The sequence below is a fragment of the Salarias fasciatus genome, chromosome 22 (genome assembly GCF_902148845.1).
Source record: "Salarias fasciatus chromosome 22, fSalaFa1.1, whole genome shotgun sequence".
Taxonomy (NCBI): domain Eukaryota; kingdom Metazoa; phylum Chordata; class Actinopteri; order Blenniiformes; family Blenniidae; genus Salarias; species Salarias fasciatus.
In genome coordinates, this window is record NC_043765.1 from 17813628 (window position 1) to 18094192 (window position 280565).

At 42.7% G+C, this 280565-nt stretch overlaps 21 protein-coding genes and 1 long non-coding RNA gene across 33 annotated transcripts; 8 read left to right on the forward strand and 14 right to left on the reverse strand.

Annotated features, from left to right (window-relative positions):
* Window positions 1-1891: 1891 nt before the first annotated feature.
* On the reverse strand, window positions 1892-8309 carry LOC115409122 (14-3-3-like protein). Its single transcript, XM_030120118.1, has 6 exons — window positions 8127-8309; window positions 6372-6691; window positions 4529-4649; window positions 3816-3976; window positions 2658-2753; window positions 1892-2564 (listed from the first exon to the last, which is right to left on the reverse strand). Exons 2-6 carry the CDS (start codon window positions 6675-6677, stop codon window positions 2472-2474), a joined length of 777 nt encoding a protein of 258 aa, XP_029975978.1. The 5' UTR covers window positions 6678-6691; window positions 8127-8309; the 3' UTR covers window positions 1892-2471.
* A 4130-nt stretch (window positions 8310-12439) lies between these two features.
* znf706 (zinc finger protein 706) lies at window positions 12440-18714 on the reverse strand. 5 transcript variants are annotated; one of them, XM_030120126.1, is made up of 4 exons: window positions 18599-18686; window positions 17497-17550; window positions 13499-13637; window positions 12440-13330 (listed from the first exon to the last, which is right to left on the reverse strand). In XM_030120126.1, the coding sequence occupies exons 3-4, from the start codon at window positions 13631-13633 to the stop codon at window positions 13235-13237; spliced, it is 231 nt and encodes a 76-aa protein (XP_029975986.1). In that variant the 5' UTR covers window positions 13634-13637; window positions 17497-17550; window positions 18599-18686; the 3' UTR covers window positions 12440-13234. The 5 variants fall into 5 exon arrangements, with proteins under 5 accessions (XP_029975986.1, XP_029975984.1, XP_029975981.1 ...); XM_030120124.1 differs by having other exon boundaries at window positions 13499-13634; window positions 18599-18685; XM_030120121.1 differs by lacking the exon at window positions 17497-17550 and having other exon boundaries at window positions 18593-18714.
* Window positions 18715-26604: 7890 nt separating this feature from the next.
* On the forward strand, window positions 26605-44668 carry grhl2b (grainyhead-like transcription factor 2b). Its single transcript, XM_030120158.1, has 16 exons — window positions 26605-26849; window positions 29013-29202; window positions 29408-29475; window positions 29885-30287; window positions 31060-31118; window positions 31282-31438; window positions 32259-32370; window positions 36882-36976; window positions 39071-39229; window positions 40410-40467; window positions 40784-40923; window positions 41688-41725; window positions 41879-41970; window positions 42587-42672; window positions 42769-42833; window positions 42908-44668. Exons 1-16 carry the CDS (start codon window positions 26830-26832, stop codon window positions 43020-43022), a joined length of 1857 nt encoding a protein of 618 aa, XP_029976018.1. The 5' UTR covers window positions 26605-26829; the 3' UTR covers window positions 43023-44668.
* A 669-nt stretch (window positions 44669-45337) lies between these two features.
* Window positions 45338-59660, reverse strand: LOC115409158 (neurocalcin-delta B). Of its 3 annotated transcripts, none has more exons than XM_030120167.1 (4): window positions 59479-59660; window positions 48842-49255; window positions 46724-46837; window positions 45338-46594 (listed from the first exon to the last, which is right to left on the reverse strand). In XM_030120167.1, exons 2-4 carry the CDS (start codon window positions 49209-49211, stop codon window positions 46500-46502), a joined length of 579 nt encoding a protein of 192 aa, XP_029976027.1. In that variant the 5' UTR covers window positions 49212-49255; window positions 59479-59660; the 3' UTR covers window positions 45338-46499. The 3 variants fall into 3 exon arrangements, with proteins under 3 accessions (XP_029976027.1, XP_029976026.1, XP_029976025.1); XM_030120166.1 differs by having other exon boundaries at window positions 46724-46834; window positions 48839-49255; XM_030120165.1 differs by having other exon boundaries at window positions 46724-46829; window positions 48834-49255.
* Window positions 59661-61935: 2275 nt separating this feature from the next.
* Window positions 61936-72646, reverse strand: LOC115409160 (uncharacterized). Its single transcript, XR_003933905.1, has 3 exons — window positions 72559-72646; window positions 67774-67782; window positions 61936-61945 (listed from the first exon to the last, which is right to left on the reverse strand). It is a non-coding gene; the product is annotated as an uncharacterized LOC115409160 (long non-coding RNA).
* On the forward strand, window positions 66099-68773 carry LOC115409159 (probable 2-ketogluconate reductase). The gene is made up of 5 exons (XM_030120168.1): window positions 66099-66474; window positions 66833-67001; window positions 67091-67269; window positions 68398-68494; window positions 68617-68773. The coding sequence occupies exons 1-5, from the start codon at window positions 66102-66104 to the stop codon at window positions 68771-68773; spliced, it is 975 nt and encodes a 324-aa protein (XP_029976028.1). The 5' UTR covers window positions 66099-66101.
* LOC115409156 (probable 2-ketogluconate reductase) lies at window positions 71214-75041 on the forward strand. 2 transcript variants are annotated; one of them, XM_030120161.1, is made up of 6 exons: window positions 71214-71253; window positions 72562-72940; window positions 73083-73254; window positions 73344-73522; window positions 74472-74568; window positions 74885-75041. In XM_030120161.1, exons 2-6 carry the CDS (start codon window positions 72565-72567, stop codon window positions 75039-75041), a joined length of 981 nt encoding a protein of 326 aa, XP_029976021.1. In that variant the 5' UTR covers window positions 71214-71253; window positions 72562-72564. The 2 variants fall into 2 exon arrangements, with proteins under 2 accessions (XP_029976021.1, XP_029976022.1); XM_030120162.1 differs by having other exon boundaries at window positions 71246-71375.
* A 1064-nt stretch (window positions 75042-76105) lies between these two features.
* On the forward strand, window positions 76106-79725 carry psmg2 (proteasome (prosome, macropain) assembly chaperone 2). The gene is made up of 7 exons (XM_030120163.1): window positions 76106-76305; window positions 76851-77022; window positions 77463-77521; window positions 77753-77871; window positions 77950-78129; window positions 78930-79050; window positions 79387-79725. The coding sequence occupies exons 1-7, from the start codon at window positions 76249-76251 to the stop codon at window positions 79465-79467; spliced, it is 789 nt and encodes a 262-aa protein (XP_029976023.1). The 5' UTR covers window positions 76106-76248; the 3' UTR covers window positions 79468-79725.
* A 928-nt stretch (window positions 79726-80653) lies between these two features.
* On the reverse strand, window positions 80654-93040 carry ptpn2b (protein tyrosine phosphatase non-receptor type 2b). Of its 3 annotated transcripts, XR_003933903.1 has the most exons (11): window positions 92807-93040; window positions 90785-90875; window positions 90561-90661; window positions 89067-89165; window positions 87427-87564; window positions 86430-86639; window positions 86061-86222; window positions 84066-84304; window positions 83907-83987; window positions 83328-83485; window positions 80654-81583 (listed from the first exon to the last, which is right to left on the reverse strand). XR_003933903.1 is itself a non-coding variant. In XM_030120159.1 (10 exons), the coding sequence occupies exons 1-10, from the start codon at window positions 92861-92863 to the stop codon at window positions 81562-81564; spliced, it is 1200 nt and encodes a 399-aa protein (XP_029976019.1). In that variant the 5' UTR covers window positions 92864-93040; the 3' UTR covers window positions 80654-81561. The 3 variants fall into 3 exon arrangements, 1 of the variants encoding a protein (XP_029976019.1); XR_003933904.1 differs by lacking the exon at window positions 92807-93040 and having other exon boundaries at window positions 90795-90875; XM_030120159.1 differs by lacking the exon at window positions 83328-83485.
* Window positions 93041-97567: 4527 nt separating this feature from the next.
* LOC115409566 (E3 ubiquitin-protein ligase RNF19A-like) lies at window positions 97568-115933 on the forward strand. Its single transcript, XM_030120804.1, has 10 exons — window positions 97568-97698; window positions 106025-106883; window positions 111276-111484; window positions 111567-111711; window positions 111827-111989; window positions 112133-112247; window positions 112346-112504; window positions 113223-113442; window positions 113530-113673; window positions 114103-115933. The coding sequence occupies exons 2-10, from the start codon at window positions 106258-106260 to the stop codon at window positions 114866-114868; spliced, it is 2547 nt and encodes an 848-aa protein (XP_029976664.1). The 5' UTR covers window positions 97568-97698; window positions 106025-106257; the 3' UTR covers window positions 114869-115933.
* Window positions 115934-119440: 3507 nt separating this feature from the next.
* Window positions 119441-127382, reverse strand: spag1a (sperm associated antigen 1a). The gene is made up of 8 exons (XM_030120700.1): window positions 127005-127382; window positions 125730-125829; window positions 124673-124825; window positions 123567-123724; window positions 121653-121794; window positions 120200-120326; window positions 119911-120048; window positions 119441-119764 (listed from the first exon to the last, which is right to left on the reverse strand). The coding sequence occupies exons 1-8, from the start codon at window positions 127321-127323 to the stop codon at window positions 119759-119761; spliced, it is 1143 nt and encodes a 380-aa protein (XP_029976560.1). The 5' UTR covers window positions 127324-127382; the 3' UTR covers window positions 119441-119758.
* Window positions 127383-128565: 1183 nt separating this feature from the next.
* polr2k (RNA polymerase II, I and III subunit K) lies at window positions 128566-130650 on the reverse strand. Its single transcript, XM_030120819.1, has 4 exons — window positions 130583-130650; window positions 130316-130383; window positions 129658-129750; window positions 128566-128672 (listed from the first exon to the last, which is right to left on the reverse strand). Exons 2-4 carry the CDS (start codon window positions 130374-130376, stop codon window positions 128650-128652), a joined length of 177 nt encoding a protein of 58 aa, XP_029976679.1. The 5' UTR covers window positions 130377-130383; window positions 130583-130650; the 3' UTR covers window positions 128566-128649.
* Window positions 130651-131983: 1333 nt separating this feature from the next.
* Window positions 131984-139525, forward strand: stk3 (serine/threonine kinase 3 (STE20 homolog, yeast)). Its single transcript, XM_030120815.1, has 11 exons — window positions 131984-132128; window positions 133474-133554; window positions 133639-133767; window positions 133952-134066; window positions 134304-134468; window positions 134650-134817; window positions 134955-135092; window positions 135224-135349; window positions 135442-135643; window positions 136321-136514; window positions 136690-139525. The coding sequence occupies exons 1-11, from the start codon at window positions 132106-132108 to the stop codon at window positions 136846-136848; spliced, it is 1500 nt and encodes a 499-aa protein (XP_029976675.1). The 5' UTR covers window positions 131984-132105; the 3' UTR covers window positions 136849-139525.
* A 796-nt stretch (window positions 139526-140321) lies between these two features.
* rida (reactive intermediate imine deaminase A) lies at window positions 140322-145271 on the forward strand. 2 transcript variants are annotated; one of them, XM_030120816.1, is made up of 6 exons: window positions 140322-140514; window positions 141818-141923; window positions 142100-142154; window positions 142247-142315; window positions 144790-144845; window positions 145171-145271. In XM_030120816.1, the coding sequence occupies exons 1-6, from the start codon at window positions 140450-140452 to the stop codon at window positions 145225-145227; spliced, it is 408 nt and encodes a 135-aa protein (XP_029976676.1). In that variant the 5' UTR covers window positions 140322-140449; the 3' UTR covers window positions 145228-145271. The 2 variants fall into 2 exon arrangements, with proteins under 2 accessions (XP_029976676.1, XP_029976677.1); XM_030120817.1 differs by lacking the exon at window positions 140322-140514 and adding an exon at window positions 140652-140794.
* A 2334-nt stretch (window positions 145272-147605) lies between these two features.
* On the reverse strand, window positions 147606-154750 carry LOC115409301 (skin secretory protein xP2). Its single transcript, XM_030120416.1, has 4 exons — window positions 154376-154750; window positions 151432-151806; window positions 148331-148381; window positions 147606-148240 (listed from the first exon to the last, which is right to left on the reverse strand). The coding sequence occupies exons 1-4, from the start codon at window positions 154464-154466 to the stop codon at window positions 148227-148229; spliced, it is 531 nt and encodes a 176-aa protein (XP_029976276.1). The 5' UTR covers window positions 154467-154750; the 3' UTR covers window positions 147606-148226.
* An 844-nt stretch (window positions 154751-155594) lies between these two features.
* Window positions 155595-157776, forward strand: rpl30 (ribosomal protein L30). The gene is made up of 5 exons (XM_030120417.1): window positions 155595-155680; window positions 155786-155833; window positions 156433-156578; window positions 156792-156922; window positions 157674-157776. Exons 2-5 carry the CDS (start codon window positions 155813-155815, stop codon window positions 157724-157726), a joined length of 351 nt encoding a protein of 116 aa, XP_029976277.1. The 5' UTR covers window positions 155595-155680; window positions 155786-155812; the 3' UTR covers window positions 157727-157776.
* Window positions 157777-162690: 4914 nt separating this feature from the next.
* laptm4b (lysosomal protein transmembrane 4 beta) lies at window positions 162691-172104 on the reverse strand. Its single transcript, XM_030120415.1, has 7 exons — window positions 171932-172104; window positions 170388-170505; window positions 167848-167921; window positions 167631-167753; window positions 167262-167360; window positions 165536-165631; window positions 162691-163452 (listed from the first exon to the last, which is right to left on the reverse strand). The coding sequence occupies exons 1-7, from the start codon at window positions 172022-172024 to the stop codon at window positions 163378-163380; spliced, it is 678 nt and encodes a 225-aa protein (XP_029976275.1). The 5' UTR covers window positions 172025-172104; the 3' UTR covers window positions 162691-163377.
* Window positions 172105-177520: 5416 nt separating this feature from the next.
* On the reverse strand, window positions 177521-182167 carry mtdha (metadherin a). Its single transcript, XM_030120413.1, has 12 exons — window positions 181788-182167; window positions 181078-181176; window positions 180746-180860; window positions 180336-180497; window positions 180094-180135; window positions 179710-179883; window positions 179372-179449; window positions 179187-179255; window positions 178957-179084; window positions 178765-178869; window positions 178575-178674; window positions 177521-177926 (listed from the first exon to the last, which is right to left on the reverse strand). The coding sequence occupies exons 1-12, from the start codon at window positions 182127-182129 to the stop codon at window positions 177859-177861; spliced, it is 1482 nt and encodes a 493-aa protein (XP_029976273.1). The 5' UTR covers window positions 182130-182167; the 3' UTR covers window positions 177521-177858.
* A 110-nt stretch (window positions 182168-182277) lies between these two features.
* rrm2b (ribonucleotide reductase M2 b) lies at window positions 182278-185928 on the reverse strand. The gene is made up of 9 exons (XM_030120552.1): window positions 185804-185928; window positions 185112-185276; window positions 184820-184936; window positions 184578-184711; window positions 183697-183791; window positions 183445-183578; window positions 183222-183326; window positions 182970-183083; window positions 182278-182655 (listed from the first exon to the last, which is right to left on the reverse strand). The coding sequence occupies exons 1-9, from the start codon at window positions 185873-185875 to the stop codon at window positions 182503-182505; spliced, it is 1089 nt and encodes a 362-aa protein (XP_029976412.1). The 5' UTR covers window positions 185876-185928; the 3' UTR covers window positions 182278-182502.
* A 1433-nt stretch (window positions 185929-187361) lies between these two features.
* On the reverse strand, window positions 187362-190756 carry LOC115409602 (nuclear transport factor 2-like). 2 transcript variants are annotated; one of them, XM_030120845.1, is made up of 5 exons: window positions 190688-190756; window positions 188886-189006; window positions 188498-188569; window positions 187964-188062; window positions 187362-187611 (listed from the first exon to the last, which is right to left on the reverse strand). In XM_030120845.1, the coding sequence occupies exons 2-5, from the start codon at window positions 188988-188990 to the stop codon at window positions 187495-187497; spliced, it is 393 nt and encodes a 130-aa protein (XP_029976705.1). In that variant the 5' UTR covers window positions 188991-189006; window positions 190688-190756; the 3' UTR covers window positions 187362-187494. The 2 variants fall into 2 exon arrangements, with proteins under 2 accessions (XP_029976705.1, XP_029976706.1); XM_030120846.1 differs by having other exon boundaries at window positions 190683-190753.
* Window positions 190757-192183: 1427 nt separating this feature from the next.
* bloc1s4 (biogenesis of lysosomal organelles complex-1, subunit 4, cappuccino) lies at window positions 192184-195744 on the reverse strand. The gene is made up of 5 exons (XM_030120688.1): window positions 195373-195744; window positions 193659-193730; window positions 193465-193566; window positions 193076-193201; window positions 192184-192996 (listed from the first exon to the last, which is right to left on the reverse strand). The coding sequence occupies exons 1-5, from the start codon at window positions 195703-195705 to the stop codon at window positions 192898-192900; spliced, it is 732 nt and encodes a 243-aa protein (XP_029976548.1). The 5' UTR covers window positions 195706-195744; the 3' UTR covers window positions 192184-192897.
* Window positions 195745-197820: 2076 nt separating this feature from the next.
* pard6gb (par-6 family cell polarity regulator gamma b) lies at window positions 197821-230185 on the reverse strand. The gene is made up of 3 exons (XM_030121090.1): window positions 229812-230185; window positions 224115-224337; window positions 197821-199449 (listed from the first exon to the last, which is right to left on the reverse strand). Exons 1-3 carry the CDS (start codon window positions 229881-229883, stop codon window positions 198356-198358), a joined length of 1389 nt encoding a protein of 462 aa, XP_029976950.1. The 5' UTR covers window positions 229884-230185; the 3' UTR covers window positions 197821-198355.
* Window positions 230186-280565: the final 50380 nt, after the last annotated feature.

Consider the following 280565-nt stretch of genomic DNA (forward strand, 5'->3'; position numbering starts at 1 on the left):
GCACAAACAATACAGTCGATATAGATATCCTTAATAACAACATAAAACATAATGACTAGAATAACTAAATGAACACTGACTAAAAAGCACAGAAAAGAGCACAAAATGCCGTTAAGTGAAATTTAGTTTGCAATTTTCTTGACAGCTTATTTATTGTAATAAATGTGTACATTGGTATCAATAAGAAGCATGCAGACTGAATTATTAGCAAATACATAACATGTGTTGCATAAAATTCCAAAGGTTTGATATGTGTGATGATAGGAATAGTTGCTTGAAATGTCAGCTTCAAAAGAAAGTCCTGTACCATCAGAAACAGTTTTCTGTATCACAACAACATTGACTAAAATTTAAATAGCCTTTTTAAAAGACTTATTTTTAATTCTTCCTTTGATTGGTCATCCTGCTTCCACCAACTTGATGCACTTGACTGATTCCAATTGAATAAATAAAGTGACAAAATGAAATAAAACAAGTTGACAGCTGTAAATGTGTTTTGCATTTTAGGAAAGGTTGTGAGTGCTTTATAATATCCTATGGTTAATGTGAGCCTTTCTGGGGTAAATATGTTGATTTTCTACCAAGGATTGTGAAAAATGTCTTCACACCCACCTATACTAAGTGAAACACGTTTTTAACCAGTATTTATTCTTTTCTGTTAAAAAAGCTCATTTTATTGCTGTACATACTGTAGTCTTCTTTCAATGTTCATTTTTTTAATGGACCAGATAGTACACTTAAATGTTTTGCTGCTGTGACACAAAATATTCCTAAATGTAGTACAACTCCATGAGCAACATCCTGGACTTGGACCAGTGACTTCAGCATAGTGAGCTGAGTCAACCCATGATGAGCCTTTTCACAGCCATTCCCATCAGCAGAGGGCAGTGATGTCAGGGAAAAAAGCATTGCTTTCTGGAGCACTTTAAAACCCACTTTTTCATGTTTCCATAATCTAACCAGGTTGTGTCCCTCGTGTCTTTGCCTGCCTTTTAGTTTCTTCATTGTATGAAAGCTGTTATTCATGCATAGCAACACTACATTGTTTGCAATTCACTATCGAAATAAGATAATCCAAGTAAAATAATGCACGATCATGCTAATTCATGTTGACATTGAAAGAAACAAAGCTTCCTGCAAAAATACTGTAATTACAAATGTATAATTCATATCTGCTTAAGACATTTATGAATGCAACTTTTAAAGTTTTTACACTAAAACCTTATGAATCTTTCTAAAAATCATCTATAGGTGTACATGTGAAGAAAAAGTGAGCAGTTGAGGGTTTTTTTTTTCTTTTTTAATTCCTCTTAGATGACAGCACATAGCCAAAGAAGTCAGTTTGAATCCTGCATCCCATCTTTATTCTTTATTAAAACAAGGCAGTGTAAGAACCAGGCACTACTGAATGGCCTTACAAGAGCTTTCTACCAATTTACTTTTATCAATCATCTTAGTTGTGACACCACATACTTTCAAGGATGGAAAAATGTCGTTAACCACCTGGTTAGAGCTAAATCCTAAGCACAGAAACCTGCCAGCTACAGAGCAGCGCTAACCTCTCACACCGCACTACTCGAAATGCATACATTCAAGGGAAGTCAAAAGGAAAACACTCAAAAAAAAATACAAAATGTGAATATCAAAAGAGTAGAAAGCCACTTCAAAAGCAAATAATCTTTTGCGCCACTGACAAAAAAAAAAAAAATCTAAAGTTACAGTATTGAGCCATTTTTTAAATTCAAGTTCTCTTTATTTTAGGCTGACTAGAACTCAAAGTATGCAAAAAAAGGCAGGTAGATGCAGTTTATCCATTTCACCAGTAAAAAGATGAATGTAAATTGAAAGCGACCCGCTCAGCAAATCTACCAACCAAAGTTTAAATAGGTTTAATAAGAGAAAACCTTTGCGACGCCTGGATACACATTAAACCCACTGAGAAGTGACACATGTACCATCCATACACGGTGGGATAAATACAAACAGCATGGAAATGGATGCGTACAAAGGCAAAAACAGGACATGATTGCCGACACTGTGTTGTGTTATTTCCATGTGGTGTGCTTCTATTGTCTTAAAGGCCGTACAAGTTCAATTCAAGTAAAAACAAATGATTGAAGTTGCAACTAGAGGCTTCTCTGCTATTTCCTACAGCAGCAGTGTGCTACAGGGGATTAGAGGCAGGAGTAAGGGGCACATTCTGACCTAAAGGACAAGAAAAAAAAAAGAAAACATCCACTGTTTCACATCATGAGTGATGTTTAAAAGAAAAAAATGTTTCCATCGTTTTCTCTGTGGAGACGTATCAGCACATTTATACTGTATTAGACACTGTGAGTGGAGTGTAAACATACAAATCTGAGCACACGCAGACAGATTCACACACATACACACAACTTAGGCTGGTGAGAGGTAATTTTTTTGTGGTTTTTTTTTGTAAAAGTTTATCTTTATTATTGTTTTGGTGAGGTTCACTTCTCGGTTGGCTGCTCCGTCTGCTCCACCTGCTCCACCTGCTCCCCTCCTTCGCCCTCGCCGTCCAGCTGAGCGTCCGCTGTCCACAGCTGCAACGAGAGGAGACGGTGCAGGCTCAGTCACAGTCGTGAGGGAAACCTTACAGCTGGGGCCATCGAATGATGTGAAAACGAGTTGCTCACGGTCAGATTGTCTTTGAGGAGCTGCAAGATCAAGGTGCTGTCTTTCTGAGTCTCTGGGTTGCTGCTTTCCAGGTCCACGATGGCGTCGTCAAATGCCTGAAAGAGACGAAGAGTACAGTCAGTGTTCCCAAATACTTTGAAGCATTGTTGAGTTGTGTTTTTTTGTTTTTTAATTTGGGTGTATTAACTCATCAAAAAACACACTCTGGTGAGACAATGGGTCAACTTATTGTTAAACTACGTATGTTATGGAGAACCAGGCGTGCCAATTAATATTTCAAGAATTTTGACATCCAACACTTTGGACATGTATCTGGTTTATCCATTTCATTTATTTGAACAATACTGATATCATGTATTTTGCATCATTCAGTGTTTTCTTTACCTTTCCTAATTCACGGCCCAAAGTCTCCAAACAACATTCCAAATTTCCCCACTGCAGAGTATTTTTGTGTCACCTGCAAGTAACTTGTTTTTCAGATTAGCATAGAATAAAAACCTTCCGTATGTTATTTGATAAGGAAAGGAACTGAGTCACGCTTGACCTAAATCCTCCACGCAAACTTCATTCTAATCTCTATCAGACCCTTCTTGAAAGAATCAGTTGTTCTGACTGTTTACCGTTTTGTGTTTCTTGGTTTCATTACAGCTCCACTGTCACCACGGGAAGATGATCACATCTTCAATTAGTCCACTTATCTCAACCACTCAATATGTGACGGATTAGTGCTGCACTGTGTTGTAATTCTGGTTGGGCATGTGATTGAAGGATGAAGGCTTGCACTAAACACTGAGGTAATAAATTCAGCTGTAGGACTGTGATCAAGCGGGTTAAAAATGTTTAATAAAGTTATTTTGCTCAACATAATTATCCATAAATGTGCGTTTTGTGTTCAGTATCCTCATCATATTCAGAGGTCTTTGCTCGATGATATTTAACGTATGATTTTGGCCTCATCAGTTCATTTATTGAGTTTTATGTGTCCATATGTAAAGCATCCCATTCTGCCTTCTCTTTTGTTGTTCACTGTTCATTTACATTCCAGACCGTACTCAGTCTGCTCTCCATTTGAGCTCATGACCGTAGTTTAGTTTCCAGGCTGCTGAGAATTAGGCGACTTATTCTAAATACAGGAATGAGTCTGAGGGTCCATTCACCTTCTTGGCCAGCTCGCGAGCCTCTTTGGGTGAGCACTTGATCTCGTAGTAGAAGACAGAAAAGTTGAGAGCGAGGCCAAGGCGGATGGGATTTGTGGTCGACATTTCTTTCTCGCTGACGTCAAAGGCTGCCTGGTAGGCAGCCTCTGAATTTTTGATGTCTTCATGAAAGCAAAGCAGTCAGGTAAGTTAAGCAGATATTTCAAATAGGTCAATTTGAACAATCAAGCTGGCAATGGAAAATAAATTACACAATACGCATACAACAGATTGGAGGAATAATAATCAACGACTGGTCAGATTCCACTCAAAGTAACATGCTGCTAATAAAAAATATTGATGGCAAACTGGCTTGAATACACCCCTGTTAAGAAGTTTCAGTTCCAGAAGAAATCCTAACAGGAAGTTAAGAAGCTGGTGGCAACAACCTGGGTCCCAACGCAGCAGCAGCAGCTGTCTGCATTTTGTAGGTTATGAGAGCGTCCGTATTCTGGCTACAACTGTCACCAGCAGACCGTCTTCCTGCTAAGCATTGTCATCCAGCAGACAGGAAGCCAAGAAGCTACACACAAGCTGACTCAATCGCCTGGCAGGATACATGCATAGCCGGGCAACTTTGCCTTTAAAAAGCTTAAAGAGATGGAGAATCCATTTGTAATATCTGACCGATTGCACACGAAAAGGTTAATCAGCAATATATGGCGCTTGTTTACCTTCTTTATTGTCGCCAGCCACCTCGGCCTTGTAGCGGTAATAGTCTCCCTTCATCTTCAGGTAGAAGACTTTGCTTTCAGCTGTAGCAGCGAAAGGGATCATGTGTTTATCCAGCAGATCCTGCAAATGACAGCATGAAAGTTTAACATTGAAATGAGCCTGCTCATTGGATCACATGAAAACTCACACAGTGGAGTTACAAATTAATGTATTCACATTAAACAGCAACTCCTTTTATACTTTAGCATAATGTTTCTTTTCCCTGGGATAACACTGTACAATAGATGGACAGACAGATGTGGTCAAGGCAACATGGTGAAGTTCAGATAAACCTTCAACATGGAGAAAAGAGCCGTTATTCATGACTTCGAACAGTGTTGTAGTTGTCGTCAGAGACAGACAGGGCTTTAACAAACGGCTGTGCTGAGATTTTCACACAAACATCCCCAGTGTTTATAAAGAACGGTCTGAAAATGCTGCAGATCTTGAGACATAAATGCTGTATAGAAAACTGAGGTCAGAAGAGAACGGCCTGGCTGGTTTGGTACGACACCAAGAAAACATTAACTGGGATAAATCTTTGTTGCAATCAATGCATTTCAATGAAGTACAACATATATTTTGGAGAAGATGGACAAGCAGTGGTTTAGCCCTGCCCATCCATGTTTGGGTCTCCAGAATGGGCTTTTGTGAGGACATTCATTAGATTTAGGTTTGCTCAACCAAATGAACATTTTGTATGGATTTTAAATGAAATACAGCATTGATTCATGCTGGCTACAGTGTGGTCCCTTTATAATGGATCCTTTCAGCAAGGAAAATGTGTTACGGAATAAAGCTTTGATGATCTCCAACTAGGTTCATTTACTGAAATGGCTATTTCAGGTTGTAAAGAGTGCACACCCCAATTAAAAGAGGGATACTCTAACAAAATGTTTTACAAATTGACATAAAAGACAAACAATAAAACGTATCTGGTGGTGTGACAGTAACCTGAAAGATCCACAGAAACCGATGACTGCAGACACATACACACACTATGTTTATGAGCCTGCCTAACTGAGTAAAGCATGAATATTCAACATTATTTCAATTTAACATATTGAATAGCCCAGAAAGGTCACAGCAGCAACAGCTCCTGCAATGAAACCATGGCTGCAGCACATGTATGCATTCCACATCTTTGTTCCCTCTAAATTATAAAGTGATCCATTTGATAGGATGACTTTGACATGAAAATTAATTTCTTGTCACGGTAATGTTGAGTGTGAAGTCTCCAGGTTTTAATTGTGGTTATAACTCTAAATTTTGATATGCTTATCTATCACCTTGTCTCATGAAAACTGCATACACTCCTGTTGGAAGATGCTCTCATATGTATCACTGGGACAGTGTGACATTTATGGTCATACCCATTTAAGCTGATTTGTGCAGTATTATGAGAACAGCTTCACAAGTGAGCCCTTCAGTTAGCGGTTGCCTCAGATCCTGACAATATTCAAGCAGCTGCCAGAGTATACCAGTAGGTGTCACTGATGTCAAGAGATTATCTAGTGTCTCCTGTATATGAATGGGTTAGAAGACAGGACACTACTGATAACCACTCATCCACCACAGCAGATTCATCAATGATTTTGATTGATTTGAACTATATTCTGCTTAAATTTACCACGAGCTGCAATGCATTTTACAGTGAAAGCACATTTTAAAGGCTACTCATTTGAGTTAACCGTCCCCTCAACTCCGTCTGAATCTTATGCAGTTTCATAATTTTTTATAACTATCCAAATAAGATTCAAACATCGTCTCTTCTGACTCATCTTACCCCTGTTTGCTCCTTACCAGTACTTCACAGCAGATTTTGTTGAGCTCCTTCTCGACTTCCTCTTTGACCTGCTTAATCTGTGGTAAATCACCTTTGTCTTTATTTTCACGGAGCCAGTTGGATATTGCCCTGTGGGAAGACCTCCGCTCGCCCACCGCATTCTTGTATGCAACGGACAGAAGGTTGCGCTCATCAATAGTGAGCTCGGTTTTCTCACTGGAGGCACACTCTGCAACAGCCTTCATGGCTTTGACCATGTCGTCATAGCGCTCGGCCACCTCGAGCAGCTGGCCCAGCATTCCCTGGGTCTTCCTGTCAACCATGGCTGCTGTGTGGTCTGAGGGAGGAAGAGCAGAAGAGAAAAAGGGGAACTGGATGAGGGGGTGAATAGAAGAACAATGTGAAGGCAGTGGGCGGTAGGAGGGATCTGGTCATTTAGCATGAATGAATGAGAAGTACAGTGTTGTTTTTCCTGTAGAACCTGATTGCAGGTATGCAACGAATAACTCTTAAAAACTTTCACAAATTTCAAAATACGTCAGATAACACAAATAATATTTCCTATCATGTGGTATCACAACATTAAAATGGCAATCTGTACAGCATATAATCGGATCACAGTTGCAGCTACTTTTTGATCGTTTCCAATCTTCACACTCTGATGCTGAATAATAGAAATGTGGGTGAGAACACCGCCTTTTCTTTTTTTAACTTGCTCTGGAATATTGGTCTCAGTCAAGAACAGGAATTCATGACAAATGCAAAAAAAAGTGCTTCTACACAAAAACTTTACATGAAGAGAAAGCAGAAGTGTGCAAAAGCGTACACTTCCAGCGAAAGCGTAGTTTGACCTTAATCTACAGAAACTGTATGGACAAAGTAAAAATTAATTTTCAGTTAAATAAAAGTTTTCAGTAAGAAGTAGAAGCAAGAATTGTGATACTTCAGTGCAAAAAAAAAGAACTACAATTATGTAACTTTCTGATGTTTGAAAAATGAAATCACCTGAACCAGTTTTGATTAGGAATTACAATAACGCGACTGGGGAGCTACTTAAAAAGGAAAACAGACAGTCTGCGATTAATTTTCTCATTAGTATGTCCAGACCGAAACGGCCAGCACGCTTTCTAAGCAGAGGCTCAACGAAAGAAGTTGTTGGTACGCTGAAAAGATTGTTATATTTCTGAGTGACCTGGCTGACGGGCAAAGAAACACGCCTGAATCCGGTGTCGCGGAGGAAAAATCTCACGATGAGCGAGTGTGATTTCCCAGCACCTGCACCCATCAGAGGAATGTCGGCCACCCAGTTCACGTCACCCGGGACACACCTGCCCACCCAGTGCACCGCGCACGGCGAGGACGCGAAAAAGCCCCAGTAACGGGGTGAAATGTGATGTGTTTAACTGTGCCCGATGTGTCTGATTTAGGGGTTTAAAAAAAAGGCAGAAAACCAACGCAGGTACATAATCATGTAAGCGGGTCGGCTGCACAGGAGTAATCGGAGCCTGGCTTACTACGATGGTAGTGAACGCCCTTTTCACGCTTCCCGGAAAATGAAGCTGAGGGGAGACGCTCTGCGAGCAATAAAGCAGTTTCTGTCGCCTTTATGTTGTAGGCCCGCGGTTGTCTCCGATAAACGGATAACGGAGGAGGGGGAGGAAACGGGGTTTTTAACCAGCGGCAAGTACAGCTCGCCATCCACGCAGCGCAGAACAATGACTGAGCGGCGAAGCATCAATGATTTCTTTTCTTTTTTTTTTTGTTCCACTTACTGTTGTAGACGCGGCGGTGATTGCTGAATTCAGAGGCGTCCTCGAAGCGCTCGCAGACGACGTGTCGGTATGTGGCGGACCACGGCGTCGGTAACCTGCTAACAAAGAGGCGTGACGGAGCGGAGAGAGTCGTCAGAGCGACTTGTTCCAGCTGATGTTCGCTCTCCCGCTCTTCCACGGGGTTTCCCTCCAATCACACGCTCCGCAGCAGGGTCGCGCCGGGACGGGTGACGTCAGAGCCCAGTTGCCAGGGCGATGGGAGTCAGACAGAGGCGGCGTGACTCAGTCAGTAGGCAACTTTTTAAGATTTCCGGGCTCTTAACAAACAAATAAAGTTCTTTTTTTTAAAACTCTTTTTGACTAACATCAAATCTATACTCGTGGCCCCGTATAAAGACCAAGACTGTCTCAATACTTCCATCCGACCCATTTCATCCAGGAGGGGAAAATGTTCAATTATAAGCTAAAAAAAAAAAAATCAATGTTGGAGCTTCCGTTTGGTGTCGATGATGCTGTGCAAAACTAATGAGTGGTGTCCGTTTTCAATATAACAAAATAGCAAACCTGATGCTATTAGGTTACATACCCATTCGTTGGGTTTTAAAGAGCTGTTTCTTCTTGAATAAATTCAAAATATGTATGATAAACCATTCAGTGCGCTATCCATGACAAGAACATTCAAATAAGCCAGTTTATTCAATAGTTATATTAAATCAGTTATGTTAAAGTATAAAAGTCCCACTTAAATGACTTAAAATGTTTAAAAATGACTATGCAGTATGTAAATGTGTAAAGAGACACCTTGTTAGACTTGTTAGGTCATGATGGGTTAAATAAGTTTGAAACACCTAACTCGAAGGAGTCAGACACAACAGAGTTAGAGTAATTATTGGGAGTGTTAAGCAGATGTGTGAAATATTGTCATAATTATCACAAATTGATTGTCAAAGTACATTTTATCTTAACTTTAATCTTTAATTAATTAATTTTGTTTTTATTTATTTATTTATATGTGTACTTTTGTAAATTGATTAATATAATTTGTGCTTTTCCACTTTCTTTGGCCTTTGAATTAGGAGCATCTGTGACAGAATGGATTTTCCCTTTGGGGATCAATAAGTATTACAAAAAAATAATAACAATTCAGTTTGGAAATAATGTACAGAGATGAGGAAGTTACCAAATAAAGCTACTGTCAGATTTGAAATATTTTTTTTTCAATAGTGGGAGCTTTTGAAACTGTTTAGTGCACTTTATTTCACTGAAACAGCATTCTGTTAACTTGTAAAAATATTAACTTTTGTGCTATATTGAATTAAAAATCAGATAGTTGATACCTTTTTAGACTGTATAGAGTCTGGGTTGCAATGAGACAGAGTCAGACAGATGTAACTATGGCAACCAAATCCAGATTCAAAACACTGAAGGGAGTGTGACTCAGTAAAGATTACAGTAAGAGTTTCAAAAGATTTTTAACAAGCACTCTACACCCAGTTTCCATACATGCGCTTTTGTCTCCGTCCTTCTATAGTCTTGTTCACTTGCATAGTTCGAAGTGTAGACTTCTTTTAAAATCAGAAATATAAGCCTACAAACAGCAACAAACTAATATTGACCTTTGTGTACATGCAGAGCACATAAGGTCTAGGTGATTTTATACCATCAGGTGGGTTTGCTGTGCTGTACATCTGCATTCATACAAAAATGTCAAAAGACAGGTAGAAAACAAAGACATAGGCAGTGCACACAGAGCTTACTGATCAGAATCTCTTATCACGTTTGCAGTTATGAAAGCTTTTTGTATTCTTTTCTCTACCCTGTCATCATTTCAGGGTGTAAAATTTTCAATTCTAACCTTAGCCACCATGAAACTCCTTTCTTTACCCTGTCCCAAGCCAAAAAAGATAAAGAAAATCAACTTTGCAGTTTTTCAAGTCGACAGGCAAAACTGTAGACAGCATGTCTTAAAAATAGTGACTGAATAGTACTTTTTTCCAGTTGCCCTGACCCCTACAGCAGCCCTGCCAGCATGTCTGTTTCTTGTATCTGAGAAAAGGAACTTTATAGGCAATAGAAATATTTCCACTCATGAATCATATCACCTGGTGAGACAGGTAAGAAGCTGTGCATGAATATAAGAGTTCAGACAAGCCTTTGTAGCAATAGGCTGTGCAACCCTCATAATAAGTGATGACTAAATGTCGAGTTGGGCGCGGGACACATAACGACTCAGCATGGCTCCTTCTAGAGACACGAATCATGTGTGGACAAGTCTCTGACCCAGAGGGATGGTTACATGCAAGCAGATGTATTATGTAAACTGTGACTGAGAGCATATGAGTAGGTATTGTCCTGCAAAATCTAAATGTTTAAAAGTGATTAAAAACATCCTCTATCCAAATTATTCGTTGGAAAGCTTTATTAAAACTACACATAGTCTTCAGAAACTCACCTGTAAAACAAAATTTTAGCCATAAGGATATCTGAAGATAGAACTGAAGGTGGGACTAATTGTATTAACAGGAATGGGCCTCTTGGCCTTGCACTTAGATTTAATTTAAGATTATGACTTGTACTGAGGAAAACCAGTAGATGGCAATGGACCTGTGTTTTACAGTTTAGTATTAAATGCAAAAAAAAAAAAAAAACAACAACAACACACAAATCATACAGAACTGATATTACTGTAGTCACTGACTCTATTAATCTGTTTTGGTTTCCGAAGGAAAAACATAGAAGTAAAGTCACTCTCTTATGATTGAAATGAAAGATGCTGTAAAGACAGGGAAAAATCCACACCAGTCTCTCTGAAACATCAGCTCAGCACTCATACTGAGAATTGTGTCTGAAAATAGATGATCTACCGCCCGGGAGGATTCCTTCACCTAATTAAAGCACCTAATTTCATTTAGTCCAAGCACTCCTCTTTTCTCCCTTCGGTCGTGTTTTTGGAATTCAAAGACATGTCAGCAATGCTCAAACGCAGATGTGCCTTTCTGTATGAATGAACATGTGTTGTGTGTTTTTCATTCACAGGTTTACAGATGGGAAGGAAGGATGTGGACTGTGTGTGAGGAGACCAGGGAACAATGCCGGCTGTGACTCATTCAGTCTCTGGCACCATTAAAGCAACAGGCAGCATGCACTGACCATGTTAGCTTTTTTTTTTCTCAAAAGTCTTCAGAATGATGCAAAATCAAACTAAAATATTTCAAGAATAAGGACATTTCTGGACTTTTTGGATTTTCAGCCAAATGTGACACAACAGTGAGGGTGTGTCTGACAAAGCAACCTTTCAGGAACGAGTCTGAGCTGAACTGATCCATTTGTCATAGCGGGGGAGGAGCAGGGACCAGAAATAATGAAGAAGTCTGATAATGAGGAAACCTTTTCATGTTTCTCAACTGATTAATGAGTTCCAACAGATTTTGCTGCTCAAACCACTTTCTTGCCCCAAATAGACTGATGCAAGGTAACAATGAGCCACTGTGCGACATCTCATTCCAGTCTGTTTCAGGGTAGGTGCCATGAGTCATGTAAGAAATATCCCTAAGAAGCATGATCAAAAACAAGTGGTTTATTTTGATTTATTTTGATGGGTGAATGTGATGCTGCTGGAAATTCTCTTGGCCCCTTTAGTTTGAATTGAGCATTGTTTAAAGGTGACCTTATGTTGCTGACCGTGTCGACCACTTAAAGACCAAAGTGTTCAAGGCAGCAAGATAACACACCATGTCAGACATCACCAGCATCTTCTTTAGATCATAAGGACATCTATAGTCCCTAGAATTCAGTCCCGTAAATCTCTTTGAGTGAATCTGATGTAAATTGTTACTGTGTTATAAGGAGGCGACAATGTAGTGCAGTTTTTTGGCTTTAACTGTCAGACGTCAACAGCATAAGTGATTTAGGTATAAACAGCTGTTCAACTACTATTGACTCTGGCCAACAATCGAGTGCTTGATGCTCATAATGAGTACATGTTCAAAGAAACATGTTCTGACAATAAGAAAAGGCGTACTAATCATCAGTTTATATAATCTGTGTTTTGATTGCGATTGTCTTTGTCCTAATTTTTTTGTCTCGCAAAGCAAGGAAAACAGACTTCCCCTCAGTGTCTACATATCTGGACACAAAAGCAGAAACATGCAGCTGAAGAGAGAGACAGTAAATATTGACCCATTCATTGTACGCAACTACTGAACTAAGATCTGGATCAAAGACTTCAGTTAGTCCATTAAAGCACAAGGACAGTGTGTCATTTTGTCTGCTGAATTTCAACACAGCGAATGAAAAGCCACACACAGCACAAATACAACAAAGTAAAATTTAATAAAATGGTATATTACATCATCGGAGCAGACATTCATTTCCAAGCACACAAATGTCACCGGCAAGCTCCCAAAACATTTGATGCACTTACAATTTGTGTATCAGCTCACGAACGGCCTGTAAATCGTCACATTATCATCATCAACCCAAGAAAATTAGGATTAGCCCCATAAAGATTGTAGTACAGTAGGACTTCACTGCCGAAGAAATACACTAAAGTGACAAACGTCTCATCATTTCCTAACAATTAATAACTCAACACGCGTTTAACAGATGAGGTCACTTCTCTGCTTTAACTGCAGCAAACTAAAAAGTCAGAGTTGTCTCACCAAGATAAGAGCTATGATTTGTATGTCTGCTGCGTTTACTTCCTCTGGCATGTCATGATTTGAACAATCCGCCACGTTTGGCAAAGAGGTACAGGAGCTAAGCACAAAAATATTCCTATGAGCACACCAGAGGTGTGACTCTGCTCTGAGGAGCTGTGTGGAACAGAGGAGCAGGGGGCCTTCTCTCACCAGTTTTCCTTCTTTAGAGGTGACAGGTCTACAGTGGGTCTGATATCAAAACCACTTCAGGGTCCTGCACTGCTTGTTTTCGAACACATGCTGGGGCGCCGATAGGGAGGGGGCATCATGTCAAAGGCAACCTGGCCTGGTAGAATACAAATTAAAAAGGTACTGGTTTCAGGTTGGGATATGCTAAATCATCCATTGCTGTCAGACTGAGACGAGTGCAGAGTTGATACAGGGCTGCCAAGAGTTTAGTATCCAGAGTTACGCCTCCACTCCCTCCAACTCGGGGGGCAGAGGGGATTTCGGATGCTTGCTCTCGAAGTGCTGCTTGAAGGTTTTTGGGTCAGGCATCTGGGACTGTGGGAACAGATACACCCAATAAATGAGAGATTTAGGGCTGGTATTTATGTAATTTAGAGAAACAATTCCTGGTATTTCATTAGGAACATGACTAAAAGTTCTTGTGCAGATTTATAAAAGTTTTACAAATTCCAGGCGCACAGTTTGGTTTTGTGTCATACTCACCTTGCACACGCTGCAGGTGAACACCAGCGCTGCCTTGGCGGCCGTCTTCTGATCGTGGCCCTTTGCCTTCTTCATCTCTGCCTGCTTCTTAGCATTTTTCTGCTGAGACTGGATCTTCTGATGTCCACGAGCCATGCTGCTGACAAAAAGCAGAGAGGCGGCAACGGGGATTAAAATAAACAAACTGGCTCTGCGTGTGAATGTTGGCATCACCACAAGAAACCGCTGATTTGTGGCTTTGCTGTGGCATGAAGACATCTTGAAACATTCATCTACCGATCTCTACCTACTTTCTGCAAGTTAGAGTTGTAGCTGAGACCAGCTATTGCAGCAAAAAAAAAAAAAAAAAAGGCAGGGCATGCCTTGGACAGGTTTTCTGAACATTTCCGCCAAAGATATCCAAACAAACACAGGATGTGACAGTTGTCAGAACTTCCGCCGTCTAGCAGCTCATCTGTTGATTTGGACTGCAGAGGAAACTTGACTGTTTTGCTCTAAATACACATTTGGGAGCAATTGTGAGCTCTCAGATGGTTTTATAAAAAAAAAAAAAAAATCAACCACAGAACCCAATGCATGGACTCATAATTAGACAGCACTGACACAGAAATGATGAGAATCATTAATTCTGTATGTCTTCTGTTTATATGTCATTCTGATGCAAAACAAACTAGAATAAGCAATATTCTTATTTCAAATTCTACTTTGTTCTGATCAGGAATTCTTACTGAATTTTTACAGAACTTCCACATTAGAAAATAAGGTGCAAGTACATATATTTGACATCATGAACAAGATTTGGTTCTTCATTAGTTTACTTCAATGCTGTTCACTACTTTAAAAGCATTTTGTTGACATCTGAGCTGAGTAAATGCTTTTAAATTGTATTATCAATCAAATCAAAATAAAAGTTGATTCTGTAGTATCTGCATCCTCCTGGTTTACCTTTTTTACCCTCTGTAATGGGAGTGTTCACTGCATCAAACAGACCAATCACAGCAACGGTCTTTTTACAAGTCAAACCTGACAAATGGGCACACACCCTAAATTTCACAGGCTGTTCATAATGCCAAAGGTAAAGATTATGTGAACACAGCATCTCAAAGCCAGACTGTTCTTACTGTATCCAGCTTTTACAACAGCATTTTGGGTCAAAAATCCCAATGTTTCAGCTCAAACATAACCAGCCAGCTGGGTCATGATACCTCAGTTTACAAGAAGGTCACACTTAAAAAAAAATCTAACCATGATAAACTCATCAATTTCAATGCTTCTCTTCATTACTGCAAGTAGGGTTACAAAAAGAAGCATATTTACTATACCATATGAAAAAACAACCACTCTATATTGTTATGTGTGCACTGTGAAACATGAAACGTTGCTGGATTTAATCTGCAGCGATAAAAGAAATGTGTCTCGGAGCAGGACTGGGCTTGATGAGTTCGCAGCGCAGAGGCATTTGCAGCGTGGAAGAGGGTACTGTCAGAGAAACAAGCCTCTTCTTGTCCTCACAGGCGCTGAAATGACGGTTTCTACTATGGGATGTGATGAACTACTTTCTCCTGAGCAGCATGTTCTCTGCAGGGAGTACAAAGATCCCTCCTTTATAATGGCTTGGGTGGAGACAAGTAAAGGTTTGGGCATGTGGCCAAAATGTCAGCTCAAATGTACTCCGGGGGTGGTAGCATTAAAATGACAGAACAGGTTTTTAAATGAGAAAGGCCTCCGTATTGGATCTCCACATGCTTAGAGTAGAGGTTAAGCAAATAGAAGTGGCAAAATATTATATTAGTTTGAACAAGGAAATCACGTATATGCATAATTAAGCTAGAGAGATATTTGGATGCACAATAGGGGCCTATTCATATCTGTAGACAATTCTTGAACATACATGTATCACATAAAATAATCGAACAAATAGGCATCCAAGAATTAAGGAAAAACAAAAGGGGTAAAGGCACCTTTGATATGAATGAAACTATAAAAACATTTATCTTTAGGCTTTTAAAATGAGGGAATGGACAACAACGACTAAGAGCCACTGCAGCGCCTGGTGTGTGGTAATTTGTCGATCAACAATCTGATAATCTGCAATGTTGAGAATTAAGTAGTAATTTTGAGCACTTTCACTCTCCAAACAGAATTATCTTGTCCTTTTAGCATTTGATGAAAATGACTGAGGGTCTTACGGCCCGAACGCACTGGACGCGGAAGCGCCGCGCGCGGTAGCGCCGCGCACTGCGCTTCTGATCGCCTCCCATGTTAACCTATCTGACCGGCCGCACCGAACGCGCAGTGGAGCGCCGCGCGCGCCGCGGCTCGCGCTCTGCAGCGCGCCCGCTCCGCTTCGTTCTATTTTTCACGCGAGCCGCGAGCGCAGGGAGCGCCATGTGTCAAGCTGGATCAAGCAGATCGGACCAGACAGGAAGTCGGAAACAGAAAAGGCAAGAGAATCCGGTCAATTTTCAAAATATAACAAATTAAATAACGATTAGTTACGGGCGGTGTTGCTCGTCCGTCTATACTTTGTCACTTGGGTCTAATCACAAGACAGATGGACACACAAACAGACATACGCATGTACGCACCCACACACACACACACACACACACACACACACACACACACACACACACACACACACACACACACACAGCGACAGACATTCACGTGATGCAGAAAAAAGAGGACAGGAGGAGAAAATGTCTCTCCACAGGTCACCAAAACACACACATCCATACTGGCAGAGCGAGACAGAGGGAACAGGGAACAAACGTGAAAACCGAGAGCTGACGGAGCGAGCCGAGTGCAGCCGATGTGTGACCAGCGCGGAGAGCGCAGGCGCCTCCAGTGCGAACAGCCAAGCGCCGGCGCGGAGACGCGCGCGGCGCGCGCGGCGCCTCCGCTACGCTTCCGCGTCCAGTGCGTTCCCGGCGTTACGCCGGGAACGCACTGGACGCGGAAGCGTAGCGGAGGCGTCGCGCGCGCCGCGCGCGTCTCCGCGCCGGCGCTTGGCTGTTCGCACTGGAGGCGCCTGCGCTCTCCGCGCTGGTCACACATCGGCTGCACTCGGCTCGCTCCGTCAGCTCTCGGTTTTCACGTTTGTTCCCTGTTCCCACTGTCTCGCTCTGCCAGTATGGATGTGTGTTTTGGTGACCTGTGGAGAGACTTTTTCTCCTCCTGTCCTCTTTTTTCTGCATCACGTGAATGTCTGTCGCTGTGTGTGTGTGTGTGTGTGTGTGTGTGTGTGTGTGTGTGTGTGTGTGTGTGTGTGTGTGTGTGTTTGGGTGCGTACATGCGTATGTCTGTTTGTGTGTCCATCTGTCTTGTGATTAGACCCAAGTGACAAATTATAGACGGATGAGCAACACCGCCCGTAACTAATCGTCATTTAATTTGTTATATTTTGAAAATTGACCGGATTCTCTTGCCTTTTCTGTTTCCGACTTCCTGTCTGGTCCGATCTGCTTGATCCAGCTTGACACATGGCGCTCCCTGCGCTCGCGGCTCGCGTGAAAAATAGAACGAAGCGGAGCGGGCGCGCTGCAGAGCGCGAGCCGCGGCGCGCGCGGCGCTCCACTGCGCGTTCGGTGCGGCCGGTCAGATAGGTTAACATGGGAGGCGATCAGAAGCGCAGTGCGCGGCGCTACCGCGCGCGGCGCTTCCGCGTCCAGTGCGTTCGGGCCGTTAGACTGTTGCTCAGGACAAAACAGGACAGCTGCAATTATGAAAGAACAGCTAGAGGCTAGTCTATTTTAAAGATCAAACAACTGATAATCAACAGTTGTAGTCCTAATCAAATCACAACACTGGGAAACAATGCTGCAGGTCTAGGGGCAGTTACCCATGTTGCCTTGAGGGTAATTCAGCTTTGCTCACTGGCAGCATCTAAAAATAGCTCTCAGTGTATGGTCAGCTGTGAATTCAACTTTGAGTTAAGAATACTGATCGAGCTATTGGTTTCTCAATATGTTAAGCAAATGAGAGTTGTGTAATACCTTGGGTTTGGTGAACCTGGAGCTGGGACTAGGTGCACTTCAAGTTTTTTTTTCCTGGATGGAGGGACAGATGGTTTAACAAACAAGGGATTTAGGCAGAAGCTAACTGTTGCTATCTTGTGAAGCTGGCTTCAATTTTGAGAGTTGGGAAATCTTGCTTTACAGCTTGTAAGGTTTAAACTTCAGACCAATTTTTAACGACTGAAGCAAATTTAAGGAAGCTCTGTACCCTGCTTTAAGAACAACTTACTAACTTCAATACACGTCCACAGAGAAAATATATCTTGGAATGGTAACACAGAACTTTTAATACATGTTTAGCTTCTATAAGAACACTTATCCACAAATTTAGTGAGATTACAATTCAGTGACAGTGATTTCGGCCTAACTTTACTCAGTAGAATTTGTATTTTTTTCCCCCTCTACGAATGGCTTTTTCACCCCCTTGTAGTCTTTTTTCTCCCCACAGTCCAAAAAACGTGAGCATGGGAATGACTGAGAACTATAAATTGCTGATAAATGTGAACGTGGGTGTGTGACTCACTGGAATGGACTGTTGGCCTGTACACAGTTCACCAACCTAGTTGTAGCTCCATTTTACCAACTACAATGCAAGCATCACAACTGAAGCAGCATTATGACTAACTCGAATTTGACATTATAATCCATGAAAAGAGAGAGGTCCAACAACCCAACAGTCTCCCTGTTAGTTTGCTTCTCCTCAACTTTCTCCTTCACTGCTTACAACATTATCAACGAATCAGAGGCTAACTTCGCTGCCATCTGTTTTTGAGAGACGGTACATCATGTCACATGTTAGCCACTCTCGTACTGAACAGCACTCGTTCCCTTCAGATATTTCTTCGAAATGAGCCTGTATTCCGGGTTGAAAGCCGGTCTAGCGGCGCTGTGAGTGGTTGACTGGCAGAGATCAGTGCACAAACAGGGCACATGCCAGCAGCTTCAGCTCGCCATCGCGTTAGCTAGCCGGCTAACCAATATGAAGAACTTCACTGAACTCGACGGCTTCGGTTAACTGTTAGTACATTTTAATGCACAGTAGCACGGCGGGTAACCAGCTGTATCCATAACAAACACTCACCTGTCAAAAATAATAAAGAATACGTGTCGTTTAGCAGGTGTTCCCAAGCGCAAGTGTGACAGCTGCTCACTTCTCACTGACAAGTGGACGTCGACGATGCCTTCAGGAACGCACGTAAGAGTCGGGTATAGGAGCATTTGCATCATTACAAGACGCAAACACATGTAACTACATCATTTAATCGCATTCTAAAATTTGTAAATATTTATAATATTAGTAAAAACGATCATATATTATTCATGGGAAAATTCAGCTGGTCAATTGTATTAACTGTTTATATACACGAGGATTGAATGTTTTATAAATTTATATGAGGGGGCCTGTGAACGCATCGGGAGGTGGAAGTCACCCTGTGCTGCGAATATGTACCATTGGACAAGGTCGCCCCCTAGTGGCAGACTTTGATTAGTACACACAACCCAGTCTGATATATTCTTCCCAAAATCGACAATAATGCTCAGTTTTGTTTGAGAATGTTACCGAGGCATTTTCTCACCTGTATAGTGCTGTGGTTTCCAGTACTATTGAGGTACTTTTGGTGATATTTTGGTGAATATCATTTAAAGAATAAAAGAGACACCTTAATTGTGTCTTTGCCTGTTACCTTAACTTACATTAGTTCAAACTACAGCTTCTTTCTTCGAATAATTAACCTGACATTTACATATTTTACACGCGTTTTCAGAAGAATTTCATCCCATAATGAATAATAAAGACATCAGTGTGCAGGGAGGCTGCTCTGTCTTGGTAACACTAGGGGGCAAGAATGGAAGGGGGACTACTGTAAGACAAGCACCGGAGTAATGTGTAGAAGAATTCAGTTTCTGCAAACATGTGCACACAGGCATTTCATAGCAATAATTACTGTTTTACAATGACATATTGTATGTGTTCTCAGAATAAAGCAGGAAGCAGTGCCGGCCCACTGATGTGTGTCCCCTGTTGTGCCTGAGCTGTAGATATTGATCTTTTCTGTCTGTGACTGTTATTTTGATGTGGAAGAGGAACAGAGGAGCTCTTCACCACCATTTAGAATTTAACTAAATTCTGCGAATATGTAAATTATCTGAAGCTGTTGAAGGATGAAACACAGATGAGTTGATTGTATATTATCAGATACTTCTGCACCCTCCTCAGAAGTGTATTTTAGGTTATTTGGTGGCTCTAAATGGCCTCTGGGTGTGACAGTTTGTATTTCAGCGTCTGCTCTTTGATGGACTGGTGACCTATCAGGCGCCTTGCTTTCACCTATTGTCAGCTGAAATGAGCTCCAGCGCCCTTTGACCTTGAACAGGTAAAGCAGTATCGGAGAGGGATGATTACATGAGCCATATACATTAATTTGTTTTTAATTTGTTTTTCTTGTTTAAAGGGTGAAAACATGATATCATGAATAACTCAAACACAAACAATCTACTTTATAGTAAACTAAAGTCGCAGATTGTTTTATAGGTTTGGATTTATGGAAAGATGGGACCAAACAGTTCATGTAAGCCCAAATTCTTTTCACTGCAAGAAAAACCCCTCATTCAGATGTATTCTGTTTATTTGCATCATCACAATAAACACATATGCAATAGATATTAAAAGGCTGATTGTGGGAGAGGGTTGCCTCCAGGAAGCCAGTTAAAGCCAGTCTTGCTGGATGGTTAAAAAAATGATTTATGGGTCACGCTGGGCCCTCCGGTCATAGTTGAATTTCCCAGTTCACCAGTCGATACAACCAAATCTCAGCCACGGCAGCGTGTTGGAAATGGTCCTGACAGTCAGGTGTCAGGACTCTCTTAGGAGAAATCTTATCATTGTGAGAAAAGTCTCCAGCATGCTGCAGAGCCCCTTGCACCACCTCCTCCACCTTCCTACTTTTTTCCCATCCCACACACACAAAAAAAAGACAATCCTCTCAGTCTTTTGTGAAAGAGGGAAATATCTCTCAAGAGAGAAGGATGTGATTATGCTTTCAGAAGGGGGGCATACAATAAAAGAAAGAAGGAGGGGGGGGGGGGGGGGGGGGGGGTGCAGGAGAAATGACAAAAGCCACACATTGCTCAAGTTCCCCCACCCTGGAGGATGTTGTGCAGGGACTTGCTTGCTCAGGTTTGGGGTGGGGTTGTCCAGCCTTAGGGCCTGTGTGAAAGCAAATCTTCCAGGTGTCAGTTATTCAATAGCAGAGGAGAATATCATCTGGCTGGCCATTGTGCGTATGAATAAGCAGGGGTTTGCCACAGACAGCCTCACATTTTGCTTTATCTCCATTCGGGTCCGTTTTTTTTCCCGCCACAAGGGCTTTCAGGTTCACTCTCGGCTCGGCGCTGCTGCTTCTCAGTGTCAACTTGCAGCCTCTAAATTTGCTTGACCACATTTCCAAGATGCGATTATTTTCACATCGCTCAAATATTGTTGAAAATGTACCACAGCTATTTATTTGTTTATTTGGCAGCAAAAATGACACACAAAGGGTGTGATGCTGTCTGCATGACCTCCTGTTGAGGGAAGAGGAAGTTGGATTTCATCTTCTCCTTTAGCCAGTTCCTCTCCTGGCTCCCCCCTCCTCTTCTTTTTTTTTTTTTTTTTTTTTTCCAAACCAACAAGTTTTGCCGCAGTCCACTGCTGCTGCTGCTGCTGCTGCAACACTGTGACGCGCCACAATGTTGCCAGACCAGTCGGGCTGTACACAAACCCAGACACAGTCACAACACTTTCACTGAGGCCTTTGACTGGACGGACGGCTCTCTGTCACCGTCTCTGCACACACACACACACACACACACCAGCGTTCGGCACGTTGTTTTTCACAACTCTAACTTTGAATTTAATTAAATATTAAACCACCAAATCTCCACAGTTGACCTCTTGACTATTTATTTTCACTCTCGCAAAGGTTTCTGCTCATTGTTTCATTAAAACTGACCCTGAGATGCCCCGAGAAATCACAGTGAGAGGGCAAATTATGCCTGCAGGGAAGGGAAAAAAAGTTAATTTCTTACCTCAGCACACTCACACACTCACACACACACACACACACACACACACACACACACACACACACACACACAGGGAGCAGCTGAAGGAGAGGTGAGGTCTTGGGTCATGCAGACATAAGCTGGTCGGACAGAGGCTGATTGTGGAGGTGGTGACAGCTCAGAAACAGGCTGCAGCTCTGATATTTGGACCGACTGTGACTATCGAGCAAAGCCGAATTACAGTTTTGACTGTAAACGTGAAGGTATTTCACCTTTTTTAAAGTTGTTGAAGCTGTGATCTATAATTTCTGGGTGGGGAAATCCATTTCAATATTCCGACGATAACTCCCAGAACATCAGAAGTATAATTCAGTCTCTAAAACCTCAATATGCCACTACGGTTTAATCTGATTTACATTACACTGACGACAAAGTGAAAACAGCGACAAATGATAAACATGCAGAAGACCGTGGTGCACTCCAATCAATAGAAACTCAGACGCTAATTAAAAATCTAGTCTCTCAATGGCAATAAAACTCCTGAAATATAGAAAACATCTTCTGCAGGGTTGAGAAATTAGTAGTCATAACTAGACTCAGCCTTATTTAATATTACGAATGTGCTGTTGCTGCATATTAAAGTCAAATGAGATTATTTTTCCAGGGTAAAATGGAAAAATATTTCTTGTTTTCTGAAATTTCAGGAACAACCTAGTTGATGAGTCTTTTTACGAATCCTAAAAAGATCCAAATGAAGTCTGAAATACATTCTTATTAAACACGCCACATGACACAAATCAATTCAGACGCTGTGCAAGATAAATGAATCTAACAGTGTGCACATCGTTTAAAAGTTGAATTTATTTCAGAGTAGATTATACAGCACAAAAATGTGAAGTTAGTGCTTCAAGTTTTTACATGTTAAAAAACACATGTTGGAGTGTTGTGCTAAATAACCACAATAGACACCAAAGAGAAAAAAATCAGGCACAATCACCAGATCCTCTCGCCAGTATTTACTATTGATAACTGTTTTATATTGTTTAAGTCCTGAAAGAGAAAATATGAATATGTTACAAAGCGATGACAGAATGACAGTGTACACACACACACACACACTCAGCTGTGAGTTTGAGTGCTTAAACAGGTAGACTGAGACACTTAATCTCAGCCAAGTCCAGACAAGCTGATTCTCCTGTGAAAACACTCCTGGTATGCAGGATACACCTTTCACCTCTCTAACGGAGTGGGGCACTCACACATGCACAAACACACAACACACAACACACACACACACACACACACACACACACACACACACACACACACACACACACACACACACACACACTCACAAGTATTCAATGGCTTGTGGCCCCTGATTTCCCCGTCTTGCCTATGCCTGCCTGTGGCGGCTTGTACGGTAGCCCTCGTGCAATTTCAGCTGTCATATCGCCGCATGGCAGAAATTCCAGCAGGCAGGAGTCATGTTGAGAAAAGATAAGAGAGAAGCTTAAACATCACTTTTATTTTTGTGGTTCCATTTGGTAATTTTAAAGCAAGCTAAACACACATCTCATATTCAGACCCCTGAGCGTGCAGGGATTAAAAGCCAACCTCTTCAGAATTCTGGCTGTTTGTTTGGGTGGTAATTTTATTGTTCTTTGGGCTTTCTGTTGTATAACTCTTGCACTTTCTGTGTCTTGTGATGGAGTTTAAATATACCTTGATGACAATAAAAAACAGCTTTGTCGCTATTTGCACAATTTCAAAGTTGTTAAGGTTTTGTTTTTGGGAGATTTGTATTTTCTCTGTTACTTTAATGTCTCTTTGTAGTAGTTTGTGTGATAGTTTAGCATATTTAGTGAATTTTGTTTGTTTGGCTCCACTTAAGTGAAATCCTGTGTACAGTGATTTTTTTTTTTGGTTGCTACTTTATTTTGTTTTTCTCTTTACTTTTTCCTTTTCATGATGTTGTGATATTGTATTTTTTTTTTGTAATTACTGCACTCACATCGTTCAGTATGCATTTATTGAGTTTTAGGGTATTATTACTTTATGATTTTATTTTATCTATTTGGCACATTTTTGAGATTTTGAAGTAACTTTTGTTCTTTCAGTTTGACTTTATCCATTTGGCATTTATTTTTAGACTCAACACATGGTTGTTCATTTTTGGTATATTTAATTTCCCTTCTCGTTTTCATTTGTGCATCTCTTTTTTTTTTGTTGCTTTTTTTCATTTTGCATCTCATTTTTTTTGTATGAGCTTTTTGTCTCAAACTCAATATGTCTGATGTTTTGTAATTTCCTTCAAATTTCGTGCATCTCTTTATGCTCCTGTGTCACATTCTTGCATGTGTTATTTGCTTTACTTATAGATTCACAACTGTTTTTCTAAGATCTGTTCCAGGCATTTGCCTTTTTGTAAGATTTCTGTTTATTTATGTTCATTGTACCACTGCTTCTCTTTTTGGCTTCATTGTTTTACTGGTTATGCAGTACTCTTGTGTCTTGGTGGTAACATTGGGATATCTTTTATGTTTTTGAGATCATATTAGTCTTGGATTTAAATCACTGACTTTACAAGAAGAAATTTTTAGTATATAGTGCAAAAACAAACACAGGTAGACTTCCTTGATGCATCCCTGCTTGAGGAAATAGTAGTAACAAAATGGGGGTAGAGCACCGAAGCTGAAAGATGAATAGAGATTTTTCTATCCCACTCTTTTGTCTCCGTCGTTGATCTCTCACTCCGTCTCTGTGTTGTCAGGAGGAAAGGACCCCACCTGTATTTATCTAGCAGTCCTGTTTAAGCACACACACACACACACACACACACACAGAGAGAGAGAGAGAGAGAGCTCCGCCAAGGCCCAGGTGCTCTGTAAAACAAATTGGACAAGGGAGGATAGTAGTGATCATTCACAAGGCGCGCACACACACACACACACACACACACACACACACACACACACACACAGACACGGTGCTGGTGACGGTTTAACTGAAGCTGAAATGTAATTTTTGGATTTCCATACAAGACTAGGCTGCCTGAAGGCATTCACGAGCAAAAGGCTCGTCTGTTATCATGCAAACACCTTTGAAAGACATCAAACCAGTTTGGAAAGTGCAACCCAAACACAACTGCCAGTCACCCTGACAGTGGACACCTGTGTATTTTCTGCACTGCACCCTGTACATGTATTTATAACATGCTGGCAGTAGAAAGGCCTCAAAACTTCAAGAAATGTATCAAGATTTACTTTTTAAGAGTTTTTCGGTGACAAAAGAAATATTAAAAACCTTAAGTTGTGGGAAAGTTATAAACATTGCTGTGAATTATTATGCAAAACACATACTGAGCGTGGTAAGTTCATTGCATGTTATTAATGAATCATTAGACTGTCTTTTGTTTTGTTGAGCAGTACTCAAACCTATTAAGACAATTAATGGGGTAGGAAATAAAATGTTTGACTAATATATGTATTGTAATATTGGGCTATTTTGGATGGCATTCATTCCCTTCTAAAGTATAATAAAGGTTTGGTTGATCTCCAAAGGTTTAGATATTTAAATAATACTTATTTTGACTGGGAATGAGTGGTTTGATCTTAAACAACACAATGTGTTGCAATTGGCTGTTTTTATGTAAATCCTAAATGCTTTCATGCTCAAGACTCTTTATGGACCCCAGTTTCCTCACTGCAGATGTCTCTGTGTTATTGTCTATGTTTTCTTTCAATAGATCTGCAGTGCTAGTTATCAGGCCAGGGACATGTGTTTTTATCTTTATTTATAGGACAATTTACCAATCAAGGTTAAATTTCTGAGTGTTTTGGTTTTCTTTAACATCTGTACGATTTGGAGCTGCCGTGGTTATTAAATGTAATCACGTGAGGAATGAAGCACTAACAAATGCATTTCTCTTCACCCATATATGTAAAAAAAATCCAACAATGTGATAATGGGATACATCCTGGGTCTGCAACCTGCTGCTCTGCAGCTTCACTGTATGAGACAGTTCTAACCATGTCATGCAAGCAGCCTTTCACTTCAGGTAATGAATGCTGAATTTACAAATGCACCTCACTAAAGCTCTCTGCAGTTCAATCCAAAATAAGTAAAAGTCTGAGAAAAAAAACATTCAGTTCCATTAATTTTGGACAGACTCACTTGTTTCCACTGACTGTTGGTTTGATATGTGGAGGGAAATGACAAAACGGTTCCATTTACAGGTCTGAAAACAGCTGAAATGGCTAAGTTGTTGACTACAAGTTGTGTTGTCCTTATTTGAATGGTTCAACCTGTTTTTCTTTTTTCAGTGTATGAATACATTCATTTTGGTTTTCAGAGTAAAGCTGAAAGCTGATACTTGGGGAGAAAGTTGGGGTCAGTTTAGTCACAGGGTGCAGTGCTGTGCCCCACCTCACACACACACACACACACACACACACACACACACACACACACACACACACACACACACACACACACACACACACACACACACAGTGTTTGCTTTGGTAGGATAATCCCAAACACCAGGATCTCCTCACACAATAGCTTCATTAAGGGGACAATGGCATTGTGTCTGATAATGACAGGGTCGTCCCTGCCTTCGATCTGCTCTGTGATTACCTGAAAGACACACAGATGAGCCTTTACTGAAATCCGAGGGGGGCAGATGTTAGGTAGGTGGCAGAAAATCTGGTCACGTGGTGGATCATCAGAATAAAGGTGCTTAAAAAAAATAAAACATGATGGCAAGTGTGAGTGTGTTTCCTGGTTTCCTTCTCTCCCGTGTCATTGCCTCAATGCCGCCCGTCCGTCCTTTCTTCATCTCCCAGGTGAGGTGGGCCTTCACCTGAGCGCTCAGCCAATCAGAGGCCGGCTCGGCTCGCGGGCAGCCAATCAGCGCGCAGACTCGCCCTCATCCTCAATTCTCCTGCAGTGAAAGAATTTCAACCCCAAAAAAAACTAGAGAGAAAAACGTGACCCGCTGCCATTAAAAGTCATCAAAAGATAAATATCGGATGGCGCATGGCGGCAGGTGATCTTTGTCGCGCGGACTGAGGACCGGAGGACTTTGGCGGGTTGAACCTGGCAGGTGGAGCGGGAGGAGCGGCGGGCGGAGGGACCGGGAAGGCGGAACAGCCAGAAAAGTCGACTTACCTGTAGCCCAACTTCTGGCAACTCGCTCACTCTATTACCTGCTCCGACTTGAAAGTCCAGTTTCACAAGGAAGAATCGTAGAGGAAGCAAAATATGTCACAGGAGACAGACAAGTAAGTGATCGAGGCAGAGGAGAGGAGCTGTGATGGTTTCTGCGCGGAGGGGAACTCTTCTCTTTAGTCCTCATTTAAAAACAAAGCGGCTTTTATTGGAGGATTCAGCCTGTGTAGGACTGGGAAATGGGCTCATTCAACAAATATCATTATATCTGGATGTTTTTTTTAATACATTTATATTTATATCAGATTATTTTTGAGGAGAAGGAAATGATGAGAAACCAAACTTTTCTCGGTTGGATTTCATTAGAGCTCAAATCGCCATTTTTGACTGATGGAGACCTCCAGAGTGCCAGGACGGGCTGTTACTCAATATTTTCACCTATTTAAATAAAAAAAGGGAAAACTTTTAGCTTTCTCTTCTGTATTGTTTTACTTTTTTATTTTGTTTTAGGCCAGCTATGTTGGTATTTACGTTAAGTTTGTGAAGCCTGTTGATGGCCTTCTGCGCTGTTTTGAAACTTCTTTATTTATTAACTATCAATAAGAAATTAACATCTGGACTGTTGATTTAGGAAGGATAGTGCCTTTATAAACTGAAACGTACAATGAGAATAACGATGTTATTTTTAATGCGTTATTTTTATTCTGACTTGAGAGCCTGTTATTAATTTAACAATTATGTTTTTATTTATTTATAATAAGAATGCCTGTTGCTTGGAACAATTATCTGAATTTCCGTTTTTAGTGACACAGATTCTTTCAATGCCAAACCTTTTAAAAATAATTTCTGACATGTACAAAGTTTTCTTACTTGAATATAAAAGACCAGACATAGAAATAGACTAAATGTGCATGTGTGCAGGTGATTCTTGTGTCCTTTGCATCAATGCAAACAAAAGGTGACTGCCACCATTTGGCCACTGTGTCCATATTTTTATTGGATCCACCTGAGTAGAGTTCAGCTGAAGCCTAAATATCACCTTCATATTTGCAGCCATTTCTGCCATTGACCCAAAACTGTGATTTAATGTTAAAGTAGATCAGATCAATAAGGGAATAATAACTAGCTGGAAGTGAAACACCATCAAAATACTTAACAATGAAACCTACCTGTTGAATGTTTGATGTGATGTATAAATACTAAATGTGCCATATGAAGCAGAAATTATGTAAATCTACCCATTTTCTACCTGTACAGCACTAAGTGTTGCGTCACATAAATAACACAAATAAGTTGATATTTCAAATCTACTGGACAAACAAATCCAAATATATGTCTCATGCAGCCTGACAGATGAACGCAGATTGAACATTAACAGCGATGACGTGCCATTATAAAGATATCGTTTATCGTTCAACATTTCCCAAGTGCAAGTTGACACTTTGGGAGCCCGTGCTGTGATTGGCTGAGCTCACAGAGATGTTGTGGCAACACCGTGTGTGTTTAACTGGTCTGTGATCTGAACTTAAGTGGGCCTAAAGAGGGGAGAGTCACACACCCACGCACACAAACACACACGGGCGTGAACACTGCCGTAGCTTATCGGCTAATCTTCTGATTCTGCCTGAAACACAGTTTTGGCGGAAAAAAAATGATGTAAGAAAAATGGAAAAAATTCACACTTTTATCATCAGTAAAGATGAAATATTCAAGAGGAAAGACAGGAGCTACAGATTGACAATCAAATACTAACTCAATAGAAGTGTTTACAGAGTGTTTTTATAGACAAAACCTGATTTTAATTCAGTAGTGGGGGCAAGACAAGTTATGTAAATGAAAAATTGAAAAGGTAGGCTCAAAGAGAGACAGATATGAGAGGCAATGCAAAGTCTATGTGAGAAATAGTTCGAATTAAAAGCAGAAAAGTAAAGAAAACTCATTTTAGTGATTAATAAATCATTCATCTTTTCTTTGGGATTCTTTCTCTGTGGAATCAGACAAATCAGGTTCCATATTGAACAATTCACCACTCAAGCAGTTTAAACGGTGAGAATATTCCAAGTGCTTGAGTTTTTTTTAGGTTAAGTAATCATTTTACTTTGTGGGTGTGTGTGTGTATGACTATATGTGACAATCTGTGTGTATTTGCCCTGTGATGGAGTCACGACCCGCCCATACTCTCGAACGCCCAACGAGAGAAAAGCCTTCAAACCTCTTGCCGCTCAGTTGTAACTGGTTAATTTCATTGTTTTTCTTCTTGTTCCCAAACTGTCCAGTAAGCATCTGGTGGTGGTCGTCCCCAACGACAGCTCCTTCCCCGCCGTGCGACGGGCGTACACCAGCGAGGACGAGGCATGGCGCTCGTATCTGGAGAACCCGCTGACGGCCGCCACCAAGGCCATGATGAGCATCAACGGGGACGAGGACAGCGCCAACGCCCTCGGCCTGCTGTACGACTACTACAAGGTTCAGGAAAGCTGTTATATACCGAATGATCAGATGGAAAGTTTTGTTATTAATGTTCTGGTTTTCATTGGTTTCAGTGGATGCATAATAGATAGATAGTGCAAATACATACTGGACTAACCCTAACCCTAAAGTAAACAGCATCAGCAGAGAAACGTTGAATAAAAGCTCAGTTTTGACACATTCTCCTGTTTTTTCTTTCCAGGTGCCCAAAGATAAAAGACTTCTGCCTGTTCCCAAAGTTGTTGAAATTGCGGAAGAGCAAGAGAAAAGGTCAGTGAATGTGAATCTTTAAGATCAGAAAGACCAGAACCCGTCAGTGTGTGTGAGAAGAAGTGGCAGTCGTCCTCCGCTGCGGTGTATGAAACTAAATCTTTGTATCGAAAGTAGTTACTGATGAAACTGTTTCATACGAGAAACACCTGCCATGTAAATGAGATGGCGTCGCTCTGAATGTGTACTGTGAGCAGTCATGAATGTGTGCAAATATCACAGACAAACAAATGGAGTTTCACTCGAAGGATATTTGATACATGACCAGGGCGCAGGTCACTGCTGAAGAAGAGAAACTAGAACTGGTGTCAAGATGGTGAAATATTCACGAAAAACATTTAAAAAGTAGCTCATCTGGGTTAATCTGAAGATTTTGTGTCACGTATTGTTTATTTTCCTTTGTGTTCAGGACTGTACTTCCAAACAGCGTCAGCAGCCAGAGCGAGGTGGAGACGGTGGACAACCGCGTCCAGGTGCTGAAGTCCGTCCCCGTCAACCTGTCTCTGAACACCGAGCACCAGGAGGCCAAACGGGAGCAGTTCGGCGGCTCGCCGGGCGGCGGGGGGCCGGCGGCGGGGCCGGGGCCGGGGCCGGGGCCGGGGACAGCCGTTCCGGTGGTGAAGGCCGAGGTGTACACGCCCGTCTACATGTCGGGCCCGGGGGGGCTCCACTACAGGGTGGAGGGAGAGGAGCCGGCCAGGGTGATCCACGAGCAGAGCCAGTACGTGGTGAGGGCCGTCAGCGAGAGCTCGTACGTGGAAGACGACCAGCAGAGTCCGCCGGACAGCCCGTACGAGGAGGAGAGAGACGGGGTGAGAGGAAGCGGCCTGGGCCCGCAACGTTCACCTGAAACCTGCTGCTTCCTGCGGAAAACGGTTTAATCAGCTATTTCAAATCCTGCTGGTAGTTAAATTAAATCCTCTATTTAGTTATCTTCTCAATAATACACAGAATTTTATTTAGCTGATATCTGTCTGCACATATTTGAGAATCAGGCTCATTCAACACATTATAAAGCCTACTTTTTATCCGAGTAGGTTCAGCGATAACTTTATCAGCCTGTGGGTTTTTTTTAGGGAAGTCACTGCTATTTTATTATTAGGTCAACATCAGTTGATAATGACAACCGGCTGATGATATCCTGCCTACATGATTTCAAAAGATTTTCAGGATTATTTTGAGAAGTTTGTTTCCAACCTTTTCTCCTCTGAATGTCCTCAGATTTAGACCCTCTCTAAACATTACAATTGATGCCTACAACGTTTGTGGACGCACACACTGTCATTAGCATACAAAAGTCATACCTTTCCAAAAAAAAAAGCATCAGCCCTAGATTCTAGAAATTACTATTATTATGATTTTCTCTTCAGATCCTCTCTGTGATCTCTGGCACCCCCCAAAGGCTGAGAATCACTGGTTTAGTATGTTAAATACACTGCGCTGTTGTCCGGATCTTTGTTCGATGTGACTTCCAAGTTTTGTTTTTCTCCTTTGCTGCATTGTTGAACTAGTTCCTCTTTAGCCAGATTAATTAGTTCTCAATCGTTTCTGCTTTCTCTGCTCTTTTTTTGCTTTTTTCCACAGAAGTTCCACTCACCTTCCTCTCTTGCCACAAATGACTTTTTGTTTCATCAGGAGGGAATGTAAGTAGCTCAAAGTGAGGTGATCGAGTGTGGATGTCATGTATTAGTCCAAACAGATTCAACGACAAATGCAAGATCTGAATGTTTGTTACTGTAATATCATCTCTCTTTGACCTATCAGATCACATTGTCATCACAGTTTGGTTTGTCTGTGTGTGTGCAGAGACAGCTTCCAGTACACGCTGGACGCCACTCGCTCGCTGCGTCAGAAGCAGGGCGAGGGTCCGATGACCTACCTGAACAAGGGCCAGTTCTACGCTGTGACGCTCAATGAGCTCAGCACCAACAAACGCCTCCGACACCCCATCAGTAAAGTCCGGGTGAGCCGCTTCGTTCAATCACACAACCTGTAACTTCGCTATTGAAACCTTTTTTTTTTTTTTTAATTCATGTGCAAACCACAATACATTAAGAGCTACTTTCTGCCAAGTCATTTTCTTTTAGCTCAAAAAGGGACAAAGTACTCTGACAATGTTCAGGTGAGGTTAATAACAGTGACATTATTTTATCATGACACCCATTAGGAGGACGTTTCTCCAGCTTTAGTGACAGCCTGTTACCTTTGCATGAAAATAGAAAATAATCTCTCTTTTTGACACAGTTAACTTAACAGAACAGCTTCCAGCACTTGTGAGAAACCGTTTTCACAACAACAGACTTGTTCTGCTGAAATTGCACCTCTTCTTCCGTGGTGCTTCAGTAATCAGCCCGCTTGCAGTTTTTTTTTTTTTTTTTGCAGCAAATCTACAACGAGAAAGCTGAAATCTGCTCATCTGATTTAGAACTGTGAAGTAGCCAGCCAGCCAGTTTAATTAGAGCTTATCTGTACAGGACTGTTAGTCGGTAAATTAACAGTATTGTTGTGATTTGCTGGAAACTCAAGCAGCGTTGCTAAAACTCGTAAGTTGGTGAAAAACTACAGAGCAGGTAAGCAGATAAGTAAATAAGTACTTTCTCATCAGCAGCATTTCAGAAGTGTGCAATCATTCAAGCATTGATAGGAATTATTTCCCAAAGCCCTCATCCAGTCAGGAAAACTCAGGTGCGAAGGATCTGATGGGCTTCAGTGAGTATCACCCTGCTCGCCTCATCCTTCCTGAGCTTGTGTTTACATTCCCGTCCTCCTGCCTCTCGTCGCAGAGCGTGGTCATGGTGGTGTTCAGCGAGGATAAGAACCGAGACGAGCAGCTTAAATACTGGAAGTACTGGCACTCCCGGCAGCACACGGCCAAACAGCGAGTCCTCGACATCGGTAAGACTCATCGGGACCCTTTTCTCCCTTTTCTAAAAGCCCCCGTTGAGGATAATGTACAAAAAAAAAAAAAAAAAAGGAGAAGATGACAGATTCATGTTGTTCCTTATGTTGGAATGTACTCTGCTAATAAACAAAGCATTACCAAAGTGAGAGCAAACAAGCCTCCACCCAACAGGCCGCCTGCGGCTGTTCAGCTGCCCACCGTCATCCACCGTGAGGCGGGAGGCTGGGCTGTCCTACACACACACACACACACACACACACACACACACACACACACACACACACACACACACACACACACACACATCTGAAGCTCCTAATGTCAAGGTGTTTCTGGGAAAGACAGCATAAATCCCATAATCTCCTCAACATAGTCTGAGAGATTGAGCAGGAGGCAGATCTCTCAGAAGGAAAGTTTATGGTCCAAATCAGCAGCGAACTTTCGATCTCACCGCGTTTTCCCACGTAACGTTACCACTTCTGACCTTTTGTGCGCTGGTGATTTTTCAGTTGATGGATTTGAATTGGAACCAGCTTTTTTTTTTTTTTTTTTTTTTTTTTTTTTTTTTTCCTTCCATGCCTTGTTGAATGAGTGTGTGAGAAGCTTGTAGGCGGTTGGCGTTTGACAAGCTCGGGCCTGCTAAGTAGGCAGAGAGTCAGAGGTATGTGGGAGACTGGAGGTGGATGGGACACACACTCACACACACTCACACACACAAACAAACACACACAGAATTTGTACGCAGCTTGTCAGGACAGGGCGAGGAATGCTACCCACACTGTTACCTCGGTCGGTCTTGGTCTGTTGAAAGTAATTCTTGCAGTTTAAGTCTACATTTTAATTCCAGTTGATCCCCGCTCGGGGATGATGAGATGGTTGCAAAAAAACTGCTGGTATTTTTTATTGTTTTTTTTTTCTCCTCTTTACCCGCATAAACACTGGTCAGGCCGCAGCTTCACTCCTGTTCAGGTTTTCCCCACTCTGATGAGGTGTCACTGCTTCAAACCTGATCAGCCAGTACTGTTTTATTGGTAAATCAACACGCAGTCGTATGCTGTGGCTTATGAGGCAGTGTGAGTCATCCTCCAGCCAAGGTTGGCGGGTTGATCCCCATATGAGCTTGTCCTTGAGCAAGACACCGAATCCTTTGTTGTTCCTGGTGTAGTTTGAGCGTCTTGCATGGCGGCTTTGTCCGCTATTACAATGTGTCGCATCCGTGAAACGCTCTGAAACTGTCCAACTGGGTTAAATACACAGCACGAATGGCCTCCGTTATCCACTTACAGGCTTTTAAAGTTTTTCTTAAGCGATGTGTCCACAGTGTTTTCCTTGATGAACCAGACACAGACAGCAATATCTTCTCATAAAGATCACAAATACAAGTTACAGAGGGCCAGCTGAAGAAATGCCTCCCACTATAGTAACAAGATGACCTGAACATTCTTTTCAAATATGTACAAAACAGATACAATCACGATCAAGCATCATTTTTAGATCACATTTTGCATTATACATTAATTTTTCCTTTGATTGTTGTCATCTAGAACACACGGTCAATGTATTAGTGAGTATTATACATAAAGCTAAAAACACTAAATCTTTAATGTATATCATTTTGCGTGTCTGTCAACAAAGCCACTTCCACCTTTGTGGGCTCCTGTTTTTATACTCACATACCATCAGGCATTATATTTAAAAGCGTGAGTACACTGGGCGTGACTGTGTTGACTCGTATTTCTTCAATAGGCTGTGAGCAAAGTCCGGTACGTGCTCCAAAGGGTTATTACAAGTTGATTTAAAAATCTTATTTCTCTCATCCCTGACAAGCTAATAGCTCTCACACACCCAGGTGCATTGGCAGATAAGTTGAGCAGTTTTTTGCCAGTCAGAAGGAGGTAAAGATTGGAAATAGGCGCCGTGTAACACCGTTCCTGTGTGACAGCTTGAAAGAAGAAAGGCTGTCAGGTTCCTGCTGATCTTGTCATGTGAGGGATCAGTCATTAGTAATGTCACAGCTACCACATACATATTTGCATTCTTTGTCCACAGACATGCACAGGCACAGATCCGGCTGCAGATATTTAATGAACAGAGCGGAAAGACTCCTACAAACAGTTGGAAGTCAAAGATAAACACAGTGAACTCTTTCTGGTGCTACCACGGGTGAAACAAGGAGAATCCCACAACACTAGCTTTTCTTCACATACACAATTTAGCTCAAAGGGAGTTAAAAAGAAACCGGAAAATCCACACATACACAAAGAAAGAAAAAAGTCTAGCTGTAAAAAGTAACAAATGAGACCATTCAAAATGTGAAAGACCATAAAAACCTGAAGAATGTGTACAATCGCACAATGCAAGGTCATAAATGGAGATTTTGACCTACTTTTGAAAACTGTCCTTTGAGGTTTTTCTGAGATTAGGGTGTATCTAAACACACGAATAAAGCGGTGTTTTAAGCACATTTAAACACCTGTTGATAAAATTCTGCCTTTAAAAAAATGTGTTCAAAAACACAAGGCAGTTTTAATACTTTGATGTCACTTTTATAAAAGTGAATTGAAAAGGAATAAGTTTTAATAACCTACAAATCGACTCAGATACAGTATTTTGAAATCTACTGACACAAAACAGTGGTACCACACACGGTACATGTGTTACTCTTCATGTGTCGGACACAGAGGAGCGTGTTCGGAGTCCGCTGGTCGCTCACACAGACAGACGAAGGTGAAGCTGGTTCCCAGCAGTCATCAGAGCCAGTAAAGAGGAAGTGTGATCGGCTTTTCTAGCATCGGCTTTGACATTTGCCTGCACGACAAATCTGTGTGTGTAAGTGTGTGTACACAGAAATAGACAATAGGCATACAGAGCTGGACCCAGAGGGCCGATATATTTTTTGACATGTATAGCAGAAACACACACAAACACACACTTGTTAGAACACACGCCGCCTGTGGAGAGTCTGAGGGAGTGTGTGTCGTGACGGAGGACAATGCGGGGTGACGGAGCGCCCTCCAGCCACCGCCTCTGCAGTGTAACCCGAGGATGTCTGAGCAGCAGTGGGCAGGGCGAGGGGTGAGGGGCCGGGAGACCGCCGGGGCCCCGGGGGCAGCGGCTCGGAATGGAGGGTTTTGAACGGGGGGGTATTTAAGAGGGGACGTGAACAGATGGGCATGTGGCCGCGTGCCTTTCTGCCTCTTGCACCTGCCGAGGAGCCGGGAAGCGTCGCTGCAGCGACGGGCGGGATGATGGAAGAGGTCAGAGGTTGTGGGATGTGGCCAGATGAAGTGCTGCAGGCCACACAAGCTTTTATTTCATCGATCGCTTCAGTTATTGATGAAAAGATAAGGCTGGTATCATTTCTAGTTTTTCAGAGGACTTAAACAAATCTCTGATTTATGATTTTTCTGTCATTTCTGTAGTATTGAGCCATAAAATCCATCAAAATGCCCCACGGACATGAGCTGAGAAGGTTCTTGTAGTCAGAGGACTTTAGAAATGCAGTTATCCACACAACCTCCGTGATGTATTTGACCTTTTCAGGTTTTACTAATAGCTCCACTCGAAGGCCAGAAATTTCCACTCGACTGTGTGATTCCTGTGTCGTCATATCCAGTCGCTAAGTCATGATGCGTCACCGTGTCAGTCACAGTTAAAAGTCTGTTCCTCCAAATGTTGTCGCTCATTTACCATTGCACCAGTTGGGCTTCAAAAACCCTCAGAGTACTGAGAAAGCCCACTGTTAAAGTTATTTTTGTACTTTTTAGTCTTTGTATGCTGTTTTGTAAGTTTCTACATCACTGCTTTAACAAGATAGTCAAAATCAATTCATTGCAATGACCGTAAAGAATCTTCATCCCCTCATGTCCGGCACGCAAAATCCCCACAGATGGACGAGGATTGATCTGAAATCTTCTCTGTGTGGTGAGAGCGCTCGACACTACTTCAACTTTCCCAGAAGAAAAGTTGCTAACTTGCCAAAAGGCTCACAGACACATCCATTTTTATCAATTTAGCAAAACAAAGAGGCATCGAAATAAAGCCATGGACAGTTTCTGAACTCTGATTTACATTCTAGAACGCACTGCATTTTATTTCTCTGGAATCTGAGAAGCTTCTATAAATGAATTCATTGAATGTTAAATTGCTTCTGCAGATTATTTGGGTGTAAATAAACTCTCCAGTCACTTCAGCGGTGGATTCCGCGGAGTCGCGGCTCGACCAGCGCTCTCATCCGACTGGATTTTATTACAGCATGCGGAGGCCATCGGCTTCCTGTATTTCCCTCTCGCCCTTTTGAAGTCCGAGAGCTTGTTTGCACAGGCAGATAAGGCTTTATCTTACAAAATGGGAGCGTGCCGTCTGATTGTTTATCTGAACAAACAAAGCCTCGCCGTTTGTGTCCTTTATTGGCCAGTTTGTGGTGCAGCTTTCATGTGTTTGTGTTTGCGGCAGGACTGCAGGAATAAACCGTGTCTCCCCCCCCCCGTTCTCCTTCTCACAGCCGATTACAAGGAGAGCTTCAACACGATCGGCAACATCGAGGAGATCGCCTACAACGCCATCTCGTTCACCTGGGACGTGAACGAAGAGGCCAAGGTACAAAACATCCATCCATTCCATCACTTTTTGTATCATTTGAGCGCAGATGTTATTGTACTTTTCTTAGAAAACCACTCAGCCGGGGGTGTGTCAAGACGTGAAGAAAGCAGCGCGACAGGTTTTTTTTTTTTTTTTTTCCCATGTGCTGACTCAGGGCAAACACACTTTTATGACAAAACATCACGTGTGATGCAAGACTCTGACCAGCGGACCACACAGATGTTGAAAAACGGCTTAAAAACCGTTAATTAAATCTTTTAAAATGTCACAAGACCAGAGACCTAAAAGCTGGAAATGCCTCTTTCGCCCTGACTGGCGTGTTCTCTCTGAGTGATGTAAAGGTGACGGGCGGCGCCGTTTGCCCTCTTTGTCTCGGTGAAGCCCCCCCCCCTTTGTGGCCGCTCCTCAATGCAGAGAACCGTCAGTGTTTGAACTCCAGAGTGCCCCCAAGGGCCAACACTCACCGACCCCTGTCCCCGCCCTCTGTTGTTTGTTTTGCCCTCATTTCTGTGCGAACATGAGTAACTTGTGTGTGTGTGTGTGTGTGTGTGTGAGCGTGCGCGTGTGTGTGTTGTGCGGCTCGTTCATTGTAATAGCTGCCTGGAGACAAAAGACATCACTGGAAGAAATCCAAGAGCACTTCATTGAGCTAATATTGACTCTCCCTCTCTCTACATCTTTCCCTCTCTTTTCTTTTAATCTGTGTGACTATTGAGCCTGAATTAACCCACTGAAGCACTGAAACATCTGTAACATCGCTGTTTACTGGAAAAAGCTGGTCTGCACAGTCAGGTGTCAGGATGGAGAGGACAGCATGTTTGTTCTGGAAAAACTGAGCAAATGATTCTTTCTAATGGCTGTTGATTTTAGGGATTATTACAGTTTCATCCCAAAAAATGGACTCTAATAAGAAAAAGTGCATTAACTTAACACAACATGTAATGGCAAAGCTGAGAGGAAATGCATAATATCTAGCAATGCGTAATGTGAAAGTAGTATTGCATGCCATCTCATTGCATAACATAACAAAGAAAAGAATAAAGAATATTGCATAATAAATCAGTATTTTGACTTCACTGCATAATAAAATATAATGACCAAGCATAACGTAACATACCGTTGAAAAACAGCTTAACATGGCATTCAATAATACACAGGAATAGCATGGCGTAACGTAACTTTGCATAGCTGCTGCATAACTAGTGCTTGTGCAGTTTAGCATGTTCTTATCAATATTATGGTTTGATGCAATTGTAAATTTTAATTGATTCCCAGTACAGCAGAGCATTACACAGCTCTACAGAGCACAGAATGAAAATTAAAAAAAAGAGAGAGATACTGTACGTTCCAATAGCTGTTAACATGATATAACAAGACTTCATTTGTTCCACAGCAGGGAAGATTTACATCACATTACTACACTGGAGTCTATAAAAACCTTATGAAATATGATGAGCTGCACAGTTACTGCACAACAGTATTTGTGCAGCAGTAAATAACAAATATATAAAGGAGCGTAAAGCTGGGGATCAGAGGTTGTTAAGTTAAGGAATTGTTGTTGCACAAACATCACACACATTGTACACATTGTTGAGCTTTTCGTCTCTGCGGGTTGATTTCAATGCGCCTTTCCTCTCGGCTGCTGCAGCTAATGGAGTTTTTATGGCTGAAGTTAATGAGCAACCTCCTCTGCTTTTGTAGTGCATCGCATTAAGAAAGAAAATCACAGACTGACAGGGACACAATGAACTAGAACAAGAAACTGTCAGCTGTTAAAATGATGTTTATGCTTATTTCTTGTTTGCGGAGCTGCAGACACGTCGTCTCAATCTTTAATCTAAATCCTGCAAAGTAAAGGCCGTGGATTGTTAAGTGGCTTTGTTGACCTTGGATACAGTCTCTAATTGTAACGTTTGTAGTTTGCATGTTCTTCCTGTGTGTATTGGAGCTTTTGTTTTTATTACTGTGTGAATGTGAGTGTGTGTGTTTGCTCTGCAATGGACCGGCGACCCGTCTTCATTCATTTGAACCTTTATATGACATTTAAAACTGATAAGTGCGAACTTCTCCTGTCGCCTGTGTCTCTGGTAGATCTTCATCACCGTCAACTGTCTGAGCACAGACTTCTCCTCCCAGAAGGGGGTCAAAGGTCTTCCTCTGATGATCCAGATCGACACGTACAGCTACAACAACCGCAGCAACAAGCCGCTGCACAGAGCCTACTCGCAGATCAAAGTCTTCTGTGACAAGGTGACAAATCACGTCTACATCAACACTTTTTTCCTTTTTTTGTGTCTCTGGTTTACCCCTACAGAATGAAGTCAGTTATTATGAGACTGAACATGCAATCCCATGTGTGTTCTTGGTGTTTTTAAAGTAAAAATATGGACCAGTGTGTCTCTATTTCTGTCTTTAACATGTAACTCATTTAAAAAAAAAATGAATGAAATCATGAATAATGTGTTACATTTGTGTTACATCCAGAAGCCAAATTAGCCAGCTTAGTGTGTTATACAACAAATAAAACAACAAATCTGGTAAAAAAAAAAAACAAAAAAAAACATCATCATCTTCTTCAATAAAATGTAATTTCAACTCAAGCCAGTCGGAGTGAAGAGCAGGAGTCAGACTTCCAGGTGCATCTAATTCATGACATCAGCCCTCCCTCTAGTGGTCAGGACACACACACACACACACACACACACACACACACACACACACACACACACACACACACACACACCTACTATTGACGTTAACATGTGTGGTGCAAGGGAAGATAAAAAACAATAGCAATAAAATAAATGAATAACTATAATATTTTCTGAATTAGTGCAGTAATGAATGAGCAAAGACAGACACAATAATGCTACAAAGTTATTGATGGTGTGTGTTTGTAGGTGTGTGTGAGCATGTGTGAGGTTTCTCTCTTGGGTGTGATGGGGGCCCAGGCCCCTGCTGCTCTGGTACCCGGGACCCCCACAGGACCTGAGGGGCCTCAGACCCTCGGTCCAGGAAAAAACACACACACACACAAAAAAAAAACACACATCCCAGAAATTTGTTGTGTTTCTCAGAGCTGCAAGAAAACAACATTATTGGGCTTGTTCTGGACGCAGTGTTTTGTCCGACTGCCATTATGTGGCTGGCCGGCGATTTGAAGTTGGAAAGTGGAAATGTTTTCAGGAGAAGGATGAAATGTCCTGACCTGAAATAACTCTGTTTCTGTTCTTGCCACCTTGGGAAAACAAATAATTTCCTCTGTTCTTTCAGTGTATGTATCCATCTTTTGGTCTACAGCAGTATAGAAAAACACACACACACACACACAGACCCACAGGTCATCTTTAACAATGTAGCTGTGTGTGAGGCTTGGATCATTTCCATTCACTGATGTCTTTTTTTCTTTTTTCCCTTCTTTTCTCTTCAGGGAGCGGAGAGGAAAATTAGGGACGAAGAAAAAAAATTGTTCCGCAAGAAGTCAAAAGGTCTGAAATCACTGTGGTGTCTGAAATTATAGCTCAGAGGTGCAATTTGAAGTTTAAAAAGGCAGAACAAGAGCACCAGTTTGTTTGGCTGTTGAATACGTCTCATCTTCCTTACAAATAATTCTTGGACGACTGAGGGCTTTTATTCATTGAGTGCTGAAACTATATTGTGTCCAGGTTAAGTGATTTTGGCATTTACGAAAAGTAAACCTCTCATTTGTCAAAAAAAAAAAATATATTGTGAATATAAAAAAAATGTACTTAAAATAAGTAACACGTTAGGGCATTAAGATCAACTTTTCTTTTTTGCATTCAGGGAAAGACGGCGGCGTCGGCGTGATAACTGTTCCCAAGAAGTCGGACACCACCTACTTCAAGACCATGACGGACCTGGAGGCTCAGCCGGTCCTCTTCATCCCCGACGTCCACTTCGGAAACCTGCAGCGAGCCGGACAGGTGGAGCGCCGCCGCCGCGCAGTTTCTGCATTTACCACTCTGCTCACACTAAGACGCTTCAGGATGAACACAAAAACACAAAAACCCCTGCGCTGTGCGACTTACGGTGTGTCTAGTAAACAACTTATAGATAGGGGCTTTAATTACCCCGAAGTACTCATTCAAAGAGCATAATGGACTCCATGACACTGGAAGTGTTGTGCAGACAAGGAAAATGTGGTTCAGCAAGTTGCCGACGTGAAACTCTGGTCCTGACCGAGACGTGCGTGTGTTGCTTACAAAGTCATAATGCTTAGTAGCCCCTAAAATGTGTCAGTCGTCATGGAAACGTGATAAATTTCATGTGCTCATACTCGGTCGTCATGGAAACACGATGTTTTCTGTGTCACTGTGCCTGGTAGTCATGGAAACACGATGCTCTGTATCGCGTCATGCTCAGTCGTTGTGGAAACACGACCCTCACTATGTCGTCAAGCTGAGTAACCATGGAAACGTGACCCTCGCCATGTTGTCATTGGTGAAAAAAACTAAAAAAGAATTAATTGCAGTTGTAGAACATTTAAATTTCTTCAAACTCACTAACTCAGATCGGCTGCTCATCCCACACATACCTGTTTCTTTAATGTGGCACAACCTAAAATTTTCATAAACCACGCACTAATCATCTGTCAAGAATCGTTCCAGATGTTTTATGATCAAAGTGTCCGGCACTTCTGTGTGGTGAGGAAACACGGCAGCTCTAACGGCGACTGTTTCCTCTGCAGGTGTTTACGTTCAACACGGAGGAGATCGAGAGGGAAGGGTGAGTGCGCTCGCAGCGTTTTCATTTACATCTGGTCAGACAAGTGAACCGTATGCAAATGAGGGTGGGTTCGGATACCACCTTGTGTGGAGGAAGCGACGCTGCAAGGCGAGCGGAGCGACACACACACGGCGTGTCTGTGCGTCTTTGCAGGAGCGTGCTGGTGAAGAGGATGTTCAGGCCGTCGGATGAAGACCTGTGTCCGTCCCCTCACAAACAGATCAAAGAGGAGACGCACAAGAGAGGTAAACCGCGGCTGCTCCCTTCCTCTGCATTCAAGGATCATTTTTAAACTTCATAAGACGCCGCCGGCGTCAAACAATCAATACAAGACATCAAGATATCTGCAGTAATTTAAAGCCGTATAGAATAATTGTTATGAGTGATGAGGAAAAATGTACACAGCACACGAAAAATGTTCAAAAAAAACGCCCGGCATAATTAGAGAAGTGACACGAAGAGCTGATCAAGCGTCATTAAGTGCTCCCACATCGACCAGCATGCAGCTGTACACCCATTCCAAATAACAGACGGCATGGGACGGACAGTCAGTCTCAATCAATCTTAATTCAGAGGCTGGAAAATCAATACGGCTGCAACAATGAAAATTCATTGTCGTGGGTGGAAAGTTCATTCTATGCGATAAGAAACTAAACAAAAACTCTTCAAGGTCCACCGAGTGGCACGTTTCCGATCTCTAATCTGAAAAACAGACAAAAAAAAACGTGTTCAGTGGATGAAGGTTGAAATGATTTAGCGCCCCGAAACTGCGTCTGCTTCAAGCACACAAGCAGAGCGGCGCCGCCGTCTGCATGAACGCGTGTGATTATGTAAAGTAAAAGCCCCTCGTCGTGTTTGCAGTGCTGCTGTATGTAAGAAAGGAGACGGACGAGGTGTTTGACGCCCTGATGCTGAAGTCTCCCACGCTCAGAGGCCTGATGGACGCTGTGAGCGACGCTTCTTTGTTTTTTTTTCCTGCGAGAACAATGTGACAGGCGTCAGTCGCCCCCGTTTACAAAAACACTTTCTTCTATCACCGGCAGATATCGGAGAAGTACGGCGTGCCCACGGAGAGGATAGCCAAAGTGTACAAGAAGAGTAAAAAAGGGTGAGTGGGGAGACGCCCGGTCTGTCCGGAGGTTTGATTCTCTGCCCGTGTGACGGCGGCCGTTTGTCCTTCAGCATCCTGGTGAACATGGACGACAACATCATCGAGCACTACTCCAACGAGGACACCTTCATCCTCAGCATCGAGAGCTACGCCGACGCCTACAAGGTGGTGCTGACGGAGATCTGACGTCCGCCGGCGGGAGAGACACTGCAGGACGAACCCGCGGCCTGCCGGAGGTCCTCCGGGTCGATTCCCGGTCGGCTCGCCGAGTCTGACCGGCGTCTTCCACACAGGCGACTCTGTTACACTATGAAGCGACTCATGTCCCCCCCCCCACCCCGCCCCTCCGGCAGGAGGAGAACGGCATCAACAAACCCGGAACGCCGGACTCAACCGGTTGTCCTCCAACGCGCCGGGCGAAACCACGGAACCTCCGATCCACTTCACACAACTTCACTAAATGTTTTTATTGTATAAAAGAATTTATCCTCACTCTGTACAGACTGTTTTTGCCAAATACGCCGTGCACAGGCTTGGCCTCATGAAACGCCTGATGCGCACGTAGGTAGTTAGTCCCTCCCAAGTAACTTAGCAGCTTCTTTTGCATGCCGGCCTTTTGTTTGTTTGTTTATTTTTGTTTTGTTTTTTTTTGGTTAGTCGTGCCATTATTTATTAACACTGTGATGACGTGTCTTTTTGCATTTCTTCAGCCGTTTATCCGAGAATTTCAAGTTCTTTTAGCACATTTCAGCCACTTGTCGAAGAGACAGATTTTATATGTACGGAAACACATAGTTTAAGTGTTACTCTGTAGAGAAACTACTGTACTGTAAACATCGGCTCATGGGTTATAAACGGTATATATATGAGCTATATACTGTATATAACTGGCGTCTGTGTCTCATTGGTCTGTTGAGAATTTAATACAAGATATAAGCGTAGAAAATGTTACATTTTGGGGGAAAAAACAGTCAAGACAGACACAGCAGAGGCCTAACATATACCAGATAAAGACCATCAGTCTCACTATTCAAACTTGATTGATTGAAATCAATAAACCAGTAATGCTTTCTGACGCATTGGGATTTTTTTTTTTCTGACAGCAGATTGTACTAATGCCAAACTAGAACAGCAGATAAAGTAAAATCCAATGAAATAATGATAACTACAAGCCTTTAACACACATGTATTTACCCTCCAGTTATTCCAGCAGTAGACATTTCTTTCAATAAAAACCATTAGCAGCAGCCGACTTCCGTACTAGAAGCCGAATTTGTAACACGTCATGTTTTAAGGACGTACAACAAAATTTTTTTTTTTTTTAATTAGTTTTGAAGAAGGTTACAATATCAAGCCTCCTATTATTGCAAATCAGCAGGCTAATGTTTGTTAGTTAGCCTTTATATAAGATAAATGATCTGGATGCTGAATTGCTGATGCATGTTTTTATTGGAAAAGTTCAACTAACTGCCGAAAAGTCGAACCTTTACTGTGGAAAAATGGTTGTGTGTTTTTTGTAACTCGCAAATGAACCTGGGCGAATAAAGTCTGGTCGTTTTTACTGTAATAAAGTGAATTTATGAGAGTTCATCATTCAGACAGTTATTTCTCATTTCGACATGCTGAGTGATGTTACACGACTTTTTTAAACTGAAACTTCCAGCATTTCCACCTTTTCTTTCTTTTCCAATGACCTTCATGTGTGGATTTGAACATCTAGACAGAAATTCAGGGCAAAATATCCAACAATTTGATTTTACATATGTCCTGATAACTAAAGCTACTGTTTGTCTGATTGAGGGGCAACAAAAACACGAGATGTTCCATTTTTCCATTTTGCCTTTATTTAAATAACAAAATGGTCATCCTACATAGAACACATAATGCAAGTCAACAATACAAAATCTACAAAATGATACAGTGATAAAGAGTTTTCTTTGTTCGACAGGTAACAACTGTACAGTATAAACGGATACAATACTGTGATTGTTTTTTTTTTGTTTGTTTTTTTACTTCTTTTGTCTATATTTGGCACTTGACCACAAGATGCTACTGAACTGAAATGTGGGACTTGAAGTATATGATTGCCTCCTCGAAATGTGCAGAAAGCGTGCCGGAGGGCGGCGAACTTGTCCTATTGATGAAGTGCGATTGAAGAAAAAAAAAAAAAAAAAAAAAACCTGTGTGTGGTTTTTATTACGGCTCAGCAGGGACAGGCAGCTCTAAGTGAACGCAGCGAGGTCTGCCGGAAGCATCCGTCTCTATCGTCCTCAGAAATATGTCACAGTAACAATCCAGAACGGGCCCTGCGGTCACAGCTGACGGCCGTCTGCGTGATGATGTGAGATTTACCCTCAAAAAGGATTGGAAGAAGAAGAAGAAGAAGAAGAAAAAAATATAAAATAAAAGCCACTAAATTCAGCAGATGATATTCAAAGCTGAGTGCATAGCAATGTGTGGTCCTCTCCTCTTTTTCTTTTCTTTTTTTTTTTTTTTCCTTCTCTAGCATAAATATGAGCGAATATACTGTACAACTTTCTTTCATGTCGTATTCGTCGCGTTAAAGAAAATAAAATGTTTATTCCAAATAATTTATACGCTGACATTTTCAAAAGCGAGTCTCTCCCGTTGTGGCAAATCGCGAAACAACGTGATCACAGAGCAAAAGAATATATAAGTACATACTATATATTCATATAACATCTATTCTTTCTTTTTGTTTCTTTTAATTATACATGTGTTGAACCGTTAAAGTCGAAGAGTCACAGCTGTTTTTATATTCATACGACAAGTTCATGTAGTGTGTGTGCGTGTGTATGTGTGTATGTGTGTATGTGTGTATGTGTGCGTGTGAGCGTGTCTGTGTGTGTGTATGAGCAGAACTTGGCGTAAAAAGTCACTTTCAAGAGAACAGATGGTTGTGATCTGTAGTTAAAATAATCCCCTTCATTCAAAAATCTGAGTCAGTTTCACTTGGATGTAACGTTCCTCCAAAATATGCATGAAACAAAACAAAAAAAAAAAAAAACAAAAAAAAAACTTTCATCCCTTCTAAAAATTCTTCTTCAAAGGTTTTTAAAAACTACAAATCCCAGATCTTCTTGCCTACGGAGCCATACTGTTAAAAGCTGGGAAACGCTTGTAGTCCAAGAGGAGCAGACTCTGCTTCTTCCAGTGTTAAAACGCTGAGTGTGAGTAGAAATACTTGGTACGGATGTGTCCGTCACGCAGAACCAAACCAGCACCGTTTCCCTTTCAATCAGGAAGAACGACCTTCAAAAAAGAAAAAAAAAACCTAAACAAAAAAAAAAAAAAAAAAAGGGAGTGAAAACAAGAGCCTGGATTCGGCTCAGCGTACCTCGACCTCATGAAAGTGCTGGATGATCGTCTGGGACAGAGACAGCGCGGCTTCCCAGGAGTCTCTGATGGGATTTCAGTGTGTTGAGTTCTATCTGTACCGTGTGTGAGACCCCTCGAACAGAGGCGGGCGAACCGTGTGTGTGTGTGTGTGTGTTTGTGTGTGTGTTGGTGTGCCTCTACTGTTTAGGATTTCACGGGTCAAAAAAAAAAAAAAAAACGCCGAGGTGACTCAGGCGGAGGAGAGGAGGTGAAATGTGGTGAATGCATCAAAAGTGCGGAGCGGGAAAAGTCCAGAGTGTGTGTCTACTGCCCGGCGCTGCTGGGGTCGCACTGAAGCAGCCGCACGATGGACGGGTCGTTCTTCGCTCCCTCCACAAACTCCTCCAGGGACAGTTTACCTGGAACACACACGGGAGTGGGATGTGAGCGTTCGGCTGCTGATGACTGACGCCATCCAAACACACACACACACGATAAAGATCCACACAGACACACACACACACACACACACACGGAGGACGGCTCACCATCTCGATTTGTGTCCATCTGCCTGAAGATCTTGTCTGTGCGTTTCTCGGGTGTGGACTCGTCCTCGGGCATCTTCATCACAGAGGAAACCATCTTGTAAATGGCCTGGAGAAGCAGAGCGGGGAGAGTCAGGAACACGCCAAAGATATACGGTGAAATCAAGTTCTTTTTTTTTTTTTTTTTTTAATGTATCTGCCTCTGGTAAACGGAAGTCACTTTAATCCCTCTCCACTCTCTTTAATGTCACATTTAACTCCGTGAGTGTGTGTTTACAGGCAGCTGATATCGCAGTTAAAAAAAAAAAAAAACCTTCGCTGCTCGTTCACCGAGTTGCAGCAAAAAAAAAAAAAAAAAAAGACTGGTGAAAACATACAATTTGACGAGAGCCTGGAAACGCAGTGCAGAGAGCAGGAGGGGGGAAAACATGCCGGTGACGCATCGATCGTCTTATCTCCGTTCAGAGGAAGACAGATAAAGGATGTCTTCATTTTATTTTCAGCGCTGTGGCCTGATCTGACTGAATACACAAACAGGAAGAGTTCAGATCAAAAAGAGCAAGCTCAAGTTGTCAATAGATGATGAAGTAAGGTATTTTTTTAATCTCTTTGTTGACCTGTATGAGAAATCTAAAGGATAAAATACTTCATATACTGTAAATAAAGATTTCGGCTGGCAGTGGCGATCATTGAAAAACAAACGATACGCCACATTTAAAGCATTAAATGTTCATTGAGTTGGTGAGTCGCTCTGGAACGACCTTCTGAAGAAAATCAGCTAAATGCTAAATCCCTGATGAGAATAAATCTTTTTTAAATGAACTACATTCAGTCTTAAGCGTATTTCTGCTGTTTTATAATAGGATTATGTTGTTTGAATGGCATTTTATTCGCTGTAATGTTTCCACAGGGCAGACTGTCGTCCGGGCTGTCAGTTGATTTGTATTCATTTTATTTTGTTGCTCATGGATTTATTTAATGATCCGCATTAATTTAGATACTGGTGCTTTTCAAAGACATTCCTTTGTTTGGTCTCATTCCCATATGTATCTTTTTTGTTCATTGTTTAAAAACACTTTGTGTTACTTTGCATTTGGTGCAAATCCAGCCCTGTCCTGCAAACAGAGCGTCTCATATTAGTTTAAATCCAGCCAATAATGCACACTGCAAACCTGGGTAAGGTACTTTGAAATACTTTTGAAATATTGAAATATTTATTTTATTGCAAAAAAAATTTTTTTTTATCCTTTTTGAGGAACTTTATCGTCCAACCTTGTTCGTTTCACAGTCAAACTCCAGCTCAGGTCTGCGTGTGACACGGAGCGCGGCCGGCAGAGTTTCCTGCAGCAGCTCCGGTTTGTAAAAACACCCCCTCAATCCTCTCTCCGGTGCAGACAGCGCGGCTCACAGCAGGCTGGCAAAGTTTGGAAAGTTATGAAGCAAAATAGGTTTTATAACGAGGTTTGGCAAGTCGCCTGTTTCGGTCTGGATCAGGGGATTACTATTGTGGAGAAAAGGATAAATCAACAAAAGGTAATTGAATTAAATCAAGACTCCGAATGATTGTTTTGAGGATGATTTGAAGAATCGAAGTGTTTTTCTCCGATACCATTTAGGTATGCAAGTCCTGTTCTGGAGCATCAAACACCTCGACGCTCCCAACTTCACTGGCTCTATAAATACACAACACGGACCTGGAGATTGGGATTACGCATTCTTGGGCGCTGCGCTCAATTTAGCACCGCGGCGTGTGATGTAACGACATGTGTACAGGATTTCTGGGTGGCGTGCGCGTCCCTGAAGCGCTCATCCAATAAGTCTGGGGCGGGTGTCGTGCGGCGGCCACGTCTCCTCCAGCTGTCGGCCGCGGCGCTGAGGATCGGCGCGGGACCGATCCCTTCTAGAAATACAGCCCGTCCCTGTTTAGGGACGTCTGACCACCGGAGAGTGAGAGAGAGAGACGCTGCCGGTCGCCGAAACCGCGCCGCGGCTGGGTTTCCTGCTGTCGGCGGCTAAATGACGCAGAACGCAGAGGCAGATGGATATATGATGGAGCAGCTGGCTCAGTGCGGACCGGCTGTAGGGAGCGGGACGCGTGGCGTTCACCACTCACCGTCACGATCTCCAGCATCTCCGCCTTGCTGATGTAGCCGTTGCCGTCCAGGTCGTACATGCTGAACGCCCACTTCAGCTTCTGGTCCAGGCGGCCGCGCGAGGTGACGCTGAGGGCGATGATGAACTCCCTGAAGTCGATGGTCCCGTCCCCGTTGGCGTCGAACGTGCGGAAGACGTGCTCGGCGAACTTGGAGGCGTCGCCGTACGGGAAGAAGTTGGCGTAGATCTTCTTGAACTCCTCCATGGAGAGGGCGCCACTGGGGCAGTCCCGCAGGAAGCCCTTGTACCACTCGGAGATCTCGTGCTCGGTGAAGTCCGTGTTGTCCACCAGGTCCTGCATGACGTCGGGACGGAGCTTGCTGTTCTGTTTACCCATGGCTGGCGAGGCGGCGGCGGCTGTGAGGGGAGCGGTGCTTCGGGCTGCCGGCGCAGAGAGAGGGGGAAGACGGAAAGAGACGGAAGAAGGTCGTTACAGAAACTCAGAGGACAAGGAGAGCAGTGGAAAGAACCTCAGCACAACACTGACACATCTCATGTGAAATTAGCTGCTGTAGTAAGAGAATAATCCTTCCCATGTTAAATGAGCAACTGTGAGCTCGAAGCATCACATGTGGTCGATAACACAACACTAATGTGGAAGATAAGAAAGTTGTTGCAAGATATTGTCGAAAAACACACACACACACACCCAAAGTGTGGATTGTTTAAATCTTCTGTGCAATGTCAACAGAGTGAAAGCAGAGCAGCCCGGACTGAAAAGCACATGTTTTCTTTCTCTTTCCGTTTCGGTCTGGAGCAGAAAAATTCACTGCGAGCATTAAAAAAAAAACAAAAAAAAAACACTATAAATGGTGAGGAGGACCGAGTTACAGGACCAATGTGTTCACCAGCTAACAGCTTTGTGTGTCTGCAGTTTGCAGCAGGTAGTTCAAAGTTTGGATTTTGGAGCTTTTCCTGAGCCAGACAAAAAAAGGGATGCAGAAGAGACAGAAGTGTGTTCAAGGCTTATTCTTACTAAAGAGGATTTAACAAAAAGCCACCAAGCCCATAAAAACAAGTGAACACACCTACATTAATCACTTCAACCTCTTCCCTTTATTCTTGAACCCAAACACTCTCTTCTTATTTATTTAGTCTCCTTTACTTCAACTGGATGCAACTAACTTGCAATCATTAAAAGCAAACACAGCTACCTGGATATGTTTTGATGTGTTCAGGCCTTGCTATGCACCTGCAGCACGAGACCACCGAATGTTTTCGGCTTCGACGGAGGCTCAACCACACCTGCCTAGAGCGGGAGCGCGTTGCTTCTTTGCAGATGCAACTTCCATTTCCTGCAGGAACTCTTCTGCAACAACGCGTTCTCAGTCTCTCGGAGGGCGCCTCGAAAAAAGCTTCTCTCCCTCCAGCAGGGATGAAGAAAGAGAAAGTTTCAAAGCCGAAACGCAGGCCACAGTTCACGGCACGGACCTGCGGCTAATGTGCTTAGCACCCTCCCGCGTCGGTCTGCTGGCTGCTGCTGAGGAGGGACGCCGTAAAAAGCTTAGCCGAGGATAATGGCAGATAAAATCAGCCGTGTCAGGTCAGGCCACTGAAAATTACACTACAGGTGGCTTGTAGGTGTTCGCCGGAATTTCTGCACTTCAATGAGTCACAATGTAAAAAACACGAAGCGTATAATTTCCTTGTTAGAAAAATGCAACTCGAGACAGGATCAGCTCTAATTTCAGATGTTACAGCAGAGAACGGCGGCACGAGAGGTCCGTGAGGAATTATGGATCACATCACATTGATGCAGCCGCTGAATATCTTGAAGGTGGCGTTCAGTTGACGCTCGTGGGCGGTACGCCTTACCGGTGTCATCATCAGACCAGATATGTTTAGAATTATGCCCGGGCCGTGTTTATTCATTCCCCGCCGCTGCATTACAGGGTCATTGTTCCCACCTAACCGGAGATAAAAGTTTTGAAGTAACTTCACTGGATTCCCCGACTGATCATTTCTGAGAGAGAAGAAGCCGCCGCTGTGCGCCAGCCTCGCTAGAAACCGGCTCTAAGAATAAATTTGGGATTAATTAAAACTGCTGCAGTAATAAACTCAAAAGGAAGCACTCCATTAAAAAAGAAAAAGCCCCTATACAAGCTGAAACATTACAGCTCATTAATTCATTTTGCAGTTTTGGCATTCGGAGTGAACTGTGGGAGCGTGCGCCAGTGTGCACGGCGCGAATTAAAACAGCCCGCGCTTCCATTACTTCTGCTAAATGTTATTTGTAACAACCCCGTCTTCATCGGGCTTCATTTCCCTCTCACACATGTTCCATAAACAGCCGGCGATAATCTTTTAATTAACTCTGAGTAAACAATGAGCTCCAGCAATGTGGCAGCCACCTCCAATAAGCTCCCCGCTGTTACCAATAGTTCACTCCAGCGCCGCGGCAGCGGGGGAAAGCAGCTTAACACCTGTTTACACACTCATTACCCCTGGAACAAAAACACATCAGCAGCCGCACAGCGCGGGGGGAGCGCTGGGGGGGGGGGGGTTGGCTGTGTGTGAGGCACTGATATGCAGACTGGAAGTGTGTGTGTGTGTGTGTTTAAATTAGACGAAGGAACAGCAGTGCGGACCCGGGAGGGAGAACCCGTCCAGACCGAGGGGTGGGAGCGGAGGCCTCAAGGTGTCCCGTCGTAAACCTTTTAAAGAACAGGCTAATCTGACGCCGGGACACCGTGTGCACAATCACAGCTGAAAACATTAAGACCACCGGGCTGACGCACAACTCCCTCCTCATCTGCAAGCAGGTACACCTTTATGGGAGGCGAGCGGCGAGGCAAGAGCGGCCAACGCTTGCCTCGCTCCGCGAGCGGATATGTTGACTTGCTTCAGCCGGCAAACTTGAACAGATCGCACGTCGGTTTCGTTCGTCGATCAGAACATCTGCTTCGGAAGAGGAGCTGCTGCTTCCTGAACAGGCTGATAAAGATCGACTGACTGCAGATCCGAATTCACGACTTACTCTGGCAGACTTTCAGAACTAAGCTTTGCTTCAGAAGGATCAGGTGTTTATTGCTAAAAACCTGCAAATGAAACAAGTTGACCTTGTTTGATTAGCTGATTAATATACTTTGTTTGCAGTCAAACAGATCAGTCTGTTTTCATTTAAGCTATAAAATATGTATCACATAATTCATATAAATCAAACAGTTGTGATGAATAAAATTACAAGATGAAGCATTCCTCCCCTTTTCTGAAAGATTCATAAAAGTTTATTGTCATGTGAACGCACAGAGAAAGTGAACGTTTACATCTTTGATCCAACATTGAGTTATTTTTACGCCTTTCTCCTGCAGTGGCCACTTTCTTCGACTGACGTGGTCGGCCAGACTCAAATCTACATTTTAATTGCCTAATGGATTTCCATGATTATTTAGACGGCGTAACCATGACGACTGACCGAACAAGCGCTCTTGTTTATCGCAGCGACCGGACATTTAAAAAAAAAAAAAAAGAAAAAAAAAGGCATCACTCTGCCTTCGATGTACATTTTAGCAGAGACTGACAGCTTGTTCAATTGTTTGCTTTTAGCGGCTGCTAATCATATGGCGCGGCTCGCTCGCCACGCATTAATATGGAGCAGTAAGCCCACTAAAACCTTTCAACATCCATCACGCTCAACAAGGGCGGAAAGGTTAATTAGGGTTGTTCTTAACAGTTTTTAAAAAAACCAACAACGGAGCCAGAGTTACGGGATTAATCAGATCTTTGACTGTTTCGATGTTTATGTGAAGTAAAAGATTTTATTTTCAGTCATAACAAACATGAGAAAACTGAACTGGTGTTGCTACTTTTCTGCCTTCCACAGATTAATCGTCAATTAAATATGTTTTGATGAGATCTGAAAAAAAAAAAAAATCCCTGAAAACCTTTTAACAGTTTTGTAAATGAACATCAATGAGCTTTTAAATTAACTGCGTGTTCTATGTGCAGCCTTTGAATGCTAATTGGGGGGTTAAAGTTCTCCCTCCCTCCCTCCGTCTCTGTATTTCAATTATTCACATCTAATTCAATTAAGCCGAATTCAGCTGCAGCTTTGTTGTTTGAGTGGGTCAGCCGGTAATTAATTGGGTTTTCTCGTTGCAGTTTTTTTTTTTGCCTCCTCTCATGCAAAACGGCACAAACATCTCCAAGGACGCCTGATGGGTAAACACGAACGATTCCAGCCACGAGTGTCTGCTGAGTGGCGTCACTTCCTTCAGCCGCCTTGGCTGAAGGTCTGCGCTTTGTTGAAAAGCGGGAGCAGTGACGGGACGGGGGGAGCTCAGGCCTCCATTCAGCATCTCCTCGCCCCAAGAGCGCCGGCTATTTCCGTCTCCGCCAGATCACCGTCTACAATTAACTGTTAAGAGTCTTACCTGCAGCTGCTGGCAGATCGGTGATGCGAGGTTGCATAACTCTCTGACAAGTGGACGGATCACGTGCTCGCAGCAGGTTCTACCTCCACCATCGCATAAGGTCAGGACGCCTGAGTGGACGACAGTTTAACCTTCTGGGGGGGAGGGTGGGGAGAGGGCGGGGCCTCAGTTAGAGCCGCTGACCTCGGCCTGTGCAGGTATTAGTAAACCTGCGAGAACAGCCTGTCGCTTCTCGCATCGAATGACACCAAATGTCACGCATGATCGTCGCTGGTCGGAGTTTGAGACTTTCAGCAGGAGATGGGATAAAGCCGCTGGGCTTTCAGACAGATTTAACCCCTAAAAGCACCCAGTTAAGGAAACGCGGTACAGAAGGACCTCAGCGCTTTTAGCAACAGGAGGCTTAAAGCCCAGACGGCAAAGATGCAAGAGACAAATGCTCGTCTTCACCACCGTCCACTGACTGAAGCACTGATAACTGGACTACCAGGCACTTGCTGGTCTCCAGTTGCAAAGCTCCTGCAGCAGCATGCATTATGGGAAGCAGGCATCCATAATAGGAGTAATTAAGTCCTGAAAAAGATGCACAAAAGGCAATGTACTAGCTCATTCTGTTTTCTGCTACTTTCTCATTGCTGCATAATGCAAATTCTCTGCATGGTTTTCAATACGTAAAAACTATTAGTGTGAAGACCATGATGTACGCTCCTTGAACGCATCCTGAACTTCTCATCTCATTCTGAAGGAGTATTGATCACGTGTACTTCCTGACACCGCGGCTGCCACCAAACAACAAAGGCGGCAGCCACGGTATTTCTGTATTTTGCAGCAGCTGAGCTTGTTCTCGCCGTCTGAATCTGAAGCCCTCCATACGGCATTCATCCCAGAACATCTTGTTGCCCACTTACGTAACAAGGACAAGTCTCCATTTATATCCTGCAGGTAAATCTTAACCCAAGAGTCCTACAGATAATCCAAGAAGAGAGCGGGCCGAGGGAGGCTGAGCCAGAGGAGGGCTGTGCGGCTGAGAGAGGCCCGATCACAGACAGTGAATTTATGAATGACGCATTCATAATGAAACATGATGCTTCTGTGACACCGCAGCCGGGGATGAGGGCGGCCCCTCTCCGCCAGACAATCGGGCAATTATTAGACCTGCAGTATCCGCCGTCTGATATGAAAACATCTCGGCTGCGATACGGTTTTCAAACTAACTGCGATCACATGAGACAGGTTCGTGTGGGACGAGAGGGCTTAATGCGATTTTCATTCACAGCAGCAGAACTCATGGAAATCGCACAACTGCTCTTTTTAATTAATTACCACAGTAATTTGCAAGTAGTTTAAGTTTGCTCCATCGCTATAGGAGCAGCTCAGCAACAGATAATCCCTATAGGATTGTTAAAAAAAGAGCCTGTATAGACGGTTCTCTGTTGAAGAGGCTCACATGTTCACTTCAAAAGCATTGTTTTAAATCGCTGGATATGGTTTTCTCTGTCGAACACTTATTGTGCCACTGGTAGCTTCTACGATGTGCGATATCAGCTTCTCACTGACGCTGGAAACTAAAAAATTTACGTTCTGTGTCTGTGTTTAGATTTGCCGTCAATACGTTGCTGTTCACTTCAATGTCATGATTATCTCTAAATGGAAGCAGCCTTTTACCGACAAACGCTATAATAATAATCAGGAATTTGCACAGAAAAGGCCGAGTTATTCCAGGCAAATAAACCACCTTGGTGCATAAATGAAGGAACGTTGTTTCCAAGAACCTTGAGGATGTTTTATATATGTGATGCATTTTCTAAGCGACTAAACATGCAGGTGGCTAATAACTTTAAATTGGAAAAACAAAAACAAACAAAACCACTAAAAATGAAACGTCTCGCTCTGCTCGGATTCCAAAACTGGAGGGAAACTGGACGCGGTTCAAGCAGCTGGCAGGCTCGACGCGTTATTCATTTTTCATCCTTTCTCTTTCTTTTAAGCCCCTTCCCATTTGCACTGTGGGTTTATTTTGTTGCAGATGACTTGGCTGACGTCTGCTACATGAAAATACGCCACCAAAGCAAACAGTGGAGGCTCTAAAGCTTTTTTTTTTTTTTTTATGAGTATTTTAGTCAAAACATTGACATCAGTGCTTTTAGAGAGTCAATAGACAGAAACAACACTCAACTCATAACAACTTGATTAGCTTTAAACTTTTGGTATTAAAGGCTGAGAACACAGAAGGTGGCTGAGCTTTTAAACTCAGCTGAATTCAAACTCTAAATAAAAAAACCTAATTCATGTAGAGGGTAAAGTTAATGACCCCGCCAACCCTCTCGTTTTGCCTTTTTTGTCTCAAATTTTACGAGATCTAAAACTGAAGAGCTGCATCTGCGTTGAGATCAGCTATTAACGTCTTCCTCCCGACCCCGGCGCTCTATCAAACGCCTGATCAGCAGAATGCGTTAAACCACCATCGAACGCCTGGCATAACTCCGGGAGCACGCACGCTCACATTTCAAGTGTCGGGACGCCGCCCCATCAGCGTAGCGTGCCTTAGTGGCTCCTTGAATGTCTCGGTGCAACCCTAGCTGCTGCGTTATTTAGTGTAAGGTCAGAGCCGGACCGCCGTCGAGTCTGATGGAACGGAGGCTTTCAGCGAGGAGTTTTACTCATTTTCTCACACAGAGAAACAGAAATCAGAGGCCGTCACTGAAACTTCAACTGAAGCAGCTTACTAAAGATTTTATTAAATTAAAAAAAATAAATAAATAAATTTTGGAAGTGAAGTGAAAATAAAAAATGATGCTGCGTGAATCTAAATGACTTCAAGTACATTTAAATAAACATCGGGCTGCTTTCACACAAGGTTATTAAGTTGATCAATTTAATGATAACCCTGCTTTTTCAGACTTAATCACCAGTTGAAACTAATCAATTATTACAGGCAGAAAATCCAATCCCTACTTTTTAGATGATACATTTTTCCACAATTAAACTATCAAAATTAGCAATTTGATTTCTCTATATGGCTCATTTTGACATAACTGGATCTGAATTAGTAAGAAACTTGCTTTCATTCTTTAATAGACCTGATCTAAATGAGTGGTTCATTACAGAAGCACACAGACATTTGAATGAGGTGCGTCAGACTATTAAAAGTCTCAAAGAATGGGAATAGCAGTAGAAGTGAAGTGGACTGTTGCATTCTCTATGAGATGATTATGTTGTGAATGGCACTACGTAAATAATCTCAAGTTGATAGAGTATTAAAAATATGAAATAGCTGCAGTGTTTGAGAGTTCCACGTCAAACTGTGGCAGAAGGCCATATTACTCTTAACTTTATTACAAACCCTCCTCAAAACAGAAGCAATGGCTCCCAATGATTGAATTATTCATGATCTTTATTATTACCTCCATGAATTCTAAAGACCTGAGCTCAACGCGACCAATAGTTAACCAGATTTACCACTCACGCACATTTTACATGAAGATGCACTCTGCCTGGCAATGTTTTAAACCTTTCCTGTGTCTTTTCAGTGTGAAACTAACAAACCCATCCATCCTGCATTCGACAAAACCCGAGGCACCAACTTCATCATAATGCAGCACACATGAGCTCCCATTGTGTGCCAGAAAGCTCCGTGCGTCAAGGCGCTGCAGAAAAACCACAATCATGACACTGAAGCCATCATGAGAGAGAGAGAGAGACAGAGAGTGCAAGATTAAAAAAAAAAAAAAAAAGAGTCACTGACAACAACTGCAAGAAGGCTGCTGCAAACGGGGACTGGACAAACACTCACAGCAAATTGTCACTGATTGCATGAGCAGAGTGCTGTTTGCTTTGCACTGAATATCTAAATGTGTTCCTCTAAAACAGCCTGTTGTAAAGACAAAGCCTGCAGAGATGGAAATGTCAATCTGCCTGATGACTAACAACTCCCACCCCTCTCTGCCAGTGATATTTGCTGCACAGTGGGTGAGAAAAGCAGCTTTCAATCCAAAACGTTATTTGGGTGACTGAGCAGAAGCTTTTTCTTTCCCTTTGTTTCGGTCTTGAACCCAGCATCTCGGGCTCGCTCTGGCTCGGTCCTCTTCTCTTTCAGCGAAATGCTCCACTCGTCCTTGCTTTTACTCGATCATTCTTCCCGTCCACTTTGTCTAAAAAGGTCTAATTCAATTCAAAGGAGCGCGGACTGCTGCTGCGATGAGCATAACTACAGGCGATGCTGCCAGTGTGGTCAGTCCGGCCCCCAAACAAACCCGCAAGACGCCCACGCCGACAAAAAAAGAACATCTGTACAAATTTAGCATGCCTTTGTAAAAGTTCAGCATCTTGAACTGTTTGCAGAGATGCTTCTGACACCAAGGGGGCTATTATCTCGGCTCCACCCTTTTGTCAACACCTCCACATGTCTTTCAATTTTCTTGTTATGCTGTATTGGCTACTCGAGCTATTGAGTTACTGAAATCAAATCAAAACTTTGAACAAGACTACATGTCATTTCAGAGGCTGAGACTTATTTTTTGCGTTTCCTCAGTCAGACCGAACCTCTTTTCTCTCGTTTCCTGCGTCAAAATGTTTGATTTGGATCACTGAACTTCAGCTTTTCTTCTCTCTGCAGCGTTTCTTTTTGCTTCGTCGGTGTCAATTCATGCCTTTTCACACCATCGCCTCCTCTAATCAACCCGTAAAAACTTCACCACTACCTCCACAGGAAATTCAGCCATAATCTGTTCCTGTTTACATCGCCACATCAAACCAAAAGAGGCATTCAATTACCGCATGCCACCAGCCCATAAAGGAAAAAAAATAAATGAAGTAAATTTACACACAGCTAAGTGAGGTCTGGTAATTCTACGAGTCACTTTAGGAAGCAGCAATCCTGTCATCGGCCGGTTTAATCCCCGGTGCTGCTTCGCAAGCTTGATTGTCTGGTGGAAATCTGAATCCTACAGGGTTCGGTGTCATCAATTATTTTTATATTAATTATTTAAAGAAGGTAAACCAATAAATTCTCACATGACCGTACCGGAAAACTTTTCTTTCCTTTATCAATTATTAAACATTTGAGTATCAAGATAACAACCCACTTTGTTTTAAAATAAATGACACCATTAACCCTTTTCAATAGCTTTCTTTAGATGAACATAGGAGACAGAAAAGCTTTGTATCGGCTCCAATATCTGACTTTAGGGTGACTTTGGAGAAAAGGCTGCTTCTTTCTGTGGAGTAGAGGGGAAAGGCTCTTGTTGGATGTGGAAGTGGGTGAGCAACATGTCAGCATGTTTGTAACAGTGTACTTGCAGTGTTAGTTTATTGTTTGTGCGTGTTTGCTTGATAGCTGTGTCTTATGATGCTATCTCCTGGAAAACAGATGTCACATTTCAACCTGCAATACTTTCACTGAAAATCTGATGCGGATATTTTTGAAAAACAGACAATAGATCCGAGGCAATTATCAAAGGCTGAAAATAACAGTATAAAGTACATAACTCACTTATCATTACACTGCAATATGTATTTATTGTTTCTAGTGTCACATTTATAGCCACTAGCAGGCTGTTTTATCATTGTATTAAAAGCAATCTCAGCCTATCCACTTACACTTTATAATACACAGGTTATTCACTGGTAATAAAAATTAATCCTAAATAGCAGCAATGAAAATATCGAAGATTAGAATCCAGAAGAAACTTACTGGGATTAGATCAACTACTGCCAACACTTTAATTATCCTCTTTATGACTTGTGTGGGTATCATACACTTTACTAAACACATGCATTTGCAGGGAAACAAACATGAGGACCGACTTGACAAGAGTAAAACCAGCAGCAGTCCACTGAGGCTGCCTCCCTCTCCCGCTGCTTAAATCCACTCACTGACTGATGTGTGTTTGCTGAAATGAGATACCCTGCCTCACTCGGGCCGGTGCATTTGGCAGGACTCCCCTCTTTTTTAACTTCCTGCTCTCTTCAGTGCAGGAGACGAAAAGGACACCTCGGAAGAAGCAGCTTCATCCGATTAGAAATATGAGGAAAGCTTTATCCGCTCCAGGCTGCGCTGCAAAGTTACGCAGCAAAAGTAGGAAATGATACCATTATTATCAGATACAGGTGATTACGACTCCGCTTCCACTTGCAGACTCATCTCACCTGTCCGATGGGAAGATTGTATGCATTTGGTGGAAAGTATGAGGAAGCGAGGAGGGGACGGACGCGGCACGAGCAACTACTCACCTCGCGTTCAGTGGATGCGGAGAGTTGGTTAAAAGTCTCTTTAATAGTCCATTAGCTTTCGGTGTCAGCGGTGCGGCTGTGTTGGTAGTAGCGGGAGGAGGTGGAGCTGTACGGGAGCTGGAGTTTCCAGGTTGCTCGCAGTCCAAACTCCAGCGGGGCTTTTTCCTGAGCCGCCGCTCTCACTCAGCTTAGCCCCGCAGCCGCGAGCTCTGACGTCAGCGCCGCCGCCACACGTGGTGCGGCGGCGGCCAATCAGAGGCTGCGTTGTCCTGGCAACAGGAGCCCGGCACCTGAATGGCGATTAGTCCGACAAACGTCCGCACAAGTTGGTATAAATTTCAGCATTACATGTAAGAAAAAAATGTTTTAAAATATGAATATAATCAGAAGTAGAAGACCCCAAACCTATATCCACAAATGGGCACAAACACAAGGGAAAAGACTCAACATGAAGGAAAGAGACACAAAAATGAGTACTGAGATATACAATGACCATATACATGCAAAAATAATCACAGTGACAAAAGTGTTGACAAGAAGGAACAGCACTGTGTTGAATAGCCAAAAATATCAAGAAGATTTCACAAAATGCCAACTAAAACTTATACAAGTGACCAAAAGTATAAACATGATACTCAACAAGAGTTTTGCTAAACATTCATGAAATAACCCCGGAGACACAAACCTGCCTTCAAGTCATATCAAACGTGCAAACTAAGCAAGTATTAGTGATTAGACACAATTGCTATGAAATAAATTAAACTTAGTTGCAAAATGGTGAAAAACAAGCATAAAATGATTCCAAAAAGACTTAATTAAACTGGAAAACACTCAAAATTACTCAAGATAAGTCAGCAAAACACTCCAGATAAGTCAATGAAAGACATGCCATGGCCACTTGAAGATCACCTGAACTTGCACGTTGGTTACAATAACAACTATCTTTCCTATCTTATCTCATCTTATGAAAATCATCACATCAACAAAGAGCAATGCAACTTGACTTTGTAAAAGTTTTTTTTTTTTTTTTTTTAGAACTTTGAGCAAACAAAACTGCTTAAAACAGCACAGGAGAGCATCTGTCCTGTACTAGCACTTGATCATAGTTTTGAGTTAATATTTTGTCAGGGTCTTCTTGTGTCCATTTTCTGCATTTTACATGGCCACCCCGCTGTTTATTTTTCATTTGTTTGTTTTTTTATTTAGTAAGTTTATTTTGTCTTTATTAAAAAAAGAGGTATATGAAACCTACACCATTAGAGATATTCAATGGACAAACAGCTCTTTTAAAGGCAAAATTAATAATTCTTTGCATATTCTAACTTTCACCCTTGTCTAAGCTTTATTGCAGAAGCAACAACAATGAGCTAATTTTTAAAATGAGTATTGCATGATGACAATGAGAAAGCGTGTGATGATAGCCATCATGCACTTGCTGCAGCCCAGTACAGGTGTTCCCATGCAGGCACATTGGGAGCCATGCTTTGCCTAAGATGATTAGTGGAAGTCAAAGCCATGAGGCTTATTCGGCCGCTGTTCCCGGGAGCGTTTTCTTAATGGCCTTACAGAGTACACTGACAACCCCTCCCTCCTGTTGAGTCAGCAAAATCCTCATCATACTGACAGACAGAGTTCCCAGTGATCCATTACTTGCAAAAAGCAAACAAAAGCCTTGCATGAACATTTCATATCCACAATGACTCACATGTGCAGAAGCATTTATGATGATAGCATTAATGAGTTTTTAGTTTTGAAATACTGACAAAGCATTTTTTTATTAAAAGGTTGTGGTATATGTCAGTGGATTTTTGATTCATTTACGTTTCAATGCAAGAATCACTATTATCTAATTTGACTTTTCTAGATATAGTGAACATTCAATCTGGACACAGCTCATAAAAAGACAGACATTATTTAAAAACATACATTTAAAACAATGTCCAAATTCATGAAAGCTCTGCAATGTTTGGAAAACAGTTTCTGATGATCTATTCTCATGAGGTAAAATCCTCCATTTAGAAGTACTTGTAACAGGAGTGAACCATGTTATCATTAAAAACATTTTTAAATGAACACAGGCTAAATTCAAGGTACCACATTAAACTTTTATGCTTGCATTACCAAGAGAGTGCATCTTTGGCACTAATGAGCAGTTTGAGAGAGTTTGAGCATATATATCAGTGGTTCGGCGTGGTTGGTGATTAAATGGCAAACAGCATGAATATTTAGTCTTAACCGAGGTGAGAGACAGTGAGTGAGTTTGACCCTGAGGGGAGAGGCCCTGAGTACTGTGTGGAGCTGCAGTCTCTGACTAATAGGTCTGCATAACATTGATCTGACTGACTATCCAGTGAAGAGCTATCCCCAACTCTGTACTCATCCTTTCATACATATAACATGTACACACAAACACCAAAGAGACCTGGTGTGCCACAGTTCAACAGCCAATTTTGTGCTGGAGAGCCACCTTCTTAATCAGCCGGCCCATGGCTCTACACGGGTTGTGTCATTAGGTAACAGTGGCTTTAGAGGCAAGACTAAGTTGGATGAAGAAGCCACTGAGCTGCACAATAGAAGACCAACAGCCTCCTCTTGGTGATTATCTCTTACCTAACCACACAGAGCCAGCCTCTGAACCTGCTGAGGTGCAGAGCCAAAGTTTTTAATGTGATTTAACTTCTCTGGTGACTTTCCCTGCCTGAGGATTGCGATCTTATTGAAAGAAAAGCTATTGAGGGTTGCACGTTCAAAACATTCACGGTGCTGCACAGTGATATTCAGACGCATGGGTGCATCATGATGCATTAGTTGTTGTTTGATTCACTGCTGAATAAGTTTTAGCTTCTTCAGACACAGGGGCAAATCACTCATCAGTATGATGCCCTGAATATAGATGTGTGAATCTGATTATAAACAATGAACAGAATACAGATCATCTGAAATCACAGAGGAGCAGACGATGCCCCATCAGTCAGAATGCAAGAGCAGCTCCACTGAGTCGACCTGTGACTTCACTGCTCAGCGCTGTGCGTCACAGGCACCAGACTAATGCTCAGGCTGACTGGATTACCAGCCAGGAGTATTTATTCTCAACCAGAACATGCTGAGAGGTGCGTGTTGAGCATCTTCAGAACAACCCGAGCAACACTGTGTGGGGCTTTCTGCTGCCTTATTGCAGGACAACAGCACCTGCATGAAGGGAAATCCTGGGAACATCCCATGTTTAAAAAAACACAAACCGTGAAGCCTGAGTCACTAAAGTCAAGTTGGTACCATTTATAGTCGAACCTCTTTCAGCAGTGAGTGAACCTTTTATTCACTACACAACAGTGGCCAAGTGTGTCATGTTTCATATTTTAGTTGAATATAATTCTGCTGATCAATGCGAGAAGATCAGCGTCACCCTGCATTTGTGACCCTGCAGTTACACATGCATTCACATTTTAAAATTTGATTATTATACACATGCAAATGTTTACTTGCTCCATCACTCCAACCTTCAATGCATGGATCATCATAAATATTTGCGCAGTGGTTTGAACTCTCACCTTGTGGCAAGAATGTTACAAATCAGAGGTAGGAAACCTCTCAGTGTGAAGTGTGCAAGTTCTCCCTGCACATGCATGGGATTTCTCAAGTTTCCCATCACAGTTAGGTAACTAGTGTCTCTAAAACTGTCTGTTGTTGTGAAATGAGTCTATGAAGCTATATAGAAATTGCATGGTTCATTCTCCCGTCTCTACATGAGTGTGATTATTCATAAATCTCTATCAGGTATTTATGAGCATAATTACATTTTCTCTATGTTTCAGTTTCACCTGTCCTTGAATGTCATTAAACCTGGGGACGAGAGTATGGTGGTCTTCAGGGTCTTGATGCTGGGAAAGTGTTTACCTGAATGTCGAGTTATGCACAGCTCGCATAACCAGAACAGCACAGTCACATTCAAAAATATTGTTTGCACAGCGATCCACGAAGAGAAAATGACTTCCAGCCCGTAGACTGACTATTTTAAACTGACTGTGTTCCAGCTGTGCACTATTTACATAAGGTTACATTCTTTATGAGGTATTCTTTGCCACCAAGGGTTTACTGTCTCTTTCACAGTAAATAGATGTCGGTTCTTGAAAAAGCATTTGATGTCTGAAATAAAACCAACTGCCGTTTTTATAAATTAAAAAACAAGACAAAAAAAAAAAAAAACAACCACAGGTTTAATAACTTGACCAAAAAAAAGCCAATAAAAGCAACAAATCAATGTTTGATGAAATGTCCTGGTGAGAAGACTCCTGCTGTTCTCAGTAGAAAAGTGCATCAGGCTATATTAACCCTTTTCCTGTTTTATTTCCTGCAACTTAAAAGTCATGCAAGAAAAGAAAATCCAGAATGTGGCTCAGACACAATGGGAGAAATGTACAAACACTTTACAATGCTATTTTACTGATTTGTTTTCATCCTTTTCGAGAAGACACAAGAAGCAGCCTCCCCTTGACTTAAGAACTCTGATAAGCTGAGTCAGGACTGCCCGTGGACTCACGTCATTGATCCATTATGGAGAGTTAACTTAAGGCCTCTGTGCTGTACCATGACAAGTGTGACACAACAGGTCACCTTTCTGCGTGCATGAGACTCTGACATGCAAAACATCGAAGTCTTGTTGAACTGAATCACGAAGAGCTTCATGCATTTTAAAGAATTAATCTGCTCCATGGACCTGCAGATGTGATATAGGCCGTATTTGTATGTGATCAGAGCAACAGCACTGACAACAAGCTCCAAAATGCTGCTTAATGAAGCAGACACCTAATTGCTGTGTCTATCATGTGAGTCAGCACTCTGCTAAAAGGCCACCTGCCGCCGGATGTGGCGGCAGATGGAAGAGGATCCTGGCTGCAGATTTGAACTCACCTTAATGAAAGGCTAAATGACTCCTGGACATTTTAGATAGAAGGGAGGAGAGGTGGATGGATTGGGGGGGGGGGGGGGCTTCAGAGGAAATGCATCTTCAGCGGTGGAGGGAGATGGGAGGAGGTGGGGCAATGATGGGGGGGAAAACAAATAATGAGTGACAGTGGGAGGGAGGAGTGCAGGAGGGGAGAAAAGACAGAGGGAGGTGAGGAGGTGCAGACACCTTCAGCTAAGCGGGACAGATTATACAAGAGTGAAGAGCAGGTCGGCCACTGATCCGCAGCTGCACTGCACACATGACTTTCCCTGATGCTCTGCTGCAGCGGTACACTCACACACATGCACACGCACACACTCAGTAAGGATAACTGGACACAGATTGCACCTTCATGCTTTAGCCTAAAGTGATACGGTGGGAAACCTGTGTTATTTAACCTTCTATGTTTGCTGCTTATGGCAAAAGACTGAACATGACGTGTTTCTGCAAACATTTTACAGTTCAAACAGAGCAGGTTTTGCTGTTGAAAGATCTGAAAGGCACAGCAAATAACATGGAATATCTCAAATTCCCAGAAGAGTTTTCATTTCTGACTTACAGTTATACGCTATCCTCTTGTCAATTTTGCAGTAAAATACACATGAATAAGTTGAGATGACACTTTAAATTTCAGGTGCTTTGCTTGTGAAAAACCACAAATGTGATCACTACTGTAAGGGCTCATAACGTTCACAATGGAGCTTCATATCAGATCAGTTTAAAATGTTACCAGTCGAAAGAGATCATGACTCAAAAACAAACTTGTTGCAAAGCGTGAAAAAAAATCCCTTTTAGTTTGTGCAGTTTCAGAACCTCAAACAGACGCTGCTTGATGTCTTTGCGCCTCCTAGTGGTCACATGTTAGAGATTGTTGAAACGCAGTTAGATAAATTCTCCTTTGAGTGAAATTTATGCAAAAACTCATGAAGTAAGATTCTCCTGAGCTGCAGCTTGAAAGCTGAATGTAAAGACGACAGAAGAAAAGAAGGGCCTGTTTTAACCAACATAAGAGAATGAAAACAGAGGGTCAGTGGATGGAACGGGTCACTTTCTGTACTAAGGTTTCACTTGAATTAGTGAATTCAGTTAACCACATCCTATAAAACTGGAGCAGATCCTGTTATAATCTCGCAAACACATAAACTGTCCTCCTCTCTGGTCGCCTGGATTAATGACTGACTCTCTTTTTCAGTTTAAAGCTTATTGCCTCCTCAGTTTCATTTCTTAAATGTTTAACCAAAAAAGGGAGGTTTAACCTGGTCTAAGTTCAGAAAAACTCTCAAATCCCATTCATGCAGAAGAGCTGGACAATCTCTCTTGACTGTGTCTGTCCCAAAGAGGTAGGAAGTTACAATGAAATGCTTTTAATTCTCATTAGAACTGAAGTATTTTCATGACAAGTTTTGAATGATGACTCTTTTTTAGAATAAGAAAACTGCATGGATCACAATCTATGTTGAAATATGGATTAATCAGTGTTTTATGTGTGTATGTGGATACAGATTTGTCTTGTTGGTGTTTTTTTATTATTATTGCTTTGACACTTTGAGTGTTAATGATTGCATATTGAGTGTTAAACACGTCTGTACAAGGGTGGGAACTCAGGTTTGAGGCCCAGTCGCCCTAAACAGCCCTATTGATGACAGTTTAATCTGTCCGTGCTTCAGCCCAGCAGGTGATGGCAGAAGACAAGCCGTGGGCCCTGATCTCAGAGAAGGTCAAGGATGTTTACCTGAAAGACTTCGTCAAACTAATGGCAGAACACTTTCACCTCGTCGACCACAAGGATCTTCTGCAAAACCCACTGCTGTACGGCCCCAAAATCCAGGCGGTGTTCGTGTGGTATTACCCACGCGTGGAGCGGTCGCTGCTCAGGTTACTGCCGTCACTGAAGGTGGTGGCCAACGGAGGGGTGGGCATCGACCACCTGGACGTGGCGTACATCAGCAGCCTGGGGGTGAAGGTGGCCAACACGCCCGACGTGGTGAACAACGCCACTGCAGACACTGCCATGGGTCTGCTCCTGGCATCAGCTCGCAAGATTGTAGAGGGTGAGTTCAAAGGTCAACCTCTTACTGAGAGGGAGTCACATTTCTGTTAATATATCAAAACCAAGTTAAAGAAAAAAAAAGCTGAGTTTCCAGCAGCATTTTTCCAGACCAGACCCCAAAACAACTGAGAATAATAATAAAATAAGAGTAAAAACACCATAAAAGTAAAAAACAGGCTACAACATTTTTTACTGAGCGCCAGATTAATGGTTAATAGAAAGAAATTCTCTCCAACGGCTGCATATCCATTACAAATGAGCACAACAGGGATCATGAGTTACAGACTCAGAGCTGCTGCAGGTCAGACTTTAACTCCACGATATTAATGAGTAAAATGGTTTGTCCCGTCGCCTTACAGGTCACAAAGTGGCCACTGACCCAGAGATCAGCCATAAACCATTCCTGATGGGAGTTGAAGTGTCAGGGTCGACTGTGGGGATCGTCGGGATGGGACGCATCGGATACAAAGTGGCTCAGAGGAGCAGAGGCTTCGACATGAAGATCTTGTATCACAACAGAAGCAGAAGGCAAAAGCAGTGACACAGCGATCACTTAAAAAATATTCTTGAGATTAACGAGACGCTGTCAGTGATGGTCATCTCTCGCTGCTGTTCAGGAGTGTTGAAGATGAGGAGGCTGTGGGGGCGACCTACTGCCAGAAGATCGACGACCTGCTGAGGGAGTCGGACTTCGTGGTGCTAGTGGTGAACCTGACCGCTGAAACAACGGGCCTGATCGGCCAGAGGGAGCTGTCCCTCATGAAACCCACAGCAACGCTGGTCAACGTCAGCAGAGGTGGGAGATACCAGGTTTATTAAACTGCTCTGAAATGGCACAAACAAGATAAAAAAAAAAACAAACAAAAAAACAAATTCAACCGTCTATCTTCCACAACACTTGACAGCAGACCTGGACAGGTCACTCAAACCCTGCAAGCACTGGAAGCCATCATTGTTTTGGCTGCTTCTTTCTGAGATCAGTGAATATCTACAAACGTGTCGATAATAAAATAAGACATCGTTCAGTTGATTTGAACCCCATAATCATTTTATTATCACACCCGTATATGGATGTTTTAGCTCTTATGTCAGAAAAAGAATAATCACACGGTTAATTTTGGTTTGTTTTGAAATGTCCACATTCGGTATTGTATGGTAAACTCTTGTTCCAAACAGGCTGCAGCCTAAATGCCGAAGGTAAATTCACTGACTTCAATAAATCATCAGATGTGGTTGTTATAGGGTGAGGGTTGATACTTGAAGATCTACCCTAATTCAAACTGTTTTTTATTTTGATTACACACAAATCCTTTTATTCATTTTGGCTTATGCATAATCCATTTTCCTTTAAACTTAGAGGGGTTTTTTTTTCTTCAGAAAGTTGGGTATCAGTTCTTTGAACATAAAACTGAATCTGATGCTATATATTTTACATCCAATCCAATTATTTTGTAAAGTATATTTGAACAACAAAAGCATCCCCACAGTGCTGTGCATAAAACAATGAAACAAATGTTTCTATATAACAATAAGCAATAAGTAAAAATAATGCTAGAAATAAAACAATAAAATCAAACAGATTTGAGACTCAGTGATGCACAGTATGTTTCCTTAATCTATTTTCAATAATGAAACTGCACAAAACCTGAAAGAAAAGCTTTTATTTCCAATGAATAAATCCAGAATTTTTCCTGCATTTATAAGCTATTAGCAAGCTGACTGTATGTTTGTATGCTTGTTTCTGTCTTTACATGACTCTCTTAATAATGAGATGATAAATCTCCAGGAGCGGTCAATGAATTCAGACTGAAGAGTTTGAGGATAAAAGAGGATGTTTAGAAGACGGGGGAAAAGAGGCAGAGGGAAAACAACAGGAATAAAACAGTTAAAAGCCAGCGGATTGTGGTTTCTGTGTACGTTTCAGGTCTGGTTGTGGACCAGGATGCTTTAGTCAAAGCTCTGCAGTCTGGAACAATTGGAGCAGCAGCTTTAGACGTGACGCATCCTGAGCCTTTACCCAGGTACTGTGTGAAAACACACACTCTTCAAACAGAGCTTGATGTTCTGGTAATGTTCACTGAGAAGTCTGATTCAATAAAATCTAAAAGTATGATTGTCTGTTCTCCTGTTCTCCTCTGTGCAGGGATCATCCGCTGCTCCACCTTCCTCAAGTGCTGATCACGCCGCATATCGGCACTAGCACTTATGAGACAACAAGAAAGATGGTGGAACGGGCTGTGGAGAATGCACTGGCAGCAGTGAAAGGCCTTCCTCTCCCTGATGAAGTCAAACCGAAATGATTAAACTGAAGCCATCATCAGCGACTCTGACATTTCCTCCGACATGAAACTTGCTCTAAATTCATTTAAGTCAATCGGTTACTGACACAGGATCTCTGATGCTCATGATCAACAAGTCACTGTTACCAACTCACAAACTATTTGCACCGCAGGTGACGGATAGGTTTGTGAATAACGAATAAAGATTGACTTACAGGTCATTTTTGTTGCTGTGATTGAATTCTTGTTCCAATATTTCACTATGAGATGAGTTGCTGGTTGATGTTTGGTTTATGAAACGATATGAAAAAGGTCAGGGCAGCACGAAATAGTATTGTTATGGAAATATACAGAGGTGAAGTTCTACGGCTGGCTGTTCCTGAGACATGGTGGGAAATAAATCAGGAGCTTTTCAGTGCCAGGTATGACTCACTCCGAGTACAAAAGAATATATCTGAAAACGTAGACACATAAAGCAGCTTCCCATAGTAACTAAGCTGAAATACACGAGAGAGATTGTTATGAATAATGATTAATGTGAAAAAATATTAATATAATGCAAAAAAAAACACAATTACAATACAGTTTGTGTTGCATTTCACTCCGTTTTCCATTTAAGGGACCATTAAACATCATCCATAATATCAAACTCATTAAGTTTACGACATGACTCCATTTACAATCATCTGAAAAGGAAAATCTGCCGTTTTTTGCAGAACATAGACATCCTCAAGTGAGACAGAGTGAGATGTGCAAAAGACAATAAATCCCAATCTAAAATGAGTTCCTATGCTAGAGGATCCCAAAGATGAAAACAGGGTTCAAACCAAGTATGTGCTGATATTTTGAAAACTATAGGCTACAATACAACCCCAAATGACTGCAAAGAAAGTCATATATCAATCCACATGATCAGATATCAGTTCTGCATTGGAAGACAACACTCAGAAACAGTTGGACTACAGCTAAAGTGTATTGTACGTTGAGTAAAGGTGATGTGTCGGACCAGTGCAGTCATCAGAGTCTGAACTCTGGAGAGAAGTACGTCCATCACGCTCAGTGGACATCAGAGCAGCAGTCAGTACACAGGACAAAAATCAACAGAATCACAGAGGTGATGGACAGGATGATTGATGAGCTTAATATGGTTATCTATCTTGTCACTTTTCAAGTTCGATTTCTGTATAACAAGAGTTTATGTGAATAAATGTTTACTTTCAAGACATGCTGTGAAAAACATGAAACTCTCTATTGAGACTATTACAGTTTCATATTGTGTGTCTTTTGACTTTGACTTTGGCTGCAGAAGTTCAAAAGCTTTTGACCTTTGATCGGTTTCCCCTTGCCTAGTTTAATGGATTGCCACAGAATTGGATGCATGACTTCTCCTGCCTGGTCACTGTGTTTCTCAACTCATCTGTTTGTCAGACTGTTTGTATTTCACTTCTATACGTCTTTAAGTTTCTCTTTTTCTCTGTTATGATTTATTTTTCATTAAGAAGTCATCAGATTTTCTTTCTTTCTTTGTCCCCCTGTTATTTGGATGGAGTCATGTTAATCATTCAGATGTTTGACCATTGGACTTTCACTGTGTGCCTCTTTTCCTCAAACATGCAGTTCATGTGTTGCATTCACATGCTGCAGGTCACACTCACTACCTCATGTTTTTATTGATATAACAATATTTCCATTCAGATTTTCAGATACACACTACTTCGTGTGTGGAGCACAACAACAACACCAAGGTTCCACGGTCACCATGATAAGAGGTCTCTGCTTCATCCCACGTGTGAGGAAACTGCTGCCTCTGGCACAAGGATCCAGCCTTGCTCATGGGACTCAGGTGCACAGATCAGCGTTCCACCTGCAACACAGAAAGGTATTTTTAATTTTTTTTTGTACTAACTTTGCCGGAACAGTTTTGCACATTGTGTGTAGTAATTGCTTATGCGTGGCATAAAGCTGATGGGGTTAAGGAAAGCTAGAGTCAAAAAGGGTCAGTACTGGATGTCGCTGCAGTTGCATTTACTTTTTGAAATATTTGTTTTTGCTCTTGTCGTACTGCACATTGATGTAAAAATAAGAACAATCTGTTTGGGAAAAGACAAAGTTTTCAGAAACGTCCTCAATGACCTGCATAAAATGAGGTCAGTAGATAAGGCCAAACTGATTACGCCTGGATGTAAACACTGGATCCCTGAATGCAACACCAGAAGACAAAAAAAAAAAAGGTATTTGCTCTATTTTAAATGACTTGTAGTATGATTTAAAGTGTATATGTGTACTGCAGTTCTCACTTGTTTGAGGGTTACTTAACAAAAAAATAAATAAAACAATTTCCTCGAGCATGCAGGTTTCAAGTTGGGCATTTCTTTAATTTCACACAGAAGGAAACTTCACTGTAAAATCTTTACCTTTTATTTTGAAATTGTAAAAAAAACGTCTGAAGTAGTACTTCCGGGTTGAAGAGCAGAGGAAGACAGTCCAAAACACAAGTTGAAGTCAGTATGCTTCGATATTTACACATTAATATTTGCGTGTTTCTGCTTATTTGTGGTAGTTTTAAAGACACAACGTGCAGCTGTTTGAGAGCGTCCTCAGAGGAATTTGCGTAAAGTTTCACGTAAGCGAGAGGACTGAATGTATTTTAGATTTTCTGTAATGTATGTTCCAGTAAACATCAGCTGGGACTGTCATTTATCATCCATCTGCTGATGTTGCGTCTAGCTCTACATCATACTTACAGATAATAAAGGTGGTCAAAGTCACTGTGATTGAATAGAAATATAACTTTAGATAACCTTAATCAAGCCCTAGTTTCACAAGTTTATTTATTTACAAGCATTACTTCCTGCAGGAGTTTCAAACTTTAAATGCATCAGATCAGGTGATTTCAGGAATTTAAATTTCTTTCCTGGAGGAAGGTGGAAAACATCCCAGCAGCAGCAGCAGCACCTGTCTGCATGTTGTTGAGACTTGAGCAGAAAACTGAAGAAAAGAGTGATTAAAAATGCTCGAAACGTTGAAGTCTCTGCACAAGATCTTTAATTCAGTAGAAAGTTGATCAGACAGGGAGATAACCTAAATGCTAGCAATAAAAGAAAAACAGGAGTCCTGGACCACGTCCGTGAGATCTGACAGCATCAGAGTCTCCTGCAGAAAATGGCACCGATCTCTCCTCTGCTTGGGAAGTTATACTGTTGGGTTTGCATATGATTGATAGTTACATTCTGATAACACTCTGACTGTCACAGGCTGTTGACCAACAGACAGTAATTGTTTCATGAAGGTCACACGTACTTTGAAGGAAATAATCAGGTCTTTTCTCATGAGAAAAATAGGGAGTCAGCTGGAAGAGGGTCGGAAGTATGAACTACTCCTTGCTTTGACCCTGGCCGGCCTCGAGCAGCTTCAGGATGCACAGAGAGCTTTCAGTTGCAATCTGCTGTACTAGAGGCCTTCGAATCATGAGACAATCATAGGATGCATACAAGAATAATAATAATATAGTCAACAGTTGAATTAGTACATGTTCATTAAATGTGAATAAAATTGTATATAAGTGAATCATAGCATAATGATTTAGAATGTGATTAATACAATGGATACATGAGTGAGCACAACATTGTGGTTAGAATGTAAATGCATTATACGACAATGTCCAGCAGAACAGTTTGTTCAAGTATTCTGTGATTGTCACAACTGCAGAAATAAAAGTAAGAGTTTTCCTCACACCGTGTTGAAATATTAATGTATTGTTTTTGTTTTTTGTTTTGTTTTGTTTTTTCGTCCTTTGATCAATCCACCAGGCGATGGCAGAGACCAAACCCTGGGCTCTGTTCTCAGAGGTCGGGGAGAATGGTTACCTTGAAGACGTCGTGTGCATAATGGAAAAACACTTTCAACTCGTCTGCCACAAAGACTTTCTGCAAAACCCCACTCTGCACGCCCCCAAAATCCAGGCTGTGTTCGTCTGGAATGCCCTCCCTGAGGTGGAGCCGTCGCTGCTCAGGTTACTGCCGTCACTGAAGGTGGTGGCCAATGGAGGGGTGGGCATCGACCACCTGGACGTGGCGTACATCAGCAGTCTGGGGGTGAAGGTGACCAACACGCCCGACGTGGTGAACAACGCCACTGCAGACATGGCCATGGGTCTGCTCCTGGCATCAGCTCGCAAGATTGTGGAGGGTCAGTTCAAAGCTCAACTTAATTTAAAATACAATGTATTGATTTAGACTAAGATGTAACCTGGTGTAGACCATTATTGAATGAAAAACTCAGGTAGCGACATTAAAGAATGGTTAAAATGAGTTGTTCTGTCCACTTACAGGTCACCAGGTGTCAGTTGACCCTAAGACCACCCATATACCACAGTGTCTGATGGGAGTTGAAGTGTCAGGGTCGACTGTGGGGATCGTCGGTATGGGACGCATCGGATACAAAGTGGCTCAGAGGAGCAGAGGCTTCGACATGAAGATCTTATATCACAACAGGAGCAGAAGGCAAAAGCAGTGACACAGTGATCACTTAAAAAAGATTCTTGAGATTAACGAGACGCTGTCAGTGATGGTCATCTCTCGCTGCTGTTCAGGAGTGTTGATGATGAGGAGGCTGTGGGGGCGACCTACTGCCAGAAGATCGACGACCTGCTGAGAGAGTCGGACTTCGTGGTGCTAGTGGTGAACCTGACCGCTGAAACAACGGGCCTGATCGGCCAGAGGGAGCTGTCCCTCATGAAACCCACAGCGACACTGGTCAACGTCAGCAGAGGTGGGAGATACCAGGTTTATTACACTGCTCTGAAATGGCAAAAAAAACACCATCATTTCATTTTTTTAAGTCTAACTTAAGACAAGAAACACATGACTGAAAGACTTCTTTACAATGCTAATGCAGTGAGTCAGTGTTTTTCTTTAAAATGGATTTTTCAAGCCCATTTAACTCCACTCTACCCTGCTTGCTGAGAGAAACACTCCGTGCTATGCGGCTGACTCTCAATAGATGGTCTACCACACTGTGGTGGGTAGTGCTGTGTTCCGCTGGGGTTTTGGTTTGTCTGACAAGAACAACAAGCACCAGGGGAAGCTTGTAAAAAAAATGCTGGCTCTGTGTGTGGAAAGAGTCTGGACTCTGTTGGAGCTGTGGTAGAGGACCGCACAAGGGTCAGGTTAAAAGCTATTATGGACAATGCTGACTATCCCCTGCAGTCTCCGGGCTGAACAAAGGAGCAGCTGCAGTGAGAGGCGGGACTGAAAGGTTCAGGAGATGCTTTGTCTCCTGTACAATCAGACAGTATAACAACTGGTGACAGCTTTGTGCAATATTTATCCACCTGTGCTGCCTTTTTTTTTTAATGTTAATTACTTATTTTTCTTTACTGCTGTCCTGACTGTGAATTTTTATGATTGTTTTTTTTTTTTTTTTTTTTTTTTTTGGCGAGCTGCCGGTCACCTTGAATTTTTACGAAAACTGTTTTCTTTGTCACGGCATAATGAACATTTTTCCGATATCAACATATCAGGTATACCACAATTACCATCCAACCACAATCAATTTGTAAACTTATGCAGCCAATGAAAATGAGGAAAGGCCAAAAAATATATATGTTTGACAATCAGTGTTTTATACTGATCTAGAATAAATAAATGAGGGAAAAAAACTAGAAACTAAAGAATGAAGCATATCCATGTTCAATCATCTCATGCTGTTTCTGTTTCAGGCCTTGTTGTGGACCAGGATGCTTTAGTCAAAGCTCTGCAGGCTGGAACAATTCGGGCTGCAGCTTTAGATGTGACCTATCCTGAACCTTTACCCAGGTACTGTGTGAAAACACACACACTCTTCAAACACAGCAGCTCACTCTACTGATACACTCCGGAGATAATCAATACACCAATTACAATCAATTTATCTCTGTTGTGAATTGAAGATATTTCATTTTAAATTAAATTGAGAGCTGTTTATCAGTCTGGACATAAATGAGATTATTCAAGTGACTTTTTTTTCTGCTAATGAATTCCTGCACGTTTGTTTGAACACTACCTGAAAAGGTGAAATCATAACAGTCAAAGAAACAAAGCAAAGATATACATTTTCTGATAACAAATGCCTCTCCTGATTTTTTTTTTGCAGGAACCATCCTCTCCTCCGCCTCCCTAACGTGCTGATCACACCCCATGTTGGTACCAACACCTACACAACAACTAGAAACATGGTACAGAGGATGGTGGACAATGCTGTAGCAGCTGTGAAAGGACAACCTGCTCGTGACGAAGTCACACTGAAATGACCAGCTGTCACTCTTTGAGACAGATTAGCCAGGATGTGCCAAACATGCCAGTGTCAGCTGGGATCGTTTCTGTCCGGAATACCACACTACTGTGATCGTGTCTGCATAAATGTGAAAATAGATGCAAAAAAAGATGAGGCTTTGTTACATTCACCTAATCCGTGTTAATAATGTAATTATAATGTCATCCTCAGAATTTAAAATGGATTGCAGGTAGAAATCACATGTATTTTTGTTAAGAATAAAACTTGAAGAAACCACTGTCATATCTGCTGTTTTCAGAGTAGTCTCAAAATTATATAAAATAAAGATGCTATTTATATGATACATTTGGGAAATGTATGGGTTTTTTGTCTGATGAATACGTTGAAATATATTTTTAATTTTCTCAAGTTTTTTTTTTTTACTGTGAAATGAGTTACTAATTTGAAAAAGCTCTTGATGTTTCAAGATGTATTACAATCCATAACTGTGATGCGCTTTCAATCCAACTGATCTTTGATTTTTCTTATCTTACTGTTCTTTTTTCATCTTTCATCCTGGCAGTGTCAAATGAAGAACATTAAAAATTAAACTCAAATTAGTTTTATAAAACTCATTTTAATGACCATCTCCAATATGAAGTGTTTTATAAATAAAGTTTGATTAGATTTTTTCACTTCAACCATGTTACATTCGTTTTACACTTTTAACTTAGTGAAATTCAATACCAAAAGTTTAAGTTTCTAGTTGGAAATTATGTATTCCAATTATGTTTTTCTATATATTTTATTTAAAATAGTGTTACAGAGAAACATGTGACTATGCAGCTTTGTATCCATTGACAGTGCATGGTGAGGTCCAACTAATGTCATGCCTGATAATAATTTAGATTTCCCAACTGCATAGTTTGAATTCAGAATTAATACTAATACTACATACAGAAATACTCCACAGAGACAGTCTGTACAGATATTTGTATCAATGGTATTTCTCCGAAAGCTTTCTTGTTATATTCTAGTCAGGCATATCTACAGGCCTCCAAAACGAGGAGCATCATCAACTGTCGACACGGAGAGCCGACAGGACCACAACACTGGGCATGGAAATCGGAGCGAAAGCATTTCAGAAATTATAATCTAACACAACACAACTGCTTTAAAATCAGATATTCTAACCTATTTTTTTTTTTTTTTTAGTTTTGTATGACTGCTGACTAAACCGCACCATGTTTATCTCTTCACAAACCTCTGAACCGTGCTTCCGAGACTTCACCCTGCTCCTGGTGAGATGTACTTTCATTTAGTACTCACACTTCCTCTGACTCAGCTCTTCTCTTCATTCTCACAGTCTAACTCTGTAAAATGCCACAAGTCAAATCTGGCTTGCTAGTAATATTAATAATGAGATAATATTGTTATTGAAGGATGTTAGTGGTTCGACAGGTTTATAATGAGAGGTTTTTGATCTGGACCTGGTTCATCATGGCGCACAAATTGCAGGACAACTGAATGTCGTTTTTTTTTCCCATGTACTTTTTGCAAACAAAGTGAGAAATGAAGTTGGAAAATTAACTCGAACTTCCGGAGTGATTGGAGTTTAGATTTGACAGACTGAGCAAACCGGAGGTTTGTCATCTGTGCCTGGTACAGTGTGATCGAATTTCGCTGTAATCCAATAGGTTTCCCCTTAAAGCCACTGCAGTGAAGTCGAGGGCAATCTAGCTTCAGATCCTCTACGAATTGAACTATTTATTTGTGCTATTATTGTCGTAATTTTGTTTAATATTTGCTCCAAATGTTTTTGCTCTGATCCAAATGCTCCCTTCAGCCAGCGGTGGCAGTGGGTAACGTGGGTCAGCTGGCTGTGGACCTCATAGTGTCCACCCTCAACATGAGCAGAGTGGGACACATACACACTGACTGCCTCATCCCCATGTCTGGAAACAACCCGTACGCCACCTGTAAAGATGATGCTGAGGAGCTGCACACTCCTGCAGAAGGTACCAATGATCACTAAAGAGTATAAATGCATCAGTGAATTAATGCAACAATGCTGCTTTGTCCAATTCTGGGTCACAGGGAACGAATCCTAGCTAACAGTGGGCAGAGTGCATCCTGGGCATTTCACCAGTCCATCACACGGCAAACTAAAAGAGACACAGGCAATTTAGATTCACCAGTTTACATCAAACGCATATTTTTGGTCTGTTTGGGGACACTAGAGAACCCACAAAAAAAACCACCTGTGCTCAGGGAGAACATTCAAACTCCACAGAGAAAGGCCTGGACCAGATTTGAACCCACAACCTCAGATATGCCAAATCATTGTGAATAAATAATACAATACATGGAAGTCTGGGTTATTTGTTCCTGTAGTGATAAGAAATTCCATCATGAAATATAATCCCTTGTTCATGTGTGAAACTTCTGTCGTCCACAGTTTACACAGCAGCAGAACTGAAGCTGGCCGTTCTTCAGATCAGAGCACCAATTATTCAGGTATAACCACACACACAAAATATGACTTTAGAAGGCTTGATAAATACCTACGTACAAAGAGGAATACAGTTTTTATCAAATCAATGAATCCAATAAAAGGAAGGATTTCTACTGTGTCTGATTTAATTGGTTTTCTTTTCAGCTGAGTTACATTGTATACAATCTTCCACGAATATTTCACTATATTGCTATGGTTGGATTAGCTTCTTTGTCCTGTCTTCTCACTTGCAGACGAAGTCCAAAAAGTTTCGCCAGCTGCTCGTGTCGTGGATCAAATCCAGCGGCTTCTCCAGGACCGTTGTTCTTTCCAGCAGCCACGCCTACCAGCGGGACGACCAGCAGCTCCAAGGGTAAACACAAGATTCTGCATCATCACCGCAGTTCTGTCACTTTCTTGTTTAATGAAGATGAAAACCTGTCGACATCAGCAATCCTCTGAGGTACCTGGTGACGCCGTCCCTGCTGAAGGTGAGCGCAGACGCTCTGAAGGAGCTGGGCTGGAAGGAGATGGAGCGAGTGCCCGCCTTCCCCGGGCTGCCCGACGCCAACGCGGAACCACGGCTCCTCATCCCCGGAGGAGGCATCTCTAAAGGACTTTACACAGACAGGTAAGGAACAGAGCAGCACCTAGAGGTGACACCACTACCGCTACCTCGATTTCAGTGGTTTGACTTGGCGTCAGCTCCTAATACATCATCAATGACAAACTGCACTGTGGGACCTGATCTAAGAAGTCTCTGATATACAGTAGCTCGCCTGTTATAATGGTACACCGTGCAGCTTGCTTCACTTGAAAGATAACACAAAGCTGTAGCAAATAATTAATACGCACGTTATCACCACGAAGAAAATTAAACGATAGAAAAAAACTAAACTCTCACAGGCCTGATCCACTGAAGGGAAACGGAACTCTTTCTTATAATCGTTACTCAAGAAAAAAAAAGTACAAAAAAGAAGAACTTCATTAATCATCATTTACAACAAAGACATGAGCATACTTCTTTACTTCGGGTAATGGTGTTGCACTAATTAGTGTCCCCACACAGGGAAAAACAAACTCATATCAACATTCAGACTGAATTTAACTTGATACTCCACTTCAGTGAACCCAGCATAACACAACAGTTTAACATGAACATGAAATAATTGTTGCATAGGGAGCAACTTTAAACATTTAAACTGGAGTTTATGAGTTATAATATGCTCATTCACAAATACAAGCTTTTATTTTACTTACTGTATATTAGTATATAATAGAATGTTATGTATGTAATAATAGCTTCAATATTTTCACGTTAACAAGTGAATTGTTTTTATTGTGGACATCTATTATGATGCAAATAATATCCTGGAAACGGTTACCCTTGGGATGATGCTAACATCACCCCCACCCCTCTCTCTTTTTCAGCTGTGCTGAGGATCTTCCGCTGGCTGTGCTGCTCCTCTTCTGCTCAGAAGGCGACAACATCCCCGACGCCTTCGCCCTGGTCAACCACCTCAACGACTGGCTCCATCTGCTGGACACTCATGTAAGCGAGAGACATCGCCAAGCAGCAATGCAGCGTAGCGACCGGCTGGGTCCAGCATGTTCCACATTCATTAACTATACACAGTAGTGCAGTTGTTGGCAATCTATCCACATAAATTAAATACTCCCAGTTTGAATCTCTGTTTTGGGAAAAATTAATTTAGCACTCATAATTTATTTGGCTCAGTGATTACACAAAGAAGCAGCCAAAACAATAAAGGCATGCAGTGTTTTCAGGTTTCAAAGGGAGCTTATTGTTTTACATGCTTGCTGTTATTTTAAAGGCCAGACGGTGGTTTATAATGTTTAGTACTAATTTTTCTAATTGTCATTTCAGGGCCAACAAGCTACCAAATGGAAGATCCCAGCCTCGTGGAATCTGCTGTTTGGAAGTGGCATCCCTCCTGCATTGTTCTGAACAACATATATATATATATATTTGTCAGTTTTGGCTGCATTTATGTTTCAGTTTTGATCATTCATATAGACACTTCTGCTCCATTATAAGAAAAAAAATGTAAAATAAAGACGGCACTTCTCCCCTCCCCCTTATTTTTGATATGAACCTTCATGAAATGTGTCGTTACGGGAACCGAGCAAAACCGCCGCTCGTGTGGATGTACTGCGGCTTTTCAAATGTTAATGATTTCCAATAAAATAGAAGAATCTGGCGTGATTTCATCTGAAATACTGAATACGGCGGCTGTGCCACATTCAGCGGATGCTGCCTCCACCCACTTGACTGAAAGTGCTTGGCCAGGAGCCATCCTGTATTCCTGGCAGTCCCACCTCTCTGTAATTTGATTCCTTTCTACAACTTGGACAAAGTGGTAAAAACAAAGCGGCACTTTTACTCAGTTATTGAGCCGCTGGGCCAGCTTTTCTTGTTCTCCCTTTAAAGCCTGCGGCATCCCTGTGGGAACGACGGGTCCCTGTGGTTAAAATCGGCAACAGAAAAATAAGTTTGATTTTGTAGCACACTGAATTGGGTAATGTTTTGATTCAGAGACTTCAAGAGGGAAAGGATGAATGAGAAGACACGCTGGGTGCTTTAATAAAGCTACACGGTGAGATTTCAGAGTTCAACAGTCACCCTGTCAATCTATTAAAACAACCTTTTAATTGGTTTAAAAGAGCAATTTTTGACATTTTCTTAAATGTCATTTTGTATTTCAAGTTCATTTTCTAATTAAAGCTCAACTATATAAATTTTAACATGTTGTGTTCATTCAAGTTGATAAAATCTGTCCCAATGTGTCATTAAGGCTTGATCAAAAAATAACATTTAATTTAAGAGAAAGCATTCAATTTAAATTCAGATGTAGCCCTTTGTTATTAGTACATGTTGTCATGACAACCTGCTGGTGTTCTTTGTCACACGGGCAACTGCCTCAGTCTGCTTCTATGCAGGCTTAAAGTATGGAATCAAATTCAAGGTTCTTGTGTCATAATGTGATTGAATTGCGTTGTCGGCTGCTGCTGCTCATGGCACACTCACTGACAGGATCATTTCAAACTATTAGATTGCAACAGAAAAACCAACGATTGCCTTTTTTATTTAATTTTTTTTTTTTTTTCCGGAAGAATGAAAACAGGCAGGTTTGTATATAAACTGGACGTACCAGTTTTATTTGTAGAGTACACTCTAAAGAAAGAAACTTAAGACCATTCATTTCAACAGAAGAACAAGTCATCAAATCAGCTTTTCACTGGATCCAGATCTGTAACATTAGCTTTCGTCTTTTATGGGGTTTTGTTTTATACAAGCAAAAATATGTCTTTCTTATACACATCTTTTTTAAAAAAGAACATTATGTACATCATGGAAACATTACACGCCACTAAATTTCTCATGTGGGAGGAGGCAGTGCTTTTCATTGACCCAGCCCCACGTCACCTGAAAAACTTCAAGTAATCTCTTATAAAAAATAAAACATTTATTTTTGCCTCTGAAAAAATGTTTTTTTTTTTCCTCCAAAAATACACATATGAACAGCATTAGAAATTGGCAATGCATAGCCCCTGTTTTCATGTATTGATTTTATGAATGTAGAGAAGAATAAAAGACTGAAAATGCTGCAAATAATAATAATAATAATATCAACACAGGACACCTGGTTTTGTGGCTGTGGAAGCAGCGCTGACAGAGGATGAGGTGCAGACTGGGAGTAAAGCGCTGGTGTCTTTGTCTTCAAAGAATGTCAAAGTGTCTTCTGTAAACAGTCAAGAGAGGATGAGGGGAGAGAGAGAGAGAGAGAGAGGAAAAAAAAAGAAAGAAAAACTGGTGGAGGGGAGAGGGGAACCGGAGGAGTGAAAAATGCTACTTGGCTGGGGCCACTTCAACAAAAACAAAAGCGGATATGAGAGGAGAGCCAGCTGCTGAGGTGGAAGTGAGGAAGAGTGGTTTGGAGTCGAGGGAAGGGGGACAAAGACGTTGGGAGAGAGCTGGAATTCCCTGCCGGTGTTGGCTTCGCTGCCTGAGCTGCAGTCCCGTGGCCGCAGGCGGAGGTGGTTAGCAGTCGCTGGTCTTGGCCCTGCGACGGGACACAACAACAGATGAAGAGCGCAGCTCCCGAGATATTTTCCTTGCCAGGCTGTGAGTGAAGGTCAGGAACGATCGCAGCAGGTTTGGGCAATGAACTGGAGTTAGTGTTTTTCAGCAAGAGTTCAGGATGAAACTTCACCGCAGAGAGCAGAAACCTGGAGCACCAAATGATCCGCGGCAAGCAGGAGCTGTGTCGTGTTTCACAATCATGCATCGCTTCATATTAGGCTGACTCGGAGTGCAGCGAAGGCAGCGACTGGGACTTAAATCCAATATCACACTTTTAAGGAGATCTGCGCTTCAGCCTCAAGTCTTTCACAGAATCGCGCTTCCTTAGATTTGATTATCTTGAAGAGGAGATGAGCCTCATTTTGCAATACTTAGAAAATTCCTGATTAGTGTTGAACAGAAGTCGAAAGGCAAAACTGGAAAACAGTGAATACTGACTGTGTATTACCAGCCGACAGAATGTTGTTTTGCTACTATCAGCGTGTCGTTTCAACAAACTGAAGAATCTAGTTTCATGGCCACCAAAGCTCGCCATGCACGAGAAAAGGGGGAAGTGGTGGAAGCAGGCTGGAAACGCAGGAATGAAATTAATCTTAGCTGAAGCTTTTACAACTTTATTAATCACTGATGTTGACGTATTACTGAGCACAACTGTAAGACTCGGGTACGATCATAAATCAAAATAAAAGGCTGCGTTTAATCCTCAATGTAGCTTTGATGAAAAACATCACAGAACCTCTTCTTTGGCTTTTTCCAACCAGGATTTTCCCTACTTTGAAAATATTAATAAAAAACTGTACTACTTAATAGCTACATGAAGAAGCCTTTTCATTGGTTCAAAAGCTTCTTTACGGCTGTTTTTCTCTACGTATCGTACGTCCTCTCGGTCTGCTGAAGGAAAATCAGTTGTCCGAACATTCAAGGAGCCGTCTGTCAAAACTGCACTGAACACAGACCGATGGGAAACACCGCCATGCCAAAGTTCTCATGACACAACTCGCAACGTTAGGAGCGCCAGCAGCAACAGAACAACATGCCACAAGCCTGAACACAGCTCACTTGGTGTGATATCTGCCTAAAATACAGTCGATGGCGGATCAAGTTGATAGATGATTGTTGGAACAATGCGTCTTGGGAATAAATCTCACACCGACGGAAATGTATTTCCCCTTTAAGGATTTCATCTTGATATCGGTTTGCATTGTGATGAATAGAATAGGGACACTTCTTTATTCTATTCTAACAAATGTGGCATCTTTAAATAAAATTGAGATAATCAGATTATTGAATGGTATAAGGTCCATTGCCAAAATGCATTATCACAACAAAGGAATGATCTGAATCTGAATGAAGACAAATGTCTTGACTGGTTTCTGAGTGTAGTTTGGCTAAAGTTAATTTTTCACTTCCTGCTTTGTCTTTCATTGGCTAGCTTACTTTTTCACTGATGAGTTCTGTTTTCTTCTTGACAGAACTGAACACTGATAAAAATGTTCCAACTTATCTGGACGTTTCAAACAGCAATAAACTGAATAAATACGCACCTCGCACTCACCCAACACACACACACACACACACACTCACCATGCTAGAAGGGAACCAAAATGATCACAACTCCAAACCACAGAAGCCAAGCAAATCACAAAAAGAACAAAGCCCACACATAAACACAGCAGACACACACACACACACGCGCACACACGCTCACACACGCACACACACACCTGCATGTACAAGAGTGGGCGCTTCTAACAGCTGTGGGTAAAGCTCCTCCTCTAAATGTGCAGTTGCTGGTTGTAGTTGCTGCCTGGGAGGGGGGACTGATACAGTGCCCCCGCCCGGACAGGTCAGCCCGTGTCATGTGCAGCAAATGCAGCCCAAACTGTCCAAAGAACCACAACAGCACAGTAAGACCTCTTCACAAACGCCGGGGCGTTTTTTCTTTTTTTTTTTTCTTCTTTCTCCTTTGGCTTATTACTGGAACAACGCTGGTGTGTCACACAACAAAGGAAGAGGGTTCAGAAATGACTGAGCAAGCAGGTTTTTTTTTTCCCGTCTTTGTGGTGCTTCATGAGGTTTTACCGCTCCCATAAGAGCACGAGATCTATGCAAACCGGCAGGACTTTAACCTAAAGGCTTGCAAATTATTAGAATACAAAAAAAACAACCTTAGAAACATCACTGCTGTCTTTGCTATTGAAGAGATGAGTCTGACAAGGCATGGCAGATCAATGATGGACTGTTTCAGACTACTGATATGCGTAAAAATGAATTAAGAGGGTCTGAATGAAACTTATAGTCACCTCTTTCTTTTCTTCTCTGAGTCATTAGTCCTGGATTTGCTTTGGGCTGTCTTGGAGATACTGTCTTCTCTGTGTCGCTTGCTGTGGTGAAAAGAAAGAAAGTGTTAAACAGCTGACTGCAGGCCCAGCAGAGGAACACATCAGATTCGCTGTACTGACTGAGTTGTGTTGCCGTCCTGCTCCTGTTCCTTGCGTGGAGACTGAGCAGGGATCTTGCAGTCCTGTCTGTAGTCGCCTGCCGCCTCTTCCTGCTGCTGCTGCTGCTGCTGCTGCTGCTGCTGAGCTGCGCGCTGGCTGCCGTTGTAGCGCTCTGCGGGACACCGGGCCTGGGGCTGAGCTGAAGGGGGAGACTCCGATAACGGCTCCTGATCCTCCCTGGACAGCTCCCGCCACCGGTTCTACGGGAAACGACCAGCAACGGGCAGTGAAGAGCAGTAATGGGATCGCGAGGTGAAACCCAGAGGGATGCAGTTAAACATAATAAGTGTTAAAAGCTCATCAGTCACTGATTTGATATGCGAGAATGATCATCACTCAAACAGAGAAAAGTCTCTGGGGAAATGAGAGGAAAATAAAAGAGGCGAAAGAATCGGTTTTGGTTTCAAAGTTTCTGCTGCACAGCTGAGAAAATAAATTTAAAGCCTTTTACCATTTGATGTTAATATTTGAAACAACAAAACCAATGCTGAGACTAAAGTAAAACAGTATCTGGTAATGTCAGTCAAGGAGAATTACTAGTTGGACCCCAGCTTCCATTTGGGTTCAATTTAAAATGAATACAATGCGGGATTCAATTTAAATTTACAGCTGCGGCTGTGTCTATATTGACAGGAAAACGACAAACCCAGATAAGATTTTGACAGTTTATATAACATCTGATGTTATAAACGTCTTTCCCCGTCTGTCCGTAGAGAACAAACATGGGCCTAATATTTGCCAAGTATAAATTACATCCAGATATAATTTATTCTCTTTTTCCATTCATTTAAAGTCTCATGCCATACTTTACCGCAGCATTTGATTATTTGCCCTTTTGCCAGACAGCTCTATTTCACGGAGACATGCCCGCAGGCAGGACAGCTCCGGCGATAAGCTGGAATTTGTACAGTGTCTCATTTCATCTCCACTCGTCTTGTTTTTGGTCACAAGAAGTATCTGATGGGAAAATAATATAATTCACATGATAAGATCTTAAGGGGGGGGGGGCATCAAGCTGAAAAATCTTTCATTTCAATAATTGTTCACACCAAAGGCTGCACACAAAGGCAACATTATACAACTTCATTTTGAAGTAAACAAAATTCAAGCTTTGAATTTAAATGAGGTAGATTTAAAGTTGACTGTCTCAAGAGAAGTGTTCCATCCAGAGATCTGAGCAGCAGAAAATGGTCTCCTTGATCTCATCACCACTGCTTGAATAAATTTGTCGTTCGTGCGAATCTTGAGAGTGGCATCATGATTCTACACGGTAAAGCAGTTCTCGGTATAAACCGAACTTTCGTTTCTCGGAGGTGTGCTCACACTCGTCTCGCCTGAGTCGGTTGAAAACAAACTTTGATGTGGTCACTGTGAACTCTGACCCCGCTGCAGAGCAGATATAATCCCACCTGCTGCGGTTGGATTAAAGTATGAGGGGAATGTGAATTCAGAGCGGACCGAAGAGCTGCAGGGCGGCCAAACAAAGATGGAATTTACCGCTGTATCCTTTCAGTTTATCGAACTAGATGTGAATAATGGGGGGGGGATTCCCGCTGCTGTTTTCATTTGTTTATACATTCATGGGCTGTTGATGAGTTCTCGGCTGGTAGAAATCCCACCACGCTCACCAAAAGAGCACCAGGCTGCATCGAACTCAACACACGGCATTGATGTGGAAGTGATGTGGCAGAAAAAAAACATACGTTACAACCATTCAGCTTGTGTTGTGTTCACATCCTTTGTTCTTTAGATGAAGGAAAAAAGAAACAAAGCGAACAAAACCAGAGCATGAACTATTTGTTTTCTAACTTTGGTCCAGATCAGAAAACCACACCGCAATTATGAAAACTTCTTTAAACAGAAGATTATGGTATGACTCGCAATATATTGTGCTGAAACACGGTCATGTCATGTCAGCTGAAAATGTGTGTGTGTGTGTGTGTTTGGCTTTGTTACCTGCACTGACGAGTCTCCCATGATGTATTTTGCTCCTTCGATTACAGCCATGTAGGAAAAGCGCAGCTGATCGGGAGTCTGGATCAGGCCCATGCGGTACTTCCTCATGTTCAACAGGATGCTTTTGATGTCCACTAACGAGGCGTCTTTCTTTTTATCAATCTGGAAAAAAAAAAGGCGCTCTGTTCCGCTCACTAGAAAACACCTCAGAATATTTACTGATGTTGTTTATGGGTATGAATATATACTGAATTGAAATCTAAGTTCTTTTGAAGAATGGATGGCACTTAAATCAATAGATGCAGTCTGAGAACAAAGAATCAAAAAGCATGAAGCCAGCGCTGAGCGGAGGAGAGAGGCAGAACTCACCAGGACCAGACACGTGTCGACTAATGAAAATGTTCCTGAGCGCCCGATTCCGGCGCTGCAGTGCACCACCGCCGGGCCGTGGTCCACTCCCAGCGCTCCCGACTCCCGCACCTTGAAGAGGAAATTTAGGAAGGATGCCGGGGATTCTGGGACGCCAAAGTCAGGCCACGTGGTGTAATGGAAGTGGTGGAGCTCTCGCTTTTCTCCTGTCTGTGGGAGGACAGACAACAAGCCTCGTGTAAACTGTGAAGCCGGAGCGTTATCAGCGATGCCCCAAGTTGCTGGAAGTCGTGTCAGTAAAACCAGGAAAACATTCCAGCGAAAGTGGCACGCACACACGTACGCACGCACACACACACAGACACACACAGAATTACAGAGATAAAGATAAACGTCCAGTCAAACTACTGCAGTTTAGATCAATCTTATTCAGTCTAAATTTTGACATCTCTCTTCATAATCAGATAAGTAATAATCAGATTGTACATATTTAAAAACATGATCAGAAATTCAAAATCATTTTCCTGTTGAACACAGTATCTCTACAGCATCAGCCGTCCTCATTCCATTTAACATGAAATGCCTCTTCTTAACCCCAAAAGTGAATCTTAACCATCTTTCTGCAGTTGGCTCTGTGACTTCTGTTAAAAAAAAAAAGAAGTGCAGAAATTAAATAAACTACGTAAGCTACATTAATGGAGACATGGAAGCAAGTACTGGAATGTTGGGGTAGAAATCGAGTTGTGTTAATCTGATTTCACATGACGCTGTTCACACGATCACATTAAGTATCTCCAGAAATTGGATAATAATGGCAATTTTAGTGTGAATGTAAATTACTCAATCATAGAACAAAAACAGTGTTTTCGTGATGATAAACAACACAGGCGCATGTGATCCATCCTAATGTGACACGTCTGAATCTTTTTTTTTTTTAGCTTAACTTTGCTTTCGTTAACAAGGAAGTGGCCTTGTGCTGAGTAATACTGTGGCTTACGTTGATATTCTGCAGCTCCAGCACTCTGGTGGTGTAGTACGACTTGGTGTCTTCTGACAACAGCGTGACTATGAAACGAGTGTCTCTGAAAGCCATCTCCCTCTCCTCGGCCGTGGGCCAGTACTGGGCACACTTTTCCTGTCACGGAGTGGGGGGGGGGGGAAGAGAATAAAACATATGATGAAGAGCAGATGTATTGCAGCTGAAGACTAACAGGAAGATGTTCAACGGTGCAGAGATGGAAGTGGGATCGTAAATGAATTCATTCTGACAAAAAACACAAATCCTCTCTTATATATAGATAAAACAAAGCACTGTATGAGAAACATAAAAACAACAACCAAAACTGTCAAAAAAAAGAGGACTGGAACACAGCAGCAAAGGTAATTTGTGTTTCATAGACAATATAAACTATTAATAGAAATATATACACTTTTTATATTTTAACATGATTTGTTTAATTTAAATTTTAAAGTACAGTTGTTGAATGTAAGATGACATGAATTGCTTTAGTTTTTACTTCTGAGGCTAAACCTGTTGAGCGGCCTCGCTTCTTCAGTCGTGGAGATCTGGCCTACATAAAAGATTCTTGGGAGGTTAATAATATCAGTTCACTAGGTGTTCTTTATCCTCTAATTCCAAGAAAACAAAAAGTGAATCTCATGACCCGGCAAGATCGAGTCCAGCTGCTTTACCGAGAAAGAGAGAGAGGTCACAGCTGCTCTGCGTGAGAGCATTTCAGCCTGTGTGTTTAATCTGCGCGCTGCAGGATCACGGGAGTTTAAAGAGGCTGAGGGGCTGGGCGGCATCCCAGATCGGCTCATACATCTGTGAGCACGTTGTCACAACACTAAATTCCAGCTGACCGGAGAGTGCGGGGAGTACGTCCAGATTAAGCTTGTCAAAGTTAGAAATCCATCTTTTTTTGTGTATGTATACAGTGCTTTGTTCACACACACACACACACACACAAAAAAGATTTTTGCTTTAATTAAATGTAGCTCTTCCAAACAAGCGAGATTAATTGGGGGGGAAAAAAAGAACAAGCATCCTTTAATTCAAATGTCAATGTAGAACATTTTCTGCAAAGCTACAATTAATAGCTTAATTGCAGGTTCATTATGATAAAACTCCAGTACAGCAGCTATAAAATGCTGTAGAACTGGAAAAACATGCTAAAAATACAATTAAAAGGTGTAATCAGCAGGATCAGAAGGTGGGAGGTGTGTGAGCGGAGGTGTACTGAGCAGTCTCTCTGAACAGTGAGGTTAATGTGGGGGTTGTTCCGCCCACCACTGTCTTGATGGCGAACCAATGATCAGGTCAGGTCAGCTGATCTGTCTGTACGGCCCTGAACCAGATGCCAGCTTTGATATGCCGTTTTATTGAGGGGCCCACTCAAAAGAATAGATATCGTTGTGTTGTTGTTCTTGTCGTTGTTCAGGCCATTTCACAAGACTTCTACGTAACATCGACAGCCTGGTGCCTCACAGTGAACCTTCCAGGAGCTGAACGCTCATTTATCTTAGGAAGTGATCTGAATGTAAACATCAACAACTGCGCAAGTGTGGATGGTGGTGGTGTATATTATTCAAACAATATAAGTCTGTGTGCATGTGTGCGTGCGTGCGTGTACTCACTGAGCCTTTCTCTATCACTCGGTTGAGCATGATCACTGCTTTGGTTTTCTGTTCCCAGATCATGAGCCAAAAGTGACCACAGGTGTTCCTGAGGGGTCCCTGTAGAAAACAGACACACAGACACTTTCATTATTACATGGTAGGAGGATGAAGAGGCCGGGGGGAGCTGAAGTCACTCACAATGCAAATGTCAATAACGTCAAATGCACTGAATAAATTAGCCGAGCAGCAGGCACAAGCCGGTTTCTGCTATCGTGATAACTATGCAGCAGGGCTCTGCAGGGTGGGAACACGAGTCCGCTTAAAAGGTCAGGTCTGCTCAAGGTGGGGATGTGGTTAAACTGAGAAAACTGAGCTCTAATCAGCAAATATGCCCAAATGTCAAATATGTTTCATAATACAGCATAGATTATAGACACAGACACATTATTGAAAAACAGATCGGATACTGTAGCAGGTCAACACACGTTTGATTGTTCTTTTTGCCAAAATGTAAATAAAGGGACTTAAAGAAATCACTTCTGTTCATTAGCATTTTTGATTATTTTTTTTTCAATAAACGACACTGAAATACCTCTGACAACAAAGTGCTGCAGTTGTGTTGATGATCACCACATTTAAGAAGACAAACAATTGATGAACTGCAAACTTCAAGTTGGTTAAGTTGGTCATTGATTCCACTGAACACCTTAAAAAGCAATATTAGGAAAAACTATGATAAGTTTGCAACACAAGATTCTGAAAATGCTTAATATTATCTATCTAAAGGTACTCTAGAAACACTACCACAATAACTAGTGCAGAAGAGTTTTAATGATAGTGGTCTCAGCATTGTTAAAGATGACTGTGTTTCCTTTGTTTGCTTTTAATAACTTCCCCTGAACTGAGAAAACAAACCATTTCCATCATCAGAACATTTGTAACACTTCTTCTTCTTCATGTCAAGATTTGCCAGAAAATGTCAATACAACTAAGAAAGCTTCATTCTAGTAATCACTGAACTACCCTGATGCCGATATGGGAAACTTTTCTATCGATGTATTGATTTTTAAAGAAAACTGCAATGGCAATACACGCTAACACTGCATGCGCTGATATAATTTACCAAATATTCAGGAGAGGAACAAGTACTTCACCTTACGTGACAAACTGCTGGGAAAAAGCTGTGTGCTATTAATATATTATATTACAGTGGTTAAGTGTACCAGATGCTGTCTGAGAGTCTAAATGTCATTTTAAAGTTCAGTCAACTGACAGCAAAACTATATGCGACAATTTTAATGAGAAATTAACAGTTTGTGTATTTTTTGAACAAAAAAATTATAGGAAATACTTAAAAGCTGCAGGGTTTTTTGTTTGTTTTTTCCAGTTGAGTATCTTGTTGAATTAAGAATATGGAAAAAACACACACTTTTTTTTTTTTTTTTTTTTTTTTAACATCAAAGATGGCTTGTATCTGTGACTGGGACCAGGGGAATAAAGGCTTGGACTTGCCTGAGTTAGGATGTAACTCCTCTGGGCTTCCTCCATCACGACCAGGCTTGCATTGATGTAGTCATTTTCTGTGTTCTCCAGCTTCACCCGGCTGTGATCGACTGCAGGCAGCAGGAGAAACAGGGCATTAGTTGGAGACGGGTTGAAAATTGACAGGCTTGGCTTCAGGTTTCCAGAAACATAGCAGTGTAAACAATTTGGACTTTCTACAAATGTTTACCCACAGGGACTGACATCTCTGTATCTGTTTCGGTTGCGATTCTCGGGATACTTGGCCACTTTGTAGGGGCACTCATAGGACTGATTCCTAATTTCCTGGACAGGAACAGAACAAAGATGGTTTAGAAACAAACAAAAACATTCTAAAATATTTTTTGTCTGATGGCAGTTCAGTGAGGGGATGCAAACAGTCACAATTTTCACCTATTATTCTGGGCATCAAATAATCACATAGTTTACTAATTAAACTAATTAAATAAAAAAATGTGACCACTGAAAGTTACTTGGTAATTTTTTATTTTAAATAAAATCAGTCCAATTCATGATTTACTAAAGTACGGATAACTACAAAGGAGTGTTTTTCATGCAAAGATCAAACTGAATATAGCTCATACAGATGTTAAAGCCCACAACATGCTAAAGAAGCATCTGAATGGTTTCCGAATTCTTTTAGGAATCATTTCACATCTTTGGTTACTTTTATAGCACTGCATGACCCGACTCCCGATATTATTTGTGATATTTTTATTGCTAGTGAACCTCCGCTTTGTTTGAGAGCCTCAGACAAAGGCTTTCTCTCTACTCCAAATGTCTGAAGGGGACTGAGAGTTTGCCTTGTGGACCACAAGGCTCTAGGTTGACCTGCTTGAGGAAATTGGACCACTGTGGAACCGTCTGCTGATATCTTGAGTTTGAAAGCATATTTTAAAATGGCAGTAAGGCTGTTTGACATTTTGACAGATTAAGATATATACCAGATCTTTTGCAGGGCCTCTTACAGTATAAATGACAGACAATAAAGAAGTCAATCGCAACCTCTGTCTCTGCGCTCAGCTTCTGCCATGTGATCCATGTGGCTGATTAAATACCTTATAGAATTGTATTTCTGACTGTAAAAGTCTTATATGGGATTGCGTCAGTATTTATCCAAGATTTAATGACCTGTAAGCGCTCTGTTGAACATATATATATATATATATATATAACATGATACATCATGTGTTATATATTAATAATAATGACATTAATGGGCTTTATTGAGGAAGTTTGATGATTTAGTGGTGAGCAATGTTGCCTCAAAACAGACTTGGGTTTAATGCCACCCAGGGCTTCAAAAAGAAGACAAAAAACATACATATTGAGAGACTGAAAATTGGCGACAGGTGTGTGTGTGTGTGTGTGTGTATGCCTTCTGAACAGGTGGTAAACTATCCAGGATGCACCCTGCCTTTCATCCTCTGATGAATGAGGAAACAGTTACAAAATCATGCAAGTATTTTATATAAATAAATAAATAAATAAATAAATATGTGTGTGTGTGTGTGTGTGTGTGTGTGTGTGTGTGTGTGTGTGTGTGTGTATATATATATATATATATACACACGTATATGTATATGTATATGTGTGTGTGTGTATATATATATATATATATATACATATATATATATATATATATATATATATATATATATATATATATATATATATATATATATATATATATAAACATTTCATTTAATCTTTCACTTTCAGCTGTTTTGCTGTTGTAAAGTGATAACACTAATAAAGAGAGGGTTGGAATGAATCAATAACCTTGTCGTTAGTTTAATGTCACACTCACTTTATCAATTCACTGTCAACGTCCGCTTAACTTTTGCATTGCGGTCATTATTTTAATTAATCTGCGCCTTGTAACACAGCTTGTAACTGTCAATATATGTGTGAAATACCTGACGGGTTGTTATTACACAACAGTAAACACCACAGTGGAAACAATAACAAAGGGCATGAAAGCTGGAGAGACTTACTGCGCTTACGGGATCTGGAAAATCAAATATAAGTGTGCCAGTGACTTCTGACGAGCAGGAAAAACAAGCCGGGCAGAAGTCGGAAACAGACTCACCAAAACATGTTTGACTGGGTATAGTTTCAAAATAGAAACCTGCTGAGCTAGCCAAGCCGTCAGTTCGCTAAATTAAATACTACCTCCAGCGTTAGCTTCAAGCTAACTAAGCTAACAGACTTACCGAGTAGAGTTTCTGCCACCGGCCCTCTGAATCTATGTCCTCAAACTCCTGGTCCATGTTTCCCGCGCCAGTGTCCGTCTATTCCACACAAAGGCCGTGTTAAACAGAGATTCCGTTGTCTACCTCATTACTTTATCCGTGACAGAGGAGCATTCGGTGTGAGAGGTGTCACTTCCCTGCGCGAGCCCGCAGTTTGCCGAGCGTCTGTCCGTTATCTCCTATTCGCGCAGAGAAGTACTGCGCACGCGCGACCGGAAGTCCCCAGCAGGAAGTGTCAATATAAAAGAACCAAAACCTGAACTACGCAGATTCTGTTACACAGAACAGACAGTTTAAGACATACTGTTCAATACATATGAACTATGCTTTATTATTTTACTTGAGTAGCTCCCAGAAAGGAAAATAGCTACTTTAGAATACATTTATGTGCTTTCATTGGTTTAAAATATTCTGCCTCAAGAGGGTTGAAACTTCAAACAAAAGCAAATCCAATGTCCCATTAAGGGTCAACAACCTCAAAGACATATTTTGGACTCACGTATGCTCAGGGAGAAGAAACTCCACACAGAAAGGCCCATACGAGGTTTGGTCCCAGATCTTCTTGCTGTAAGGCGAGAGCATTATCCAGATATCCTCAAAGACATGCAATTTTATGATATTGACTTCAAAAACCATTATAATCTATCAAAATAGTCAACGCTTTTATATTTCAACAATATAGATAGTATGAAAAGTCATCTCAACATGGATTGATATCAATTTGTCTTTTTTTCCCTTTAGATAACTGTATTAACATTAAACACAATGTTTAAACCCAATAATTTGTCAAATGAATTATTTTGTTCTTCAGTTGACCTTGATTTGGAACTCAACATAAGTTTCAACAGTACCTGTCTTTGGTTTTAAGTACAAGCTCCAGTAAGATTATCTTTGTAATGTGAGACATGCACTTTGCCAGGCAGCACCAAAAGTCTGACAAATGCGACGCTATTGTGCCACACAGAAGTACACTTCAGTAATACAATCTCTCTGAGACTGATTACACTGCAGCAGCATCTTTTCTGTTTGGGATGAATTGAAAAAGAAGTGCATAGTCACTTGTTTGCCTTTTTTCTGACAGCAGGCGCCCCAATCAGTGTAGAACAATCACAGGCAGAAAAACAAATTGGGGTGGGGTGGGGGGTGGGGAGGGGGGAAGCATTCTCGTCATTGATCTGCATGCAGGAAGTCAGTACACGGGGAAACAGCACCACCTACTGGTAGTCTGACACACTGCACCAGGGGTGAGCGCTTCATTCGTCCAAGGGGGCCTTTGAAAAAGCAGGACCATAAATCCTCTTTTGTGTGTGTGTGTGTGTGTGTGTGTGTGTGTGTGTGTGTGTGTGTGTGTGTGTGTGTGTGTGTGTGTGTGTGTGTGTGTGTGTGTGTGTGTGTGTCAATCAGAGATCAAATGTAAACAACCTATCGAAGTTCTACAACAACAACACAAACTATTCATGAACTTCATAAACTTTGCCCTCTTTTCTTTCTGGTATTCAAATTTTTTTTTTATTAAAATAAGTAATCTCAGTCTAAATAGGAATTTTAACCAACTTTAGGCTAACAACCTGCAGTGGCTGGTAGTAAATTGCTGAGGTGGGCCACTTCATCCTTCTTCAAATTCAGTGTGTTTATAAACCAGATAGCGATGATTGACCTTAAAGGGGCTGTATCATGCTTCTTTAGCTAGTCAAAACCCTAGAAATGGCATTAACATGGTAATAGTTTATTTTTGGCGCTAAGGAAAAGTCATTTTGTGTGAAATAAAAGATTTTCTGGGTCCAATTCTGAAACCCGGAAGAGAAAACGCTCTGTTTCACTGAAATCCCGCCTCTCCCCCTGTGGACTTTGACTGACAGCGTACTTCAGCCAATCAGCGCTTTAGCTCTTTAGCTCTGTAGCTCGAGCTTCTCCACATGCAAAAACGTCTTTTCCTGAGAGAAACTCACCAAGCGCAGACCCTCCAGACTCTTGCTCTTGCTTGACTGTTGCTTTCAGACGATGGTCAAAGTTTACCCTCGAAATCGGAGTTACAAAAAGGACCAACGCTGATTGCCGAGGGCCTGCGGGAGGGGGGCTCAGGGGAGCCATCTTCACCGTGTGACGTGCACGTGGGAAACGGAGCGTTTTCACGGGTGCGGGAGGGGCTGCCTCTCTGAGCAGCACAAACACGAGGAAAGCTTAAACACACAGGCACAAAGGAAAAAAACGCTTTGGGGGTGTTTTTGGTGAGTACATAACTATACAAGGTTAAAACATACAAAAAGTGAATTTTGCATGATACAGCGCCTTTAAGGCTTAAATCATCCCCAAATTCACGACCATGAAACTGGTTGGTTTAATTTCATGTAATTCATTTATATTATTAATTAGTGATTGGTGGAATTGCTACTATTTCCGGCACCCTAAGATGATGATTTGGTTGTTTTTTTTTTTGTTTTTTTTATTTCAGTTTATTTATGATACCTTTTCTGGGCCCGATAAATTTCAAGCATTTAACATCTTCTACTCCTTTGGATATGTGATGAGGATATGTTGACTATTATGATTATTGTTTGTCTGATTTGAACATTCACCGGTCTTCACAATGTCAAAATGTATTGAAATCATAAAAAGATCCCTATTTGTTATAATAAAGACTTCAGTTTAAGGAATGTGTCAGTATCCCTTCAATAATATTTACATGTGTATTGTTTTCTCCTCCATCTTCCAGTCTACGGTGTTACATTATTCACTGCCAGCACCTCCAGCTGCCCCCTGAAGAGTGGGCCAGTCATCTTCAGATTTCCTGGCCTTTTTTTTTTGCCCCAGTCTGCTCCTGAGCTTGACATGATGAGACTGATAACAGATTAGTTGTGATTCCAGCCTGCAGTTCCTCTTCTCTCCTGTGATGTGATGGTACTGTTTGTGCTCAGATCACTAAATGAATGTTTGATGAAAAAGTTGAGCTTTCAATGGAAATGAAAATGAGGAACGCTTCTCGAATTTGCGCGTCATCCTTGCGCGGTTTTCTTTTACAGTTTCTGTTCCACTGAACTGAAATTGAATCAGCTTTTATGACGTGTGAGGGTAGTACTCCAAAGTGGCCACACGAGGGCAGTGTTCTTACTGCCATTAAAAACACTGGGATCACCAGGATGTCAAGGTAACTTCTGCAGTGTGAGGAAATGTTCCGTTTAAATGAAGTGTTTCTTCATGAATAAAGCACACATTTCCTATGTAAATCGTGGACGCGCAGCAGAAATTAAAACTATCCAGCCCAATGATTAAATGTAATACATTTTGTCAGTTAAATATTACAAGATATAATATCATAATAGTGGTAAGTTACATTTTCAGGAGGAGCTGTAACATAAACCTTAGACTAATTCATCAAGCATGTGAGCTGTAACCAGCAGATTTAAACTTTATAAAAGTGTTTCAAGTTCTTACCTTGGCAGTTGAAGTCTTTCCTTTATCCACTTTCTGTTAAAAATCTCAATTGCAAAAGGTTGCAGACAAAATGATGATATGGAACGACACGGAAATAACATGATGTGCAGCAGTGGATCACATTCCAAAAATTTTCTTGGCCTTTCTGTGTCTAAATATGAGTAATTTGATACATTTTAAATGTAAAAATGTGCAAAACTAGACTATTTTTTTCCACCAGAATTCCATTTCCTCTGGAACACCCTTTATACATGCAAAACATGTCAAACTATTAAGAGGTGGATGAAAAATATATGACATAAAACAAACAGAGGCACCTCTCAAGTCTTAATTAGGGAAGGAATAAATGATTAAAGGAATGAGTGGACCAAAGAGTGGGTAGCTTAGATCTGGTCGCAGTTCCACTCAGGGCTTTTTTTTTAATCATTATATTATTAATTCTATGGGATGACCCAGAATATGTGCAATTTACAAACAAAAGAAAGCAACAAAATCAACAAGAAAATAGAAAAAGAACATAGCATAAGAAAAAAAAAATTGTACTTTTGATATTCCCTTTCGGTCATCAACAGTCTTATGTGAGATAAATACAAATAATCTTATGACTGTAATTAAATTGACTGTTTTTGTAAATTCTAATCAGTATTTTGTTTAGAGATGCACTATTTCTCAAATAATGTGATTGACTTCACTACTTTTTAAATTATGCATCCCTAGAGGGAATGACCCCAATTTAGTCTTTTTTTTTTGTCCAATAACGTTATTGTTTGAACTAGAAATCCCTGCTTTACATATTTCTAATGTAAATGTATAGCTTACATATGTTTGTCAGTGAAAAGTGTCTATAACATTTTAAACATAGACATTTCATAAAACAGCAACTAGTTATTAAAAAGTAACCATTTTTTGAGTAGCTCTTGAAGAGCACTTAGCTTTCACTTTGACCACAGCACTTTTACTTGCAATTGGACAGTTTAATCCATGTACCAGTATTGACAATAAGTGGTTATAGATTATTTTAATAATAGTTTAGGTGTGAAATAACTTTCTTTGCTTTACTTTTGAGTTTATTAGAAAAAGTGTGCATTGAATTTAAATATAAAAAATGTCAAATTTACGTGTAGTAGACTGTTTTGACACAAATAGATTGTGAATGTCACTTTTATTACTCTGTGCATTAAAAATATGCGTTTTATAACAGCATTAGAAACACATGCCATTACCTAAGCTTTTACTGTGAAAGGGGGCAGATTCTGACCGGAAGTGCTTCTGTTGTTGTTATTGTTTGAAGGCTTGACTGCTGCAGCCAGACTCGGGGAAGTTTTCTGCTTCACATCTTACAACTGCGGCTCCCAGAGAAATGACCACGCCAGGATACACCTCTGCTGTGAAGTAAAAACACACCAGGAATAGACACATCGGTGAGTGTTTTATATACGAACCAATTTTGTAGGGTTAAAAAAAAAGCCGCATCCGAACTTCACCCTCCTTTTAGAGGCTAAAAAGAAGCTAGCATTTTTTTTAAAGCTTCGTTAGCTTATAAATTTTCCTAGTTGAAGTCCAGCTCGACAGCGTTTTTCTGTAAATAAAGTTAGCTGAAACGGTTCAGGCAATCAAGATAAACCTTTAGATGGATTTTAGCTGTAAACAAGCGCACTCGGCTAGTCATTAACTCTTGGATTAAAGTTAGTCACTAGCTTCCTGCTGCACAAGTCTAATTCCGTAGCTAGCGAGCTAACGCTGTTAGCCAGGTGGGAAATGTAAACAAAATGCAGCCGGTACTGAGTTCTGCTTTACAGAAAACGTAACCTGGACAGGGTTCTGATACGCATTAAATGCGTGGAGTTATTTCGATATGTAGGGCTTATCTTGAGGGGTTCACTGCTTGTTATCTAAACACGCATGACCTGCTTGGACTCTAGTTTCAGACTTCATTTAGGGATTTTAACTACAAATATTTGTGATGCTTTGGTAGACGTAGACGTTGTCTGATTAATTTATCACTGCAGCAATGTATCGTGACATCTGGCACATTGTTTCCGCCAACAATTCTTCTAAATGACAGAAGTGACAATAATAACGCGTCAATTTCACACTAAGGACAGATCAGCAGCTGGCTACAGGAGTAGAAAATTGTCAGCTATCAAACATCCCTCAAGACACATAATCATGACCAGTCGATGTGAGAAAAAGTATGTAAGAATCAGTAGTGATTTGAGCATCGTTTTATAAGTCTCTCAGATTGTCAGACACATCCAGCAGTTTACAGCCTAACTAATTTGTCTTTTTATATCTGTATCAAGCACACAACACTGTTGTTTAGTCTCTCTAGATTTACTGCTTGAATGTTATTGGGTGCTGAATTAATCCAGTTCATTTTGTTTTTACTTTCTTGTGTAATCAAAATAACATATAAAGTGCAACGAGGTTTATGTTTCAGGGTTGTAGTTATCAGCATTGTGTAATTTCTGTATTTGATACAGTGATATTACCTCAAAAAAGCAGCCATTTTCTACAGTTTATTATTAAATGGTATGTTCTTCTGCTCGGTGTAATTAAGTTTCAAGCTACGTATTCATGTTTTCTTTTATTAAACGGTAAATTCATGCCTAAATTGTCACAATACTTTATATTGCCACTCCTGAAAAGAGCACCACCCACCTCTCTCTTGTTTAAAATCCGTAGGTTGAAGTGTTTAAATGTGAAGCAGAAGTTCTCAACTTAAGGTTAAATTTACTTAACTTTCGGTGTACAATTGAGCACTTCATGTTTAAAGTTTATGCTGTAATTTATCTCCCAGTAGCCCCTCAACAGTAGTTTATTTTGGCTATGAGCCACCATTGCACATTCTTGAGAGAAAATAGTGTGCAAATGGCAGAATGACGTTGTTTTGTTTTTTTTAGGGAGGGAGTGGTGGGCGGGGTGTTTCTTACTGGACATGTGAAGTATCTTCCTGTTTTATTTCCGCGAATGACACTTCATCAGTGTTGTAACTTTATCTAACAGAAGGTTGAGAAAAAAACGCAGATGAGCCTGGAGCAGCAAAATGAAGCAGAGCTGACTTTATGACAAACTTGCGCACTTTTTGGTTGCATTGCACATTCAATGACACTCTGTGGTTGAATAGATGATATTTTATTGATTGCAGAGGGAAATTCTTTTGACTCAAAGTTCTCTATTTTACGGTATAAAAATGTAACAAAGTAAAAAAAATAACCTACTTAAAGATGAAATCTCCAAGTGGATAGTGTATTGGATCATTCAAAGCTAATCTAAAGATGGTAGGAATTATTGCATTGTGGAAATTATAATCATCAGTTAATTTGAACAGCTGGACTCCGACAAAAAAAAAAAAAATGCGTTCACTCTTTTTTCCTCATGCGTTCTATTCTGAATACAGCCAGTGCTGATCTCTGAATACGTTCCCTTGAATTTCAGAGCTACATGAATTTAAAAAGAGTCACGTCAGTGTGTGTGATTGCACAGTGTGTCCCGGCACTGCTGGTGAATTGTGAGTAGCTGCTTCCTCCTTCATTGTAGCTCAAAATGGAAAAGGGCTCCCCCCCCCTCATCACACCACCCATCTGCTTCCAGCTCCCCTGCTGGTTAGGGTGAAAAGCCATTGGCAAAAAGGGCAAACTGTCAAGAGACTCGTGTATTGATCGGAAGATGCACGATGTGGGAGAGTCTAAGGAGTCGGCTCGCCAAATGTCACCCAGTCTGCCTTCACCAGGGTTTTAAAACCACCAAATTCATCTCAGCTAATGCTTTCTTTGAGGCCTTGATGTGCAATCCACAGAAAATATGTTTTCTTTGCCAAGTTAGGTGAGGATCACAGCACACAGACAAGAAATCACACTGCAAAATCACCTAAATCGCTGAGGATTCAGGGCAGAGTTCAAATTAAGTTCATCAGTGGTTACCGGGTCTCCTGGAGACATTGAATCATGGAGTAATTTGCTTCCACTAATATTGCCCATGAGCTGTGGAACGTGCCTTGTGAAGTTTCTGACCTCTTGCAGCAGCTGTCAAGCATCCCTTCCTGACTGGATTCTGTTTGTGTGCAGTAGGTTCGACTGCGCCGTGTCACCCTCCACTTTAAGACGTCTGCGACAAACTTCAGAATAGCAACAGATATCCCTCATGTCATCTACATGTTATAAGCCCAGAGATTGATTATAGTAAGATTACAGCTAACTTTCAGTCAGTGTGACTGTACAAGCATAAAACCAAGGTAGACGTTATCCAGGAGAGGTCCAGACATGCACCGAGCTGCACAGTTCAGATAATGAGGCATGCCTTTGCATCGGTATTCGTGGTGGTTTTAATACCTCTGTACAGTGAAATCTAAGGCGCTCACTCTGCTCGTCAGATCACAGTCGGGTGCAATTTCACCTGCATGTTGATGTGATCAAGTACCGTCCTTAACAGTAGTGGTGTAGGACGTGCGTGCATGAGTTGGAGTCACCTAAAACTCATGCGGTCATTGTCAGTGATTAGGAGGTCGTCTTCACAACTATGCTCATAAAGTCATTCTCTTCTTCTGTTAGATAAATAGAAGAGATACAATTCTATCTGCTGTCTCTCCAAAGGGCTAAACATGGGTCCCGTTGTTGGCGTAAAGCCATTTTCATACTGTTGGGAATTTAGTGACCACCTAATCATTGCGCTGACATTAAAAGGAGCCTTTTGCCTCGTCGCAGTGGAAAAGTACGTCGGCCCCGCTGCCTGTGAGTCCAATTGTTTACTAAATAACAGTGAAAGCAGCGTCAGAGACTCCCCGCCCTCTGGTGTATGTCAGACATTATTATTATACTTCGTCAGGCAGATAATAGGCTAAATAGAGACTCATTAAGCTACCAGGTTCTTTGGACGTCCAGCAGACAGAAAGTTGGCTCACCGTGACCTTTTTCCCCTCTGTGACGTAGCTTTACCGTTATTGGCTGGACGCTTCACAAAAGTGGACATTTCCTCTTTTAATGCTGGAAGGAAACAAAGTTATTAGGAAAAAAATATTCTATAGCGTTTGTCACATAATCATCAGGTTGTCCTTTGGTTTAAAGCCGTAGAAAGTGAATGCATTGTCATGATCAGGAAATCTGTCCTCAAGCTGGAATGTCAGCGGAAATCAGCGTACGTGGTGAACTCAGCAGAAGAACCCTTTGAGCCTCATTTCCAGTCTTGGAAGCGGACCATTGTTTGTGGGGAAAGTCGGCAATTGTGGCAAACTAGCAAAATCCCTGGAAGCTTATATAATCTTTCCTAAATATGGACTTCAGTAGTGAGAAACACAGCAGGCAGCCCTCCTGTAATGCTACGACCACGATTGCAAGGCTACAAAAAAAAAAAACAGTTGTTGATCAGCTTGTCTTTGAAATGAAGTGGTGGACGGAGTGGAATAATGTACACTTAAATTGGGTTAGTGCAGAGAAATGGGATGAAGGTGAGATAGTTGGCCTTCAGATTAGTCAGAAATGGAAGCACATTAGAAGAAAATCTGTTGGAAGTAAATATTCCGACGTGGACGTTACCATTGGAAAGGACCACGTTGACTTCACTGCACAGCTTATGAAGAAAAGCCAAATAGACTGACAAAGTACTTATCATTCAGGGTCTGACATGTCTGAGCTGTGATGCAAAATGATCCAGGGACCAATTTACTTGTGTGTCTAATTGTCTCTTTGCAAAATTACAGGCGAGGGAACCCCAGGATTATTTTGTTTATTGCTATCATGAAGCCAGTGTGTTATTACTCTGTGGTCTCCAGGGCTGTACTTTTTAAAACCGTGAAAATGCGTTGCTCCAAATTGTCCTGTCTTCCATTCCAGCGCAGGAATCAAACTGCTTTCCCCAAAAAAATCAAGGTTACCCAGTGCCCTCAGGTTGACCGTGTGGGGAAAACCTGGCTTCAGTCATCTCACTGCGGTGATTTTACTGCAGGATAAACTGATCCAAACTTACGGATGGTTTCATGAGTTTACAGGAGATTGGAACCATTTACTCTCGCCGCAGTCTGCGTCTGGCCCCGGGGTAGTCTCAGGAACTGGGACACCGTCCCACTGTGTGAGCTCTGCGCTTGCATGTGATTGCCTGTGAGCCACAGAAGTTGAATACATGCATGTGTGTGTGTGCACAAATACAAATGCGCACACTGACCTCAGTCGCACGGAAAGTCCCACTCCGTGTGCTGCAGAGGCAGGATTTTCCATTTAAATTACGCCTTGGGAATGTAATTTCACATTGACTTGTGGGCTGCTTGTTAAAGTTTCCTCTTGCTCACATGACTGGGTGAGTTCTCCAGATGCATCGTCATTCTCCGCTATGATTTGGAAACCGAGCGATGAGGCATTCCGTATGGAGAGACCTCGCTGGGGAGGCCATCCGCCGGAGCTTCGGGGCTACTAACTCTTTGGTTGCTCCTTTCAGGACTAAAGCACAGCGACAGCTGTGCAGATGTTGGTGTTTGGGGATGGTCCTGTAAATCGCCCGTCACGGTTGAAAAGCGTGAACCTCACTTTTCATTGGCTTTTATTTTACCTTTACTGAGACACCAGTTAAAACACATTACACTTTACGACGTGGCTTCAGTGTTAACAGCATGATGAAGTGTAATTATGGCTAACACGCTTTTCTTTTTTACCTCATTTATCTTTGATGCAGAGTTAACATTCAGTTAAAAAAAAAAAGGCAACTTTGGCCAAAAACGTCCGTGAGAAACAATCAGTCCTCCTCTCAGCAGGTCTATGTAGAATTTTTACCCAAAAGTGGGACACCGTGAGCTGTTAATGTCCGCACATGAATCTTCTATGCCTGTTGTGGGTTCGGGGCAAAGGGCAGGTACACCCTGTCCATCGCAGGACCTGTGTAGGAAAGACAGACGTTCTGCAAATGCATGCTGCCGCTGGAAGGACATACGTAAATTCCACCCAGCAGTCCTAGTCAAACTGTGAGGCAGCGGCACTGACCAGATGCTTCTTTTGGGAAGTTATGAGGCTTCCGACATGGTCGGGAAACAGATTATGTTTTATTTTGTGCTGCCTTGCAGTTGCTTTATACTTTGATTTGAAGCTGTCAAAAATGACTCCTCCTCAGAAACTCCCTCGCCTCCGCGTCGTACCAGTTCAACACTAATTTTGCTAAATTTTCAGCACAATGCTCTCGCTCTTTGCTCCGGTTGACACTGGTTCTGCTGCATGTTATAATGACCTTTTGATGGCGGCTCTGAGCTGAGTCAACATTTACTGCATCAGCTGTTCAAACAGCTGCTGATCAGAATGTGAGTCAGTACCGACTGTGGAAGGTAGGCAGAGTGGTCTGGTCATATTGATTTAACCTGGTCACACCGCCCCACACCCAACACGGTGGGGGGGAGGGACTACTGGGACGCTGGATCACTGTGAAACAATTCCAGGCACAATACTTAAATATTGCATTTTTTTTCTCTCTCTCTCTCTGAGCAGCTTAGAACTGATTCAAGCAGTAGTTTAGTACGTCCACCACCTTTCATAACCTGTCCAGGGTTTTTCATCAGGTCCAACCAGCTGTCTTTTTGTCATGTTGTATGTAGAGTTAACACTATGTGACTGGAGATTAAATGAAATCCCTCGCAACATATGCCGGCGCACATCCCCTAAAGCGCTCGGCGCAGCGTGCACACGCTCAGCCACTCCATAGAGACTGTCCAGTGCATTATATTACTTGACCTACATGTCAAATCTGAAAGAACGGCAGTAAACCGGGTCCCGACAGATACACTGTCTACTGAATGCGATTTCAGGATGTTGAGCAGCAAAAGGCAAACACTGTTAAGACTCCTCCGGTAGTAAAGCAGTCAAATGTGAATTTTTCGTACACGTCGTCCCAAAGGGCGACAAACCGCAGCCAGTCAGGCTGAGGTTTGTAGGTTGTGGGAGTGCACTCGCACCATTTGTGCTCCAGTTGAGATTTGCAGTGGGCTTGTTAATTAGTCACCTTTCTGGCTCCCGCTGGAACTTTCCTGAAATTAGTCCCAAATGACAAACACACATAAACACACGCTTGGAACATGAAGCAGGCGAGTCAAATCAGTCCTGTTTGTATTGCTTATCTGATGTTAAACTTTAGGGACTTGTAATACTTTCCTGAATTTATAGTTTGTAGAAAGGGTGCTAAGTCAAGTCTTGACGCTAAAATGTAGTGCTTCAGTATTTTTTTTTTTTTTTTTTTTTATACACTTGAAAGTTGATTTTACAACTGAATAAACAGCCATTCTGGTTCAAAAAGGTAAAGACACACAGCACAAACTGAGGAAACAGAACATGATCTTCTACAAAAATGGCTCATAAAAACTTTATGAATATAATAATATAAATTAAAGCTCTTCACATATGGAACTTCATGGGAATACATTAAAGGGAATCATCATTGGATAACAAGTTGAAGGACTTCTAGGCAGATGAGTCAGAAATGTAAATAAGATGGAGAACACAGTCTCCACCATTATATCAGCATCAGAATGAGTACAGCTACAGATGCTAAAAGAAGGACAACTTACAGCAAATGGAGTGTAACAAAATTTTTCTTCACCACATAGATCCGTTAAGTTGCAAGGAGAGATTTAAAAAAATTGAGTGAAGAATTTGTTTCATATTGTGTGAATTTGTAACGCTTATCCAGAACTTTTACAATGTTTTCTCAAGAAATTGTCCATTTATAATATTTTCTACATCTGATCCAGATTCTTAATGATGAGGTTCACCGAGCGTATCTCTCCAGGAGGTTGAGAGGTCATACAGCAAAAAGTTTGAAGTAATAGAACCATTGTTTGAAAGTTTACTTAGACTGAGGCCAAAAATTTGAGTAAGCCACACTTTGTAATCTATAGATTTAATCCTGTAGCGTCTTTTCGTCGAAGACTGAGACCTTCTTAGTCTTTTGAAAGTAAACATTAACATTTATACAGCAGGTTCGATATTTTTTCAATCAGCAGTGAATCCGGGTGTTATTGTTGCTAAATGACTGATGCAGCAGTCTGGGGCCGAGTCCGTCTCTGGAATGCAAACAGTGAGCCTCTCGTAGTCGTTCTGCTCCGCTCCTTCCATCACTTCAAAAGTTTGTCCAGAACATTTGAATCATTCAGGGGTCACTCAGTGAAACGGGAGCTCACGTTTCCCTGCAGCATCCCTGTCCTGATGCTTTTCTTTTTGTGTTTTTGCGCATCTGCACCTCTTGAGAAAAACCACTCTCTTGTTCCTTAGTGGAGCGCTCGTCCACTCCGGCCTCGCAGGCCATGAGTTCCTCCTGCTGCGTGAAGGAGTGGTGGAAGCAGTGCAGGCGCGAGGCGTGGCTGCTCCAGAGGCGCGTTGACACAGCTGTGCTGAAAACATGCAGGATTTGGACTTGTTTAGCCTCCACACTCGGCTAATCCACACTCCGGGGAGATCATGCAGTTGCTTATGTGAGCAGGATAGCATGTGCCGAGGACAACGCCTGAAAAAAGCGCCTGCAGGCTGCCAAAAGACGAGTTAACTATCAAAGGAATAATGCTGCTTTGACTTCTCGAGCAGCGAATGCTCTCGCTGGTAGTTGTCTTAAATGCTGTCATGATTTTATTATTCAGTCTCCTGAACATCCCTGTTTTGTTTTTCTCTTTTTGCAGCACAGCATTAAAATTAATGTGTTCAGCTTTGGCACAGCACCTGATCCTTTTCTCTCCTTTTTCTTTTTTTTCTCTCTCTCTCTCTCTCTCTCTCTCTCTCTCTCTCTCAGGTTCTCGTCCTACTTCAGAGAAGCTGCACCTCGGCTTCAGTCGAACCTCAGAATAGTAGTGATTTAAACCAGCGCCGGACCGCGTCTCCAGGTCCCTGCACCATGTCCTAGCCCACAGCAGTCCCGCACCTTCATCCCTCTCTCCATCTTCCTCCCCTTCTCAATCCCTCCAATCTCCTCTTCGAGATGTGCTGATATCTGGCCGAAGCACCCGTGGCATTTCCTCCGGCGCGATGAGCGGCCTGCACCAGCAGCATCATGGCAGCGTGGGCTCAGAGCGAGACCTCCAGTCCGCCGCCTCCTCCGTCAGCCTCCCCTCGGTCAGGAAGACTCCAAAGAAGCGCCGTCTGTCCCTCCACTCGCTGTTTGGACGCCGACGCCGGCCCGACCGTGACCCCAAGCGCAAGTCGAGGCACCTGCAGGCCGGAGGCGGCCTGGACGGCGCGGTCGCCATTGAGAGCGTGCAGCCGGAGCCAGCCCACGACAAGACCTCTACCCACTCCCCTCTAGATGCGGCGTCCACTTCTTCTTCGGCGGCGACATCGTCGGCGGCAGCGGCCGCGTCGGAGCTGCTGGAGTGCCCCCTGTGCCTGCTGCGCCACACGCGCGAGCGCTTCCCGGACATCATGACCTGCCACCACCGCTCCTGCGCCGACTGCCTGCGGCAGTACCTGCGCATCGAGATCTCCGAGTCCCGCGTCAACATCAGCTGCCCCGAGTGCGCCGAGCGCTTCAACCCCCACGACATCCGCATGATCCTGGGCGACCGGGCGCTCATGGAGAAGTACGAGGAGTTCATGCTGAGGAGGTGGCTGGTGGCCGAGCCCGACTGCCGCTGGTGCCCCGCCCCCGACTGTGGGTAAGAATGGCCGATCGCTCGTCAGTACACACATTTTGTAAGGTGAAAACACTGGAGATGAAAGAGGCGAACGGCAAGTTCTCCAGCAACGTCTCAAAAAGCACAAGTTTAGTTTTACTCCATGAAAAATCCGATGGAGGAGAACTAAAATAGCACAAAAGCCCCCGAAAAAAAAAAAAAAAACTGCATCAAAGAAACATCAAGGCTGCAGTCTGCCGCCCCGCGAAGTTCACCCCAACTCCTGCACTGATGCCTGAGTTAAAAATAGCCGGTAACAGTAATAGACCCGTTTATTCTGTCAGCCGAGAAAGATGTGAGAGCCGAATGTTGTGTTGATGCCTTGTTGTTGTCAGGCTCCAAAATTACGAGCATGCACCGAACAACCGGCACTGGATTGTAAAACGAATTGTATCACACTGCCATTGAATTAATCTCGCAGTCAGAGAGATAGATGTGCAAAGAAATAGAATATCCTAAGGCATTTCTGATCTGATGTGAACAAGCATGTTGTTCTAAAATTAATTTAAAAAATGAGATGGTCTGTTTTTATGAGAGCTAAAATATTTTTTTTTTTCTTTTAATGGCTTGACATTTCACTGCAATAAAATATTGAAATGTCACACTCTGAATGTAATTATGAAAAAAAAAAAGTTTAAGTATATATGCCTCTTTTGATAAAGTGTGGAGCTGCTCATACAAATGGGAAAAATGTCCTTTTTTGCAGATACATGAGCCGAACGGCACTAAATTCTCACTTTACTGATTGAGGTTTTCTTATTTGAGGTTATAATTTTACTTTTAACAGTGTTATTGTAGATAGCAATGTTAAAAAGGCATTACTCCTAACTGTAAAAAAAAAAAAAAAAAAAAACTGCTTTGTAAATGTCTTCCATCTTCAATAGAATCAGTACAACGTAACCACACCGAGTGAAACTGCAATGAATGACAGTTAAAATAGTTCAAAGCAAAGTTTATGAGGAGCTTTATCAGTGTGGACGTACACCATAGGTCAGATCGGGGCTTGTGAATGTAGTTTATATAAGATATTCCGTGTTTTATGAGGCCTCTCTTTTTACTGCGTTTTGGTCTTCGCGGTATTGTCAGTTCATTCCTTTTCCCATGGCGGTGGCAGTGCAGGGTTGAGCGCAGGTCAGCGTCCTCTGCGCTCGCAGCCGGCAGAGATCGGACTGTTTGCTCTGTGGCGTCTGAACCGTGACTCACCCGGTCACCCTGCCCGACCCGCCGCTCTGCAGAGGCCACGGTGATCGCTGAGCGCACAGCGCACATGCACACTGACAGCAGTCAGGTTCAAACCAGCGACGTGAATGTATTGTTGCCGTTTTGGCTCAGAGAGCTTCGCTCGGCCGTCTTCATTAGCTCACGTTGAAGTGATGTCTGAAGGCCGTCGTGGTTTCACCCTTCGCTCGCGCTCCTGGCGCTGTTGCGCCAACACTGCTGACCCTTGTGGGCAGGAATAATGGCTCTTTCATGAGTTTGTTGCAACCTCCGAACCGCTCGGCTCTGGATCAGCTCCACGCTTTCCACACTGTATTGTTGTGTAATTGTGCTGCTCGGGGACAAAGTTGATCAAATTCCAGTCCAGTGCAGCTGGTCTTACAGTAGCATCTTGTTAGAAGCTCTTCTTGTTAGGATTCATTCATAAATACTGCAAAACTACCACTTTACATTTGTTTGATATTGCAGCAATTTTTGTTAACAATTCTCTAAAATGAAATATTTCCAGCTCTTTCCCTGTTAACAGCAGGTGATACTTTAAAGACATCTTCCTTGTCTGAGATTAATGGCTCACCAACTGAAGATAACAGCACAATTTGTACCCTAACCTGTAATATTTAACTGATACTAAGCTGCAGATGTAATAGCGAGGCTCAGTAACTTGCAGGAATTAACAAAAAATGTCAGCCCACACTGATATTAAAGTCTTATTTCATTGACATTTCTCAAATTGCAGTACATTACTGACGCGTTACGTTTTGGCATCAGACTGAAGAGGAGTGTGGATGTTTGAGGCAAAAAGCACAGACGAGTATTCATACCAAAAGGTCCACTCGGGAAGCCACCGTCTGTTTTACAACTTCTCCGCAGTGTGCCATGAGCCGCTCTCACCGGGGTGTGAGCGCTCACCGTCTGGAAGCCGTCGAGACGGACTGTTGTTTTCACATGCAGCCTCCGCCGCCGCCGCCGCTGCCGGACAGATGAGGCGCGCCTTGCTCCTGGTTCCATCTGGAGGCAGCGAAGACCAAAATGTCACTTTATTCGATGTGTTTTGACATTTACACTCACCTGCGTTGTTCTGGTCTCAGCACCACACCAAACTGTCACGTTTCCATGGCAACGTGGGGAGCACCGCACTCACCAGAAGTTCTGTTTAGGCTTTGCCGTTTGTCAAAACAGTTTGAGTTTACCATGTGGCCCTTTTATATTATTATTCTTTCAAACATAACCACTAGAAAGACCCTGAGAATATTTCACCTGATCAAGGATTTATTACATTTGACCCGTTTTGAACCCATCTTGGGTCGATTTCTCTCACTGAGTTGAGACGATTCTACCTGGTTGAGTGCTGTCAGCTGTGCACACGAGGCACATTTACCATCTGCACTCTCTAAACATGAAGCCAGCAGAGTGTGTGCATGGCCACTTAATCCTCAAGAACGAAAAAACAAAACAAAACACAAAGGCTTCACTGATTGTGTTGTGGCAACAGCTAATGTGCCCGTGTGAGCTTCCTCTTCCTCATACCGCAGTCTTGGTACACAGCTCAGCGCACAATTTGGCACAAATTAACCAAGCAGCACTGGTTCAGCCTTCCTGGTGAATATCTCAGGAGCGTTCGTGCAGCCAGGTTGAGGTGTGTGTCATCAGTGTGTCCAGTTGGTTTGGTGATGGTGAATGTGCTCCATGATGAGCTGCTCATCACAAAAGCTGGCTGGATGGATAATGAAGCTCTGTGGAAACCCGACACTGAGCCGTCCGTTTGAATGAGAAGCATCTAAAACATGATGGGCAGGAGGTCCAACATGATCAGCGTTGTTGAAGTGTGTGTGTGTGTGGGGGGGGGATTCTCTCTCTAATTCCTCTTTAATTGAATTAATTCTCCAAATGTTTTACAGTTGCATTCATTGAATGTTGTTAAACACATTTGGAAAGTTGTGCTGCTATAAATAGTTTGTCCTTGGCATTTAGCAGAACGAAAAATATTTGAAGTGGAGTTTCTTTTATCGGAGGAATGTTAGTTTTCCATGACTCTCGGCTGAATGTTCTCCCCGCTTGTTTTGCAGCTGTGTCCGTGTTGCTTCCCCAGTGTCGGCTGCGGTTAGCGTGTCGATTGGATTAAACACTTATCTACTTTTAACCAAGCACTTGACTGAATTACCAGCTGTGTGCATCAGCAAACAGCCCAGGAGTGTGTGACAGACGATGCCAGTGTTGTGGGGAACCTGCGCAGCATTGAGTAATCAGCTTCCTGTCCTGTAAGCTTTGCTCTCTCCAGAAACGCAGACGCCGTCGTTCGTGTTCACGCGTCGCCCTCAGAGGGCCGTCTGGATGTCGGTGTTTGCTTTTCCCTTATCGCCAGTTCCCGATGTTCCAGTGATAACCGTGACGCGGGATACGTCAGAGTTCCTCAGATACCTCAGCTGTCACACTTCCTCCGGGCAGAAACTAGTTTACGCTATTCTTATCGGCGGCAGTAAAGCAGTTTGACACAGTGACTGCTGGGACGGTGACGTGACGTGGTTTCGTAGCGTCGGTTTTGTCGGGTCGTATTTATAACAAAGCAGTTGTTGGGCTTCGGTCATGCCGTGTGCTTCTCAGAAACGGCTCTGAAATAGCGGCGCGGTGGTGATTGATGAGGGATGCGACAGTGACGCGGCGTCGTCCAGAACGGATCGCAGCGCGGCTGCATTGTTGTGAGGTCTGAGGGTGGTGCATTCCTCAAGGTGTTCAGGGAAATCTGACGGCTCCTCTCTCCTCTCTAAACTTTTCTTTCTGTCTTTGTCCAAACTGCAACTTCTAAGGAATTTTATTTTCAGAAAAAAATTTAAAAACAAAGCACTCGGAATGCATTCCGCTTTTCTTTTGTAGACAGCTGGGATGTTATCAACCTTAAAATGAAAACGATCTGTGAGTTTAGGACAAAGGGGAACAAGACTTGTGCATTTTCCGACAACAGGTGGTCCACATAGCCGGCTGTGTCATGAGGGAGCATTCCTGCAGCACAGTTATTAAGGAAACATCTGTTCTGACTGTAAAACACTGCCGTCATCTCGGAGTCACATTTTCATTTTCCTCCACCATTAAAGCAATGCTTCAAAAAAACAAAATTCAGCAACTGTTAACCGTCACTGGGGTGCGTTCTTCCTCATGTAGTTATGCAGTCATCGCGTTCGGCTGCGCCAGCTGCCCAAAGATCACCTGCGGGCGCGAGGGCTGCGGCACGGAGTTCTGCTACCACTGCAAGCAGCTGTGGCATCCCAACCAGACGTGCGACACGGCGCGGCAGCAGCGGGCCCAGAGCCTCCGGCTGAGGAGCTTCAGGTCGTCCTCCCTGAGCTACAGCCAGGAGAGCGGCGCCGCAGGTAACGTCCGGAGGGAGCGGGCCGACCCGGCGTTTCCATTTGGAAGCGCGCCCCGTCATGCTTTCCCCCTCCGTCCACCCAGGTGACGACATCAAGCCGTGCCCCCGCTGCGCCGCGTACATCATCAAGATGAACGACGGCAGCTGCAACCACATGACCTGCGCGGTGTGCGGCTGCGAGTTCTGCTGGCTGTGCATGAAGGAGATCTCCGACCTGCACTACTTAAGGTGAGACGGATGCGCAGCGACGCGTTTCACACACGTGATCAGAAAACTCCCAGCAGTCCCAACAACGCAGCATTCCATTTCACGACACGCACGCCCGTCTTCTCTGCGTTTTCAGCCCGTCTGGCTGCACGTTCTGGGGCAAGAAGCCCTGGAGCAGAAAGAAGAAGATCCTGTGGCAGCTCGGCACGCTGGTGGGCGCCCCGGTGGGCATCGCGCTCATTGCCGGCATCGCCATCCCCGCGATGATCATCGGCATCCCGGTGTACGTCGGCAGAAAGGTGAGAATCCTCCGTCAGACGGCCGGAGAAGACATCAGCGGTTTACTTTCTTATAGATGAGTGCCTGTGGTTTGCCGCTTCGCTGTACAGCGCAAAAATATTTTTAGAAACTCTCCGGTCAGCCCCGCTCATCCATTTTTCAGATTCATAATCGTTACGAAGGCAAGGACATCTCCAAGCACAAGAGGAACTTGGTGATCGCTGGCGGCGTGACTCTGTCTGTGATTGTGTCGCCTGTGGTCGCTGCAGTCACTGTTGGTAAGTTGGAGAAGCTTTGCTGGTTTATTATTCCTTGCAGCATGAATTTTTTTTTCGAGGTTTTTTTTTCCCTCCATATTTTCTCTGACCTTTTGTAGGAATCGGCGTTCCCATCATGCTTGCTTATGTCTACGGAGTCGTCCCGATCTCGCTGTGCCGCAGTGGAGGCTGCGGAGTGTCCGCTGGCAACGGCAAAGGCGTGCGGATCGAGTTCGACGACGAAAACGACAACATAGGCAGCGGCGCAGCCGTCACAGGTGAGAGGCGTCAAACAGGACAAAAGAAACAACGCGCATCTCCGCCAGTGCTACCAGAGCTAAACTGTCTTTTTGAGATACAGGCCTCAATCAGTTACACTAAATAGGAAATGTCTTTCTAGATCCAAGGTGCCAAACACCTTGTGTATAAATCCTACAACAGTACAACCGATCTCAGTATTTAGCATGACTCCTTCCGGGTCCGACGCACGCTGTGCCGGTGTTTTACCCGCCGTGGCATTCTGCTTTAGGTTCGACTCTGTGGCCATATGGAAAATACCCGGCCCTGTGTGAGCAGGACAGGATTTGGAGTTTGTTTCCACTGACATTTCCTGCACATGCACGCTTCCACCTGCATATGTGTATGTGTGTGTGTGTGTTTACATATTAGTCACAGCAGCTGATGGGGAGATGCAGTATTTCGGGCGTGCGACATGTGAAATGAGCGGCGCCGCTGTCCGTGGATTTTAGCGTCGGTGCGTGACTCCTGTGGTCCGGCTGGCGGCCGCGGGGTCGAGCCGGCCGCGCTTTTCCCAGGAGATGTTGAGGGAGGAGGACAGATTATATCTCACAGCTCCCGTCGAGGAGGAGGAGGATGATTAAGAATTTCAACGAAGGCGTGAAAAGTGTCTCATGCTGCACTCTTGTCTAAATTAAGTATTAGTCTAAAACAAAGGGCCGTTTACTTATTTCTGTTTCTGTCCGTGTTCCGGCTCAGACACGACCTCCGTGGCAGAGACGCGGCTCAACAACGCCAGCCTGGGCGACGGGGCGAGCGTCGGCGGCCTGACGGGCCTGAGCCTCAGCGTCAGTGGGAGCCACATGGAGCGCTGCGGCGTCGGCTCGGCGCAGCGGGACAACATGAGCGACAACGCCAGCACCACGGCGCTGGCCGGGACCAGCATCACCGGCAGCCTGTCCGGGAGCTGCTACAACCGGTAATCCTCGAGGACGATTTCCCCTCGTGCTCCTTCGTCGTTGAACGCAGCTCACGTGTTTTTTTTTTGTAACGTCGATTCCGTCAGGATGGAGGTGCAGGCCGACGTCCAGAAGGAGCGCTGCAGCCTGAGCGGAGAGTCGGCCACCGTCAGTCTGGGCACCATCAGCGACAACGCCAGCACAAAGGCCATGGCGGGATCTATCCTCAACGCCTACATGCCCCTGGAAAGGTCAGCAGCCGCGCTCTGACCGCCCCGCATGCTGAAGCCGCACGCGTATGACCGCTACAAACAGCCCTGCCCCAGTTTCATCTCACAGACGAACCGTGGTCAAAATAAGAACGGCGTTGTGTGCTGCAGCGGATCACATGTCGTCTGCTGACAAGAGAGTGAAGTACAGACACATAAAGAGATACTCAGAGGAGATAGTTTTGTTATATTTGCAGCAGGATGAGAGAAAGGCAGAAAGAACATGTCAATGTACATGTGTGGGGTTATGTTCCAGATGAAGGACAAAGGATTCTTTGTGTGAGATGTACCGAGTTTATGGTGCCAATCAGCTCAAATGTCCCATGACCCACCGCTTGAATAATGCTGATTGTTAATGTAGCTGCATGGACATACAGAGAATCTTTAATTTATCATGTCTTTGTCTCACAGAGACAACAGTCTGGAGGTGCAGGCGGACGTGGAGTCCAAGCAGGAGAAGGTGCGGCACGGCAGCGCCAGCAGCAGCCTGGACGAGGCCAGCTGCAGCAGCAGCAGCGCCGCCGGGCTCAAAGCAGCAGCCGGCGGCGGCGGCGGCGGCGGTCCGTGCTCCTGCTGCACGCAGCACGGCAGCCACTGCTGCCCCTCGTCCCCCTGGTCCAAGGAGCCCTCCACCTCCGGGGGCAAAAAGGCCAAAGCCAAGCTGTGGAACAGGGCGAGCAGCAGCCAGGGCGACGCGGACGCCCAGCTTCTGGAGCAGCGCAGCACCAACTCGTCCGAGTTCGACTCGCCGTCGCTGAGCGGCAGCCTCCCGTCCGTCGCCGACTCGCACTGCAGCCACTTCTCCTCTGAGCTCAGCTGCTCGGACCCCGAGCCCCCGAGACCGGCAAACCCCCCGTCCTCGTCCCCGGTGGACGCGCCCCACCCCACCGCCCCCTTCGGCGACGCCCCGCTGGCGCAGATGCCCGAGGTGGAGCACGACCGGCTGGAGCGCTTCCCCGCGCCGAGCGGCCACGCAGCCTTCACACACCGCCTTGTGTCCGCCTCCCCGCCCGCCTCGCCCAGAGAGGGGGCCAGCGGGAACTTCCTCTACATCAGCGAGGAGAGCGTGGCGGACGTCACGGACACGGAGCAGGCGGAGCAGACGAAAGACACCAGCGACGCGGCGGTGCGGCCCGTCAGCCCGGTAAAGAAGCGCTGCATACAGACGGACATCTGAGGGACGGCCGGTTCCCACTGCGAGCTCCATCAGCCTTATCGCCCAGTTCCTCCTCAGAGATGAGCTCTTCCCGTGCCGTGGCGGCGGGAGCAGCACCCGAATGTCAGTCTGCGGAGCGACGGAGAAGGTTCAGGCGGAAGTTGGAGAGAGATTCGCGAGTGAAGTGAGAGAAAGCGGTTTCAGGTTGGCGAACAGGAGCACCGAGGATTACAGTAAGTTAGAGAAAGTCATGGACATGGCAGGTTGTCGGCCGAAATGTTACAGACGATCCTCCCAGCTAATATGACGATCTGCAAAGCCTTCACAGTTCTTGAATGATTTCACCAAATCCCAGAACAAAGCTGATTATTGTCTTTCGCAGACCTGATGACGCTGGATATTAAGATGTCTGAAACTCTCTCCTGTAGTGAATCAAGCTGCTATTATAAAAACCTCTTCTTTTTTTCTTTTTTTTCCCCACATCTGCAAAAATCAGCTTTCTTTGAGGAGGGGGGTCCTGGTTTTGCAGGATCAGTGAGCAACGTTTGGTCCACCGCCCCAGAAGATCTCAGCTAAAATAACCTCCAGCATATAAAACTTCAGAGGGACCAGTTCACACAGACAGTAGCAGGAGTTATTTTCTGTAATCATATATGTAAGAAAAGTGTTTGTTCAAATTGTAACGATAAACTCTCTTTTGTGTGTGTGTTCTGTGTTTATTTTCCATTTTTGGGGAAAGTTGTTTTTCAGTTCTGAAGCCCCGTGTTGGGTCCAAACAGTTTCTAATGGTTTGGTGGGAACTGTGAGACTCTGGAGTGTAGCCCTCCTTCCTTTTGTTTGACTTTTTTTTTTTTTTTTTTTTTTTTTTTTTTTATATGATGGATTTAAGACATTTTTGCTGTGTTTTCGTCTTTCACAAGCTTTCGTCTGCACTGGTAAAAGAAAAATGTTTTCAGATGTTGGAAGTTTTAGTGTGGCTGAGTCATGAGAGGAGGAAAGGGAACTTGTAAACATGCAAAAAAAAAAAAAGAAGCAAAGCCCAGTGAAATTTGAAGTTGTAGCATTTATTACTATGAACAGGGCTTTATAAAATAATCAGTCACTGAAACTGAAAATTCAACCAAACGGTGTATTTGCAATAAAAGAAAAGCTTTGCAGTGGCGTCACGATGCGCCTATATGGTCTCGTGGTGAATGTACAGTTCAGTCCTCCCTCATCAAAACCTTATTTTTGATTAAGAGTGTATTTGAGTGTATCCTTGCAAATGATTGATGCAGACCACTTTATATTCCTTGAGCCTACAGTGCCTTTTGAAAGCGGGGGGGGGGGGATGATGTATTTCTACACTGTTTCTGTGTCCATATTCTGTACATCTTCAAATATCTCGGGAGAAAAAAAAAGTGCAAACTCGAGCTGCGACCACCAAAGACTGCCGTCAGGCCGCAGAGGCCTGTTTTTAATGTAGCGTGGAAATTTCTGGTTGAAATCTGCTTTAATGTTACGAGGAGGTTGAGTCCATAAAGCCCGAGTCGCGACCAGATGGCAAACCAAAACACTTGTTTGGGTTGAAGTCCCCCTCTTTTTTTTTTTTTTTTTTTAAAGACGCAGCCGACGTTTGTAGAGTTTATGAGCTGTTTTGGCAGAATCGTCAGCAATAAAAAAACCCTTTTTTTTAAATCCGCGACTGAGAGCGGAGACAGTTTTAAGTCTGGTCCTTCTGCTCGGCGGCTGGATTACATCTGAGGAGCAACGTCAGCCCGGAGCGAACCTCGCCACGGCCTCGCTTCCTCCGTTCCGCCCAGAGTCATGTTATTTGAAGACGAGTGCCACAAATATTTTCATATTTGGGGAGAAACGGCTTGTGCTATTTGGGGGGCGGGTGGGAGATAAAGATATTTCCTAAATATTTGCTTCATAATGTGCATGTAAATGCATATCCTTATAAGAATAAACATTTCAGTCAAGGTTGTGGCCTCTTGTTTTGTTTGTTTTGCCTCAGAGTATCATTGTGAGTCTGTGAACTGAAATCTCTTTATTACAGTGTTATAACATGTATGCCGTGTGTAGTTTGCATGTTCTCCATGTGACTAAAAACATGCTCATCAGTACACAGTAACTTGACAGATGGAAGCATCCATGTTGTGGTTTATTTACATTTTCAGTCTATTTACATACAGTACATGCTTTTACATTCCGTACATCAGTACAAATGGCTGAAGAGCTTCATTACAGCCGTTTTCATTTCCACAAGGCTTTTATTTCACAGCACAATAAATGAAACGAGGGTCAAAAACAAATGCGGAATACTTTTAACACGTCAAATTCAAAAGTTCTGGCACATGACGCTTTAGATCTTTTCTGCCTGGTTCAAGGCTGAGGTGTTGCAGGATTTGTGCAAATGTTGGATTTCTGCTTCTGCTCAAAATAGGTGCAGTCACAAAGCTCAAGTTGGAAAAAAAAGTCTCATTTATTCCTGTTCAACTGGTGTGAAAACAGAAACAGGTGGAGGAGCAGAGCGTCTGCTCCCACAAAGACATGAAAAGGGCTTTAATGGAGTGAGAACGCCTTTCCTGTACGCAGGTCGGGGTTTTAAAGCGTGTGGCTTAGGAGTCTGGATTGGATCTTCTTGTAAAGTTGCGGTTTAGTTTTCAGGTTCTGCAGGTTGAGCCAATTAGACAAAAACACTTTAAACCCGTTCACCCTCATTTGAAGGGTGTTTTTTTTTTATTCTCATTGCACTAAAAGACTAAAACTCGAGGAAAAATTGAGCTTTTTCAAAACAATAACTTAAACCATGTGAATTTGATGAACCATAGGAAACATTTTGAATTCTATTTAAAACCTCCAAGATATGATAAAGACACAGTTGCAAAGGTTACATTCAAGACCGGCCCTGAGAGTTACAGTGAATTTTTACAGCGGACGACAAACAAACCTGTAACTCCAACTTCCGTCGCACAGATTTTGTCTCAAAGCAAAAAGACAATAAGATTTTAACTGATCTTAAAAGCAATGAGCTCAGCTGAGATACTGAATCATTCAGTCACCGTCATAAACCGTTTTAAACCTGAGGCTGTAGTTTTGCATGTATCTGTGTGCTTCTCCAGTAAAAGCCATGTTAATTCACATTTTTAGGCATTACTGTCCTCACATTAACTGTACGCATTACTGGTCGATATAAAACTGCAGAAAAAAAACAAAACAATCATGAACACATCTTTCTAATGTCACCTTTGCTTGATCAACTGTTGGATTTGTTTCCTCCATATTTGATATGAACGCGCAGTGCGATCAGATTCTACCGTATTTTCCAGATTAACAGTCACAGTCGTGTTTAAGTTGCATTGATTTTTTTTCATGCCCAGACATAACTGCACGCCAGTGATCCTCATTTACTAGCAGCTGTTCAACAAATCTGTGAATTTGTTTTTTCAGGTTCTAAACTTTTCGCTCACGATAATTCTCTTCTCTTCTTCCCTTTGTTTTCTTCATCTTGGTAGCAGTTTCTTCACAGGTTTCTCAGACACTCTGAACTCTTTCAGCTCGTCTGTTTCTACTTACTGGTGCATATTTTACATTCTTAGTTCAAACATTTCTGTCTTGCTTTTTTTTTTTCTTCCTTTTTGGAAATGGAGGTTTGTTTATGGTTGCAGAATTCTGCTGTCATACAGCGCCATCTAGTCGTTCTGATATATTTTGATAGCTGCGCCACAGCACAAGAAAGAACAAGTGTGACTTATATTCTGGACGATACGGTCAGTTATTTTGCTACATGAATCAAACTGAAGGGAAGTTCGATTGAACTGATGATGCTACATGTAAACCGGCTTCAGAATGTGTGGAGGCTGCCAATGTTCAATGAAACACTTTTTTCTTTTTCTTCTTCTTTTTTTGTTTTTTTTTTTAGGAAGAAAATTGAATTGTGAGCAGGATTATAAACACCCAGAGCCAAAGGAAGATGTTACTGCAGCGTTGTCCAATCCTGCTGTTTTAGAAGTGACTCTGCTCCAACATTTCTTAAATACTTATAAACACAGTTCTGTTTCCTGAGGGATATGTCCCAACTCGTCTCTCAAGACGTACGTAGGTTGATGTCTTGAAAAATTTAACATTATAGGAAAAGTCTTTGTCACGCAATTTGAGACTGAAAGTTAAATGCCTAAATAAACACACGTAACGTGTGTAAAACTGCAGCCACGAACAACCAGGACTGGACGACGCTGTAACGCTGCGCTGAAGCCGACACTCAGAGCAGCGCTGCTTTATGGAAGAGCCTCTTCTTTATTGTCCAGCAGCTGTGCACACATGCATGTGAACACAGCCGCCTTGCACTGCAATAGCTGCGATCCTGGATGTGCATAATACAAGAACTGTGTGTCACACGCCTCTCATCCCTCAACACACACACACACATACACACAGACTCAAAGAAGTTTCTCTTTTTTTCCCTTTTAACCAAATTTAAAAGCAAACGCATCTTTTGAAACAATTCAAAGAAACGCTTTTAACGTTGGCGTGTTTCATCCTTGCTGTGGTAGAAATCTCAATAAGGCACACGTTTCACACGCCCCTCCCCCCCTCCCCACCCACAACCCCAGCAGCTTCTCCCATGAAGCAGTATTTACAGTACGTTACATAATGATGTGAAGGGTTCCTAGTGCAAGCAGGTCATGAGTACCTCCACGCTGAACTTTTGGAGTGAAGCTCCCCGTTATGTAAAGCTCGCGTACTCGGGAGTCGAGGTGCAGAGCCGAGAAGCTGATCGTCTGAGGCGCGCTTGTTCGCTCGGGCGCCGCCGCCGCTGCTGTTTTCAGGTTTTCCTCTTGCTTACAGCAGCTGATGGCTTTAAATAAAAAAATCAGTAGGAGTACAATCTGTGTCCACGTTTTCTCCACGTGTGCCTTCGAGACGTCACACCTGGAAGAGATGATTCGTTTCACTGGGACAGTATTTGCATCTATCCTTCATGATTGAACGACTGTGTGCTTGATGTTTCCTTTATGGCTGTATTTCTGAACAAGGATCCCTCCACCGGAGGACATGCAGTGTAAAGAGCGTCTCACCGTCGCTGAATGTGCACTGCCGTCCAGCAGACTCTGCCTCAGCAGGCCCGTCACCACCTCCAGCTCCTGCTCGGCCTCTCGGACTTTCGGGTCCAGCTGGAGGACTTCCTGCAGGTCGCTGCTGGCTGACAGGTAGTCCTGACGTGTGTTCACAGCCACACACGGAAAAGTGCAATCAGAATTATTAGAAACACAAAACATTTACTGTAAAATAAGCAAAAATCACCAAAAAAAAAAAAAGTAAAGCAGTGTGTTTGTGTGTGTGTGTGTGTGTGTGTGTGTGGGCCACCTGTAAACCTTTAAAAGCCAGGGCTCGTCTGTAGAAGGCCTTCTTGTTGTCGGGCTCCAGCTGCAGAGCACAGTCACAGTCCTGCTTGGCCTCTTCAAAGCGGTTCAGTTTCAGAAGACAAATGGCTCTGGTTGGATAAAAGTTCGGACACTTATTAGTCCAAAAAAACACTGTTTTAGTTCTCCTTCTCTTTCAGCTGCTCAATTCACCTCACCCCAACAGCCATCTCCACACACTCTCACCACTGCCTCCGTCGCAGCAGGTATCATTGCAGCCTTGTTCATATAGATCAATGAGTCCAATAACCTCATCCTTTGAGGTAGAGGCATCTTTCAGGCTTCTACAGATCGAAACGCTAACAAAAGGTTAAACTGAAATCATTGATTCAACATTTATTTATAGAGGAGTAACCCCTTGAGATGCATCATCTCGTTTTCAAGGGGTTCCTCTGAATGAAATGACAATTAACATAAGGAACATGGCATAAAAAAGGGCCAACCATAATAGTCATAATACAATGAATTGACAAGAGAACTAAACAAAACCAAAAATACAAAACACAACAATAACCACGCACACACACATACACACACACACACACACAGCTGTCGTGAATCAACCAACCTCCCAGCCACTGTCAGTCGGGTTTGTCGGTTTGCACTTGAATGTGAGATCCCATTCAGGTGTTAAAGGTCAGGTTGTGTGTTCAGGCTCCTCTATTGAGTCGAGTGCCAGACTCATTGATCCTTTATCTGACTGAGGCTCGCTGAAGATATCATCTGTGTGTGTAAGCATGGTGTGGAAACATTAGTGTGCTGTGTATAAAGAGAAGACATCGTAATAAATGACTTTCACTGAGCGGATTCTGACGGTTTACTGTATATTAGATCTGGATCTCAATTAAACACAAAGTCATGAAAGAAAAGTCAAAAAAAAAAAACGTTGACTGTCGTGCAGCAGTTTTTATCTGGTTATTTCATTTTTAAATGGAGTAATGATCCAGAGCTTTACATTGTGGCATGACGCAGGCAGTATAGGGGATATGAGACGATCATATGGTGCCCTCTGCTGTTTTCACCATTAGAAAATCCTCAAAGGAAAGAAACTGTTAGTGTTACACTCAAACTCTGTTACAACCTTAGGGAAAAGATGTTTTATTTTTCATATAACTGTTATTTTTACACGTAATGTTGTCAGATGTGGGGAAAAAAGTTTCTACTATACTCAGAGAATGACGTCAATTATCTGCACTGAATCTGATGATTTTACCAGAAATGTTTTCATGTTTTACAGTGATTGACATCAGACTGAAACTTGTACTGTAGACTTTGTTATTTTTAACATCAGAGTGTTGAATAAATCTGTCCCGTTTCCTAAGCTGTGAAGCATCAGATCGCAGCTTCTCCTTAGCGTCACTGATGGGATTTGTGTTGTGTTGCGTGTTTGCTGGTACCTGTTTGTGTAGACGGCGCATTCATCAGGCTTTAAGATGAGACATTCACTGTACTTCTTCAGGGCCTCCTGGAACTGGCCTTTCTTCACTAAACCGTTCCCCTCCTGCTTTAGCAACGTAAAGCGAGCTTCTTTTCTTCTGGCTGTCACAAACAAAACAGAGAGATTTCAGCGAAACAATTACGCTGAAACAGATCGGCTCGTATCATTTTGATGGTTTCAAAGATAATAAAGCTTTATTTCTTGAAGAGGCTGTTTATTCTCCAGCAGAAGTTATAGATCCGTGACTCAGACGGAGACCGACCGTACTGAATGAGTTTGTCTTTAAAGCTTTTTTTCAGCTAAACGGCTGTTTGGTGACTCATCAGTAAACAGGCACCAGCCTGTCAGCAGCTCTGTAAATGAAGGAGTCCACTGACGCTCAGCTGGATGTGCTGAGAAAGTCACAACAACTAATGAGCCGCGAAAAACACACACACACACACACACACACACACACACACACACACACACACACACACACACACACACACACACACACACACACACACACACACACACACACACACACACACACACACACACACACACACACAGTTTTTTTTTTTTTAACACTTATGCATTACTCACATATAAACTAAGGAAACATTGTCAAAAATAAAAGAAACGCCATCAATTTAAAGTAATCAAATCCCCTAACAAGCATGTGTCTATAGTTGAAAAGAGGAAACCAGAGTCCCTGGGGAAAGGGCACAGGAGGAACATGCAAACTCCACACAGAGAAAGGGTTCAACCAGGAAGAGTGCCTGCCGATAGCTGTAAGGCAGGTTTGTCAAACAAAGGGCCTGTGGACCAAAACCGGCCCACCAGAGATTCTAATCCAGCCCACAGGATGATAAGCAGGGTGTAACATTTGCAAAGAAAATATCAACTGGAATTTTTGCATCTGAGAACAGAGAAATGCTATTATTTTTCTTGAAAATGTTTAAAATAATCAGACATTGAAAATTGTGCCTTATTTCAAAAATATTTAAAGTTAACAATATTCTGTCAACCCCTCCATCCAAAGACAAAATTTGAGAGACCTGCAAAAAAAAAAAATCCTACCGAACTCATGAATTGCTGCATGAATCTTCAAATCAGTGAGGATTTGACATGAACCCCTAACTTTTGCAGCTTTGGCTTCATACAGTCCATACTAACCTATTGAGCCATTTCCAGCTAGTTTATATAAATATACAGACATGATTTAAACTTGCTTTGATGACATAGTTTGGCTCACAAGTTAAAATCCATGTTTTTATGTGCGGCAGCGTTTTGAAAGGCACTAAACACTTGTTGCATAAATACAGATGTGATGTTAAACACTGGCAGGTTGAACCAGTTTCATCCGTTTCCCCAGCAACAGAAGCTATTCCGAGATTCACTATTTGCTGAACTCATTAACTGTTTATATACGTCTCCGCGTGCGCTCACGTATCCCTGTGTATACGTCTGCAAAACTAAAGTCGCTTGGGTTGAATTTCTGATGTTACCAACGCCAAAGACCGATTCACGCGATAGTTCTTATGGGCGTAAACTCAACGCTTAAATTTGAATATATTTGCATTCGTGGTGGAGTCTTCTGGTCTGTGTTGAGCTGAGAGGAAATCTGACCTGGATTGTTCCATTACAGCAGCGCCATGCTCTGTGTGGATCGCCTTGCCTCTGCATTATTGATGGTGCGCACACACACACACACACACACACACACCGTCTCTCAGCACGAGAGCCTTCAGCAGTTCACAGCAGTTCCCCTCTGATGCTCGCTGAGTGACTTCTGCTGCTGCTGCTTTATGATCCCCATCATTCAAACACCAGTGAGCTCTACTACACTGCAGCTCATTCTGCAGCCTTCCGTGGTTCCGCGGCTCACCCTCCTCCTGCGCGGCCCGGGCGGCTCGAGCCTGCGCCTGCTCCACGCTGACGGGCTTCTCTCTGTGCTGCTGCTGGACGGACAGCGGGACGACGGGGATCTCCGGAAGCTTCTCTCTCCACGCAGGCCCGTCCTGCTCGATCAGCATCCTGGTGATCCTGGCAAGAAGACGAGGGGAGCGAGACGAAAGCAGGAGTGTTACATTAGCAGGGCCGGCGCTGTAGACGCTGCGGGATTTCTGGCCTCTGATGTGACGCACGCAGACCGGACTCTCTCAGAGGAAGGAAGAGCTGGGCTGCTTCATACGTTCACAGTTTGCACCACGGCGAGGGCTCGATAAAGACTTCAAATAAAAACTCAGCTTTAATAACAAGATAATTGTTCTTACACACTATTCCTCTGTGTTCAGAGCAGAAAAAATACCAACTGAAGTATAAAAGCATGTGAAAACATTTAAAATTTTATGTGAAGCTTCTTTTAGTATTTTACTACTCAGCACCACAAACGTTACAATAAAAGGTTGCTATAAAACACAGAGTGTGTGAAGTTTCTGGATGCAAAATGGAAAGTCTTTTTTTCTCTCAGTCGGGGCTGATCTGAGAGAAAAATGATGGTTTGATTAATAAAGGTTGCAGGTTTTAAAATCAGAGTGAGCTCACAAAGGACCGAGACGGCTTCTGCAACAGCTGGAGAAGTTTAGGGGTCAGTGAGAAGCTTTTTCTATACAACATCCTTTTTTCTTTTTTCCATTTTTAAAAATAAGTGTAGTTTAAAACTTACAATTTTGTTGAAACATGCATTTTTAGAAATGAATATATTGTAAATTTAATGGAGATGAGTTAGAATTACAAAACAGTTTTTGTATTACAACCACGAATATATACTAAAATGTTATTTTCCTATGGATCCCAGGGGCAGTTCATAATAATATAATGTGAAAAGCATAACTTGTGTAAATCAAATAGTCAGCCATGATGAAAAGAATAACTTTAATAGTGTGGCACGCTTTAACAAAGCTATAAACTGGCTGTATTATCAGTTTCCACTGTCTTCAAACTCTGACCTTTAAGTCCTCAGACATTGTTGTACATTCGCCCTGAGCTGACCTGTGGATGCTGTCGTGAGCGGCCTGCACCCCGGTGTCGATCTGCAGGACGGTCTTATAATCCACGTAGGCCTTCCTGTAGCGCTCCAGTGACTCATAGGCCATCGCTCTGCGCAGCAGCGGCTTCAGGGAGAAGGGCTGCAGCTCCAGGGCTCTAAGAGGATCAGAGAGGGACGCAACACACAGAGGATCAAACCGTCGCCACCTCTGCTCTGCGGCGCAGGTGCGACAGTGAGCATCTGCAGCTTTGTGTTCAAAAACCTGCAGGAGGATCCGAGTGAAAGGCCGCAGCAAGGCCTCGAACCAGCAACCATAAACAACCAGATGCTATAAGACAGCATCAAAAAACTGAGTAAAATATACTAAATGTGTGTAAAATGACCGAGGCAGAGTAAAACCTGCTAGATAGAAAGGTAAAGTCAATTTGGGTTACTTTTCTAACCCACTGTACGACTGTTCCACCTTCAATAAACATAAAGTACATAAATGCTCAAGCTTGTTTGCTCCAAAAACACAATTAGCCAGCAGTAATTTAATATTATTTTAATTTCATCAAGCATTTATTCTAAATCCCAAATAAGAATTGCTAGGTTTTCTCTTTTCAACTGGAGGGATTGAGGCAACAGTGTGAGTTTTCTATTTTTAATAAATTAAAGTGAAAGACCCGTCACTTAGGGAGGTAACAGAAGGACAGAGGACACATAATGTCAACATTCCCACTGATGTTATTCACATGCAAGTTCTTCTTTTACATCAGATTTATGTTTTTACTTTAGTTTTCTAGTACTGTTTTTTGTTTTTGTTTTCATTTTCTACTAGATTATTTTTATTGATGTGTGACGTTGTGCTATTTCTGTCCATGTTGACATAAAGTGCTGCTGGGATTCTTAATTTCCCTTGAGGGAAGCTGTCCAAAATGATCAATAAAGTTTAATCTAATCTAATGTGAAAAAAAAAAATCTGTGTGAAGGGGTCTTGTGAACCAGATAAATGCATTAAATAGAAACACACACACACACACACACACACACACGTAGATGTACTCATCCTGCACGTACTTGCTGCAGTCCTGGATGCAGTCGGTGCTGTTTCCGTCCTTCAGGTAGCAGGCCGCTCTGTTGGAGTACAGAATACACAGGTCTTCTGGACTGTCAACGCCTGCAGGGGAGGACAAACAAACACTGAGCTGACTCTGAAAGGACGCGCCAGTCAGAGCTGTAAAACAGATCTGAGGACAGATCATCTTCTACCATGTTTCTCCTCTAAGTCTCTACTGTCTGCAGCTCCACTGATCTTTTAATTCAAGACATTTGCCACACTGTAGCCGATGCTTCTCTCAAAGTATCGCTTCACAACATCTTCTGCTCCTTCTAATCATGTTAATACTCTCTGTGATGCAGCAGGAAAAAAAAAAGCTGTAACCCTGGCCAACCATGAGAGTAGAGTTGGCTGCGCTCCCCTCAAGGTGCAGCATGACATCCAGTCTTTGCTAAAAGCCCCATGCACCACAGGCACACGGCCTCCGCCTGGCCATCATAACTGACACAGGATCCTGTGGATTATGGAGCCAAATGTCTCTGATTGGACTCCTGTGTGATACCTTGATGAGGGCTGATGAACATATGATACAGCATCTCTGCCATCTACATGCTGCTGCTAGAGGCTAAACGGGAAGAATAACAAGGCAGGACATTTACATTCAAGAGGAGCTCTGCCTTTAAAGTTACACTGAACTGATAGCGATCTTGCACTTGGTCAAGTATTATACATTAGTGAACATGCATTTCAAGAATGAATACCAATTTAAACATGTGCTTTTATGCATCAGATGCATGAAAACATCTGATTAAATCTAAAAGAAGTTGACACTAGAGGAATTAAGGAAACATAAACACTCACAATACTGTTTTTAAGTTAAATTTGGGGGTAGTTGTACTTTTAGTGGTATTTTTACGTGATTTTACTCATATCTCTTTTTTTTTTTTTTTTTTTTTTTTTTTTTTTTTTTTTTACTCATATCTAAATACAGTTTACCTCATTTGACCTACTTTGAAAATGAGAATACACCCAACATCTTCATCAATAATTAAGCCTTCTGATCAGCATTGATGCAGCCAATAAGTTCATTATTTTACCATTGAAAATGCTGTTTTATGCATAAATTACTAGAGTGCACTCTTCATGAACTACTGATGAATGAGCCTTGAAAACAGATGTTTGAGTACAGCTGAACCAAAGTAAGTGATTATGATGAAACTAACCCCTCAGCAGATGAGTCGGAGCAGCTAAATATATGAATATTTAACGTTATAAGTGTGAGTAAAGCCTCTGACCTGCCTCAGCGCAGCCCTCTATGGCCTGGCTGTACTTCTCCAGGGCGTCTCCGAACTGTCCGTGCCTGAAGAGGTGGTTCCCCTGGTTCTTCAGGCGGCCCAGGTGAGGAGGCAGGGCCCCGGCGGGGGCGTCCAGGTAACCGGTGTCCACTGCGGGGCTGCGCCGCTCCCCTCCCGTGTGTTCTTGGCCGTTTTCTCCCGGAGAGCCGTTCACGGCGCCTCTCTCCGGAGCTCCGGGGGTCTCCGGCTTCCCCGCGCCGCTCCTGGCCGCTCCTCCTCCTCCGCCGCCGCCGGGCGGTTTCTCCTGCGCGTTCCCCATGGCTGCTCTCCCTCCGCAGTGTTCTCCGGCTCCGGCTCCGGCTCCGGCTCTGCCTCCCTCCCTCCTCTCTCTCCTCAGCCGCATCTGTGTCCGGGCGGACCGGGGATTTCTGCAGGAGGACACACCTCCGGAGCGGCGTCAGCCTGATGTCAGCTCCCGAGAATAAATAAATTATTCTTGTAAAACACCGATATGATTATCGATATCACTGATGACTGGATAGTTTAGAAAAACACGCTCTTTCAAGTGAATCCATTTTGATTCTGTAGTTTTTATCCATTTCCATCCAAATCCCGAATCCAAAGCGCATTATATTTTATATTCATTTATTATTTCAACTTGCTTTGTTTTTTTTTTTGAGAAAAAAAGTTGAATATTAATTAAAAATACATTTTACTATTGAAATTAGTATAATAAAATACATTCCTGAAAAAGGAAAAAAAAGAAATGGAAATAAGTGGCTTGGTCTGATAAAAAGGTGGGGATTCTCCCCTTAAGTTAATTGTGGATTAAAGTTTATTGGACATTTTTCTGATTTTTGACCAGTGTGAATAATATGAATACTGGAGATTTGTTTCATTTGATGTCTTTGGCAGATTAAGTAAATGTAATCTGCATTTTAATAATTCAAAAATGTATCTTTTTATAGAAACACTTTATCTTAATCGCTTTACTATTTGGTGAATTTCAATAATTTATCTAAAACAGCTTTTGATTTGTTTTGTTACTCATTAACTTTGTTGTATTAAAGACAATACTTGCACTGAGAAAGCCTGGATCTATCTGTCAAATGACATAACATTTCTAAAATCTCCTTAAACCATATAAAAACACAAAAATGTTGCTAATTTTCCTCATGGATGTGAATCAGTATCTGTAATATCACACCTGTTTTTCCTAGGGTGTTTTTATTTAAATGAAAATGGTAAATGGACCACACTTACAAAGCACTGTTTACACTGCTACAGCAGAGCACAAAGTGCTTTACACTGCATTCACCCATTCACACACATTTACACACCAGCTATGGTAAGCATTTGTTCGAACACACTGTGCAGCTTCAAATATATATATATATTTTTGCAAATATATATTAGTAGGTGGGAAAAGCAAGTAGGACCTTTCAAAAAAAAAGGAAAAAGTGACAAGAACAAAGACTACTTCAAAATCTGTTTTCTTCTCAAGAGAGAAAGAAACTCCCGAAATTTCCATAATGGCAATAAAATAAGTCAGAAATGTGAAACCAGCCCCAAGGTCTATTTATTTACATGGTCATACACTACAAAAAACAGTAAACAATAGTCAAAACTGCTTCTCTCCTCGTCTTCATCGGGCATCAAAAACAACCACTGAAATCAGAGAGTCAAGGAAATATGCAGATATTGACAAGGCAAGATATTCGTGTAACGATCACGAGATGAGATTTCCACTTTACTTTTAAGAAAACTATAATAAAAAAATATAAGAGTGGACTTTTTTAATTTAACAGTCACAAAACAATACAGATGCATTTTGTGCACAGGTCTGATGAGGAGACATCCTAAAATCCAAACAGTAGTGTCCCCTGGAGACAGGCGTCTGTTTAGAAGGTCAGGCTATGAGGAGTAAATGGACGACATGTTTAAAATACAACAGTTGGAGTTCATTGCTGAAAATAAATTGTCAAAAATCCCAGTGGAGACATGCAAAAAGCTGCTCAGTAACTATAGGAAGACTTTAATTGCTGTAATAGCAAATGAAGACTTATTTTAATTATTGATAAGGGTGTGAATAATTATGGAAATGCAACTTTTTGTTCAAATGTAAATAAAAACAGAATTTTTTTCCCCCCATAATGGTGCTTCTTGTACATCATCTTATCAACTTCTGGAAAATGCCTGCATCATATCTGGTGAATAAAACAACTTTTTTTTTTTAAAAAAAAAAGGCTTTTGTTGAATAAAAGTAACTTTGAGCCAAAATTTGCCTGGAATAGGAATAATACTGAGCTTAAGTGTATCTGCATCTACAGGACATCATTTGAACGACTCAAAAATAATGTCATTCATATGCCAGGCCATTAAGTGGAAGGACGAAGCTCCACACTCCGCTTGCGCTGTGTAAACAAATGCAACACAAGAAGGAGATGCTTTATCAAACCAAGAAACATCAGGAGCTTCTGCAGGACACTGGGAAGATGGACTTAAAAACTGTGTTTTGACCGCATTTTGACCGTTTTCCTGTCCGGTCCGCTCTTAGAGTCTACCATGTGCTCACCACACAACTTTTTAGTAAAATGAGAAATCTCATCATGATTTCATCACACCCCCAATGACAACTGTACAAAAAAGATACATCTCTTTGTCCTCTTCTTGTACATGATTCTGTAGCCACACTCTCTGCATCTGATGGGGTCACGAGCCTTGATTTCATTTTCAGTGTGACATTCTGGAAACAAAAACATTACAGTCTGTTAACATCAGGAGTGCTGCATAGCCCATGCTAAAATGTTTTTTTTTTTTTGTTTTTTTTACAGATTGATTATTTATTCATGTTACTGACTGACTGTGTACATGAATGTAGACTAGGAAGGTACAAATCAATTGCCCCTTGTGGGATGAATTCAGCTTGAAATGAACTGACAAAAAATGTGAATAGAGCCAAACACTGGTTTAAAAAATGAGCTCAAATATTCTATTTCTAATCCCTAACCCAAAATCAATTTACATATTTATCAAATAAAACAAATTTAAAGATATAAACCTATGACAACAGAAATGATTAAATGTTTAAAGTTCAGCAGTGAAAATAAGATCTGACGTTCAAAGTGCAACACATTTAGATTGGATTTAATCATTTTTGTGTAGCTGCATCAAAGCAAAGCCTGTGATTATTATTATCACTCCATCATGAACATTAAAGTGTAATACCAAAACTCAGAAGAAAGTGCTTCAACGGTGGTAGTACTTATGTTTGAGCTGCTGTACAAACACCGGTGAAAGCAGTAAAATACCTCCACATATGTAGATCATAGGCTGCTGCTTTGGCGGCTGTATATCCTTCTGTGCGTCCATTTTTATCCTATAAAGACAAGAAACATCACATTTGTGAGGCTACAGCACGCTAACACGAACAGCATGGTGCTGCAAACATTAACATGAAACTTCACTATACGCCCAGACAGGAAGCAAAATGTAAGATAGATTGGTCAAAAAATAAATAAGACATCACACAAAGACTAAATTACATTAATAAACCGCATAAATATGCGACATCTTACCGCTTTTTGTCACTACTAGCTGTTTACAGCTAACGCACGGGGTATCATCTGCGCATGCGCAGAAGAGCCTTCGACTGATACGGGTTGGGATTGGTCCATTTCTTCTTCTACGATCGAATTGTAAGTAGAGTCTTTCGGAGGTAGAAATGAAATACTGCGTTCCACAGGAAATTCTAAGTATTGCAATAAATCAGACGGACTGCTGATAAACTATCTGAATACAGTTTACTCCATACAAGTTACCTGCTGTTTGACTTTACGGATAGAAAAACCAAGTATTGGACAGTCTGTTTTAATGTCTGTAAGTTTTCCTGGGTTTTTCGATGTGTAAGTAGACATTCGGTTATGTTTTATCCTTGGATTAAAATGTCTACCACAATAATTTGTAGACCATTTCCATTGACTTTATTTTTGGCCTCAAAAAAATACATACATGGCTGATGTTCGGTGTTTTTTTTTTTTTTTGGTTTTTTTTATTAACTGAAGATACGGTCATATTTTAGTGATGAATCGAGAACAAATAGTTTAAAGAAAGTAGGTTTAAACTAGGGTGTTTAGATAATCTGTTTTTGATGGCTTTACAGTTACATGCACTACTGCAACAATCGTTTGGTCCATAAAACATGCCACTTTTATAACAGTGTATTTTATTAGAAGTTAGATAAGAATTATTATGGCATTTTTAAACCAAAAACAGACTAGCCACAGGGAAATGGTAACCAGTCAGAAAAGAGCCAAGAATGCAGAGGTGAGCGCTCCTATTGAAGACAAGTCGACCTGGAAAGTTGTTTTTTTTAAATTAAAGTTGGATGCTTCTTCCCACTATTTCTATGGTTGTTAGGTCAGCTTTTGACTCTAAGTTGGCTGTGATTAACTGAGCCACTGCGATCGATTGGCAACACGTCCACATTGCATTCTGTTATTTGCCTAATTGCTGGATAACAAGATTGATTCCTATTTCCCTTCAACCCTATTTTCATAAAGCAGGTATAATAGACGACTAGGCTAAAATATGCTCTACTTTCGGATTATATTTGGGATGAATGGATATTTAAAGGTATCCCAGGGAATTTGTTAAACCTTCTACATGATTTTATTATTTTGGCATGGCTGACACTCCTCCAGCCTTTTTCTGAAAGTTTTCAGCTACATACTGTATATTATGTCACTTCCTCGTCAGGTTTTAGTGACCAAATCTCAAAACTCTAATTTGAATTATATGGGTTTGAAAGTGTAACAATAAAATAGTTAGGCTGTGATTCTTAGCGAAATTTCTTTAATTATTATTTTTTTTTTATGAGCAATCAAGTGGTTTTATGTTTTGTGTTTGCCCTCCGTCCAGCAGGAGGCGCAGTGGAGGCGCTGTGACATGAAACGGTCCCTCATTTTAACCAACGAGCTCTCAGCTGGCCCTCCACTAGTTTTTTCACAACAACGAGTCGACTATGTTCACGCCTTGACTCTTATAGACCGCTATAAGTTTTCTTTCATCTGTCGTGTCTTTATCGCTGAAGCTGAACATCATGGAGACGTCCGCGCCTAAAAGGTTTGTTCCTGTTTGGCTCCTTTAAAAGCTGCCCGGAGGCTCCTAACTAGCGAGCTAATGAGCTAACGTAGCCGATGCTAAGCTAACTTAGTTAGCTTCTTTGACACTTTCTGAGACTTTCCTCTCAGTTTGAGGTTATATTTATCACGTCCCAGCCACAGATTCCGTGTTAAAACCCATATCGGGTTTCTTAAACGCATTGTTGCCGAGTCCATCTCATTTTAAGTCCTGTTTATCAACCGATAGGATTTTCGTTTCTATTTGGACTTAAAGCACATATGAATGAATCAAACGGTGACTTGTACGTCTCTGAGAGATGAGGACCTCTCAATTCAGGATGTTATATCTCAAGCATTTCTGTGTGGTGAAATCTGTTTTTGTGTCATGTTGAGCCATGTAAACATAACGGGAGTTTATGTCCATGAGTCTTCAACTGGGAACCTGTCGTGTTTTTATTTTGTACTGTCTATCGTACACATAAAGTGTTATTGGATTGAATTTAGAAGAATTCTGATGATGCGATCACCATGAAATATCACGAGTTTTACCTTAATCTATGTTTTGCAATAATTATTCCTAATGTTGCATCTTACAACATTTATAACGAGTAAAATTCACTGTTTATATAGCAGTTAAGCTATATATATATATATATATATATATATATATATATATATATATATATATATATATATATATATATATATATATACACACATATATATGTTGTAGCAGAAAATCAATTTTTCGCAAATTATTGTATTGCTCAGATTATATATTCCTTTTATTACAATATTAATGTTAAATATAATGTATTGGTCAGTCCTATATTTATCCATTTACCTTAGCAAATGAGGAATAGACAGCAGCCACAACATTAAAATGTGTTGATTTGACATATTCAGAAACAATTTTGTAGATAAATGACCTCACGGAACATATTACTTGTAGACTTTTAGTTGAATTACATAAAAAATGTCACAAAGTAAAATAAGTGGTCTCGAAAAAGCTTGTTTGCATTACTGATTGCATAGATCTTTTTTCTGAAATCGTTTGAATCCCAATTCACTCTCAAAGTGCTCACACAAAACAGCAAACAGCAGCTTTCCAAGTTGGAATCTAGATGGACTAAATCCTTCATTGTTTCAACATTTTCTTTCGGAAAGTGTTTCCAGCTGGTGGTTTATTAGTGAATGTAACTAAAGTATGAAGTGCTCTGCGTGGGAAGCTTCTCTAACCTTGACAGCAGAAGCTCTTGTTGTACAATGTACCAGGCTGTTTTTGCTGCTTTCCTTTAGTTACGCTGTTGCACCGAGATAACAACGTATTTGTTCGTCTCCTACAGTAAACTGAAGAAACTGAGCGAGGATAGTTTGACCAAACAACCAGAGGAAGTGTTTGATGTTCTTGAGAAACTTGGTGAAGGGTAAGAACTTTTCTTTCACAGCTGCTTATTGTGCATGTCTTGAATATAATCTGGTTATTATATTATTATTTGTATATGTTTCAGTTCCTATGGCAGCGTGTTCAAAGCCATTCATAAGGAATCCGGCCAGGTGGTGGCCATTAAACAGGTTCCCGTGGAGTCCGATCTGCAGGAGATCATCAAGGAGATATCCATCATGCAGCAGTGTGACAGGTGAAATGACTCAGCAGTGTAATTTAAGACTTCATATCTGCTGTGGGAATTAATCACTCGGGCACTTATAAACTATGCAGTGAGACTATTATGAGCTGTGCAGCATGAACCTGTGGTTTGATTTCTCTCTCCTGCCGTTTCTGTTTGATATGAAACATTTCTTCTGAACTGTGCTTCCCCTCAGCCCTTATGTGGTAAAATACTACGGCAGCTACTTCAAGAACACGGACCTGTGGATTGTCATGGAGTACTGTGGCGCCGGCTCAGTCTCAGACATCATCAGACTGCGCAACAAAACAGTGGGTGTTCATCACAGTTTGCAAACAACAGATTTTTATTGGCTATGTAGGTAAAATCTAATGGTTATGTATTGTTCTGGTAAATAGTATTGCACAGAAAATAAAAATTGCAGACACAGCCACAAATACTGTGATCTAAAAGGAAAAGCTTCCATGTTGAGAAAAGCTTCAACTCAGCTCAGCTGCAGTGCTGATGTGTGTGGGGATTTCGGTTTTGTTTTTATGGTCTTACCTCAGCTGACAGAAGATGAGATTGCCACCATCCTCAAGTCAACACTGAAAGGTCTCGAATACCTTCACTTCATGAGGAAGATCCATCGCGATATCAAGGCTGGAAACATCCTGCTGAACACAGAGGGTCACGCCAAGCTGGCCGACTTTGGAGTCGCAGGACAGTTGACGGTAAAATTGTGACACCAGATTGCAGCATTTAACTGAAGGAAATATACAGGAGTAAAGCAATGTTAAACGAGGAAAACATTTTTTTTTTCGAAGTCAAAACTGCATTGAAAACAACTTCTTAATAAATATACATCAAACCGAGTTCTCAATGACTATATCAGAATTTGTTCTTTCCCTGCAGGACACAATGGCAAAGAGAAACACTGTGATCGGGACGCCGTTCTGGATGGCCCCAGAGGTCATTCAGGAGATCGGTTATAACTGTGTTGCTGACATCTGGTCCCTGGGCATCACATCTATAGAGATGGCTGAGGGAAAACCTCCGTATGCTGATATCCATCCCATGAGAGTGAGTGGAACCGTGTTTTTGGATTAAATGGACTCTTTAATTGAGTGAGCCGACTGAATAATGTGGCTTGATATATCTAGAGAACACAAATCCTACACATCTTGTAATCTTTGTGGCTGATCTTTGTCCTCTGACAGGCGATCTTCATGATCCCCACAAACCCTCCGCCGACGTTCAGAAAGCCGGAGCTTTGGTCAGACGAGTTCACAGACTTTGTTAAGAAGTGTTTGGTGAAGAACCCGGAGCAGAGAGCGACCGCCACACAGCTGCTCCAGGTGGGAAGATGAAGGAAGATGATCTGATTCTCACATGTACAACATGTCCAAGTGCAAATGCTTATATAGGACATGTCAAACAAATCAGAATAAACCCATAAGGTGTTGTTTTTGCCCCTGTGGAAATGCAGCACCCCTTCATCAGCCAGGCCAAACCTGTCACTATCCTGAGAGACCTGATCACTGAAGCCATGGAGATGAAAGCCAAGCGGCAGCAGGAGCAGCAGAGAGAGCTGGAGGAGGAGGACGACAACTCAGTGAGCACGCTCCTATATCAACAGGAAGTGGGGAAAAAAGTCAACAAACGCTGACATTACGCTGTTTGCTCTGACTGTCACGCTCCATCCAGGAGGAGGAGACGGAGGTGGACTCCCACACGATGGTGAAGTCCGGCTCGGAGGGCGCCGGGACCATGCGGGCCACGAGCACCATGAGCGACGGGGCTCAGACCATGATCGAGCACGGCAGCACCATGCTGGAGTCAGACCTGGGGACGATGGTCATCAACAGCGACGACGAAGAGGAGGAGGAGGACCAGGGATCAATGAGAAGTGAGAGCGTGCCTGAGGCGGTGTGAACTGGAGGGGTAGTTCCCTGCTTTAGAATTAACTTGGAATAAGAAAAAAAAAGAGGAATTGAGCTCTGCTTCGGTTTGTTTAGCACAGCAGCATTTTAAACAGAGATGTAAGAATGCAGCTTCCAGATCAGTGCCATTCCGTGCATGTGGGATTATTGTCAAAATGACTATTTTATGACCTTCAAGCTCATCTGCTGCTTAAAAATGCATAAAGGGGGATATTTTCTGTAATGCCCATATCAGCTAAAATCTGCTGCATGAATGCAGCACTTTGGAAGCTTTTCACTTTCTGTTTTGATCCGTTTCGGATTTCTTTAGTTCTTCAGATCTTCTAATGAAAGCTGCAGTTGAACAGCTGCTGTGGAATTTTGTTTCAAATAGTTTCAATCTGCTTTTTTGGTACTTAGTAATGTTCAGATGGCAGTGATGGTTTGTAACACATTGATGCAACCACAACACCAGGGTTTCTCTCAATTAGACAAGTTTTTCTGTGATATTTTTCAGCTCAGGTTCTACTTACTGTTTGTTTGTTTTGTAACTTTCTTGACAAAAACTGAAGGATGTTCCTTTTTTAATGTAATTTAATCACACAGATATGTCTGAAGCACGACTGGTTCGTTGTGAATTCACTGAGCTTCTCCTCTTCCACAGGACACGCCACCCCCCAGCAGCCGATACGTCCGTCTTTCATGGATTACTTTGACAAGCAGGACTCCAACAAAGCAGCCCAGCAGCAGGAGAACTACAACCACAACCACCCGCCGGAGCAGCCCGGCTACCACATCCAGTCCAAAAACGTCTTCCCCGACAACTGGAAGGTGCCGCAGGACGGAGACTTTGACTTTGTGAGTGTCTGAACTGCTGCTGCTTACTCACTGTGGAAATTGTTGCACTTTGACCCGACTGCATTCAGGCCGAGGCTCTGCGGTAAAAATAGAAAAAAACAGAAGTGGCTCTGGGTATTTTCCTCGAGCCGACGCCACGTGTGACTCACTGTGTTGTCTGCGTCTGTGTTTCCAGCTGAAGAATCTGGACTTTGAGGAGCTTCAGCTGCGTCTGAGTGCCTTAGACCCCATGATGGAGCGGGAGATCGAGGAGCTCAGGCAGCGCTACACCGCCAAGAGGCAGCCCATCCTGGACGCCATGGACGCCAAGAAGAGACGGCAGCAGAACTTCTGAGGGCTCCTCCTCCTCCCCGCCCCAGTCAGTCCCCCTGGTTCCAGGTTCTCCAAAGCCACGTTTCACACAAAACTCAAGTCCCGGCGACTCAGGGGAATCAAGACGACCTCGTTGCTCTTATCAGACGCCCTCCGCTGCTCTCACTCGCTGCTGACTGGCCTCCGAATGAAGTTTGATGCCCACGGCTGGGTGGCGTCTGTTTCCCGGGATTCACACTCATCAGCAATTTTTTTTTTTTTTTTTTTTTTTTTTTTAACTATCCACAAGAAGTATAATTTCCCTCTCTAGTTAATGTGAAGCAGGTTTTCGATGTTCAGAATTGCAGCCCTAAAGTGAAGCAAGCCACGACATCTGAAAGTCACAAAGAGGATTTCCTCTTTCCTCCTCGAGCACTCACCAGACACCGCGGAGACACTCGGGGCCGAAACGCCAGCAGCAGCACCAGCACTCCCTTCAGTGACAGCCTGTCTCTTTTCCCCCCTCAGACTTTTAACCCGCAGTGTAAATATAATAGAGCCTAGTTTGGAAATACCTGCATCAGAAGCTGTGGAGGTTCGTCCATGACCAAAGACAATCACCGTGATGTTGATGAAGAAGTTGAAAGAATGCCTTAAACTATTTTAAACCTGTAAGCAATGTAAAGAAAGCAGCCAAGTGACCGGATGGTTGGATCCATTCCCTCAGAAATCAAGTGAAGGGTGGAGAACGAAATCGTGCATGTTTCATCAATCGTTTGTGGACCAGAGAAGTTTCAATCGATCACATTTAGTCTTTAATTTTCAAGTTTGCGTTTTTCGAGTATGATGAACTGGGCTTGGTTACTTCTTCATTGCACTGCCTGTAGTGTCAGACTTCCTGTGTTTTAGTGCCTCATAACACACTGATACCAGCTTTACACTGCATCAAAAAAAAAAAAAAAAACAGAACCGGTATTCAGCCAAATGACCCACCGAGCTGCAGTCGGTGCAGCAGTCATTCATTCCACGGCGACCAAACGTTCAATCATTCCGTAACTTTATTTGTTTAGAGGGCTTCTATTTTCACTTTTATGACTTAAACTATTGAAGCCAAATGTGACGCCCTCCTCTACATGAAGCATTAGAAGACGTTCAAGCTGCCCGAGTTCTCATTCAAACCATTTATATTACAGAGTCGAAACCACATGAAGTGGAGATAAAAGACTCAACAACGGACTTGAGAACCTCTCGTATTTCAGCTCCACTTTTAATAATTAGGTACAGTGTGGCAGTGAAGGAATTGAGACCTACTTTTCGTAAGTTTCAACCCATTTAAAGCATCACTTCAAAGTCGGGTCACAAAACAGGAGAAATTTTATGAAACGGTTAAACTATCTTCAATCAGGGAGCATTGATCGGTTTACTAGCCTCCTGCAAACTGTCCTGAAAACATAAATAACTGTTTATCAGATCAGGTTTCACATGTTTTAACACGTATCTTTTCATATCTGTGCAGAGGTTTCTCTTCTCCAGTTGATTTTTCTGATGTGATGTCTTCTTGGATGAATTTATCAGCGAAACAGAAGGCAGAAAAAATGAGAACCAAGTTCTTCAGCTGGTTTTTTTGCTGTCGTTTCTCCAACTTTCTGTTGAGATATTAGTTTGAAAAAATAATTAGTGTTTGGGTTCTACACAAGGAGAGAAGCGATTGTCTTTATCTAGCAATTAAGACTTGAAAATGTCCCAGAAATTGTAATTCTAGTAAATTAAAAAACAAGTTGATTTTTTTTTTTTTAATAAATTGACTCACGCTACATAAACTTGCAAATTTATCATGCAAATTGAGGATCCTTCTCAAAAATATTAGATTTTAATTTTGTTTTACTTGAAAATATGCACGAATATAACCAGATCAATATCAGCCATGTAAAACATAAAAATGGACGTTTACAGTTTCCTAAAGCACATATTGTCCATCAATAGATTTTTCTGACCTCAACAATCAGTCGACCGTTTTTTTGGACTGCTAAATTGAAATACCCTGCAAGAAATCTACAAACTATTCACTCTCTTTGTCTCTTTCACTGTTGCAGAATAAACTTTGACCCTTTGATTGAATTCAGCTCGTCTTTATAAAAACTTCATGTCCAGTGTCGGTTGCTGTTACTTTTGCTCGTGGTTTTGCTCAGAGCCGCCACACAGTTACCAAAACCTCCAGGAGAAACCCAGCTGTTACACAATCTTACCGACCTTTGTGACATGAACCAACGATTTAAGCCCAGAAATCAGACTCGGATCAATACTATAACAGCTTGTAATCACACCTGTTTGTCTTTTTAAATGTTGACAAGAATCACGAATCACTTTGAATTGTATTCATGAATTAAAGTCTGCATTAGCTCACACTTTATTTATTAAACTTTTCTTTTCATGACACTGGTTTAAATATGGTAGCTGATCAACTTGGCTGTTAATATTTTTGCCTTGGGTCTAATATTATGTGTCTTGATCTGTGTGTTTAGACTATGCATGTTTATAATTCAGTTTTGCTATGTAGTGGAATGCTATTTTATTTACTGCACAGGAAAGAGAAATGATGATATGAAAGAGGAATTATTTCTTTTTTTAGGTTTTACAAAAAGATCTTGCTCTGTAAAAAAAAAAAAAAAAACATTTGGAGAATGAACTTGTTCAGAATTTGGCCATAAAATGTACATTTATTTGAAATCATATAGCCTATCACTTTGTCATTTATACTATTGTTTACTCTTAATTATTCCGACCCGAGGGTGCAGAGAGGAATGTAACCACTTAATTTATTGCTTTGTTTGTAATACTTCATAAAGTTTTTGAAAAAGTGCAAGAAATGATAATAAAAGTTACTTATAGTTAACCAGAAGTGCAGCGGACCGGCTCTTTATCTTATCTCCGTCTCAATAAACGAAGACTTGAACCTTTGAAGTGGACTCCACTGCTGTAGAGATCAAGAGTGACCAGCATATATATTTAGGACCATAACTTCTTAACTAGTAGTGCAGCGCATTTTCCATTGTATGTTTTTTCTCATTGACATTTATTCAAAATGTGAAAAAAAAAAATAAGGAAATTGTTGTAAAAATGCTTTTTCACATTAAATCCAATACAAGAAAACCTTCCTCATAGCAAATGCATACATCCACACATTAACCAAGTAACCTCAATTTTTTTTTTTTTTTTTTTTCATATTCTGGAGCCTCTTCTTGAAAACTAATCAATGCAAAATTGCATCGATTTCAAGAAAATATCAGTTTCTCATCAAATGATTACACAAACGCTTTTCTAAAATATCACATCCTATTCACTTTTTTTTTTTTTTTTACTGTATCTTATGGAATATATTATCATTTTGGTTACTTTTCATCCATTAGATTTTACATAAATGGCCTGTATTTGTGTTTATTTAGACTGGTTTACGTAACTCTCCCGCTACTGGCACCCTAAACTTTTATTCATGAACTTCAAACGAGCCGCGCTGCTGACGTCACGTTCCGGTACGTTCTCCCAGCAGCACGTGCTCCTCCTTCACAGCTCGTTGCACGGTGGTTTCATTCATATAATTCCCAGCTTTTCTGCGGTGAGGACACGAACAAAACGACCCGGAAAACATGTCTGGAACAACAAGAAAGATAGTGAGCACGACGTCCGCCCCGGCCGCCATCGGACCGTACAGGTGAGACTGTAAATAGACACCTGAGCGGGGACGTTTGAATGAAACACAGTGACGGCCCGGTGTGTTTGATCAGGGGCGGGTCTTCGTGTTCATTGAACTCATAAAACAACGTGACAAAGTTTAACTTTTAGCAGAGGCAGAGGAGGTCAGGACGACAGCTGCAGATCACACGTCTCTCTGTTTAGAAAGAAAGACGAACGAACGCTGTTATTAAAATGGAAACTCTCAGTAGAAAATTTGTTTACACTCCAAAAGCTCCTATCAGACAGGGAATCTACAGGTAAGGATTGATCTTCTGTGCATTAATTGTAATCAGATGCAACAAATAATGAATAACTTAGTCTTGCTGTCATGATTGACTTCAGTAATATGCGGGAGTGAATTTAAATCATACATTTGTGCAGTACAAGCGTTTACTTTTTTAATTCATTGTGTGGAGTTACACAGTGTGAGGGTGTTTCTGCACTGACCAATCAGCAGGCAGGAGGAGGAGTCGGTTTACAATGAATGGACCTAGATTTAACTCATTGGCATTCCCAGGAGGTCATCCTGGTCGCTCAGAAGCCTGGTGAATGATTTATTTAGCATTTTTGAGGATATAAAAATGTTGCATAAAAGCACTTTGACTTGGACTCTGGAATCCAGGTTTTAGAGCAATTATGCTTTCCTTTTTCATATTGAACCCACGTCTGTTCAATATCACTACACACTGTGTATGTTTCATGGCTTATTCTTTGAGTTGCTCAGTGCTTGCATGTCTGTTCTAAGTTTAAAATTCTGTCAGTGAGTCTATTTTGACCCTGAACTAAAAGTGTCGGGTTTATAATTGTAACCTTTGAGAGCTAGCACTCAAATAAGTAACAGTAAACCCACATACTAATAAATAAAATAAATTGGTTTCGATTTGGTTTTTAATTTCTCTTTAAGGAGGCTAATCATAGACTGCCCAAGTCTGCTTTAGACGAAGGCTCCACATGTTTTTTCAGTCAGAAATGATAGTCGTCTTGATAAAGTCCTTCAAACATGCAATATTGATTACAATTAATGCGTTAGTGCAGCTCAACAGAATGACAAACACGTCTCATCCACACAGAAGAAGTAAAGGAGGTGAATTAAAGTACTGAGACAAGTTACAGCAGTAGAGTACAGCAGTCCGTCACATAATCTGTTTGTACTGAAGGTCAAAGGTCAAACATTTTACTCTGAAAGGACAGTTTAATTTTTACAGCCCATCACTTGTCCGTCTCATGGTCTGCTGAAGTGTGTCTCAGGGCTGAGTGTGTTGCATGTGCATCCTCCTCAGCCAGGCCGTGATCGTGGACAGAACCATGTACATCTCCGGTCAGCTGGGGATGGACGTGGCGTCCGGTCAGCTGGTGGATGGAGGGGTGCAGGCTCAGGCCAAACAGGTGAGAAATAGATGCTTCTTTTCCAAACTCTGCGTGGATCCAGTTGATCCAGGATCAGTTGTGTGTTTATTTGTGTTATTACAATACATATGAGCTCCAGAAAGAGAATTTTCAAGGTCTAAAAGCACAAAAATACACATCTATTGAATAATTTCTTGTTTTCTCTTGTTGTTCAGGCTCTTGTCAATATGGGAGAGATCCTCAAAGCTGCTGGTTGTAACTACACTAACGGTGAGATGAGATCTCACTTCCATCACATTCTTCACCCACTTCCTACATTTCTCTCTCGTTTTTTTTTTTTTAAAACAAACCTCTGATTTCAGTGGTGAAGACCACAGTGCTGCTCGCAGACATAAATGACTTCAACAGCGTCAACGAGGTCTACAAGACATGTAAGACTCACTCTGATGTTCATTTTCACAATATCAATGTGTTTATCTCATGAAAAGAAATCCAAGAAATGCATCCAAGAGCCAAGCAGATTCAGGGAAGTGAGAATATGGCTTTGTGTCTGTGGCCGCAGCCTAAAAGGTCATGATGACTGTTCATAACATCAGCTCACTTTTTGACTGATCGCTCTAAAACAGACAATCAAGAACAGATGTTTGATGAATCCAGGCTCATAATGAAGGGAATGTAAACATCAGCTTCTCACAAAATGAAAATCTCTGTCAAAAGATATTTATTTTCAGCAAAAGTGTGTTTTTGTTCACATTTTTTTTAACTTGCGATTAATCAAATATAAGACATTTAAATATTTTAAATTATGTTTAAAATGTGCTCGAAAGTTGTAGTATTATATGATAGGTTGGTTGTTTTCCATTTAAAACATTTTTTAAGGGACCCAGATTAGTTGATTTCAGGATCAGCCACATGGGGGCAGCCTCCACCACACCCTCGCGACTGCTCTTTAATCAATGTGTGCTGGTGTTGTTCACAGCAGTGACCCCAAGACTTTTTCCAGTGTTTACCACCTGAGGAACTGTTCAGTCGCACCATTACCAACCTGAACGATGCAGTAGTGGAGGCCGACCTGATTAGTTGTGAACAGTTTACAAAAGAGACACGTTCATTCAGAGAATTGATTGAAAATCAAACATCTTATTATAAATAATTTAAAATGAGTCTAATTGTTGTGGCTCTGACTCCATATAATGCTATTGTTACCACAGTTTAATTTCAAATGACCATAATATAGAACACAGAAGGAATGACCTGCTTTTCTTGAGGCAGAGACTTTGGGAGTGCATAAATGTCACTGCTGCTTTTATTAAACACTAAAGAAACATTTGAAGAGAGCTTAGTGGAGTATTTCAGTGATCTACCATTCGCAGCTTTTATTTCCCACCACTGGGCGAGTCTGACATGTTAAATGAGCCATTCTCTATTTGTGTCTTCATTACTCTAATTAGGCCCAGCAGTTAAATGTTTTATGCTCCAAAAATTTGCACTTCCTTCTGTCTTTTTTTTTTTTTTTTTTTTTTTTGGATTTGGGAGTGAGTTGGACTGAGTTGCTGCAGCTCCTGCAGCTCCTGCAGGCTGCTGTGTGCTCAAGAGGACATGCCTGGAAAAAATGAGTGCTGACAGGTGTGGTGGTCACTAGACTGACGGCCTCACTTAGCTGAATGCAGCCGCCCCCCGCCCCCACCCACACCACACACACACACACACACACACACACACACACACACACACACACACACTCAGGGAATCTCCCCCCAGATCACAACAGCCATGTGTAATGGAAGCTGCAGCGTCCACTCGGTTGTAAGCGAACACCGCTGTGCCGCTGCACAGAGGTAACCCAAGCTTTTCCCAGCAAGCACTGCTGCACAGGCCAGTGTGACTCCCAGATCCCACCTGACCCCCCGACCCAGCCTCACACTGGAAACTTTCCCCAACCCTGATGGGTGACCAGTGATCAGAGCGATCCGCGAAGATGGAGAAGCTTCAGGGATGTTTGTTAGATTCCCACTTTAACCTTTTATGAAGCACTTATTCGAATACTGATGCCAAAACACAACAGCGTTTTGTGAGAAATACAAGCCAAAAGTGCCCGAAATTGTCATCATTTTCCTAAACTGTTCTCAGACTATATTCATCTCATATTTCAGTGTATTGCGCACTGAGTGATTGGTGAAAAATGCGGAACCTATGAGGACATAACCAGTTGACATTTGGCCATTTGCTGAATAAAATGTTAAAATAAATGAGTTGAAAATAAAATTGTTGCTTCAACTTCAGTGTGACACCCAGTATTTATCAAACAAAGTTAAATAACGAAATCCAGATGTGCATAGCTCACTACATACGGTTGAATTTTCAGCTCATTTCTGTGTTTATCTATAGTTTCTCCCAACTGTTTTTCCTTTGAGGACAAGTGAAAGCAGTTGTGTGATCATAGGATGTTACACTATATATACAGTATTTTTCAGCTAAAGCATTGTATTTTCTGATCACTTGAATGGAGTATTTGAATGTATTTTTAACTTTTTTTTTTAAGTATCTTTGCTGTTGTAACCAACACGATGAAGCTTTTTCTCTTTCCAAGAAGCCTCCAGTCTTTTACGGTCTCCTCATTTTTGTCAGTGTGATTACCTTTTCAGTTGTCAAGTTGTGTTTAAAAAAAAAATCTTTTCTAGTCATGAACTGGCAGATATATTTTTCATAATCCTGTAACTAAAAAGCTGCAATAATATCAATCATCAATGAAATACCAGCCACTGACTCAGCGTTTAGGTTCACTCTCCTCTGATGTGCATTATCGAAAAGCAAAAAAGACATTTTCAGATTCAAAGACTGAATTAATGTTTTCTATACTCCCCTGTCGTCATGCAAATTTAATGAAAATGTTTTTCCCCCTCAGTTTTCACCAGCAGTTTCCCTGCCAGAGCCGCCTATCAAGTTGCGGCTCTCCCCAGAGTAAGTATGAAAACTTCACACCAGTGTGAAGCTGCGGCATCCTGTGGATCCTCTCATTAAGTTTTTGTGCGTGTGTGTGTGTGTGTGTGTGTGTGTGCTTTAATACACATGGGGAAGTGAGATGATGGGGAAGGTAGCTAGGTGCATGCTCACTCATCCATGTCGGGCACTTTCCAGATACCATAAATAGCTGTTTTTCACCTGTAGTGGAAAAAAATTGTCCTAATGAATGTTAGTGTGAATAATTAACTTATTAAAATATTAATATTCGGGTGAAAACTGGATGTGTGGTGTGCTTGAAGTTGACTGGTCTTGTTGTTTTCAGGGCGGACTGGTGGAAATCGAGGCCGTGGCCGTCGTGGGTCCGCTCTCCGACTCCTGACTAACCGACCAGATCATGAACAAGCTGTAGTCAAGTGTTTTCCCCCCGAAGCCTCGTCGTTATTTCCAGGCGTCACATCCAACACCGAAGTGAGAGTTCTGACTGACGTGCTGCTTTCCATCCTTCACCGCAGAGCCGCACTTCATGCCTCATTTCACTCCCCCAATGCTGTAAACTTCAATTATTGATCTGCTTTGTGATGTATGTTCTAGCACGAGAAGCTCTGATATAAAATAAAGTTGTGAAACTACGAATGTGCCATTTCAATCTGATACCAAGCAGAAGTGCTGGAAGACACCTGATGCAGTGGGATCAGTTCAAAGGTCATGTTTGATCTTAATTGCAACAGGCCATTAAACTTAAATAACTTTTTTTGTGATCAAATTTTTATTTTCTCTGTGCTTCTCAGCATGACACGCACAAAAATGTTTATGCATAATACAAAAATAAAAAGGAAAAAAATCAAAATATATAAATGAATTATTAAAAATAAGTCTCAGAAACAACACCAGAACAAACAGAAAAAAAAACCCATTCCCCAGATCCATTAAATACAGTAAAATGTTACATCTGAAGTCCACCGAGGTTAGTCAAAAGTGCATCCCACGCCTTTATAGCAGAGTCTTTCGTTCCATGGACTCTGGCTATAGATAACTCCAAATAAGCAATCAGAATCCAAGCACGGTATGAGAGTGAGTGTGGAGGTTTCCAGTGCGTGGCCACCAGTTTGTTTCCCAGCAGTGAGGCCCGCCAGCAAAGCCTTTCTCTTGTCCAAGTTTAAATGTAACTTAGGCAGGTCATTCAAAATAAGTACAGCAGGCAAACAGGGTAAGGTAACATTGAACAACTTAGAAAGGTTAAAAGCAATCATCTTCCAAAATTGAAACACTGGGGCACACTCCCAAATCATATGAAAAAAACTACCAATAGCCTTGGAAGAACAAAAAGTGCATAAAGGCTTATTTATGACCTTCATTAAGTGAAGCCTCCGAGGTGTTAAATATGTTCTATGTATATAACTGTAGCGTATTGGCTGATGATCAGGATTTCTAGACGTTAGACCCAGATTAACCCATACTTTATCCCACTCAAATGTAGGATTCAGATCTGGGATATCTTTCCTCCACATCGTGTCTAGAATGAGGGGTCTATAAGAATGCTGCAACAAGAACCCACATAACTTGGATACTAAACCACTCGTTGTATGGGGCTAAAATCCTCTCCTCCAGCACCCGCCAGGATACCTGTGTATCAGGTTGCAGCCAAGTCAGTAAAGGCCTCAACGTGACATTCAATTTATAAAACTTAAAATTTGGGAGGGATGGACCACCGTCCTGCCTTTCTCGCTGCACTGTATTAAGTTTAATACGAGGTCGTCTACCTCGCCAAATAAACTTTGTTATTGAACAATTGCTGATTGAAGTTTACAACAGTATTGAGAGGGCGGAGGGAAAGGAAGCATGGAACTGATAAAATTGATTCTGGACAGAATGTTCATTTTAACAATGGCTATTATACCACAAAGTGAATTTGGAATGCTAGACCATCTATCGAGGTCAGCTACTACTTTGTTGAGGGAATTGCAAAAATTATGTTTAATTATCGTCTGTATTGAAGAGTAAATATCGATCCCCCGATAAATAAAGTTTTTAGTAACTGGAATAGAAGCAGGGATGGGTGCATTACTCATGGCATGATTTAGAGGTAGCAAGGCAGATTTCTGCCAATTTATTTTGAAGCCGGACAGCTTGCCATAATATTCAAAGGTCATCAAAACATGTGGGATACTCTGCACTGGGTTATTTAAATATAATAAAATGTCGTCAGCATACAATGAGATATGATGACAGGTATTATTAATAGAAATGGGAGAGATTACAGAGGAAGTGCGGATGATTTGTGCCAGTGGTTCTAGAGAGAGGGCGAATAACAGAGGACTGAGAGGACATCCCTGTCTTGATCCTCTTGGGATAGGGAAAGGAGGAGAACTACTTTCACCTGTGAGAACTACAGCTGTTGGATTCTTATAGAGCACTTTTATCATGTTAATGAACAGCGTTCCAAAACCCATGGACTCAAGCAGTGACCACAGGAAGGGCCACTCTAGACGGTCAAAGGCCTTCATTGCATCTAGGGAAAGCTTAAATAACTTAAACTTAACTTAAACAACTCCTTTTACTTCGTGGTAATGGGATACAATCACATTCTGAAAATGCTTCTTGTATTTTTCCAATGCACATGTTCAGAGGAACCAGAACTCAGTTCAGAATAAAGCAGAAATGCTATAATTACTTCACTTTTTTGGCTGCCTGATGTCTGCAGTTTAATTCAAGGTTCCTTTAATCCTACAAAAAGACAAAACATGATTCAAATTTAATGTTTAAGGTAGCCTTTTTAATATTTTTCACAGCTTTTAGCTTATTACAAATTGCAGGTTTTCTTCCCAGACAGAAATTACATGACTCATCAGAAACAAGTCAAAGCTCTCGCCACATGCATGCTCTAAACCGAAGTGGTAGCACTGAAAAGCCCCTCAATGTAACAAAGACAATCATAAAATCATGCCCAGCCACCCCAAAAAAGAAAAAAAGATTTCATAAATCACATATATATGTATATAGGTTTTTTTGGCTTTGGTTTTGTAGAAAATTATTCAGATTAAAGATATGTTCTAAGCTTCTATACAGGATAATAAATAGTAATTGCATAAGATGGTCTATATTTCTCTCTGATGATTGAATCCTCTGAAAGTAGCACACACACTAAGTGCTGAATCGTTCTGTGTGTGTACAGTTTGCAGCCGTACACACTGGAGAGGGCGGGAAAGGCACAGCGGCGACTGAAGACCCCGAATCAAAGCGGTTATCACAGAGTCTGCTTCTTGGCAACAAGGCGAAATTTCTCCCTCTCTCTCTCTTACACACACACATGCACACCGGCACACACACATGCATACAGACACTTGCAGCTAACCCCTGTGCAGTCGGTCATGCTGATCTTCACTCACTGGGAGCTGGAATCACAGGAAAAATGGGGAAAACATGTTGGGAAAAATGCAGATATTGTTCAGTACGGTGTGGCAGGAAGCTTCAGGCCGGCTCACCTGGGGCTTCTTCTGTTTGGGGCTCTGGTTCAGGGCCGGTGGCTTCACTTCCTGTTTTGACGGACAAAAAGATATTGCAAATACTTAAGTGATCATTCAGACATGTCTAATCACACACAGAAAGAGTTACCCTGTCCACATACACACTTTTAATTCAATTATGTAATGAAGTTATTTTAGAATAATCATTTTATAATAACTCTTATAATTATTTTATAAATTATTTACATTTAAGTGTTTTTGGCTAAAAGGCTGTAAAACAAGAGTTTCCCTGTCTTATGCTTGCTAATATATTAATAATTTAGTAATAGTAGTACTAGAATTTATTGGACTACTAAGACAGATGAGTGAGGAAATTGTTTAGAAGTGAAACTATTCATAGGAAAAAACTTTACTGCATCTGTCAAACTCACAGATAAGTTTCTGTATTTGTTGAAATGGCTCTCTGAGATCGCATATTGCATGAGAAGTGAAAGTCCAGAGTAATTTCACATCCACATAGTAAATGGGCTCATTTCAAGGTTTTAACTTCATTGGAGTTTTAGATATGAAGTCAGAACAATGATTTCTTTTTAAAAAGTTCCAGGTTGTTATTTCTTTAGTGACAGCAGATTATTCGCGACACGCTGAACCTAAAATCAGCCGCCGACAGCCTCGCAGGTGGACGAGCCGCTCTGTCCGCTCGGCTTATCTGACACTCGATCCTCTCTCTCTCCACTGGCTGTGAAACGGAGGCAGAGAGGTTCGGCCGACCTGACATCGCTCGGCAGACTCCCTGTACGCGCCCGCACGCTCTGGTTTCTCTCTGGACTCGGATTCCACCTTAATGAGACCACTGCGACAACAAAGTGTTGGCAACACACACGCACACACACACACACACACACACACACACACACACACACACACACACACACACACACACACACACACACACACACACACACACACACACACACACACACACACACACACACACACACACACACACACACACACACACACACACACACACACACACACACACACACACAAAATATCCAAAGAGCCCTCTGGTCAGGCTTGAGCAGAGGGGGGTCAAGATCAGGGTCCCGTTGAGGTCTCAGATTCATGTTCATCTCAGATCTCTGACCTCCAGAACGCCGGGTCACGGTCTGAGCGTCTTGTCCTCAGACGGGACAGAGGACTCAGAGCAACAGTTAATTTAAATCATTCCTAAAAATATCTTTATGATTTTTCCACATAAATATGCAATTACAGGACAGCCATCACGGATCACTGTCTAACTTATTGTTTTTGTTGTTGTTTTTATGCTACTTGTTGTTACAATAGTAGCAACTAAAATTAAAAAATGGCATTTTTAATCGTAGTAGATGTAGTAACTGTAGTGATAGTGGTAATCATATAAGTAGTACTATTTGTAAAAGTAGCTGAAGTAATAGTACATGTAATAGTAAAATTAGTAGTTTTAATTGTAATAGTGGCAACAATACTGAAGGAAGTTATAGTAGTACTTGCAATATTAATAGCAGTACCAGTAACAACAGTGGTGATACTAGTTTTCTAGTAGTCATCACAGTTTACTACCAATTGACTGTCAAATATTGTCAATGTGTTTTCTAGCCATGATGGCAGAAGGACGATATGTTTGTTTTAGCCCTGCTCTCTCCCCAGATTTGTCCATAACGGCTCCACAGTGGCACACACTTTGCATGGAGAGCTGAGCTCGCGAAGCTGCAGGCGGCCCGTCGTTTGCATGCTTAAGCGCTAAGTGACCTGACGGCGGTGGACGTGGGGCTGCGGAGCAAACACACACACACACAGCATCGCTTTGCAGACCTGCACACCGAAGGGCTCTCTTCAAATTAAGAGCACAGATGTTGGACTCACTCATTTGTCACTTAGCATATTCCTCTGATACCACAGCGCAGCCAGAGATGGCAGGTTTTCTCCAGAGACAACATAACACCATCTGTTTGGTTTCAAGTTCACAGGTATCCCGATTCTCCACTGACTCCCAACCGTTTCTGTTCACTAATTAATTTTATTTTTTCCTGTCCTTCATTCCTGCAGGATTCCTGGTTTCAACTCACAGTTTGGGAACATTGGATTTTGGAGGGTAGTTTTAGGCCCAGAGGTCAGAGAAACAAGCTTGTAACAAGAATAGTCACGATTTGAATCCATCAACCGATAAGAAATTTGCTGTGAAAGTTTACAGTTAAAGCCTGACCACTGCTTGTTGTAGATTTTATGTCATAAATTCAGATTTTATGGAGGCACACATTGACTATTGCTCAACATTATGTCCATGATGAGTTTATACAGACACACTTCAGGTTATTTCCATATTTTAGTGAACGTAAGGGAGCTGGGGAAAACAGATATTCATATGACCTTAATTAGTTTTTTTTAAGTATGGAATTTCATTCATACTTAACTATAGTAGTTCACACTGTAATTTACTTCACTACTTTTGAAATTATAAACTGCATATAACTAATACCACAATATTAAACAATTTTCTAATCTTCTAACCTGAGACTGAAACTATCAATTAAACATAGAATTAGTTGTTTAAATGAGGATAATTGAACACCTGCAGAACGATGACTGACAAAAGAATCAGAAGAGTGTCTTGGAAGCACATTGCTGCTCATTAAGAGTCACGTCTGTGTGTTGTTGGAAACGGCCTGGTTACTGTTATTGCAGACAGACCGGAGAGGGTCTGGGGAAAGACAGGAGGGACATGGTGTGCCTGGGCACCGCGGAATCCCCTGTCCTGGATTTTATCTGCCTCGTGAATTTGCAAAGTATTCGGTCAGTTTGGATTTTATCATATTGTTTCCTCAATAGAGGAAGGCTTGAAATTAAAGAGGCCAGTTTATAAGTTGTTTCAGTTGTGATCAGGTGACATTTCAGACATTTTAAAGGGATTGTAGAGGACTGTAGAGGTCAGTGTTTCCAGGAGAGACTCCTGCCCCACTTAAGTTTGTTGAGGGTTCAGAGTCGAGCAACATATCCCTAATCCCTCATAATAAATACTTAAATGGTCCTTTTATAAGAATGGTCCCACCCCTGTGTGTTTTTTGGCCTGCACCTACCCTGCCCTGGGGCTGCAGCCTCTGTGGAGCCTGCTGCCGTCTCAGCGGCGCTGTCGGCTGCCGCCGGAGCTTCCTCAGGAGCTGCTGTCTCCGTGGGAGCTGCTGCCTCTGCGGGAGCTGCAGCCTCTGTGGATGCCGCCGCTGCTGGAGCTTCCTCAGGTGCTGCTGGAGCTTCCTCGGGTGCTGCTGGAGCTTCCTCGGGCGCTGCCGCCTCTGCTGCGGGCTGAGCCTCGCCTCCTGCAGGTGGACTTTCAGGGGCGGTGTCGGCAGCTCCGGCAGGCCCAGAGTCAGGCTTGGCATCGCTGCCCTCAGCAGCTGTCTGGTCAGGAATGGTTTCACTGTCTTCAGCTACATTTCCATTTTCATTGGCCGTCCCTGTTCAGGAGACACGCGTTTCATCATTCGTCACAAAGAATAAATGACTTAGTTTGTCAGAAGCTCTTCTCCGTGTGCTTCACTGTAATGTTGTCTCAGCTGCACCTCTCTGAGGTTGAGACAGTGGATCATGTGTGCTGCTTGTTTGTTTTGGCATGTTTCAGGCCGGATGCCCTTCCTGATGCAGATCAGGGTGAAGGGCCTTGCTCAGAGGCCATGGCAGGCACCTGTCCTCAGCAGGACGCCAACCAGTGAACGTCTCTAACCTCTAGATCAGCTCATTGTATTTTATTGCAATAATTTCAGTATGAAAATGAATAAACACGTCCCTGCTCTCACACACAGCCATCGAATTGAACTTTCTCTGTAGGCATCTTCAACACTAAACTGAAGTGACTTATTTCACTTCATGAATGTTTCAGCCATGACAGAACTTTCACTCCCAGGTTTTTTTTTTTGTTTGTTTTTGGGTTTCTATAGATCTACACAAACGCTCACAGATCCAACCCACAAAGTCAGACAACAAGAAATACAGCGTTCTACTCTGTGAGTTTGATTGCCTTCGCGTTGTTCCCCCTCCATTGATCTCCTTGTATTAGTTTGCTTCATGTTTGTGTTGCTCACTTCCTGACTACACATACTTGACCTCGTCCAAAGCCGGAGAGGAGAGTTAATCTATGACCAGTCTGCATCACTAAAATGCCAACGGTGCCAAGCAACACCAACAAAGTATTCGCAGGGACGAAACGTTTGACTCCCACAGCTACATTGTGATATTTGTCACATAAACACTTTAAAAAAGAGATTTTTTAATGTTAGTTTGCTTTTAAAAAAATAAATTAAAGATTTGTACCTGACTATCAGACCATACAAAGATCACCATTATTAATATGCTCGACTTCAAGGAAAGATTAAAAAAATATATATATCTGTCTGTTTTTCCTTTGGAAAACACCTACATGCTGACTGAGAGTAAGAAAAAAAAAAACCTTAGAGTAAAATCAGCCCACACTTTAATATATAAGCAGAACTGAAAGGAGTTAATGGTTATATGCATTGTTACAGTCTCAGAACAAGCTGCTGAATGTTTTGTGTTGTCGTGTGTCACCTCCTTGTACCTTTTCTGCAAGATTTGCATTGCTGCCATTTGCATTTGTCATAGGAGTCCTAATCTACGGCGATCATTGTTCTTGAAGCTAGTGAAGCACAGCAAGAAAACAAAGCACTTCTTGAGACAGAAGTGATGTCAAAGGTCACATCACAGCAAAATTTGTACGAAAACTTGAGCATGAGCATGTGTTGTCATCTGAACAGAAAATTAACTACACCAAGGGGTAAGAAAGACAAGACTAGTGTATGAGTCCAAGACTTGGTGTCTTTGAAAAACAAAGAGGGTCATCAGTCTCTAGTCTTTAGGGAAGAACCTTAAGAAGTCAGTAAGTCCTATGCAAAAACAGGAAAACGTCCTGGGAGATTTCCTTATGACCTCTAAGACGCTGTTTTCCCGAGCACGACATTCTTAACCTCACGCAGGACCCAACTGCAAAGTATCTTTGCTTGCTACCTTTATGAAGACAAAGATCAGATCTTAAACACACTGAAGGAGGATGACGTTCATTTTCCCAACTCCATATTTAACTCGACATTTATGCACTGACTTATATTAGCACACACACACACAAGCATGCGTGTCTTCATACGTACGCAGACTGTTCTGGAACAGTTAGGTAAACCTGCTCAGAGGTGGTCCTGCTTAGTGAATCTTTTACCAGTGTTTCCTCTGAGCTGTGCTCAGAAGGCTGAAGCAACACAGCACAGTTACATCCACTGAAATCAAATCAAATATCAATTTAACCGTTCCTCTCACAGTATCCAGTGCATGTGTTTTACCCTGAAACGTGTGGTAGTTTGCACCACAGCCGTCTCTGACCCACTACAACAAAGGAGTGTCCAAAGTGGCCTCTCCATTTCCTACTGAAACTGTAGCCTGTCACCAAATCTGCTTCCATCCCACCATCTCTCTCTCTCTCGCCTTCTGAGAGGACAGGGACAGAAACCACTGTTAAATAAGGAAAATAAACTTCCTCGTCCTCTGGCTGTGGACTTCTAAAGTCATTAAAAATAAACACAGCAGACAGTGTACCTTGCTGCCTATTTGCATTTGAACCGTGCCATCCTTAGCACAACAGTAGCTCAGCAGCACAGTCTAATTAAATGGATGATGCAACTCTATCTGGAGACGGCAGTGAACTTCCAACAAGACTCTATTTCCACCAACATGTTACAAGCCTATTTATAGAAGCCCTTGAATTAAGACACTGTTGAAAAAAAATGTTCTTAGTGAATTAAAAATGTCTTAGACATGACACATGGAAATGAAATGACAGCAATGTAACCAGAGGTTTGTCAGCGAGCTTATGATATTATATACATTTCTTTTAGACCTTTACTTCAGTGACTGGTTGCTGTAATATTAACTTCATGGACGACTGAAGGATAAAAAACCTTTAAAAATAATAAAATTGTATTTTCCAGAAATTCGGATTGTATTCAGGGATACAAGTCTCACCTGTGGTGCTGGCTCCGTTGGTCTCCTCCGGTTTCGCGCCGGGCCGGGTCGTGTCCACGGCTGAAGTTTGGGAACTGGTGGAGCATCCCATCCTGTCCTGTGCACATAGAGGACTGGACGGGCTCGGAGTCAGGAGGTGAAGCTGGAGCCGCGCAGGTGACGTCGAGCATAGATGCCTCCTCCGCAAATGGAGAAACAAACACTCAGACCGGTTTCTAAATTCCTCTACTTCTGCGCGTAATTACGCATCGCTGCGCGTCTTCCTGGAGACGGATTAAGGTCCTGGCGTCTCAGGTGCGACTTCCTGAAGAGTCGGACACGCGGGTGAAATGTGGGCTTTTGTTGTGTACTGTAACTCAGGCTGTTTCCATGCGGCTGGCGCGCGCTTAAAAATACATTATTCAGCGTGCAGCAGCGTGCTGCAGCCACCACCTGATGATGGGGCGGAGAAAGTGAACCCGCAGGTCGACACGCTGGACAGACTGGCCAGGTGAGATTTATGCCCTCCAGCAAAAATCAATCAGATTATTGGAAGAATTATTTTCGGCATGAGAAGTGAGCAATAAACATGTTTTGGATATCTCACCCTGGAACAAATATCTCGCTTAATTATAGATAGATAGATAGATAGATAGATGAATTTAATAAGAAATTAGCCTAAGTGACACTCATAACTGAGTTTCTGCAAGAAAAAAATTAAATGGGTTCACTTTAAAAAACTGTAAATAAAATGAAGAAGTACGGGGAGATGTGTTAATCCATATAATTCATATTGGATGGCAAAATAAAAAAATGTATTTTGGACATCACTTTTCCGGTTTGTCAGGTGGGTGTAACCGGAATGAGTTTGATTGAATGAGTTTATGTTCACCCGTTCATGGTGGGGTGGGGTGGGATTTAGACTAGTTCGTGTATTTATTTTTATTTATATATTTTTTGACAGCATAAGTTCGTATTTAAAAAATGTTTACACTAAAAAATACATCTTTTTCCACATATTGACTTATGCTGACTTGTCGACCTGGTGTGTGATTGGAAACAAACCTGGACATTCCTGGAAAACACGTAAATAGAATTGTAGTTTGTGTTATGAGTCAACTGCGCACTTATCTAAATTTCAGCCTCCTCCAGGTGACTTTTTTCTCGAAGTAATGTGCAAAACAAGTAGATCTACAAATCATCTGCATTTCCATGTGAAAGTCGTCTGTGATCGGAGCATGCGCTGTAGGCTTTCGGGCTGGTTTGCTCGCGCAATGCACTCTGGGTCGTTCTTTCTCTCCGAGGCCATATTGGAGTTAACCAACAGTGAGTCGAGCTCCGAGTATTTTCTGTAAAAATCCACATTTTAGGAGCATTTTTAGCTGTCGTAACCACCCTGATCTTAACGAGCGTGTGCTCCTCTACCCGCAGGTTGGCCGTTTGGACTAAACCGCAAACATGGTGGCCGCTAAGAAGACGGTGAGTGTGTCCGGGACGGCACGGGGCTGCCGCGGTGCTTCACGTGGAGACGTGGTGTTTCCGCCCGGCCTGCTCGTTAGCAGCGCAGCTAGCAGCTTAAACTTCACTTTAAAGCGTTAAACACACATTTTATTGTCCGGTCAGGGCCGTGTCTAGCGGTTTAGTGTCTGTGATTGTCGTATCTGTTCATGTCGTGTCGCTCTAGTCGTGTAACGTCTGAATCCCAAATAGTGAAGCTAAAGCATGCTACAGCTAACGGTGGCTAATCTGACGGAAACATGTCGCTGATGAAGATATAAATTTGCCTAATCTGTAATCTGATGCCTTATATTTATCAATTTTCTTGGGTTTCTCAAACGCAGCTGGTTGTGTTTGCATCGATCTAGCTTATGTGTAATTGCGGTAACTAAGTGTTTAGGACTGTTGGATGGAGATGCTATTAACCTAAGAATAATTTAGTGGTGACAAGTATTCCTAGTTTTAACTGGTCTACAGTGGATCAGATGGGTTTGTTTATCAGTGTTAACTGTTCAGACTTTTTATTCACATGAGCTTTGTTATTTGTCTGCTGTGGCTAACTGTGAATGTGTTTTATTCAGAAAAAGTCCATGGAGTCCATCAACTCCCGGCTCCAGCTGGTGATGAAGAGTGGGAAATACGTGCTGGGCTACAAACAGTCCCAGAAGATGATCCGTCAGGGGAAAGCCAAGCTGGTTATCCTCGCCAACAACTGCCCTGCCCTCAGGTACAACCACAGACTTTATGCATGAAAAATGATATCAACTATGAATGGTTGTTGCTTATCATTGTAAAATGGAAAAACTTTAGACATTTGTTTGAAGTCTGAAATCATTGAGCAAATGTGTTGAGTGGATTTAGATGTGTTCTCTATGTTGAGATTGTATTTGCATTAAATACGAGCTGCTTTCACTCACTTGCTGTCTTTTTACTTATCCAGGAAATCTGAGATCGAGTACTACGCTATGCTGGCCAAGACCGGTGTCCACCACTACAGTGGAAACAACATTGAGCTTGGCACAGCCTGCGGCAAATACTACAGGGTGTGCACACTGGCCATCATCGACCCCGGTGAGTGTCTGCCTGGGATTTGTGCTGCAAATGTTTCTGATTACATAAGTGTTTCAGCCGTTTGAATCTTAAAACTTGATTCGTAGTTTATTCGTGTGGGATGAAATACATAATGGAGTAAGGTCATGAGTTTGAGTTCGTCACAGCCTCTGAACAAAATTGATCTGTGCACGTTTGCATTAGAATACTGGTACCAGTCAGGTCCTGAACTGAGGCGAAGCTCAACTGATTAAATGTTTTTTTTATTTTATGAACAGAGGCTTCTCGGTTAAAAGTGTGTAAGTTATGTAATGCTAAAATGAAGAGAGGTCAGAGTGAAGCGAGGTTGAACTCGGTGGGATTCTGCCTTGTCGGATTTGATATTTAAACTGACTTTCAGTGAAAATCTTCAGGTGTCTTTTGAGTCTGACAGTATTTCAATGGTCCAAACAGCTTGCTAAATGCATTACGAAAAAAGAAAAATCTCCCTCAGATGGACGTATAAACATGTCTAGGATAAGTTTTCATCCTTTCACCGGTTGGGGATTTTTACCAAAGTGGTTAACCAGAGTGAACACCAGCTGGGGCACCGCTGCTTTCTGACCAGTTCATGAACGCTCTGCTGGAAACATTTATCCTCTTGATGTCAACACTGCTAAACATTTTTAGTGTACAAGTGATATAATTGTACGTGAAGCATTTTTCCCGTTTGTGAGCAAATCCTTTTGTACACTCGCTGACTGTGTTTTTTTTTTCATTCCGTCCCTCTCAGGCGATTCGGACATCATCAGGAGCATGCCGGATCAGCAGCCACAGCCTCAGTGAAGCTGCTCCCCCTCCCTGTTGTTATAAATAAAATCGGAGTTAACACCATCGCCGCTGTGTTTTCATGTGTCATCAGTATAACCTGCCTGTCCGAGCAGGGAGCCCGGAGCGCTTTTAGTCGTCGTCGCACGAGTTCAGCATCACTGAGGTTCTCTCTCCGCGGAGAATCGAAGCGAAGCTCTAAATGGAAACGGTTCTGAAGTCCGACCGTTGACCAATAGATGCTTCTTGGGAGATTTGCGTAACAAAACATGACAACAGGATTATCACTTTCTGTGGAAAGCAGCAGCATCGGGCTGCTTATCGTCATGTTGATGTCAAAATTATGCAACTGCTGATCTTTGAGAATTTTCTTTTTTTTTTTCTCACTTACATAAACCTTGGGGACGACCGGCGGCTGTATTAAACTGCAGCTGGTTGACTGTAATCGAGTAGGGACTCTCCGTTCAGGGGCATTAAAGGCTTTGCGCAGCGACGACCGCCTCTCACAAACACACCGCTGATGTCTTCTGACTCGTAACTGTCAGCTTCTGTTTTTGGCTACTGGCCAAAAACAAACAGGATAGATGATGGATTGAAGTCAATTTTAAAAACAAAGTTTCATTATGAAAGCAGCAAAATGGAGGGTTGTTGTTTTATAAAGGTTAAACTGAATTTACAAATCATAGTACAGGAAAGGAGAAAGCCTAATCATTTACTTGACATTTCAGCCGGCTAGATCTTGAAGTCAGAGGAAGTGCTGGGTTTAGTTGTTGAGCCCTCTCAGTTGTCGCCGCTCCCCTCCGTCCTGCTTGTGTAACGTCAGTCGGCGTTCACGCCATGCGAGGATCGAGATGCACCGCGGAGCTTTGGACGGCTTCGGTGACTGCTGCATATGTGAGGGAGTTAGAGGGGGATAAATGGGGAGATAAATCCACCCTGGGAGCGGCGGTGCTGCTCTGCGTGTCCACAGAGGTCACGGCACGGCGGCACAAATCTGATCTGCTGCTGCTGATGATGATGATAGCTGACTGCCTTGCTCAGGAGCAATTTGGTACAATAGGCAGATAGAGTTTATTAATCCCGCAGTGTTTAAATACTTGTGCACATCAAGCTGGAAATGACTTAATCCTCTGGCTTCATTGATGCTCTTCGCAGTGTTGTCCTGTAAAGGATGTAAAAGTACACAGCAGGTTGTGTGGATAATGGCACTGAGATTTATGTTCCAGCCAGTCTAAGTTGACATTCATTCTATTTTACAACCAATTGGACTTGAATGTGAGCTGGAGGCAGGGAACGCCTTGGACAGGTCACTAGTCTGTCACAAAAACACACCCAATCACACATACGGGACCATGTGCTTTTATTTTGCGGAAAGAAGCTGGAGTGCCTACAATAAACCCATACATACACAGGAAAAACATGCAAACATCCAACCAATATTGTAGTTTTGACCTTTTTCAGTGTAATTATTGTAATAAGTTACCTATAAAATATTTGAGCCATTGTTGGAATAACATTTTTCCAAAAATGTAATTGGTTACTTCATTATTCTAACATAACAAAATTGCAATCAACAACGTGGGGATGCATAAAACTATATTGAAATTAAATGAACTTTTGCTTCCATGTTTTGTGCGGTTTACTTATCAAAAATGGCCATCATTGGACAACACAGTTGTCGTTTTCATTCACTGAAGATACATACAACACACTGTCAATACTGCCTGTGAGGAATATTCTACTATTTTACTATAATTTACTACAATATATTATATATTATTTTTAAGTCAGGATCAGAGCCTATCCTAGAGGGTAAAGCTCTTTACAGTGTTCTTTATCTTTCTTTTATCTGAACACAGGTCTGACATTCTGGAGCATTTTTAACTTCGCAAATAAACATAGAAGAAGTAGTTTGTTTGGCCAACTTTGTCAAAAAGACACATTCATATTAAATCAGGAACTACTGTGCAAATATTGAAAATATTGATCCAAACAGACATCCATGGTATTTGAAATATTGATATTTTGGTATTTTAAAGTTGGATTACCTGTATGAAACCCCATGCATGCACAGGGAAAACATGCAAACTCAGAAATGTTACATACGATTCTCTTAACACCAAATAGATGAAATCTAATATTGATAATCGCGATAATCACAGTTCTTAAGTTCATTTATGTCACACTTCCATAGATTGACCCTGTCTGTTGTTTTACTTGCTGCTGCAGAGGCTATTAAAACTGAGCATAACTTTCTTAAAGTTTGTCATATCTAAGCACAGCATCAACATTGGAGTAAACACAATGACATTGTTTGAGTTCCTAATGAATGGATCTACTGTCAAAGCCAAACTGAGGTGCATGAAGCTAAAAAAAAAACAAGGTCTAGTCATAGAAAATATCCTCAAAACTGCATCCTACAACAACAAATCAAATTATGTCTGATCTGATCCTGCTCATTTTCATCTTGACCTACAAATACAGATTCAAAATGTCATAATGTCCCTTGATGCAGTTTGGACTGTTTTCTGTAAATGATTGAATCGTTGAAGGATGAGAATCAAAACCCATCCAGGTATGATATAGTAATCACTTAATCCCTCCGACGTCTCAATCAGATTTCATTCACTGCTCAGTGAGTTTTTGCTGCATTACCGGAACAGACGCATCCATCCGGAGACACACACACACGCACACACACACACTGTCCATCATCCACGGAGGGCTTTGGCCCAGTTTTTCCACTCACTGCTTCTCTAAGCCGGTTTCTCAATTCCCAATTAAATTGAGTGAAATCATCTCTGGCAATCTGACTCACGTGCAGCAGATGCCTCGCATGAAACGAGGACAATATCTAAAAAGGCTGCTGAAAAAGATCCGAACTAACAAGTGTGAACAATCTGCTCCGGAAATAGAAGTGGAGCCTGTTGAAAGCCGCTCAGCAGCCTGCGGTATTCTGAACATTGCAGGAGGGATTTGGAACTATTTTCAATGCATTTTTATTTCCCTTGCCAAAAAATGGTTTGATTTCACTTTGTACTTTGCTATGTGTGACTGTTATTTCTTCGCAGCGTAGAGTTTTATCATTTCTCGCGTCAGATAATCTCACTCAGCCTTTTAAAATTTGTCGTCACCGTACACCCCTCCGCCCGCCGGTGCGAAGCAAGAAAAGAGACAGAATGTGACCCACTTGTTTTTTTTTTTTTTTCTTTCTGCTCTGTTCCAGCGACTGAAAGTAGGTGAATGCGTCTGTCTGGTATTCCACGGTCTGTCAGAGCCAAGGTAATGCCAGCCTCCATTTTGAGGCGGACGAGTAAATCCTTGTTGATCTGCCAGCTTTCTGCTGCGCAGCGAGGGAGGGATACTGGAACGGCGAGGGCAGCCCACTGACCCCCATCTTTATTGGAACCAGACTGGTGTCACTCAGCTTACAGCATGAAGAGGTCTCTCCATGTGAATTAAAGTGAATCCTGTCAGCTTTCTTCTGATATTCGCAGTGCTTCAATTCATAAATTTTGTTTAAAAAAAAAACTTGTTTTCTGCACAATAGTGTTTGGAAAATGTCTCAAATTTGACTCAAAATCTCTTCAAGACTGACAAGAAAAGTGTGGGGGAAAAAAAGGGTTCATAAAACCAGCAGACACTTGTTGGATTGAATGTTTTATTATTCAGAATTGAAGACATGAGCTCATGCAGATCCAACAAGAGGAGAGAGGAGAACAGTCTTCTAGTAACTAATCAGATGAGGCCTCAGCCTGGTCCAGGGACAGAGTGAAAACTACAACCGACGCCCGTCAGCTCTGCAGCTTCTCAGACGCACTGCACGTTGCAAATATTGATTGGGGTCGAGTCTGAGAAGCGTGTATCATCCAGACAAGAGCAGCTAATCACATCAGAACCACTGAGCTACAGCAAGACATGATGATGCAGAGGAGGAGGAGGAGGAGGGAAACACTAACACCACCAGGTTTCAGTGAGCTCACACTGACTTTAAAGTGCAATTTTCAGTTTCAACTCTGTTGGATTTGCAAAAGCAGTGGTCATAATTCACACAAGGGACAAAGACGGACAAACGTTTACTATGTCATTAGTATCAAATGGAATCAAACTACTTGGTTGTACATGTATTTGCACATCTAATGAAGGGAGAGGGCACTGTTGCATAGTCTGAATGACAAAATGACACTAAGTCAATGGTCTTCTCATGAGAGTACATGTTTCTCAGGAATTACTGGAAGGAACAGATGCGTACACACTACGTTTTAAATCGAATGGATTTTGAGGCAAAAACAAGCAACCGAACTGTTTAACTAGCATCAGAACTTGTGTACTTTGTGTTCTACCGAGTCAAAGTTAATTCACGTTTTAGAGTCCTGTACAGGAAATAGCACATGTTGACATCTCTGCATGTGCAAAAGAAATGTTACTCCATGTAAAGGAAGCTGGGGGTTAGAGCATAATGTCATACAAACACACACACACACACGCACGCACGCAGTCTCTGCATGTACAGCAGCATGTCACGCAGTCTTTATAGGAAAATGCCCTCAGTCCAGCCAAGTTAGCGCAACTACAAAAGGATCACATATCCGCCATGACCCGTTAGAAAAAAAAACAAGAATAAAGACACAGTCAATGCAGCTGCAGCTCGACGGGAACACAAAACACAACCGAAAACATCCTCACACACGTAGTCTGACACACGGGAGTTCGTGTGCGTAACTGCCTCTTCCGATGTGTGAAGCAGTGCTTCACGTGAGCTCTCAGAAAAAGACAAAACCTGGGCAGGAAGGCAAATCGGAAGGTTGTAAGTGAAATCCGAGGGTGAAGAGGGTTTTCACTGGCAGTTTGATGGGTCACAGGCTCACAGACGACGGAACGCGGACACCAAAGGAAGACGTTGTTGTCATTGGTCGGTGAAACCTTTTACAACAAGCTTTCCTCCAGCGGGACGAGTTACAACAGCACACATGATATTTTATCACAACAGGACAACCTTTCATTGTTTGCCTCCTGTTTTTTTTTTTCTCTCAGTTTATACAAAAAAGTCATACAAAAATACCCCAACATTACATTCAATGAAGGAAATTTGTCAATTTCTGAAAAAAAGTGCTCTTGTATAACTGATCATGTGTGTCGCTTTGTTTCGGTAGTTTTTTTTCTCTTTCGACAAAGACTACCGGGGTAATTCACAGTATCGGGGTGGGGTGGGGTTTAACAGTTGGTGGCCGAACCTGTGCACTCGTCACTCAAACAAAAGTAACATATGAGATCGGATCGGGTCGGGTCGGGGCGTGCAAAAGTTTCGATGCATCCTGGGAACATCAGCTGCCCGGAGGGAGGAGGGGTGGCGGTGGAGGGGGAAAGGTCGGAAAGTTTCTGCGATGCCGTCCTTCGATGATGACAGAGGAGACACGAGGGAGGAAAAAATACATCACAACAACTGGGGGGGGGCTGAAGGAGGAGGAGCGGCGTTAATGGCAACACTGGCTCGGAGTCGACCTAATCTAATCTACCGCTGGCAGGGGGCCAAGCCGGACGCAGCCGCTCCAACACTGCTTTGTCTTGTACTTCAAAACGTTGCGGATTCTGTCCTATGGATGGGGGCGTCGGGTGGGGCGGGGTGGGGTGGGGGGTCAGGGTGTATAATCCAGCAGAGAGGGTGTTTTTCATGCATCCATGTACTGGGGAGGGGGCTCTTTCGGTGGGATGGCGACTGCTTCTTCATACGGTGGCAGAAGAACCTGAAACATAACAGAGAAACACACTTCAGCTCATTTTTCCTTTTCCTTGTTTATCACGAAACAAGGCTTTAGGCCAACTGGGCTGCTTCAGCTGACGGTAAGCGGCACAAGTGTGATAACTAGTGTTCAGCTCTTGACTTTCATGATGACGCACTAAGTCCACCCTGTTGCTGAAGAACCGCTGAGATGCAGCTGGAGCACGGTGAAGTCAATCGGCAGGTTTAACAGACTCCTAAACAAACGGACGATTCTGCCTGACAAACCGAGACAGTGTGCCTTAAAGTTGAAGCTGCGCACGTAAACGAGGGGAGTCGGTGGGGGTTTCATCTCAATTTCTTTTCCACGTGTGACGTAACGGCGATGCCTGAAGTAAAACTCCATAAATGTCTCACGGAGCATAAACAGGATATACAGCTTCACACAGTCTATTATATAGTACACAGCTCGCCTTTATCTCCAGGTTTTATACACCGTGTCCCATTCCTATAGAAAGCAGAGAGCAGCACAAACTGCAAGGGACACACACACACATACACACACACACACACACACACACACACTCCTCTGCTTTGCAGGCCAGATTGCATTCTCTTTATCAGAGGTCTTTCTGTGTAAATGCTCTTATAAAACCAGCAGTGCTGCTAATTCAGAGGCGGAGGGAGGGAGGGAGGGGAGAGAGAGAGAGAGAGGGAGAGAGAGCGAGAGAGAATATGCTCGAAGGCAGTAGAATTGTGGCACAGCCAGGGAGGCCCGGCAAACACATCACAGGGAGGACTTGAAATGAAGCAGACAAGCAGACAATTATGTAACATGTCCAGAAGAAGAGAAGCGAGCGGACAGAGATATATAGAGAGGGGAGGGCAGGTGGAAAAAAAGAGGGAGAGAGAGAGATGACCCTCGTGCATTTTAATGGCATTTATATAAAAGCTCGTCGGATAAGCAGCTGGGTACTCAATGGCGGGGGCCGTAAAAAGCCATTTAGACACACTGCTGGCTTTTCTCATAGTAAAAATAGAAGTGGAGCTCCATTCAGCTGTGAGCAGCGAGAGGAAACACACTGATAAAACCACATTATCACGATTCAGTCTGATACGACAGCTGTTTATGATTCACGGGCAACTGTAGCATTTAGGTGCAATTTGCTGCCCGGTACGTCCCTAATTGAAATTCCTGATCTCACTCTGACCCAGTTGCTTCAGCTGTTTGCTTCATTAGTTTCCAAAATTTCCCTACTTCATTCGGATAATTATTTGATCTTCGGATATTATTAACTCTGTGCACGCTCAGCTACAGTTTCCATTAACACATGCACAAACATTTCAGAGGAGGTAGATCTCTTTTACATTTTCTAGCTTTACATTACAACATCATACAAGAAACATAAGATCCATATAATAATGAAATTAGGGACTTTAACATGAAAACCACACAAAAGGATTTTTTTTGTTCACTGCTGTTTTCATTAGTGTTTTCTAGAAGAATCTTTGTTATGAGAAATGGCGCTTTAATTTCTTAGCATCAGACGAAAATATCCAACTTGTCAGCAGAGGACTAAACGCCCGGCGCACGTCCCGCTTTAGCTGAAAGGCCGTATGATACACAATATGACATCAGAGCGCGCCGGATTATCTCCTGGGCGGACGATCTGTTTCGTAAGGTGGAAAACGTCAGCACCGCGAGTCGGGGTCGCGGCGGCACAAGGACAAAGTGACAGGCAGATGAAGTGCTGAGTGTGGAGACGGCGGCGGGTGTGAGGCAGATTAATGTCTTACGTATCAGCACGAAAAGGATTACAAACGGAAACGGCGAGTCTGCTGGCGTCTGTCGGAAACACCCCGAGTCGAGAACGAGGGGGATGGATGGGATGGACCGCACAATCGCGTGTGCAGCTTCATGTCATTAATATGCCGAACGCTGTGATGAAAGTGACTCTTCAAAACCTCCGTCTTCATTATTTTGAATTAATTTATTGAACTGAGTGCAAGAACCAATGCGGAGCAAATCCAATTATGTTTTGATTGTGATGGAGGGACGGGGTGTCCTTGAGGTGGGGCGCTGGGGGGGGGGACGGATGTGGGCTCACCGTTGTGTCGTTGGTGGTGACGTAGACCAGGACCTCCGTGGTGCCCCTGCCGCTCACATATCTGTAGCAGTTCCACACGCAGCCAATCAGGTAGGCCTGGGAAGCAAACGGAGAGCGCACCGTGACTTTCAGCAAGAGCGGCGACACTTTTCATCATCTGATCATCAAGGTTATGGACGATGACGGCGAGCGGGGACGGCCATGCGGCTGCTTAATGGAGCCGTGATGTAACGTGGATCTATGGGCATCAGGACAGGTGACACACCGTGAAATAACCCAGCTGTGAAGAATAAAAAAGGGGTTTTACTGTGGGACATTCTCCCGCTTCTGCCTCCGCCATTTGACCAAAAAGCTACTTCTCAAGCAGCTCTCGCTTCAGAGAGCCCCAGCCTGCCTGCTCCGAGGTTTAGGTTGGCCTGACTTGGCAAGAGGAAAGGAGGTTCATTGTGTGCGAGTGCGTGTGTGAGCAGCCTGCTGAGTCGGTACCTCTGCCAGGCAGTAAAAGCAACCAACCAGGAAGCCAAGCAGAGTGCCAGCCAATCACTCCGCCATCGGCTGAGTCGACCTTCTCACCACGCAGCGCAACGGCGAGGTCGACCTCGCCACTCGGCACGTTTGAAAATGCTGACAGCAGTGCGAGCTCTGGCCTGACGGTTACATTTTCTCTTTCTGCCCACTGGGCAACATTTTTTAAAAATATTATTCACAATGTAAGTTCCATCTTCTAATCAACACAGACACGTATTTCTTTTCATGCATCCCTTTTCAAGTCATCAAATCATTTATCCACTGGCCTCATCATCATCATCATTTATCTGTCCTTCCCGCAGCTTTCCGTGTCTCTCTGACTCATTCATATCGAGTGGAGGATGTTGGCTCCAACAGGAACTTCAGCAGGTGTTCGCTCCATCCGTGGAGCTCGATGTGTCCTTGACATTTTCCATCTGGCCGCTTTCCAGAGGACTCGGCCGCCGTCCGTATAGAGAACATCAGCCAATCTGGGCTGTGCTGTATGCGCTGCCCATCAATACAAACAGGGTTACATTGATTCTGCTTGGCAAACGTCACAGATCTATATGTGATCTCTGATGCACACGTCCACGATAAGCAGTACGACTATTCCGCATACTTCACAAAGCTCGCCGTCTCTGATGTGACATTTGCAGCGTTTCCGAGCGCGAGTCCTGCAGTGTGTGCTCCAGTGGCTGCTTCCTGTCATAAAAACCCGGACCCGGCTCTGGATATCTGCCGAGAACATTTCTAATCTCTGCTTAAAGGAGAAACAACTTGATTTGATTGTACAGATGACTGCAACTTCATGCCCGATCTCGTTCAGAGAGCCCGAGAGCGTAGCTGCGCCCGGAGAGTCAGCCATGCATTAAGGGAGAATTAGTTTGACGGGAGTTAGTTTCCTGTAGTCCCTGACCCGCTGCTCTCTGACTATGTGATAATCTCACCAAGAGCATTGATAATGGGAATGTTCACACACTGGTCCGATTCATTATACATGCCATATGGCTGGAGCTGCAGTGAGGTGTGTGACGTGTGAGATTTAATTGCCTTAATCACACTGTAATATGGTGGAGCCAATGCATGGAAAAAAAATAAAGGCAGCTTCACTGTGAACAAATGTTCACACAGCATGTTTAATCTGGGGCGATGTGTTGCATATATAGATCTTATTTCACAAGTATATAAACTCAGCAGAGACAAACTGGAGTCTTACCTTGAAGGAGAGGATGCAGCCAATGAAGAGGAGGACTGCAAAGACTAGGCACATGTTGTTGGTGGACATGATGTCCTCTTTGTACGGGAATGTCCCTGGCTGCAAGGGTGAAAATAGTGAGGGGTGTGAAACATGAAGAACAAGGAGTTGGACATTTAATCTAAGTCTTGTGCCGACGCCTCGGTGGCAGGCTTTTAACTGAACGGCTCCACAGAGGCTTTTGGCGAATCGCTGCGACCAAATGATCTCATGCTAAGCAGCTTTTGCACATTGGGGTTAAAAGTAAAGAGGTTTTCTTCAGTTTTACATGATAACTAATCCACTGAGAAAAGGAGCAACGGGCATGTTGGAGACGGAAACGGTCCTCACCAGCTGCTGGAGGTAGTCCTGCACCGTGTTGGGGTAAACCACCACACTTATGGCTACCAGTGTGTTAAGGGCAAAGTCGAAGATTTGGTAGCAGAAGAATGGAATGATCCAAGCAGCATGTTGCTGTATAAAAAAAAAAAGACATTCAGAATAAATGAGGCAGCTGTTCCTCAAATCCAGATGTGTGCCTGAAAGTTATTGTCTTTACTTTGTTTACCTTGTAAGCACCATATGTTGCCATGCCACATATAAGAATCATGAGGAGGGAGATTGCAGTGGCTATGCAGATATCTGCAGGGAAAAAAACAGAGAAACAAACAAACAACAGAGTTAAAACAGATAATTTAATTTCCTGCTGAAAAACTGCAGTAAGTGCGTGCTGTCCCTGAAACTGAAATCCACTGATGTAATCTCACAGTCTGAATGGGGACAAGGCTCCAAGTGATTTGTGATCTACATGCTGATTGTGTTATTTATTGTAACAATTACACTTTGGGTGTATTGTGGTTTTAAATAAAACTATCAAGGCACAAAGTCTTTTTAAAGGCAAATCCATTGACAAGATCCACAGGAAATTAACAACATCAACCTTGAACAAAGCACCACTCAATCTGTCCCGGACAAAACATGATCATAAAGTGTGCAATTCTTATGCAAGAGGTGCTAAATTTGACCAAATCTAACGCCCTTCTCATATTAACATTACAGCTGTGAGGACTCACAGATGAGCCCCGTCAGAGAAACACTCATCACAGTTACTTAAAGCATCCGCTGACACCAAGCTAACACTGGATTATCTGTGCATGTACCCACGGGGGAGATCACATGTAAACACATTTTCATGACTGCAGTTAATACGCGCTCCTCAAAACTGAATGCATAAAATGTCTTTCCAACCAATGCCACTGTGCTGACTCAGAGGAAATGATGACTCTTTGAAGCACTCAAATAAATGCTACAAACAATGCAATCTCACATGAATACAGCACTTCATGTGGTTTCATGTCAGGACTGACGATTTGTGACGCTGGTACTACTGACCCCGGCTTGTCTCCATCCATTTCTTCACGATCTTAAACTGATACTGCACAAGCGCGTACGCTGTGTGAGCAGGGCTCAGTCAAGATGGCCGTTTTAATCTGACGGAGAATTAGAGCAGTCGTTTTTAATCACACAGGCCAGTGACAGTGTCTGTGGCCTTCTGGAAGCTACTGTGACGATGATCGCCGCCGGAGGAGGGGGGGGGGGGGGGGGGGGGGGCGCTGGGAACACACATGCACTCTGATCTGTCTGTTCTCCGCGGTGCCCAGCTTACTCAGCTGCGCCGATGCTGAGAGCAGCATTCTCGGAAGAGAAGCGGTGGGCAGAAAGGTTAGGTGGTTTCACGGCTGCAGACGCACGACGGGCTGCGTGAGCGTGACATTGATTTTAATGAGCGCTGCGTGGGAGCGCCTTCAGACATTCACCCGAAAAATACTGTCACTGAGCCATGAAACAAACAAGAAAGAGTCTTGTGATGTCTTGACATAGTTCCAGTATTTAGTGATCACGATCATTTGAAATCTAATTACACACAAACATGCCTCCCTGAATTACCTCTATATTCATTAAAATGTATGAGTAACTACCAGCTTACTCTAAATAGTGACGTGAGATCGGATTGAAGAGTTAAAAACAACGCCATCCTTGTTTCAAAACTTTCAGGGAATAGTACATAAAATATCTGGAAACAGGGTTTTTCAATCTAATAATAATAGATTCATGACTATCATGAAATACATGAATAAACTGTTATATCAAACATAGCCATCAGTGCAGCTGCTGGTAAGTTTTGTTCCTTTACTCTGGCAAAACAAGCTTTTCTCCGAGTCAATCCACCTGAAAAAATGTCAAACCATAAAAACCTGTTCCTAAATCACGCCCGATACATGTTAAACTAGTGCAAGTTTTCAAAGATATGTTTACTGCTGTTCCTAAATCACATTTAGGGCATTTTCTTTTTTCCAGTAATGTATTATACAGGACAAAAACTGTGCTATAAAACACAGAACCGGTGTTCAATAGAGTCAGTGAGACATTTCTCAAAATTACAATTTTTTACATTAGAAATGTGTGATTTTGGTTTAAAGTTTCTATTAAAGCCTAATTATGGAAAACAGATGAATCAACGGAAAGCTTTGCATGTAATCTGTAGGGATATATGTTCAATAAATTACAAAAGAAAACCACCCAAAAGCCGAAAATATTATTAATTATTTTCTCTCCACCCTCTTTCTATACTGCTTTATCTTAATGAGGATGTGGGGGGTGGAAGCTGATTGCAGCTGTCTGTGGGCAAAGGCATTGGAAAGTCGCCAATTAACCCCAGAAGCATGTTTTTAAACCATTGAGGGGGCAAAACAGAGTATCCAGAGAAAATCCACACAGAGACTGGGCTAATTCCACATCAGGGAAGTGGGGATCTTGCTGTGAGAGCATTATCCACTAAACCACAATCAGTAATTATTTCTTTACAAATGATTACAACTTTTCTTGAATAATCAACTTCAATCCAAAGGTATATATTTCCTCACTGTCCGAACAGATCAAAGCAGGAGGTTCTCACGCTAAAAATACTACAACAAGGAAAACCTCTGACATAATTCCTGACAAGGTAACAACTTGCCTAATTGAAGACTTGTGAATGAAGCCCTCACCCTGTCTGACAGCTTTAAGTAAGTCGGACATGTAACAGTGGAGAGGATTAGCAGCACTCACTTGCATCGTCCATGACGTCGATGTCGGTTCCCAGCTCGGAGCTGGTAAGGTGGTAGCGGTACTGAATTGGGTCATTGAGTGCTGACAGCAAGATGAGTAGGACCACTGCGTTGATGAGCTGCGGAGGGAAGAAAATCAATAACGGTATTAAAGTGCACGGTGGAGCTAGAAGGCCTCGCATACCGAGATAGAAAGGATAATTAATAGCAGCTTTAAGCAGTGATGAAAACGGGCTTTTGTTTGGAGCAGAACTGAAGCCAATATAAATACAGATGAGGAAATAAATTGCAAATATTGTTTTGTGATCTACTGGGAAATTATATCAAGAATGGTCAGGGGAGGGGATTACTCCCAACAAGGCTGGATCATATACTGACAATACAGAGTGTCTTCCTTCATGTGAAACCATACATAATTGTAGATTTGGGATACTGTCATATCACAGCTACTGCTCTAAACAAACATACGACTTGAATACAGAGGTGCATTTGTAGATTTTCACTTCCTCTGGATATACGATATTCTTGCCTGATTTTTACTCTTTCCATTTTCCACAACTCTGACTTTGACATGAAAATGTACACATTGTGTATATATCTGTAAATGTCTGACAGTAAAATAATACAACTGCAAATGTTTGGCATGTACTAATGATTAATAATAAATGTCACAGTTTTCAGTATTAAAAGCACAAGAATTCACATATATCGTAAAGAATGTTCACTGCTATAAATTGCTGTATTGTGATATTATCTTACAGTCATAATACTATTATTTAGAAGTAAAAACATTTTAAAACAATACCATTCAACAAATAAAGCAAAATGACACCACATAAAATAGAATGACTGCTCATCGATCCCAGCCTCCAGACCTCATCTAATGTGTATTTTCCCCCAAAGTGTCACAGCTGATCAGGCTGATCACAGTAATCAGCTGTATTTAAGAATAGCTCCATGAGTTTCATGTCACTGTTTTCACACAACCTGAAAAAAAACATCTTACAAAAAGCTTTTTGATGCTTTTTCTGGCCTCAGCTGGATTTGATGACATTACTGATTAGTCGTTGGATGAAAAAAGGAGAGGGGGAGCTTATTATAGGTCAGAGATTTAGCAGGATTACTGAACTATGTTTAAAACTTTAGGATATCCCGGAGGTAAAAGCAGAAGTGAACTATATTTAACGAGGCGGGGATGTAGGACAAATGAAATAACAGACCGGGAAGGTTAAAGCATCAGCACAACAAACAGCCAGCTCAGAAGGACAAAACGTATGGAAAACTATGTGATTCATGTGTTTATTTCTCTACAAAAATGTAGTATTGTGTCAAAAAAAAAGTCTCGGTTATAAATAAGAGTATTTGAAGACATCAAAATGAGGGAATCCCGAAAAAAAATAATCACAGAAACACATCAAGCTAACTCAGCCGTTGAAACTCAGCTTCGTGTTTTCGCAACATTTTCCTCGCGTATTCAGCACATTTGAGTCATTTTGCGTGTATATTTTGTGGGCTTGACAGCAGGTGGGAAGCAGGCGGACTCACCATGTACCATATGCCCAGGATAATGGTGCCCGTCCGGACATGGCAGCAGAGGCAGCAGCTCGTCGAGTACCACCGGTCCCACGGAGAAATCATCTTCACCACGGCTGGCTAGTTCATGAATGCCGCCCAGCAAAAAAAAAACGATGAAGATTCGAGGCTCCAAAATTGAAGAAAAAAAAAAAAGAAGAGCTGTCGCCTTCCGGTGCTACGACCGCCGCATCCAGCGCCCGCGAGAGCCGAGGTTCGAGTGAGTGCTGGCGGACTGCTGGAGAACACCGAGCCGCTAATCTGGCTCATCCAGCGTCACGTGACCCGCGGGGATTTCAGATCAGAGGCACCGAGCAGGAGGAGGAGGAGGAGAGGAGAGGAGAGGAGGAGGATGGAAAAACGGATTTATGATTACACTGAATATTTCAGGGCTACCGTCCCATCATGTGTGTCTGAGAGCCACGTTCACCTCCTCAGCCAAATGGCGTTTTACATTCATTTAAAGCAACCAATAGCAGGGGCGATTCCACAAACTGTGGGGGCCACATGGGGGGGCTACCCATCCTCCCACCCAGTCAGTCCCTCACACAGAAACTCCTCACTCCTACACACAAGTGAGTCACTTTCACATGAATTCCACCAACGCTCACACGGTTAAATTATTGCACTCTCGCTCAACAGTTCAGTAAAAAATAGATTAGTTTTTAGTGTTGTCAGCAATGAAACATTCGCAAAAGAAGAGTGCTGACATTCCCATTGTTTCTTCCTTAGTTTCAGTCCCTCCAAAAAATCTGAGCACGTCATCCATCCATCCAGAGAGACAGACAGTCACACACACACTCACTCACATTCACACCGCCTCACATACATACATGTTTTTGGACCGTGGGATTTAACCAGAATACTTGGAGGAAATCAACACACACACACACACACGCTGAGAACACACAAACTGAACACAGAACCTGGACCTTTTCACTGTGAGGCAAGAGCTCAAACCACTGCCCCACTGTGTACCCCCGGATTATTAAAAAAAAAAAAAAAAACAATATAGAATGTCACAATACGGCAGTAGGTTTCCTAATGTTTCACAGCAGATGTTTGAAATTTTTGTACTGTGCAGAATGTGTGTGAATCAATGAACGTGTGAATTAATGTGGTTTATGCCTCTGGGAAAGAAAATGTTTTTGATTCAGTAAAAGAAGCAGGATCAATGAATCATTTCAATAAGAATCCATAAATAGAGACATTTCCATAGTTTTGAATTTGTTTCAGTGCGGAAGAGCATCTTGAGAATGTTATCTGTTGCTTTTCTGTCCTCAGGAAATCTGCAGCCTTTATCATGCACAGCTTCACTGTGTGGTGAACATAAAGCCAGAATGAATTCTGTTAAAAGTATAATCTCGCTGGCCACAAAATCCAAGCCACGAAGTTTGAACTGAACTGTGAATTCCTCATAAGTATGAACAAAACTACTCAGCCAAAATCTAAATCAATAGAATATTTTCTATTATTTGTGTATTTTGAGTTGATTCCCATGTGGAAATATCAGTATTTACATTGTGGTTACTATTCTTATCTAAACGTGTTGTACTCTAATCCCATATCTTGATAGCTGGCATAACTACTTCCTGTTTCTCTTGAGATAATAAGGCTGTAAAAATGGTTCTCGCTCGTTGGTGCTGAAATCCTGTGTTCAGATGATGCCCGACCACTAAAACAGTCACTTCTTTTGTCAGCTGTTAAAAAGTGAGCAAGAAAAAGAAATGTGTTTATTGTAGCAGAGATTAATTCCTGTACTCAAATAACTGATATTAAAGTGCAATTAGTTTTGGAGCAAAAATAAATAAATAAATAGACTGACATGTTTTTTAATACTCAAACAAGAAATCAGATTAGACTACACGTCGATTCGTCCCTCTCAGTCTGGACAGATGGAGCAGTGACAGACAGCTCTAAGCTGGAGTGGGCGGACAGCATCATCGTCCCATCAGGGGATTTTCCTCTCTCCTGCCATGACTTAATACTGACCAGGCTGCCACCTCTTAAAATGCTGGAGCTCAGGGCGAAGACAAAATCCCACAGCCGCGGTCTGTTTTCCAGTCTGAAACATTTTCCATCACACGTGTCTGAATGGTCACAGATTGAAAATGTTTATGTGAAGAAGAGCCAAAGTACAAAGCCCTATAGGAAGAACACTGCAATTTTCACTTCTTTTTATTGTATATCTTTTTCACAAACCATTCATTAGTTATGAATGACATGAAAATGAGGAGCATCGTAGGAACTTTCAATCGATTTTCTGTTACACAGCATTATGGAGTGATTTTAATGGCTGGGCCACAGTGCCATCCATTACAGAGTGACTTTCCTTGTTTGCTGCCTTTCATACAAACACACACACACACACACACACACACACACACACACACACTGCAAATGAGCTCAACGATCCCCCGGCAGGGAAAGAATGAAAAACAAACATGACATTACACTGAAGTGAAGGTGAATGGACAGCGAGCCAGAGATTGTGGGAGATTAAAAGCTGGTAAATCCCAAATGAACTGAGAGATAAGGGCTGCGGAGGGAGAGATGAGGCGAAGGAGGTCAAGCTCTGCGAGCGTGCCACGCGACTGCACCGCCACATTGACGGAGGCAGGCAGCGGGTTTGGCCTCAGGAGGGTCAGTGCAGCCAGGGAGCCCGACACAGGGCCGGCCGCTGACACACATTCGCGCCGTAGCATCCAGCGAGTGTGCACCGTATTTATGAGAGATTATGACGGACGACAAACGTGAAAACAGCACGAGACTGGACGGATGGGACAATCTGTCTCATGTCACAGCTGCTGGTGGAAAAGGCAGTTCTTTTTTTTTTTTTCCTTCACAAAGATAACATCTGAAGGTTCTTTTTGCTTTCATTAAACTACTTTTAAACTGCATCCTGCAGGATGAGTTTCTGGATTAGGGATTTGATTCTGGTCAAATATTTAAAATGTACTTTTCAAAAGAGATGAGGACAACATTACTGGAAACAAAGATTATGATTAACTGGGTCATGCAATATGAAAGTGAGGATAAACTCTCATTCAGTTCAGATTTATTTATGTACAGGACAGCGAATAACGACAAATGAAGAAAAGGAATTATGATTGCTAATATTTTGTTTTTTTGATTACTAAGCTAAACGAGAACAAAACAGTCCCTTGATAGTCCCTTGAAAAAGCTGAAGATTGTTAAAAATACACATTGATAGAACATATCAAACTATTTTCAGATATGTCAAAGAAGAGAATCTCTATTTGCATATGTCTTAAACAAGCAACATACTTTTGACATACTTCTGAATTTACAACAAACAGGATATATGAAGATATTTTTAGAAGTACAGTTTTTTTTATTAACTAACATTATTCACCTGTCAGGGTGAATTTGTAAAAATGCATATTGCAATATAGGAGATTTTTTTGGGGTGGATATTTCAATGCATTTTTCACCAGAGAGTGGTGTCTGGTTTCTTCTCACATTCTGAAAAAAAGTATGTAAGACGCACTGTTGACAATAAATAGAAGAGTGTGTGTGTGTGTGTGCTCAGTACTCCCGGGCTGGATAAAATGGCTCAGAGACTGATGAAATTTGCATGGTAAATCCTTAAATTTCCAAGTGCCTCTTTTATTTTAAATATTTTCCAACTCATTTTTTTCCCATGTCAGCAGCTGACAATAACACCAAATCGCACCACGACAATGTGATATCAAGCATTTCTCATTTAATGTTCATCTTTACCAAACAAACATAGAAATATCATTTGTATCTCCTCGATAAACAAAACCATTCACAAAAAAAAAGAAGTCCTTTGCTAGAGACAAGTATATAAATACATTGATTGAATCAGGTTACTCATCAGTAAAAATTGAACAAAAAAAAAAGGGCACCCGAAGCCACAGCGACACATCATTTAGTCCCCCGTGATCTAACAGGCCTACAGACAACTACCACCACCAGCTGATCAACACCTCAGAAGCACTAAGGCTCTTTATTAGCCCACACGAAAAACATGTTAATTTCCTCTAAACTGGACGGCCACAGAAATGCTGCGAGTTGTCTCCTCGCAGAAAGCTATCACAGTAACACATACTGAGTGGTACTCTAGGGCCAGGTACTAACAGTTAAAGCAAAAAAAAAAAAGAAAAAAAAAGAAAAAAGTTTGATCGTTTCCTTCCGTGTACGGTTATCAAAGTCATGCAAAACAAAATCAAGTCTGACATCGAAACTCGCAACTGCATTGAAACTATTAAATAAGACTCTGATGCATTTCTACACATCTACAGGTTTAAGGCAATGGAATTAGATTCCTCACACGCAGGCGTGTCATTAAGTTTGTGTGTTGTTTTCAGACGACTTTCTTGACTATGGGGTTAAAGCTGCTCTTTGTCACGTCTTTAAGCATTTCTTCAGTTCAGGTTGAAAACACTTCAAAGACTCGGAAGTCAGGTAGAAACCTTAAAAGAAAAAAAAAAAGTCACACGGTTCACATTCTGCAAAAAGTAGTAAAAGCAATTCATGGACATCGAAAAGAAGTCATCAAAAGCCTTTTGCACAGTGCAATTACAGAAGAGGAAAAAGCCCTTACAGTCTGTACATATGGCAAGGCTTTCTCGAGCACGAAACTGGAAGAAATGGGTTCAAAAAACAATCCTACAGAGTGCAGAAAGGACTGATAGAGAGAACAACAAGAAACTCATGAGAGGGAAACAATGCTACTGCTCTGGACTCCATACAGCAGTGCCTCCTGGTGGTTCATATCAGTTACTGCAGTGATTTCATGAAATCTCCTAAAAGAATTATTTGATTGATTAAATGCCAAATATACACCATTTATTCTGAATTATTACCACAAAATGTCAAGTTAAATCGACCGCTTGATTCTTGCAGCTCAGACAGAGTGAACCTTATCAAATCACAATACGCTAAAACCATTTTGCACGAGACAAAGAAGTGGATTATGCTGCAGGAATTGTGGGTACTTTTCTAGAACATGATACCCCAATAACTGACATGCACCACAGCTGCCATTTAGTTTAAAGGAGCAAAACTGCACAGCTTACAAACAGTAAGGATGTGTTTCAGGGGGTAATAAACTACAGTCAAACCTACTTATAAACAACACTCACATGCCACATGTTTGCATGACTTACTAGCTTGTTGTTTTTCAACCACAAAGCTTTTATTAATGATGTGAATTTTTATTAAATTAGACTAATAATAATAATACCCATAAACAGCACATCTGCACAAAAAGGGGAAGTTTGGACTCTGCAAACAGCGGAGTTATTCTCTCACGTAATGATGAGAGTTTTATTATCGTCAGATTCTCTTATATGCCTGAATGTGTCGATGCACATTTGCACATGTGAGTGTTGCAGTGAAATAGATTTGAGAAAAGTCCAAATCTGCCCTCAATCCCTAAGTACGGAACATTTCAGTACATAAAATACTTAAGGGGGACAGCAGCAAATAAAACAAAGTGCAACATTTTGGGGAACAAAGATGTACAGTTCGTTTAAAATTACTCACAATAAAAAAAAAATAATAATAAAAGAATTGAAACCCGTTTTGTATTTTTGGGTAAAGTACTACATACACTCTTGGAGGAGGAAAACAAACACTTTTGATGCTATTAAACATATACCTCCTTTATAAGTTCACCCCGCCGGACACTCCGCTCCTGTTGCTGCGTTAGCAAATAGTGCAAATTATTTTCAGTCCATAGGACCACATTTCACCTCTACGTTTATCCAAGCAGGTGATATCTGCTGCTTGTTTTACTTTTTGTTTCTGGAAATGATAAAATAAACTGTGTACCTGGAATTTTATTGCATGTGACAATCATTTAACAATCATTTGCATATATATGCTTAGTCTGGACCTTTGATGCGACTTCATGTTTCCTTTCGAGCCTTTTTCTTCCCGGAGGGTTTGGGAGGCTCTGCAGTCGGCTCCGACTTCTCTGCAGAGACAAAGGGCAAGTAAGACAATGGAAGTTTTTTCTCAAAACACGTCTAGAAGAAAGTTTAAAATGCGAAAGTGGAGACTGTCCAGTGCTTTACAGCAGACCGAGTGGATTTTACTGAATTCAGGAATAACATCAAATCTGAGAATAAACCCTTCATTTCATCGGCATTCTTTTCCCATAAACCTCAAAATCTGTATCTTAAAAACCACCGTCAACACTCAGTAATGGACAGCTGGGCAGCCTCACAAATATAAAAGCTGAAAAATATCCTTCTGATAAAGGCTTTAAAAAAAATGATGCCATCAAATAATAACAGGGTTCTTGAGGTTTACTTTTTTTTTTTTACTCTATGAGAGCATGTGTCCCTCAGAGTTTCTGGGAAATTCTAGAAAACATTTGAAAAGTTTAGTGAAGTTCCTCTATTAACCTTTTAATCTATACTGGTGTCCCATTCCTCATGTCCTCATAAAAACAAGATTTGGTCTGAAAACACATTTTTTCCAAGCTGAGCCTTGTATATAGATCTTATATTGAGACCGACACAGTATTTTCTTTCTGAAAGATACATTTATTCTCTGTGATTTCTTTCATTTTTTATAACTGACTGAACAAAAAGCTAAAGCCCCACTTGCTGACACTTACTCTGAGTGGAGGATATGATGGTATTCTGCTTTTTGGAGGACAGCACAGGAAGCTCCTGGGGTTTGAGTGCTGCAGGACCTGGAGGTGCAGGGTTCACCATCTGCAAAACAAAAAACAAGGCAAAAACATAAATGAAATGAGCACATTTTAAAACCTTTTCATCTGATAGACGAGATGTTTTGCTTCTTGCCTTAATATCAGCCTCCTCTTCTGCTGTCTTCTTCTTTTTCCGCTTCTTTTTAGACTTAGCCGCTCCTCCAGATGGATCCCCGTTGTCCTTCTCATCTTCTGATACCTAAAAACAAATTGCATTTTTGAGATTTCCAGGAGAGGATTATAAAAAAAAAAAAAAAAAAAATTGTCTTGCACTTCAATGTAAAACCTTGTTGGGAGCAGGTTGTTCCTTCGGCAGAGGAGCTGGTGAGACCAAAGCCGGAGGCGCTTCATAGTTCCCCCAGTGCTCTGCTGGAGCGTTCCAGTCTGAGCTGGGGTCCATCGACGCAATCCCATCTGAGAAATACAGAGGAAATGGTATAGAAGAGCCTGGATTTGTGAAGAAGCAGAGGGTTTTAAGATAATAGGATGAGAGGGGGAAAACTGTGAGCTACTTACTGAATCCGGACCATTCGTCGTCGACGGGGCGGCTCGCCCACTGCAGCTCAAGTGAATTTGATATCGGATCTAAGAAGAGACAGAAAGAAAGAAGGGGGCATGACAGGAATCACCAAGTTAAGGAAAATATTTCAGAAGAATTACCAATAGTCCAATCCAGACTGAGTGGGTGACATAGTACCAACCGGTGGTGTTGAGTCCCAGCATGGAGAAGGTCACGGGCGTGAGGTCAGGCTTCATCCGGGCGTCCACGCCACTCCAGGCTGATCGTGACGTTGCACAATACAGTGAATTATAATGTCAGGAAGGTGTTCTAACAAAGCACCAACAGGCATTCACACAGCATGACTCCTCGCCCTGATAATAAACCTGAAAGTCAAGTCTGTTTTTACAAAGGTTTTCTCTTCTTTTGACAATGAGGAAATGTCTGAGGCAGTCTCACAGGGAATCAAATTTACACTCCTAGTGATTGAACCTGCTAGCATCCGACCAAAAGCCCGCGCGGGTATGGGGGAGAGGGTACCTTGTGCCTCCTGTGCCCAGGGCTGGGCTTCAGACTGGGGCCGGTAGTGTCCAGCTGCCGGGATGCCACTCCACTTGGTTCCTTCCATAGCGCCCATCTTAGCTGAGATCTTCATAGAAATATCAGTCCAGCCTGGACCGTTGCCGGTGGGCTCGTCCCTCCAGCTGGAGGTCACTGAGAAGGCAGGCAGACATGAAAGGTTCATCTGGAGCTGCCATCAGCATCATCAACCGCACGCAACCTTATTCTTAAATAACACAAGAGGTTTTAGCTGGCAAAGATATTGAGACAGTAAAAAAGGCATAAAAAAATATCTCTTATTTTGTCACTATATGATTCAATAAGAAGCTGTCATAAAAAAATAAAAGCTCATCTTGCTTTTACCAGATGTGTCTCTCTTTCCAGCCGCCCTTGCATGTAGAGACTCTGAAAAAGAATTAAATAGAAATATGCACAAGCATTACTACATTTTACTGAACAGTGGTCTATATACATCAGAACTACACATTGAAAATCTCAGTCATCTTTTAAAGCTGTATGTTAACCAATGCACAGTCATATACTTTGTTTCTTTAAACCAAACTATAAAACATTTAAACCCCAGAACACCCCTCTTTAATAACTACCATGATTTCCTCTGTTCCTCCTGGTCGGCAGGGCGGCTGCTGGTGCCTCCACGTGGGTTTTGGGGGCTTCCACGCCTCCCGGACTACCGGAGTCCTCAGAGCTTTTGTCTTTCCTTCGCTGCTGCCTCTTTTCTCGGTTACTGACCTTCGTCTCCCACGCACCTGTTCAACACACACAGAGACAAGTAAATCACAAAGCCACTTGAAGGACGAACACTTGTGAAGAGGTTAGCACCCTCGCCTCACTGAGGTTGGCTTCTATTTTTAAAAGCACCATTGACCGCTAAATGAGAATGATATGTTGAGTAACTCCGGATAGAAATAAGGGGCTTTCTTCCAAAAAAAAAAAAAAGGTGGTTAGGTTGAAAATGAGAAGTTGTTAAGAAATTTCCCGTTCACTTGAAACTCACCATCATCAAGTTCCTTCCCGTCGGATGGAGCCACATGCTGAACTGGTTTCACCTCCGCTGCTTTGGCCTTCTTCTTGTTCTTTTTCACCTGCGCTGGAGCCAGCGCCTCATGCACCTGTGGACACGGGTGATTAACAGCACACATATTTTAATTGCTGCCGGCTTGCTGTCCTTTGACGCCCTGACACGTAGCCTTCCTGAGAAGGAGTGGCAGGCCAGCTTCAGTCATGTCTCATTTAGAACAGACAGCACAGATGAAATGAAAGCTTGTCCAACTCCAGAGAGTCAGTAATCACCAGGATTTCAAGCAGTCTCCTGATTTCCAACTTTACCTTCTGTGTTTTGATCTGTGGTGGTGGTTTGGAAACCCTCTCGGTCTCTTTAACCTCGCCTTGAGCCACTGTCACAGGCTGACCATTGGACTGAGCCTTCTGGAGGGGAAGGGTGAACAAAACAAAGGAGATGATCCAGGAATATGACAGGAATTCAAAATTCTTTGATCAAAGAATAATAGAAATGGAGGCAAACACTGGGATCAATATTTAGCAGCTTCCACACCTATAAAGGCTGGTTTATTGGAGGGCGGCCTCGACAGTACTTGTTAATAACACTTGTATACAAAGGCTTTTGGTTGTGGATTACTGTAAATGAGCTTTCCAAGCTGTTTAACAGCTGCTCAGCTTTTAAGTCAGTGTTTTTAAGCAGTTTCACGTTATAAATATAGATAATTAAGAGGCTGCACAGATGATCCTGTTTTAACAAGCTAGCATCAAACAGACTGGTGTCTGTCAGCAGACAGCTCAGTCTTTCCAAACAAAACAAAGCGATTCCCCGCTTATTCATTAGGGTAATAGGTTTGTTTTAGTCTGCAGTAAGAGGGGGCAGAGGGCTGTCCCTGGATGACTTAATTCGTGTTGTGTAGTAAACAAACAGACACTAGAAAGCTAACCGTGAACATAAAGTGACAGAAGAGACGTCGGGACAGTTGAATGAACGAGCTTCGTTCAGGGTTTATTCATTACCACGATTCGTCCTCCATTACCTTTTCGACGCTTTTCTTTTTGTTCCTCTTCTTCGGCTCCTCGGCTTTGCTCGTCTTCCCAGGGTCGGCCTTCGCCGGCTCGCTCCGGGTGTCCGGGGATCCCCGCCTTTTCCCGGCGAGCCGCCCGCCGCAGACGGCGGCCCAGGACAGCGCGAGCAGCAGCAGCAGCCCCGCCGCGGCCGTGGACAGGACCACCCAGGTCGGGTACAGCTCCGGCTCCAGGCCCAGGTCCACCCCGAACTGAGCCCGCACGTATCCCTGTCCCGAGGACAGGAGCTCTTTCAGGCGGCCGGAGAGCACCTCGGCTTTCTCCAGAGCGAAACCCCGCACGTCTCCGGCCATCTTCCCAGAACACGTAAACACCAGCAGCTAGCTTTCATTTCCAGCATGCTAGCTAGCGGAGGCGTGGCTAATCTGGCCTAATCCCAACACAAACCACATCCACATCCGTCACGAATGCAGCAAAAACACGTTTTCGTTTATAAAATATTTTATTTCACATAAAAATCCGTAAACCGCAACTGAAACTCAATAAAACACTTTACAACTCCCAGTCACCGACACTCACCCACGGATCAGAGCTTATACGACTTTTTTCCTCCATATGGAGTTCTAAATGAGAACATGACCATGTGCATTTCAACAAAGCTTTCGTCAAACTGCATCAGCGGAAATAAATAAGTCAAATGTAACAACCGTTTATTAGAATGCTGATTTAAAAGTCTGCATCCAGAGTGAATTCACCGCCCATCATGTTCGACATGACTCCAAGTCTTTGATACTCTGCGACTCTTTTCTCAAAGAAGTTGGTCTTTCCCTCCAGAGAAATGGACTCCATGAAGTCGAATGGGTTTTCAGCTTGGTAAACCTTTGTATTTGAGACAGAATGGTGAGAGGGGAACAAAACAGAAGAAAAGTTTATTTACAAAACGTTAAAACAGAATGGATTTTTCACATTTTTACAGACACAAAAAGACACTGAATTGTTGTTTTCATACTAAGGGAGGAAATCAGAGCACCTGGAGAAATTTCATGCACAGGGAAAAGATGTAGACTATAAATAGAAATCCAGGTACCCTCTCAGTATGAGGCCAGAGAGCAAATCAACAATCCATAGTGTCAAAAATTTAAAGAAGAAATTACCATTTGGTCTTAATTATAGCCGTAGTGAAGTGAAATTACCTTGTCCAGTCCGAGTTCAGTGAGAAGTCTGTCGGCCACAAACTCGATGTACTGCTTCATGAGACAACTGTTGATCCCGATGAGATCAACGGGCAAGGCCTCTGTCAAGAACTCCTGAAAGACAAAACAAATTTTTAGTTCATTTGCAATCAATTCAAATTGTTGGAAGCTTCCAAATCACTCGGCAGACCTAGTAACAAATTAAAAGCAATATATAAAGCTCTTATTTGAATCACTTGTGTATTTACTGACCTGCTCAATGTCAACAGCTTTCGTGATGATGTCCTTGACTCTGTCTTTTGAGGGCTTTTTTAACAGGTATCTGTACAGCAGGCAGGCAAAGTCACAGTGCAGACCCTAGGGAGGATGGCAACACATACATTTGCTTTACACATGCAGAACAACATGTGTTCCTCACTGCACTACAATATGTTGATCAGTGACAGAGGTCTTTCTATTTGTGAAATCGTCTCACCTCGTCCCTGCTAATTAGCTCATTGGAGTAAGTGAGACCGGGCATGAGGCCTCTCTTCTTGAGCCAATAGATGGCAGCAAATGAGCCGGAGAAGAAGATCCCCTCCACAGCTGCAAAAGCCACGATTCGCTCTCCTGTGACCACAGAAGTCAAAACTATCAGAAACTCATAAAAGGGGGAAATGAGTCAATCCGCAGTTGTTCATTAACTCAGTCTAGAATGCTGTTGTTTCAATTCTGTATCTTTATTTACCAAAGGTGGATTTGCTGTCATTTATCCACTGCAGGGCCCAATCGGCTTTTCGTCTCACACAAGGCATGTTCTGAATGGCGTTGAACAAATAATCCCTGTAAAAACAGAAACCCATCATGAGTCAGTCCATCCAACTTCAATCAACTCAGGGTTGCAGGGTGCTGGAGATGATTTTGGGTGAAAGTAAAGCACAAACTGGACAGGTTACCCATCCATAACAAAGCAAGACAACCACAAACACTCATATTCACACTTATAGAACAATTTTTATAACTGCAAATTAGCATCAAACACATGAGTTTTGTCTGATGGAGAAAACTAGAGTGCCTGGAGAAAACCTCCAGTAGCACAAGAGCAACATGCAAACTCACTTGAGACAAGATCTTAGTTCCATTTTAGACTTGAATCACTGGTAAGGATTTCTTTTGTGAAAGTGCTAACCACCACCAAGCAATTCAGTATATTCAGTATAAACTGTAAAATGCCTCTGAAATGCATCTTTTTGTGTCATTTCAGAGTAACTAGTATCGATATTAACAGGTTGATTTTTCCTGAAATTTGAAACACTGACAGACTAAAATCAACGAGACACGGCCTTGTAAAAAAAAAAAAAATTCAGGAACTGCATGAAATGCGGTGATCAGATAGATTGTTTTTTTTATATGCAGGTGGAATAAAGCTGAAGCAGTTAGAGATATGGGAAATGTGGTTATAACTTATCCTGTGACGAACAGGTGCAGTGAGTTTAACAGTTGTAACAGAAAATAAGACAAGTTGGCAAGAATATCTCACACTGCAGTGACACTAGTCTTACTTTAACCCCCAGCAAATTCGGCCTGAATCGTGCTCACTTGTAGAAGTCAGACACTAAAGTAACTGACCTCTCCTTGAGGTCCCTGATATAGGTGTTGATGAGCACACTGTACATCTCTGAGTGAACCGACTCAATGAGGATCTGGAAGCTGTAGAAGGAGCGCGCTTCAGGGAGTTGTACCTCCTGGCTGAACCTCTGCACCTGTCAGATAAAACACAAAAATAAGAGTTATGTTATGTGAAACTTGTGAAAATAATATTTTTAGTTGTGTGATGCATACAGGCTACGAAACACGTGCAGTATTCTCACCAGGTTCTCGTTGACAATGCCATCACTGGCAGCAAAGAAAGCCAGGACGTGAGAGATGAAATGTTTTTCCTCTGGCTTCAAACGGTCCCAGTGTAACAAGTCTTTGGAGAGATCAACCTGAAACACAAAACATCAACTTTGCACAAGCTCCGTCAAGGCAAGGGGCTCATTCAGAGAGGACACTTGCTGAAAACGTTCCAAATTAGACAACTGAATCTAACATTTTACAAAACTTTATCAGTACTTTTTTCTAGAGTCCCCCTTTTGGACATAATGCATTTATAACACTCACCTCCTCCACTGTCCAGAAGGAGGCCTGGGCCTGCTTATACATCTTCCAGATGTCATGGTACTGGATGGGGAAGATCACAAACCGTCTGGGGTTTTCTCGAAGCAAAGGTTCCTCCTCTGTCTCACAGCCATTTGAAGAATCTGCATCTCTGTCTTTGAACCCGTTCTACAAAACACAAAGCATTAAAAACAGATTTGATCAGCGTTGTCTTTTAGACTTAGATAAAAAGTCATTTTACAGACTGCTCCTTTAATTACGAAAAATGGCAGGTGCGCATGCGTACAAACCCTAACCAAAACAAACGAGGTCGACCTTTAAATACCCACGAGACGGGTTTTAAACCGTCTCACCATTGTAAACTAGAATTTCCCTTGTCTTTTGTTGCATTATTTTTAACGCTTTAGCCTCTTTTGTGGGACATGTTGCGGGTTTTATCCTCTTGACAGCATAATATGAGGGTGACAGGTGACCCAAAGGGGCTTTAATAGTTTCACGATTCACCCTAAGCGTTCAGTTCATGGAAAAAACTGCTCCTTTTGATGGACATGTTGAATTTTAAAGAATGAATGCATCAGTTCGACCACACGCCTGCTGAGGGTAATAACGGAGCCGCTGCCCAAACGTCCCCTTATTCTTCACTCGTAACAATGCAGCTTGAATACAGAGCCGGATGTATCGAAACCAGGACTTACTGATAGGTTATGGTCGTCGGATGACTGAGTTATTGCGTCCATTTGTGGAACCTTCTTCACCGTCGGAGACATTGCGAGTGAGACTGATCTCCTTCAGCTAGCTCCTTGATGCCAGCTCTTGTAACGGCAAGTCTCGCGAGAGTAACGAGCAACGAGACTTGAGGAAACATGAACATGTCCTGACAAGCGTCCATCAATTAAACTTAAAATCTAATGAAATTAAATACAGCATGTATTTAAAAGGGCTGTGAGCATCAGCAAGTCACTTCTGTCAAGTACATTTCATATTGAGTACACTCTGATGATCGCGTTGTATCTAAATATGACGGATATATAAAATATTCAGATATAATTTATGAATGATTTTATTTTTTCACCTTTTTATTTCAGTTCCTAGCCTTCAGATTCAATCCCTAAGCAAGAATGAAAAGACTATGAAGCAGTTTTTTCTTCACTTATAAGACAAATGCTGTGACTATTTTTGTTACAAAAATAAGAATACAGAAGTACTATCAAAAAAAATCCTCCATCATCAATAAACAACTAATGAAATTAAAAAAAAAAAAAGATGAAAAGTAGAATAGAGAAAACCACAGAGGACTTCTCTAAAGCAATCACCTAAACCCATCAGCTCAGAATCAGTGGGAGTATTTGGACAAGAGATAATTAAATCATTTCGCCTTACAGAGGGCCGAAGATGAACAAATTTTAAATGATTAGATTATATGATTGTAGACTGTACTTCAATCTCCCATTACAAAAACAGTGCGTATCATAACCTTCCCAATGCTGTCATTCTCTTGCTAGTTTGTTTTTAAATTATATTTACATTTTACAAATGTCATTGTTTTCTGATGCACTCATCTCAGTACAATGCATATTCTTAATTACTGAAAGCAGTGCTCTGTAATGGTATTCATACATTCTTTCCTTCTCAGACTGAAAAAAGATTGCAAACAATGTGAAATTATCCATTGTATTAATCGTAGCCACAATCTACAAGTTTTAGCATGCGGCTGTGACTTTTTTTTAGATGTTTGTATTGCAGTTACTTCATGTTTTTTCTTGGCTGGTGCAATGTCCTAAACGAGTGACTAAAAGCACTTTTGTTAAAGTATTTATCTTACATTAGGAGCCCCTGTTGTGTCCAGAAAATTTCTTTGGATTCTTGGATGAGGCTGTGAGTATGAAAGGAATTTTCAGAAGTGTTACACAATAAACCCGGTGATCATATCACTTTCGTTGACAGGGATTTGAAACTTACTTCATGTTAGAAATGTTGTCAATCCCCAGTATAAAGTAGCTTAAGCTTAAAAATGCAGATGTGTTGTAACAGTGCTTTGGAAACTGCAGACAATACCACTTCAAATGTTTCAACTGTGCAACAGTGAACAGAACAATCATCACAAAATATCAGCAAAGCTGGAAAAAACAGTGAAAACAAGTAAGTTCATTTTACAAACAAGTCTAAAAAACAACAGATTTGTACCTCTAAAGTTCATTGTGTTGCACTGTAATTTTGGAAAAAAGTGTGTACAAGAAGTCACATAAACAACTATTCAGAGGAATGAATTCTTTATTTGCAGAGGAATGTTACTCTTTACAACAGTGTGCTTATTGATGTCCTGCAAGCACAGACAGAGAGGGATCCCTGTTCACCAAGACTCCAGAATGAACACAAGTGTGCAGCTCTACACAGGAATGTTGTGTAGCCCCAGCCGAAACACATCATTTGTGCACGCCCACCCACCATTCTGAAACTTCAGCATGAACACTTGATGGAAAGGCATCGGCCGTTCGTCATCTATCTGTTACAGAAAAAAGAAAAAACATGTCTTCAAACAAAATATACCTTCTGTGTTGAACGATGCATCACAACAGTACAAAGGAGAAAGTAACAATAGAACAGCGCAAGGTTTATAGGTGAACCTGCAATAAAAACCAAGGTGTTGCTGCTTCTACGTCTGGAGAGCAGATTCAAATGCAGATCTTTCAATAAAGGGTGTGTTCAGTGGAGGACAATGAAAGAATTCCATCCACTTCCCAGCCAATGTCGCGCAGCAACGAGCATTGTTCTCAAAGGTAGGTAAAGGTAGATGGCTTCTATCGCTATAACGTCAAAAATGACCATATGAATACACAATAACTTCATAATCTTACCTGTAGTTGCCCAAAAACCATGATGAGGACACAACCGTCGACTGTTGGTTGAAAGTCTTGCTTTGTGATAATGTGCTTAATACGTTTGAAAGGCAGGTTCTGTAGATTAGAAACGATTTTATTAAAAGGTGCTGCAAGAGCCAGAAACTGTGCTTTTTGCTGACACTGTAAGACAGAAACACTTCATACTGCAATGAGTATTATTGCTATTTCCATTCATTCAGCACCTCAGCTTGAAACTCTGTAAAACCTTGCAGGAGAACAAAGACACAAATCTGCCAAACTGTAAATCAGACTTGTCAAAATGACTTGTTTCTCTGAAATATATGTATTTTAATATGACTAAATGACAGATGATATGAATAATAAACAAGTACGTTGCTAAAACATGCAGAAGCACTGGTATAAAAGTGTAAAACCTCAAGAACATGAATCAAATGAGGGAATTATTTGTTTGATTACTGCATAAAATTATCCAAGCACTTAATGGTCAAAATAGGTGTGATTAAAAAAAGTCTGTGGAACTATACTCACTACTAGTTTGCCAGCGATGGCTTCCTTTCCTTGAAAAGGTGATCCCTCCCATGTCAAACAAGCATCAAATGACTGAGGGGGGAAAAAAAATGTTTGTTACTTCAAAATTTACAGACATTTATTACCAAGCACCTTAGTATTTACAATAAAAACAGAGCAGGAACGTTAAACTTATATGAGTCAAGAGATTCTAAAATGACATCAATGTTGCCTTTGTAATTTTATTATTTGCACAATTATCCAGCAGGCTGGTTTTCTGCACTTGGTGTATGGTGAAATTAAATTGTGATGGCAACAAGGTAGTTAACAGCTGTGTATACATTATATGCTGACATTGCAGTGTTTAATGTACAGATGCAAAATACACATGAAGATTTGACAAACTTACATAAAGGTTACTCAGTCCCATCCGGTTGGTGTTGTCAAACTGGTTATAATACTCCTGAACGAAGCTCTCGGCAAGGCTTACTAGCATTTTTTCCTGGTCAGACATGTTTGCAGCTTTGGAACTGTAAAAGAAAAATACACTAGTTTATACAATTCTGCAGGATCACATTGTCATTCACAGACAACCTGTGGAAATCTATACAATCCTCAAACTGTTTCGCAAGAAGCTAACTTCAACAAACAATACCTGTACTGCAGGTAATCACAGTATGCATACGACTAATACAACACAAAATAGATGCAAGATTTAGTCTAACAAGACAATTTCAACTACCGGTATGTTCTTTTGCCTCGATTCACTTTATTAATAGTTCAAAGATGGACCGAATGAAGCACCTGTTCAAGTGCAGTTTAATGAAAACAGATGAACGCATCTATTGTCTGATTTCGCTATATGAAAGCACGAATTACAGCCATAGAAAATGTAAAGCGTTATGGATCCGTTATTTGCGCAGTGCACTCGGTAGATCGTGTTCATTAACCCTTTGTGGCAAAACCTTAAGAGAAGTGTGTTTTTGTACAATTGCAGCGTTTTACAAATGAAGATGGCGCTTTAGAGCTTTTAGACCTGTTTCAGTTGGAGTCAAAGGCATTTCACAGCACCGAGTCTGCACTTTGGAAGGTTTTAATGGCTGATTCGAGGGGTCCTGCCAGTTTTGTGCTTTTAAACCTGAAAGCTGCCTTTGACATAGTCGTACAGAATACTATTGCACGACTTTACACGGGGATCAAAAAGTGGGAACATATAACCCCTATACTCGCATCTTTGGACTGGGCTGTCTATTAATTTTTATATTGACTGTAAGATTTTATAGTCTGTGTAGGTTTAGGGTTAGGATTTGAATGGACTGGCCCCACATTACATCAAGGACTTGATCCAAAATTATATATTAGATGATATTTGTAGGGTCTATTAGTCACCTGAAATTTCTTTACAATTTCCATTGTAAGGAGGTTTCATCTAAAACAGAATTTTCTCTGTTGTCATTCAGCGTGTTTACACAGGCTACCATTGGAAGTAGCTGAAGAACTGCACTGTAAATCTCATTTCAATCTGTCATGACAATATATGTTGAAGAATTTGAGCATATCAGAGAGAGAAGGTAGAGATTCTCATTGTAATTCCAAAATGCTGAAAAGTATGCCATAATAGATCCATTTATTGTACAGAAGAGTCTGCAGGGCACATTGCATGCATAAAAGGAGTGTTACTATGTTTTATTACGTCTTTTAATTGTTTTATTAGATTTATCGTTTTATTATATTTTATTTATAGCATTTTTGATTGTTGCCTATTGTTATATTGACATGTTTGACTGTGTTTATATATAGCACTTTGGATACGTTTTTGTTGTTTAAATGCGTTTTACAAATACAGAAGCTCGGATTCATTACCCATGAAGCACAGGACAGAAACACTGGTTTAGAGCCACACGGTCCGAGTTTTCCGAAAGATTATTAAACTAAACAATATGCAGCGCAGCTATTTTCTGTACGGTTTTTTTCAACGGGAGTCCACACACACATAACAGAAAGATTCTCGGGTATTAATGTTGACTTTGTACAGTTAAAGTTTAGCAAGTTTTCACCTGGACTGAGCCTACTTTTGTTCGCCGCCATTAATTACCCATCACGCTTTTAACTTTCGGCTAATTGAGACACGGTGGAGACTTTAACTGACATGGAAGAAAGAGGAAAGGACATAATTGAACACTATTAAGACTGAATCGACAAGTACCTTACCGTTCCCGTTAATTTAATTACCGGATCCGCCGTGGAGAAGAACAGTAGGAGTTCCCGCTTCCTCGTGGCCTGACGTCACTGTAAACCCACCAATGAGAAGACGTGTGTCAAGTTAACCCCGCGTTTTGTCTGTCAGGGATATTCACGTTTCACCTTCTGGACTAGAGAAAAGAGAGATTTTAATCTCACTAACTGTGTTTACCCTAAAAGCTTTGATAATATGGTGTAGTGGTTGGCAGCCTCGCTGCATCGTGAGGAACATATTCCACGTCTGAGTCCTGGTTGTGCTTGGAAGGGGGTTTCCAGGTAGAGTTTGCATGTTCTTCTTGTGTGTGTCAGTTTTGTGCATGTTTCCTCCAACAGTCTAAAACCGTGCATTTGCTGTGAACCGGGAAGTGTGAAACTGTTCATTTGTGTGACTTTCAGTTCCTGTGTTCAGTCTGATGGACTGATAACATGTCCAGAGTGTAACCTTCGACCCTGAGTTAGATGTGAAGGTGTGTGGTTAAACATCAACATATAATAAATAAATTCAGTGTTCAGACGAATGCAGCATTGAAACCCTAAACATATTTTTTTTTATAGATTTTAAAATTAGTTTTATTTTTTATAGATTTTATAATTAAAAGGGCTGTATGCGCTAACCTTTAGTGTTATTTCTAATCTGATTACTAACCTCTCTGTTTTCGTATTTTGTTGTTGCGTGTGGGCTACAAACACAATAAACGTCAGAAATCCCAGGATCAAATGATACATCACATCATCTGCTTCAGGGCACCAAATTTCATCTACGACTCCCATCCGTCCCTCGTCTTTATCCAACTCTGGGTCAAGGAGGAGGGGCTGATTCCACCATGAGCAAAGATCTCGTGCAGGTCAGCAGTCCATCACAGGCCAAACAAAGACAGTCTCACAGACTCACATGCATGAGCAGTTTTGAGACATCAATCAAAATGAAATGCATTTTTTTTTCCTTTCCAAAGTAACATGAAAAAAACTCTATGAACTCACAGGAAGATCATGCAGATCTGACACAGAAAAGCCCAAAAGCATAAACCAGGACTCAAACTGGGAACATTCCCATTGTAAGAGATGGTGGTAAATGCTACAACACTGCACAGCCCAGGGGGCAATCACATGAGCTGCAAATATTTTATGAAATTATATATATTTTTTCATATCCCCTAAATTGAATCAAGATTGTATACCTATTTAAAAAAAATTGTTGCGAAACAATGTCTCAGGTGATTTTTAATGATTGTTAAAAACGTAAACAAAAATGAATATGCAAAAGAAACATCTTTAACAACTTTTTTGGCAAATAAATCAATCTGACTGTGAAAAAAGAAAAAAAAAACAAAACTTGTTCCAGGGCCCACAATGTATCATCGTCAAAGTACCGCTTGTTTAAAACCTAAATTACAGCTTCGTCCCTGGAGCAAAACATTTCCTCATCAGATGGTGTGACTGGAAGCATTAGAACATCTAATCTATAGTGTGCTTTGTTTCTGAAAAGGTGCTATCAAAGACGTAGCTTCATGTCAGCAAGATTTTTTTTTTTTTTTTTTTTTGTCATTCATAGCAAGTAAGAAATAAAGTGAAAACTCTGAAATGGAAGACTTTAAATGCTTAAGTGGATAAAATCGCTATTGCTCGGGGAGAGTGATGAGACATACAGAAATACAGTCAATAACAGCGTGCAGGTCTGTACAAACACTGGTGATAGGAATGTCTTTTCATACAAAAGCTGGGTTAATTGAAGTCTTTATGTATAACATCTAAAGATCTTTACAGCTCCTGTCATTACACCTTCTTTACAGTTTTGGATTGGCAGACGCGATGACTGTCTCCGCCGTGTGTGTGACTAATCCAACGTCACCGTTAGACGTGGTTTCCTTCACGGAAAGTGAAAACAAAATGGACAGAAAAAAAAAAAAAAAAAAAAAAAACCTGTGTAGGCACTTTTGAAATCATGTCGCTACAGTTCAGTGCTTGTTGCTGCCAGGAGAACGACACTCAAAAAAAACCTCCAGAATGTCTTCACGCACTCCACTTCCACGGGCTTGTTCAGAAAAGGCTGCTATTGCTTTGCTGAGGCCACTGCGCTGTTAGATCCTCTTGCGATGGATGGCAGTAAAAGTTGTCTGTACAGTTTCACCCAACTGGCCTCCGAGGTTCGAGCCGAATCGCGCCTCCGCGGTCCCGCTGTGTCACTGCTCCGGCTGCGACGTGAAATAATCGTCTGTCTGGAACACGCTGGGGACTTCCTGACGCTGATGCGGCGCTGGTCTTCTTGGGCTGGCCGGTCTCTGAGAGGGAACGAACACACAGGTTATGACCTAATTCTCTGACAGCACAGCAGGGGTTTTACGTGGCGTTGTCTCTTACATTTAAAAAACCTGGGAAACTGCGAAACATCTTAAAAGCCACCGGCAGCGTTCCCAGCTCTCCTTCTGCCAGTGTGACCTGCTCCTCCATTGCGTTGACGTTGGATCCCACCATTTTTACAAAAGCCTGCAGGAAAGTGGACAAAATTATTATTATTGATGCCAGGCTGATAGAAGACTGGACAAGCAGAGCAGAGCAGAGCAGAATTTTCAGTTCTGCTTTGACAATGTAAAGCTCTTCAAACAATGATCAAACCCTTTTTACACGACAAAACTTTCTACTCATGGTTTTCTCAAGTCGTCCTGCGTTACTGAGCTGCTATTGGTTTAGATTTCTTTATGCACGGAGATTTTTCACACTACACACATTCAAAAGCAACAATTCCATACCTCTAATTTATCAATTCTTCGGTATATCTGTCTCATTTCATCAGACTTCTGTTGGATTTGAGGTAGGTTGTCATTCACTATCTGTGAGGTATCGTTACGGATCTGAAAGAAAAAAACAACAACAAAGAAATCATGTATGAGATACAAATGATCATTTTTAATATATGCAAGCTTGTGCCATTGTGTGCGCTCACCATATCCAGCATCCCAACAAACTCGTCTACTCTCGTCAGCATTTCTTCCAAACTTTTTTCTAAACACAGCATCTGAAAGGAAAAAAAAAAGAGAAAATGTCATAGAAATACAAACCTTAACCATCAACAATAACCAAGCAATCTGTGAGTTATTTGTCAGTTTTATACTTGACATGAATCTTCACCCACTGGTTTTAGTCACTGCTCAATACAACGGATTTATGTCGAGGGTGAAAACACAGAGTGACTTTGTGCTCTTAGGGAAATGGCTCCACTTCTCTATAAATTACCCGCTATCATGCACATCCACTTATCGTCAACCGAGAAGCAACAGATAGCGGGTTAGTTAGTAAAATGCGTAATTACCTAAAAGTACAGACAAATCTCTGTCAGAGGAATACAATAGATCATTTTGGAGTTGAGTGACTGCTCTCGGACTTTTGTTACATTAAGCACGAGCTTGATTGTTGGGCTTTCTATTGTGAGCCAGAAACCAGGCGTAGATTCAAGTCACATGTTTTAAAGTCTAATCAGCCTCGGGACATCAGCCGGTAAACTTCTGCCTGAGCTGAAATAAAAGACTTGCTACAGTGTTGAAATTAAGAACAAATACTTCAGACTTCTGGATGAGGAATGACTTCGAACAGAAAGAATATGTATACCAAAAAAAAAAAAAAAAAACTGTCTCTGACACCAATAATAGTTCAATCTGACATTTATGGATGATTCCAAAACTCATCATAAGAAAAAACATACACAGACATAGCTAGTTATATTCTGCTTTGACCTCACACTAAAGTTTCTCTCAACTCCATCAATAAAGAGGAATCATTTCTGACAACTTAATGGTCCACTTCCAGACAAATAGTAAAGCCACAACAGACAGACTGAAGAAAATAGAGCCAAATATTTTTGTTGCCAGTACGGATCAACTTCCAACAATATCCACTGACAGCTGATTTGACTGCTGTCACTGGTTGATGTTTTCACCTCATCACCAATGTAATGCAAAATTTATAGTCACATTCCATTCTATCATTGTAAAAAAGGAGCATGGAGGTACATTATTTAGTGAGCAGTCTCTACTTGGTAAGGATATAGTTTTGTTTAAAACAGTAGAATCTACTAAAACCCAACAGAAACATCATCTGTGTTCTTCTGAACACTGTGACATAAAAATGCAAGAATGTTGCCTTTCAAGCATTTTGATGAAATATTTGAGTATCGTCTGAGGATATTTTATATTAACATTATAATCTGAAAAGCTCCATTCATAAGGACATGATAAGCTGTGGTGTTGAAAAAGTGATTTCCCTATATTGCCATGTTGTGGTCACCATGCTGCACGTGCTGCCTGTTCATGGTTCATCATTCAATGCATCCAATCAATGCTTTTAGTGTCGCTATGGTGAGATCATCAAGCTGCAGCTCTCTGTCATCTGAAATAACCATGCCCTGCTGAAATGATCACTCTCATGTTAGTGAACGTGTTATTACTGCAGTGAGATCACCCTGGAGGGTGAATGCTGTGGGTGAAATCACTCTGTGGGTGAAGTCGACTGGTTCACGCAGGTGAGAGTAATGATTAGGGCCAGCTGATTTCTACAGGGTGAGTGTGGCGCTCTGCTGCAATGCTGCAAGAGGTTTGATCGCCTCATAAACAAGCAGTGAAAGCTTAATGAAGCGGGAGCTGCGCTCCGCTGGCCGCACCAACCTCCTCTCCGGCCGTCGCCCGAATGTAGGAGGAGTAGTCGAGCGCGGTGCGTCGGAGGACTTCGTCGTCCTGGTCCGGGTCGTGAAGGCCGGCCGTTCCCGGTTCGGCCGCCTCGTCGAAGCTCGGGCTTTGGGAGATCACGTTCGCCGCCGCCGCTGCCGCCGCCGCTCCGAAGCTGGGGCTCTGCGACACGGTGCCGCTGCTCAGGATGTCGCTCACCATGGACAGGCTGCTGGCGCTCTGCGACACGATGCCGCTGTCTCTGCTGATCTCCGCGCTGGACTCCTCCAGGGGGGACAGCAGGCCCACCCGGTCCATCCGATGCTGCTCCATGTCGCTTGTTGTTCTGCTCCACTGCCGTGTTGTGCTCTGGCTCCGTCTGTCAACTGACCGAATCACGTGGGCCGCGCCGAGTACGGCGGCTCGGAAGGGCCAGAAATCACAACAACGCAAAAAAAAAAAAAAAAACTCGCTTCGATTTTTCTCGATCAGATTTGTCAATTTGCTCTTAGAATTTAGCAAAAACAACTGAATATTTTCACATTTAACTTTAATGAAAGAAAAGTATGTCAGTATTTTGAATGCCATGACATCCAGTAGGAACAAGAACAGCTATGAGTTACACAATGAAACTACTGCAAAGCAACAGAAAGAGACAGAATGCAACCACAAATACATACAAATTAGAAAAAAAAGAAAAAACACAGATTAACCCTACTATCAAATGAATAGGCTCTGAGTCTCACACACAAAGAGAAAACAGAGAATGGAGAATGTACAGCAAATGACAGTCATCATTGAAAGCATGTAAAGTGACTTTCTGTAACAGATGAGGTATGATGAACATCCATATAGTGATCCCACTGTTTCACTGTGAGAATATCCCCGGTTCCAGTCCAGTGGGGGTTTCTGTGTAGAGTTTGCATGTTCTCCCTGTGTAGGCTGACTTCAGATATTTCAGTGTCTTCTCACAGTCTAAAACCATATATTAGAGGCTAATTGTTGAGTATTTGATTGCCTGTAGGTGTAGGCATCTGGTTTTCTGTCTTCCTGTTTGCGCTGTGATTGAAATATGAACTGTTGGGGAAAAAAAGAGAGCAATGCTTCTCAGACAGTTGTTATTTTGTTACATATAAACACATAGTGATGACTAAAATTGAACAAATCATTGTAATAAATGCAGAAAAGATACAAAACAATCCTACATACAAAATTACAACAAAGACACTCAGTGTAACTGCTGTGATAAATGAAATGTCTGTTATGCACAAATTAGATATCCACAAAATTGCCTTCATCAAAGAGATGCAATTTTCCTCTTCAGAGAATTTAGGAATTTGACTCACCTGAGCCCAGTAGTCCATTATCTCATATCAGCAAAATATGTGAAGACAAATAACTTTCACTCTGAAAAGGTAATGTGTCCAGGAAGAATATATTTGTGGATACAATAAACAAAGTTTTCTATTCAAAGGACGAGAATAATAGCTTATTGTAATGATAAATGAGCGTCCACCCACACCAGCCTCCCAGGGAGATACGTGTTGTTCCGCGTTCGGCCAGCAGATGGCAGTCAGGATTACTGCATGGAGGTCTTTACCAGCATCCAAATACTAAAAATATTAATAAATTTAACCTGTTTACCAACGACGTAGAATCATTTGGGACACGATTTAAATCAATAATTTAGACCCTAAAAAGGATGACACAGATAGATCTTTCATAAAGAAAAGGCTGAAGTATTTCTAACTCTAAACCTCTCTGGAGATGACAGAAACTCATTTCTAAGATTGATACTGTGATGTTGGGGATTTCAGATCTGCCCCCTTGTTCACTATCAAAGCAGACTACTTGGGTGTCGAGGCTCCTCAGCTGTTGGAGTAGCGTGGCATCCTGAGTCAACATGGCAAACAAACATTCATTAACAGAGAAGTGAAAGAAGCCTGCTGCTTCTGGAAGGCCTGCGATATGCGACCAAACTACATTCCTGCCGCATGTCGAGGTTTGGCTGAGGCTGAGAAACAAATGATAAAATTAAAGGAATTCATCCTTCACATAGTTTTGGTCTTCATTGCGCAACGTATGTGCAGACATTTAGCCGACTCTTAATCTCAACCTCGATAAACTGTAGATCTACAGAACCGGAGCAAAACAATAACAGTGCAAACACTGATAATACTGTAAATATTTATTAGCACAATTCCTCTCAGATTAAAAGTTTCCCATAACTTCAAATTGAAAAGTACTTGCGATAAAGATAAAACAGAAAATTCAAGATTAAATCAAATGCCAGATTTTCATCTCACTACAGGAACTTTCCACTGATTCAGTGTGTTTCCTGCACCCTTACAAGTCTCATCATTGTGACCTGATATGACCTGAATAGCTACAAACATGAAAAAGTCACATGTGGAGAAGTGCTGAATTAAACACCACATTCCCAGTGTGCATAGTTGTGAGACAGAATAATTTATTTAAACAGATACAAGGACTGGATCATGATCATCAATGCATAAAAGACCTATTAAAAAAAACAAAAACATACTCTACACAGCATTTATCAGAATATACGAAATATAAATTTTATTCTTTAAAAACATCTGTAAGAAACCCCAAGTTGGTCCCAGAAAGAAGAATGAAAAGGATCTTAATAAGAGTGGTCACTAAGAAATGATATGAGGCTGCATGTACATTCAGAACTCTAGGATACAGTGGACTTTCCTAAAACAGTTATTTCTTCTTAAGCTTATTACAAACATACAAGTGTTTTCATGTAAGACAAAGAAGACTTTTAAAAATACAAGAAATATATACATTTTTACTTGTCTGCAACTTCCGATTTTCAATTATCTTGTAAAAACCAAACAGAAGTTACACAATTAGTATCCGACGACAGACGTTTGTGCTCAGCTGTATTGGTTTGCGGTGTTCCAGTTGAGTCTCTGAGCAGCTTGAGGAGTTTTAGTCTCTGCGCGTTTGAGTATTATAGGGTAATGACTGTGCCGTCCTCCTCCACCCCGCCCCTGGGGACCGCCAGACTGTGTCGTGGGTCCGTTTTCAGCGAGCTGAGGATTTTGTGTAGGCTGCCGTTGCTGTGGCGGAGGGCCGGGTTGCTGCTGTGATGCGCGGGCTGTATTTGGTGGGGGTGGCTGTGCTGGGACTGCTGGTGTGGGCTGTGCTGGAGGTTCAGGTCTCTGTTGAGCTGGTAGCTGAGGCTGCTGTGCTGGTGGTGGTGGTGGTGGTGGGAGTGGGACCCCCCGTTGAGGCTCGGCTGGGAGTGGAAGGAAGCGGTGGAGACCACCGACAGGGGGCGCGTCGGGGGGCTCGGAGGCGCCGCCGGGCCCGAGGTCACCGCCGGAGTCGTCTGCTGCTGCAGGCGGGACAGACTGGACGCCAGGGAAGCGTTGGACCTCTGAGACGGCCGCTTGATGCTGTTCTCAATGACGATGTCCGCCTCCTCGTCGCTCTCCAGTTCGTCTTGGTAGCCGTGGGCCCCCACGGACGCCACCCCCGCCGTGCCCGCCGGCAGACTCGGGTACCCGGTCGACCCGCTGCTGTCGGACGACTGGCCGGAGCTGCCGGAGATCCTGCTGCTGCGGACCACGTTGTTGCGCTGGTTCACCGGCTTGACCGTCACGATCAGGTTGTGGCTGTTGGCGATCATCATATCCGTGACCTGATCCAAAGACTTTCCCGTCACCTCGATGCCGTTGACCTCCAGCACCTCGTCGTTGACCGCCAGCAGCCCCGTGCTCTCCGCCAGCCCCCCGGGGACCAGCCGGGATATGAAGATGCCCGGGACCTTCTCCAGGCCGTGGGGCGTCACCCGCACGCTGGTCCCGTCGCGGATGTAGAAGCCCAGAGGCTTGTCCGAGCCGTGGCGGTACAGCCGGACGCGGCGGTGAGACTCGGGGAGGATGTCCACGTCGATGATGGAGGAGACGGGCCGGAAGTCCTGCGGCATGCCGATGCGGATGTGGGGACGCTTGCGGGTGATGTCGGTGTTACGGAGGGCGACCACCGCCTTCTTCCTGCGGGTGATTGTGTTGGTGCCAAAGTTGGCGTAGTCGACCTCCTCTGCAAAGAAAACAGACAGAGGAGCAGAAGAGTTAGGCTTAAAAACTCAACATGGACAATAACCCTTTCACCTGCTGCTACTTTTTACTGTTGTCACCACAGCATGAGAGATTCGGCTCATTTCAAAACAACTTCAACACAGTCCCCCCTCTTGAAAAGTCAAGACTTGAACTCTGTGTTGAAAGAATGTTCATGAAGCATGATTTTGTTTCTCAAGACACAACAAGCCACTTTCTTTTTACATGGATTCCCACATCAAGGTTCTATTTGCACTGTAGCCTTATAGTTTTTAAGACGGATGCCCTTCCTGCTGTAACCAGACGACAAAACGGGGTCCCACAAATTCAAGGTGAAGACTTACCCTGATGTACCACCAGGGGGCACTTCATTAAAGTCTAATAAGAAGTCTAGACATGACATAATGTTCTTAAAAAGCAATATTTCACAATATGATTTTGTCATAAAAGCCACTTTTCAATCTAGGTTTTAGGATTCATGACATGTCACCGGTGTTTATTACCTCTTCACCATTTACTACAACTGCAAATCAAACCAGCAGTCATGCAAATAGAAAATATATTTGCTCAAACAATGTACAGATGGGAGTGAAAAAAGTTTTCATGTGAAAGATCTGCTAAGAAGAGGACCAGCTTGATTATTAAGAAGCCTTAAAATGAACGCCGCAGTGATTGCTGGTTTTATTTTATTTTTTTACGACAATATTTAAACAGGAGTCAACATTTTTAGAGTAAGAATTCCACCGATGTAGGTAGATAACTTGAAAAATACCATCAGCGAGAGGCTTTCAGTGTGTTTGGGTGCATGCTGGTAAAAAGTGCTGATTGTGCAGAGCCTGTTCTGACAGCCATGACCCGCCCCTCCGTTATCAGGCGGCAGCTGCTCAGATTCCCCTTTTAACCGCTTTTGCACACACTTGCACAGGCACATACATGTAAACACAGAACTCAGCCACAGATTATTAAAACTGTTCAGTCAAATCCATTCAACTGGTTCTACTGTTTGGTCACCGGCCACAAAAGGAGGAAAGAGTGAGATGTGTGAGAAGATGAGTGTGTAATCTCAGTCAGAACATGTTTGCAACCACAGGCTTAAGACAATCAAAGAAACAATGAAAGTCTTCATGGGAGAAAGGATCAGCCTCTCAACAGACCAGTAGCATCTTTAAAATAACAGCGCCACTGCCAAACATGCTGTCTGATAAAACAGAAGAGAAAAAAGTCCGCAGGATGAGTGTACTCAATGGCGTCACAGATTTTTATAAAATGATTTCATGCATTCTTCGATTTGCGTTTTGACACCAAGGGTGAGTTACAGAGGGAGTGCGAGAGAGGAAAAACAGTGCTAGAGATATCTTGATATCTGCTGCTCTCTAATCTGTCCTTCTCAGGCAGTCCGGAAATCTGGACATAGTGATGCCCGATGTGACAGGAAGTGACGGTCTCCAGGCGGGAGCATCCCCTTCAGCAGCGCCATGACAGTGAGGCCTGTTTGGGACACCTTTTCCTATGAATTTACTGTGTGTGTGGCCAGCACGTGGTAAATTCTGGCTTCTTCTCTGAATACTGAAATAAATGCGGCGTCTCTGAGCAGAGCCAGCTGGCCAGTTGTCCTTCCAGCCTCAGAGGAGCGTGGACGGCTGCCATCTGACTCCTCGTGTGCTGACTCATCATTCACATACGTCGTCTTCCTCCACCACCTCCCTGAGCGGACTGGAGCGTGAGCTTCAGTGTTTGACTACTGCGAAAATGAAGATGGGTATTAAAGCTCCGGTGGGGGAAAATGTCTGAAATTTGCGGAGTGCTCTGCATCACGGCTCCATCAGCCACGGCGCACCAGGGAATCAGTGAAAGCTCAACTCGGGGAAAACACGTTTCATGACAACAACAGCGATGATAAATGAGTGTTGGTGAAATAGCAAAGTGACATCTCTTGGCAGAGCATTAAATAATGTTGTCAAGTGCCCACTGAATCAGCTCAGACTGCAGTGCCAGAAATGCCTGATGAAGACAAAACCTCAACTCTTGCCATTTAAAATTGGTTGTTTTTCTGATTGCCATTTTCAGAGAAGAAGAAAAAAAAAAACCCATCTGAGTTCAATCAAACTGAAAGTGCATGGTATTCTTAGTTTTCTGTGCATATTGTGGCAGAAGCTGATTTGATTGAATCCAGACAAGGCATTCGCTGAGGGCCTGGAATTTCTGCCACAAGTGCAACTCCCCCTGATGGGAACCACATTGGAGGGGATCGCAGCAGAGTCTCATTACAGGTTTCTTTTTTTCGATACTACACCCTCACCTCAGTCTGAAACCACCGCCTCGCCACACGACATGCCGCATTAGTGAGACGTACGAAAGAACAGATGAACATCCTGTTAGAAATTCCACGGGGATCACTACAACTGTTATAACAGAGCCTTTCTGGGTAGAAATCTTTCTTGAAAGTCCCGGAAGAAATGTTGCTCTGTACTTTTGAATAACCTAAAATGACAAGGATGAGGGATGTCATAAAGGTCAGAAGCAACAGGGGCACACTGCCCATCACACTTGGTGAAACTCAAGAGGAAAATACTGTCAAAATACTGGGGAATTGAAAATTTGTACCCGAGAAGGTAATCATGTACATATTTATACATTATGTAACACATTATATGGAATATAATGTGTTGAAAGTCAATAAACTAACAATATATCACATTATTTACAATTCATAACTCATTACCACCACAACAGCATTACCACCAGACTGCACTTCACTTTGGGTAACAAGTGAAAGTCAGTCTCATATTTCTTTCTACATACGGTAACTGTCGAACATCAGGTTGGACCACATACTCTGATGAAGCAATGTTAGCCAAGTACATCAGGAAGCCGTGAAAAACAGCCGCAGGTGAAGCAGCTACACCTGCACGCTGCAGCTTCAGTGAACCCTGAAGTCATTTAGTTTGAAGCAGAGAACAAACACCAAAGGAGCTTTGAGGACACTGCAGCTGAACTGTCAGTGAACTGATGAGACATCAACCGTAAGTTAAACAACGTACGACTCCAAGATTATCTCCACCTCGAATAAAGTTACTTTATTTAAATTTAAACCTACCAAAGTAAAATATCAGAAGCAGACTGTGGCTACAAACTGTCAGCAGGGTACAGAGGATTGTATTCATGACCGGCAGATTCTTTGAACTGGAAGCGGTTTGTCTGTAGCTTCAAAGCGAAGCGCTTTATTCTCTGTGGGAAAACTCCCGCTGAATCTGCTCAATACTTGTGAAACTCGTGCAAGTTTACCATCAAGCACACAATTCCTGAGACCTGCTGCTGGGCTTTAGCAGCATGTGACCGCAGTCCAAGATAATGGAATAAAACAGCAAATGAAATGCAAGGCTTTCCTAAACGACTCCATCTCATACAGGCCAGTGATTACTTCAAAAGGCCCAAGTAAGGATGAATTATCAGGTAGCACAGCTTCAGAGTTCAAACTCCTGCCAAGCATGAGACACACACACACGCACACACACACACACACAAAGTGAGCATGCAGCAGCACTGCACCATGGTTATGGTAACTACTCCTGACAAACCTAATCCCTACTACACTGAAGCATGATGGGTAAGCCAACGTGAACCGCTTGATCAAAGACCGTCGGGTCACTTAAAGGCCCAACAACACCTCAGAACTAAAGCCTATTACAGGCACTCTACTGGTCTCCCAATTAGCCGTCGGCCACTATTTCCACACTGCAGTATTTACAATCAAGCGTCATTCACTGATCACATTCGACACACGATAACAATTGGACTCAATTTCGAGAAAACTTGATGTGATTCCTGAAAGACTGAGTGAAGCAGCTGTTTGCATTTACCATTTAATTTACTTTGAATCAAAGTAAAGGTTAAAGCAGTCTACTAAAATGGCGATGCGAAATGCTGACGGGGATGGAAAAAACATTCATTGGCAGAGACAACGCCTAACATCTGAGGTAGACATAATCAGTAAAGGTAACGAGCGACTTCTGGCCCAGCATGGCGCGTAAACAAAGGAGCACCGACAGTGTTCAGCAGCACCGCAGAACCAAACAATGTGTTGTTCTACAAAGTAATTACACGGAAAATGAGACCCCGGGATGCGCCTGACACGGCTCCGACCCTTGGTGGGGTCGGGGGGGAGGAGGTCAGAGGTGGAAAGACAGCTTCGGGACGATTCCTTCATTCCGCCGGTGGCTGGTGTGCGTAGCTCCGTGCTTGTCTGCTTCTCAGACGCCGGAGGAATGTGGCGGCGAATGCAGCCGGAGATATCTCCCAGCAGGTTGAAGGCGTGCATAGCTGCACAAGGCGGGCGTGGGCCGCTCCGAACCAAAACAACGTGCCATGGTACGGATTAGGCAATGTGATCTATCACTGGCAAGCCTTTCAGAAAATTCCTTTTTATAGGAATGACCTAAAAAAAAGTTTCAAATGGACAAGAGAGAAAGTGAGCTGGCTTCTCTCAGGTTCTCAGCTGTTATAAAAAGCCTCACGCTGTTAAGCCTAAAAAGCCGCGGCGAAGAGGAAAAACAGCCTTTGTTCCACCTCTAGTTAACCGAGGCTGTGAAAAGAGGGCGCTGTAAAGGCCCGCTTCTTTTTCCACCATCTCCCATAAAAACCAGCACGTCTTACGCAGTTTTATGATCAGCCATTAGGATGTCTGTGCACACTTGCTCCTGGCACGTCTTCTTAAATTTCACCACTGACTCATCACCGGCTAAAATCTGTGAAAGAAAATGGAAATGAACCACAACAACCAAAATAACCCTCTCGTTATCCGACACCGCTCATTTTCAATTTCTTCTATGGAGTTACATGACTTGAAAGGAATAATTGAGCAATAAGGGCTACTTTTTGCACAGTTGTTGGCATGATGGTTTGACCGGAACTACCATCGGAGTCTCGTGTGTGAACAGTCTGCTGCCCTCAAATGACCCAGATAAGAAAAAGACGACGTGATCTCACACACCGCTTGGCTGGACGCTACTCATGTCAGGATGTGTATATCAATTCTGGAGAGGTTGAACAATCAGAGTAGATGAAAATCCTGAACAAACGATAAACGGAAGATGGTCTTTAATTCTCACACAATTTGTAAGCAAGGGCTGGACCGTGGCGCCGACTCCTGGCTGGAGTAACGCGGCAGCAGCCACCTACAGCGGGACGGCAATAACTGCACAGCTTCTGACTGACGGCGTCTGAAGAGGTGTTTGTGGTCAGCGCCATGTGTGATATTTCACACTGAGCTGCGTGAGAGTTGGCACGTTATGTTAAACATTTTTTTTTTTGTTGTACATGTGCCTGCAACAAGAACGCTACTAAAGACAGTGGAAACGCGGCGTACCGGCTGGCAGCGAGCAGGGATTTTCCAGGGTTAAGAATGCGCGGTGTATAAGTACTATCATGTGAATGTGTGCCTGCATTTCACCAGAGACGAGCTTGTTAATCTGTATGAATGTGCTTGATGACCGGAGAAGACAACCAAACCATGTAAAGCTGTAAACTTCGGCTATATCTTCTCACTGTAGAGTGAGGTTATTGATTGGAGCGTGGCATCCCACGAATAAAACAACTATTGAAGTCTTGCTGTAATGTACATGTACGGCCTGGGCTAAAGGTGACGGTGTCAATACACTGCTAACAGATTTAGAGGGGCCCCACGGGGGCGTGACCCCCGGTAATGGTATTTTTACCAAGTGGTACGACCCAGACACGAGAAGCTCCGCTTAGAACTTCACAAACACACAGTTCTTTGAAACTGCTCAATGTTAGAGGGAAAGTAGAGGCATCATTCATAAGCTTCACTATTTTTTCAGTACAGTTAGCAGTTAGCAGGTTGAACAAAAACTCATTGATAGAAATGTTTACCAAACATAAATTAATGCACTGCCTTTGGCTGCCACTTAAAACATGTTCATAAAGGTCATAAACAATGGAAACTAATGAATCAATTGAAAATTACAGTCATGTGTTGATCTACACAAAATACTTTGATTGCTTGAATAAAGTGAAATAAATAGGACAACATCAGAAAAAGCATTTTAAAAAAGTATTTTTTTTCAATAAAAGAGTAAGACGTAACAAGCAAGGAACTACTACATTTGAACATAACTATTTTTCGACAGTGGGGCACATACATATTTTTTGAAAACTTCCAATCTAGGATGAATTCTTACATGTGAAACAAGTTTTGTTTTCTCCTCTACACTTGTATACACGTCAAGCCGCTGTGTCAGCAGCCCTAAATGACTGTGTTTCTGCAGATTCAATAACACTGTGCCTTTTTTGGATATACAATTTTTTTGTGCAGAGAATTGCATAAGAGGATCTTAATATGCTCTGGAGCAGTAGCTTCTCTCAAGTCTCGATTTTTTTTGTTATTTGGCATCTGTATTGGGGCGCAGAAACGATCCAGCACAGTTAACTACTGTGGCTTTACATTTACAATAATGTTACATTATTACTTGATGGTTTGAGGAAATTCGCCAAGCCTTTCTGATGAATAAGTAAAAACACACAAGAGGATTGCTTGGCCTTTGGAAAGTTTTGAACGGTGGAGAAGTGCACGGCTTTTCTAGCATGCGATAAATGTTAATAATTTCTTTGCAATGGCGGCCTATAGCCTGCAGCCTGTTGCTCTGTCCAGAGTATCCAGCTACAGTCCCGTCTATGCATGCGACATTCCAGCGCCCCAACAACCCCCTCCAGCCTCCGTCGCGGCCTCCATCCAAGCGTGACCAAAGTGCTTAGTGACAGGGGGAAACCACAACCACTGCAGAGCGGGAGATGCAAGGCACATACATAGAAGAGTGAATGGCGTTGAACCCTGCTGCCTTTTGCATTAGGTCACTGGATGCTGTGGCACTGGGCTTCATTCCTGAGCCCCACAGAGCCCCCCCCCCCCCCACACACACACACACACACACACACACACACACACACACACACACACACACACACACACACACACACACACACACACACACACACACAGCTGGACAGTCCTCACTTTGAAAACCACCAGGAATATGGCATGAAGTAAGACAGGATGAAATATCACATGACAGCGCAGATCCTGGTACAACGCAGTACAGCCAGTCTGTCTACTCCAACCATTTCCCTCCTGAGAGACTTTACACTTTATTTTCCTCCTTTTTTTTTGCATTAAAAAAAAGACATGATTTAATGCATGCAGAGCACTTTGTGTTTCTTTCTCCTCGTAGCGTGGGGTTGGACATGCCCGGCTTTCATGACTCCACAGTGGTTTCACGCTAAGCATCAAAATAAGAGCAGAAATAGCATTTCTGCATGCCTTTCCCATGTAACAGAAGCACAGGAGATAGTAGAAACAGGCCTCGTCTTACTGCAGCATGCAGGCCTTTTTAACTGACTGGTTCAGTTTTCGACCCTGTGAATAAAATAGAATAAAATAGAAAAAAAAAAAAAAAAGTCGGAACCAAAACAATCGGGATTCTTGGAGATCTCTGCTCCTCCCCTCTGGAGGTGGCTGGGAAGTCTGTGTGTTCGGGGACCGGCTCCTGCCAAGATTTCCAACTAACACTAACATGGAAAAAAATGCGGACAGAATAAAGAACTTTTTTTAAGCATTCGGACATATTTCACATTCTTGCAGGGGTGGTTGAGGCAGAGCCCGGGTGGAAATTTGGAGGAGCTCGGTAAACGTGCGAGGTTATAATGGACAGCTGCGCTCAAGGTTTGGGTAAAAGCTTACTGGAAGTTTCTCTGATCTTGTGCATGGCCTGCTGGGTTAGGAACACAGCAAAGAAAACCACTCAGGCTCGAGTAAAAAGCATAATTCACAAATATTTGGTATTTACATTTATGCAATATCACATTAAATTTGGTATCCACTACAAATTATGGGGAAATAGCAACATTAATGATAAACGACATTCCCTTAAAATCCACAGACAGCAGATTCTGTAAATTACACGTGACAGTTCTAAAACACTATTCTTTAGAATAAACTCATTCTCAAGCTTGGTCAAGCTTATTCAGTTTTACTTCACAGCAGTGCGAATTAAATTAAAGTGCACGTTTACTTAAATAAGAGAGTCCTCCTGGTGTGTGCATGAGTCTGCACATTTAACTGCGCTCGCTTTCATGTCAAGTCCTTTCCACAGAGTTGGTCGTAAAAAGAGTCCAGAGCCTCAACTGTGGTGCAGACTTATTTAACAGACTTCAAAGACACAAAACACTTTTCAGTCTGGATTTGTATTCGCAGCACGCTTTAAGTAGATTAAAAAAAAAAGTTTCCTAAAAATACAGGAATGTCAGGTTAGAGCTTAGTGAAACTGTCCTCCAGACAATAAGGAAAAGAGTAGTTTAGTTTCTAATAAATCCAGACAAGTTTGCGTGTGTATGTATGTGCGGAGCTGCACTTTGCATGCTCCACACTCTTTCTTTTGCTGCTTTTTGCTCCTTTAACTCGCAGTTACTGCGGCGCACGGAGGCCGGCCTGCACATCTGGGACAAGTTAAACGGAGCTGCTCTGTTCCTGCTCGGCCTGTACGGCGGGGCGTGGAAGAGAGTCACAGGTTTAAGATTCGCCGCAGGTATCAGCTCCCCCCCCCCCAAGGTCCATCACTCCCTAACACACACACACATACACACACCATCAAGCTCTTGATGCATTAGCATAGAGATGGGCCAAATCCCAAGAGGGATGGAGGTCGAAGGGAGAAGAGCTCTTTAAAAAAAGAAGGGAGTGTAAGCAAGCAGGTTAATCTCTGTTTGTGTGTAGGCCAGGCTGGGGGTGAGGGTGGGGGGTTGGTTGACATTCACCAGAAGGGAGGGGAGAGCGAAACATGAAAGGGGAATGTAAAGGAGTAGACAGGTCCTGCATTCCTCCGACTTTCCAAGAAGAACGATCGACACTCCATCAAGTGTTCCTGCTTTTTAAGTGCTTGTCGGGTGTTTGCTGACTTTACATTTTCTAGCTTTGTCTGGACTGTAAAGGTAACCGTTGCCTCTCTGTTGATCATAAATATGCCTTCAGCCTCAAAAACACACGCTGTTGATTTAAGCTCCCCAACATCTTTGCAGCCATCTGGTCCACAGGTACCACTGCTGCCTTTACTGCCTCCGACCCGTGTGGAAATATAAACACATGCCGTCACTGAGGAATACAACACAGAGGGAAAATGCTGAAGACGATTAACGGGACAAAAGAAGCGAGTAATCAAAACTAAGATTCTATTTTCACTGTTAAAGTTGCAGCAGGTTTTGCAACCATGCCATAAAGATAAATTGTGTGGGTATTTTGGCAAAGACAGGCACATGGCTCGCTCCAGCATGCGGGTGACACAAGGCACAGCGGCACACTTGGACTGGAGTGCACGGCACCTGTCTGGCCGGCGGGTCGCATGAGAGTCCACGTGAGTGGTTAAGCTTGTGTGAGTGAGAGAGAGAAAGAAGGAAAGATTTAAAGATGTCATTGAATGACTAAAAGGGTTTAGGTACTGATAGCACGTGATGCCCTATTCTGCTTCCCCCGTCTTCTATACAGACAGTCTGATCATACAAAGGAGACAACATAAGAAAACAACATAAATATCAACCTTAAACTAAACAATCTACTAAATAAAATATTAACTTAGCAGATTTGAATCCTTCTTATGGGGGCACTATTCACATGTCCTCAGTTCGGGAGTGAGTAAGATGTAATTATGTTCATTTGCTACAGCTTGTTGAGGCAGTTCAACAAACAAGGAAGTGAACTGAAGCACGTTCAAGTACATCTTTATTTTTGTTTTGATTATTCACGTTGTTACAATAGAGTCAAACAAGTTTACCGGATTGCAGCAGAAGTGTACAAACCAGCAGGGAGAGATGAATTCTAAACCCACTCAAAAAGGGCTGTGGCGGTTGCTGTGGAGTCGAAACTGAAATATACTGTTATCTATATTTATATTGTGGGAGGAAAAACATCGGAAGTTAACTAAATCACTGAGACTCACATATAAACACGTCTTGTAGATAGTCCTCTAACTTGGAAGTGTTTCAACAATATTTGGGAGCCACATTTTAACTTTTGTTCCATTGCTAACATATAAATGGTTTCTAGGACAGTCTGAGGAACACATTTGTCCATTTCTTTTTTAAAAACAAACTGAAGCCCTTCATGTTGATCTGATCTAAACACAAACTATTAAAATCGGCATGATCCACAGAGATTGTGGTGGGGTCAAACACACCCAAATACTGAGAACAACATCTGCACAGTGTTGTGCTATCTATAAATAAATGGAACCATAACTTGAATGCCCTAAAAGATGAAGAAAACTTCATAGAAATCATTCTCCAATTCATAAATAAATGATAAACCAGGCATCAGTCTGCAAAATTAATAATATTAAGGATTTCAGAATACTCCAGCAAAGTGATTGCTCATTTTAGGTTCTTCGGACGAGCATTCTGTACAGTGTTTGAAGCTGAGAGTCAGTGGACCTCCAGCAGTGACCCACAGAGACATGGAGTAAGTGCGAGGTTTGATCTGAGCCCCCCACAGCCACACATGTACTCATGAAGACGACTCCTGTTTTCATCAGGACCAGAACAGCAGGGCCAGGCTTGACTGAGATTTACTGTTACACCACGAGTTGGCTGACTTATATTTGATATTTGAGTCGCTGTTGTTGTTTGCATCCTTGGAGAGTGAGCCGACCTAAAGTCACTTTCTAATCTATTCATCAGCTTCAGGTGACAGACAACAAACAGACTGGGAGGATTATGGTTTCAATCGCCTGACTGAGAAACACTGGAGAGCACTGAAGCAGACAGGCGAGGAAATCAGAACGAAAAGACAGCGTGTCCGCAGGGAGAGCCGCAAAAAAACATTTCCATTCATGTGGTGTAAACAGCTGAAAAACAACAAGTCATTGTCTTGCCTGTGAGGAAAACTCAGTTTCATGGGTAGAAAACCATCAGCCTAAAGTAAACCACAATAGAGACACCAAGAAAGGGTGAGCCTGTCTTCAGAGGCGACGCCATGCTGAGAAGGTCTGACATCAACCCACAGGAAAAGTGATCCTTTGTTATGAAAGCGTCTTTGGAGACGTTTTGTCCCATTTGCACTGACGGCAACCAAAATAACCCATCGTGTTACAGCTTGATTAATAAGCGGCCAAAGAAAATGTTGTTTCAGAAGCCGAATGAGATCATTTTTTTACCTTTGACCAAACAGGCGCGCACACAGTCACACAGCCACCTTGTGTACCGAGCAGTTCAATGTGCTTTGTTCACAACATATTCAGATATTTTGTCTGTTTGGATCAACCGTTACTGTTGATCCAGACACACTTTGGCAGGATTGCTGGTCTTTACAGGTGTTATGAATTCATGAAACTGAAAATTATGCATTTTTGACTGAATCTGACCATTCTGATCCGTTTCTGATACAAACACGTCAAAAACAAAGGTTTAACCACTCTTGTGTTTGTTCAGTGCTCCAAGAACTGTGCTGCAGGAGTTTCATCAGGCTGCAGCTTTAAAATCCTTCTACGGTCATAATTTTGTACTTCCTGTTGTTATGTAAAGATGAAACTTTGAATATATTAGACTGTAGATGAACATGACCAACATCCTCTTGAAAAACCATCGTGGTCTGGCTATGATTCTATCTGGAAAAGGGAAACGAGGTCTTATGTCGGCTATGTCATTAAAAAAAAAAAGTCTTAAAATCTCTCCCTTTCAGCAATGAATGACATCCAACTGAAGTATTTAGATGCAGATCTATACCGAAGAACATCTGCGGCTGCCACGGTCAGGCCATTTTGACATCTTTTACGCTGATCCGCTGGGATCCCACCCGATTCAAGAAAACCCATATCTGACCTTCAAATTCACGCATGGCACAAAAGCCCCTTTTCCACCACGACCTACTCGGCTCGCCTTGCCTCGGTTCTTATGCTTTTCCATTACGTATTAGTACCCGATACCAGACACTCTGAGCGCCTGCTCGGCTGCGGTTCCAAGCGAGACGCGTCAAGCCGAGCCGACGATGTGACGTCGGCAGACGAACGGCCACTGATTGGCCCGTAAAGTGATGAGTCAGGTGAGTGGCTCGCCCTTCAGCATCAACGTAACAAAACTATCTGTGCGTTAATCCAGCTGCTCCATGCAGGCCATTAGTGTGAGCTCTCCCAATAAACTCATGTCAATCAAGAAGAAGGGTCAGTGAGGACCCGTTTCCGGGCCTCCAGGTGAAGCCCCCCCCCCTCACGAGAAAATGCTTTTTGCAGGCTTGGACAGGCCTCCTTCTCCCCCACAGCACCTGAAACACCATCTCTCTCCCTTGCACAATCACACAGCATAACAGAATGCTTCCTGTGAGTGGTGACACACATCCTCGCTTCTTCCTGCGCCTGCTTTGCTCCACTGACTCCATTTGTGGCTTACTTCGTCTCGTCTCTGGAGCCAAATCGCTCCTCTCTCCTCACTCACAGACACAATGTCAGAGCTCTCCGTGGGGGCATTTCCACATGAGCTGTCAGTGTCCATTGTTTCAGGCAGTCTCTAGGACGCAATTCATATCAGGACAAGAGTCAGGGCTCGGTGCTCCCCTCCTCCATTCTTTTCCTTCCTCTCCCATCTTGAACTGCTGAGTTGGCCTGATTCAACCACCAACTCCTGGCCCACATGTTTGGAAAAGGGGGGGGGGGGGGGGGGGGGGGGGCGGAGGCCAGGAGGGTGGGAGGCTGGGAAAAGGGGCAGTGTCTTCTCACGGTGTGTCTGTCTGTTCCTGCAAACCAACCGTGAGTCACTGCAGGGCCCGATGAGATAGCAGAGTTAACAGACGAGCACGTCTTCACCTGCAAATCTCACCGCTGATAACCTCGATCCCTCCGGAGCTACGACTCTTCACTCCGACTTCTAAACAATTAAACAAGAATCATAACTCTTATTTAAGAGCAGCTTTACAAGCTTCAGTTCAATGGCTATTTATTCTCCTCCAAGAGTAATCAATCATATCACTAACAACCCTGGATAAGAGACTTGGCTCAGACGCCCCTCTTGATTTACTCCGATGTTCAATAGTTCGCTCGGGCTCCTTTCAGGCTCATTGCCAGCTCTGGTGATTTGTGATGACCAATCAGCAAAACAATTCCAGCTCAATTCTGGCCAATCAAATCACTTTAGTGCATGCTACTGTGAAACAACCGCCAGAATAGTCTGAGGGGTGTGTGTGTGTGTGTGTGTGTGTGACAGCTTGTCTCATTGTTTTAGTCTCGTGACCTATATATGGACGTACACGGTCATCTTTGCTGGCTGTAGACGCTCCTACAATGACTCAATGCCACAAACTGCTGTTGTACTAGCACACACACACACACACACACACACACACACATGTCTCACACACACACAGCAGCACACCAGAGAGTGAAGACAAAGCAGGACAGACAGAAAGCAACCAGGAATTTTCAGTGCCACCAACAAAGAAAGAAATAAAGTGATAACTCGACAGTATGGCCCCTCTTTTCCCTTAAAAATAAACATCAGAATGGGCTCTTATATCATCAGCGGGGCTTGGCCACAAGGGGATGCAAGTAAAGTAAACAAGCTTGAGGAAACAGTCGACTCCCTCTCAGCAGACCTGTTCAGAATATTGAGGAGGGAAAAAAAAAAAAAAAAAAAAAAAAAGAAAGACTGCATTTGTAAAATAAAGCCATATCTCCTTGTTGCTGAAGGTGATTTTCATTTAAGAGGAATTGAAGCTGGTGAATTTTCAAGGATGTTACTGCATTCAGGATCTTTCCACAGAGATAGACACTCTTATTCTGCTAACCAAACCTGATAAAACACATCAGCTTTCGCCTAAAAAGACTGGTGTCCCTGCAGTGCACGTTTCTCTCCTCTATGTACATTTTGAAAGGGTTTTATATTCACTACATTTAGGTTTGGATGTTTTCTCCACCCAGGGGCCATGAACTTGTGACCAGGGTCATCAATAAGATGAATAAATAGCTTCACATGCCTCACATGCAAGGGCCTGCTCATCTGATTGGTTTCACAGGGAGTACGAGTCTGCAATGTACAGTATTTATAACATGGAGCTGCCATGTGCATCTGCAGCACAAAACGCAGACATTTCAAAGCACTGTGTTAAACGCCACGTTTTAATTACAAGGTAGAAGGATTAAGATTTAATTTACTACCAAAATGTTAATCTCGTCAACAATAAACAGTCAGCACGAACGAGATCCGATTTAAAAGTGCGCCCAAGTGGCTCTGAAGCCATTCTGGCCAGTGGTGAGTGTGTTTCACTGTGGCTGAGCTGTTGAGAAGCTAAGAGTCCCTCCTTTGTAATTACGGACTCCCAAAATAACTCCGTGCAGAGGGAACGCTAGGTGGATGTTGTGCTCGCTTGCAAGCCTTTTCACTGCTCCGCTTAGAAAGCTGCTGCTGATCCCTGAAGTCAGACAAAGCAGATGAAGTCCAACAGTTGTACGGATTAAGAAGCCTAAAAAGTAGATTTACAATAATCCTTAAAACGTACCTGAACGCACTGAGCTGCGAATCGAGTGTGGACTACATCTAAAGTAACTTTACTGCACATAGAAACTGAAAAGTTGAGCTCAATTTGGAAAAAAAAAAAAAAAGAAATGTTGACAAATCACTGAAAAAACACAGAAAACTGCACAAAGCTATAGTTCAGGATTTGATCTGATGGCTGCATCAGAAACCAAGCGCGCATGCTTGGATGAAAAAAGTAAACTCGGACTTCCTCAAAGGGCACGAAAAGTTTACTCATACTTGAACTCGCAACACTTATATGTGTGAATTGGTTTGAGGAGGCCTCCATTGTTACACAGATGGACACAGATGTGTACACACACACACATACACACACACCGTGCCTGGCCTCGTCCTTGAGCAGGGCTGTAATTAAGAAGGAACTGTAGCGAGCCGTCTCCCTGCATAAAAACCAGCAGCTCCTCCCTCCACAACCCACTAACACCCACCCAGCGTCCATACTCCCCGCTCTCCCAAAACCCCAAATCTTCACCCTTTTCCTTCAGTTTTGCTCGTGGCTCGGCCCAAACTGGGCCTGGGAATTTTCCACTGCATTCTCTTATTTGGACAAACTGGAGCTTTTTTCAGTCTCTGTCCTGGCTGAAGGAAATCTCCTCTGTAGCGTTATTTAAACATGTCACATGAGATGTCTAATGCACGACATGAAGCAATACAGATTAAAATGCTTGGCTGAGCCATCAAGCACTGTCGAAGACTTCCTACAATAACTGGGTTCTTCTCTTTAATAAAGGTTTTAAACAGGAAGGGAAGGATGATCTGTCTACAACTAGTTGATTATCAGTGGCAAGCTGATCATGGCCCTCAAAAACAATCCATTGTTCCTGCAACTACTTTGAAACAAACGCATCAACAAACTCCTACATAGTTGTGAATTTAAAGTCGCTGGATCTCATTCTTCTTCCAAGCCATAAACCAAGAGAGAAATACGGCTCTCAAGTATTTCAGGCTTGTTTTCTCCTCTTTGAAGCTTCATGCAGCTGAGGAGTGGCCGAGGTGGCAGCGGCGGCTTAGGAAGTTGTTTGTTTGTCCCCGAAGGACCGGCTATATTCATCACAGCGATCGTGCAATTTCCAGAGCCCACTTCTCCGGGCTGATGCACAGGCAGGATGAAGCCCGTTTCAGCTCGGCCACAAAACCTTAGAGAGTAAGAATAGCAACGGCAGAAAGCGGCTGTGTATGAATTTAAATGTATCCACTATGAAAGGAGCACAAATATGCGACATCCGGTGCTAAATGTTTGTAAAATACTACTGAAAAGCATTAATCAGAGAGATTTGACTTCCTTTTTTTGGCCATTTAAACCCAAAAGATGAATGTACACAGTCAAGTCAGATGCATCAAAAGTGGAAAACAAATCAGACGAGAAGTGAACCGACAGCGACTCTCCTGCCCCGTAGTTTCTGGAAACTTCATTGTGGGAGAGCAGGGGGCTGCAGTTCAAAGGGGGGGTCGTAAAACCAAAATGAAAGCAGGGACTTAGGAAACACAAACAGCAATATAGTTTTGACAAACACAACAACTCTTCGAAGTTTAATTAAAACACAAGGTCTCCCCCTCCCAGCAGGCAAGAACAAAGAGAAGCACTGCTTTTGAGCGTGTGTGTGTGTGTGTGTGTGTGTGTGGGTTGTTTCAGAGTCAGCCAAGACTACACTGTAAAAAGAGGGATTCAAGGTTTAACCAGTTTTACAGATGCATCTAATATATAAATATGTGTTTATAATACTGTATTCTTCATATTCTTTAAATATAAACTAATATAATGAATAGGCTACAATAAAAACAGCTTACAATCAAACATCTATCATTTACAAAAAATTCACTGTTTCAAAGTATAATGGGAGAACTTTTCCATTGTATTCACACTTTGTGAAAAGTGTAAGTGCATTTTGTTAAATTTGATGTTTCACGAACAATCGGGTCTTAGTCCTGAGTGCGAGGGACCAAGGTTCGAATCCCAGTCGCAGTTTGAAGGGCAACTGATGTCAATAGAATAAATAAACCAGGTTAATGTGAGAGTTTCAAATGAACAGCAACTTCTCTAAAAGTGAGCAGCCAAAAAAGACACAACCAAGCCACCAAGTATATTTAGAGAAATCCCTTTTTGCAGCCCACCAGTCTGTAATTAGCATACAGTGACTAATTTCACAGACACTTAACACACCCACAGCACAGATGTAATGAAATGGAGGACATGCTTCTGACTGCATGGTTATTGAGGATTTCTATGAGTGCATCCTCCTGCGTTTCTAGCTGACCCCTCGCTGTATTTCTGCGCCAGCTGACATGACGTCCACGCCACGCGAGCCGGCCGGCGGTGGCCGAGCGGTCCGGAGCACAAAGGGAGGCAGCTTCCAGTCAGACGGGGCTGCTGGTGCTGCTCCGTCCCGCTCCTGGCAGGAACTGAGCATCTCCATCACTCTTAACTGAGGCTGGCATTGTCTGAAGACAGGCGGAGAAAAGGCCACACACAGGTTTTATTGAGAAGCCCACACACACGACCTAAAAGGGTTTTACGACACAGAAAATTTTCCCAGTAGAGACGGGGCTTTATCTGGCGGGGTGTACAGATGCGTACGGAGACGCTTGCACCGGTTTCCGACAGCCCTTCAACTTGTCTGGGATGAAAGGTGGTAGGGTTTCCCAGGGTGCTGACCCAGATGTGTCATCAAAGTATCTATGTAAAAGCTCACACAAACCCCCAATAAAAGCCTTTTTTTGTGTCCTACATGTTTTGTTCTTGTCACTGGGCTTCCCCGTGTCTCCAGAACATTCCTGACTTCTGCTGGCTCAGATTGGAATAAGACACTGAGAGCCAGACCGCAACATGGAGGTGGACTCAACCTGCCCGGTCCTCCCAGCCTGTCTGTCTTCCTTACTGTCAGGCCGACTCCCCTCTGTCTGCAGCGGTTTCCCCCCTCTGCGCCCTTGACGATTAAGCGTAAAAGAACACGGATCGGTCTTGTAGCAACGCAAAACTAAATTCCTCAATGCGTACCGAGACGATCGGGCGGATCGGGAGCGCCATTTGGTTGCCATCAGTCTGGTATGAGCTGCACACTTTCACTGTTCTTGGGAAAAGAGAAAGCAGAGGAAGGAAGGGGGGGCGGGGGGGGGCAGCGATGGAACAAGAAAGAAAAAGTACAAAAAAAAAGGGGGAAAATAACAGATTAATTGCCAACTGCTGTCTCTTTCAAAGACCAGTGGGTAGTGCCTCCAGTTGTTGTTTCATAGCGTTCCCTTTCACTAACCAGGTCCTTCGCTGCGCAGCCTGAGGCCGCTCTATGGAACCGAGCACAAAGAGCAGAATAACAGACCACACTCATACTCGCTCTTCACGACTGCGCAAATGGAGTCAACAAAAGCATATGAAAGCAGAACAACAATGCCGTGCCTTTATGTGACCGAAATAGACCTTGCTGGTATGAGGACGAGAATGCCTCATGCTCGTCGTGGCATTTGATTGCACGACTGGAATGCTAGTGTTTAATCCAGCCATTAAAATTCCATCAAAAACATGACCGAGCAAAGACAACAAATCAGAAAAGGCTGTGCTCTGGCACAAAAACCAGGGTCGTCGATACCGATCAAGAAATGTATCATAATGCGGTGCCAGGGGATTAAATCTGCTTAGTGAGGCCTGACCGGGCTGAAGCACCAAGGCTAATTACTGAGGGAGCTCCTGCAGCGGCCATGGCTGAGCCCTGGCATGTTGACACATCTGCTCCACAAGCTCATCTAGGGAGAGGGCATGTGGACAAAAGTACACATAATACACACACACACACACACACACACACACTGGCAAGCACGTGTTCACAGAATCCTTTTGGCTACGGCGTGAGAGCGGCCAGATGTGTTAACGTATCTCTGCAGAAACGGCGTGTGTTACCCTACTCTGAAAACAGCGTAATACACAGTTTTTTTTTTTTTACACAATGGACGTGCTGTACATTGAAGCATATGGAAGGGGAGAGCTTCGTGAGCACTGTGAGGTCTGAACACAAATGAGGGAAATGCGGTTAAAGAGGAACACATGTTTAAGAGGAACAGCCTGTTATTAGTGTATAAATTCTCATTAAGCATTTGTTATTTATCGCAACCATATCATCATCGCAGCAGTCGGCTACATTACTGCTCATTGCATGTTCCACTAATACAGTGAAGCCTTATTGCTCATGGTCTGAAATAGGGCAAAACACAAGAAGAGCATTTGTTAAGTAGGAGCTATAACTATTAAATTAACGTCGTTGATAAAGGGTAATGGTAAAATGTCTTTTTGATTGTTTAGCATTGCCGCTCCCTCGGTATGGCATCAGGCTGAGCAGGTTATGTCAGCGATTGGGTGTGGGGGACCTGGGGTGGACTGGATGTTGGTTTTGGTGTTTCCCCCTTCAGATTTCACATCGCTAGTGTGAAGTTTTTCAGTGTACTGTCCATCCTTTTTCCACTGTGTCCAATCTATTTAACTAATGTCTGCTTATTCCTTTCATTAACACACAATAAACCCATGTGCAAGTTTATACCACTAAAGGCCCTGATGCAACTGTGGGGAAACAAAACCACACAAGGCAAAAGATGCAACACATATCAATGGATCATAAAGCATCTTTTTTTTTTAAACTGAAAACAACAGGCTGAGAGCAACTGCAGTAAAGTGTCTCGTTAAAATACAAAACTGAGAGACTGCTGCGACCACGGTGGAGTTCAAAGCTACATCCGTTGACCACTAACCCATGACCCCAACGCTCCCGAAGAAAGAGCTCAGCCAATAAAACTGACATGCCGAGGCAGCAGTCCACAGAAGAAACCCTCTGTCGAGTTGCAGGAGCTTTCATGAACCTATGAAGATTTTTCACTTTTGAAAGTCTTCAAACTTTTCTACATGAATAAAATAACTAGTAACTTACTTGGCGATATAACTTGTCTTCACAGCGGCGCTGCTGTGACACAGTAGCTGATCCATCGGCGCTCGGTGAGTCAATCATTCACTCATTAAGCTCAGCTGACGTTAGATCAGTTAGCTAGAAGTCAAAAGGTGATGCACACAGGCCATTTTAGGCCGTCCGAGTTAATCATTTATTATTAATGGCCGATATTCTCACCTGCACATGATCTCACCAGCTCCACCAACTAATGATCTATTTTGACAGTAAAAAGGGGAAAGTCTGTGATAATGTAACTTGTTTTACCTTTATGGAAGTCAACAGTTTGTACTAAACAAAAGTAACTTGTTACCGTGATGACAAAATAAAACTTAACGTGGCCTTTTCATCCACCCAACAGGCTGCGTTATTGTTCCTCCTGCCACTACCGAGACTGGGAGCAAACACACAAACGCTGTCTGGCTTTTTTGTCCTCACGACATTTCTGCTTCAACTGCTGCAAAAAGGAAAGAAAAAAAGCGCCGAGAGTCGACTCGACACAGAAATATATTCTCTTTGATCTCCAAAAAAAAAAAAAAAAAAAAAAAAAAAAAAAAACCGTGCCGTCCAAGCTCTTGCGAAACAGCACCAGTCTGGATGTCTTTCACAGCTCAGCTTCAGCCGGTCCGTCCGCCATGCTTTTCTTTTTTTATCAGCGCTGTTGCACCACATCTCTCTTTAGTTTGGCCGATGTCGGGTTCTGACACCAGTTTTCACAGGTGTCGAAAGCAGCCGGGTTTCTGGAGCTGCAGGTCGCTGGCGCTCACCGCACTGGACACGAAACCACGCGGACACCACCCCGCATCACCGCTCTGCTCTATTTATTTAAACTTTTAGCCCTTTGACAAACAGGGGTCTCTTCTTTGTTGAAAGTTTAGTCTGTGTGCAAGCCACTGGCACGGTCTGCAAAAACAGCCGTGATTTCTCCCCTCAAACAAAAAAAAAAAAGAAAAAAAAAGACCATCACAGTCAGGAATGTGTTTGGCTTGGATACGGACAGTCTCTGACCACTGTGGTGCAATTGCAGGTAAATAATGGATGTAATTTCACACACAAATCCCTATTTGAACTTCTTTTCTCATCCAATTTGTGCAAATCTTAAAAGTCCATCTTGGAGATTACAAGTTATTACTGAGGAGCGGAAAATACTCATGTTCGAGTGCCTTACGGTTCGCAAGCACTCTTGAGTTTCTCAGCACATTAACACTCACAGTGCTCCCCGTTTGGCCTATCCATGTCCAAATTTGCAACTAAATTTAAACTTTGAGGGCTGAGACAACAGAAGTGGCAGCCATGTTTCCCTCCTCTGAACCAATGCAGCCTTTAAGAGCTCTGAAAAGTGCGTGTGACCCTGGTTCAGCACTGATCAATCAATCATGACTTAGCCACCACAATCACACCCCCGCACGTCCGACCAGACACAGAGTCCACCTCCACATACAGAGCTGCTCTTTCACCACAGATCTTTAGATGCGGCCCATTTTTCCCTCCCCCCCCCTCCCTATTCTTCCCGCATGAGAAGTGTCCCAGTACAAAACTTTGCCCAGTTGAGTCTCTGCACCTCTATTCATGAACTAATGCGTTCAAACTACAAGTTAAACAAATAAAATCCCATCTAAAAGCGGCTGTGGAATTAACAAAATATTCAATTAATCACGATTAAAACTCAATAAGACAGAAAAGAAAGGACATCTTTTCTTTAATCCCCATTCATAGCCACATCAAACTGAATATTACACACAGTCATAAATGCTAATATTGAAAAACAGGCACAGAAACACTCACTCATTGCACATTTTGACAGTTTTACAGCCATAAAATCTAAATAAATCCACCCAGTCGTAAGAGGATTAAGAAACGTTCGATATTCAATGCGCGCAAGCAGGCTCCTGAGAAGACGACAAATCCTGAAATCTCCACATGAAACACTGAGCAAACACCGTCAGGATGACTGAAGAGACGGGGGAAACAATGGTTACTTAAAAACATAAGTGCGGAGGCATCGCTGCAGCTTCAATCTCGGTTTTCCTTCATGTTGAACATCACGGGACTGACGTTTCAGAAAATCCACAAACATGTCATCTGTTAACTTGGCCCTGACTGAAGGACCCTGTAATCATCCACACTGACGGGCTGCTGCGAACACACCGCAAAACCTGAACCTGCACTCTGAAGGAGAAGGTCACTGTAAAGAGACGCCTCCGTCAGGCCCCAGAGGCAGTAACAGGTAACCTCAGCAGGGTTATCGTCTGCTCCGCCACAAAACAACGGCGCGTGCTCCGGTGATTTCACCAACAATGGATACCTAGGCCTGGAAGGGGAGTGTCGGGTAGATAAAAGACACACACACACGTAGCACTTACTGTTACAATGAAAAAGCACACACACACACACACACACACATGCAGGACGAGTCACAGATAGTTGCCTAATCTCAGAATGGAGGGGAGGGTCGGCGTCTGACTCGAGCAATAAAACAGAAAAGTGAGTTATCTTGAGTCAACCAGGTCCAGGAAAAGCAATTAGAGCTTCTTGTAGGTGGAATTCCTTTTTTCCTTCTAATAGTGTTTTCTGAAAAAAGTTACAAACTTCTACGATGCCATTTTTCCTCTTTCTCTCTCTGTCTTTATTAAAATTCTGTGAGGATTCTCGCTGCACTGACCGTCTTGTGGGCGAAAGGTAAGGAATCATGGCGACGTATTTGATCATGGCTTAAAATCAGCAGTCTGCTGCTGGAAAGAGAGATCAGCTTACGGATGGCCGCAATCATGGTCGTGCGAACGCAGACGAAAACAGAAATTTCACAACTGCCGTCTCAACTCACGGCAGTGTCTGATGCTACGATAAAACGAGGTAAAATTCTAAAGCACAACCACATTCTCCATGTACTTCCATACCGAGCCATTTCCCTACGAGAACAACGGTTCAGTTCTCTGTTAGTTCCATTCATTTATTTCCTCAAAACACTATTGACCTACGTAGATCAATTGTTTTTTTTGAGGAAATAAACACGATGTACAGGACTAACTCAGCTATTTTCATGCATTAAGTTACAGTGCCATGCAGTCAAACTCACTGTCACATCATAAACTCATCAATAGGAGATCTAAGAAACAAGAGCACAGCAACTCCTTTTCAATGTCCTAGTTTTTAAATAAACATGACAAATGCTGTAAACAAATGACTTGGAGCCCACTGAGCGATGCAGACGCTCGGTAATGCGAGTGTGTGGTGAGTCACGCACTGTTTTAACGCGTGCGTGAAGTGCGGCGTTTCATCTGGGGTGGTCTGCTGACCGGGGAGCAGAAGACACACCGTGCCGCCGCCGCTGCCGCCGGCGAGCCGGGGCAGCGGCCTGGCACCGACCGGCACGGTCATTACCACGCACGCACGCTCCGTCAGTGCCTGTGCCACGCTGTGTGCAGGACGCTCCTCTCCTCGCGGACGTGAGGTACACACACGGTTACACACACACACACACACACACATCTCTTTGTGCAGCAACTAACAATAGAGTTGCAGAGAGGCTTAGGATGCTCAGACCGCCTCAGCATCAGTCACAACAGTGCACATTCCTCTGAACCACATCACCATGTCAGCGCCGTGTTTACTCCATCACAACGCTAAATAAGCCCCTTCCAACCAACCCGTCCGTCAGCAGAGATCACCGAGGCCCTGTGGTGGTTCAGGGGATTTCTTTTGTATTTAACATTCTGAAGTGGGAGAGGGAGAGAGAGAAAAGGTGACAAGGCTGAGGTTTACACTCAGGAGAAGTGAGGGAAACATCTCTTAAAGCAGAAAACACAGAGCGTTGAAGGATATGTCTATGTGCAGGTTCTGTTCTTTAAGCAGGAAACTTTTAACTAAATGGGAAAGCAATGCGTCCCTAACTCGTTCTTCCTAACACCGAGACTACAGGAAAACTATTTAATATGACAAAAAAAAAAAAAAAAAAAAGGCTTTGGTACTTTCCACATCTGCCCATGTGAATGCACATAACATGTACAGAAAGAGAAGAATGCATCACATGACCTCTCACAGCTGCTCAGAGCTGTGAGAACAAACCCTACAGACCAATTATGGCTCTTAGGGCTTAAATCCAAGGCTCACTATTATATAAGAGTCGCTCAAGATCAGATGAAGATATTTAATGAACAGCCTTCACTCTGAACGTACACATTCCCAGCAGATGTCTTATCTACGCTGGTTTCAGATTTTGGAATTGTAAACTCACACGAGCTTGTTAAGCATCCTGAATATCCGAGCCCCGCTTTCCGGGAAACCTGCAGCAAGTTTGCTCAATGCAAACGCAGAGTTTTTGTACGTGAGCCACTGGAGGGACAATTAAAACAATCCCCCTGAGTGTACATGTTCATTACTCGGACTGTGTGAAGGACATTCCAAGAAGGATTGAGGGTATGAATAGATGTGAATGGTGATAGATTCATTTGTATGCCGGCTGGCTGGTTGGCTGGCAGGCAGTCAAGACCCACTTGAGACGTGGGATCAGAGACAGAGCGAGCGAGGGGGGGAGAGAGAGAGAGAGAGAGAGAGAGAGAGAGAGAGAGAGAGGGGCTCGGACCTGGGTACGGTGCTGCAGCCTGTGAACAAACACACACACACACACACACACAAACGGAGCAGGAGCCCAGTGAGGAGTCTCTTTTTTCATGCAGATCTTTTGTCTCTCAGTAATGTCTGGTATGCTGGGATACAGGCTTTGCTCAATGACCTGATTTCTATGGGGCTGCAGAGGCACCGGCCTGCGTGTGTATATGTGTATGTGTGTGTGTGTGTGTGTTTACGTGTGTTCATCTGCCTGCGAGCCTTTCCTCTGGATAAGGCACAGGACTTAGCAAGGCAGACAGACACAGACCGAGACTGATCCGGCCACTGAGAGGACAGGAAGGACAGGAAGCACAGAAACACATGCACACACACACACATACACACACACACAGAACTTTGCATGAAGTAAACAAAAACGTCTCACCAGACATAATAAGATGTGGAAATATCCTGCAGAGAAACTTGTCCCCAAATAAACTAGTTTTGAGATGTAATATTTAGGATTGTGGTCTCGGAGAAAAGCTGCTTCGTAATGACAAACCAAAGCCAAACGTCTGGACGCTGGAGCGTACAGTACCTTGTTTCTGTATGAAGATCCTGAGGAGCGGGTGAGCTGTGGACACCGCCTTGCAGAAGTTGTCGTCGTTGTTGATGGGCAGGAGGTCGCCGTGGATGTCGGCGTAGCCGATCATCACCTCCATGTTGGCGATGCGGTGGATGTGCAGGATGAGCTTGTAGAACTCCTCAAACTTGCCAGGTTTGATGCGGTCCACTGAAAACCGGCGAAACTCTGCTCCATACTGGGGGGAAAAAAAAACAAAGAGAAGAGGGCATTAAAGGACGAGTCGGTGTGACATCAAAACAGGAAAAAGGAAAACCAGGATGTGACTGGCACACACAAGATGAGCAGGGAAGTGCGCCGAGTGTGCGGTCGTGACATTTGGAGGTAAACACACACTGAATGAGCTTCATCCTCTGTGCTACACAGATAAGACGATCTACTCAAAGGAAACCTGGTGCTTTTTTTGGATGTTCTTGTCGATGTTCTGGGTCTTGCATCACTTTAGTGTCGGACGATCCTTCGCCTCAACAGATTTTAATGACATCTGGGCTCGAACCCGTTTCCTCATACTGATGCTTTGACAGTTCAGTCTCTTCTCACGCCCATCACATTAAGCACTTGCAAACTGCCCAGTGCACATTTTTTTCCTGTTTGAACAGTAACTCAGATCAATTTTAGCTGGGCAAACACAGGCTCCACAACACGGTTTAGAAGCCAAAAAGCTTCACGTGTTGTTGAATATTCCTTGAATGCTTTTTCTTGCAGGGCAAACTTGAATTACAAGAGTAAAGCTGGAGAAAGTTTGAACAGTTTGGTAGATATACCAACAATGCATCAGAAAAGTGTGTTTGTGAGAACATAATTTCATGTTCTACCGTTTAGATTCCTGTGTTCATTCATTTTAAACAGGATTTTAGGAGCTATTTTGTGCTCCAAGTATGACAGTCGTGTCAAGATTGTGAGGCTGGTGTAAAATTACAAGTTCTTCTTTCGGTATATGTTCAGATTTAGCATTATTGGAAGAAATGTTTCCAGTTTAATGTCTAAGTGGGTGAAATCAGGTAACTGAGTTGAAAAGGGCCTCAAAGAGATAGAAGACGACAGGAGAAAAGCTCTCGTACAAAACTGTCAATTGGCACGGCACACCTCTGCAAATATTCCAAAAACTAAAAACACGTGCTCCTGCAGCACATCTGAAGTGCAAAAGATTAACTCAGCTTTAACCTAGAACAATTGGGCAGTGTTTTAACAAGAACACATTGATTTTCCCTTTTTCAGGTAATTATTTTAATAATTACCTCAAATGATGATACTGGTTCAGCCTTTAAGAAAAAAAAAAAACGTATCGAATATGTCATTCGGACAATATCAGACATTGCTGCAGCTGTGATCTTAACTTTCCAGCTTCTGGCCGGAACAATGACTTGCAACAACCACACTGCTTTTGTGTTGAGTGACGCTTTACAACTTGGGTGGCGCTGCACGTCGGCGAGAAATCAAACTGTATGAGCACATCTCCAGCAAACAACAGGAAGTGGAGAGCGGCTTGCGGCACAATAGAAGAACACAGGTAGATGAGTCAGTTTTCTGCATACACAGAGGACGGCGGCGGGCGGCCCGGCCTACCACCCACCGGCTGAACCACCGGGGGGAAAACATGGCCGAGGGTCACGGTGGGGTCATCATGTGACTCACAGAAAAAAAAAAAAGGCAAGACACAACAGAGAGGCTGAAAAGCACAGCTCGATAAACAGCAGTAAGACGGCGGCGACACCCGCGTTTGAATTAGAGTGGTAATTTGTCGACTAAAGGTGCCGTTTGTTTCTGTAATCATCATCTCACAGCAGAGGGAGGCCGACGGAGGAGGGGAGGGGAAAGTTGCTGACAAAGTAAGAGAAGAGAGCGGCGGTGCATCGACTGGGAGGAGAGAGGGAGAGCGGGGGACGCATTAGCCTGCTCTGTAATTAGAAGATGACATATGAATTTAGGAGGAGGCGTGTTCGCCGACCACGAGGGACGGCACGGCGGCTGTAATTTGCTTCCAGATTCACCGGCGGGGGCGCGCAGGCACCCAGCGCCGGTTGTTGAACATGGATTCCAGTGATTCACACTCAACCTACATCAGGAGATGACACAACAGGCTGACAAACGGGTTTCCCGGAGTTCAGGAGACGGCGTTAGCATCCAGGAAAGTGAAACTAAGACACAAACTGTAATTACCTCTGGGAGACATTTGAGTTGTTTCAGTTGACTTCCTAAATAATAATTACACGCCTCTGACTGCTGGTAGCTTCGATTGTTGCTCCGTTTTTTTAATTTTCTCTTGGCATTACACTTGGGAATCTGAACAGAGTGTCTTCACAGGCGGAACGCAGCCCTCAGGAAGAAGCAAGTCCAGACACGACGCGATTAATCACGGGCCTCAATACTAACCCCGAACCTAAGAATACACCACGGCCAACGTGACGTCACCTGTCCTCCAGGCACATCGCAGCCCGGCGATGGCTGACAGGCTGCGACACGTCCGGAGACTCGTAACCGACGCTGCAGAGAAAGGAGGATCGCCGACTTCTACCTCCTCGCCTGACACTCTGTCATGAGGAAGTTTTCTAAAAGGTTTATAAAAAGCTGGATGAACGGCTGTAATGGGGAAGGGAAAACTGCACCGAGCACCCCGTCACCCCCACAACACACCCTCCAGACCTCAGATAAGAGCTTTAAGTGAGTGAAACCAGCTCCTGGCCGAGGCTCCGCGACGGGCAGCCAGACACCTCCAGTGTTATCCCCGATAAGCTTTATCGCTGGAGCGGTTTCCCCTGAGAAACCAGAACGTGAACCAGTGGGAGCCGGGCAAACGGCATCAATCACACACACACACACACACACACACACACACACGGCAACCCTCACAACACACGCACATATGTTCAAAACACTACTCAGCACATTCACAGGGAAATCCGACGAATAAGAACTGGAGGAACATTTTGCGCCACTATGACGTTAATGTGGTTCATTATGGTGTTTGGAAAATCTGCTATCCTGGTCAGGGCTCCCTAGCAAATAAGGTCTTCATGTAAATGTGTCTTTATGGCTAAATATTAGTGAAATTAACATTGGAGACAGTGGAATGCTTATGGGGACACGTTGCCAATAAGATTTACACTTCATATTCAGATAGTTGTGCATCCATTTAGACAATTATTCACTTAACAGAATAGAGTGAAGCATTATCATTTTATCATGTTGTTTAAACAAACTCAACGTGCAGTCTTTAAACCTGAGGACGTAAAGCAATATCTTTCACCAATCTGACATCTGGATGGTTTGATTCCCCATTTCATCCTGTTTAAATTGCTCCCAATAGAGGGTGAGCACCTTGCATGGCAGCTCTCACCGTTGACGTGTAGGTCTGAGGTGATTTTTTTTTTCATTTTTTTTTTAAAATCAAGTCATGCTAAATAACTGGAGGAAAAAAAAAGCTTAAATCCTGGACCATGTCGTCAGATGGTGCTACCATTTGGTGGATAATGATCCTTGTACTTTTCAAATGGTCCTTATTTTGTGACACGTTGGGTTCACAGAAACACTTTTTTTTAGCTTTTACCAGATCAGTTTGTGCAACACGACAGTTCGTCTTGCGATGGAGAAGGGAAATCAAAATCAGGGCCAGAGACAAAATCCTCCCTTGAAACTAAGTTATGAGGAGAGAAAAGGTTCAATATTCCTGGTATTAGTATCCCATCCTGAAAAGAAAAGGCTCTCAAACCCCTTCAGAAAAGTTCATCTGGAAATCCCTTCAAACCTCCCCAGTGCCAAACACGCAGCAATCTGTTCAATATGAGGCCAAATAACTCCAGCAATCTTCTAAATGTCGACAGTTTTACCCCAACGATCTGATCAGTTATCTACGCATCTGAAAGATGCTTCAATCGCTAAGTCAGCTATGACCAAGCGTCTTTTGCAGAGAATGTTTCCAAAGTATCTAGACGTCCTCAGATGTCCTTCTGCTTCAGTCAGGTGAAACTAAAAGGATTCACACCACTTATCCCCCCTTCCAATTATCAGCTTTCCTTAATGTGTTTCCTCTGATTTAATTTGTCAGTGCTGTGAGCGCGTGGATCCGCTCCTCTCCACCTCCAGCAAATCGATGGCGATGAAAGTAGAGACGAGAAGGACAGAATGTTAAAACTCCTTCACTAGACGTCACGATCGATGACGAGTTATGTTTGATCCCAAAGAGGAAACATGTGACACGGCGCAGTGGTGAGTCATAACACAGGTAACGCTGCCTGATCCAACCATCAGACCACCCCACCCACAAACAAGATCCATAACTACCAAGGCTTGAGTTTATCAAGAAACTGGGAATTCGGCTCTGAAAGTGAAAAGACGTCTGGATTAAATAAGTTTACTCAACACTTGCCCATCCCAGTTTGTCATCCCATGCATCGCACATAAACACAGACACGCCTCATGCATACAGATACTGCCTCATTAATGAGCTAATTCAGAGGGTTTTAAAGCCTGGGGGGGAGGAGGAGCCCCCCCCCCCCCCCCCCCTCCCTTCCCCTCAAGGAGCTTGAAGCAATCCACCCCGACTCACACCCCTCACATGCTTCTCATGCCAAGTAGCAATTTATGGGTGAATGCCAGACCTCTAAAGGTTTTTTTTTTTTTTTTTTAATGGTTTAAAATACAAATGTTAGAGAATGCTTAGCAATGAATGGTAGCCTATAGGGGTCAGTGTGAGGCTGTAACTGGAAGGTTCCAGGTTCAAAACCCTGAACTGACAGGAGATCCTGGTGGGCAAAGGCAAAACCACCGGCCGGCCGCACTCCACCTAATTCTTTCACCGAGATACTAATGTGGGTCCTAAAACACTGTCAAGAGAAGTTTTATGAAGAGAACAAATCTAACAGGACTACTGCCCATATATATGTATAATTGTTGTAGTTCTAGACATGAAGTTGTGGAAACATTCAAACTGATTTTTTTTTTTTGGGAATAAACCTTATTTTAATTGCTTGTATTTGCCTTCAATGCAATCCATTGATTTCATCTTCATTACAAATATCTGTATGTCATTGGTTCATCTGTTTGGATTCTCACCACATTAAAAAAAACATGAAGTTAATAAAAGTTAAACTTGACTGAAGTAGATTTTACTTTAAGCAATGACAAATATGAGGATTTGTCTTGTGAAATGCTTTTTAATAAAAAAAAAAGCTTGCATTGGATTAACTCTGATAATTAACTTGATAGTTTCATTAAAGCAGCTTTTAACAAACTGTTGAAAACTTGCGAGCGGGATGAAACTGTCTAAAAGCAGCAGGTCAATGTAACCATCAAACTGAAAACATCCCATTGTAAAGAGATGAAACCCTGATTTTAAATACAAAGTATCAAACCAGGCTCCCCTTCACAGCTCCGTGACAGGGAAAGAGCCAAATCAGCACAATCTGTGTGATCGGAGGTGGAAAGAAAGGGTGAAAAAAAAAACCAAACAAAAAAAACAAACCAACTGAAAATCATATATAAAACACACAAAAACATCTAGAACCAGAAGCGATCATTTGATGGTTTGTAATCTGGATCCTGCTCGGCTCCAGTGCGGCTGGTTTGCTGCAGAGTTAGCCCGTTACGAGACACCATGTGAACATTTATTTCCCCCTCAAATCCTGCTTCACGGTCCCATCAGGCTCCACTCACCTTGCTTTTCACTTCCACCGCGTTACAGTCCGCGTTCCTCAGAGGCTGCGATCTGTTAAAGCTCCGATTCATTTTGTTGCGGTTCAATAATAAACAAACAACAAAATAAAACGTGGGTTTAAAAAAAAAAAAAAAAAGGAAAAAAGTTTGGCCGCCTTTGCCCGCAGAAATACGGACTGTGGTCCTCTGCTCCTCCCGGGGTTTCTGCTCCCAAATCCTTCTGCTTCGCCTCTCCAGGAGAAAGTTCGCCTCTTTCTTTGACTCTGTTTCAGCTCCTGGACTCGGTGTGAGTGTGCTCGTCCAGACGTGAAGGAGGACCGAGGGGAAGAAGCAGTGAGCTGCTCGCTGACTTGAGGAGCGAGTTTAAGTTTTGAAATGACATCAGCCCTCCAAAAAAATGGGATCCTGCGATGCCTTCACGGACGGCTCGTAATCTTCCACTCCGAATCCCGCCGGTTGAACACATGGGTTAATAATCAAGTGAATAGCACATGAATGTTATTTTATATAATGCTGTTGTTTTTCTTCTTCTTCTTGGGAATCGATGAACGTAGATGTCGTTACGTATTTGAGTTTTGTATGTGTGTTTTCTTTGATTCTTTGAATTTGAATTTCATATTTATTTGTGTAGTCTTATAGTATTGTGGTGTTCATGATAGATCAATAGATAGAATATATATATTTTTAACTTCAACTATTTTTTGGAATGAAGTTGAGTTTTTCATCCCAGATGTATGTTTGTCGTTTATTTATTTGTTTTATATGGCAATGTGCTCTTATTATTATATATAATATGATTTATTTCTTGTTAATAACTCACAGCATTTCAGTATTACAATTTATCAATACTTAACATCAGAATATTTTTTTCACATCTATCGTTCTTTAATTCTTTCTTACTTTAATATCTGTGCAATGTGGGGATACTGCGATAACTGATAAAGTCATATAGTCATAAAGTCATAAAGATATATTTTGCTATCTTATCTTATCTAAATGCATTTGTAATTCGGTGTAGAGATAAAACAAAAAAAATTCTAATTTAAACATTGCTAAACTATAAACGACAACAACAATACGAGTATTGTTCTATTGCAAGGAAAAAAGAATTTAAAAAGTCACTTGCAGCCAGGAATCCATCTCTCCTCTCCTAATCAGGGTCGCTTCTTTTACGCACGTTACTTTCAAAAGCAGTGTTAATATTTCCGATAGCCATGAAGGCATCACGGCGCGCACCGGACCTCCGGCGCGCCAGGGGACGCAGCACGTCCGAAGGAGACACGCGACGGCTCCAATGTGTCACTGATATTCACGTGAGGCAATTTTATTTGTTCTGAAAAGAACAATTCTGATGTTTTGCTCTTGAACATTTGTGTTTTCTCCACCGCGGAGTGAGAGACGGATGAAAGAGGCCAGTAAATACCGAATGTCACCATAAGAAATTGTTGCTATCGGTGATTTTTAGGAAAACTGAGGCTTATTTATACACACAACAGCTAAAAGAAACTTTTTTATAATGCTATGACTAGTCTGTTTGATGTTTTTGTTACTCAAGAGTTCTGTATGAGGAAATATCTGTTGTGAAAACCAAATCTTTTACTTTGTCAGACACCTGCTTGGCGAATCCATATAATGACATATTTTCTAAACAGTTTTGGAAGTCATGGTGATCGTATAGTAGCTTTAATGGTTGGAAACAGTGTTAAAATGACTGTGATTTGTGTTTCCTGATCCAGGTGGTCACAGTTACAGCAGAGCTGATCATCAGCAGAGCTTCAGAGTCCAGCAGGAAGCTTCTCCTCGGTAAGCATCAGCTCCCTCCAGCCCTCCCAGTGTCACAGGGACCCAGCTGATCTCCCCCAGGCCTGATGACTTTTCCTCACTCCTGTCCTGTTTTACAAACATTCCTGAGCTCCTTTCAGCCGCCTGTGTACGACAGCTGCAGACTGAAGGCCCCCAGTATAGCTGAAAGTGTTGCGTGTTTACTCACCTCAGGAATGTGTTGACTAGTTTGATCTCTGCTCAGCACTACAAACATGGCGTTTTGCAAAAGTAGCCACTCTGCAGTAGCTTTTAAGCTGATGCTTTGAGTGCTTTCAATCCTTGGGACAACACTTAACCGTTTAAGAAAGAAATCTAAATTCAAATCTAGATACATTACCACTGGATGTGTGTTGCAACAAACAGATTATACCTGCAATGTTATTTTCTTTTAATTAAATACAATTCATCAAAGCCACACTTACTGCTTTCATCATGGAAAATGACTCCAAATGTAATGCAATATCCATGAAGCCACACATTTCATGAACAAAATCTCACTCAACCTGAATATCTGTTCTTAATCTTATACACCTGTAATTAGAAATGTGTGCTTGTTTAAACCCAGCTTTATTGTGTTTTAAGGCATGGAAAATGGAAAGAAAGCCGAAACATTTAACATATTCAGGACCATAGACAATCTCATTATTTTTAAACATGCGAAGGTTCCGTATGTTGTTATTATTGGAGTGAATAATGAGCAGGACATTGTCTGCCAGTGGTTTGGTGGAGTTATTCCATATCTGACCAGCAGAGGTCAGCACACACCAAGATAAGACACACAGGGCGAAGAGCTGACTATTACAAAGCATTTAGGTCTAAACAGAAATGATTTAGCTGAAACTTTGATGCTACAATTAATCAAGCGTGAGTTCTGTGTTTAAATTCTTGTGCTTTAAAGCAGTTTCGGTTTGATTTTGCTTGATTTTGCTTGACAGGCTTAAGAAAAAAAAGCTTTGAATAAAGAAAACTTGGTCATTTTCAGCAAGTTCATAAGTTGATGGGGATTTAATGCCAATCCTTTTCCCATAGATGCTCGAAAAGTTGTTTTTGTTTTTTTTATTATTCATTTATTCAACAACATTAAGTCTCATGGACATTTTAAGCATTTTTAGCTGCCAGTTAAAAACACTGAATTGAATTTAACAAGCTAATAAAAAAAAGGTCTGTTTGGTTTTAATGTGTCCAAGTTGTATGGAACTTTTACAGTTTTGTTTCATTTCATTGTGTGTGTTTAAGATTCCCCAGTACATATACAACTCCAACACACACATCAAACACAACTAGGCACATGTTATAAAATGTTATTTTCTTTTAGAAAGTGGACTAAAAAACTGTTTTATATTCAGATCTGTGTTTTATGAGACCTCACTTTTTAGGGAGAATATCCACATCAGAAATGCATTTATTCAAGCTTAAAAATATTGTTATACTAACAGGTTAACAGGTTACTTGTATAATTAAGTATGTAGATTTCATAAAGGAACACTGTATTTGTAATTGTACAGTTTTAGTTGAACGTGCATGAAATGAGACTACACTGTAGAGGGTATGCTTCTTTTCAAAACCAACAAAATACCTATATAAATAAAATATTTTTTACATTTCCAGATTCACTTCCGTCAATAATTTTACATCTAATCAACAAAAAGAGGCTAAAAATGTAAAGATTTCTAAAAACAAAGATGATTTTAGAATACCTGGGGTGGAAAAATATAATAGTTTATTTCATATAAAAGCAAAATGTCATTCGTTCATTCTATTTTCCTGACGGGCAGCTGCTGAAGAGGGCCGGGACGTGATTGCTTTTTGTGCAGCAGAATTAAAACCAAACATTAAGATCTGAAGAGTGGTTTAATATTTAAATCCTTTCATATGCATTATGAATGCTCTCACAGAGCGACGGCACGAAGGGGAAGAAAGAAAATTAGACTGAGTGAAGGATGGGAACACAAATGAGTAAAAGCATAATGAAAAGGAAGAAGACTTTAAGGTAAAAAAAAAAAAGAAGTCAGCACTCCTTTGTGAATCACTGCTCTCAGTCGGGAACTCTGGTTTTGTGTAATGAGAAGCACAGCAGACAGTCACTTTATACTCAGGACTCACAGTGGTGTGTGGTTTTAATCCACTCAAATATGTCTGAATTTAGGTGGTCCTCTGGTGGTAATGTGAGCGCGGACGATTACAGTGAGATGAAGAGATACTCTCAGTAATCCATCCTCTGTGAAGACACACAAACACACACACACACACACACACCAAAAACAAAACATCCGGAGCTGGTTACAGGAGGGTCTTTAGACGGCGGGAGTGCCAGCCTGAAGCCAGCGAGGCCTCGGCTCACTCAAGCCTCCGCTCGGTTCTGCTTCACTCACTCTCTGATTAAAGAGAAAGGAGGACACACACACACACACACACACACACACACACACACAAACACACACAATTCTCTGTTGACTTGCATTGATTGTCTGCAGACAAAACTCACTCATAACTACTTCTTTATGCACCTAACTGTAAGCTCTAACTTGTTTCATCTAAAACTTGAATGATTTACATGCACGTGCACGTGCGCGCGCACACACTTATATTGAATGACACTTCCCTGCCAAGTCAGACTAAGTTCTCGCTCTAAACGGTACCATTACTGGTACATTTCCTGTGCTTCAATGCACGAACCTACATTCATGTTCATGCTGTTGATTCTCCATATTGGAATAATACACACACTCACACACTCTTTCATGTTAACCGGTTCATGTCGCGGCTGTGCGGTTCTCCGCTGGTCTTTTGAATCACGCTGAGTCACGTTCTCATGACTCCGTGGACCAAATGAAGTGCAGCAGAGCGCCGGTTTCAAAATGGAAAAACGACCCATCCCTCCGCTCCATCACTCGGGTTCTTTCTCACTTCTCTGGAGGATAAACAGTGTTTCTACCCGTGAGAGGGAGGAGGAGGAGGAGGAGGAGGGGGGAAGAGATGGAGAGGGACTGTGAGGTGAACACAATGTGGTGCTGGTCGAAGTTCTCTAATAGGCTTTCACCTCTTTAATGGGAGCTGCTGAGCAGCTCCCACCAGGTAGAAAATAAAAACTGAAAATGTGTTTGCGGGCCTGGAGAACGGCTCGTTCTGGTGTTACTGCTACGTTTGACAAAGCAGACTATACACAGCATCTTGTGGGCTTGTAATAAATAAACTGATTGATATTAAAATGCAACTCCACATGCAACTAAATTAATTAAATGGAGCGACTGATAGAGTTAAAAATGTCAGTGATGTACACTGAAACAACCAAATTGCAAAAAAAGAACTGAAAAACAATATAATTGATGTATAAAATGCTCAGACAGTAATGAATTTTAGTGTGTGTGTAAAATCAGCTCATAGTGAAAAAATAAAGCTAATATGTTTGTTAAAATCGGAGATTAAATGACCCTCAAATTAAGACTACAGAATGGAATGAAAATCAAAATGGAGCTAATATAAAAATAAAACATTTTGAGACTGTAAATGAGATAATTTGATATGTTGAACATCCAGGCACTAAGTTCTAAATTACAAAGCTCTCCTTAATTCCCAGACTGAAGAGATGTTTAATAATGTTGCTGCTATCAGCCGCTCCCACATCTCCTGCAAGGTTTTCTTCCAGCGGTTCAGAACACGGTGAATAAAAGCAGCTAATGTTTTGTTCTGCTTTTACAAATAACTGAAAATGAGGAACCAGAGGATCTGAACAGCCGAACAGGTTCATAAGTCGTCTGCTTCCGGACCGCCTAGTGATTTGTAAACAAATCATTTAATTTTAAACCCATTAAGTACTAACAGCCAGCCGTTGTATACTTTAACAGAGGAGTCGTGTGTGTGCTCTCCTTTTCTTCTGTCTTACACACAATCTCTGACTGAATGAGGAATCTTTGTTATCCCCGGATTTCCTTCGTAATCATTTTATGATCAGATGCAGAGTGAATCATGATCTCTGTAAGGGTTGCTGTAGTGAATGTTACCTTCAGTGAAGGTTTTGAACGATCTGAAATGACGGCTTAGCAGGAGGCTTGCTAGATTTTAACACACCAATTTGTTGGACGTCTGCAGCTTTTGGGACATTTGGGTGTTTGAATGCAACACAAGGTGAAACCCAAAGGATAAATACCTCGGCTGGAGCAGATCATTAAAAAATATAAGCAAAACTGTTCATATCAACCCTAAACCGTCCGTTCCAGAAATGCCATTAATAGCAGAACTTTGCTCTGCCTGCTCTCCAGAGCTCGTGACTCTTTGTGAGGCCCGCTGACAAATGTTCCCTGGCTGCCTTTAGAGCCAAAAGCCTTTGCTAATAAGTCCGCTCTGCTCTGAAAATGAAATCAAAGGAACTCACACAGGGTACTTCTTTGTAAACTTGGCGCTTCTAAAAGATATATTTCTCCAGACAAGTCTTTTAATGTGTGTGCAGCCTCCAGCTTGCCACCAGTGTCTGGTGATGACTTTATTTTCCTTCGCCTGAGTGTAAGTGAATTTCGTGTGATGTTTTATTCATTGTTATCTCTTGTCTGGTCACTTTTTTTTCTTTTTCATCCTTTGTTCATTTTCAGTATTCCTGAGCAAATTTCCTTTTCTCCACTGAACCGTTTGCTTTTTGAGATCTAGTGTTATAAATGGAAATGATTAAAATGAGCAGTCGTGATGACTTTCCTGTTCATTAACTGACAGATTACATTCCTATAATCTTAATTCTCGCACCTTGAAGGGATCGGGAAAAGTTGAGCGCATGCAAAAAATGTCTTGCTGGACAGAGAGCATGCATGTGCGCATGCACGGAGAAGCACGCGGCTCTGATGGAGCCGCCGCCACCTGAGGGTGCCATTGTCATGCCATTAGCTGCGCACGAACATGCGCTCAGGCACGTACACAGGCCTGCTTTCTCGCTGCTTCTCATTGTCTGCTCTCTCCCTTTTGGCACACACATGGACGTTCACACACAGGGAGTCACACAGAGGTTTTTTTTTTTTTCTCCCCCCCCCCCCCCCTAAACAATGCCATCTCTCACATATTGCCCCCCTGCTCACTTTCAATCTCGTGCGGGTGTCGCCTCTCCTCCAGACTGTGTGATTTGTGGAATCTTTTGATGTGTAAAGTGGCGAAGGCCCTGCAGCCTGGTCTGGACTCTGTCACAGTTTCTGAACTCAGCAAAGTCTTGGGGTCAGCGGAAGGGATGAGAACGCATAAATTGGCACGCAGCCGTGCAGCTTCGCCTGATTCAAAGCTCATTTTGATGACGTGATAGTGCTTCTTTCTCTATCTGTAATTCAGGCGAACACTTTGATCTCATGGGTATAATCGTTTGTTGTAGTTTATCGTGCATTTCTTCCCATAAGCGTACAGTAGCGCAGCCCCATCCAGCAGCCGCTCTGGCCAATTCCCCCCGGCGATAGACAAACACCCACATCATGCTCCAACACACTTGTCCTATTTCCCTTCTTGTGACGCCGTGCAACGTGAAGCCACTCCTGGTTCATTTCTTCTTCTCCCTCCAGAATGAAAACATCAGCCATCTGGTCCAGGGGTTAGGGGTCAAATCTCAGGCTGGTAATGAGGATGGCGTCGCTAGGGGGATGTGGGAGGGGTGTGTGTGTGTGTGTGTGTGTGTGTGTATGTGTTAGCCTGCGAGCCTCGCTGAGCGTGTCTGCTTCCTGAGTGAGCATTAAACATTAACGAGTCAGCTCTGTGAGTCTACCGGGAGGACAGGAGATGTGAGTGCAGGCAGAGAGACGGCGCGCAGATAAAGTCTCTTTAGAGCAGGGAAAAGAAAGGCGCAGGTAGACGCACGGATGCATACGAAGACACACACACACACGCACGCACACACTCGCAAATGTGCAGAAAGACAGAGTGCATGTGGATACACTTTTCCTCTTCAGTCACTCTCTTCAAAAAGCTTTTCCTCTTGTTTATTGACTCAGCCTTCCAACATCCAGTACATCAATAGCTCTGGTCGATGAGAAAGAAAAAGCACAGAGGATACTGCTGTGACGACAGTCTGCGCATGAGGGTGTGTGTGTGTATGTACATGTTCACCAAATCTTTCTTCTGCCCGGGCCTTTTCATCCAACCAATCCCCATAATTAGTTCCAGTTACTTTCCTTCATTTTACTGTAATAATTTCATCTGCATTTCAACGGGCACGGAGTACAACACGCAGGTCTATAAAAAGCCAAGCTGTTAGATAATAGTAACAGGTCTCATTTGGCCTCTGCACCGTCGCTGCCTAATTGGTTGGAAATCACAATGGTGAGACTCTGCCGCGCAGTCAAGTACAGCCAGCTCGCACAAGTAAACCGAGTTACGCTCACATCCTTTCATGCTCTTTAGAGACTATTATGTGTGGCTGTGTTGGTGCAGTTGCCATGGAGATGCGAAAGATGATGGGAATAATGGAATAACCGTGTCCTCAGCAGCAAACCGCCACCTCTCAAAGTGCACCGGCAACCTTTAGGTGTGTGTGTTTTCGTCTTTGTCCCCGGCCGCAGAGTGGTTTAATCACCGCGTTACGTGCGGCGGGATTCATGCATCACATGTGTTTGTGCAAACAGTGATACCGTTTATACAAAGAAAGGAGTCCTTGGGAGGAGTGTCTGGATGGTGAAGAGACTAAAATTGATCTTGAATTCTTTTGACCAAGAACAATATGGAGTTGTGCTCTCAGGGTGTATTGCATGGAGCCGCACGCTGAACCGAGCAGGACTTCATGGACGAAGGCCAAGGAGCGCAACTCTGAAAGAAAGAAACATGAAGCGAGACCCATATGTGTAAAACCTGCACACAGCCACGATCCTCCTGTTGTCGTCTTTTATGGAGCAAAGAAAGAAATACGCTGCATCAATGTTTTTCTTCTTTTATTCAGAAAGCAAGATGAGTATGTCAACAAAGAAATGTAAAGTCTACCTACTGTAAAACAGCTGTCGCTGTAAACACTGTACGTGTTAAAATAACACTGACATCTGAAAATCACAGAGATGTTTTAGAGAGTGATCAAAATCACACATGAAATCTCAAAATGTGTCTTTTAAAGTGGCCACCTGAGAAACACCGACCTAGAAAAACATTGCAAAATCAGAAAAAAAGTTCTGCCAACTTTAAAGACCATGTTTAGTGGAAGCTGCCAACAATAGTCGGATCATACATCTTCATTTAATTTTTTTTTAATCACCAAAGTAAAAATGTAGAAAAATGTAAATTATCAGGTAATATATGACTTTGTGGGTTTTTTTTTTAATTATTATAAAACTTTTTTTAAGCTTTTTTTCAGTTTTTTTTTCTATTCGGAAATTTTTCTTAGCAGATATCCCTAAAAACTGTTTAACACTGCCACATGCACGCATGCACGCGCTCGCGCGCGCGTGTGTGGAATGTATTGATTACATTGCTTAAAAGTAGCTTGAATCTTTCACTCCTGGGATAAACAGAGTAGAGTTTGTGCTTCCTTCTTGCCTTGCAGGCTGGACGTGTACAGTTTGTCTCACAGTGTGAATAGCGCGGACAGCCAGGGGAAATTAAAGATGTAATTCACTATACACTCGCAGAGCGTCTGCTGTTAGAGTCTGTGGCGGAAAAATTAAAGCTCCCGTTTTCTGATAAACCTCAAGACATTTCATAACCTCACTGTAGTATTTCTGCTACTGTATGGAAGCCTCGAGGAGACAGTCTAGACTGGAGAACGATTCCTGCCTGCAGGCAGATTTCTTGCAGTTTAAACTTGTGTGTGTGAGTCTGCATGTCCTACTTTTACTGATAATATCTGGAGAAGGATAAATATTTTCACACAGGAGCAGCCGCATTTATCTAGCTGTCCCTGAAGGATGTTTTGCCTTTTACAGGTGTAATGATCAAATGAAAGCTTTATTAGTCAGATTTTTTGTTTTTATCAGATGTGATCAATTTTGAGTGGAAGTGGGTAAAAATCTCCTTTCCCTCCCACTTAAACAGTTGGCTTGTTTTGACCAAACGCCCATCATTCATTGTAAATTTCAGAAGGTCACAAAGTTACTTTTAAAATATCTCGTGTGGAATGGCTTTAAACTCCAGGGAGACATCCTGCAGAGGAGTTTATGAAAAGTTCCCATCAGTCTGTCGCAGGCAGAGAGGAGCAGTCGGAGGAAAAGGAGGACGGCTTAGTGGAGATAGAGCCAGTCGGATGCAGACACAGTGTCTGGGCCTGTCTCCCTCCCTAGCAGTGCAGTAAAGAGTGTTTATGTGTGCAGTCTGCAGCGTGAGCGCGTCCCACACGGCCCCTTGATTGAAAGAAAACAACATCAATCCAGCAAAGGCCCCGAGGCCTTTAAATGACCGGTGGGCTGTTCGGAGCAGAGATCCCCTTCATTCTAGACTGCTGCTGCTGATTACACTGAACACACACACACACACACACACACACAAATCTGTGCACAAACAGTTTTTACCTCTTATATCCATACCTGGAACCGCAGACCGTCTCTCTTTCTGCTCCTTAAACCACAATCGTCCCCCTTCTTCACACTCCCCCCCCCCCCCCCCCCCCCCCCCCCCTCCCGGGTGTATTGTGGTCATTTTCATTCATCGCTCCCATGATGCTAAAATGTCAAGGTTAGAGTGTGCCAGCTTTCACCACACACACACACACACACACACACACACACACACACACACACACACACACGGTCAGAGGGGAGGGGACTACCGACTTTGAATACAAGAATTAGTCAAGCGTGCACTCTCCTTCTTCTCCCTTTCTTTACGTCTCTCGCCCCTCTGCTGCCCTCCCTCTTTGTTGGCAGTGGCCTTTGGTGTGTGTGTGTGTGTGTGTGTGTGTGTGTGTGTGTGTGTGTGTGTGTGTGTGTGTGTGTCAGAGAGTGTGAAAAAGAGGTTTTGAGGGGTGAGGAGTTTGAGGGAGCCTTGCGAGCGCTGGTTGTGGTTTCTCTCTATATTTCTGGGTGATGCAAAGTGAACAAGTGAAAAAAACTTCTTTTGCCAGTGTCTTCATATATTTTCTTTTTAGAATCTTGTTTGGGGCCAATTCGAAATGCTGACAGTGCAGAAAAAAAAAACAAAAAAAAACAATCCAGCAAACTGAGAACACAGAATGACATGTTTCTTAGTCATTTTTACATAACACTTAGAAATCATTTGATTTGACAGTTTTCTGCATTTTGGGAAAAAAATCTGAATATAGAGCTGAGAAAACAGACAAAAATGGACATTTAAAAGCTTATGTTATTTTTTTTCTTAATCTTTTCCCACTGAGTATTTATTTCTGATTCCTTATGTTTACCCTGTTCGCTGCCAACTTCTTTGATATATGGAACAACTTCACCACCAACATGTAGGAGTGAGTGCCATGAAACCTATGTGTGAAAAAAAAAAGAAAGAAAAAAAGAATTAAAACGTGTGAACAGGTTTTGGCTCGCATTTTATTGAACCTTCTGACAAATAAAAACAAGCTCAAACAGGGCAGTGGGGGACGATACAGCTCTCACTTCCCCCAAATTTCTATTTTTGCCCCCCCGTCTCTTTTAAAGCCGCTCCCCTCCTCTCCCCTGTTCCTCTCGGAGAGCACCTCCCCTCTTCCCCCGGTGAAGCCTCCCCCCAAAACCCTGAAGCAGTGCCCCAAGAGAACAGAGGTAAACATGCCCCCGCTCTCTCCCTGTTCACCCTCCCCTCACCCCCCCAGCTCCCACAGCCCTTCTCACTCCACTCCTCCTCCTCCTCCTCCTCCTCCTCCTCTCTCAGTTTGTTTGCCAACGGGCTGCTTTCTGGACGTATTGTTTGGCGTTACGAGGCCTTAAACTCAGGGCACACTTTGAAGATGCTGGACTGGAAAGGGAAAAAAAAAAACCAAAAAAAAGGAAGAGCAGGCGATGATACAGATCAATCTGTGATGTTAGGGGAACATCTACACATTTACTGCTGTAAAATCATTACCGCCTGGAAACGGGGAAGCGTGAGCCCAGCGTTCAGTCGCTTCGTTTTCAGCCTCCAAACAAAAATAAAAGCAGAGCCTTATGACACAAATTTTACATTTATTTGAATTTGAGAAATTTGTAGAAGTCTCACCTTTATTTGTTAGATAATTATTTGTTAAAGCTGTTTTTTTTTATTGTTGGTGGTGGCAGTGAAAATGTCAGCTGACATGTTTACAGCGTGGTCACAGGATGTTACGGTTGAAACTGTGTGGGAGTGAAAGGTAAGCGTGGGAGAGAACAGCGAGGACGAGGGAGAGCTGCTGTTGGGGCCCTGTTTGTGTGCAAGTCTGTTTTTTTTTTTTCTTTCCTTTCCCTGCAGGAAAATTAAAGCTCATCCCAGGAAGTACAAATAAACTTGTTTAATGTAAACCGCTGATAGAGATTAAGTGCAAACATGATCGGATCTTCTTGGGGTTGCAGGGAAGCTGCAGTCTGTTAGTTCTTTGGGAAAAAGAAAAAAGAAAAAAAAAACTGCCTGCAAGCTTCACACCAATTTGCATCTTATCCATCTCCGGTGACCCTCTCCCTGGCTTCACTGCAGATGTGGAGATAGATGAGCCTTCGTCGTGCATCTCTGTCACCCAGTGACGCAGCCCACTGGGTCACCTGGTAAAACAGCCCATATGGTGGGGGGGGCTTTGTCACCACACACACACACACACACACACACACACACACACACACACACACACACACACACACACACACACCGTGAGGAGGAGAGGCTGCAGACTCTGCAGAAAATATCTCCGCCTTTTCTTTTCTTTTTTTTTTTTGAAGCTGAAACATGATGCAGGCCATTCCCCACCTCCTCTTAACACACACACACACACACATTTGAGCGTTACGAGGTGTTGCTGGTTGAAGACAGACGAGGCCGGCCTGCTCGGGATTAGCTGGCTCCGACCCTACGGCCTCGCCCCTGCAGTCTAGACTCGGTTTTCCCTGTCAGTATCTTCCTTCCACACCTGTTCCTGCCCTGGTTTGTACAGTAGCCTCCTCAATACTTGGCTATAGCGTTTCCTCCCAAACCCTGTTTTTATTTCACGCGTGGGTATTTTGCGGCAGTCAGATACACGCCGGGGATTCGGAGCGCAGAATTTAAAACTTATCTGCTGCTGAGAAGTTCCAGGAGCTGGGTGAGAAGGCTGCCTGCCCTTCAAAGCTCCCTGCAGGCTGAATTTATTTGCCTCAGAGCCTCCAGGAAACAGTCTCCATTGTTCTAAAGGTTTGCGCCCTGAAAGGCTCTGGGGGTACACTACCTCATAAAAGAGACTGTTAATGTACTCTGACCCGGGGTGGGATTATTATTTCGACAGTCTCTTGGCACGAGGGGAGGATTCGGCCCGGTGCTCGGTCTGCCTGGCTGCATCACTCGGAGCAGGTTGGACGAGGCGCCACCGAAACACAGATGTAGGAGCAGCTATCAAAGAAAGCTAACTAGGTGTTTTGGCTCGGCTTGTGACACGCCGCATGAGCTGCAGAGCGGTGGAAATGAAACAAAGGAAACGCGAACAAAGACAGTCAGATGCTTTTGCACATGCACACCTTTAATGCGGAGCGTGTGCATGCTCGCGATCACGCAGCCCAACGGATCTTGATTTCGCCACGACCGGCTCCGCTCTCGCTCCCAAGGTGCTGTCTGTTTTATCGGAGTTCAGAGCAGAGGGGGGCCCCGGCGTCACGTAGTTAACGGAGCAGCTTGCACCGGGGCTCTGCATCTGTTCAGACTTGTCTCAGGTTGATTTGTGTGTGTTTTGGAAGCGCTTGATATTTTTTTACTACGATGTTATGTGACGACGGAGAGGGGGGAATGTAGAAATAATCACCTGTAGTGAGAGATGTACAGATCACTTTCTGCCACTTTTACAGGAGTCTGTGTGAAGTTTCCGCTCATTGTTTAGCTGCCTTTACTGTTTCGACTCACTGTTCAGCAGAAGCAGATCATGTCAGTGACTACTGGGTGAGCATCTTGCAGACAGCCAGATAATAAAACGGCGTGTAAGAGATGGAAGATACTTAATTGATTCATTTACATTTATTCATCTTGTGGCCAAAAAATGTGACTCCGAATTAATAATGCCTCTGTGTGAGTGCCGGATGTGTTAATAACCACTTTCCAGAAATAATCATATCATTTATTTTCAAGATTTGATAGTGAGACTCGTGTGTCGTTTGAGGAAATTGTCCAATTAAGAACTAATCCTGATATTATTACAGAGTGTTTTACCTATTTTTTTTTTTAATAGATGAACATTTCTTTTAATAAAAGAGAAACCTTGGGATGGAGAGTCTGCTGGTTTGAATCCCGCAGCTGATGAGTCACCACTGTGGGTCCCTGAGCACGACCTTTAACCCTCCATCAGCTCCCTGGAGGGCCGTGCTGTGGACACAGCTTCAGGAAAAAAAAAAGAAAAAGGAGAGACAGAATGGGAAATTGTGTTGTGTTCAAAGTGCCGTATGCGTGCTTTTTGTGTGAGTCTGTCAGTGTGCGGCGCCTTCACACACACTGACACAGTTTTGTGTAGCTTCTAGTGCACCTCACCACACTCATACACACTCTCACACACACACACACGAGCTGCCCCCCGAGGAAGTGGTTACCTTTTAGGCTTTCTGGTTTTGCGTATCGTATTCCGTTTGCATTAGCGCGCACGGAAGTGTGTGTGTGTGTGTGTGTGTGTGTGTGTGTGTGTGTGTGTGTGTGTGTGTGTGTGTGTGTGTGTGTGTGTGTGTGTGTGTGTGTGCGCGTGTGCATGGCAGGGATTAAAGGAGGCCCAGCTCGAGGTAAAAAAGACAGACGTGGTCACTCCTTCCTTTGTCTCATTCTTCAGCCCTGTCTCTTTCTCGCTCTCTACTCTCACTCTCTCTCTCTCTCTCTCTCTCTCTCTCTCTCTCTCTCTCTCTCTCTCTCTCTCTCCCTCGTGGCATGGTGATGGATGGCAGACTGCAGGGGTGAAGGTGGAGGAGTGTGTGATCAACAGCCAGGCCTTTGCATGTGTCCGTGTATGTGTGTGTGTGTGTGTGAGAGAGAGAGAGAGAGAGAGAGAGAGAGAGAGAGAGAGAGAGAGAGAGAGAGAGAGAGAGAGAGAGAGAGAGAGAGAGAGAGAGAGAGAGCAAACTTGTCTCCAGGAGTGGTTCGGTGTGTGGTATGAAACCTGTAATGATGAAATGAGTCACTAATCACAGTGATTAGCGGGGTGATGAGGGGGAGGCAGACCGACTCCGGGACGGCGCTGCTTTCAAACACTAGCAGACACTAAAACACATGTGCGACAAACACACACACACACACACACACACACACACACACACACACACACACACACACACGCGCGGACAACAGCGCGAGGATACCTCTAACATGGGGCAGCGCTCTTACTCAAGCTGCTTAAATGCGGTATGCACAGGGAAAAAAAAATGTAGTTCCTCCAAAGATTTAAGCAGTTAGAAACACACACACACGTGCTGGTATTAAAATTAATTCATTGAGCCTATTTAATGGTCTGTGGGTTTATGTTCTCACGTGTCACTATCACTTACAAAGGAAATAAAACCTGAGCACATTACACTTCAATTAGCCGTTTAATATGTCCCCATTAAAAGACTCCTATTTCAGCCGCTGTATGATAACAGTTTGAAAAGTGATATAGGATTTTATGAGCGATCCTCGGTAAATCTATACGATGGGAGGGGGAGGGGCCGAATGCGGTAAAGCTGGGAAACGATGCAGATTTAGGGGCTGCTCTTACGACAGGTCAAAGGTTATCTCAAACAGGCGAGTTCTGGGATGCAATACAGCTTGAATTTACCACAATAACCCAAGGCGAGCGTTCTGAAAGTAGGAGTTGGCAAAACACAGACTTAAATCACCTCTCATTTTTCAGGGTTGCCTTGAATATTTCAAGGATTTGGAGACAGGAAAAGGGTTGCTGTCTGCAGCTGTGAGGAACACCATTGTTACAGCTGACAGGAGTCTTAAAGGGGGCTGTCAGAGGAACAAGATCCCTTTGAATTACAGATTCCCTAAACTAGTATAAATAAGACCGAACAACACGCTTTATTGTGACTTTTATTGAGTAATACTTTCTTTTTCTTTTTCCACTACCTGCCTCTCTCTCAGCGGTGTCATTAATTACTTTGGCAAGAAGATTTAGCATGTTTTATACCCTCAATGTGCTTCCTTGAAAAAACAAAGTTGCCTGGGATTTAATGCATCATTAATAAAGTTTAAAGGTGCTCAGGAGACTTCAGTGCATTTCGCAGCCAAGACCTGTGGACCCCAAGTATTCACGCAACTAAAAATAATGTGCAAATATGTAAATAGCATGCAAAATATTGCTTTTACTTACTGAAAGTGACCTGATTTTTCTTGCCATGGCAGCTAAAGTGAGAGTTTTGATGTGCTAGACTGCCGCTCATTATGCTATGGGAGCTTGTTTCTCACCTCCTCCACTTTAGACATGTTTTTAAAGACACTCATAAAATACAAGTAAACACCTTCATCTTACGCAGACTGTGCCTTACATCCTGTCGCTGTGTGTCTGTGATCACACTGGAGAATATATGTCAAACCGCTGCTGCGTCTCACCCACAACCTAAACACACATGTTTCTTTGCAGCGGTACAGACACACACACACACACACACATACACACACTCACACGAGCATGCACAAGCGTCGGTGCAGCCAAGTAAGCTCCATGCAAAAAAAAAACAACCCCCGCCACCAGCAGCACCGCGATGAGGCCTCCGTGTTCAACAAGGCACAAACATGCTTTTCAAATGCCAAAGCAGAAAATAAAGATACAAGCAGCTCTTTCTTTTTTTTTTCTTCTTGCCAAAACTACACAGACTCTGGTTTGTTCCTTTCTCGTGTGTTGTGCTGGTGTCTGGATCACTGAGAACCGCGTCCTGAAAAGAAAAAAAGAAAAAAAAATTGCGCTGCTAAACGAAGATCAGTGTAATTCTTCACGCCTATCTGTTTTAAAGCCGCAATCCAGCGCAATAGATCATTTCCGATGTATGCGAAGGTGCGGGGTCTGCGTGGTTGTTGCTTTTCTGCGTGTCTGCGCCGGTGATTTTTCATGCACATACGAGCCTTTATGCATTTCGGTGTGTACTCCAGAGTGTGTGGGCGCACGCAGTCTGGGACACACTACAACCAAATAGCAGTAAGGAAACTGTGATCAATCGATGTGTGCCCGGGGGCAGCATTTATTAACATCTCCATCTTAGGGTAATGAAATCGCACATACACACACACACACGCACAAAGGAGAAGGCACGCCTGAAAAGTGCGGGTGTGAGGGTGTGAACGTGAGAGAAACTGGGCTGATCATCTGACGACCTCGCACTGTAATCACCATACATTCTGTTGAGCGTGTAAATCAGCTTGGTGGTTTCTGCTTCCGATATCAGTTTAGCGTGAATTAGAGCATTTCCCACACATTTTTTTGTTTCAGCTGGTGGGAAATTCACACTGTATAATCAATATGTCATGTCACTCCAACCACTCCTACCCAATTATGCCCTTATCGGTGCTTTACTGTATGTTCATCGAGACGTCATTTGTTTGAGACAGTGAAATAGGATATTGTGGTGCTTGATTATATCTTAATTCAACATTTTTAGTGTGAATGAGTCATAATAGGTGTCATAAAACGGGAGATCAAATCTACTTTTTAAAGGCATTCTGAAGAAATGAAAACATTTATTATGTTCTGAAGCAAAGAAGCTCAGCGGTGCTAATCTGAGGATCTGGTTTTTTCGTCTATGCGTTATCCATACAGGCAACATAACAACATAAATTACACACACACACACACACACACATGCACAGAGAAGGAATTTACCACCACAGGCAAACCTGCCTCGCTGTCTCATGCTTGAGCGACGTCAGATGGATTATGGGCGCCGCTCCGATATACCTGCAGGTAGCAGAGGAATCCATTTTGGGACAGACTGTCAGGCGTAAAGTTTTATTTTGCTCATCAGTGAGGAGGCGCTGCCGATGCATCCGTCTTTGCTCCGGCGCGGGGCTGCGAGCGAGCGGCGGGCGTCAGGGGCGATAGCTATCTGCAGAGAGGCTGAACTAAACACTAAAACATTGAGCACCGCTACTTCCCCCTGTGGAAAACAAGATAAGAACGAGGCACAGTAACGGCCCGGGCTCGCCGTTCGTTTGATGGAATTCTGCAAGGAAACACTGACGGATGTTTGCAAAAGTTTTGATCAGATCGCACAATAAAGATGTAGTGGAGAAGAAAAGAGGCTTCTTACATGTTGTGAATTTGCCAAAAGTGAAAGAATTGTGAGTCAGATACACAACCTGTCCCCGACAGGACCGTCTACCGTAGGAGAACACATCCTCTTCACACACATTGCTCTGAGTGTTTGTGTGTTTGGTCCACCAGGTATTCCCGTTCAGGCTCCAGATTAGATCCATACTTGTGTTTTTACATTTTGTTTGCTTAAAGCATGGACAACGTGTGCGTATCAGATCCTTCTTATCGAGGCAGAGATCTTTTCTCTGTTTGTTGTGTGTCGGGCCTCTCATGTCACGAGCTAATTGTTACACAGCTCTCGGCTTCAAAGGGAACATTATGATCCCATTGCAAATAATCACATATGAAAGAGGTATGATCACAGGAAATACTGACACTCCAGAACAATCATGGGACTTTTCTCTGCATTTTCTAACAAAGGAGCTTTTTTTTTTGTTATAATAAATAACTGTGCATGTCGTGCAACGCCTATGAGTAACACACAGAAGTGGAGCTCAGCGTGCTCTCCGTTGATGTTTTGATGGCATATTTTACTTTTAGTGTGTTTGTAAGCCTCTCTCCAAGTAGGGAAAAATATACTTGCAACATTTCAAGAAAAGCGGAAATTTTAAGAGAACTCAGGCATGATGCCAGTCGTCCATCTACATGAGATAAGTAATATCTTAATGATGAGTCAAAGAAGACAGACTTTCAGCCTGGCCTGTATCATTTTCTGACTGCAAGAAATTGCAGGAATTTCTTATTTTATTAGTTCCAAAACCTGAAGATTCATCCCAGACTGAGGAAAAAAAGAAACAAGAATTAAAACAGCAGAAATAGGAACAGTTTTGTGGTTTTCTGAAAATATTTCGAACATTTTGAACAGTTTCTATATGAGTTTGTTTTCTAACTAGACACATGTTCAGGTGTATCGCTGCAGCACGCTGGTGGGCGGAGTCAGACCGAAGACACATATTCAGCCATGTTTTGTTGCTCTGCTTATATCCACTTTTTTTATTGTCACTTCTGAGATGATTTCGCCTTTATTTTGCAGAAAATGTACCATCAAGATGAATGAAAGTGTCTGTAGTACATCAGCATGTGTGGGCTTCTGCGTTTTCTTTATCCTTGGGTAAATCTGTATAAAAAGAAGTAAAATGCAAACTAAACCTTGACTGACGACAGCTCAGAGAGCTGGGTTATCAGATAGAACAAGAAATATGTAAACAAATCACTTGAGATTGAAACTGCTGCCTAAAAGAAATTCAGTAGAATTTAACTCAGTGATTCAGTCCATGGCCAAACCGAACTCAACTCCAGACTCCTGACATTGCTGCACTCCCTGCTTCCTGTCCTCGTCCTTCAGTGTCCCTGAGACGTCTCACAAATTCACATCCTTCTAAACATTAAATATTTCCCATCAGATTCCGACATCAAAACTTTAAACCGCGGATCTGATAATACATTACCGATACATGATCTTGTCAGATGCGATCTCGCCGTCCCGCATTTGTTGACGGAAGGCCGAAGCTGGCAGAGGAAAGTAAATCTAATTCCTGCTTAAATTGAGGAGACTGTCAGAGCAAAGCGGAGCTGACACAGTCGCAGGAAAAAACCCATCAGATCCACTTCCAGGCAGAGAGAGCATGCCGGATGTGTCTGTCCATTTAACGAAGCCGACAGAGACGCAAACAAAGCAAACAAGCCTGTTTGTGCAGAGATACATAAAGATACAGGAAAAGTCCAAACACACTCCTATTTTCACACGTTCGACAAATCCTTTAGGCTTCACCACGCTGTGTGTGATTTATTAGTTTCTTTGCTGTAACATAATTGTTTAATCCTGTAATTAAGATCATATTGTAGACGTCACACAGTAATGCACCCTTTAAAAAAAAGCTTAGAACATACGCACACACACGCGCGCGCGCGCACACACAGACACAAACTGTCAATTACATGGAAATATTACCTTCCCTGATGGCACATGCTTCATGCAATTATTCAATTTGCTTGGTCTGCAGATGACTGCGGCACAGAGGACCTGGAGAGCGCAGCTGAATCCGCCACTCCTCTGCCCTTGACAGTAAAAGAGAAAGAAACAGGCCGGTACGGTTATTGAATGAAGCAATGAGAGAATCATTTATGGGTTTGTGGCCAATAAACAATGTGAAGCCTGGAAATATTTGATTGAATTGAAAATTGTTTTTTCCCCCTGCCTACCTAATAAAAGGCCGCTCTGATAAATACAATAACACATGAAAAATTAAATGTCAAGCAACTTCTGTTAAAGCTCTGCTGTGATATTTCGCAGATCCACATGAGTTGAGGAGTTGTGATTAATTCCATTTTGCATTTCTGTTGTTCTGACTTTTTTTTGTTTTGTTTGTGTGCTCAGTGTTTGAACAGTGTCGGCCCAGAAATTCAGCCACTTTGCAATTTGATCGCTCTGATAGTGTTATCTCTCCTGGAGTCATGTTTCCAAACTAAGGCTGCGGCACGTTCGTCATGAAGGAGCATTATCACACAATGTGTGTTAATGCAGAAAAACTCCACGCTGACTCGACATAAAGCTGTTTGAGTTACACCTACTAGAAAATTAATCTTTATTGTCTGAAGTTAATTAAGTTAAAGAGGAAATTAGCTTGTTGGTAGCTCCAGTGTAATTTCTGAATTTGTTTCTTCATATTGAAAAAGCATTTGTGTGTATCTGTGTGTGAATGCAAACATTTGTATGAACTAACTGTGACGTTGGGAGTGCGGCTGGGAGTTATGCCTCTCCGGAGGCCATCGTTGCTGTTATTGCCCATCTTTTCGCTCATGTGCACGAGAACTATTTCCTTTGCACAGCAGGAGCTTTTCCACCGACTACAAGTAGGCGAAGTTGGAGAAGTCCAAGTAGGAAAAAGTTTCTTTTTCTCCTACTTGGATGGAGATGGAGTTTAAGTGTTGTCAAAAAAATGACACTGAAAGTGCAACAAGAACAAAACAAAAGTGTAAAAACTTTGCCGTGAGAGTAGTTTCAGATACAGTAGTAACAGTAAAACCTCTCATTCACAAAACAAATGTGACTTTTCAACATGGAACACACAATAGTGCCACTGGTCAATCATGAAGTGACTTAGAAATATGAAGACTTAACCACAAAATGTGAATAGGCTCATTGTGGCATCAAAAAGTTCACAGAACCATCTGTCATCAGATCCTGACTGATCCAGTCCTCCTGTAAATAATAATGCTAATATGTGCTTCCTCTCTTTGGAGACACACACACACACACACACACACACACACACGGATCCTGCTGCAGGTGTTTGGTAAACTCAGAGGAGGTACTCCTACACACAGCTGTCAGCAATTAGCACAACTTAAGTCCCTGATCGCGTTTTCAGCAGGAGAAGCAGAGTGGTGCCACTTGTCTATCTGCACCCAATACTAATCTGACACTTTATTCAGAGGTGCTTTTCAAGACACTCAAGGACACCTCACTTGGGGAAAAAAAAAAACTACAAGGACATGTACCTAAACAATAAGATTAGCTAGGATTGACCGGATCTCAGTGATGGAGTCTGACATGGGCTTCCAGATGTTCATTTTTGATGCTGAGGCAGAAATCGAGTGGCGCCACAGACACATTACAGGTGTGTGTGTGTGTGTGTGTGTTGACCCGAGAGCTTTATGAAGCTTCTCGGTACTGAAACGGTGTTCTGCAATCCAGCTCTTCGTTGTGCTGCTGGAGACGCACGCAACACGAACGTGCTGTTCACACAGGCTCAAGCACATTCTGAAATGGTAGACATGTGGTGTGCGGCATGATTGTTTCCAGATCTGCTTCGGGTTGCAGTCTAACCAGCAGCAAGAACACAAGAGCAAGAAACATCTTGTATGACATGTTTTTATACACTCCCAGACTTTGCGACCTCAAGTACATTCATGCATCTGCCCCGCTTTGTTTTGTACGGCGTGGTTTGAACGTCATATCGTGTTTCTAATTTCTCTCTGGCTGGTTTTGGGCCTGAGGCAGACACACACAGCTCACATGCTAAGTCATACAGTGGAGTAAATGATGTATTCACTCCGGTCAAACTAAACCAAAGTGATACTAAATCCATGTATCCACTCCTGTGTTCATGCTTGTTATTTCTGTCATGGGTTTTTTTTCTACAGCCAGAAACTTTAAACAACTATACTATGGCTGCTTCAAGCCTCATGGTGTCACCTGTTAGCCCTGTTCTTGTCACGTTTGCGCCACCTGTGCACCTTCCTCTCTAACACGGTGTCACCTTTGTGTCGGCCAGGCCGCGGTCTGCGTCGTCCCGCTGTCACCCAGACGCTCCCCGAAAGACACCTCTGCATCACCTGTTAGTCAGACGCGTCTGCGGCGCAGCCGGGGGGCGCCGGCGTCGCCGCGGAAAAGCAGGAGACAAGATAGAGAACTCCGTCCTCCTCCCCTTTGTTTCTCCGTGCCTCGCTAGACTCCGTCCTCCCCCCCCAACTGTGTCCATCTGTTCATCTCTCAGCGGAGCAGGGTGAGGAGGAGGTGAGACATGCATACGCAGGCACACAAACACTTACACGGGCTGTAAACATGTACTCTCCACTGACATGCACACACACACACAAACCTCACAGAACGATCTCACACACACACACACACACACACACACACACACACACACACACACCACACACACACACACACACACACTCAAAGAGGCTCAAGTGAAAAATCCAGCCACTGACATGACCTGTGGAAAGACCACAGAGTTAAAAAATCCTGTTAGCGTTTTAGTGATATAGTTATTTTCAGTCATATGCAGAAGTTACCATTATGTCAGTCAACCTTTATAGGACACTAAAAGTACAGAGAAATTGGAAAAAAGGGAGATATTAAGAAATAAATAAGGGTGTATTGATATATTGAAACATATAAGCATCAATGTATTTGTGCATAACTTGACAAAGTCATATTTTTCATGTGCTTATAGCTTAAAAACTTTTGTAAATAGGAGGTTTTTCCTCAGTGGCTGTCTGTAGAAGTTTGTAGAAGCCTTTTCTTACATCCTTTAGTGTAAAGACTTGCCGCCACTGGGCCAAGGAGGAAAAAGAGCAGTCATTGTATTTTTTATTTAGACCGTGTCTGTATGCGATCAGTCTTAATTTACAGTTTTGTGTATGAATGAATGGGATTTTTTCATTCATCCATTCATACTGAGTAGTGTAAAGCATGTATAAAATCCATGTGAAAGAAAAAGTACAAAAGAGGCCTTACTTGACACAATACACACATTCCTTCCATGAGACTCAGTTCTGTAACTTGGATCTCCTTATTATTGTTAGTTTGCAATGCCAATGGGTAAATAAACCAACATGTGTATTTATTTTAAACTAAACGCGTCTGCGACTTGTAATATCTTGTAAAAGACACATCAATCAAGCAAGAATTCCTAGCTTATTTTTAATTGCTCACTGAAATCTGGCAGGAAAGTTGTTCTTTTCATGCGAAAACTCACGAGCGACGAGACCATATGACGAATATATGATCTGTTTTCCTGGACTTCACTGCGTGTTTGCACAAACCAAACTCAGTGACAGTTGGTACCCACAAATATCAGAGCTCCCTAAACTGGTTTTGGACTCCAATCAGAGTTTTCTTCATATAAGTCAGTTTCCACACAAGTTAAATATGACTTGGCTGGCTGGACCATAATTACCCAGGATGAAAAAAAAAAAATCTCCCATGAGCCACTATTAGCAGTCGATCACAGGAAGTCTGCTTTATTTATTCCTCAAACAGAAAAACTATACACAAAACACAACAGTTTGAGTCAAGACATGGGAAAGAAAAATTCATCTGAAACTCTGGCATTAAAAATAAAAAAGCGATGGAGTCAGCGATGAGGAAGCAAAAAAATCGACGTTTTGTTTTTTTTTTAAACTCTGGAGAGACTCAAAGTGAAAGTTCATCACCGGATCGGTGGATTTCGTAACCTCGCACTGGTGGGAATGTTGCCTCTCAGAACGGCGTTGCCACGGTGATGAGGGTTCGCCCTTTGCCCTCTGGCCCCTGCTCTTTGCTGCTGGACCCCCGAAACATCGGCAGAGAGATCCCCCGGATGGAAATGGATGGAGCAGAGCTCTGTGTGTGTGTGTGTGTGTGTGTGTGTGTGTGTGTGTGTGTGTGTGTGTGTGCTTCCCCACACTTCCTTGAAAGTCTTCCTACACACAGAGCGCACGCATTCATTTTGGAGCGTCTGTGTGTGTGTGTGTGTGTGTGTGTGTGTGTGTGTGTGTGTGTGTGTGTGTGTGGTTGTGTGTGTGTGTGCAAATGCACACAAAAAGGAGGAGAGGGGGGTTGCAGAGGGAAGGAAAATGCAAATATTTGATCAATTGACATCTGCTTTAATCTGTGAGCCAGCAGCCAGGCTGCAGAGGAACACTCCCTTTGTACAATCACATTCTCATTTCCTTCACACACACAATTGTTTTTCCTCCTGCGTGTGTCTCTCTGTCAGCCGGCGCCGAGCGTCATTTGGACGCTCGCGCTCGCCTTGCAGCGTGCAGCGATCTGAGCGTAAATCACAGGAAATAAATCATCAACATTTACTTTAAAGACAGAAGCTGGGATGCTGCGAGACAGAAATCTTAATCACCACGTCATGCCGGCGCAGAAATACGGAAGTCACATCGGAAGGAAGCAGCCAGAACTAACAATTATGACTTTTCACTGCAGATCTTATTGGATTTATTTGTGTCACGTGAAAATAATATCAAATGATGAGACAGCAATGTCAGCTGTCAGATTCAGTTTAATGAAAACCAGTCCGTACAGGAACTTATGACCTTTTCAGGCAGAAGAGTGCAGACGAGAAAAAAAAACAAAAACCTATTAAAATGTGTCGAATTGTTTGATAATAAAAATGAGGTATTTGTTTTATGCCAAATTTGATTAAATTATATGAGTTTCTTCAGTTTTTTTGTAATGTAATGCCATTTTGAATAAAACTGTATACTGATCTGTATGTATTTGAAGAACGGCAAGCCGCTGCACATTTTTATCTTGCTTTGTTGACCTTAATTTGGTTGGTCAGATGTAAAATCAGGACTTTTTTTGACTTCGCTGTTGTAGCAAATAACAACTGTACACTGGACCCAAAAATGTAAGCAAAAAGCAAACATACAGTTTGTACAAACCAGGCGGTAAAACTACGATGAAGGATTGTTTCTTCATCTTGTCACTTATTTACTTTTATCAAATTCCTCCTTCAAAAATACAACCAAAAGTTTTTTTTTTCAGCCAATATATGTATACATTTTTACACTTTTATTTATTTAAGCAATCTCCTGTCAGAAATGGCTAATTATGGCCATTTGAGCCGGATTCTTTTTCCAGCGCTGCAGGTATTGAAATTGTTCAAAAGCGTTCCTCACTCCTCAGATGTGTTTGACTTCTTTTTTTTTTTCTCCACCCCGAAAGTATTTCACAGCTCCTGCAGCATTTTTTACGCCATTTTTTTTTTTTTTCCCTTTTCTGACACTTTGAATAAGAGAGACATGGAAAAGGATGGGGGGCGGGGGGGTATTTTTCCAGGCAGCATTGCTCTGCAGATAAAGCAACACAATATAATAAAGGAGCATAATGGTTTGTAATAACAGCCTGGAGTCCCACTCTATAATTTAGTCTTTGTTTATTTGTTTACTTCCTTGTTGTATTTTATGTGTGTGTGTTTGTGTCTGGGTAGTCTGCGAGAGGAATTGATTGAGAGAGAGAGAGACAGAGAGAGAGAGAGGGAGAGAGAGAGAGAAAATATTGTTTCTTTGTGTTTGTATACCTTTAATTGTGCATCCACTCGCAAACAATCGCAAGCTGCTCCTAATTTTGTTGTCAAACACGCACACGCCGGTGGAAACGGGGCCTGCCGGAGCGCACACATCACTCGGCCGCTCCCGCTCTGGCGCCGGCTGGGAGTGTGTGTGTGTGTGTGTGTGTGTGTATAATAAGTGTGAAAAATCTCATTAATGCAGTGCGGCTGCTGCGCCGCGGCTGCTGCTAAGTCCCTTGTATTGTCACTTTTCTCCAGGGCCCCTGTGCGCTAGCTAGCTAACTAGCATCATCACCATGGAGACCCCGGCAGCTATGCCTCCCCACTCATCCTCAGGACCCTCGCCCTTATGCTGCGCGCACACACACGCGCGCACACACACACACACACACACACACACACACACACACCTTCCCTCACTCTCCCTTTTTGTCCTCTGACAAAGCTTGACAAACCGCATGTGACTTGGAGGGCTTAGCACCGGGGAATTGTCAGAACCCCCCCCTCCCCAATCTCCAATTCACACACAGTTCAGGCCCTAAATAAGCAGCCATATTGATTTTTAATGATCCCGGTTCTTGGAAAAAGCCTTTCTGCTGTGGAGACTGAAAATAGGTGATCATCACTTTTGTTTTAGCAGATGTTAACGTGTTAAAAGACATTTATACATGTTCTTCTGCAGCTTTTATTGAGCTTTTGTAATCTCTCGAAGGAGGGGGGTGCACCATTATTTTTCAGTGCCTTTATCTGTTTCTTTCAATGAAAACAACAGTTTGAGGAGAGCAGCTATATTACCGTGAAAGAACAACAACTAGAGCTCGAGTCCATTCAGTTCTCACCACATCCTTCGTCAGCAGGGCTTGTACAGTCTTATATAATTCACCAGAGCAGCTCTTTGCCTTTACGCAGATTTGAATGTTGGCCTTTGTTAGCTTTAAAAACCAAGGTTGTAAGATTCAGTGAGATTTCAGTTTGGTGCAACACTCCAGCCAACCAACAAAATTGGAAAAAATTTGTTAAATGAAGTGAAATTTATGCTTCTTTTTTTTTTTTTTTAGCTGCTGCCAGGTCTCTATAACAGCTTATATTTTTGGAGATTGTAGTTTTTATAAACTACAATACTTTTTAAAATGTCATGATGATTTATTCATCTCAGAACTACAGATTTTATCCAAACACAAAGCCAGCTGTGTTCACGGCGGGACTTGGTGAAGGAAAACAGATGGAAGATGCTTTTTTATTAATACGATTTCCCGAGTAGCCATAATATGATGATGAATGATGAATTCAACTGTAGTTTAGTCCATGTACATAACAGGTTTCTGGCCTGTGTTCCAGGATGAAGTAAAAAATGTAAATGTTCTGTGTTAGATACACATAAGGATTCTCTCAGAGCCATCTGTATAAACTCTCAGCCCATTATATCTGTCTCCTGGAACCTGCCGAACACAGACCCAACGCTGCAGGAATCCTGGGGTCAGTAGTGAAGATTAGAGGATAACAGGAAAGGATCTGCGCTGAGCCTCTGCGTGCTTCACGACTTCGCAGACGCTCAGATATATATAAAAGAATGTTACCTCCTTTTGCCATTTCCATGTCAGCTGTGAGTAACTTTCTCCTCTCTGGGACCTTGGCTTGCTTGTTGTTTTCAAGCGGCCTCCTCTGGTTGATGGACTGACGCGCCCTCAGCGCGGTGCAGCGCATGTATGGAAACATCTGTTCGCCTGTGTGACCACACAGTGAGGCTGATGGTCCAGATCTGGACGTATAGGCCTCACGTCCGCCTGGTCATATATGGTCATGATTGTTTTGTTGCTCCAGTTGGCACGCTGCGTGTGCCTGGGATGAAAGATTAAAATTTCCCTTTTTTAGATTAACTTCATCTCATTTTCCCACTTTAAAGCGTTCGACACTCTCGTTCTTAAATTATATAAATAAAATAATCTGATATTCTGACAAAAAAACAAAAATAAATTAATTTACATTGATTTCAAAATGAATTAGAAGGTTCACACTGAATACACAATGCATTTTTTAAGGGGGGTTTAGTTCAGTATTTTATCAGTTTTTCACGACTCCAAATGGTTTTTGAAGAAAATAATGAATAACAATCATTTTTTGAAAGTTGAATATGAAATTTGTACAGTCGCCCGACAACATCGGCACAAAACACACAACTGAGTACACATATGGAGGTGATTTCATAGATCAAAGTGTCTCTACAGCTAATTAATCTAGATCAGTGTTAATTAATCAACTTAACCTCAGGCTTTAGAGACCACCCTCTAATGTCTCTCTCTCTCTCTCTCTCTCTCTCTCTCTCTCTCTCTCTCTCTCTCTCGGGAATGCGTTTAAATGCACAACGGTGTAAGACTGTAGAAAATGTCACAAAGTCACCTGCTTTGACTTCTAACTGTAAATAGATGTGATTTGAGCGAGATGGGGCAGCAAGAGGAGATTAAATAAAAGTGCAGGAGAAATTTACAGTAATAAAACAGTGCACATGTGTGTTAAAACAAAGCCTGCATGTGCTGCAGAAAGTGGAAAGAAAAAGCTGTTCTGCTGGAAAAAAAAAAAAAAAAAAAAGAGGAGAAGCGGGAAAATGATTAACCTCTGAGACATTTACCTAATTATTCTGTCCAACTTTAAATGAAGTGAGCAACCTCGGAGCAGGAGCCGGTCAGTGGCGCTCATGTAAAATGTATGTCACCCTATATTACAGTGTGCGGAACAAGAGCCGCTGCTACTTAATATAATGACACATGTAATCTTTATTCTGCTGGCACCCTGGAGGCGCGCAGCTTTGTTGCAGAAAAAGGAAACAGCTAACCCTTTAGCCCACAGCTAAAGCTAAATAAACTGGCAGTCTATTGACACAGGTGGGAGCCCCTGAAACCATGTTTGCATGTAATTATGAGCGTTTATGTTGGTATTAATGATACACTAACACGGAATTCAAGGGTGAATCGGATTTCCTGCGCTGCAGATGTGTGTGCGAGAGCGCTTGATTGAGAGCCTGCTGCTGCATGTATTCATGCAATATGTACAAATGTAATGAGGGTGATTTAGTGTTATGTTAAAAGGCCAGAAGCTTACATAAGATGGTACTTTGTTTATTGAATTCTGAGCACAATGTGCATGAAGAGAATATCCCTTTTTGTAAATGACTGTATTTGTTAAAGGTGTAAAGCAATGGAAAAATAAAACAGCAGCGTTTTGTTGAAGGTAGACAGAAAGAAAGAAAGTAAGTAAATTAGAAATATCAAGTGACACAATCATTATTTTCACTGTTATAATAGTCAAAATTCTGAATCATTGCTTAAATAATCATTTTAGCAACGAATGAACAAAACATCTGTTAATTCATTTCCTCTTAAATTCTTCTTGAAACTAAAGAGAAAGGTAAGGTTCTTCCATTTCAAATCCATAATGCACCTGATTTTTTTACATTTATTGAAAAGAAGGGGCATCATGGGAAAGATTAAAATGAGACCACACACACACACACACACACACACACACACACACACACACACACACAGTAGATGGCCATTGAATGTGGATGAGGGTTTCCTTCAAAGAGCCGAGCGGCCGGTGGCAGCTGTCAAGTGCAGCGAAGAATCTGCCGGAGCATTCCTGCGGTTTAACGCCGTGCTTTGAAAAACAAGGGCTGACCAAGTCCCCGGAAACACCCCCCCACCCCCTCCTCCTCACTTCCACACACCCCTGCGTGTAATAAAAATATCAGAGGGATGCCCAGAGTGAGGAAAATGAGGGGTCGGCTCCTCGGAGGGGGCTCGCCCCCATATGTGCAGGTGTGCGTGTGTGTGTGTGTGTGTGAAGCCAGCAGCAGTGTGTGTGAGCCTGCATGCACCCTCAATGTGCATCCAATCACGGTTTTAAGAGTCATTTGCAAAATAATTGCCATAATTACATAAGTACTAAAAAATAAATGCTGATGAAAAACACCTTGAGTGCTTTTTCTAGTAACGTGGACAGTGTGACTTTAGAGGCACCTGCGCTCAGATTTCCACCGCTCCTTCCACCTCTGACTCCTGGACACTTTCAGCGTGTAAAATCTTCTCCTCCACACAGCAGCTCCGTGTAGGATAAAGCCCATGCTGTAAACGTTTACGGTTCCTCACTCTTCCACATGCTGGATCACCAGCTGTCCGTGACCGCCCATCACGATAAAGACACCGTTAGTTCAATGGCAAAATAGAGGAATTAAAAACAAAACAAATGAAGCAAAATCTCAGGTATTTAATGAACAGTTTAGTTAAAATATACTGTAATTATTCTTGTGGTTTGACAAAGTAAGCTTCTGGAAAAAGTAGTAAACGAAGCTATGTTTATTGGCCCGATGTCTTGTTTATTTTTTATGAACCGTTTGATTGCTTTAACTCTCATCCTACAAGAAAGCACGGAGAAAGGGAAACAGCCGAGCACGCTGAACCATCAGGAATTTATAGTTTATACAGTAAAATGCATCACAAAAGAGACACTATGTTGGGTTTCTGAAACGGCCCTTCATGTCTTAGTGTGTGAAACGGCAGCCTCGATGGAAGTCGGTCATTAGCGTCCACCGGGCGAGGTCGGCCGTCCAGACACTCGTTCTCGCTCCTCACGCGTCTGCTGTAAGCAGGAGCAGCAACTTTCCACAGCTGAGCGTTGGTGGTTACGAGAAGCTGCTCCGAAGTGACATTTTAATCTGACAAATTTCTCTGAATGATATTCAGCTTGGCAGGCCCAATGACTCCCATCTGCTACACACACACACACACGCACACACATGCACGCGCGCAGAGAAGATGTGCAACCAGTCACGACTGGCTAATTATGAATGCGCCTCTTTGTGCATGCGGAGGTGTGTCAGTTGCGGCTTCGTGCGCGTCTCCCATGAGCACGTGGGAGTGTGTGTGCAGGCACCAGGGGTGAGGCCGCCGGTCCAACCGCAAAAGACATCCAGCTGAACGCAGCAGAGCACAAGCATATGGACGTTCTGAACCTCCGCTGCATGTATGTGCTTCTGGAAAACCACCTTCCCTCTTAAATCTATAGTTTATCCATTAAAGAATTATTAGGTTTGCAGGGAGGTGGAACTGATTCCAGCTGACAATGAGTGGAAGGATGTAACCCAGAGAGACAGACCACAGACAGACCAGATTAACTTGACATGCATGTCTTTGGATCCCTGGAAGAAGAGAGTTTTGCATGAACATGCAAGCCCCCACAGAAAGGCTTTGACTATGAATCGAGATTAAATGTGCTAACCACAACACCTCCTCAGTTTAAAAAATCATCTGTTTCACCTGGAGGTAGTTGTTCAGAGCAGATCTTGATACATTAGGTTGAATTTTTGCTTGTAATTCACTTGCTCTGGATCGATGGAAAACTGCTCACACGCACGCTCAAGCATTAAGAAAGATGAACATTTCCTTTCCGGCCAACGTTACGAAGCGCCGTCCTTTAACCCTGATCCCGGCGTAATGATGCTGAAAGCTGCGAGGTCTGATCAGCTGATCCCAGTCAGCCTGGCGGCTCTCAGGGAGACGCGTCTCCTGCCACGCCGATGTAATGCGGCTCTTGTACAGGAGACGACGCTCAATTCTTTTGTGTAAATCCCTTCCTGTCCTCGACGTCTGGGGCACAATCTCAGGCACGCGCGCGTAAAAAGCCGTTGTCGGGTATCATAAAGCGATCCGGGCCAACTGTGCCGCTCAGAACCAGACGGCCTCCGTCGAAGGCGGCGTGCCCCCGCTGCCGAGGAGCCGAGGAGCCGCCCGCTGCGGGGGGCTGGCACCGAGGTGGAGATGTCACCAAGAAGGCCCCCGCTGCCAGAGCGGAATGATAAAAATGGCTTTTAGTTCGACAAAAGAGGTGAGATACTGTATGTGCGGCTCAGCTGCCAACCCAACAGTTGGAGAATAATTCGGTGAGAAATAGAAATGTTTGCTGGAACAATCTACTGGATAATTTTGGTGCAAATTAATCTGCCTCCCTCTCTGTCGGCTGGTTGAATTATCTCCCAGCGTCGAGAGCACGTCGGTTTCTGTTCTGGTCAGACGGCGCTCATCTAATTTGATTTAACGGTATTACATATTTAGGAGCTGCTGCATGCCTGCTTGAGGAGATTTCAAGCTGCCTCGCACCTTCGGATTAGCGGCATTATATTTACATTACAGAGACACTGGATTTCCTTATATGACTTTCAGTGGCAGTGATAAAAGCCATTTCTGAAAATATGCGCGCCGCTATCCTGAAATCAATCGGCTGATTTCCATTTTTGGGCGGGATACGCAGCCCGTCCAATATTTATTCAGGTCAGGCCATCGTGTTTTCCTGCATGCTATGAATTCATTTGGAGTTGAGATGTGTTTATATACCTCGAGTGTGTTGCGCCTTCTCTCCGTGCCGCCCGCCTATAACGCAAACACTCACAAACACGCCACGCTGTCAGTTTCCTCGCAGTTCTGGCTTGGCTAATTGTTCCGTGCGGCCAACTTCAGAGACTTTCCTCAGACAGGTGACGGGTTATGTTTTAAAATTCCCGCAAATCTAAACAACATAAAGTGCTGGAGACAAATAACTTCCCCGACTGAGGAGCCCGCAGGAGTTGATGAAGCACAAAAGCTTTATTGCTTGTAAGGGAGGACAAAGAGGAGGAGGAGGAGGAGGAGGAGGAGGAGGAGGAGGAGGAGGGAGGCAAGTAAATGAGTAAAATGGAAATAGACAGCGTTTGTGCGTGCGCGAATGGACGGTCCCCGAGTCTAATCTTCGCTTCGGTCCCAGGCCACAAACCGAGGTGTTTGCCAGAGGCGACACACACTGCTCTCAGGGGCTGTAGGGTGCGGAGCCAAGGTCAAAGGTCATCATCTGGATAGTTTTAGCTATTTGGGAACGTCCCCTTCAGTGCTGATTGAGGTCAGGCGGTGTGGCCTTGAAACCTGTGACCTCTAATCCCTCTGCAGTCATCTGGCTGTTAGCGTAGAGTTTCAATGCACAGGCACTGAAAAGACTTTCAACAATATAAATAAAGGGAGATCACATTGGAAACTTGCATTTCTTTATTATTATTACTATTTTTTTTTTCCCTGGTTGAATATGTTCTATGGTTTATTGTTGAAGACCGATTGATATAAAGATCTGAGAGAGACTCGAGGTATTAAAAGATTCACGATTTGAGTGTAAACATATTGAATGAAGAAGAGCTTCATTCTCATAAATGATGTAAAGTCACATTTTATGCAGCAGCATGGAGGGTTCCTGTTTTTTTAACAGCTATACTTCATCAACAATTTGTACCATTTATCATGGAAAATATGTTAGATGTAGTTATTATGTGATATCTGTAAAATAAGACAAATGACCGATCATCAGTGGCCTGAATCCTTGTTTGTATCAGCCAATGATCGAGCCATGGTGTCCCTTTATCCAATATACTTTTATGTGCTCCCACTGTGTTAATAACATGAAGTTTATGGAGTGCGCTCTGTAATTAAATAATGCAAGATGACTTTGAGGGGGGAACGTAGTCGATTTTTCTTTTTTTTTTTCTTTTTTTTTCGGGTGTTTCCGCGCCGCGGCCCCCTCGCGGCTCTAATGGGATACAGATGGTAGCCAGAGGTTGGCCGACAGGCGGTCGGCACCACAGACAGAGACCAGCGGGGAGTGTCCTGAAACTTGTTCACCGCATTACTGTGCCCCACACGCCATGTCTGCAGCCACAGAGTGTGTCTGTGTATGTGTGTGTGTGTGTGTGTTTGGGACAAAGAGCAGGCCCTTTTTGTCGGTCAAATACCTGAATCACTGCAGTTAAGAAACCTTCAGGCTGCAGGCGAGGATCTTTGTTCAGAAAATAGTGCTGAAATAGTTTTTAACCATTTTATTTGATGTGCGGACATTTATCTTTGGTGATGTGGATATGCATTGTAGGAAATGCAGTTTTCATTTAAGTAATTACCTTTTTTCTCTCACTAGATGTAACTCTAGTCTTCACCAGACTCTCCAGTTTCACCCGCCCTCAGTGGCCCGGGGCGAGACTAGACCATTAAAATATACTGCCACAGAGGAATCTGTTGCGTGGAAGACATTAAATACAAACAACTTGACAGTAAAAGAGCCAATTTAGTCCGAGTCCAGGCTGTCTCCAGCAGCAGAGTGTTCCATAATCGTTCACCTACAGCCCTCACAAGTTTTCTAGAGATTAGCCAGACTCTGAGCACTTTGGTTGGATTTTGTTGGGACTCCAGCAATTTATGCCACGTGTGCTGCTGCGAGCCAGTCACGAGAGCTTGTTCAGATCTTCAGCTGGGCTTTTGCTGTGAGTTTTCCCTGGCTGATTTTCAGTAACACTGACTTTGACATCAAATAATTTAACGATAACCTCATGATGATGTTGTTGAATCTGATTTTATCTATGTAGAAAAAGGCAGGAAGTGGCCCACAGGCCACATGCTGGCGATGTGTTGCATTAACCGCAGATTTTCAGACGCGATACGCTGGTACTATTGACACCCTTTAGATGTGTTGAAAGTCTGCGTCAAGAGCACATCAAAACCACTTGACTGATTTCCTCTTAGAAGAAAATTGCACCAAATGAATCATTTAAAGAAATTGCATGACATTATGTGAGACAGGAACTGTTTTCAAAATGAACTCGGAGCAGTTTACACCCGGGACCGGTCACCAGTCCGTCACAGCCCCTTTAATATAGGATGGATAAAATGACACGTTTTCCACATTCCATTAAATAGTGTCTCAAGATTGACCTTCAAACACAGAATCGACCCTCAAAGGGGCATCAAGACATTTCCATCAATCTGCACATCACCCATACACGCAGCCCTCATACAGGATGCATTTTTTGTAGCTTTTTGTTTCTTCTTTCAAATCTTTTGGATTCCCTCCCTAATCCGTTCTGATTCCAAACCTTAAATATCAAGAAGAGTTTGTGAGGGCTCGCTAACTGTGACATGAAGCTAATTTGTCGAGCTGTGTGACTGATGAAGGGCTCACGGTGGGACGGTGCAAGAGTTTAGGTCACCCCGAGCGAGGAAAAGCCTTTTGATTTATCATACAAATCCTCCTCCGAATGCTCCAGAGGACTGATGGGATGTGGCATTTGAAAAGATCTGCGGGTCAAAGAGCCTTTGAACTTTGACCCTTGAACCGTGGCTTCCCACTGAAGATGGAGACAAAGGGAGAGAGGAGAAGTTGCACCTCCTGGCCTGCGCAGCGTGAGCATCGTGAAATCTGATTAGCAAAACATCTAAAGAGAGTGATCTCTAAAGATCTGCGCTCCTCCGCCATCATAATGTTATCCAAACACTGTAAATCTCGCTGGCGTTAACTATAAAATATGTCCAATGAAGTTACTGTATACGCATGTTCAGTCCCTTCATGCGGGAAAACGGGAACATGAGTGAGTGCTGGACAACTCAGGAAAGCCGCGGAGGGCTTCAGCTCTAAGTGGTTTGATTAGCCATCAGCCCGTAGCGATGGGAGCGTCACTCCCTTTGATTACAGCACAGGAGAGCACTGGAGAAATACATCTCCCCAGCCAATACAAATCACCTCGGGGGGCTGATTTAGCCTCCTGTTTTTTTCACTCGCTCTCTCATGATGTAATCAGAAATGCTGTCATTGTGAAAAACAACAACAACATCAAAAAAAAACAACCCTAACTACAATTACAACAGGTAGATTTGCAACAAAAAAAAAGAAAAAATGGCTAAAACTGCGGTGTGTGGAGAGCAGGAAGTGACAGACAGCTCTGTACACCGGGAATAATTTCCATGCAGGGAAAGCTGACAACATAAATCAAAAGTCGGCGATGTGAAAAAGAGGCCAGGCGTAAACACCCGAGATGAAGCGCTCCCCCTTCTCAAAGCGGCGTGCTAAGTAACGTTTTTATGATGCCAAGCACTTTGTGACGACATAATAAAACTTCTTGTCAAGTAAACAGAATAGTTGCCAGGAGTGTAGGAGTCGAGGGTTCAGCGTGTTACCGCTTTTGAGGAATAACAGGCGTCCCTTTAAGGCTGAGTTTCGTCCCGCAGCATCTGAGCGCCGCCGGCCTGCTGATGTGTCCTTGAGCGTGACAATAACTCCCAGCCAGGCTCCAGGGTCACTTCTCTGGTCTCTCATCTGCCTGGAAGGGAGCTGAAGGGCACATTTTCTCTCCGGGCCATCAATCCTATATCAATGAAGTGAATGTCAAGAAGAAAACCTCCATAAAAACCCCGGCTGCAAATTTGGCGTTAACGTGACAGACGTGCGGAGCGAAGAACACGGTCAGTGGTTCATAAATGATGCATCAACACTGACATCACCTGAAGCAGGTCTGTGGATTTTTTTTTTTTTTTTTTAGTTGGCTCTCTGCACTTGGGAAGACTCTTCGAGCGCAGCGCTGAATACAACAGCTGGCAGTTCATGCCCCCTGCTATTTTCACTCCAACACACCCCTAATTTCTTTTTGGCTCCCCCTCCTCCGAGTTCATGCTTGACTTGCAGCAGCTTTTGTCCAGTGACAGAGGAGCTCATCTGTGAGGGGGGTGTTGGGGGGGGCGCTCGGTTATTGGGGCCCAGTGACTGGTCTGGGTTTGGCTGGAGGAGATTTCCTACCGGCCACGGCTCCCTCACGTTCAACACTTTGAGCAACATGTTCTTTTCATGTAAAGAGCCGCCAGCTGGAACATATGCCAATGAAGCCATGTGGCATTTCCTTTTTAAAGCCCCCCGAAGCATTACCTACTCTTTGAGCTCGTCCCCCTGTCTTCTCGACGTGGGAGGATCCAGAACTTCTCTGTTTCTCAGATCAAAAAAGGGACGCTGGTTCACCGAGTGGAGAGAGGAAAATGCAATGCAAGCCGCTTCTCGGGTTCCGGGTCTTGTTTTTAAGTTCAGCAGAAACAAGTGAGGACTGAACTGTTGATGAACTGTCCAGACAACAATGTCTCAAATGGATGGTTCATTATTCTCTTTGCAGTTGTATAGAGGTCATCGTATCTTGACGTCCACCTTTATCTGACATTACAGCAGTGCATGAAGCAAGAACCATAATCCACACTTTCACAGTTAAACTAAGTGGATTTATTTGAAGTTTGTTGCTGTGTAATTGGCAAAAATTGGCTGTTATTGAATGCTTCTGCTTTCTTTTAGAGAGAACAACTTCAAATTTAGAAACCTGTCAGTTAGGATGGGAGTGAAATGATTCATTCTGATACATTCATTCCCATCTGCTCTTTTCTCTTGGCTTCTCCTGCGCATGAAGACAAATAAATTGCCTCTGTGTTTTTTTTGTTTTTTTTTTTACCTCCTCAAAGTGAAGCTGTCTCACGTGGGTGAAGTCGTCCGCAACCAGATTCTGAGCGGAGCGGCCAGAGGCCTCCAGGTCCGACCCTCACGGCCGGCTGGTTCACTCAGGAGTGATTACGCTCCGTAGAGCTGCAGTGCATCTTAATGGTAAGTACTATATTTAAAGAACAAAGAAACTTTTGCATGATAAAATCATGTCAGCTCTCATTCAGGAAAAGAGGACGTCACACCGTTTTCACCTAAATTTAGAACCACTGCATGTAAGTCAACAATCTGGCTTTAAAAGAACTGTTGAAAGATGGAAATTCGGTGGCGCAAATGCTGCACAAAAGTGTGCAATCAGATTTCACTTTACAACGATAAAATGTGGATTTTATGTCCTGAATGTACGACTCTGGAGTGGAAAACTCTTTCAGGAAATGCAGTTTAGCCGCAGTCTCCTCATTATATCTCTCAAGCAGACTGAGGGCTGGAAAGGAAACAAACAGAAGAAATGTTAACTACAAATGGGGTGGGGGCGGAGTGCGGTGGGGTCTAGACAGAGGAAATGGCTGGGCGTTTGTTGGCCTGCTTCTATTAGGGAGTGTAAGAGTCAAACGAGACTGTAAAAATGCCAGTCTTAACAGGCAGCGGCAGGATGGGCCATTAAACGCGAGGAGCCAGGTACACACATGCGAAGCGCAAGCACACACACAGATGTACCAAAGCGCACCAGAAACACAGATTGCATGCAAATGGGCCGGCGTATCACCCATTCTAATCAGACCGCTCGCTGCCTCCCTCCCACAGCAGGCCCGCCACGTGCTCCGTCCCCAAAGCATTGTGGCTAATTCCGCCATTGACAGCCAGTGCTGCGCGCTAATCCATTTCTAGATGGTGGGAATTGATTAGAGTGCAGAAGACTCGTGCAGGATAATGAAGTTAGAGCACAATCAGCTAATTTTAAAGCGTGCAACATATGCGTGCGTGTAGTGTAGGGTACATTTGCACAGATTGCACACATGAATAACCGGAGACTGACAAGCGATGGACGTTCACGCAGGTTTGTATCCATATGTATGGCCACACGTGCACACCCACGTGCACCGGGGTGTAACACGGCAGTGCTTAAAGAGTCGTCTTTCTCCCACTCGCTGCTACCTTTTCATTTCGGGCTTTCCTGGAAAATGTTTCAACGTGTTTCCATCACACAGCTCTTCCCCCCCCCCCCCCCCCCCCCCCCCCGTCTTCCTACCTCCGTCTGCCTGATTCTCCCCCTCAGCACAGATCAGTCTGTCCATCTCCAGTATTTTAAGCCAATCAGCCAGGCGCTGCACACATGCTTAATGAGCTCACGGGGGACGTGACACGACTGCAGCGACAAGCACCCACCGCTTCCCCAAAAATCAGCATCCAGCTGCTAGTGTCTAATTGTCAAGTAAGTGGCAAATCATCGTAATATGGCAGACAGTGGGGAATCCAGGATTTTACTGGCAGAAACACACACACATACACGCACACACACACACACACTTGGGTTTGTACAGCATCACTTGTGGGGCCCTCTCACTGACATAATGCATTCTCTTGCTCTTAGCATTCACTGAGAGCTCGCAGCTAAGTGAATAACCCTGATCCTTTAACTGCAGTCCCGAAACCACTTCCTGGTCCTTAACAGTAAGTAAAGCTTTGTCAGACTACACAAACACAAGAGGTGATCCGCTTCAAGAACCAGCACATGAAGGAAGACAATAGCCCACACACACAAACACACATGCATGCACACAAGCACATGCGTGTGCACACACACATTTGCATCCCTCCCGGGGACATTGCATTGACTTCCATTCATTTCCTGCAGACTCACAGTCAGCTAAGCTAAGTGCCGCTAACCTCAAGTTAACATCACTCAACTCAAACATGCATTCAACAAAAAAAAAAAAGAAAGAACAAAAAAGGACTTTTCTTTTGCAGAGATGTTCTTTGTCCCTATAATGTGAGTGTGTCAACACATGATGGTTCCCACAGCAGTGATGAATACACTTGTACACACACACACGCATTCAGATTAGCTTTGAAAAACACAAAAACATAACCTCAGTAAAAACCAATAGGAACCATGTTGTATTTCTTGTGAGTTTACTTCCAGATTGTCCATCAGGCATCATTTTTTTTAACTTCACATTGATTAAAATCCCTGAATTCCGTCTCAGCTGTTAGTAAAGGTGAAAACTACTGTAAACATGTCTGCCATCGCTGTTCTATTTTAAAGCAAACAATTTAAGAGCAGAAATGACATTACAGTGCCGTATCAGTTCTGCTGCCCTCCTTCATTAAATCCCAGTTATTTCCACTGGATGCAGCCTCTGAGTGTACTTATTGCCATAGCAACACGGTCATAATTTATCATAACCAAGTGGCTAATATGCCTATAAGCACTCTGTGATCTTTGACCTCGCACTCACTGGCTGAAATGCTTAATATTCCCATTTCATTGTCTGGTAATTCTCTCTCCCCCAGTCTCTCATTCCCCCTCTCTCTCTCTTACTCACCCGCTCTCGTTAAACGCATGTAATTGCCTAATTCAACATGCATTAGAAATGTAGTGTTTAAGTAATCATCTCCGATAAGACTAGGATAACATTTCAATTACCTTGCCGGTACGTTATCTTTGCTGCAGTGTACATAACAATTAAATAATCAGCACAGCTTGACAGAAGCAGCTGCTACGTATACAAAGCGTGTATTCACATATTCATATATCTTATTTTGTGGAATGTTTTCGAGGGTGTTTTTTTTTTTTTTTTTAATTCTGGAAAAACAGTTTGACTTGTAGAAACTGTCAATCAACTTGACTGAGCAAAATGTCTCCTCATCATCTGCTGCTGGCTGCAAATGAAGGTGGGAAAAGTGGTTTTATTATCGTGAAATCAGCAAAGCTGTTACAATTACAGAAGTTTCAATGGTCTCCGTTCTTTTCTCCGACACTCATTATTCCTGGATTTGCTCAATTCTCCTGAACATGTCCGACTATAAGTGACAATAACAGCAGGCCAGCATGATGAAGTCTTATGTACTTGAGCAAATATAGTAAATAAAGAAGCTCTCCATGCTTCTGGGAATGACTTCTCTCCAAAAACTTAGTTTCCCTTGAACTTCACCAGCAGGAGCTTCACAGATGACTTGCAGAAACGCTGCCAGATGTTTTCTGTTAAGAGGGGGTTGCCCTTAAATAAGCTTGGATTGCCACTTCAACACTTTCCCTTCCCCAAGCTGCACATTTTATCAAAAGACATGTGAGGAATGTCGGCTAATAGCTTCCTCACCGAGTCTTGTGGCTTTCTAGGTGGATGGCAACGTGTGTGCGTTTTACAACAATGACCTTGCACAGTGCCATCATTCTTTTCACTCGCTCCGTCATCCACAGCTGCTCTGGAGCTGCGTTTTTGATTTTGCCATCAGTTAACCCCCTTTTATGTATTTCAATTGCACGCACAGTGGCGCAGCCAGCTTTTCAACAGCTCCCTCGTGTGACTCACAAATAGAAAGGTCATGTGAGACAGAGGAAGAAACAGGGCTGAATGGCGAGCCCTGCATTCCTGACAATACGATTAAAAAAAAAAAAAAACCTGCACATATTCTGAGACGCTTCTGTCTGTCTGCCGGCATGTGGGCCGAGGCAGTCGGAGTCGGATATCCACTTCTACTTCAAAACTTGTTTTTCATCGCCTGGCGGGCCGATAGCAATCTGAAACTTTGTGCTGGCAACTTTGAAGCAACAGAGTTCGTATGAGATTTGCGATTCTGGAGTTTCAGCATTATGTGGGGAAATCTTCAAGAAATCATACCTTGAATAGATACGTGTACACATGGGACAGAAAATAAAGTGAAACACTCCTTTGCTGTCGTAGGCTTGAGTTTAATGGGCCTTTTTCTACAGCAAATCAACAACAAAGCTGCATTTTATTACTCCAATAAAGACACACTGATCAAGAGTGTGCCAAACAGCATGATTATGGATAAAGAATGTATAAATACCAGTTACTCCGGAAGATTATATATTATTTTAATGAAAATAAATATGACTCTATGGGCATTTAATTCAACATTTAAGATTTGTTTAAATTCGGAAAAAAAAAGAATATTTCAACATTAGGCCATTTTTGATAATGCGTAATGGAGTAATTACAATGAAACTAAGGTAAAAATACTGTCTATCAATTTTTCTGCATCTGAAAATGCAACAAATCCCTTCACTTCCCCCGTGTTTGTGTTCTCTTTATAATCTTTCATTTTTTACATCTTGTTTGACAACACAGATCTGGTACATTCACAAGTCTCATATGAAATAAGCCATCATGACGCTGCTGTGCGTTCTAGAATAAAAGCCGGAGAATTTATCAGAGGCTGCCATTTAATCAACAAGCCATATAAATGGTGTTTGATAAGGAAGGGGAAGAGGGATATCCCAGACATGAAAATATGCGAGAGTTTATGCACTCAGTAGGAACCCTTTGAGGTTTGTTTCTGCACATAATGAATTTAAATGCATTACAAGGCTATATTTAGAAAACAGGACTCCCCCCCTCCTTGAAAACAAGTCGTTTCATTTTCGCATTTGCCAGCGAGACTGCAGAGCTGATGTACAGTTTGACACAGAATTTAAGAAATTGACATGTCAAGGAGGCAGTCTCTCTCTGCTGTTAGTGGTTTCTAAGTATGTTTTATTTTGGGGGGGTTGAGCTGTCTGTGTGTGTGTGCGTGTGTGTGTGTGTGAGACGCAGTATAAACAGGCACGCTTGATCGAGACATACAGCAGTTAGTGGCTTCGACCACATACTTATATTTAGATCAGGGAAACCACAACGTCTTGTTTCTCAACGTCTCTTCTTCCCTCACATGCAACATGGAAAGAAGTGTTGCTCGATCCCTCTCGCTGCTCTTTTTCGACCTCTCTTATTATCTCACCTTTAAATGCTCACTCACCTGGCTATCTCTGTTCTGCGTCTCGCATCTCTCTTGTTTTGGTTAGTTCCGCTTGCTCGATTTTCATTGTTTCTCTCATCTGTTTTTCTTTTTTCTTTTTTTCTTTTTTTCTTTTTTTCTTATTTCCCTCACAAGCTGTCTCCTCTCCCCTCAGGTTCTAGTTCCTCCTCCATCTCGCTGGGCTTTCGCCCCTCAATATCGTTCCTCTTCATCTGCAGCTGTGTCTGAATTGAGCTGAGCACATCTGCCTCGGGAGAAACCGAGAAGAGGGAGGGAAAGTGTAACACTCGGGAGCTGCTGCCCCTGAGGGTTCATCGCAAACTCGCTGGGCCTTCGTCTCCAACCTATTGTTCTCCACCCTGTTAGAAGAGGCCGAGTACCTGGCGCCGGAAGAACACACGTCTGCATGAAAGCTTTCACTTTAAAACGAGTCAAATCGGGCTTGTTTGACCTGTGAAGCTGTGCAAAAGTGTGTTCGTCTCTGAACCTGAACCCCTGAGCCTTTGGAGACTCTCTCTTTGTTGTCTTCCCACTCCGTCCTCGGTAACCTGCGCCCGGATATCACGTTCGAGAAGGCAAATTAACAGTGAATTTGCAAACTGCTCAATGTGACGGATTTTCGAAAGGGAGATGGAGGGAGAGAGGGGGGGAGGCGGCAGTGGGGGAGGGAAGGAGGAATGCACGTCCAGTGATCCCATGATTTGCTCGCAGACAAGTCCTGTATAGCCCTTTTCAACGCGGGCACAATGAGCACTCTATCGAGGAGCTAACCAGCCATGTCAAGCCATCGCCTGTTTGATTAAAGGGCAAGAAAGAGGGGCTTTATCTGCTAATGATTGGGGGGAGAACAAAACTTATTCTGTGTTCGATTGGTATGGCTGCGAGGAGGACTTCTCCGTGCAGATTTTTTTTCTAGTCATGCATAAGAGGAAAAAAAAATGTCAATGTTTGACCCGGTGTTTAGATGGAGGGGTACTTGGGCTTATCCAGGCAGAGGTCAGCGAGTCCCAGCAAAGTCAATATCAGATGCGGAGATGTATGCAGGCATTCAGGCTTAAGGAAACACCAGGCTGACACAAAGCACATCGGCGTACAAGTGTACACACAAACACACAACCCACTGAGCACACACAGTCTCTCTGAACCTGCATTTCCATTTGGACATGTTGATTATATAATGTAATAACAACTAAAAAACAGAACAGTCAGGCCAGACTATACGTTTTTTTTTTTTTTTTAATTATCTTTCCAAGTATCTCAAACTTAAATTGTCACATCTTAGGAGTCAATAAACTGTATGATTGACCATAGACTGTGCAGTAATATACACATATAGGACGATGTGCAACCAAAGTTCCCGTTTTCATATTGCTCGAACATACTGAGTCTTTTATTCAACGCCACAGAATGACATTTTGCTGAACACACTGCCTTCCGAGCGCGCGGTCCTCTCTCTTCCTGAACCGACCGTCATCCGTATGTGTGTCAGTATTTACGGAGCGCTCTGATTCCGATGGGAGTCTTAATTAGTGCCTCATTAAAGACAGGTGCTCTGAAAGGTCAAACATGTCGACAGCCGACACGGGTTGTTTGACAAATATCCGGTGCGTTGTCTCCTTCAGGTGTTTAATTGGAGTGATCACGACTTGGCCTTTTCTAATTAAATCCGAGTCATTGAGATTAAAATAATATCTCGTCCTACGTTTGCTCCTCACCTCTTCCTCACCGCCCGGCGCCCCGAAGGCCAGTTGGTTATTCCTCAGCTTTCACCTGAGAAAACATTTACATATTTTGTCAGCGCCAGCAGCAAAGAGAAAAAGGATGCGACTGCATGGATGAGCAGTATTTAACTGCTGCTTCATTCAACGGAGTAATGAACTTACAAGAAATTTAGAAAAGACTGGAATACGCAAATATAAACACAATATGACATTTTATGATTTCAAAATGCACGAAATGGAAAAACTGTGAAGCTGGCCCCCTGAAGTCAATGGAATAAATAAAGATTTGTTTTTCCTAAGAGGGGAAGAGGAATCCTGTGCATGTTTTCATCGTTCATTAACATATTTATATAAGTATACAAAGACAATCAGCAGACATGCATCAAGAGTGCAATATTTATCATAATGCCAGAAATGGAAGTGTTCTGATCTCATACAGAAGCAGAAACCTCCACCTCTTCTGAGGTCTTGTTGATAAAACACATCTAGATTGCTCATATTTGTGTCATTTACATTTCTTTTGTCAGAGCTGGTTTAGATGTAATGAACTGAATGGAGAAAGAGTCTGGTGACCTTTCCGGGCTCTATATGTCATGATCACAGTCCAGGATCTCCCGGGCTTGTTCAGTGGACGTCTCTACCAGGACATTACTCGTGAAATGTGTGAAAACTCTTGAACAAACTGCAGTGAAGAAAAGAATTAGTGGCCATAAATTGAAATGCACACTTTACAAGAGCAAACCAGATTAAAACTGGTGGCTGACCTGCCTGTGAGCCATATTAAAACCACTCTTAATATAAGGAGGTCCTTTACTCTGCAATAACACTGCAGCTGGTCCTCTTCACTTGTCGTAGATTAAAATGCCATCTCCTCGGTCTGCGGCTCCCAGTGACCCGCAGCCCTCCGCCTCCTCCCACAAAGCTCACTGTGCTTTTAAGTTCCCCCCACTCACGTAGCAAAAGCAGACTCACCTATCTGCATATGTGCTTTCAGTCTCCATTAAAAACAACGTGACTGCTGACTGCTTCATAATGCGTGCGCATTAATAGATTTTTCTAATGTGACGCATGAAGCATCGAAATGCTAATTTTACCCAAAAAAAATCTATCATCCAGTCTCTCCGATAGGAAGTCCTCTGGCGGCAGTGGAGCAGAGTCGTCTTCCACTGAGGCGGATCAGTGATTTTCTGGACGGCGTCATTCGAAATTAACAGTTACACTGGTTAAACAGATGCTTGCTCCCTTATTTCTTCCCTCTCTGAAGTCTCCCAGCTTTTTAAAGCTTGTGTTTGACATCAGTCGCCTCATTGTGCCTCCATGAAAACACTGAGAGAGCTTGTTTGAGTATTTTTTGACATTTTGGAGACTGAAGAAAGTCTCTGTGTCTCAAATCTTTCTATCTTCAGATAAAGTGGACGGATCGATTCACAGTTTCAGGCCGAAGAACTTTCCTTTCTGGTTGATAGATTTTATCACGCAAGGTAATTCATCAGAAAAAGAAATGCATCAAAGCAGGTTGAGGGGTTTGGTTTGTGGGATTCTCTCCTCCACCCTGTTGACAAGATGAATGCATTTATTTATTACAACAAGTAAAATAAGTAAAAACTAGCACAACGGGTTTTTTTTTTTCCCCCTTTAGTTTATGTATCAGTTTCTGGCATGTCGGGAGAGTGAAAAAGAAAAACACAAAGGCGGTTTTCAGAAGGGCTGTTGCCTATCAGGCTGCTATGATAGCCATAGCAGATGTATAAACACTCCTCGGACTTCCTACCGAGTGCGAAGCGTTGGGAAGTCACACAAGTGTGAGTAATGAAGCAACATCTGTGCACGCAAAACTTTGCAGGGGAAGGTTTTGTTTGCAAGCTTTGGTGGTGAGGAGAAGGTCGTTTTTTTTAAAAGCTGTGATTAAAGTATGACCCTGATTTGAATGCAGGCAACACAAACACATTTGAATTGGTAGAGTTTTAATGATAAACACACCATGAAAAATAACGTGCCAGCCGTGAGAAAAGATACCACAACTGAGATTATGGATTTCCTAAAACAGTAATTAGTTTTGCATTATCTCTAAGGCTGTGATTTTTTTTTTATTACCTGCTTATTATGGGGAGAATGTTGCAGCTTTGAACCTTAATGATCATCAATTTATAATCATTAATCAAACATGTGGAGGCACTTTGCTGAAAAACAGACAAGATCTGCTTTTAATAATCGCAAAGCATTTTAAACAAAGACTGTGCCAGCGTTCGCTTCTTGGCACAGTTAGAAAATGATGCATTAAAGCCATTTGCTGTGCATTAAACTCCTGAAAGGGCGTCTTGGACTTAAAACATGGTAACTCATTACCTTATCTGACAAATCCTTGATAGTTCAAATTACTCTGTGACTTTGAATTGTTGTTTGATTTCGCCCAGCCGGTGGCTTTACTCATTGTTTGGACTACACACGTCACCTCCTATATGTGTCTGCGGAAAGAAAACAATAATAATAAAGCATCGCATCACGCAGCCCAGAGGGTGAAGCATTAAATAAACCTTTATTGCCCAGTTAATATGCCCGGCAGTATTCATTGAGAGCGCTGCTGAAAAAGAGCTCACTTTTCTTCATGATATGGGTGAGTGGTTTCAGGAGGCCATGTGGTTCTGCAGCCCCTGGTTAGTCGATGTATCCTTTGAATGAAGCCACAGGGTGCTATATTTTACAAGCTGTGCCACTGGAGAAAGTTTTTTTTTTTTTTTTGTAAAGCACAGGCCAGACCATTTGCATTTGAAACAAACTGGCTCTGCCCCCTTTTCTGCCTCTCTCTGTGCCTCCATGGCCTCGGGCTAATGCTCTCTTTTCCGTCAGGAACAGGCTTGTGCACCTGTGGATTATGTGCACACACACACACACACACACACAAAAACACGCAAACACACACACATAGACACAGTCCTGGGTCCAGCTGTGGGCTGGAGTGGACTGCACGCTTTAGCGAAGCTAGCAGGCCGGGCTTGGTGGGGCTAATGATGCGCGACTGGCCATCTGCGAGCGCTCGCCTCCGTGTGATTGGAAAGACACGGAGGAGGGAAACTTCTCCTCCACTTCGCTGGGAGGATCCCTGCTAATGAGGACGGAGAAACGACTGTCAACTGTAACTTCCCTGTAAAATCCAGACTGATGCTAACAAGAGGAAAAGCCGTGTTTTTACATGCTCGTTGGGGCATCATGGTTACAAATCAAAGTACAGCGATGGAAATGAAACAGACCTCGTTACCTTCTCTTTGCTGAGCTGAATCATTGTAAATGATTCTTTTCAAAAGTTTTTAAAAATTCAGGATTATCGAGCATGAAGTAGTTATGTAAACATATATATTTATTGAGTTTTTCATCTACCTAAAAACAGTTGGAATTAAAAAAATGTATATCCTTGTAACAGTTATGTGCAAATAATCCCTAATCAATTTGATGATTTTTGTTTAATTATTGGAGTCCTCCCTTTAAAAAAAGTTCAATATGTTTAAAAGTGAGTGTTTCACTCACTTTCAACGTACTAACATTATGCATGTGATTTATGCTCTCATGCTGAAGTGTGTGTTTTGTCAGCAATGCGTCGCTGGGTTGTGTGGAAGCCCCCCAAATTCTTTGCAAACTTTCATTCACTACAGAAGAGAAATTGGGGAAAGTTAAGATTTGTTCTTACAGAATAAAGGTGTCATTTGTTCTTTTGGGTTTTTTTAAAAAAAGCAAGGCAGACATTCATGATTGTAGTCATCAGATCAGAGCTGCATATAAACAGAGGTAGAGGTTAACAGTAGGGGAGAGGTGGGATTTGTGGTTTGTGGATGTTGCTGCAAAAACTGATTCCTATTTTTCCGTAAAGGTTATGTGTAACGTGTCCTTGGAGATATAGAATAGGTCAGAAAATGTATTGACTCCAGACATGAAGCTTCAAATTGGCTAGCATCTTGTCTGAGATCTCTTTAAAAGTTGTGAAAATACAATAAATGTGCAGCAAAGCCATGTTTACTACGGTTACAATACCACAAAATAAATAAATAAATAAATAAATAAAAATAACGGTGAACACTGAAATCAGAATGTTGTTTTGTTTGTTTGCATCTCGTCATCGACCTTTGACTAAACCACCGTTGCGTGGTCACGTGCTGATCGGCTGAATTTGCCCCCTCGTGCGGCGCTTTGTGCTGCGGTTGGAGCCTTTGTGAACTCCTATTGTTTGGTGTGTGGAGAATGTAAACAGACATCTGTCTCCTCTTGTACACGTGGACTTGGCAGTCACTTCCCTCCACCTGTCACGGCGGCGCGGCGGTCGGGGCTCACGCTCCGGTCTGCTTCACGCAGGTGACTGGTCGACTCCGCGAGCAGGTGCCGCCGCTCTTCTCTTTACAGCGTTTGGCCCCGCCGAAAATAAAATGCTGCGTCCAAATGAATTTTCACACCTTGAAACCTGATGTGAAAGGATAGGACGGATAAATTGAATTTGCCGGTGACTCAAAGTGAATAAACAGAGGCTGTTGTTATTGGTTTTCACGCTCCGGGTCCAGCGGCACACATGCGGGGAAACAATGTTATTATAAAAATAGAGATAACTTTATTTATGCTGTATAACAGCATCGAGCAGTTTTTGAAGCGTTTGGACCAAATGCAGTGTTACAGGCAGGCGATGGACCTATCGGGTACTTTTACTGGTTGTGTAATCTCTCTTACTTTGAAGTACAATTTAAATCATATTATCTACTTTAATTCATAAGTTGCTCCTGAATATGTTTCTCCATGTTCTCCCTGTGCATTACATGTTCTTTCTCCATTCACTCCAGTTTCCTTTCACAGTCCTAAAACTTCAGCTCTAAGCTGTCCAGTTTGCACCATTTCAATCAAAGCGTGAAGCGCCCCGTTTTCTCTCCGACAGCGATGCGATTCAGGGCGCCCTCCTCGGTGCGCCAGTTGTCCTGGAGCCAGGCTCAGTGGCACTTGGGGCGCTTAACCGTTTAGAGCATTGGCATGGCACCTGTGCGAGGCCTCTCGTCTATACGTCTTGGCATCCGCCGCTGCCCAGCGGAGCCAAAGCTCAGAAGCTTCTCAAGACGGGGTTTCTGCTTCAGTCTATTTAAGGGGGGGATTTTTGAGAGCGCCCACCAAAAAAAAAAAAGAAAACACACACAAAGACTTTGCTCCAACAACTGAAATGTCGGCTTTGTTTATTTGTTCAGGGGTTTTCCCCCATAGATAAACTCAGCATTTAAAACTTTAAGTACTGTGTAATGTTTTTGAACTTTGTAATTTTCAAAAGCAATAATCTTCTCTTTCTCTGATTATCCTTCTCTTTTTTTTTTCACTGCTGACTGTTGAAAATCAATCTCTTTACAGCTGCCCGTTAAAAAAAAAAAAAAAGAAGAAAAAAAAAACTCAGCCAGATGCAGAATAATTTACAAGAGTCAATGTGGTTTTTGATGTCGAGTCAAAGGAGGTCAGTTGGCTTCCATGTATTGCGTGATCATTGACTGGTGGTTTCCTGTAACATGCAACACGCTGCTGCATTCACAGCCTGATAAAAAATATCGTCCACAGCTCAGTGTTAGGATAATGACTCTCTCTCTCTCTCTCTCTCTCTCTCTCTCTCTCTCTCTCTCTCTTTCTCTCATACACACAAAGCATCTACTTTGTCTTTCCTGTCACTCTCCTGGCAGGGACGAGTGTTTCTGCATTTCAGGCGGTCGATATTTGAGTGCTTACACATTCTATAGCGGCAGAACAGGCCTGAATTGATGAACGTTGTTTAAGTGAGAGAGAAATCTGACCATATACGGAAACGGGCCCCGAGCGGAAGTGCAGGGGGTGGGGGGGGTGGGGGGGGGAATCCAGGACCGCCTGCTGCTTCTGTGCTCTGACACATGCGGAGTAAATGACCAAGATATAAACTGCTGGTCTGCGTGCACAAAATAGATTAACCTAAAAGCTCCCAAAAGATGGTGTTGTCCCAAATAAACCTTCTTCTTTTGATAATGGGATTTGGGAATAAGGGATTCAGCTGTTTGGTGTTAAAATAATTTTTTCATGTTGGCTTTAATGGCGTGACGAGGTGGATGTAAACCCAGGGCCGCAAAACCAACAGGATCCTCCAGGAACTGCTTATATTATTGTTATTATTAGGCGCATATCAGTTTGAGTTTAATTGAAACGGACTCATGGGCCAAAGCGGTGGACTGTGTGACAGATCGACAGGCCCATCAGTGCTGCCATTCATAAAAAGTGAAGACATAAACGATAGTATAAAGAGCACTGCAGCCACTTTTTCCAATGCTTCCTTACACCCTGTATACTCTCTGCTGTGGTTATAGGACACTTATCTGGAGAAACCGAGGGTGTAATGGCACTAAAGTTTAAGCTGCCATCAGTCAGCAGCTCTTCATCTGTTGAGTCTCGGTTAATATTCCTCCGGGAGGGAACAGCTATTAGATTTCACCGATTTGAGCTCTCGTAGTAACAAAAATACCAACCGACCAACTGGGATTTCCAGCAGAACCCCTCTCCTGGTATCACAGCGTTAGAGCTGGGGGAGTCTTTTACATTCCCAGACACATGTACATGCACTTACACACCTGTACTCCTGCGACACGAACACGAGGCGAAGAGCTGGCGAATGCTGGGCTGAACAGCTGTTCCGAGGTGACGGATCTTTACAAGTGTTTTTTGGGGATCAAACCACAGACTGAAGGATTACTCCTGCTTTAATGATCTATGAGCCGCAGCCTCGCCGAGCGCGTACCAAGTTGCGGAGCTCCTATTGCGGTCATGCGTGAAAAGTCGTCGCTTCAGATCTAAATGAGGATCTGATGTGTATCGCTTT

What these genes read in the sequence shown, in the direction of transcription:
- LOC115409122 (XM_030120118.1), bottom strand. Translation starts at nt 6,677, where the DNA reads ATGGTTGACAGGAAGACCCAGGGAATGCTGGGCCAGCTGCTCGAGGTG. An exon ending in GGCTGGCGACAATAAAGAAG is followed by an intron (nt 3,977 to 4,528) that starts GTAAACAAGCGC and finishes GCTTTCATGAAG; the next exon opens with ACATCAAAAATTCAGAGGCT. An exon ending in TCCTCAAAGACAATCTGACC is followed by an intron (nt 2,565 to 2,657) that starts GTGAGCAACTCG and finishes CTCTCGTTGCAG; the next exon opens with CTGTGGACAGCGGACGCTCA.
- znf706 (XM_030120121.1), bottom strand. Translation starts at nt 13,633, where the DNA reads ATGGCTCGTGGACATCAGAAGATCCAGTCTCAGCAGAAAAATGCTAAG. An exon ending in TCACCTGCAGCGTGTGCAAG is followed by an intron (nt 13,331 to 13,498) that starts GTGAGTATGACA and finishes CTGTTCCCACAG; the next exon opens with TCCCAGATGCCTGACCCAAA.
- grhl2b (XM_030120158.1), top strand. Translation starts at nt 26,830, where the DNA reads ATGTCACAGGAGACAGACAA. An exon ending in ACCTGCAGCGAGCCGGACAG is followed by an intron (nt 40,924 to 41,687) that starts GTGGAGCGCCGC and finishes TTTCCTCTGCAG; the next exon opens with GTGTTTACGTTCAACACGGA. An exon ending in GAGGAGATCGAGAGGGAAGG is followed by an intron (nt 41,726 to 41,878) that starts GTGAGTGCGCTC and finishes GCGTCTTTGCAG; the next exon opens with GAGCGTGCTGGTGAAGAGGA.
- LOC115409158 (XM_030120167.1), bottom strand. Translation starts at nt 49,211, where the DNA reads ATGGGTAAACAGAACAGCAAGCTCCGTCCCGACGTCATGCAGGACCTG. An exon ending in CAAGGCGGAGATGCTGGAGA is followed by an intron (nt 46,838 to 48,841) that starts TCGTGACGGTGA and finishes TCCCCGCTCTGC; the next exon opens with TTCTCCAGGCCATTTACAAG. An exon ending in GATGGACACAAATCGAGATG is followed by an intron (nt 46,595 to 46,723) that starts GTGAGCCGTCCT and finishes TGTGTGTTCCAG; the next exon opens with GTAAACTGTCCCTGGAGGAG.
- LOC115409159 (XM_030120168.1), top strand. Translation starts at nt 66,102, where the DNA reads ATGGCAGAAGACAAGCCGTGGGCCCTGATCTCAGAGAAGGTCAAGGAT. An exon ending in AGCTCGCAAGATTGTAGAGG is followed by an intron (nt 66,475 to 66,832) that starts GTGAGTTCAAAG and finishes GTCGCCTTACAG; the next exon opens with GTCACAAAGTGGCCACTGAC. An exon ending in GCTGGTCAACGTCAGCAGAG is followed by an intron (nt 67,270 to 68,397) that starts GTGGGAGATACC and finishes TGTACGTTTCAG; the next exon opens with GTCTGGTTGTGGACCAGGAT.
- LOC115409156 (XM_030120161.1), top strand. Translation starts at nt 72,565, where the DNA reads ATGGCAGAGACCAAACCCTGGGCTCTGTTCTCAGAGGTCGGGGAGAAT. An exon ending in AGCTCGCAAGATTGTGGAGG is followed by an intron (nt 72,941 to 73,082) that starts GTCAGTTCAAAG and finishes GTCCACTTACAG; the next exon opens with GTCACCAGGTGTCAGTTGAC. An exon ending in TATCACAACAGGAGCAGAAG is followed by an intron (nt 73,255 to 73,343) that starts GCAAAAGCAGTG and finishes GCTGCTGTTCAG; the next exon opens with GAGTGTTGATGATGAGGAGG.
- psmg2 (XM_030120163.1), top strand. Translation starts at nt 76,249, where the DNA reads ATGTTTATCTCTTCACAAACCTCTGAACCGTGCTTCCGAGACTTCACC. An exon ending in GAGACTTCACCCTGCTCCTG is followed by an intron (nt 76,306 to 76,850) that starts GTGAGATGTACT and finishes TGCTCCCTTCAG; the next exon opens with CCAGCGGTGGCAGTGGGTAA. An exon ending in GACGACCAGCAGCTCCAAGG is followed by an intron (nt 77,872 to 77,949) that starts GTAAACACAAGA and finishes TGTCGACATCAG; the next exon opens with CAATCCTCTGAGGTACCTGG.
- ptpn2b (XM_030120159.1), bottom strand. Translation starts at nt 92,863, where the DNA reads ATGGACCAGGAGTTTGAGGACATAGATTCAGAGGGCCGGTGGCAGAAA. An exon ending in GAGTGATAGAGAAAGGCTCA is followed by an intron (nt 87,565 to 89,066) that starts GTGAGTACACGC and finishes ACTCCGTGACAG; the next exon opens with GAAAAGTGTGCCCAGTACTG. An exon ending in TGGAGCTGCAGAATATCAAC is followed by an intron (nt 86,640 to 87,426) that starts GTAAGCCACAGT and finishes GTCCTCCCACAG; the next exon opens with ACAGGAGAAAAGCGAGAGCT.
- LOC115409566 (XM_030120804.1), top strand. Translation starts at nt 106,258, where the DNA reads ATGAGCGGCCTGCACCAGCAGCATCATGGCAGCGTGGGCTCAGAGCGA. An exon ending in CGGTGTACGTCGGCAGAAAG is followed by an intron (nt 111,990 to 112,132) that starts GTGAGAATCCTC and finishes TCCATTTTTCAG; the next exon opens with ATTCATAATCGTTACGAAGG. An exon ending in TCCGGGAGCTGCTACAACCG is followed by an intron (nt 113,443 to 113,529) that starts GTAATCCTCGAG and finishes CGATTCCGTCAG; the next exon opens with GATGGAGGTGCAGGCCGACG.
- spag1a (XM_030120700.1), bottom strand. Translation starts at nt 127,323, where the DNA reads ATGGGGAACGCGCAGGAGAAACCGCCCGGCGGCGGCGGAGGAGGAGGA. An exon ending in AGAGGGCTGCGCTGAGGCAG is followed by an intron (nt 125,830 to 127,004) that starts GTCAGAGGCTTT and finishes CCTCCCCTGCAG; the next exon opens with GCGTTGACAGTCCAGAAGAC. An exon ending in TGCATCCAGGACTGCAGCAA is followed by an intron (nt 124,826 to 125,729) that starts GTACGTGCAGGA and finishes TGATCCTCTTAG; the next exon opens with AGCCCTGGAGCTGCAGCCCT.
- polr2k (XM_030120819.1), bottom strand. Translation starts at nt 130,376, where the DNA reads ATGGACGCACAGAAGGATATACAGCCGCCAAAGCAGCAGCCTATGATC. An exon ending in TATGATCTACATATGTGGAG is followed by an intron (nt 129,751 to 130,315) that starts GTATTTTACTGC and finishes TTTTGTTTCCAG; the next exon opens with AATGTCACACTGAAAATGAA. An exon ending in CAAGAAGAGGACAAAGAGAT is followed by an intron (nt 128,673 to 129,657) that starts GTATCTTTTTTG and finishes CTCTGATTTCAG; the next exon opens with TGGTTGTTTTTGATGCCCGA.
- stk3 (XM_030120815.1), top strand. Translation starts at nt 132,106, where the DNA reads ATGGAGACGTCCGCGCCTAAAAG. An exon ending in CTTGAGAAACTTGGTGAAGG is followed by an intron (nt 133,555 to 133,638) that starts GTAAGAACTTTT and finishes TATATGTTTCAG; the next exon opens with TTCCTATGGCAGCGTGTTCA. An exon ending in GAGTCGCAGGACAGTTGACG is followed by an intron (nt 134,469 to 134,649) that starts GTAAAATTGTGA and finishes CTTTCCCTGCAG; the next exon opens with GACACAATGGCAAAGAGAAA.
- rida (XM_030120816.1), top strand. Translation starts at nt 140,450, where the DNA reads ATGTCTGGAACAACAAGAAAGATAGTGAGCACGACGTCCGCCCCGGCC. An exon ending in TGCAGGCTCAGGCCAAACAG is followed by an intron (nt 141,924 to 142,099) that starts GTGAGAAATAGA and finishes CTTGTTGTTCAG; the next exon opens with GCTCTTGTCAATATGGGAGA. An exon ending in TGGTTGTAACTACACTAACG is followed by an intron (nt 142,155 to 142,246) that starts GTGAGATGAGAT and finishes CTCTGATTTCAG; the next exon opens with TGGTGAAGACCACAGTGCTG.
- LOC115409301 (XM_030120416.1), bottom strand. Translation starts at nt 154,466, where the DNA reads ATGGGATGCTCCACCAGTTCCCAAACTTCAGCCGTGGACACGACCCGG. An exon ending in CAACGGAGCCAGCACCACAG is followed by an intron (nt 151,807 to 154,375) that starts GTGAGACTTGTA and finishes TCTCCTGAACAG; the next exon opens with GGACGGCCAATGAAAATGGA. An exon ending in GGCTGCAGCCCCAGGGCAGG is followed by an intron (nt 148,382 to 151,431) that starts GTAGGTGCAGGC and finishes CCGTCAAAACAG; the next exon opens with GAAGTGAAGCCACCGGCCCT.
- rpl30 (XM_030120417.1), top strand. Translation starts at nt 155,813, where the DNA reads ATGGTGGCCGCTAAGAAGACG. An exon ending in AACAACTGCCCTGCCCTCAG is followed by an intron (nt 156,579 to 156,791) that starts GTACAACCACAG and finishes TTACTTATCCAG; the next exon opens with GAAATCTGAGATCGAGTACT. An exon ending in ACTGGCCATCATCGACCCCG is followed by an intron (nt 156,923 to 157,673) that starts GTGAGTGTCTGC and finishes CGTCCCTCTCAG; the next exon opens with GCGATTCGGACATCATCAGG.
- laptm4b (XM_030120415.1), bottom strand. Translation starts at nt 172,024, where the DNA reads ATGATTTCTCCGTGGGACCGGTGGTACTCGACGAGCTGCTGCCTCTGC. An exon ending in TCCTGGGCATATGGTACATG is followed by an intron (nt 170,506 to 171,931) that starts GTGAGTCCGCCT and finishes TTCCCTCCGCAG; the next exon opens with CTCATCAACGCAGTGGTCCT. An exon ending in GCTGCATCCTCTCCTTCAAG is followed by an intron (nt 165,632 to 167,261) that starts GTAAGACTCCAG and finishes TTTGCTTCCCAG; the next exon opens with GCCTACCTGATTGGCTGCGT.
- mtdha (XM_030120413.1), bottom strand. Translation starts at nt 182,129, where the DNA reads ATGGCCGGAGACGTGCGGGGTTTCGCTCTGGAGAAAGCCGAGGTGCTC. An exon ending in CGGGAAGGAACTTGATGATG is followed by an intron (nt 180,498 to 180,745) that starts GTGAGTTTCAAG and finishes TGTGTTGAACAG; the next exon opens with GTGCGTGGGAGACGAAGGTC. An exon ending in CATCATATCCTCCACTCAGA is followed by an intron (nt 177,927 to 178,574) that starts GTAAGTGTCAGC and finishes TTGTCTCTGCAG; the next exon opens with AGAAGTCGGAGCCGACTGCA.
- rrm2b (XM_030120552.1), bottom strand. Translation starts at nt 185,875, where the DNA reads ATGTCTCCGACGGTGAAGAAGGTTCCACAAATGGACGCAATAACTCAG. An exon ending in CCTTCTGGACAGTGGAGGAG is followed by an intron (nt 184,937 to 185,111) that starts GTGAGTGTTATA and finishes TTTGTGTTTCAG; the next exon opens with GTTGATCTCTCCAAAGACTT. An exon ending in AAGCTGTTGACATTGAGCAG is followed by an intron (nt 183,084 to 183,221) that starts GTCAGTAAATAC and finishes TTTGTCTTTCAG; the next exon opens with GAGTTCTTGACAGAGGCCTT.
- LOC115409602 (XM_030120845.1), bottom strand. Translation starts at nt 188,990, where the DNA reads ATGTCTGACCAGGAAAAAATGCTAGTAAGCCTTGCCGAGAGCTTCGTT. An exon ending in CCATCGCTGGCAAACTAGTA is followed by an intron (nt 188,063 to 188,497) that starts GTGAGTATAGTT and finishes TCTAATCTACAG; the next exon opens with AACCTGCCTTTCAAACGTAT. An exon ending in TGGTTTTTGGGCAACTACAG is followed by an intron (nt 187,612 to 187,963) that starts GTAAGATTATGA and finishes TTTCTGTAACAG; the next exon opens with ATAGATGACGAACGGCCGAT.
- bloc1s4 (XM_030120688.1), bottom strand. Translation starts at nt 195,705, where the DNA reads ATGGAGCAGCATCGGATGGACCGGGTGGGCCTGCTGTCCCCCCTGGAG. An exon ending in GGGCGACGGCCGGAGAGGAG is followed by an intron (nt 193,731 to 195,372) that starts GTTGGTGCGGCC and finishes TTTTCCTTTCAG; the next exon opens with ATGCTGTGTTTAGAAAAAAG. An exon ending in TTGTTGGGATGCTGGATATG is followed by an intron (nt 193,567 to 193,658) that starts GTGAGCGCACAC and finishes TTTTTCTTTCAG; the next exon opens with ATCCGTAACGATACCTCACA.
- pard6gb (XM_030121090.1), bottom strand. Translation starts at nt 229,883, where the DNA reads ATGAATCGGAGCTTTAACAGATCGCAGCCTCTGAGGAACGCGGACTGT. An exon ending in CGGTGGAAGTGAAAAGCAAG is followed by an intron (nt 224,338 to 229,811) that starts GTGAGTGGAGCC and finishes TTTTCCCCCCAG; the next exon opens with TATGGAGCAGAGTTTCGCCG. An exon ending in GATCTTCATACAGAAACAAG is followed by an intron (nt 199,450 to 224,114) that starts GTACTGTACGCT and finishes TTTTCTTTGCAG; the next exon opens with AGGAGGTCGACTACGCCAAC.